The sequence below is a fragment of the Engystomops pustulosus genome, chromosome 6 (genome assembly GCF_040894005.1).
Source record: "Engystomops pustulosus chromosome 6, aEngPut4.maternal, whole genome shotgun sequence".
NCBI classification, from domain to species: domain Eukaryota; kingdom Metazoa; phylum Chordata; class Amphibia; order Anura; family Leptodactylidae; genus Engystomops; species Engystomops pustulosus.
This window is the reverse complement of record NC_092416.1, coordinates 78,537,451-78,824,804: the sequence shown is the minus strand read 5'-3', so window position 1 is coordinate 78,824,804 and position 287,354 is coordinate 78,537,451. Positions and strand designations below refer to the sequence as shown.

Sequence of the window (287,354 nt, the reverse complement as noted above, 5' to 3'; positions counted from 1 at the left end):
CGGTGGCCAGCGGTCATAAGGTCTAGCCGACCCACTCCTATATACTTTATGACAAAGGCTTATCGCCCATCATGTATTTGCTCATAGGAATAAATTGGTCATGATAATACAGAATCTGTCTTTGTAGGATAAAATACACAAGGAAGTGTACAATTCTGAATTTACTACCTCAGGTATAGCTTCATGTAGGGGCACATCTAAACACTGGGCAGAGGAGCAAAATTTCAGTATGCCTCTTCCTCCTTCAAGAATGCACATTGTTTTAATACTTTTTTCCTGCACTATTAAGTCCAGTAAAAAGCAAGGTTTAGTTTTCTGATGAATAGTAGAGACACCCAGCCAGTCATAACAGTTTCTTTACATAATTGATTTGTTGTTTCCATAAAAGTTTAGCAGAATTAAGAAACACCTGTCAATCAAATGTGCCTGAACACAATCAGTTAAGCTGCAGTGATCTTGTCTGGCGACAGCACTTTGAGTGGTCACCCATAAATGAGTATTTATTGCTGTATTTATTCAGTATTTATATTAAGGTATTTTTCTGGGGTCTTTATTAATGTAGCTACAGATGCTGATGATGGCTGCAGAGGCAAGTAGGCAAAAAGTCAGGAGAAGTGATAATCATGGTCTGGGTTAGATAGAGAAGAAAATAAAATAGAACACCTACAGTAAGAGAAGACATAACCTATGTTATATATATATATATATATATATATATATATATATATATATATTCACTGCTTCAGTCGTAATCAATGATATGACACGTGTCTTTAGTTTTTTCATGTTTTATGACTGGAAACAAAATGTATTGCTTTTGCCTATACAGGCAGTCCCCGGGTTACGTACAAGATAGGGTCTGGAGGTTTGTTCTTAAGTTGAATTTGTATGTAAGTGGAAACTGTATATTTTATAATTGTAGATCCAGACAAAAAAAAAATTTGGCCCCAGTGCCAATTGCAATTTAAACATTTTTTGCTGTAATGGGACCAAGGATTATCAATAAAGCTTCATTACAGACACCTTACAGCTGTTTATTGCAATTTGGGACTATAGTAAAGCATCCAGAAAGCTTCACCAGAGGTCAGAGGGGTCTGTCTGTAACTATGGGTTGTCTGTAAGTCGGGTGTCCTTAAGTAGGGGACCGCCTGTATTGTTTGTGCTGATCTCTCATTCCTGTCATGTGACTTATGGGGGTGGAGCTGACTGGTCTCTCAATGGTTCCCAACGTGTCCTATTTATTTCACTAGACGCATGTTCACACTTAGACTAGGACTTATGATCATTGAAACGCATGAGTTGTTTTTAATGGCACCAAAATTTTAATCATGAATGAATAAAGTGAATTTTTATATACATCAGATGCCAGATGCTGGATCTTTATTTTCGGTTTCTAAATGGATTATGCTGACCCCGATTATACTGATTTCAGTGAATTAAAACTAATACTATATCAAAGAAAGGTCAGCGGATTAACCACCTTTTTTTATTTTTTCATAACTTTTGAGACACTTGTGCGCATTTATCAAAGCGTTTGCGCTAGTTTCTGTCTGACTCTGCACTAAAGAATATGCAGAGTGTTGTCCCTAGCCTTGCTGCCTGTTATGACAGCATCGCTCCTTCTAAAGAGCTCACTGAATTCCAGGTTGTTACTTTAATTATGGTGGAAACATGTTCTGTGGAGTGCTAGATCACACTTCTGTATCTGACAGCCTGATGGATGTGTTTGAGTTTGGCAAATTTCAGGAGAATATTAGCTGTCTGACTGCATTATGCCATCTGTAAAATTTGGTAAAGAATGGATACTCTTTGGGGTTGTTTTCAGGGGCGATTATATGTTTTGAACTTTGTGACAACTGTTTTGAGAACATTAGGTCCATAAATACATGATTGTGTGAGTGCGGTGTTGAAGAACTTGACTGGCCTACATGAACCCCTAACCTCACCCCCAACAAACCTTTTGGATAAACTAAAATGAAGATTGTGACTCAGGCCGTCTTGTCCTACATGAATATATAATTTCACAATTGATGAATGGACAAAGTTCTCTCACACATACACATACACATACCAACATCTTGTAGAAGCCTTCCCTGTAGAATGACTCTTTTAGCTACAAGAGGGTTTTACACTTCATTTGTGCCTACACATTTAGAATAGGATATCATAACGTTCCTGTAGGTGTAGTGTGTAGATGTCATTGAGGAAATGTGTATGTGTGTATTTGTTTGGCTTCTTTGCCATGATAACTTACAAAGATGGTTTATTATAGATGGTTTATTTTCTTTTGACGAGTATAGGAGTTGTCTGGGACCAATAATTAATGGCTCATTCTAAGGGCTCTTACAGATTCAAGTGTGTATTACAAGCCATATGCTCATCCGTTGCCTTTTGTCTCCATGTTGCTTCCAGGTCACTGAAGGTTTAACATTGGTTAGAAAACATAACAAATCGGCATCATCAGTGAAAGAAAACTGACCTGTCATATTTTTTTTTTGTGGACCCATCTATTGATCCGTATAAGTGGAAAACATCGGACAGGTTTAAAAAATTTTTCCATCGACCACAGATCAGTGAAAAAGAATCCAATGTGAAAACACCCATTGAAATCAATGGCTCAGTAAGGCATCCATGAAAAACACAAAATTTGGGAAGTGAAAAACAATGGCAATGTGAAAGAGGCCTTAGGTAAAGTCATCAATTCAAGAGAGGTAGGGACCAGTCAACAATATATGACCTATGCTAAGGGTGCCCCAATAATTGTATAATTATATTTAGAAGTATATGGTGTAGGCATCATATAAAAGAAAACTATTTACCTGACCTGACCATCAGATCTCCTCCAGAGCATCTGTTTTGTATAGCTTCTACTTTGTTTTACATTGTATAACAAAACTTCATATAGTGCACATGACAATGTCATGCTTCACTTTGATTCTTGTGCTCTAGATTTGCACTGCTATCGGGAGTTGACATTCTGTATTTGTGACCTGAAGAGTTGCACGGGGGCTAAAAGGTAAGAGAGGGGCCTATACTACGGTCTATTACATTGCATATAAGGGACTTGGTTGTCAGCTGATAGAATGTTAGAGATGCCCAAAGAGGTGCTTTGGTGTGCAAGGGGCTGTGCATACTACTTTATACAATATGTTCTGACCTCTAAGCAGGGGTGTTGCTAGGGTGGTAAAAGATCCGGGGCACGGGCCCCAATGCACATATATAGAACTTTGAGTAATGCCTACTCCCTTCATGTGTGGTTGGACCTATAACTACTGTACATAACATATACAGCTACAGAAACCACAAGAGAAATCCCTATCTATTCCCTCCAGTGACTGCAGGTGACATGTCCTTCATATTCTCCATTAGGCCCCGACATCACCACGTCTCCTCTTTAGCCACGTGTCCTCCCTGTGGAGTTCACCACACAGGCATCTTATGTTCTTCATTGTCACTACATCTTTGCCCCCTAGCAGTGTTATTCTGCTGCTACCTCTAACACTCCCCCTCCTTTATTGTAAGGCCCCTTTCACATACATATATGCTATGGCCAGGCCAGGACTGCTTGGCTGGGAAGGTGGAGGAGTGACCGCTCCTCACATTCTTACAGAAGATCTGTTTTTTCTGGTGACACACGTGTGCTCACCGTACCGTGCACAATGCTCTGTGTGTTAGCTGCAGTTCAAATAGCTAGTATATGTAGCATATGGCCACCATATACGATCATAGGGGCCTATAGATACACAGGAAGTCCTCCTGAAAATACTGTTGTAATACAAAAATAATAAATGCTTCCTAATATAACATATTGTTAAAGCCATAAAACCTCTCTTTCTCTCTATATAAATAACTGTGCCCCCCCCCACTAATTTGCCCTCAATGTGACCCTAAACTAATTGATGCCCTACCTAATCATGCCCACATAAAGGAGCACCTCACCTAATAATACCTACACTAAGTAATGTCTGTACGCTCCCCACTAATAAGTCCCCCACAGTGCCCCAATGTCCTCACAGCCCTCAGTAATGTCCCCTCTAATGCCCCCCACAGCCCTCTCTAAAGTCCCTTACAGCCCCCCCCCTGCAGTGTCTAAAGAGCCCCCTGTTATGTCCTCCATAGCCCCCCTGTAATGTCCAAAGAGCCCCGTTATGTCCACAAATCCCACTCTAATGCCCCCCACAGGCCCCTGTAATGTCTAAAAATCCCCCTGTAATGTCTGAAGAGCCCCTGTAATTTCCCCCACAGAGCCCCTGTAAAGTTCACAGGACCCCCTCTAATGCCGACACAGCCCCCTATAGTGTCCCTGATGCCCCCCAGTAAGGTCCCCCGCAGGTCCCCTGTAATGTCTCTCACAGCCCCCCCTGAGAAAACCCACCACAGTGCCAAGTAATGTCCCTCACAGTCCCCCTGTAATGTCCACAGAGCCCCCTCAAATAGCCCACACAGCCCCCATAATGTCCCTAAGAAGACCCACCACATTTCCCAGTAATGTCCCCCTACAGCCCCCAGCAATGGCCCCAAGAGCCCCCTGTAATGTCCTATAGAGCCCCTACTTAATGTCCCCCACAGCCCTCTGTATTGTCCCCCAGAGCCCACTACAATGTCCCCACAGCCCCTTATTTCTTCACATGCCCCAGGGATGTCCCCAGAGCTCCCTGTAATGTCCCCCACAGCCCCCCAATGTCCCTACAGCCCCCTGTATTGTCCCCCAGAGCCCCCACTAAGAAGTCCCCCACAGTCCCCCTGTATTCTCCCAACAGCCCCCTGTATTGTTCCCAGAGCCTCCTGTTCTGTCCCCAGAGTTCCCTCTATTGTCCCCCAGTGCCATCAGCAATGTCCCCCACGGGACAAAGTCCCCTCATTGTGCCTTTCTCCCCTCACCCACCGCTTAATAAACAAAAAAAACACTTTTACTCACCTCAGTCTCCTCCAGCTTCTCGCTGTTCACTGCAGCACTGAGGTGACGTCATCACCCGGCGTCTCCTGCTCTCGGCAGCTGTACTGAGCTGCTAGAAGCAGGAGACGCTGGGTGACCGCGTCTCCTGCTCCCTGTAGTGGAGAACGGAGCCGACGGCTCTGTTCACCATTACAGGGTACAAAGTGGGGATATCTGCCCGGGCAGCTGGAGGAGTGTCCTGCTGACCAGGGACATTCGGGGCACAAGGCAAAAGATCCGGGGCACAGGCCCCGGATCTTTTGACCTAGCGACGCCCCTGCCTCTAAGTACATTGCTTAGATCTGTAGATATTACTAGCTAGCTTACATTTAATTTGAATGTATGTATTAAAGCTTGTGTTTCTCTTCTCCTATCTTTCATACTCGTATTGATGTAAATCTGGTTAGACAGTAGGGTGATACAAGATGGCAGGTGACTTCTTCTGCCGAGATGAATACACCAGAAATCATTTCCTTTAGGATACACTGGTGTCACTTGTTCACTGGTGTTCACTGGTATCTTGCAGATATTCCTGATTGACCTGCTGCCATGGGAGAAGGCATGTTAAGGATGTGAGAAGATATTCATACTGGGTAATGTTCTTAGAACAGACTATCTCCTACAGGTGCAAGTGTGCACTGACCTTAGGAGGATCTCATGCTGTAACTCTGCTCCCTGGGTAATGCACACTTGGCAGCGATTTTGTCAGTTGGGCAGAATCCTGATCCTTAGGGAGAATACAAAGTATCAGGTGGTACAAACAGTGTAAATCCACCAGATTGTGGCTCACATGTGATTCCAAGCTAAACACATAACAACAGCTCCAAATAGTGTTGTACCCAAATGCAAACCATGGTAGCAGTGTAAAGAGATTGTAATGAGGCAGGTGTCACTCACAACCATGACATACCAGAATATGATGGCATATATCAAGGTTAGAATTATTATCAAAGCCAAAACATCCCAAGGTTCCTACATTTCAAGCTTTCGTTAGTGGAAAACATCAATAGACCACAATATTGTTTGGACCCTATTGGATAAATATCGTACTAGTAAACCCTACATTGTGCAATTCTGTACACACTTCCCAGATCCCCCATTGCATTGTTATTGGGTACCCAACCTGCTCAGTGCTCCCACTCTTTCTGTCCAATAACCATGCCCTGACACAAAGGCTTGTCACTATTCCAGCCAATCACTGAATTTTTATCTTTTTGAACTTAAACTGGCTATGTATTCTGTGTAGCTTAAAAGTTTTGTTAAATCAGTGTCACATTATGGTGGGAACAATTACCCAGTGATGACTATAGAATTCAGACACGCAATAAAATTAGATGTAAGCCAATAACTGAATGTAAAGTCCTTTGTCAGGACAACATCACTGGGACAGTAAAGGTAGAGAGCAAGGACTAATTCAAATAGACTTTTATTTTACTTGTCAGATTGATTTTAGCACATTTAAAGGAAATCTACCACCAGGATGAGGTATTATAAACCAAGCACACTTACATGCTTGTGTGTGCCCCCTCTGTCAGGATCTGTTCTTCTTTTAGCTTGCTATGCCCTGTTTTTTTTAAAAATGGCTTTAAAAATTATATAAATTAACCTGAGGGACTCTGAGCTCCATATGTTTTAGTTGAGTACCCCTCAGGCTCATTTGCATAATTTTTTATGCCTTTTTTCCCTTAAAAACAAGGACATAAGAAGCTAAAAGAAAAGCAGATCCTGATAGAGGGGGCACACACCAGCATGTACGTGTTCTTGGTTTACAGTCCTTGATCCTGGTGGTAGATTTCCTTTGATCACCCAAGGAACGGTGGTTTTGTCTTCTAAATTGCCCACAACAGAAAACCAACCACTTATACTTACCTCAGTCCTGTACTCCCAGGCATCTGCACAGCCATACAGTGCAAACAGCATGACACAGTCCATGCGGAATCAGACTGGGATGTACTGCTCTGAATTCATTGAAGCAGCTCACAGGTGGCGGAAGCACCAGAGATGAGTCCAATGTGCCTTATAGGACTCGACTTTAGTTAAGTATAAATTTTGTCGGTTTTATAGCATCTATTTTAAGCTTTTTTAGGAACCTGTAACTATTTTAATGTTATACAATTTTTTAACTTAATTTTTTAACTAAGATTTTGTTATTTGGCAGATTTTTTTTTTAGAAGAGTGGATTATTTTTAAACCTTTTTCCGTTTGTTTATCTATTTTTAATAAAAAAGTACCATATCCTACAATTTTCAGATTTTTTTTACACTAAGCCAGATGGTAGGCTGACACTTGCAAAATTCCAAAGACCTCAATGAGTCGGCTCCAGATTATAGCTGCCTATAGCCATGAAGATGCTGTAAAGCAAAGCACTAAATGCTGTCATTAGAGTTAAGGCAAAATGGCAACCCGCATATTCAGGGCAAAAGAAAACAAGTAAAAAAGGTTTTAGGAGAGTTGTAACATTTATGGGAAATGATTGTAATGAACACTTATTTCTATTTTTTAACCACTTGCTAATTGCTTTCAACCTTTTGACCATCTAAACAGTAGCAGCACATGGGTATCCCTGCATCCAAAATTCTTTTAAATTTTCAACTAATTGTACTGTTGTTCAGCAAACCAGCAAATGTTGAACAGTTCCTCTACAATATCAGTCTCACATCCATAGTAGAAACTGATCTCACATCATCACTCTCATTCGAGGGTGATTAAAGGGAATCAAAAGGTATTAATGTTCCCAAAATGGTAACAATGAAAGCATCAGCTCATACCTCAAAAAATAACCCCTTACACAGCACTGTACACTGAAGTATCCCAGCATTGTTAAACAGTCAGAAGCAGGGTACTATAATTCTGTGGTATTGCAGTATTTTATATGAGCAATCTGACTCCATAGGATTCTAACTCCAGAGAAAACCTATAAAATAGTATATAGGCAGTAGAGATGAGCGAGCACTAAAATGCTCGGGTACTCGTTATTCGAGACGAACTTTTCCCGATGCTCGAGTGCTCGTTTCGAGTAACGAGCCCCATTGAAGTCAATGGGAGACTCGAGCATTTTTCAAGGGGACCAAGGCTCTGCACAGGGAAGCTTGGCCAAACACCTGGGAACCTCAGAAAAGGATGGAAACACCACGGAAATGGACAGGAAACAGCAGGGGCAGCATGCATGGATGCCTCTGAGGCTGCTTAAATGCACCATTATGCCAAAATTATGGGCAACAGCATGGCCATGACAGAGTGACAGAATGAAGCTAGATAGCATCTAAAACATCCAATAATTGACCCTGACACTATAGGGGACGGCATGCAGAGGCAGCGGCAGCAGCGGCTAGAGAGCAGCGGCAGCAGCAGGCTAGAGAGTGGCATGGCGACATACCCTAAATGGACTCAGGCTTCAAACCAATGGGTAGCAGAGAGGAACCAAAGGAGGTGAGCAAGAAGCGCTCAAATAATATCGGTACATGATAAAAGTTTGCCAGTATATTTTGTGGATTACACAGCAGGGTGGCGACAAAGTTAACATGGAAGCCATGAAAACAATCCAAAATTCTGCCTGACACAGCTCGTTTGATAAGGGGACGATGTATGGAGGCAGTGAACTAGTAGTAGATTAAAGGTGCTGCAGTTAAAACTATGTTAGTTGTTTCTTGGCATGGAGCTGGCGCTCCGCTGCCAGGCGAGCTTTCGCCAATCCAAGCCCCTGTCTCTAGGCTACTCCCCAAACAGCACTTCTAAGAACCTTTCGGATAAGATCAAGTGTAGTAGCGTTCTTATAAGTTTGGGATATGGCGGGTGAGGGGAATGTAAACATCTGCGCAAGAAGCGCTGAAATAATATCCGTAAATGAAAAATGTTTTCCAGTATATTTTGTGGCTTACACAGCAGGGTGGCGACAAAGTTAACAAGTTTGATGTGGAATGCCCTGCAATAGCTCTTGGGCGGTGTGCCTTTTATCACCTAGGCTCAGCAGTTTGAGCACCGCCTGCTGTCGCTTAGCGACGGCACTGCTGCTGTGCCTAGAGCTACCGACTGATGGCGCCATGCCCACGGATGGTAATTCGGAGGAGGAGGAGGAGGGGTGGGAGGATTTGGAGGTATAGTAGGCCTTTGAGACCTGGACCGAGGTAGGCCCCGCAATCCTCTGCGTCGGCAGTTTATGACCAGCCCCAGGGTCAGACTCGGTCCCAGCCTGCACCAAGTTAAGTGTAGTAGCGTTCTTATAAGTTTGGGATATGGCGGGTGAGGGGAATGTAAACAGATGCGCAAGAAGTGCTGAAATAATATCCGTAAATGGTAAAAGTTTGCCAGTGTATTTTGTGGATAACACAGCAGGGTGGCGACAAAGTTAACAACTTTGATGTGGAATCCATGAAAACAACCCAAATTTCGGCCTGACAAACCTCGTTTGATAAAAGGACGATGTATGGAGGCAGCTATATGGACGACTTTTGGAGGTAGCAATGGAGACAACGTGTGGAGGCTGCTATGGAGACAATTCAATTTGGATAGTGCCTGTATGTGGCAGTCCAAAAAATTATTCAAACCAGAGGAGCAGGTAGGTGGCCCTCCAGAAAAATGGAATAGATTGAGTGCCTGTATGTGGCAGTCCAAAAAAGTTTTTAAACCAGAGGAGCAGGTAGGTGGCCCTCCAGAAAAATGGAATAGATTGAGTGCCTGTATGTGGCAGTCCAAAAAAGTTTTTAAACCAGAGGAGCAGGTAGGTGGCCCTCCAGAAAAATGGAATAGATTGAGTGCCTGTATGTGTCAGTCCAAAAAAGTTTTTAAACCAGAGGAGCAGGTAGGTGGCCCTCCAGAAAAATTGAATAGATTGAGTGCCTGTATGTGGCAGTCCAAAAAATTTTTCAAACCAGAGGAGCAGGTAGGTGGCCCTCCAGAAAAATGGAATACATTGAGTGCCTGTATGTGTCAGTCCAAAAAAGTTTTTAAACCAGAGGAGCAGGTAGGTGGCCCTCCAGAAAAATTGAATAGATTGAGTGCCTGTATGTGGCAGTCCAAAAAAGTTTTCAAACCAGAGGAGCAGGTAGGTGGCCCTCCAGAAAAATGGAATAGATTGAGTGCCTGTATGTGGCAGTCCAAAAAAATTTTCAAACCAGAGGAGCAGGTAGGTGGAGCTCCAGAAAAATTGAATAGATTGAGTGCCTGTATGTGGCACTCCCAAAAATTGTTTAAAACAGAGGACCGGGTCGGTGGCCCTCCAGAAAAATTAAATGCATAAAGTACTATAGCTAGAGCCAGTGGGCCCTGTCAAAAAATAGCCAGTTTCCTCTGCTTTACTGTACAAAGAGCAGGAGAAGGAGGAAAATGAGGAGGAGGAGTGGATAAATTATTCAGGTTGAGCTTCCTTCACCTGCTGGAGATTGGAAATTAGGAGAAATCCATGCTTTATTCATCTTGATAAGCGTCAGCCTGTCAGCGCTGTCAGTCGACAGGCGTGTACGCTTATCGGTGATGATGCCACCAGCTGCACTGAAAACCCGCTCGGACAAGACGCTAGCGCCAGGGCAGGCAAGAACCTCCAAGGCGTACAGCGCCAGTTCGTGCCACATGTCCAGCTTTGAAACCCAGTAGTTGTAGGGAGCTGTGTGATCATTTAGGACGATGGTATGGTCAGCTACGTACTCCCTCACCATCTTTCTGTAAAGATCAGCCCTACTCTGCCGAGACTGGGGACAGGTGACAGTGTCTTGCTGGGGTGACATAAAGCTGGCAAAAGCCTTGTAAAGCGTACCCTTGCCAGTGCTGGACAAGCTGCCTGCTCGCCTACTCTCCCTCGCTACTTGTCCCGCAGAACTACGCACTCTGCCGCTAGCGCTGTCAGAAGGGAAATACTGTTTCAGCTTGTGCACCAGGGCCTGCTGGTACTCATGCATTCTCACACTCCTTTCCTCTCCAGGGATGAGAGTGGAAAGATTTTGCTTGTACCGTGGGTCCAGGAGAGTGAACACCCAGTAATCAGTGCTGGAATAAATTCTTTGAACGCGAGGGTCACGGGATAGGCAGCCTAGCATGAAATCTGCCATATGCGCCAGAGTACCAACGCGTAAGAATTCGCTCCCCTCACTGGCCTGACTGTCCATTTCCTCCTCCTCCAACTCCTCCAATTCCTCTTCTTCTGCCCATACACGCTCAACAGTGAAGGACTCAACAATGGTCCCCTCTTGTGTCTCGCCAACATTCTCCTCCTCTTCCTCCTCATCCTCCTCCACCTCCACCTCCTCCGATATGCGCTGAGAAACAGACCTAAGGGTGCTTTGGCTATCAACAGGGGAATCTTCTTCCCCCGTCTCTTGTGAGGAGCGCAAAGCTTCCGACTTTATGCTGACCAGAGAGTTTTTCAACAGGCCAAGCAGCGGGATGGTGAGGCTGATGATGGCGGCATCGCCACTGACCATCTGTGTTGACTCCTCAGCACCTGACAGATATCAGACATCCACGTCCACTCCTCATTGTAGACTTGAGGAAGCTGACTGACCTGACTACCAGTTCTGGTGGAAGTTGACATCTGGCAGTCTACAATCGCTCGGCGCTGCTGGTAAACTCTGGATAACATGGTCAGTGTTGAATTCCACCTCGTGGGCACGTCGCACAACAGTCGGTGAGCGGGCAGTTGGAGGCGGCGCTGCGCTGCCCTGAGAGTGGCAGCATCTGTGCTGGACTTCCTGAAATGCGCACAGATGCGGCGCACCTTGGTGAGCAAATCAGACAGATTGGGGTATGTCTTGAGGAAACGCTGAACTATCAGATTTAACACATGGGCCAGGCATGGCACATGTGTCAGTCTGCCGAGTTGCAGAGCCGCCACCAGGTTACGGCCGTTGTCACACACAACCATGCCTGGCTTCAGGTTCAGCGGTGCCAGCCACAGATCAGTCTGCGCCGTGATGCCCTGTAATAGTTCTTGGGCGGTGTGCCTTTTATCGCCTAGGCTCAGCAGTTTGAGCACCGCCTGCTGTCGCTTAGCGACGGCACTGCTGCTGTGCCTAGAGCTACCGACTGATGGCGCCATGCCCACGGATGGTCGTTCGGAGGAGGAGGTGGAGGAGAGGTGGGAGGAGGAGGAGGCATAGTAGGCCTGAAACACCTGGACCGAGGTAGGCCCCGCAATCCTCGGCGTCGGCAGTATATGACCAGCCGCAGGGTCACACTCGGTCCCAGCCTCCACCAAGTTAACCCAATGTGCCGTCAGCGATATATAGAGTGGCCCTGCCCGGCAGCACTCGTCCACGTGTCCGTGGTCAGGTGGACCTTGTCAGAAACGGCGTTGGTCAGGGCACGGATTATGTTGTCTGACACGTGCTGGTGCAGGGCTGGGACGGCACATCGGGAAAAGTAGTGGCGGCTGGGGACCGAATACCGAGGGGCGGCCGCCGCCATGAGGCTGCGAAAGGCCTTGGTCTCTACTAGCCTATAGGGCAGCATCTCCAGGCTTAGCAATCTGGAGATGTGCACATTAAGGGCTTGGGCGTGCGGGTGGGTTGCACTATATTTGCATTTCCGCTCCAGCGTCTGGGGTATGGAGAGCTGAACGCTGGTGGATGCTGTGGAGGATCGTGGAGGCGACGATGGGGTTTTTGTGGCAGGGTCCTGTTCTGGTCGAGGACTCTCCTCCGTCTCAGAAGCACTGTGTTCACCCGGCCTCTCAACCCAGCTTGGGTCTGTCACCTCATCATCCTCCGATCCCTCAGTCTGCTCCCCCCTCGGACTTCCTGCCCTGACAACAACTTCCCCACTGTCTGACAACCGTGTCTCCTCATCGTCGGACACCTCTTTACACACTTCTTCCAGTACGTCAACAAGGTCATCATCACCCACAGACTGCGACTGGTGGAAAACCTGGGCATCGGAAAATTGCTCATCAGCAACCGGACAAGTGGTTTGTGACTGTGGGAAGGGTCCAGAAAACAGTTCCTCAGAGTATGCCGGTTCAAATGGCAAATTTTGCTGGAAGGGGGCAGACTGGGGGGGAGGAGGCTGAGGTGCAGGAGCTGGAAGAGTGCCGATTTCGGTGACATGGGTGGACTGCGTGGAAGACTGACTGGTGGACAAATTGCTCGAAGCATTGTCGGCAATCCACGACATCACCTGTTCGCACTGTTCTGGCCTCAACAGTGCTCTACCACGAGTCCCAGTAACTTCAGACATGAACCTAGGGAGTGTAGCTCTGCGGCGTTCCCCTGCTCCCTCATAAGCAGGTGGTGTCTCACCCCGCCCAGGACCACGGCCTCTGACCCCTGCAGTAGTTGGACGCCCACGTCCCCGCCCTCGTCCTCTACCCCTAGTCCTCGGGTTAAACATTTTGAAAATGAGAGTTATAACTTTAATTTTTTTTTTACCTTTTTTTGTGGTTTTTTTTTTTTGTGTGTTTTTTAGTTTTTAAAACCAAACGATGCTATCCTATTGCTATGGCTATTTTCTAGCCAAGTATGAAAGCACACTGCTATGCCAGATGAGATGACGCTGAGTTATGAAAAAAATAAACGTAAAATAAAAAAGGAAATGGCAGACTGTGCCTATTTGAAATACAACCCCGGGCCCTAATAAATTTTCCCACTTCGGTCTTTGCGATGGATATGTGCGTCACTAAGCGCAAAACACAGTGGTCGCAAGTCTCACTACAAATTGCTCACAATTTCCTAGTAGATGCACTGCAGCAACTACAGCCACCAGCAGATCAACCAGAAATCAAATATATATAACGCTACTGTAGGCGTAAGTAAGACGTTTGTATTCTCCTATGGCTATTTTCTAGCCAAGTATGAAAGCACACTACTATGCAAGATGAGATGACGCTGAGTTATGAAAAAAATAAACGTAAAATAAAAAAGGAAATGGCAGACTGTGCCTAATTGAAATCAAACCCCTAATAAATTGTCCCACTTTGGTGTTTGAGGTGGATATGTGTCACTAAAAGCTAAACACAACGGTAGCAAGTCCCCCTGCTAATTCCTCACAATATGGTACTAGCTGCACTACTAGTGCCAGCAAGCCCAGCCACAAGCAAATAATAAAAAAAAGTATAACGTTATTGTAGCCCTAAGAAGGGCTGTTGGGTTGTTGTAGAATCACTCCTGCCTAACAGTAAGCTAATAGAACACCCTAACGCTTTCCCTGACCAGCAGCAGCTCTCACCCTAGCGGCATCCAGACAGAGAATGATCCGAGCAGCGCGGGCAGCGGCTAGTCTATCCCAGGGTCACCTGATCTGGCCAGCCAACCACTGCTATCTACGTGTAAGGGTACCACGTCATGCTGGGTGGAGTGCAGAGTCTCCTGGCTTGTGATTGGCTCTGTTTCTGGCTGCCAAAAAGCAAAACGGCGGGAGCTGCCATTTTCTCGAGCGGGCGAAATACTCGTCCGAGCAACGAGCAGTTACGAGTACGCTAATGCTCGATCGAGCATCAAGCTCGGACGAGTATGTTCGCTCATCTCTAATAGGCAGTCCTCGGGTTATGTACAGGGTAGGTTTTTAGGTTTGTTCTTAAAGGACGTCTACCACCAGGGCCTCTTCTAAGTATTCTGGTTGCTTGTAGGGAAGGACTGGAGATTCCAGGGTGCTCCTCGTGTCCCGGCCCCTCTAATCGGTCTGTAATAACCACACTTGAATGTATGGTCTAATTCTATTTTATTTGGTATATAATAAAATAGTGTATAAAACAGAGGTATAAAAATCTTATAAAAAAAAAAAAAAAGATTGTAAGCCAAGCATTCTTACATACTGGTGTATAGGATATAAGGATCTGTGTAGGATCTGTAGGATTCATAATTTATAAAGCCTTTTTCTCTTCAAAACAAGGGCATAAGAAGCTTAACCCCTTAAGGACGCAGCCATTTTAGGCTCAATCCCATTTTTTGAATTCTGACTTGCGTTGCTTTATATGGTTATAACTTTTGAACACTTATCTAAACGATACTGAGTTTGTTTTTTCCACACATTTTGTACTTCATTTTAGTGGTAAATGTTGGCTGATAAGTTTTGCGTTTATTTTCCAAAAAAAGAAAAAATGATGAATTTTTAGAAAAATTTAACTTTTTTGAAATTCGAAATCATTACATTTTCAGGTAGATAGATTTACCACCTAAATAAGTTGCTGAATAACATTTCCCATATGTCTACTTTACAGTTTCATAATTTTTAAAATGTCTGGATAATTTATTTTGATGTCGCGCGGTTTACAAATCGAATAGCGATTTTCCATATTTTCAGAATTTGCTCTTTTGCGGATAAATACTGTTTTGAATGAAATTTTACATATTTAGCATCAAAACCCCCTATATAACCAACCCATCAAATCTGCACCCCTCAAGCTATCAGAAACAGCTTTTAGGAAGATTGTTAACCCCTTGAGATCTTCATAGTAATTGAATAAAAATGGAGGTGAAATTTAGAATGGTCAAATTGTGCCGGTTATACGTTCATTTAGCCCTAAAATTTACACATTTCCAAAAGATAAAAAGAGAAAACCCACCATACAATTTATTCTGCAATTTCTCCCAGGTACAGAGACCCCCCACATGTGGACGTTACTTGTTTTATGGGTGCACAGCGGGGCATTCCAAGCTATTATCAGTGTCAGCCTATGCACTTGCATAGGCTGGCACTGTGCCAGTAAGATGACATCACAAATGCCATCTTACTGGCAATGCCTGCAGGCAGTGCTGGGGACCAGATGGGACCCCAGGACTTTCATAGCAGCGATCGGCACCCCCCGAAAACGGTTCGGGGGGGGGGGGGGCGATCGTGGGGTAAAGACCCCCCAGAGACATGTTAGATGCCGCGGTCGCGCTCAGCGCAGCATTTAACAAGTTACACACCCGCGATCGGAGTGGGCTATTAGTTACAGCTGGTTCGGCTCAGATCCAGAGCCGAGTTGACATCAGCTCCGTGGCGGATATATCCGCCACAGGGCGCTAAGTCACTGCGCTCCATGGCGGATATATCCGGCACAGAGCGCTAAGGGGTTAAAGAAGAGCAGATCCTGCCAGAGGGGTCACACGCTTGTACGTCAGTGTGCATGGTTTAAAATCCTTCATCTTCGTGGTAGATGTCCTTTAAGTTGAATTTGTATGTAAGTTGGAACTGTATATTTTATAATTGTAACTCCAGACAAAATGAATTTTGTGTCACAGTGACAATTGGATTTTCAACATTTTTTGCTGTCATGGGTGCAAGGATTAGCAATAAAACTTAATTACAAACACCTTACAGCTGATCATTGCAGCCTGGGACTAAAGTAAAGCATCCAGAGAGCTTCAACAGAGGTCACATTGGTCAGAGAGGTCCGTCTGTAACTAGTCATCTGTAAGTCGGGTATCCTTAAAGAGTAACTGTAAAGGTTTTTTTTATTCCACAAATCAATAGCTCTTAGGATGTAAAACAACTTGGCCTATTATCAGGGTCGCATCTGCCATGAGGCGAGGTGAAAATAAATAACTTGCACCTGTTGCTTGTGCGATTTACATGCGGAGTGGCACATCTCCTTTCCGGCTGCTTGCGTCACTTTGTCATCACTCGCCACTTGTGTCTCTGAACGGAGCGGCGGCTGACAGAAGAGTCGCTAGAAGACGTGAGCCACACGGCGTAGAAGCACCCTACCTGGAGGTGAGTAGCTTTTTTATTTTTTATGGACAATTATTAATAAATGTGGCTCTATATATATTTCTAAGGGGCCAAATACTAATATAACGGGATAATATTATGGGCTTCTATATATATCTATATGGTGCTGGATTCTTTTTATACTGGGAGGGCTGTATATATTTATATGAGACCAGATTCGTTTTATATTGGAGGGGCTGTGGATATTTATATGGTGTCAGATTCTTCTTATACTGAGGGGGCTGTATATATTTATATGGGGCCAAATTCTGTACTATACTGGGGGAGGTCTATATATATTTACATGGGGCCAGATACAGTTTATACTGGGGGAGGGGAGTCTGTATATATTTATATGGGGCCAGATTCTGTACTGTACTGGGGGGGGGGGGCTGTATATATTTTTATGGAGCTGGATACTGATATACTAGGGGTGTCTGTATATATTCATATTTGGCCGAATACTGTTTATACCGTGGGCGGACTTATCACTTGGCTTGAAAAAGGCTTGTCAGGCTTGCGGGTTGTGGATCCTCTGGACCGCTGCAGATGATGACTCAAGCCACTACCTGGGACCGGAGTCTAAGTGGTACCCGGTTTTCACCAGAGCCCGCCACAAAGCGGCTTAGACAAGATGCGGCGTGGTACCACCAGGTCGTTCCTCATGCGTGACTTGTCTGCAGTGGCGGCCGAGGTTGAGGTACAGGAACAGCAGTCAATCTCGAGGTCAAAGTCCAGGCAAAGGGTCAGGGCAGGTGGCAGAGATGCAACGTCAGAGTCCAATCAGGGGTCAGCAACAGGAGGTCCAAGCAGAGGGGTACGAAAATACAGCACACAGGACAGCAGCACGGAGGAACACTGGTACACAGGACGGCAGCACGGAGGAACACTATTACACGGGAACACGGAGGAACTCAGGTAACACAGGAACATGGAGGGACTTAGGAAAGCAGGAGACAATCGCAATAGAGCTTTCTCTCAGGCTGTGAGGCACAAAGATCTGACAGGGTGTGGGAGAGGCAGGTATAAATAGCCTAATGGGAAATGGCCAGTGCCAATTGATGGCGTGCTGGCGCTTTAAATTTTACTAAAGCTGCCGCGCGCCCTAAGACACGGGGACGCACGTGGTCGAGACTCGGGAGCGGGGACAGGTATGAGGCGCTGGCACTGCGCCTGCAGGGAGCGGGGGGCACGGGTGAGCCTGCGACCCACGATATGGGTCGGGGGACCACCCGTGACAAGGCTCATATCGAGCTAAAACGTCACTGTATTTTGCAAACATGGAACAAAGAAGACCATCCATTCAATGACACCTGGACTTTTTGGAGTGCTGCTTATTTTCAATTATTTTTGTACAAGGAGGACCTGGGGCATGGTCCTGGGTAGCTTGCACCCACCACTACTCCTAACAGTGTGTTGTTTGGACTTTGCTTGAGTATATATATTGTCAGGGCTCAGGGTCCACTGGTCCACAGACTCCTCCATCCGAACTTTTCCCATAGAGACTAGAGGTATTTTTCCAGTAATGGGAAGTAAGTAATGGGAAGCGTAAAAAAAATTCCAAATGCAGTGAAATTGGTGAAAAAAATTCATTAGTGCCATTTTCTTGGTTTTTACAGCTTTTACTGCACACCGCAATTGACATTTCTACTTTATTCTTTGGGTAGGTATGATCATGGGGGATACTAAACTTATATAGGTTTTATTGTGTTTTAATATAAATGTAAAAAAATTTCTCGCTTCTGGCGGTAATAACTTTTTCATACTTTGCTGTATGACGCATAATTTTTTGTGGTATGAACTGGCATTTTCTTTGCTACTATTTTAAGGACTGTATACAGTAATCACTTTTTATTCAATTTTGTATACTGTATATACTCTAGAATAAGCTTAGGTTTTCAGCACAATTTTTGTGCTGAAAATTCCCCACTCGACTCATACTCAGATACATATGAAAAATATTCCATTCTGAGGCCCCAGTCAGCTCCTTTTCTATCGTCGAGTCCGTGGCCGCAGGCTCCACGTACGCAACAGCTCCCTGGGCAGTGCCTCTTCTTTCTTCATGCCGGCTGCAGGTCCGCAACATCTCCGTGTACAGCCCGGCCCGTGCGCATGAAGAAAGAAGAGGCGCTGCCGATGGAGAGCAAACCTGGAGCTGGTGCCCGCACAGATGAAGATAGAAGAGGAGTTCCCCTGGGTGTCGGAATAGTGAGTACTCAGTATTTTTTTTTTTACAAGCTATAAGCTACAGGGGGCTGGCTATATACTTCACGGGGCTGCTAGGCTATATACATCAAGGGGCTGGCAGGCTATATACTAAAGGGGTCAGGCAGGCTATAAATACCACAGGGTAATGGCCGGATATATACTAAAGGAGGCTGGCAGGCTATAAACTAAAGGGGAAGCTGGCTATATACTAAAGGGGCTGTCTGGCTATATACTAAAGGGGGCTGGCAGGCTATACACTACAGGGGGCTGCAAGGCTTTATACTACAGGGGACTGACTGGCTATACACTACAGGGGGCTGCCAGGCTATATACTACAGGGGGCTGGCAAGCTATATACTGGGGATGTTGTGACCAATGCATTTCCCACCCTTGGCACTGATTATCAAGTCAATAGGATTTCCCAGTTTTTGGCAGTAAAATTAGGTACCTCGGTTTATAACCAGGTCGGCTTATATGGTATGTTGCAAAATGGCAAAAAAAGTGGTATTTCGGACAAATGGGCGCTATTTTCTGATAAGGGGGAATGTTTTTTGTAGATCGGAGATTTTAGGACGTGGCAATACCTAAGATGTTTATGAATTCTACTGTTAATTTATTTTTCTAGCACATCTAGGGAAAGGGGGTGATTTGAATTTTTATGGTTTATTTTAATATTTTTCAGACCCCTAGGGTACTTTAACTCTAGGTTGTCTGATTGACCCTACCATACAGGGTCGGACTGGGGTACCAGGGGCCCACCAGTGAAAGTGATTTTGGGTGCCTACCTATGGCTATATAGAAATATTTTGGGATCAGGAAATATGTAGGCACTAGGGTTGATGGGGGATAGAGAAATAAAGGATAAATTGACCCCTTACCGACATTTGACGTAATAGTACTGCATCGCGGGAGGTGCGTTCCCGCAATTTGCAGTACTATTACGTCAAACCTATTTCTATTTTTCAAAATGGCTAAAAAATGCAATTTGCGACTTCGGACGCTATTTTTCGCTAGGGGGTAAAACGCAGTGAAAAACGGTTATTATATTTTGATAGATCGGGCATTTTTGGACGCGGTGATGTCTAATGTGTTTAGAATTTTTACTGTTTATTTATATTTATATCAGTTCTAGGGAAAGGGGGGTGATTAGAATTTTTATGTTTTTTTAATATTATTTTTTTTTTTTACTTTTTTTAATTTTTTTTTTTTTACTATTTTTCAGACTCCCTAGGGTACTTTAACCCTAGGTTGTCTGATTGATCCTACCATACACTGCCATACTACAGTATGGCAGTATATGGGGATCTTTGTGTGATCCGAGGCTGTCATGAGAACGGATCGCTGCTCCCCGGTGACGTCACGGGGAGTGACGATCGGAGCCAAGAAGGCAGCGCCCACGCTCCGCCGGCTCTTTAATGCCACCGGCAACTTTGCCAGCGGTGATCAAAGGGTTAGCGACAGGCGTTTGCTTCATTATGAAGCAAATGCCCGGTGAGTATGAAGAGGGCTCAGCCCGTGAGCCCTCTTCATACTCCCTCATGCGCAGCAAGACGTAAGGGTACGTCTTATTGCGCTATGGGGTTAAACACAGACAGGGGCCTCAATGGGTATGGACGGAGGCCCCTGCCAAGGCACCAGGTATCGGGCCCCAACGGGGGAATCATCGCCCCCCGACGGGCCAATCCAACCCTGCTACCATATACTGCCATACTACAATGTATGTTGATTTTACTTATGATTTATTACAAGGTGCCACTGGAACATTGTAACAAATGCCCAGAAAACATACAGCCTCGGATTTTACAAAGACTCGTGGCTGTCATGGAGACAGATTGTCTCTCCCCGATGATGTCATGGGGAGTGATGATGTAAGCCAATATGGCTGAGCCCATGCGCCACTGACTTTTTATTGAAAAAAGCACCGCTCAGGGTGTTACCGGTGGTTGGTTGCTTCAATATGCACCAAACACCCACCTTGTGTATAGAGGGCTCAGCCAATGAGCCTTTTCCATACACCTGCGGCCAACGTGTGACATACAAATATGTCAGTAAAGGGGTTAACATTCAAATGGGTGATTTGCATGATTAGTTTTTTTTTTTAATATAATCAAATTGTGGTGCCAGAAGATGAAAAAATCCCCCCAAAAATGTTGTATAGGAGGTTTTAATTTTTTCAAATGTATGAAAACATTATAAAACCTATACAAATTTTGTCTCCCTGTAATCTTACCGAAGTAGACATGTCATGGCGCACAGTGAAAGCTGTAAAATCTAAGCCCACAAGAAAACGTTGCAAATGGGGTTTTTTACCATTTTCACTGCATTTGGAATTTTTTTCCCGTTTCCCAGTACATGGCATGGAATATTAAATACCGTCATTATGAAGTGCAATTTGTTACGCAGAAAATAAGCCATCATAGAGCTCTTGATGTGGAAAAATAAAAAAGTTGTAGATTTTTGAAGGTGGTGAGTGAAAAATGGAAGTGAAAAAAACTAAAAATGGCCAAGTCGTTAAGGGGTTAAAAAAACAATAAACATACGTAGGATAGGAACACTGTAAACAGATTTATTAAAGGGCCAAAGACACTTTATTACAACTGACGGGCTGCGGAGCTCCAGAGACTCACACACAGTAGAACTGTCCCAAGGAGCCTGTCTAATGATCACTTCCCCCATTTGGTATCCCATTCAGCATTGCAGAATCTGTTGGCGCTATATAAATAAAGGAATTAATTAAATTAAAAATCTACTGAAATAGATTCAACATCCATAAAAATTTATATAAAAATTTGTACACATATGTACCCAAATGGTAACATGAAAACACCATCTCATCCAGCAAAATAGTAATCCATACACTGAAGTTTTAAAAAGTTATGGGTGTAAGAATATTGCAATACATAGACAATTTTTTTATTTTTAAAGTTATGATTTTGTTGCGCACGTATTCCAAATTACTATACACTTTTTATATTTCTGTGATCTTACTGACCCAAAACGGTCATTTGGACCACACATTAAAAACCATTAAAAAACCTTTGTTAGGAAATGGTGCAACTGTGTTTTTGTCAATTCCAACACATTTAGAATTAGCTTCCACATAAATTGCATGGGATAATATATTATGCCAGCAAGAAGCTCTCATGTGTAAAGCTCTTTGTTAATGGAAAATAAAAAAGTAGAAAATCAATTACCAAATTAGATTGTCCAAAGCTGCAGAAATTGTTAGGTAAAGAGCTGGAGAGTTGTGTAACCATATCTTTGTGTATGTTATTAGTTACTATCAGGACTGGGAAAAATAACATTTTGATTCAGGTCAAGAGCTCCTGCAAAAGCTTGGAGAAGTTCCACAGCTCCTCCTTCTGCAATGAGTTAGAGCTGTAGCAAGATTCTGCTTGGTTACTACAGCAGTCACTAAGAGCAAAGGTTAGAGGTTGTCTTCAGTTCAATGCAGTGACCTTAAAGTTCCCCTGGCTATCAGAGATTCATAGAACACTTCCAGGAACTGTATAACAATTTATAAATTTCACTTTTAACAGTTATGTGGCTACTAGCAATACACACAAAGTTATGGTTAAACAGACCAGAGTAAAACAGAAGTCAGAGTAAAAAGAAATGGACACTGTACACAAGTGAGGAAAAGGCTTCTATTTCATGGGGAATTCAGTATGTTTTACATTGGCTCAATATTGTATGGTTATACTGGATGTTACAGTCACACGCACATATATATATATATATATATATATATATATATATATATATATATATATATATATATGTATATATATTGTACATATCATATTTTTATTTCAGTGATAACAATTTAGTATAAATATTCTTGAACATAAGCTGGTAATGGTGGAAGTGACAAAACCTAAAACAGTTTGACACAAGCTATAAAGCTATATTTGGCTACAGGATAAAACAGGATAAAAGCAGGCAAACTTTCTATGACTTCTATTTATGATACACTTATTAACATGATGGGTTTTTTACAGATTCCATAGAGTACACTAAGTCTCTATTATGTTGAAGAGGTAAAATGATAGGAAATACAATATATCATCATGTAACCTGTCCAGTTCTATTTTTACGATGCAGTTGATGGCAGAATTTATCTGAACAACTTCATAACAGAAGAAAATAATGAAAGAAAAATATATACATTCCAAAGTCAATAGACCGCAGGTTTGTGTATCAGTCACCACAGTGACGATTCCAAAACAAGGTTAGTTACACAGAACAAGTCTGTTCTTCAGCATCACTATTCTTCCCATGCCAGCTGCAGGTCACAGCGCGAGGAACACAACCTATGAAGCAGACAGGAAGATTCCAGAACCGGCCAAATGATGGAGAGGATGTGTTCTAGTAACCAGTCCATGAAATCAGAATTTCCATGCAGAATTTATGTACCAATGGCTACTGGAAGTAAACTAAATAATTAAATGACAAAAATAAGAGTAGAGGACGAAGTGCAATAAATCTCCTAGTCTAGAATATTAATAGAGATATGGCAAGTAAATATTAATGCAAATGTCTCACGGATAGATAAAAGATTATTATGTGATAATGAATTAATACATATGACCATTTCCAATAGGAAAAGGGACATGCTATGGAGGGACTTGCCTTCTCTTATGTCATGGCCATGGATGGGGTCACTAAATATTATCACAATAAATAAACAATATAATCTCTCTCTGGCTCCTGAAAAGCCTTTAAGATTTTTCTAGACAAATAACAAAAATGTGAAAAGCTGCATAGTAGAATTAGCGCATGAACAGGAAGCCACATTTGACAGAAGGAGACAATGAGGCAAGAGCGCTCAGTGCTTTACTAATAGTTTTAATACAAACAGGTTAGGCGGCATAGCTCAAGTAAACCTGAAGTGTAATGTTCTGCGGGGAGGGAGGTGTCATTGGGTGTTATGTAGCATTCAAGGTCATGAACTCTCAGCATGAAAGAGATTAAAGAGTCATTATTCACCCAGAGCTGCGCTAATCTTCACATCTTCTTCCAGCACCGCATAGAAAACACTGTCAAGTCAGCCTACGTGCGCCGAAGCATCAGTACATTCATTGGGGGTCATTTATAGCATCAGGGGTTTTACTTCTGATTAAGGTCATGGTGTAATCGCTGCGGTTTGGCCTCGGCAACTAATCTGCAGAAATTTCACAGCATAGTGATTAGGAATTTTACAAATATATTCGCATGTATATAAATTCCACAGTGTAAAATGATTTTATGCTGCAGATTTTAAATGAAAAGAAAGTCAATTTTTTGTTGTGCCAAAAGTGGAAATTCTGCAGTAATTCTTGCTTCAGTGAGAATCCACGTATATAATACCTTGTCTAGTGGGCATGAATATACTGTTCTCAATTACACCCCCTGGCACACATTGAAAAGAAGAGCAAAAACTTTGATTCACTTTCTTTGTATATCTATAACAGACTTACAGAAATATTCTCCAAAGGGTTTAAAAAAACTATATTTATTAACTTACCCCATATGAAAAAGTTCAAGGGGTCATACCAAGTTCACAAGTTCCTATCCACAAGTTGCAATACATGTCTACCTCTGACAGTCCTAATAAATATGAATGGAGTAGCAATGTGTCTGAGCAGGGGCCTTATTATAGCAGTCATAGGGGGTGCGGCCACGACCTGTCCCGTGGATGGAGGGGGCCCGCAGTCTGCCAGACTAGGAGAGGGGAAGATAATCAAATGTATGCATGAAAGCCACGTGAGATCAGTGCAGGCAAAGACAGATCTATGTGTGATAAGAGGAAGCCGTGGGATATGCAGGAGGTACTGAGTTCACTTTTTTATTAGTGAGTGGAGACTGCTGCTGAGCATTTTATTAGTGAGGGGAGGCTGCTGCAGGACATTTTATAAAAAACGAGGGGAGGAATCTGCTGGACATATTATTTTCACTTTCAAAAAGAGGCTGCTTTTTTATATTTTATTAACAAGAGGAGGCTACTGTGTGACATTTTATTTATGAGGGGAGGATTTGGGATATTTTACTAGTGACGGAAAGTTGCTGCTGGACATTTTATGAAGGAGGGGGGCTGCTGCTGGAAATTTTATTGAAAATGAGGGGCTGCTGCTGGACATTTTATTGAGGGGAGGCTACTTTCTACAATTTTGTTCATAAGGGGAGGCTTCTGCTGGACATTTTATTTATGAGAGACTGCTGGATACTTGAGAATGCTGTTTGGCATTTTACTAGTGAGAGAAAGTTGCTGCTTCACGTTTTATTAATAAAGGGAGGCTGCAGTGCATTTCATTAGTGGGGGGATGCTACTCCTGCACATTTTACTATTGAAAGAAGGTTGCTGCTGGACATTTCTTATTAGTGAGAGGATGTTGTTGGACATTTTATTAATGAAGGGAGGCTTCTAATGCACATGACATTTTTCTAGTATGGGGAAATAGTTGACTTTTATTATTGATGGGGGCTTCTGCTTTACAATTTATCAATAAGGGAGGTTGCTAATGCACATTGAGGGGAAGCTGCGGCTGGATATTTCACTAGTGAGGGGATGTTGCTGGACATTTTTCTAGTATGGGAAAATAGTTGGACATTTTATTATTGATGGAGGCTTCTGATTTTCATTTTATTAATGAGGGAGGCTGCTTCTGAACATCTTATCAGTGAGAGGTGACTGATGCTGGACATTTTATTAGTGATGGGAGGCTTCTGCTGGACAGACATTGCATCAGTAAGAGGAGGCTACCACTGAAAATTTCATTAGTGATACGAGGCTCCTAGACATTTTATTAGTGATGGGATGCTGATGCCGGACATTTTACTAGTGAGGGGAGACAGCTGAATATTTTTTCAGTTAGGGGATGCTACTGCTGGATATTTTATTAGTGAGAAGTGGATGCTGCTGGACATTTTATTGGTAACAGTAGAATGCTAGACATTTTATTAGTGATGGGAGACTGCTGTGGGACATTTTATTAATGAGGGGATGCTGATGTTGGACATTTTACTAGAGAGGGGAGACAGCTGGATATGTTTTAGTGAGGGGAGGGCTACTGCTGGATATTTTATAAGCGAGAGGAGGATGCTGCTGGACATTTTGTTAATGAGGAGAGGCTGCTGTACATTTTATTAGTGAAAGGAGACTGCTGCTGGGCACTTTATTGAGGGAAGGCTGCTTATGAACATTTTATCAGTAGGGGGGTTGGTAGACAGTATCTTAATAAGGATACATGTGTTATATATGTGTAGTGTAGGGTTTGCAGCAAGAGGTTAGGTATATGGGACCCTGGTCCAAAGTTTGCACTGGTGTCCACTGGTGTCCTGTTACACCACTGTTTCTCACCACCTTCAGCTCACTTTTGTGGATCAGTGGTGTTAATCAGGATTCAGACCCCTCTGTGAATGAATGATGACTAGATCCAGCCCCATGGATTCCATCTGGACTCCAGTATCTATTACCTTCATGTTATTTATATTCATGAATTATATTAAAGAAAAAGATGCATTTTGGCATGATCCATGCTATATTGCAGAAGCCTTATTATTAAGGCGTACAATGTTTGGTAGAACTGAAGTATGTTTCTAGCAGCTACACACTTCGCTCTTTTCGGTTGACCCATTATAAGCTTAGTTTACAGTTTTGACCATTATTTTAGAGCACAAAACTGTCATGTTCTAGTAAATGACAACCCCCTGCCTCCTTCCTTGTCTAGTTACATTTAAAATGCTGTTGCTATTACTGTGTTGCACATTAAAAATACTTCTCCTAAAAGAATATGCAGCTTGGACCTGTAACTTGACACATTGACCTTAATGAATTTGGCCCAATAGCTCCAACTAAATGTGGGATGTGAAGAGGTTATATGATGTAATGTTCCTAGTAAACAAAGACATCTTACATGGTGCAGTCCCACCTGCTACTTCTCACAATTTGGGACAATTAATGTTAACTATGGGAAGTGATACTCTTCCCTCTTGATCCCATAAGTGACTCTTTCCTATTGGGATGATTGCCTTTTATTTCATTGACTGACTGTGTAGAAGACCTCTTATTGTTTGGTTATCCCTCTTACCTGGATAACTGTTAATCTACATGATCTTTTTCAGTGATGAAGGATCAATACCAAAATACATCAAGCCATTGACTGATTCCATGAAATGGTTTTCTTCTTGTGACAATTCATCTAATTGTAGCAGCAGAACCTTCTCTACTGTGAGATGAATCACCTTTTGTTCTGATTTAAATAGACCTGATGTCATAAATACACAAATCGCTCACAAAGGAGCCTTTTGCCATACTACATTGTCACCAGAAGCAAGGATTTCCTAATAGGTGTCATGTCATTTATCTCAGGTGTACATCTTAAGTGAATGCAGCCCTTGTGCCCTGCACAGCAGCATAACTGAAGCTTAAGCCGCTCCTTCAACAAGTCTTACCATCAGTATCAGGAGCTTAGTGTGAAACAACCTAATAATGGTAAAGATTCCGGATGTTATGTGATAAGTAAACAGTGAGCTCAGGGTAGAGGTACTTACACACATAGTACACCATGCAGGAGAATAAAGCAGGCAGGGAATAAAATGCTGCTGTCAAATCACATGCCATCTTATATCTGTTTCTGGAAAATAACTAAACAGAACTTAACAGAAGAGAGCTGCTACCTTTTGGAGAAGCCCACTACTTACTAACTAGCATCAGGAAATAACTGCTCTTTTTGGAAGACTTTACAAATTAAGGCCACCTTGCAGGCGTGAGGATGGTTACAACCCCTAAAGCTCCCCTCGGGGACCCTGGGAAATAAGATAATACATATTCCAGGATGGGATAACATTACCTCCTTTGGCTACCTTGTAAGAATACCCCCTTAACATCAAGCATGACTTTCAAGAAGCCTAATGACAAGATGTGGGATTAAAGCCGAACCAGTTTATCTATTCTATTCTAGAAAACATATTTTCTCACTAACTAATGAGTTCATTGTATACTTGTAAATGTTTAGCTATTAGCTGCTACAGACAGCCAGAGTTTTAGCCAGAGACCCATACCTCCTAACTTTTGCCCCTTATCCCACTCGATAATATTCCCCTACAATATAATACCCATCTTAATTGCCCCCAGTTTATAAAGCCCCCTTTCTGTGACACCCCAACATGTATAATGCCTTCTTTCCCATAGCCCACCACCACTTTAAGATAGCCCTTCCTGCTTCTCCTATTGTGGCCCTCCCTTTCTGTTTTCCCTTATTTTGTAGCTCTTCCCCTCTGCAAATTCTCTCATTGTGGCCCCATCTCTGCTCCTATTGTTCTTGTGGCCCCCTTCTCTGCTCCCACTGCCCTCTCTACTTCCCCTTTCCTTGTTGTCTCACATGCTAAATAGGCATTTCTAGGCAATTGGTCCGCTCGTTGTGGTTAAAATGGCTTCAACTTTTCTGGAAATACTTTCTACAGTGTTGTAAAAAGTGTCTGTTGGTTTTGAGGTAAGTCATGTTGGATGGGAGGACCTGGTTCACAATATCTGTCCTAGTCTGTGACTTACGTGTTCTATGAGGTTGAGATCAAAGCTCTGTGCTGCCATTCAAGCTCTTTCTTTAAACTCACCCAGCCATGTGTTTATGGACATTGTTCTGTGAACAGGTCACATTCATACAGGAAAAGAAAAGGGTCTTCTCCAAACTGTTCCCAAAATTGGAACAATACAGTTATCTATTCACCAAATTTATGTTGACACAATTCATTCAGATAAGTAAAGTTCTCCTAACCACTAGCATACTGAACCATTGATTGTTATGATTTTTACATGTTGGGGTTTTGTTCCACTGATGTGCAGACTGTGAGAAAAAACAAAAATATTTGTTTCTCACATGGAGACCTTCATGGAAGTCAATGGATCCGTAAAAAAAATGGATCGCACACAGATGACATTCGTGTGCAGTCCATTTTTTTCAAACACTGCCAGGCAACCAGCTGGGCTGGGCAAAAATAAACATTAGAAAACAATTCATTTTTATAGATACTATACGGACTGAACACGACACAGACACACCCGTTTAAATAGACCCTAAGGGCTCATTCACGCAAGTACATCCATAGCATGCCAGCAAAAAAACACATGAGTTTTTCATATTTGTATGGCATTCATGTCTTAACAAAAACCTATTAGATGGTACAACACCTGGTTCCCCACCATCATCTGAGATAAAGAAAAACAGACTGCACACAAATGTCATAAGTTTTTGTCTACCTCTATTGAAGTCTCTGGTCCTCAATGGTAAAAAAAATAGGACATGCTCCAATTTTTTTTCAACAGACCAATGATCTGTTTAAAAAACAGTCATGAGAATAAATGAGGGTCAGTATGCTATCTTTGGAAATCATGGATAGCATATTGGGAAAGAAAAGCTGTTGTGTGAATAACCCTTTATCGATAGAAAGCATGATTTGTAACAGAACAGGGTCCAGTGACGGCATTGTATGTTACAACTCTCCATCCGACACTTGGTGTAGTGCTTGGTGATAGAAGGCTCCCAGCCATGGAAATAAATCATCCAGCTCCCAGCTGGGAATTATGCAGTTATCAATAATCTGCATTGGTGAATTTTCTGCATACTACTTTTTACTTTTAAAAATACCACTTATAGTTAATTGTGGAATAACTAGGGGAGATTCAATTCATTAAGAGATATATGCCTATATGCCCTAGCTGAAACTTAAGTAATAACTGATAGCAAGGCTACATTCACATGTCATTTTTGTGATACCTTCATACAGGGGCGTTGCTTGGGTCATAAAAGGACATGGCCCTTATGCATTTGTACCAAATTTTCAGTAGTGTCTACTATTGTCCACCCCCCCCCCCACACACACACACGTGCTTGTGCCTTTCTTCTCCATTGGCCCTCTATCATAATATCCCTAAATATTGGTCCCGTAATAATGTTGTCTTTCTGCTTCCTCTAACAAGTTGCCCCACAATGCTGTAATAGGAAATACTGTCACAAAAAATTAAAAAGTGCTCCCTATTGCAATACATTGCAAAATCTCCCCACTATGATTTGCCCTTCACTATACATTTATAGTCTACTCTACTGATTTTGGCCCAGAAACTTTATAATCTCCTTCTAAGTATAGCCCCTCCAACACTTAATAATAACCCCCACACACTTAGTAATAGCCCCCCACACTCAATAATGGCATACCCAAACACATTTAGTGATAGCCCCCACACATTTATGTAAAATAATTAATAAATACCTTCTTTAGTGTTTTCAGCATTTTTTGTGTTCATTGTAATATTTGTATGTCATATATATGTGTCACCAGCCTAAAAATTCAAATACCTATCGTAAGCAGGTTGTCAGAGCATAGTTCATCTGACCCACAGGTTGAAGACCAGTGCTCCAAGAAATACCCCTTTTGTGGCTCATAGAACACTCTCTGAGGGCTGAGGGTACTTGGAAACAGTCAGAACCTCTCTTTAATTAGATTACCTTGCATCTTTAACGATACTTGGAAGGTGATTATTACCCAGGGATCATGTCAGAGATAGGAGCACATTGACTCTTATCAAGGTTGTGTTTCAGGTTTTTTCTAAACATAGAACTTTAGAGAAGCCTCTCTGCTCCAAGTATGGAAGTGTTAAGAAGAGGTTAATAGTGGCAGCTTAAGGCAGGTGTTTGCTTCGCATCGCTCACAAGTGTAATTAGCCTCTTTGATGAACTATTCTTTTTGGTTCTCCTCCAAGATGTCCACATTGCCATAAATTGAGCTTGTAGTGTTCCTGTACTGTACATGAAGTGCTATACCAATTGCTTTTCTCAGAAAGAATTCTGCCTTTCTCCCTGATGTGGGTGTGGATGGTGTCAAAGTTTATGGGTTTATTAAAGGGATCATCCTTTATTATGTAAATCAAGCTCAATCACTGTGTAATAAAAGTCTCTGCGAGTTTCTAATAGATTTTCATTTAATTGACATTTTTTTCTGAGCAGGATATCTAAGGGTTTGTTGCAGTTGGTTTCATTACATTTACAGGACACTGGAGGAGCCCTTTGAATGACTAGTCATGTGTTATGATTATGATTTTTCATGCATTGTAAATAAACCTTTTGCTCCCTGCCTTTGAACAGAAATTTTGATCTGATAAGAGGTTTCCATAATATTTGTCCTTCTCATTACTGTATCTACGGAAACTCTAAGCCGATCTTCATTTGGATGATGGATTTAATTGTGAAGGTAATGAGAGGGCACACACTTCTGTCTGAATACTGTCCCAGATATAATAGGATTCAAACTTTGAAAGGTACATGGAAAGCATTAGTCAATGGTATTCTGTACACATAGCAAGCTGGTGATTTGCCCCCCAGAATGTGACAGGCCTGTGATGTACCAACCCGCCCTCCCAGGCTTGTAGGTTATGCACACTGCCCCTCAAACCTTCCCTTATATGTCCTTCAGGCTCACAGACACATTAACCCATTTAATCCTTGTACCGCAGCTCGTGAGACGCCATGTGGGATTAATTCATTACATTGTGCTAGGACGCTGCTCTCTCAATTAAGTATTTCCATGTTATGTGTGTCATTCAGATTTAGTCATTATGAGAAATTTCCATGGCTGCTTAATCTGCTTCCTCCCCATACCAGAGACCTTGACTGAGAAGGACAAGAGGTGGCAGGTGTCATTCACACATGACAATAGCCAAGGGTGGAGGACATAGAGAAAGAACATGTCAAGAATTAAAGCAATGCATAGAATAGTGGCGGACCACACAGCCGCTGCTAAGAGAGATCTGTCCCATCACATGTCACATCCTATGTATTAATGACCCCTTTCCATATGGATTATTCTTAGTTTTGTATCAGACACATATTTTGCACAATTACTGGATGCATTTTATTAATGCCTATTGCAAGAGGATAATCAGGATCAAAATGACAACCATGTGTTTTGAGGTGTACTGTCTATCAAAGTAGACACCCCTGGAAAATGATATATTCATGTGTCACTTTCCAGTCATCGTTTTATAACAGCATTCTTGACATTTTCAAAAAATGTGCTTTCTTAGTGCAGGTTTTGTGAAAAAAAACCCTGAAAAGCAATATGTTTATAACCTCTTTTTGTTTTATATAAAAACATTTTTACTATCCATTTAAAGGGGTATTCTCATCTGGGCATTGACCGATAGTTGAATTGCTTCAATTCAAATTGAATCTTCAATTTGATGTTATTAAAAATGAAGTTATATGGTAGTTATATGGTCGCTTAGAGATGGAGAACAGCTGTCCTTTGATACGACAACATCCGCTGTAGTGATTGCACAAATAGACAAATTGTGTTTGCATATAAAATTGGAATTTTTGCATGTCCCACAGCTGTTCTGGGATAATAAGCACTGAATCCAAGGCTCAATAACGCAGGGTGGTCGTATCCAACAAAGACTATCTTGTTTCTTACGGACAACATGATGACATGTATGGAAAATTAAGTTAACACAGGTACATTTTTTCAATAACATTAAAAGAAATGTATGTTCTGTGTATGGCAAATTGATTAAATTAAATGCGAATACTCAGATGGGAATATCCCTTTAAGACTCAGAGCTCTATTGGCATCTGAAGTGGTCTGAAATCCACAGCAGGAGGCTTAAATCCAATTTTGAGGCTTAAAACAAGTAGCAGAAATAAAAAAAATATGCACTGGCTAATTGTTAAACAATAAAAACATAATAAAGAGGTGAAACCTAAAAAAAAAAAGATGTAAAAATTTAATATAAAAGTAAGGAGACATAAGAAGTGACCCTGCTCTATACACTAGGAGATGCATGGTGAAACTGTTGTCTCCTACCAGTAGAAAATTCTGACAATAGGTGTGAGAGCCGAGAACAATGCACCTCTGTGCTGATGATAGATGACGCTGGCTGCAGGCAATGTCACTTACTCACTGACAGGACATCATATTTGGATGGCAGGAAAAAAATGAACACAGGTAATACGTAAAGCAATCATTTCCCTGATGTCCAACAGGGCTCTATTATCTACAGCAGAGAGACACCCAGAGAGCTGAGCTCCCATCAGTCACTACTAATCCCAAAGGCAACAACTTGAGCGGCTGTCAGTCAGTGACATGCAGGTTTACATAGGAATAGACCTGAGCACATTGAACTTATACAAACATTTTTATCTACAATTACTCATGAGTGTTCAGTCCTAAGACTACTGGATTGTATAGGTACCATCATTACAGCCCATGAGACCCATGTGTAGAACCAGAAATAACCTCCTAGATTTATGGCCATAATATGAGCGAGTTCAGTCAGAGGATCACACTTGTTCGTGGACAACCGACTTGTCTTATGAGACGATAGGTTGTAGTTTACACTAAAGTTATAAATATTATCCAAATGTCTTGTATGTTGACCATAATAGATGATGTAATAATGAATATATGGATTATTCATATATATTATTAGCAGGTATTTATCACATTCCTGAACATGCTACTGACCTACAGCTACACAGTGAAGTTCATGTGGGAAACGTGCTACATTTCCATACTGGTCAATCCAAGCAAACTGGAAAAACTTAAGGTACCTAAATAAAAAGCAGGTGTGGTGCCTTATAATTTGTAGTATAGGATTTGCTTAATTGCTGGAATGACCCATTTTTAGGATGGCAGACACTCACTACCTTTTTTTATTCACTAAATTCTTCAAGAAGAACATCTCACCATACATTAACAGCGTATAAACCGGTAAGTGTGTGAACTGTGAACTACGTCCAAGAATGGCTTTTCCTGGGTCCTCTTCAGGGACCTAGCTATTCTGAATCTTCAGTTTCAGCTTTTTCTGTCTTTCATCGCGTTTGAATCTGCTTAAAAATAACCACTTCCTATACAAACAACTTCATAGATGTGATCTCCTTAGATCTCATTACAAGAAGACAAGTGATCACAGGATCCCCCAACAACAGTGGAGATTGCACAGAAATCATGTCATGATGATATTATAGCTGCAGCTCCATCTAGTGGTCCAGAGAGGAAACATCAGCAAACCATAAAGTAAACCAAAGTCTTAATTAACTCTTTAAGGACGCAGTGTTTTTTCATTCATTTTGCGCTCTCCACCATTAAATATCCATAACTTTTACATTTTTCGTGTACAGAAATGTGTGACGACTAATTTTCTGCATAACAAATTTTACTTCTCAGTCACGTTATTTATTATTCTATACCGTGTACGGACCGACTGCTTTGGGACTGGTGTGGGGCCGGTCTAGGACTGATGGGGCTGGTCGAAAAATAATTAACCATGTACTCACCTTTCCAATGCTCCCCCTCAGCTCCACAACTTGATGCAGTCTGGCCAACATTGACTGGCATCGGCAAGTGGCTGTCCCTGCCGGCCGGACTGGATAAAGTAGCGGAGCTGCGGGGGAGCGTGGGAAAGGTGAGTACATGGTTTATTCTTTTTATGTGCTGGGTTGGGGGGCTGACTGTAAACTGGGGGGGGGGCTGGCTATATACTGGGGGGGAGAGCTGGCTGTATACTGGTGGGTGGCTATATACTGGGGGCTGTATACTGGGGAGGCTGGCTACATACAGCTTTTCTCCTACATTGGCATTTTCTTCTACCCTGTTTCCCCAAAAGTAAGACACCCCCTGAAAATAAGACCTAGCGATCGTCACTACTACAGCTCCATGCCATACATTAGTGTTAGGAGATGATTTAGATGGTTGTGACATGGAAGAAGAAATCATGGGATAAAATCACTGATTGCTGCATTATGCAAATTAGCTTTAAGCAGCTACCTGGACAAGAAGGGGAAAGTTCTAACGGAACGGAAAGTTCTAAACATGAGAGATTGGGGCCAATGATTCCAATAGAAATGAATTCACAAGAGTTTGGAGAGTTATAAAGATGTTAGAGAAGTTGTTGATTTTTTGTTCAACAATATATGTAAAAATAAGACAGTTCCTGAAAATAACACCTAGTCCTTAATTAGGAGCAAAAAATTTATATTAGACACTGGCGCATATTTATTAAAATGTTTACACTAGTTTTATGTCTGACTTTCCACTAGAGAGAATGTGCAATATGCTTGCACATGTATTTATAAAGTGTCTGCGCGTTAGTTTTGTGTTGCATCTGCACTTTCCGACAAAACTGAAAAAAATGTGCATCAAAAGGGGCTTAGTTGGACCATGCACCACTATCCTCTACTGTACCTCCCTCTATCACAAAAATGTACAACACGGTATTGAAGAAGTAGAAGAGATAAAGGGACTAGAGGTACTACACATAACTAAATATTTTTTGGGGTGTGGAATGAGTTGTATGAGTTTGGGGTGTGGAATGAGTTGTATGAGTTTGGGGTGTGGAATGAGTTGTATGAGTTTGGGGTGTGGAATGAGTTGATATACAAGGTAGTTGGATTACAAGTACAAATTATGTTTGTAATCCAAGGTATCTGTTTATTGTGGAGCCAATCCTCTGGTCTTCACTGATTTCCTATGGGAAAACATGCTTTATGTAATGTGTCATGTGTCGGGATGAGATGTCATTGTTACAATTCTGGAAAGCGCTGGCGGGAATAATAATTTTTATGTTTTGATAGGTCAGGTATTTTGGGATGCAGAAATACATTTCTGAGCTTGGGAAAACTTGTATGTCTTTTTAAGTATATTTTATTTAACTATATATTTAGGCCCCCTAGGGTATTGAAACCCTAGGGAGATTATTCATACTATATTCTGCAAGGCAGACTGTAAAAGATAATGCAGATTGGCAAGCCTGGTAGTCTCTGAGAGACTGCCCGCTGTTATGACAATGCGCTGATGCCACATGAGGCATCCATTCAAAGCTTTGCCCACAGAATTTAAATGACTAACACCCGTGTTCAGGGTGGATGTTAATAATGGGTATTTGCTGCATTAGCCTACAAGGGAAGCTGCCATTCAAATTAACCCACTCAAAATAAATATTATGATTAAAATGTATTGCCTAAAACGGGATCCTGCATATGCAGTGGTGGTGTAGAAGTGTGAGACATGGTGTGATTTCATGTGATTGGATACATACATGGGGTAGAATTTGCAAATATTAGGGATAAAGGACCTTAGATGACATCACCCTAGCCACATGACATGAAGTGCTGAATGGTGAAAAGAGGCATGGGATATGGAGAGCAGCCTGTCAGGATCAGAGGTAGTGTATCCTCTGCACCATCGCGGACGATGACACAAGCCAACACCTGGGACTGGAATCCCAGTGTTGTGGTGTGGTACCACCAGGTCGTACCACAGGCGTCACAGGCCTGGCAGCCAAGTTCGAGGTACAGAAACTGCAGCCAATCTCGCAGTCAGGCAGGAGATCAGGACGGGCAGCATGGTATCAGAGTCTGGGGCGTAGCAATAGGTCAAGGCAGGCAGTGGAGGAGCATAGTCAGGAACAGAACCGGGGTCACAACGGGAAATCACAATAATAACTCAGGGCATCAGACAAAGCTTTCTCTAGGGCACAAGGCACGAAGATCCAGCAGGGTGTGCAGGAAGAGGCAGACTTATATGTGTTTTCTGAAAATGGGCAGCGCCAATTAACGGCGTGATGGCCCTTTAAATCTAGAGAAGCCTGCTTGCGTCGGAAACGCGCATGGCGGAGGTAGATGAGATAGGAGCCGGGACGGGCAAGTCGCGCGGGCAACTCGCTAGCGGGAGCAGAGGGGCACAGGTGTGCCATGTCCCCAAGTCAGAATTTTCCTCCGGAGAGCAGGTCGAACGTAGGTCTTGCCAGGAGGTAGTTGTTGAAGATCCACAGGCGCGGCCAGTACAAGTGGCTCTGGAGGGATGACATGCCATGGAACTGGTTCTTCCCCAATGACATCCAAGGCACAAGAGAGGGCGCCAGCCTTAATGTTCTTCTCAGCCGATGGAAATGGATAAGGAAATTAAAACGGGAAAAAAAAAGTGACCAACGGGTTGACGTTTATTGAGTCACTGTGCAGTCTGGAGATAGAGGAGATTCTTATGATCCGTGTAGATTAGAGATGAGCGAACACTAAAATGCTCGGGTACTCGTTATTCGAGACGAACTTTTCCCGATGCTCGAGTGCTCGTCTCGAATAACGAACCCCATTGAAGTCAATGGGAGACTCGAGCTTTTTTCAAGGGGACCAAGGCTCTGCACAGGGAAGCTTGGCCAAACACCTGGGAACCTCAGAAAAGGATGGAAACACCACGGAAATGGACAGGAAACAGCAGGGGCAGCATGCATGGATGCCTCTGAGGCTGCTTAATCGCACCATTATGCCGAAATTATGGGCAACAGCATGGCCATGACAGAGTGACAGAATGAAGCTAGATAGCATGTAAAACATCCAATAATTGACCCTGACACTATAGGGGACGGCATGCAGAGGCAGAGGCAGCGGCAGCAGGCTAGAGAGTGGCATGGCGACATACCCTAATTGGACTCAGGCTTCAAACCAATGGGTGTCAGAGAGGAACCAAAGGAGGTGAGCAAGAAGCGCTCAAATAATATCGGTACATGATAAAAGTTTGCCAGTATATTTTGTGGATTACACAGCAGGGTGGCGACAAAGTTAACATGGAAGCCATGAAAACAACCCAAAATTCTGCCTGACACAGCTCGTTTGATAAGGGGACCATGTATGCTTACAGTTCATGCCAGTCGCTGCACTGGCTGCCAGTCTCCTTTCGAATACAGTTTAAAATAATAATAACCCTCATCCATAAAGCTCTGTATAATGCTGCACCCCCCTACCTCTCCTCTCTTATCTCAGTCTATCGCCCAACCCGTGCTCTTAGATCCGCCAGTGATCTTAGATTAACCTCTACCCTAGTGCGGACCTCCCACTCGCGTCTCCAAGACTTCTCTAGAGCTGCACCAATTCTATGGAATGCTCTGCCCTGGACTATCAGACTAATACCTAACCTCCAAAGTTTCAAACGTGCTCTTAAAACCCATTTCTTTAGGCAAGCCTATAACACTCATTAACTGCATGAAGTTTTAACTCTTCTACTAACCCGTCCTGTGTCGTCCTCCCATCTGTTATCCAGCAACCAACAGGCACCAGACTTCTCTGCAGTCCCATTCACCCTGGACCTGGTATATAAGATGACGGCTGAGTGGTTCAAGCGACAGCAATTCCATTTATTATATTTTGTTCTATTCCCTAAGAAGAATGGCTTGACCGTTAAATATTCTTTTACCTCGTGTTACCCCATCATCTTCATAAACCGTAAGCTCTGGCGAGCAGGGACCTCACTCCTGTTGTTCCATACAAATGTTGTGCTCTGTTACAATACATTTGTATTTGTTTCCTATGATTTGTAAAGCGCTACGGAATATGATGGCGCTATATAAATAAAGATTATTATTATTATTATTATGGAGGCAGTGAACTAGTAGTAGATTAAAGGTGCTGCAACTATGTTAGTTGGATCTTGGGATGGAGCTGGCGCTCTGCAGCCAGGCGAGCTTTTGCCAATCCAAGCCCCTGTCTCTAGGCTACTCCCCAAACAGCACTTCTAAGAACCTTTTGTATAAGATCAAGTGTAGTAGCGTTCTTATAAGTTTAGGATATGGCGGGTGAGGGGAATGTAAACAGATGCGCAAGAAGCGCTGAAATAATATCCCTAAATGGTAAAAGTTTGCAAGTATATTTTGTGGATTACACAGCAGGGTGGCGACAAAGTTAACAAGTTTGATGTGGAATGCCCTGTAATAGCTCTTGGGCGGTGTGCCTTTTATCGCCTAGGCTCAGCAGTTTCAGCACCGCCTGCTGTCGCTTAGCGACGGCACTGCTGCTGTGCCTAGAGCTACCGACTGATGGCGCCATGCCCACGGATGGTAATTCGGAGGAGGAGGAGGTGGAGGAGGGGTGGGAGGAGGTATAGTAGGCCTTTGAGACCTGGACCGAGGTAGGCCCCGCAATTCTCTGCGTCGGCAGTATATGACCAGCCCCAGGGTCAGACTCGGTCCCAGCCTGCACCAAGTTAAGTGTAGTAGCGTTCTTATAAGTTTGGGATATGGCGGGTGAGGGGAATGTAAACAGATGCGCAAGAAGCGCATGATGCGCATGGAGCTGGCGCTCCGCTGCCAGGCGAGCTTTCGCCAATTCAAGCCCCTGTCTCTAGGCTACTCCCCAAACAGCACTTCTAAGAACCTTTTGTATAAGATCAAGTGTAGTAGCGTTCTTATAAGTTTAGGATATGGCGGGTGAGGGGAATGTAAACAGATGCGCAAGAAGCGCATGATGCGCATGGAGCTGGCGCTCCGCTGCCAGGCGAGCTTTCGCCAATTCAAGCCCCTGTCTCTAGGCTACTCCCCAAACAGCACTTCTAAGAACCTTTTGTATAAGATCAAGTGTAGTAGCGTTCTTATAAGTTTAGGATATGCCGGGTGAGGGGAATGTAAACAGATGCGCAAGAAGCGCATGATGCGCATGGAGCTGGCGCTCCGCTGCCAGGCGAGCTTTCGCCAATTCAAGCCCCTGTCTCTAGGCTACTCCCCAAACAGCACTTCTAAGAACCTTTTGTATAAGATCAAGTGTAGTAGCGTTCTTATAAGTTTAGGATATGCCGGGTGAGGGGAATGTAAACAGATGCGCAAGAAGCGCATGATGCGCATGGAGCTGGCGCTCCGCTGCCAGGCGAGCTTTCGCCAATTCAAGCCCCTGTCTCTAGGCTACTCCCCAAACAGCACTTCTAAGAACCTTTTGTATAAGATCAAGTGTAGTAGCGTTCTTATAAGTTTAGGATATGCCGGGTGAGGGGAATGTAAACAGATGCGCAAGAAGCGCTGAAATAATATCCCTAAATGGTAAAAGTTTGCCAGTATATTTTGTGGATAACACAGCAGGGTGGCGACAAAGTTAACAACTTTGATGTGGAATCCATGAAAACAACCCAAATTTCTGCCTGACACACCTCGTTTGATAAAGGGACGATGTATGGAGGCAGCTATATGGACGACTTTTGGAGGTAGCAATGGAGACAACGTGTGGAGGCTGCTATGGAGACAATTTAATTTGGATAGTGCCTGTATGTGGCAGTCCCAAACATTTTTCAAACCAGAGGAGCAGGTAGGTGGCCCTCCAGTAAAATGGAATAGATTGAGTGCCTGTATGTGGCAGTCCCAAAAATGTTTCAAACCAGAGGAGCAGGTAGGTGGCCCTGCAGTAAAATGGAATAGATTGAGTGCCTGTATGTGGCAGTCCCAAAAATTTTTCAAACCAGAGGAGCAGGTAGGTGGCCCTCCAGTAAAATGGAATAGATTGAGTGCCTGTATGTGGCAGTCCCAAAAATGTTTCAAACCAGAGGAGCAGGTAGGTGGCCCTGCAGTAAAATGGAATAGATTGAGTGCCTGTATGTGGCACTCACAAAAATTGTTTCAAACAGAGGACCGGGTAGGTGGCCCTCCAGAAAAATTAAATGCATAAAGTACTATAGCAAGAGCCAGTGGGCCCTGTCAAAAAATAGCCATTTTCCTCTGCTTTACTGTACAAAGAGGAGGAGAAGGAGGAAAATGAGGAGGAGGAGGAGTGGATCAATTATTCAGGTTGAGCTTCCTTCACCTGGTGGAGATTGGAAATTCTGAGAAATCCAGCCTTTATTCATTTTAATAAGCGTCAGCCTGTCAGCGCTGTCAGTCGACAGGCGTGTACGCTTATCGGTGATGATGCCACCAGCTGCACTGAAAACCCGCTCGGACAAGACGCTAGCGGCAGGGCAGGCAAGAACCTCCAAGGCGTACAGCGCCAGTTCGTGCCACATGTCCAGCTTTGAAACCCAGTAGTTGTAGGGAGCTGTGTGATCATTTAGGACGATGGTATGGTCAGCTACGTACTCCCTCACCATCTTTCTGTAAAGATCAGCCCTACTCTGCCGAGACTGGGGACAGGTGACAGTGTCTTGCTGGGGTGACATAAAGCTGGCAAAAGCCTTGTAAAGCGTACCCTTGCCAGTGCTGGACAAGCTGCCTGCTCGCCTACTCTCCCTCGCTACTTGTCCCGCAGAACTACGCACTCTGCCGCTAGCGCTGTCAGAAGGGAAATACTGTTTCAGCTTGTGCACCAGGGCCTGCTGGTATTCATGCATTCTCACACTCCTTTCCTCTGCAGGGATGAGAGTGGAAAGATTTTGCTTGTACCGTGGGTCCAGGAGAGTGAACACCCAGTAATCGGTGCTGGAATAAATTCTTTGAACGCGAGGGTCACGGGATAGGCAGCCTAGCATGAAATCTGCCATATGCGCCAGAGTACCAACGCGTAAGAATTCACTCCCCTCACTGGCCTGACTGTCCATTTCCTCCTCCTCCAACTCCTCCAACTCCTCTTCTTCTGCCCATACACGCTGAACAGTAAAGGACTCAACAATGGTCCCCTCTTGTGTCTCACCAACATTCTCCTCCTCTTCCTCCTCATCCTCCTCCACCTCCACCTCCTCCGATATGCGCTGAGAAACAGACCTGAGGGTGCTTTGGCTATCAACAAGGGAATATTCTTCCCCTGTCTCTTGTGACGAGCGCAAAGCTTCCGACTTCATGCTGACCAGAGAGTTTTTCAACAGGCCAAGCAGCGGGATGGTGAGGCTGATGATGGCGGCATCGCCACTGACCATCTGTGTTGACTCCTCAAAGTTACTCAGCACCTGACAGATATCAGACATCCACGTCCACTCCTCATTGTAGACTTGAGGAAGCTGACTGACCTGACTACCAGTTCTGGTGGAAGTTGACATCTGGCAGTCTACAATCGCTCTGCGCTGCTGGTAAACTCTGGATAACATGGTCAGTGTTGAATTCCACCTCGTGGGCACGTCGCACAACAGTCGGTGAGCGGGCAGTTGGAGGCGGCGCTGCGCTGCCCTGAGAGTGGCAGCATCTGGGCTGGACTTCCTGAAATGCGCACAGATGCGGCGCACCTTCGTGAGCAAATCAGACAGATTGGGGTATGTCTTGAGGAAACGCTGAACTATCAGATTTAACACATGGGCCAGGCATGGCACATGTGTCAGTCTGCCGAGTTGCAGAGCCGCCACCAGGTTACGGCCGTTGTCACACACAACCATTCCCGGCTTGAGGTTCAGCGGTGCCAGCCACAGATCAGTCTGCGCCGTGATGCCCTGTAATAGCTCTTGGGCGGTGTGCCTTTTGTCGCCTAGGCTCAGCAGTTTGAGCACCGCCTGCTGTCGCTTAGCGACGGCACTGCTGCTGTGCCTAGAGCTACCGACTGATGGCGCCGTGCCCACGGATGGTAGTTCGGAGGAGGAGGTGGAGGAGGGGTGGGAGGAGGAGGAGGCATAGTAGGCCTGAAACACCTGGACCGAGGTAGGCCCCGCAATCCTCGGCGTCGGCAGTATATGAGCAGCCCCAGTGTCAGACTCGGTCCCAGCCTCCACCAAGTTAACCCAATGTGCCGTCAGCGATATATAGTGGCCCTGCCCGGCAGCACTCGTCCACGTGTCCGTGGTCAGGTGGACCTTGTCAGAAACGGCGTTGGTCAGGGCACGGATGATGTTGTCTGACACGTGCTGGTGCAGGGCTGGGACGGCACATCGGGAAAAGTAGTGGCGGCTGGGGACCGAATACCGAGGGGCGGCCGCCGCCATGAGGTTGCGAAAGGCCTCGGTCTCTACTAGCCTATAGGGCAGCATCTCCAGGCTAAGCAATCTGGAGATGTGCACATTAAGGGCTTGGGCGTGCGGGTGGGTTGCACTATATTTGCGTTTCCGCTCCAGCGTCTGGGGTATGGAGAGCTGAACGCTGGTGGATGCTGTGGAGGATCGTGGAGGCGACGATGGGGTTTTTGTGGCAGGGTCCTGGGCAGGGGGCTGACTAGCAGCTGACACAGGGGAAGGAGCAGTGGTGTGCACGGCCGGAGGTGAACGGGCTTGTTGCCACTGAGTGGGGTGTTTAGCATTCATATGCCTGCGCATACTGGTGGTAGTTAAGCTAGTAGTGGTGGAACCCCTGCTGAGCCTGGTTTGGCAAATGTTGCACACCACAGTCCGTCGGTCATCCGGTGTTTCCTTAAAGAACCTCCAGACTTCTGAAGATCTAGCCCTCGCCGCAGGAGCCCTCGCCACGGGAGCTTCACTAGTTGACACATTTGGCGCTGATGCACCAGCTCTGGCCCTGCCTCTCCGTCTGGCCCCACCACTGCCTCTTCCAACCTGTTCTGGTCGAGGACTCTCCTCCGTCTCAGAAGCACTGTGTTCACCCGGCCTCTCAACCCAGCTTGGGTCTGTCACCTCATCATCCTCCGATCCCTCAGTCTGCTCCCCCCTCGGACTTCCTGCCCTGACAACAACTTCCCCACTGTCTGACAACCGTGTCTCCTCATCGTCGGACACCTCTTTATACACTTCCACTACGTCAAGAAGGTCATCATCACCCACAGACTGTGACTGTTGGAAAACCTGGGCATCGGAAAATTGCTCAGCAGCAACCGGACAAGTGGTTTGTGACTGTGGGAAGGGTCCAGAAAACAGTTCCTCAGAGTATGCCGGTTCAAATGCCAAATTTTCCTGGGAGGGGGCAGACTGGGGGGGAGGAGGCTGAGGTGCAGGAGCTGGAGGAGTGGCGATTTCGGTGACATGGGTGGACTGCGTGGAAGACTGACTGGTGGTGGACAAATTGCTCGAAGCATTGTCAGCAATCCACGACATCACCTGTTCGCACTGTTCTGGCCTCAACAGTGCTCTACCACGAGTCCCAGTAACTTCAGACATGAACCTAGGGAGTGTAGCTCTGCGGCGTTCCCCTGCTCCCTCATCAGCAGGTGGTGTCTCACCCCGCCCAGGACCACGGCCTCTGACCCCTGCAGTAGTTGGACGCCCACGTCCCCGCCCTCGTCCTCTACCCCTAGCCCTCGGGTTAAACATTTTTAAAATGAGAGTTATAACTTTATTTTTTTTTTTACTTTTTTTTGTTTTTTTTTGTGTTTTTTTTTTGTGTTTTTTGTTTTTTTTTGAGTTTTTAAAACCAAACAATGCTATCCTATTGCTATGGCTATTTTCTAGCCAAGTATCAAAGCACACTACTATGCCAGATGAGATGACACTGAGTTAGTGCCTAATTGAAATCCAACCCCTACTAAATTTTCCCACTTCGGTCTTTGCTATGGATATGTGCGTCACTAAGCGCAGAACACAGCGGTCGCAAGTCTCACTACAAATTGCTCAGAATTGGCTAGTACATGCACTGCAGAAAGTACAGCCACCAGCAGATCAACCAGAAATCAAATATATAGAACGCTACTGTATGCGTAAGTAAGCTCTTTGTATTCTCCTATGGCTATTTTCTAGCCAAGTATCAAAGCACACTACTATGCCAGATGAGATGACACTGAGTTAGTGCCTAATTGAAATCCAACCCCTACTAAATTTTCCCACTTTGGTCTTTGCTATGGATATGTGCGTCACTAAGCGCAGAACACAGCGGTCGCAAGTCTCACTACAAATTGCTCAGAATTGGCTAGTACATGCACTGCAGAAAGTACAGCCACCAGCAGATCAACCAGAAATCAAATATATAGAACGCTACTGTATGCGTAAGTAAGCTCTTTGTATTCTCCTATGGCTATTTTCTAGCCAAGTATCAAAGCACACTACTATGCCAGATGAGATGACACTGAGTTAGTGCCTAATTGAAATCCAACCCCTACTAAATTTTCCCACTTCGGTCTTTGCTATGGATATGTGCGTCACTAAGCGCAGAACACAGCGGTCGCAAGTCTCACTACAAATTGCTCAGAATTGGCTAGTACATGCACTGCAGAAAGTACAGCCACCAGCAGATCAACCAGAAATCAAATATATAGAACGCTACTGTATGCGTAAGTAAGCTCTTTGTATTCTCCTATGGCTATTTTCTAGCCAAGTATCAAAGCACACTACTATGCCAGATGAGATGACACTGAGTTAGTGCCTAATTGAAATCCAACCCCTACTAAATTTTCCCACTTCGGTCTTTGCTATGGATATGTGCGTCACTAAGCGCAGAACACAGCGGTCGCAAGTCTCACTACAAATTGCTCAGAATTGGCTAGTACATGCACTGCAGAAAGTACAGCCACCAGCAGATCAACCAGAAATCAAATATATAGAACGCTACTGTATGCGTAAGTAAGCTCTTTGTATTCTCCTATGGCTATTTTCTAGCCAAGTATCAAAGCACACTACTATGCCAGATGAGATGACACTGAGTTAGTGCCTAATTGAAATCCAACCCCTACTAAATTTTCCCACTTTGGTCTTTGCTATGGATATGTGCGTCACTAAGCGCAGAACACAGCGGTCGCAAGTCTCACTACAAATTGCTCAGAATTGGCTAGTACATGCACTGCAGAAAGTACAGCCACCAGCAGATCAACCAGAAATCAAATATATAGAACGCTACTGTATGCGTAAGTAAGCTCTTTGTATTCTCCTATGGCTATTTTCTAGCCAAGTATCAAAGCACACTACTATGCCAGATGAGATGACACTGAGTTAGTGCCTAATTGAAATCCAACCCCTACTAAATTTTCCCACTTCGGTCTTTGCTATGGATATGTGTGCCACTAAGAGCTAAACACAACGGTAGCAAGTCCCCCTGCTAATTCCTCACAAAATGGTACTAGATGCAAATTAAAATAAAAAAAGTAGAACGTTATTGTAGCCCTAAGAAGGGCTGTTGGGTTCTTTGAGAATCACTCCTGCCTAACAGTAAGCTAATAGAACACCCTAACGCTTTCCCTGACCAGCAGCAGCTCTCTCCCTAGCGGCATCCAGACACAGAATGATCCGAGCAGCGCGGGCAGCGGCTAGTCTATCCCAGGGTCACCTGATCTGGCCAGCCAACCACTGCTATCGACGTGTAAGGGTACCACGTCATGCTGGGTGGAGTGCAGAGTCTCCTGGCTTGTGATTGGCTCTGTTTCTGGCCGCCAAAAAGCAAAACGGCGGGAGCTGCCATTTTCTCGAGCGGGCGAAGTATTCGTCCGAGCAACGAGCAGTTTCGAGTACCCTAATGCTCGACCGAGCATCAAGCTCGGACGAGCATGTTCGCTCATCTCTAGTGTAGATGCAGATTGGAAAATGAGCTCCCTCCAGAAGGTAACGCCACTCTTCTAAGGCAAGTTTTATCACCAAAAGTTCCCGATCTCCTATGGAGTAATGCCTTTCTGAAGAGGAGAAGGTCTTAGAAAAGAAAGAGTGCAACCTTTAGGACCTTTCTGGTTAAGCACCACTCCTGCTCCTACAGAGGAGGCATCAACCTCTAGATGAAAGGGCTTCCCTGTATCTGGTCGAGTGAGTAATTGCGCCGAGCCAAAGGCAGTCATTAATTTAGAGAAGGCCTATTCAGCAGCCTGTGGCCAGAGTTGGGGGTTGGCGCCCTTCTTGGTGAGTGCCACAATGTGAGATACCAGGGAGGAGAAATGCAGAATAACTGGCGGTAGCAGTTTGCAAAGCCCAGAAACCTAAGAGTAGGTACAATCAGCCCTGAGGAGGGGGCGTACCCAGCAGCAGATCCACAGGACAGTCGTAGGGGTGGTGAGGCGGCAAAGTCTTGGCCTGCTTCTTCGAGAAGACGTCAAAAAACTCCTGATAGCAAGCTAGAAGACCCTCCAGGGGCTTGGGAGCCACAGAAGAAACCAAGACACTGGATGAGGAATCTCCCCACAGAAAGATGGGGAATCAGGACCCCACCGAAGGATCTCCACCGTCTTCCAGTTAAGAACGGGTGCATGGAGCTGCAACCATGGTGGACCCAACAGGATGGAGGGTGTAGACCGTGGTAGCACATAACAAGACAGTCTCTCTTTGTGCAGCACACTGACTTGTAAGGACAGAGGCTTGGTGCGGTACTGGACCGGGTCAGAGAGGATTTGGCCACTGACAGAGGAGACGACCAAAGGTTTCTGGAAGTGAACCACAGGTTTGTGATGCCGGTATCCAAGAAGTTCCCTGCAGAATCGGAGTCCAAGAAAGCAGAGACCTGGATCTGGGTGCAGGTGCCAATGCTGAGAAGCACAGGAATAGTCAGGCAAGGAGAAGATTTGCTTACACCTAGGAACGCTTCTCCCAAGAACCCTAGGTGCTGGCGTTTCCCAGACGTTGGGGATGGACAGGACAAAACCTAATGAAGTGCTCAGGACTGGCACAATAAAGACAGAGATTTCCCTGACGTCTTCTGAAATGCTCCAGGGAGGAGAGTCTGGCCCTGTCCACCTGCATAGGCTCCTCTGAAGATAGTATGGACGGAGGCTGGAGCCCAGTGAGGTAGAAGGTTATGGACAGACTTGAGGTTGCTTGTGGCGTACCTCTTCGGCATGCTCCATATACCGCACGTCAATCTGTGTGGCTAGGGTGATGAGACCACTCAGGGTAGACAGCAGGTCACGAGCGGCCAAAGCATCGTTAACGTGAGAGGAGAGTCAGTCTTTGAAGGTTGCCGATAGGGCTGCATAATTCCAGGAGAGTTCCGAGGCCAGGGTATGGAACTGGACAGCATATTCTCCCACAGAAGAATTTCCCAGGCGCAGATTCAGCAGCGCAGTCTCAGCAAAGGAAGCCAGTGCAGGTTCTTCGAACACGGACTGGAATTCCGCCAGAAATGCCGAGTAAGTAGCCGTGACCGGGTTCTCTCTGTCTCAAAGAGGGGTAGCCCAGGCCAGGACCTTCCCGGAGAGGAGACTGATGATGAAAGCCACTTTGGATCACTCCAAATTGAGAGGGCAAGAGTTCAATGTGCAGGGAGCATTGGGTAATAAAGCCCCTGCACAGCTTGGGGTCCCCATCATACTTATTGGGCATAGATAAGCGTAGTCTAGGTTCAGAAGCAGGCAGGCTAGCCGTAACAGCAGGATAAATCGCAGGAGGAGCCGCAGGAGCTTGCCGCTGTGGCTGAGTTGCCATCAATTGCTGCAACATGGCAGTGACTTGTCCTAACTATTCATCTTGTGTGGTAATCTGCCGGGACTGCTGAGCCACGATGGTGGCAAGATCGTACCGAATAGGTAGCGGAACCTCGGCAGGATCCATAGTCGGGGAGCATAGTCAGAAACGGAACCGGGGTCACAGTGGGGAATCACAATAATAGCGCAGGGCATCAGACAAAGCTTTCTCTTTGTCGGGCAGGGTGTGCAGGAAGAGGCAGGCTTATATGTGTCTTCTGAAAATGGCCAGCGCGGCAGTCAGGAACGCTTGCGTGCGGCGGAGGAAGACGAGACAGGAGCCGGGATGGTTAAGGTGCACTGGCCACACGCTAATGGGGGCATAGGGGCACGGGTGAGCCCGCGACCCACAATATGGGTCGCGGGACCACCCATGACAGAGCCGCTGGACTTGACCCATTTGGTAAAATATGACAGGTTCCTTTTAACAGCACCAGGACTTACAGTTACATCATTTGTCATTAAGGTGACAATACAATATGTAACTCAAGATCAATTTGTGATATGTAATATATGTATACAGTTGCTCCACCAGCAGAATAGTAAGTGTAGGAAATCTATAATCTGGACTCCTGCAAATCACTGACTAATCGGGCAACAGGTTCATATGAGCTGTTCTTATGACAAATCCTCTGATTATGATTTATGTTTATCAGTAATCATTAATTCCAAAGCTATGTCCTGGTGTGTTCTTTGTAGGAGGCCGCACCCCACTCTGATAGAAGCCTATTGTTACAGATACATAGGTATCACATAGGTGTAGCAGGCAGTATGCAAAATCTTCCCCTGGGGAAATCTGCCAGTACAAAGCTATTTTAAGCCAAATGTTTATTTAAGCATAAAGCCTGTAGTGTGAGATTCCTCGGAGATAAGCAACTTCATACATTGGTTATATGGGTACCACTATTCAGGCACCTCACAGAAAATCATTTAGTCTCCAGCAGTCTAAGGGAATGTATGAGCTTTTCACATACTAGGGTCGTAGAAGTCGTATGTATAGTGGTTGGTGGTTATAGTGGTTGGTTGGCAGGTGGTATAGCAACATAATTTGTGGCTGCATCATGCCCCCACAGAGTTAAATGGCACCTGGTCAGTGCGGTGAGTATATGGTGTCTCACAGCATCGTGACCAAGCCAGCTGGCTGCACTGCAAAATATAAAGCCAAGGGGGAGGGGCTTTCAATGGAGACGGGAGAGGTGAGGAGCACTCACCCCTCCTTCCTCCTGCAAATGGCTACAGCATGGGGGAGCTTGAGTTTGTGTGCATGAGGCGACCCATGTATAAAAGCAAGAAAACATTGTGCAAATAATGGATCAGCTGATGAAACTAAAGTAATAGTTAGAAGAATTCTAGGAGATGGGTCATTCCTTTAACTGGTTCACGACCGCCCGCCGTGTATTCAGGGCGGCGGTCGGGTCCCGATGCATGGCTGAGCCCTCTCCATAGCCGGTAAGTCTTTGCTGCAATATGCAATATGGGCGCCGCCATCTTGCCTAGGATCGCCGCTCCCCGTGACATCATCGCACATAGCACATTGTAATGAATGAGGAGGAAAATTCCCATATACTGCCATTCTGTAGTATGGCAGTATATGATAGGATCGATCAGACAACCTAGGGTAAAGTACCCTAGGGAGTCCGAAAAATAGTAAAAATAAAAAAAAAAAAATTAAAAAGAGAATTATAATAAAAAAGCCTAAAAATTCAAATCACCCCCCTTTCCCTAGAACTGATATAAATATAAATAAACAGTAAAAATCATAAACTCATTAGGTATTGAGGCGTCTGAAAATGCCTGATCTATCAAAATATACTAACAGTTTTTCTCTGTACACCAAAGTATAAAAAAGTTATTAGGTTATTAGCGCCTGAAGATGGCAAAATAAAAAAAAAATGTTGTGCAGGAGGTTTTAATTTTTGTAAATGTATGAAAAGATTATAAAACCTATACAAATTTGGTATCCCCGTGACCGTACCAACCTAAAGAATAAAGTAGACATGTCATTTAGGGCGCACAATGAATGCCGTAATATCCAAGCCCACAAGAAAACTGCGCAAATGCGTTTTTTCACCATTTTCACTGCATTTGGAATTTGTTTCCCGCTTCCCAGTACATGGTATGGAATATTCAATACCATCACTATGAAGTGCAATTTGTTACGCAGAAAACAAGCCATCACACAGCTCTTTACGTGTAAAAATAAAAAAAGTTATACATTTTTGAAGGTGGAGAGTGAAAAATGGACATGAAAAAACAGGAAAGGGCCGTGAATTAGTAAATATATATCACAAAATTCTAAAAGCATTTACTACTACTACTTTACTATCTTAATTAATGCGATATAGGATATGGGACAGTTTGCAGACAGTGGGGAATAAAGATTGATCAGAACTTTAATTTGGCAGGTTGAATAACATCTTCTTCAGTATGCTTGCTTTCAAGAAATGATGACCCTTTTTAAGTTGTCCAGCGTCTCAACCATCATAACAACCTGTGGCAGAAAGTTCCGTATTCTCAGTGTAAATGACAACATTGAGGATTACTGGTGTCCATGTAGAATGTTGATCTCTCCAACTGACAACGGGAGTTAGGGCTCATTCACACAAACGTATTGGGGGACTGATATGCGGTTGGCCGTATATCGGTCCACATTAACATCTATGTCGGCCGGTCCCTCTCCAGTTAGCACACATTGTCTCATCACAATGTGACTGTGCATGGCAAAATATAGAACATGTCCTATATTTCATGGTGCTGTTCTATGGAGAGGGGAGGGGTGAGAAGCACCTATGGACGGGTGGGAACACGTGTTTGTGTGAATGTACCCTTAGGAAGGAATTTCTTTTCACTCTGTGGCCAATTTGCTATCTACCATTAGTATAGTTGATCTTGCCTACCAATAGACCAACTTAGGTTTACAAGGCATAGAATGGGGGGGGGGGGATTTATCCGGAATTGTACTTCAGGTTTAGAATTCCTGAAATAATTGCAATTACTAGCAAACCACCCGTAATTGCAATTTTTTTCCCACCTTTACGCTCTCTACACGCATGGCTTTTGGCAGAGAGGGCAAACATGGGGTGTATGATAAATGTCCAACATTGAAATTTGAATGTGAGGCTACCATAATTTTGTAGACAATCATCTTGGCTATCTCATAAATAAATTTAACTTGCAACTATTTGGCTTATGCTTAGTTACGGAGATTCTACTTCAATGTTACTGTTTTGCTCCTAAAAACATTTTTATTATTTTGTTAGTATTTTGTAAATCCACCTGTGGCTTTCAACACTGCCTGATTCCTTCTGGGCATGCTTTTGATCAGATACTAGCATGTCTCAATCAAAATCTGATCTGAATCTTTTCTTTATTTTTCAAAAGTTGTATAGTATACTCTCTTGGGTTTGAATACAGTTTTTTTCTTAAAGGAAACCTACCACTGCCCGCATGATGAAATCATGCGAGCAGACCACCCAGTAGGCTACTTAATGCTGATGCCGGCACATAGTTTTGTTAGGCTCGGCGAACTTTAGTTTAGCTAAAAAAAACTATTTTCTTACATATTTAAATGAGCCCTCCGGTGCTACCCTGCACCATCTTCGGGCTGGCGGTAGCTCCCGATGTTTAATTATTCCTCCTTCAGGTGCCGAGAGCCGTGACGTCACCAAGCTCTCGGCACAGTAACAATGCAGTTATATGAAAAAATCTGGTCAAAGGTCAAAAGTTTTAATCAGTTGTAATGTTCATGACTACCCTTACGTCACGATCCCATCTTGGTGAGAGGAGAGAATACATACTGTAGATGCTATTCTCTGGCTGTACAAGGTTGTTGCTCCAGACTCCTTCACATGAGCAAAGATCACCACATCACCCTCTGCGAGTAACAAAATTGTGTGCTTGAGGAAAGAGTATGAGCGCCATCTGCTGTTTATAGATATTACAGCCCCCTACATATTAACAGCTGTAAATCATTATGAAATCACATCTTAACATGCAAATAATTCCTTTCTTCATTAATACTATTTCTAATCAGCATGGTTGTATTTTGCTGCGCCCTGGGAGAGTAGGTAGAGTTTCAGGCCCTGTGGATGGCAGCAGTAAAATAAAATTTGGAATTAATGTAATTACAGTATTGATTCTGAGTGTGGTTATCGTTATGCTTTCAGCTCAATTCAATTACTTCGAACCATTCAACGGTATCATTTCAATCCTTTTTATTTGCTGAAGGGCCACACTTTACCAGATGCCTGCTAGGGAACAACAATTACAGCAAAGCCATTCGCGTAATTCTAGCTAAGCATCCACGCGTGTGCAGTCATTGACATATATGCCTCCCTTTTTATTGACCACCAGGGAATTTAGAATTAATATATATATAGAATTATATATATGTTTTCCTATTTTTCTTATCTAAATGTAGGGTGGACCTTTTAGTCATATGTATCTTATAGTTCAAAAACATTCTGTATCTCGTTGTAAATTGATGACAGAAGAATTTCCTAAAATAGCACGTAAATGTCTGCCATGTACCGTATATTCCGGCGTATAAGACGACCTGGTGTATAAGACGACCCCCCTACTTTTCTGTTTAAAATATAGAGTTTAAGATATATTCGCCGTATAAGACTACCCCTTTTCCAACGCATACAAAACACCGGTAAAATTTAAAAAAAAAACAGATTTGAATTTAACATGGTCCTTTTTTAATTTAAATTCTTATGACATGCAGGTATATAGCAGGAAAACTGTCGCTCATAAACATAAGGCATACAACAACATTACCATCGTCCATTTTACTGTAAATGTTACCATACTGTACCTTAAATTTTTATTTTATTAAATATTCCATGCCATGTACTCAGAAGCGGGAAAAAAATTCCAAATGCAATGAAAATGGTGAAAAAACGCATTTGCGCCATTTTCTTGTGGGCTTGGATATTACGTCTTTCACTGAGCGCCCCAAATGACATGTCTACTTTATTCTTTGGGTCGATACGATTAAGGGGATACCAAATTTGTATAGGTTTTATAATGTTTTCATACATTTACAAAAATGAAAACCTCCTGTACAAAAATTATTTTTATGATTTTGCCAACTTCTGGCGCTAATAACTTTTTTATACTTTGGTGTACGGAGCTGTGGGTGGTGTCATTTTTTCCAAAATTTGATAATATTTTCAATGATATCATTTTTAGGACTGTACGACCTTTCGATCACTTTTTATAGATTTTTTTATATTTTTCAAAATGGCAAAAAAGGGCCATTTTCGACTTTGGGAGCTATTTTCCATTAAACGTATTGAAAAACCGTTATCATATTTTGTTAGATCGGGCATTTTCGGACGCGTCTATACCTAATGTGTTTATGATTTTTACTGTTTATTTATATTTATGTCAGTTCTAGGGAAAGGGGTGATTTGAAATTTTAGGTTTTTTTATTATAATTTTTTTTTTTTAACTTTTTCTTATTTTTATTTATACTATTTTTCAGACTCCCTAGGGTACTTTAACCCTAGGTTGTCTGATCGATCCTACCATATACTGTCATACTACAGTATTGGTATATTGGTATATGTAATGAAGGGGTTAAAACGAAATAGCCTCGAGTCTTCGGAAGACCCGAGGCTACCATGGAGACGGATCGCCGCCCCCGATGAAGTCACGGGGAGCGGCGAACCCAGGTAAGATGGCGGCGCCCATGCGCCGCTATCTTTTTGAGGCTTCCGGCAGCCCACGCTGCGAAAACACCCGCAATCGGTGCTAGCACCGATCGCGGGTGTTACCGGTAAGCCTTTGCTGCAATATGCAGCAAAGACTTACCGGCAATGGAGAGGGCTCAGCCCGTGAGCCCTCTCCATGCAGCACGACCCGACCGCCGTCGTGAATACACAGCAGGCGGTCGGGATTACCGGCGTATAAGACGACCCCAGAGAAGACAAAAGTCGTCTTATACGCCGGAATATACGGTAGTTTAAAGTGTTGAGAATCAGATTGTTTATGGCAGTCATGAATTGACACATGTTGGCTGATTGGGTTATTCCCTTTAAAAATTGTCTTTTTGTAGAGGTAAGGCTACACGGATAGCAGAAAGCAGGCAGCACTCCAATATATTTGGCGAAAAAAAGTGGCTTTATTCATGACCAATACAGCCTTTATCAAGCAATATTCAAGTGTTACATAGAAGTTTATATAGGAAGTGGGAGGTGACAATTCATTAGCTTATTATCATACAATATACATGCATAGAAAACATTAAACAGATGCATATTATAATATCATATACATGGTCAATGTAATTTACAAGGGGTACATGATTACATGTGGAAAATCTATTTATATCAGTCTATCTACCAGGCATGCTAGGATATATGTACAAGTGTATATGTACACACTTGTATGCATGCCCTAGCATGCCTGGTATACAGCCTGATTTCAGGTCTTTCTCTTCCATCCTAATGATAGGCATATTTAGTGTTTATACGCGGATATCTGCACGGTTATATAGTCTGGACCCCTCCTGGTAGCATATATAGAACTTCAAGGGTTAATTCACTGTTTAGCTGAAAGTTCAGCCCACGATTATGTATGCACCTGCTATAATGTATTTTAAATGATTTAAATGGATTTTGTTTCATATGTTATCATCGACCCCTTGTAAATTACAATGACCATGTATTTGATATTATGATATGTATGTGTTTTATGTTTTCTATGCTTTTGCATTTATCTTGTATGATAAGAAGCTATACTTCCTATATAAACTTCCACGTAACACTTGAATATTGCTTGATAAAGGCTGTATGCATCAACCAAAATGTAGCTGCATGGGTGAATAAAGCCACTTTGTTTCACTATATCTATTGGAGTGTTGCCTGCTTTCTGCTATATTACAGAGGTTTTCTGTATTACTCCTTGGATAGCATCCAGACCATCACCTGCTGTGCTGCTGTTTTTTTTTTCTATTTTCTTAGGTTACACCAAGACACAAACGTATTTTTTGGCTACCAGCAGGTTGAATCACCCATGAGGTTACTTCCGAAAGTCACCTCAAGCGGCGCCACCTGCTGGTCCCACTGCCCCCTTATTATATGCAAAACATTGCTGGGCGCAGCCCAAGACTGGGTCGGGGCCAAAGAAGTTAAATGTAAAGAAAAGAACTGTATGCATACTCACAACCGGCTTCTTCTCCCCGCGGCTCTGTCTTTTCCCCTGCCTGCGTCACACAGTGTTACGGCCGCTTGACATCATAGTGTGTGCGCCGGCAGGGAAGAAGAAGGAGCCGCAGGGAGAAGAAGCCAGGGGTGAGTATAGAGTTGTTTAAAGGGGCACTGCTCTGTTCTGCAGTGGTCACTTCTTTAAAGGGGGGCTCTGAAGTGGCCATTTTATTACAGGGGGAGTCTGCTCTGACCATTTTATTAAATGTGATCTCTATCTGTCCATGAGCAATCTCCCTGCCAGGATCTTATGATAGTATTCATTAATCAAGGTCTGAGGTTTAAAGCTTAATTGTAAAGTTATAATGATTTTACCAAATTATTATAAGTGATTCCCCCTTTAAAAACATACAGAACGATGTTTACTTTGTGCTGCTCGTCCTTTTCTTTCCAATGTTCTAGAATTTTTTGTTCTGAACATGTTTGACATTTCTATGCTGTCAAGCTGAGGCCAGTTATCATGCCCACAGATCCCATGATGCCTTGGGGAACGTAAACAGATACGCAAGTAGTGCTGAAATAATATTGGTCGAAGATAAAAGTTTGGCGGTATATTTTGTGGATAACACAGCAGGGTGGTGACAAAGTTAACAAGTTTCATGTGGAAGCCGTTAAAACAACCCAAAATTCTGCCTGACACAGCTCATTTGGTAAGGGGATGATGTATGGAGGCAGTAAGGTTATAGTAGTAGATTAAAGTTGCTGCAGTTAAAACGATGTCAGTTGGATCTTGGGATGGAGCTGGCGCTCCGCTGCCAGGCGAGCTTTCGCCTGTCCAAGCCCCTGCCTCTCGGCTCTTTCCTACCAAAAATGGACCTGGGGGGCCCCAAGCGTTTACTTTGAAAAAATTATCATTTTCAAAGAAGGCGGGGGCTACAAACAGCATTTCTAAAAACCTTTTGTGTAAGATCAAGTGTAATACTGTTCTTATGAGTAATTGGCCTGGTTATGGCAGGGGAGGGGAACGTAAACAGATGCGCAAGTAGCGCTGAAATAATATCGGTCAATGATAAAAGTTTGGCGGTATATTTTGTGGATAACACAACAGGGTGGCGACAAAGTTAACAAGTTTCATGTGGAAGCCGTTAAAACAACCCAAAATTTTGCCGGACACAGCTCGTTTGCTAAGGGGACGATGTATGGAGGCAGCTATGTGGACGACTTTTGGAGGCAGCTATGGAGATGATGTGTGAAGGTAGCAATGGAGACAACGTGTGGAGGCAGCAATGGAGACAACATGTGGAGGCAGCTATAAAGACGACGTGTGGAGGCTGCTATGGAGACAATTAAATTTGGATAGTGCCTGTATGTGGCAGTCCAAAAAGTTTTCAAAACAGAGGAGCGGGTAGGTGGTCCTCCAGAAAAATTAAATAGATAGAGTGCCTGTATGTGGCACTCCCAAAAATTGTTTAAAACAGAGGAGCAGGTAGGTGGCCCTCCAGAAAAATTAAATAGATAGAGTGCCTGTATGTGGCAGTCCCAAAAAGTTTTCAAAACAGAGGAGCGGGTAGGTGGCCCTCCATAAAAATTAAATACATAGAGTACCTGTATGTGGCGCTCCCAAAAATTGTTTAAAACAGAGGACCGGGTAGGTGGCCATCCAGAAAAATTAAATAGATATAGTACTATAGCTAGAGCCAGTTGGCCCTGGCAAAAATAGCCAGTTGCCTCTGCTTTAGTGTACAAAGTGGAGGAGAAGGAGGAAAATGAGAAGGAGGAGTGCATACATGAGAATTATTCAGGTTGAGCTTCTTTCACCTGGTGGAGAATGGAAATCATGAGAAATCCATGCTTAATTCATCTTGATAAGCGTCAGCCTGTCAACGCTGTCAGTCGACAGGCGTGTACACTTATCGGTGATGATGCCACCAGCTGCACTGAAAACCCCCTCTGACAACACGCTAGCGGCAGGGTAGGCAAGAACCTCCAAGGCGTACAGCGGCAATTCAGGCCAGATGTCCAGCTTTGAAACCTAGTAGTTGTAGGGAGCTGTGTGATCATTTAGGACAATGGTATGGTCAGCTACGTACTCCCTCACCATCTTTCTGTAAAGATCAGCCCTACTCTGCCGAGACTGGGGACAGGTGACAGTGTCTTGCTGGGGAGACATAAAACTGGCAAAGACCTTGTAAAGTGTACCCCTGCCAGTGCTGGACAAGCTGCCTGCTTGCCTACTCTCCATCCCTACTAGTCCAGCAGAAGTACGCTCTCTGCTGATAGCGGTGTCAGATGGTAAAGACTGTTTCAGCTTGTGCACCAGGGCCTGCTGGTATTCATGCTCTCACACTCCTTTCCTCTACAGGGATGAGAGTGGAAAGATTTTGCTTGCACCGTGGGTCCAGGAGAGTGAATACCCAGTAACCGGTGCTGGAAAAAATTCTTTGAACGCGAGGGTCATGGGATAGGCAGCTAAGTATGAAATGTGCCATATGCTCCAGAGTCCCAACGCGCAAGAATTCACTCCCCTCACTGGCCTGACTCTCCATTTCCTCCTCTTCTTCTGCCCATACACGCTGAACAGTTAAGGACTGAGCAATGGTCCCCTCTTCTGTCTCACCAACATTCTCTTCCTCCTCATCCTCTTCCACCTCCTCCGATACGCGCTGAGAAACAGACCGGAGAGTGCTCTGGCTATCAACAAGAGAATCTTCTTCCCCCGTCTCTTGTGACGAGCGCAAAGCTTCCGACTTCATGCTGACCAGAGAGTTTTTCAACAGGCCAAGCAGCGGGATGGTGAGGCTAATGATGGCGGCATTGCCACTGACCATCTGTGTTGACTCCTCAAAGTTACTCAGCACCTGACAGATATCAGACATTCACGTCCACTCCTCATTGCAGACTTGAGGAAGCTGACTGACCTGACTACCAGTTCTGGTGGAAGTTGACATCTGGCATTCTACAATCGCTCTGCGCTGCTGGTAAACTCTGGATAACATGGTTAATGTTGAATTCCACCTCGTGGGCACGTCGCACATCGGTGAGCGGGCAGTTGGAGGCGGCGCTGCACTGCCCTGAGAGTGGCAGCATCTGTGGTCGACTTTCTGAAATGCGCACAGATGCGGCTCACCTTCGTGAGCAAATCAGATAGATTGGGGTATGTCTTCAGGAACCGCTGAACTATGAGATTTAACACATGGGCCAGGCATGGCACGTGTCAGTCTGCCGTGTTGCAGAGTTGCCACCAGCTTATGGCCATTGTCACACACAACCATGCCTGGCTTCAGGTTCAGCAGTGCCAGCCGCTGAACATTGTAATGAATGAGGAAAATCCCCATACAATGCCATACTGTATGATGGCAGTATATGATAGCAACAATCAGACAGCCCTAGGGGTCTGAAAAATTGTAAAAATAAAAAAATTATATTAAAAAAAAAATAATACATTTTGAATCGCCCCCCCTTTCCCTAGTAGTAACATAAATATAAATAAACAGTAAAAATCATAAACATGTTAGGTATTGCCGCGTCCCAAAATGTCTGATCTATCAAAATATAATAACAGTTTTTCACAATGTTTAACCTCGTAAAGTCGAAAATACCACTTTTTTGCCATTTTGAAAAATATAAAAATTCAACAAAAGGTGATCAATAGGCTGTACCATCCTAAAAATGGTAGCATTGAAACAACATCAAAAGTCACAAAAAATGACACCACCCACAACTCCGTATGCCAAAGTAATGCCAATGAAAATGTTATTAGCGCCAGAAGATGGCAAAATGAAGATTTTTTTTTTATACATGAGGTTTTAATTTTTGTAAATGTTTAAAAACATAATCAAACCTATACAAATTTGGTGTTGCCATGATTGCACCAATCCAAAGAATGAAGTAGACATGACATTTGTCATTTGGGTGAAACCGATAAAATCCAAGTCCACAGGAATACTGTACAAATGCGTTTTTTCATCATTTTCACTGCAGTTGGAATTTTTTCCCCGCATCCCAGTACACAGAATGGAATATGAAATATCATCACTATTTAGTGCAATTTGTTACACAGACACAATGGGACACATTTACTAAAGGTCTGCGGAGTGTATTTTCGTTGGATTTCCCTACGTTTTTAGTTTTGTGCCGAAATTGCCCACACGATCAGATTTTGGCGCATCAGCGCCAGCTTGCACGCAACAGAAATCGGGGGGTGGGCCATCGGACGACCTGGCGGATTTGGACAACGTGCAGGATTTAACATATAGAATTGTGTCGCAAGACACGCACTTACAACCACCGGGAAGAAGAAGGTGAACTCCGGCGGACCTCGGCACGGAAGCGACGGATGCAGGAAATTTGACGCAACAGACCCGAATCCACGTCGGACAACGTACCGCGGGATCACGACAGGACCGGGTAAGTAAATCTGCCCCAATTTGTTACAACAAGCCCTCATATAGCTCTTTACATAGAAAGGAGTAAAATATGGAAACACAAAAAAGGGCCTCAACTTTAAGGTGTTAAGTTACATGCATATGAAATAAATTTCACTATCAGTATGATGACCTGAGAGAACAAAAGTGTAACTAAACAATCTAACAAATAGTGTTATACAAGGCTTATGTTGTAATTCGTTCTTATCAAAGATCCAGCGAATGTGTCGCTGGGTTAGCAGAATATAACATAGATGAAGGCGAAAACGACAACCACCCGAAAACGGGTCACCTGGAGAAAGTTTGCCTAAGATCATGAGCAACCTCTGTTTTTCTTCGCTTCCTTCCTTCCAGGGTGGATCTGCTACTCTCGGCTTATGAGAGTTGGGCCTTTGTGGACTGATGGGTCCAGTTTTTTCGAGATTTGGAGACCTAGGGAAAGAAGAAATGGAGCTCCATCTTCCGGACGTTGGAACATCAGTGTCAGGATTCAGCGGTAGTGTACCCGTCACAAAGTGGGTTAGACTTGCTGCAGCATGGTACCACCAGGTCGCTTCACAGGCACGACTCTGGTGGGGGAAAGGCAGGAGGTCGAGACAGGCAGCACAGGATCAATGTCAGAGGCAGAGCAGAAGGTCAGGGCAGGCAGCAAAGGAACCTAGTCAAGGACGGAATCGGGATCACAACAGGAATTCTCAACACAAGCACAAGGCATACGGAACACAGTTTTCTCTGAGGCACGAGGCACAAAGATCCAGTGAGGCATGAGTGAAGAGGCTATTTATCTGTGAAGAGCTATTTATTTGATTAGCTGAGTGAGAGCCGGCCCGGTGGTGCTGGGGAACGGAGAGGGGGGCGGTTGTGCTTGCAACCTGAGACATGGGAGACATCAGCTGCTCGCCCTTCTGCTGAACCAGGAGTTTCGCTGTATATCCGTATCTGTATGGTACTCCGGCTTCCCTCAGTAAATATGTAAGTGGATGGAATTGTTTCCTAGCTCACAGTGTAGCTTGAAATAGGTCCGCATTGAGATAAATGTCCTTACATGGGGAGGGAAGAACTTTTTGTTTACAAGCTGCTTTCATTACATTTTTTTTCAATAAATCTCTTCCATTAGACATGTCACTGCATCTATATGTACCTGTTTTTATGCACATATACACAACTTCCTGTTTCCACCTCTTTCAGTCTGTCTCTTATGGCAGACTTCAGTGTGTTTTTTTTTCTCTCAGTCCGTCTCACTGACAGAAACAGGGAGGTGGGAGGGACGGCAGCAGGATAACTTAGAATATTCAGCTACATGTCCCTTCTATTTATCAGTGTAGGATTTGTTTACATGTTTATGCAGAGTGCACACAGAGTCTGCACACAGCCCTAAAGAAAGCATCAGGGATTAAGGATCAGTTAGTGAACACTCAGAGAATATTATTAAGGCAGTAAGGGCACATGGGCAATGTTAAATAGTGGCCACCAAGACTTCTTTCATGTGAAATTAATTAACTAAAATCTCTTGGTACTGCCTCAAAAAGGTGTCCTCGGTTTTGGTAACCGGTGGGCCCTGTCAATTATCATTTCTTGTTCTGGAATCTCAGGCAGCAGTCTTTCATTATGTTGGTGATATACTTCTTCAGCCCCATTTCCGGGATGCAAACAATGGGGCACATTTTATTACCTCATCCCCAAAGTTCACAGAAAGTGCATTGTCCGACTCCAATGCACTGTGCTGCGATTACCTAATTGGGCAATCATCCGCCCCCAATATCTTGAATGTGTCACTTCCCAGCTCAGGTCCCACAGAGTTCACCATCTTTTTAGTTTTGTGGCTAATTTGAAAGTTGAATCCCGCGTTCAGTCCGAATCAGTCAGATCGTCCGACGGCACGACCCCTAAATTGTGTATGATGGAAGCCAATGCAGCTGCGCCAAAAAAGGATTGTGTGCACCAAAATACCGGCGCAGACACTTCTTAAATACCTGTGCAAACCGTGTAATCCCTGATAAAGGTGAACAGTCCGACGGAAGTGAGCAGCGCGACCTGTAGTAAATGAGCCCCAATGTTTCATTGGTTGATGTCCTTGAGGTCAGAAAGTTTATTTTTGATCTCCTGAAGTTCATTCTCTAGGTGGTTATGGTCAGTGGCGTACCAACCGCGGTCGCCATTGAGACCGGGCCCGTCGGACAGGGGGGCCCGGGTGACCGTATCAATGGCGTCAGCGGTCGGTACGCCACTGGCAGTCGGGCAGGGGCCTCCGTCCATCCGGACAGGAAGCTCCTGCCCGTCACTGTTTAGCGCTCGATGTGGCAGTTTCCGGCCGGTCGAGCACTATTACTGGAGTGATATGGCCGGAAAACCACCCCGGCGCACAACGCTCCATGAACTAGGATGCGCGGCCGCGTGATGACATCATCACGCTGCTGCGCACCCCTACCTGTCTGGCCGCGGGCGGAAGAACGAAGACGCGGGACCTGCTGCCAGAGGTGAGTGTACAGGGTTTATTTTTAATCAATCAGTTGTAAAAGGGGCTTATTGTATATAATAATTAATTTGATGTAAAAATTAATTGTGCGGGGGGGGGGGGGTATGTAAAAATTCATTGTGGGGGGGAGTAGAATATGTAATAATTCATTGTGGGGGTACAATATGTAATAATTCATTGTGGGGGGCGGAATATTTAATAATTCATTGTGGGGGAGAGAATATTAAATAATTAATTGTGGGGGGAGAGAATATTAAATAATTCATTGTGGGGGGGGGCAGAATAGGAAATAATTCATTGTGGGGGGGATATTAAATAATTCATTGTGGGGGGAGAGAATATTAAATAATTCATTGTGGGGGGAGAGAATATTAAATAATTCATTGTGGGGGGGGAGCAGTATATGTAATTATTCATTGTGGGGGGGGGGGGAAAGAATAGGAAATAATTCATTGTGGGGGGGAATATTAAATAATTCATTGTGAGGGGGGGGGGAGAGAATATTAAATAATTAATTGTGGGGGGCAGAATATGTAATCACTGAAATGTCGGTTAGCAGAAAGGGTTTTGAGGGTTTTTTTTAGGTATAATTGGGGGGGGGGCCCCATTAGGAATTTTGTCCCGGGGCCCAGTGGACTCTAGTTATGCCACTGGTTATGGTTATCAATAAGCTTGTTATAGGATCCTATGAGCCCTCCCATCTTGTGCTCTACATGATCATCCCTGCCTCCTAGGTCTTCCATGGATCCATCTAATTTGTGTGCTAGCATACTCATGTCAGCTTGCAAGCAGCCCCATAGCTTGACCAACATTTCTTTAATGAATGTCTCGGATAAATAAATGTCACTTAGGTTTTATCGGAGGGTCAGGATGATCCAGAGTGGTGGGAGGAAGCGCTTTGTCGTCTGATCTTTAGTGGTCTGAGACTGAGCTCACAGAAGCTCCTGGAAATCCTGGACAACCCCTTTAAAGAAAACAGCGGTACAATTAGTTGCCTTTTTGTGACCCGCTAATTTAAAACAAAAAAATATACATTTTTTATGTACCCAAAACAATGATATTGAAAAACAATTGTCCAACAAACCCTTTTTCAGCTAAATTGCTAAAAAAAAAAATAATTAAAAACTCCATACTGTAGCTCCTGGAATATACCTATAAAAAGGAAAATAAATAGTTTGATACTAACTGCACGCAATGCGTATTAATCAAGGATTCACTATAATACATTAGGATTCAAACAAATGTGATTTTGCCAAAGTAATGTAAACATTGGGGCACATATACTTACCCATCCCGTTGCGTCTGCCGATCTGTAATGTCTGACGAGGACTCGGAGCTGCCGCAATTCACTTACAGCGTGCGCCCAATTTATTGAATGTGCCGCTTACCCGCTCAGGTCCGCTGGAGTTCACCATCTTCTTCCCGGTGTATGTGAGTGCTGATCTTGCAACACAATTTGAATGTTAAATTCCGCTGTTTGTCCGAATCAGTCAGGTTGCCCGACGGCCACGCCCCCTGATTTGTGTCGCATGAAAGCCGGCAGCGATACGCCACAATCCTATTGCGTGCGACACAATCCCCTGTGCGAATCAGCACAGAACAGAAATAGTCGGGAAACCCGACAGAATCGCGGTTTGCGGACTCTTAGTAAATGTGTCAAAAATAAAATAAGCATGTCAGTTTTCTGCAGTGGATAAGCAGATATTTGTGTAGGTTTTTTTTTAAATATAAATCTATGCGCAAGTAAAAATCTGCATAAAATCCATAACAATTAGAAAAAAATGTTATAAATCCACACATGGAAAATCTGGATGAAATAAATATGATTTTGTGCAGATTCTCGGTATGACATTTCAGACCATGTTCAGTAATGACAAGTTATCTCTTCCCCAAAGTCCCCATCTGCTGACACCCACAGTGATTACAAGAATGGGGGTGCCATGTGGTTATTTCATGTCCATTCTATGGGCCTGCTAGAGAATGCCCTGCAACCGCGACTAGGTCCACAAGAAAAATAAAGGAGCCTGCGGCTGTCACTATTAAATATCTGCTCCGGGCTTCCTGCTGACAAGATGCATATGCCAGATGCAGAAGCAATGTGCTACTGGCTTGTGTGCTGCAAACCTCTTTTCCTCTTTTGTCCTGCTGGGAGCAGAATCCATACCTCCAAACTGTCCCGGTTTTAGTGTGACAGTGCCATTTTTTGGGCTAAGTCATGATGCCATGGACGGCTGGGAAAATGTCCCGGGTTCCACCCACTTTTCCCGATTTGTCCCGCCTCCTCCAGACCCCGTACTTTAGAGCTGCAGAGCAGCGATGCATGGGGGCCAGAAAGAGGCCCAGCCCCTGCTACCTCCTCAAATGTAGTCTGTCCGAGTCATGTGAGGAGGTAGCTCCGCCTCTGGCTGGCCACGCCTCCCTCCGCGAGTCATTCGGACTCCAGCCGGGAGAAGCTGAATGACTGTGGGGGAAGAGGAGAGATAAGAACCTGAGGTTTTTTATTTACTACCAGGGGACATGGGGCCACAGGAAGAGGAGCCAAGAGGAGGATAGAGGACAGGGGGGGCTGGAGGACAGGAGGAGTATAGAGGACAGGGGGGCTGGAGGCTACAGGAGGAGTCTGCAGGAGGGCTGGAGGAGGAGGCTTGAGAAGGAGGCTGCAGGGGGACAGGAGGCTGCAGGAGGAGGCTGCTGGAGGGAAGGGGGAGGCTGCTGGAGGACAGGAGGAGGATGCTGGAGGGGGAGGTCGGAAGACAGGAGGAGAAGGCAGGAGGACAGGAGGATGCTTGAGGAGGTTGGAGGACAGGAGGAGGATGCTGGAGGGGGAGGTCGGAGGATAGGAGGATTCTTGAGGGGACTGTGGGACTGGAGGACAGGAGGAGGCTGGGGACAGGAGGTGGATGGAGGACAGGAGGCCACATTATGAGGAGGATAGAGAACAGGGACCACACCATGTGAGGAGGGGAGTAGATAAGAGTACAGATAGTAATATGTGTAAGTTTGGGGAGATAAATAAAAGTGGAAAACCAAATGTAAAGGGAGGATAAAATTAAAGAGTAAGAGGCATTGTACTATGTGGGGACCGTCAAGGTCGATATTATACAATGCTTGTGGGTGGGACAAACAGCGTGGTTTAGAAAAAGGGGAAGGGGCTTTTGTCCCTCTTTCTCTCATCCAAAAGTTGGGAGGTATGCAGAATCTGCAGCTAGTGCTTTCTCCCAACTCCTGCCCCTTCCCACCCAGACTTTTCGATTACAGGAAATGTTGGGGACTGAGAGGGAAGGAGGGGTTCAGGGACACTATGCTTCCCTGGGCTATACAGCGGCTTTGATCCTGTAGTCCTGACTGACATGTAAGTATGTGGCACATTAATGTAAGGATATTGTATATGCTGTGTATGTTTATGTGTACTGTACATATACATATTGCCAATCGCCTAAAGGCAACTTTTAAATTGTTACCCCAAATCTCCCGTCTCTTTACGATTTGGGGCCAAAGATTTCAGCAGGACACATGGACACAAGGAATCTTCTAATTGAATCTTCTAATTCAAAATACCTCTTTAGCTTTTAAAATACTTGTGGTATTTAACCAGAAGATATCACTGTTAAAGTATTCATAACAGAGTAATAAAACAGAAAGTAAAGACTGTGCTTCAGCGAGTGTTTCCACTGAAGGGTTAATATTCTGAGTGTTCTGGGTGAGCTCCATGCTTAGTCAGCAGCTGTATTTCTTGTGTATTAACTGTATTTTTTGTGGCTTGGAAGAAGTTTGCAGATTTTGGAACACTCATAAGACCACAACTAGGACACCCTTGTGTAGCTTCCATCAATCTATACACATTGGACAATTGTTTTTTTTCTGAAATCGTGTCTTGTAGCCAATGGTCTAAAGCTAGACAGTTTCCAGGCCTTGTGTTGGAAAATATAAATTATTTAGATATATGCAGGTTTTCATGTTTCAGGCATGTGTCTGTCCTGAATCACATGATGCTTTTGCATTGCGTTTTGATATGCACTGCACATACATTGGGGAAAATGTATAGTGATTGGTGAGGGTCCAACTGCTGAGATTCACATTGATCATAATAAAGGGACCTCCAGCTATCTAGAGAACAGGTTCTGTACTCACTAATGAGTGGATCATGGCCCTGGGCAAGTGTACAAGCCACCTATATTATAATCCACTACTGAAAGTCATATGTGGAGGATCTCACTTCATTCTAGATGAAGTTGTGGAGGGCATTCCTTGATTTTAGCTGTAGTTGCATATGCAGGACATGATTTTAGATCATCCTAGCAGGTATCTGTATATATAGGGCATCTCTTGACTTTAAAAATAGATGTGTGTTTAGCCCATATGTACAGGGTTTCCATGTTTTTCATTCTACGTAGTATTTTTGTTCTTTTCTTTATTGGAGATATTTCTTTTGGTGTACTAATAATAGCCTTAAAGGAAACCTACCACTGGTAATGGTAGGTATTAGCTGTAAACACCGGGCACCAGCTCAGGGTGAGCTGGTGCCGGAGCTTACCTTTGCTAGTGTTTTAAACCGCTATATCGCGGTTTAAACACATTTCGATGAACAGACCCGAGGTAGCCGCGCGCAGCGCCGAAGCTGTTTCAGGTCTGTTCATCAAAATGTGTTTAAACCGCAATATAGCGGTTTAAAACACTAGCAAAGGTGAGCTGGTGCCCGGTGTTTACAGCTAATACCTACCATTACCAGTGGTAGGTTTCCTTTAAATAAAACAATTTTCATCTATTTGTTACCCAAGGTAAAGCAAAATGTGACAATTACAGTCAATGAGCACTTATGTCACGTGGGTGCCCTACTCTTCGGTAGGACAATTATGAGAGCCCGGGGCAAGTTGTGCAGATGGATGAGGGACTCTTCTAACAGATGGAAATGACATTACCTCCACTTCATTCATGCGTTGCCACTTGAGACATCAGCTTTTCACATTTTAGTTTCTGCTCATTTTGCATGTCAAGAAACCAAGCATTAACAATTAGACTGAAATATAAAAGTCATCAGTGATGAGGGATCATGATGATGCAACACCAAATAATTCATGGGTAAGAGTGTGATCTGTAGTTTGTTCTCCATAACCTATCGTTCCCAAAGGAATCCCTCTCAGGGACTGCTATAACATACTGGTAGTGGAACATAATTTTCTTCAGTAGGAATCTACTGTGTCTACATGGAGGTGGTTCTGTATTTTTAAGTGAAAAACATGAGCAGCTGATTCAGTCAATTTCTGTAAAGTCTGTGAACATGTAAATATATGGAACATGTGACAATCCCTCATGATAACCCAGGTGATGTTTTATCTTTGTCATACATTCCATCCTACAATTCTATAGCTTGGCTACACAATTTTATATACAATTTTTATAGCTTTGCTTGTGAGGTGATTAATTCTTTTTTTAATATTACACAGCAACAAGGTAAGGGGGAGCAGAGGTGGGCAAGGTGAGGTGGATGTGGTGTACACAGTACAAGGGTGAGGTGGGAGGACACGCAAAATGAATGGGAGGTGAGAGTTCCACAGTGAGAAGGGGAATTGGGGGCCCAGAATTTGAGTGAGCAGAAATTGTATTATTGAGTCTGGAGGTCTACAAAAAAAGGTGGAATTGGTGGGTGGACTATAGTAAGTGGGGTATTAAGAGTCACAAGCCAAGTAATGTCAGAGTAAAGGAATGTTTATACTGTAATATTTGTGGTCAGTGATGTGTGATGAATATGAATATATATTGTGGGATGGGCTGATTTGGAGTCTATTCGTGAGCAGCGCTCTGCAGGATGCTGTTAATTTTCTGTCCTCAGAGTCCCTTGTGTGAAATCATATCTGCTGCGGCTGGGAAGCCTTATCCCGTGGGCAGAGATCCTGTGTGCCGTATGTGACTCATTATAATGTGATTCCTCTGCCAAACAGCAGCCACTGCTCCATTGCTCAGATTCCTATCGATGTAATGTGGTGACAAGGGGGTTGGGACAATGAGTGACATATTTTTACAGGCATCATTCTCCAACAAACAGCCCTTACTGCACAGATGATCTTGATTCCATATTCCATAACTACACTTGTGCAGGGCAAAAAGACATTGTAGATAGGGAGCTGGGAAGAGTCATAGTCCATGGGTGAGGGAGGGGGGCTGGAATAAGATTGAGGAATAAGAACAAAAGGAATAGGGATAGGGAAAACAATATAAAGTTCCTGTACACAAATGCTAGAAGCCTCACAAACAAAATAACAAAATAGAGGAGCTGGAACTCTAAAATAATAGGACCTGTCACCCATAATTTCGGTACTAGGAGCTGCTTACTAAAGTCCAAAGATCTTTTTATACCTAGGCATGTGACCAGGATAAGGGGCATCCTCTACACCTAGAGGAGAGGCGGCTTAGACATAGACAAAGGTTCTTTACTGACTATGGAACTCTCTGCCGCAGGAGGTTGTTATGGCGGACTCTATGTACATGTTCAAGAGAGGCCTGGATGCCTTTCTGGAGAGCAAAAATATCACGGGTTATGCGGATAAAAGAATTATTTAATTCTTAAAGGTTGGACTTGATGGACTTGTGTCTTTTTCCGGCCCGGTAAGGCAAGAGTTAACAATGCAAATGTTCTTTGCATCCAGTCAGTAGATAGAGAAGCAGGTCCAGTGTGCAGCTCCCTGCAGAGCTGCCCTCCAGACCCACTACCAGGAAGAAGAGGTATCTCAAGCCGCTGCCTGATACCTTAGGGCAAGCCAGGAGACTTAATCCTCAGAACAGAGGTCTCCCATCTACTGCTGTTACCGTTTGGCCGTTGCCTGCTGTTGAATAAAGAACGGTAAGTTGATATGCACACCGTTGCCTCCATCTGATCCCTGGATACTTCTGCTTACCACCATGGGCTTCCCCATCCATTACCCAGGGACTCATCCTACAGACACTCAGGGGTTGCCCCAGGGAGAAACCGCTGCATCAGCCTCTCCCTCCATATTTTTTGCACACACCACCTGCTGGAGACCTGCCAGGCTTGATAGCCCCTAGGCGCATAGCCGTTGGGCTAATGACTGCTCAAAGGTGGCTAGCAGTCCGAATACAATAAAAAGTGTGTGGCCCCTTTAATTGGAGGTTGCTCTACCCTCTCTCATCTTTATTCATCAGAGGGATGTGCTGGGGGCGTGGCTAGTAATGTGGGCGGTACAGGAGGTGAGCACATGCTCAAATACTCTGAGTAGCAGAGACTCAGCCTCTTTTTCATCGGTTTTCCCGTGTGTTCTGTGCTGTCTGAGGATGCGCCGTCGTCTGCAGGCCGAGGGTTCAGCATGGCTGCGTCACTTCTGATGGAAACCACCATTGCTGCTTCCCCCTGCTGTACTGGCTCCTACAACCCTGCTCCAGGCTCTGGTAGGAAGTCACCGCCGAGTCCTCTCTCCTGGTAGAGCACACGAGCTCTGCACCCCCAGTCCTGCTCCTGCCTGGCCCCTGGCACCTCTGCCTGCTGTAGTTGTGGTGCAGGGACCAGGCAGGACATTGTCCCACCACCTCCCCTGCAGAGACAAGCCATGGCCTGCTCAGTCACTCCAGGTATGGCTGTCTCCTGCCACCTCTCCCCTATCATCAGGGCCATCTGGCAGTAGCTGTAATGAGCCTGTCCCTTGCCCCAGGAGCTGCTTGTACTACTGTACACATGGTCCCTATAGTGCTGCCAGGCAGGGAGTAGCTCTAGTGCATCCCCAGCAGCTGCTTGTACTCCTGTACATGCACCCACCACATGGTCCCCATATCTATAGTGCTTGCACTCACCCCATGGCCCCTATAGTGCTGCCATACAGGGAATAGCTCTAGTGCAGTGGTAGGGAACCTATGGCTCGGGAGCCAGATGTGGCTCTTTTGATGGCTGCATCTGGCTCTCAGACAGATCATTGATTAATAGTGATCGCCAGTGTGTACATCTAAGACACACACAGTGATGATCATTGGATGCATGCAGGGATTTTACCACTGCCTGCGTCCTTTGTGTGACCAGGGTGCCATCACCGCACTGTTGCTTAGGTGTCATAGAGTAGAGCAGCATCCACTCTTCTCTATTACCCAGACACCATTGCCTAAGCAATGATGGCAGTGGCACCTGGGTCATAAAGAGCGCAGGAGTGATGAGAAGCCTCTGAAGGGAGAGCAGATAGGTGAGTATTCCCTTTTTTCTTCTGTGACTACCTATCTACTGGGGGCATGTGCTGGAGCTACCTATCTACTGGGGGCAAGTATGTGCTGGCACTACCCATCTACTGGGAGGCATGTGCTGTGACTACCTATCTACTGGGGCCTGGGGGCATGTGCTATGACTATCTATCTACCTTGGGCATGTGCTGTGGCTACCTATCTACTGGGGAGCATATGCTGTGGCTACCTATCTACTTGGGAGCATGTGCTGTGGCTACCTATCTACTGGGGGGCATGCACTGTGGCTACCTATCTACTGGGGGGCATGCACTGTGGCTACCCATCTACTGGGGGACATGTGCTGTGGCTACCTATCTACTGGGATGCATGTGCTGTGATTACCAATATACTGGGGGGAATGTTCCGTGGCTACCTATCTACTTGGGGGCATGTGCTGGGGCTAGCTGTCTATTTGGGTGCATGTGCTGTGGCTACATATGTACTGGGGGGCATGTGCGGGGCTACCTATCTACCTGGGGCGTGTACTGGGGCTACCTATCTACTGAGGGGTATGTGCAGTGGCTACCTAGTTACTGGGGGCCATGTGATGTGGCTACCTATCTACTGGGAGTACCTACTGGGCCTACCTATCTATTGGCGGCATTTTCTGTGGCTACCTATCTACTGGGGACATGTACTGGGGCTACCTGTCTAATGGGGGGCATGTGCTGTGGCTACCTATTTACTGTGGGCCATGTGCCGTGGCTACTTATCTACTTGAAGGAATGTGCATATTGTATGGCTCTCACAGAATTACATTTTAAAATATGTGGTGTTCATGGCTCTCTCAGCCAAAAAGGTTCCTGACCCCTGCTCTAGTGCATCCCCATCCCCAGCAGCTGCTTGTACTACTGTACATGCACACACCACATCACCACCATAGTGCTGCCAGACAGGGAATAGCTCTAGTGCATCCCCAGCAGCTGCTTGTACTACTGTACATGCACACACCACATGGTCCCCATAGTCCTGCCAGGGCTTATCTATAGTAAATCTCCTGCCCTGGCACCTTCACTTACAGTGCCCTGAGCAGCACACTGCCCCTCCCCCACCCTCACTGCCCTCTGCTTCTAGCAGCATATTTAACCCTTGCAGTGCTGCAGGGTAGAGGCTTAGCTGCAGTTGTGAATCCCCAGCTCCCTACTCTGGCTGCTGGATCCTTCCCTCACATGTGGTGCCCCAGGGCAGGGGCTTCTGCTGCTGTTAGGAGTCTCTAGCCCCCTGCCACAGCTATGAGTAACACCCCACCCCCCATCATACCCTATAGAATTTGAGGTCCCTGATAAAGACCTGCTCCCCCCCCTTTCTATGGGCAGCTTATGCTCCCCAACTTCCTCCATCCCAGGGTGCACCATGCTAACTGGTGATGTGGGGCTCTGTTATATACTATTTTAGGATGTGTACTGCAACCCACTCCTACTGGCTATGCCAGTCTGGGGATTGGCGCAGCTCTTCCACATCCAGGTCGCCAGGTCTTTACAATCCCATGACCTGGGACTCGGTTATATCCTCCCGCGTTTTCCTGGAAGTGCACTGCAACCCACTCCTACTGGCGATGCCAGTCTGGGGATTGGCGCAGCTCTTCCATATCTAGGTCTTTAAAATCCGATGGCAGCGCTCCGTCCCGCTGTCATTCCCTCAGCCTCCATAGCCGCCGATCTCGCAGCAGCTCCTCTAGGTCATCATGCGGCGTTCCGATACCTCCAGCGCCTCTCGTAGTCCACACGGCTGTGATCAGAGCACTAGTAGCTCCTGCACCTGTGGGTGAGTTCCTCTGCTGCAGGATTGGGGGTCTTTGTCTTAAGCGCTCACCTGACTGATGACACCAGGTCTAGATCCTACAGCACCAGCACTTGGACATTTGGTCCTTGTTGTCTGTGGATTTGGTGATTGCTTACAAGCGGCGCCATTCTGAGTGCAGTGTCATTAATTAAATCAAAACACTCAAAATTATGGCCATAATTATATTCAAGTTTTACCAGATTTTGGTTGCGATATTACACGGAAAATGTCCTGATCAGTTTCTCCCCTTCCCACGGGGATTTGATAGGCTGAGATGTGATTTAGGAGGAGGTACAAGTCCTGGTGTTGGTTGGGACAATAGTACTACTAATAAATCTGTAGTTATATATTCCGTCATATTCCATAGCGCTGTACAACTCATGGCGCCTATATACAAGTTCTCAATAATACGTATTTATAGAGCGCATTGTCATATTCCACAGCGTCTTACAGATCGTTACCTACCTATGTGGACAAAATAAGACGTTGCAGGGTCAGAAGGACCAATAGGAATAAGGACCCTGCGCACAAGAGCTTACAGTCTTTCTAATACACTTCATAGATTGTATTTTCTACCCTTCATTTAGTAGCCTTACAAATAAAATAAGACATAACAGTGACATATCGTAGCTACGTAATACAATGAGTGAGGGCTTGCCCCCCCAAGAACTTAGTCTATGAGGAGAAGGGGTGATGCAGTTCATGATGGGGCTGGTACAATAATCACAAGAGCTTACAATCTATGAGGAGTAGGACACAGGAGGTGGCAGCACTGGTACAATGGACCAGCCATTCATTAATGAGATCACATAATTGAAGTAAATTATTCTGTATTATGAGGTGACTGATGTGTGGCTTTGTGCCACGATTACCACTATGCCCTTGGTTGGGCATCTTCCTTTTGCTTTTCCACCTTGGGGTTTCTTAGGTGGCAGTGCGGAGGTCTGCTCCATGGTGTACAGCGGCCACTGTCTAATTTATGGTGCCTGTAAGTCTGGCGTGTATAGTCCAACTGTTGGGGCAATAATTGCACCATCCTGTGTCCTTGTCCTGTGGCTGCCCCTTCCTGCCTTCAGAGTGGGTTACCCAAAAAAGCTGAGTAATTCATACATAGGGCAGGTTTCTCTTAGACTCATTTGTTCCTTGTGTATTTCTCAGTTTTTTTTTGTAATTATTGAAGTTTGCTCTCAGGATTTGTAGAGCAGTTCAGGTTGAGCCACAAACCCTCACCGGTGCGGGTCCTAAAAGCATTATGAAGGATCTGGTATTGGTATCTTATGTCTCCCTTGTTAGAGTGTTGAGGGGGTTTACAAGGCGAGTGCTGGGCCCTTATGGCAAATCGGACGCTGAATCTGTCTTATACTTATTATCTGTTCCTGAAGTGTCCAATAATTGGGTTGCCAGCTGGATGATGTCTTATTAGCTCGCGTTTATCGGTGGGCGGCTTCATTTCATTGTTAAGTGGTTTTAGTATATTTTTGGTGTGGATCTGGTGGGATAGGGGTCCTCTTCTCTGGTTACTGGTTACTCTCATAATTTTCTGTTGGTCCTTGTGACTCTCCTCATTGAAGTTACCTGCTTATTTTCTTTCCTTTCCTTCTCTGTCTTTAGGTTGTCCCCTCTTCAGCTGAATCCTATTTTAGTCGTATTGAAAGAGAGGGGGAAGCAGTTACAATGCCTTGCGCTGTCTTGTTGTCCTGGTTGTGCGAGTCGCTTTAGCGGCGTGGTCCTGGGCCTTCTGGTTTCTGTATGTCAGGTTATGATGATGGGTGGGTTTTTTGCTAGTAGGGGCTCCATGTCCGCAATGGGTATAATCTCCCTGCATCGAAGGGTTTGGATCATTAGCGCCATTGAGGTTTTTAGAGCTGTTTTTGTTGATCATAGCGGACAGATGTGTTGTAGGGGCTGAAGCCTGTTTCTGGCCCTGGCTTTATGTAGATGACATTGTGTCAAGTAACTTGATAAGGGTATTGGGCTGGCCTCATGGCATTTTTTGGGGTGAGACTTGTCATGTAATTGAGGTTTCCTTGTATTTCAAAGTTTGTGTGCGTGGGTTTTGCTCCTGCAAATCAGTTTCCTGTGAGTTGTTTTGCTGCTGTTTTATGAAGGGTTTTAGTGAATTTGGACTCCTTCTAAGGAATATAGTTCACTCTCTTAAAATTGACGCTGCACTTACAGCTAGTGTGTAAGGTCTTTTTAGTTTCAGAGGTGGGATGGATAAGGTGCTGGCATTCTAATTGTTTTGCAGGTTATATCACTTTAATTTTGCTTCTTTGCTAATGCATTCTCTTTTTCAGGTTTTCACTCCAGCATGTGAATGCTAGGACACTTGTGTGACTATTGGGCAGATCAGCGCGTGAATATCCGTCTGGGTGGTGGAACTTTGGGCTTCTATGGTACCAACATCTGTGGGTGAGGTCTCCGGGTCCTGCACTGCTTGCAAAAAACAGCTTGAGCTTACGATAATCGGCCATTATTCAGTAGTCGTCATTTAAGGGGCGTCGTCATCTGCTACATTCACCTTAGGTGACAGATTACACTAATCCAGTCCGACCTGGAGCGATTCCCGTCTTTCTTCTGCTACCCGGAGTTGGCGTGGTAGGACATAATCATAAGGGCAGTATGGTACGAGGATAGCGATGCAGCAATAGTGGATGTGACAATACCTCGGTGTCGCAATTTGTTTGCGCCAGAGGAAAAGTGGTGTATCACATCAGCTGGTGGGCACCAGTGATGGTTTGCTGTTACCTGTTGGCGTCCATCTTTGGACGGATATGGATATGGTGTGGTTTTTGGTTGGCTGGGGGTCGGAGGGTCATGTAGTTGTGGATACATGACCTCCTCCATGGCGTTTTTTTAGGGGTAACACTGCCCTACATGCCCTTACATATGGCAGGCATACAGGGTGTTATCTGGTGTTATGTAAAGTGGAATGGTTAAAAGTGTCTATATATTCAAACAAAGAAATGGTTAAATTATCAATGGTTTCAATAAAGCTGTGGCCGACCCCGAGTCAACCCACTATTGAGAATGGTTAAGCAATGGTTTCTGTGTGGTTATTTATATTTGGGGTATGCGGTATTAAAGGGGCCAGTCCGGCTCCGGGTTAGTACGTGTTTATTATTTGAGCAGTCTTGATAGCCCCTAGGCGCATAGCCGTTGGGCTAATGACTGCTCAAAGGTGGCTAGCAGTCCGAATACAATAAAAAGTGTGTGGCCCCTTTAATTGGAGGTTGCTCTACCCTCTCTCATCTTTATTCATCAGAGGGATGTGCTGGGGGCGTGGCTAGTAATGTAGGCGGTACAGGAGGTGAGCACATGCTCAAATACTCTGAGTAGCAGAGACTCAGCCTCTTTTTCATCGGTTTTCCCTCCCACCCTCCCTTTTTATATCGTTTTTGTGTATTTTTTGTCACAGCGGGCGGTTTTTTAGGGGTAACACTGCCCTACATGCCCTTACATATGGCAGGCATACAGGGTGTTATCTGGTGTTATGTAAAGTGGAATGGTTAAAAGTGTCTATATATTCAAACAAAGAAATGGTTAAATTATCAATGGTTTCAATAAAGCTGTGGCCGACCCCGAGTCAACCCACTATTGAGAATGGTTAAGCAATGGTTTCTGTGTGGTTATTTATATTTGGGGTATGCGGTATTAAAGGGGCCAGTCCGGCTCCGGGTTAGTACGTGTTTATTATTTGAGCAGTCTGTAGGTCAGCCCTCCGGTCACCATACCAAGCTCCGTGAACGCAGCATGCCCAAGGCCACACTAGCCAGCAACTCCGGTATTCTGGGCCCTGGCTGCCTCCAAATCCCAAGAAAAGGTTAGGCCTCGGTGGGGGATGTTGCATGAGGGTTTGCTAAAGTCGTATTTAGCATTGACAGTGAGCAAGACAGTAAAATAAAATGATGCTTCATACCACCAGCTATTTTAAATTAATACTTTTCCGGGCCATTCTCTTTAGATAGTTATCTTGGCTGAAACAGTGTACGTGTAATAAATGGAAGAGGGTGGAAAATAGACAGTGACAGATTCCTGTGGCAGCAGTTTATCTCCCAGAAAACAAAAGGATCAGGTAGTTAAAATCCAACAACCCTCTGCTCCCTGCCACCAGGAGAGAGTAAGCCAAAATTGTTGAAACTATCAAAATCAGTGAGTTTGGCTAAAGCACATTCATATTGTATGGCAAGTTTTGCTTTATGCCCGCATCAGAGCTGATTATTGCATATTTGCTCAGGCAAATATTAAAATGCTGCCCTCTTGTTCAGCAGCCTACCTCTGTTCCATTGCTACATTTGGCTCACTGACAAATAATTTGAAAGTGCCCAAACCCTGTTCAGAAAATGCTGAAAACTCTACTAACCATTAATTTCCCCACAGGCAGACTCACTGTACAGATTCTGCATCGAGTACCTCATAAATGACAATCTTTTGTAAGAGGACTTTATTACAATCTCTGCCATCCATGATGCTTCACTGCTGAATTCATGGCCAGATGTCTTCAGCTCTGTGCAGCACCACCCGGCGTCCCTAAAAATACCACAGTCACTTACAGTATAAAGTCACCCAGATAACAACACTGTTCTCCTAAGCGAAATATACCCCGCACAACACAGCTGACCTTACTTTCCCCTATGTATATATCATCCCTTGATTATTATATATAGTCTACTGAAATTATAGTATGTACAGCACCACAATCTATTATATATACTGCACCAGCTAATTAATTAATATAGACCCATCTTAACATTTGGTTCACATGATGCAACTGCATTGAAAATCAGTGTTAGCCTGCATGCACACGAACAAAATCCCGCCGGGCATACGTTAAGCGCCATGGAGAGTAGGAGGAATGACCCCTCACCTCTCCATAGCAATGCAGTGCGTTCGGAATGTAACATGGGGAAAGATAGAACATGTCTTATCTTTTCCCTGTGTACAGAGCAGTACGGTACAGCCATTGCTGTCTATGGAGGACATATGTACGACCACAAGCTAGCGGCCGTACATACGTGCCCCATACGCTTGTGTGCATGCAGCCTTAGTGTATCAGGCGAAATTCATCACCAAACGCATATGTGTATGTTATTTATATATATAACTACATGTGTTTTGCCTTGAACCCCTTACCGACATGTGACGTAATACTACGTCACATGCCGGATGCAATATGCAGTAAGTCTTTGCTGCATATTGCTAATACAGATTGCGGGTGTTCTCTTGCTGATCGCCGCTGGCGCAGCCCCCGGCGGCTTCAAAAAGATGGCCGCCATCTTGCTGAGGTCTTCCGAAGACCCGAGACTGCTTCGTGTTAAACCATTCATTACAATATGCTATCAGCACATTGTAATGAATGAGGAGAAAAATCCCCATATACTGCCATACTGCCGTACAGACAACCTAGGGTTAAAATACCCTAGAGAGTCTGAAAAATAGTAAAAATGAAAACTAAAAAAAAGTTTAAAAAAAATTATAACAATAAAAAAACACACCAATTCTCTCCCCCCCTTTTCCCTAGAACTGATATAAATAAACAGTAAAAATCATAAACACATTAGGTATCGCCGCGTCCAAAAAAATCAAAATATAATTGTATAAAAAGTGATCAAAATCGTACAGTCCTTGTTAAAAATGATAACATTGTAAACGTCATTAAATATAGTTAAACAAAGAAAAGACAGATGCTATAGGCTAAATATATAAACTTTATTAATAATGAATCAAACAAAGACATTAAAAACAATTAAAATTCCCATGCTAAGGGAAAACAAATCTAAGATCCCCCAGACTCCAGCCCCGATATAGAATACATATATCAAATACAAGAAAGGATAATAAGAGAATAATAAAGCATAAATGACATATTAGATACAAGTGAAATCCATATTACCAGAAAAAATGCAGGGCTGGGAGAGCCGGGAGATCATGTGTGCCCCACGCGTATCGCCCGTCACGCAAGCTTCCTCAGGGGATAATAGGTGAGAACAACTCACCTCCTTAAATATTGGTCTGCCCTGTCAGAGCACGGACGCCGAATGGTGAAAAAGCACCCACTTCCGGTAAAGAAGCCGGAAGTAAGGTAAGTGAACCGCATCAGGCGCTATGTGGAAGGCACCATGCGTTCCAAGGTGAACGTATGCGTTCCAAGGTGGTCACGTGAGAGCATGGACACGGTAAGACTGCCGATAGTCATATCAAAAATCCAGAATAGTAAGTAAAGTGGCGGTAATTCTATACAAACAGAATCTGTAAATTATAGTATAAAATGTGCAAGATGATCAGAAAAGATGAATAAACATGTGTCTTATGGCAAGTACAAACAGAGTGGATCGTGGGTGTTTCATTGTAATAGCTGTGAGTACTAAATTTGTTGGAATTAGTAAATAATTCACCAATTCTAAAGTGTATAGATTTCAAAAGATCTATAAATCTATACACTTTAGGCTCTTCCCGCATGCTATAAGGACTTTTGTGACGTCTTCTCGAAGAAGCAAGTCGAGACGTTGCCACCTCACCGTTCCTACGACTGTCTGACCTGTGGATCTGGTGCTGGGTACGTCCCCTCTGAAACCGCAGCCATGTCTGAGTATATCCAAGAAAAGTCCTCTTCTCCGGCTGGTGCAGGTTTTTTCTTTGTGACCAAGAAGGACGTGTCACTCCGTCCATGCATAGACTACCGCGTTCTTAACAAGGTCACAGTTAAGAACCATTATCCGTTACCATTGATCACCGAGCTGTTTGACCGCCTACGTGGGGCCAAGATCTTCTCCAAATTGGACCTTTGAGGGGCTTACAACCTCATTCGTATCCGCCAGGGAGATGAATGGAAGACCGCTTTTAATACCCGTGATGGACACTTTGAGTACCTGGTGATGCCTTTTGGACTCTGTAATGCACCAGCCGTCTTCCAGGAATTTGTTAACGACATCTTTAGAGACCTGCTTTACGTCTGTGTTGTGGTCTGTTTGGACGATATGCTGTTATTTTCTCCGGACCTTGAGACCCACCAAGTCCAAGTATGGCAAGTGCTTAGTCGATTAAGGTTGTGTCTGTGTCTGTCTGTGGTTCGTCAGTGGCCTAGCCCAGTAGGACTACGTGCCATACAGCGATTTCTGGGCTTTGCGAATTACTACCGGTAATTCATCCCACACTTCTCCTCTCTGGTGTCTCCTATTGTGGCGCTTACCAAGAAGGGTGCCAACCCTCGACTTTGGCCTTCGGCAGCTGAGGAGGCCTTTACGAACTTAAAGTCTATGTTTGCCTCAGCTCCAGTTCTGGTGTGTCCCGACCCCGAGAAGCCTGTGCAAAGCTCACACAGAAGGGTCCCAAAGGCCGAAACGTCACTTGTGGATTTTTCTCCAAGTCTTCTCCTCCGCAGAGAGGAATTATTCTATAGGAGATCGTAAACTGTTGTCGATTAAGCTTGCCTTAGAAGAGTGGCGGTATCTCCTGGAGGGTGCTCGGTTTCCGGTCAGCATCTATACGGACCACAAGAATCTTCTCTATCTCCACACTGCTCAGCGACTCAATCCACGTCAAGCTTGCTGGTCACTCTTATTCACCAGGTTCGATTTCCTCATTCATTTCCGTCCGGCCAAGAAGAACATCAAGGCTGATGCCCGTTCTCGTGCCTCGGATGTCATTGGGGAAGAACCGGCTCCTCAGCATGTCATCCCTCCTGACCGACTGGTAATGGCCGCGACTGTGGATCTTCGTCAAATACCTCCTGGCAAGACATACATATGACCTGCGCTACAAAGGAGAATTCTGTCATGTGGACATTGCTCTCATGTGGCTGGGCATCCCGGGGTGCAGTGTTCTCTCGCCCTCATTACCCGATTCTGCTGGTACTGCTGGTTCGGGACTTTGTGGGTGCCTGTGCCTCTTGTGCCCGGAATAAGCCATCACGTCTCAAGCCTGCTGGTCTTCTTCTGCTGTTGCCGATACCCAGCTGCCCGTGGACTCATGTGGCCATGGACTTCATCACGGATCTACCGCCTTCATCAGGCAAAACCGTCATCTGGGTGGTGAATGACCGTCTCTCAAAAATGTCCCATTTTGTTCCTCTGCCAGGTTTGCCATCTGCTCCATGTCTTGCCAACCAGTTCATCCGTCACATCTTCCAACTCTATGGACTTCCCCAGTACATCGTCTCTGACCGTGGGGTACAGTTTGTCTCTAAATTCTGGCGTTCTCTCTGCAACCAACTACAAGTGAAATTGGACTTCTCTTCCGCCTACCATCCCCAGTCTAATGGGGCAGGTGGAAAGAGTTAATCAGATCTTGGGCTGCTATCTACACCACTTTGTTTCTGCCCGTCAAGACGATTGGTCCACTCTGTTGCCATGGGCGGAGTTCTCTTACAACTCCTTGGACTCTGCATCCACAGGCTCCGCCCCATTTTTTGTTAATTATGGACTGCATCCTAGCCAGTGTCATCGGATGTTCCTGCTCTTGAGGAGTTGGTACAGGACCTGAAGACCATCTGGGAGCAGACTCGCCTTTCTTTATTACAGGCTTCGGCTCAAACCAAGTTCCAGGCCGATAAAAGACGCAGGCCTCCTACTGTCTTCTCTCCTGGTGACAAAGTCTGGCTGTTCTCCAAGTATGTCCCGCTTAAGATTCCTGGCTACAAGCTTGGCCCTCGTTTCCTGGGTCCCTTCAAGGTGATGAATTGCATCAATCCGGTCTCCTACAAGCTGCACCTTCCTCCCACCATGCGCATCCCGAACTCCTTCCATGTCTCCCTGCTCAAGCCTGTCATCTTGAACCGCTTCTCCCAACAACTGTCTCCTCCTGCTCCTGTGGCCGACTCCTCTGACATCTATGAGGTAAAGGAGATCCTTGATATGAAAATGGTGAGGGGAAAGCGGTTCTTCTTGGTGGACTGGAAGGGGTTTGGGCCGGAGGAGAGATCTTGGGAGCCTGAGGACAATATCCTGGACCAGGACCTCCTGCAGAGATTCCTCCAGCCCAGGAAAAGGGGGAGGCCGAAGGGGGGGTAATGTCACAGGTGGTCCCGCGACCCACATTGCGGGTTGCGGACTCACCCGTGCCTCTCATCCCCCGCCAGCTCCTCGCAAGCGCAACTCCCGGGTCCCGGCTCCTGATCGGTCCCGTCCGGCCCCGGCTGCTGCTGCCCCACGGCACGTTGCTAATGTTCCTGTCGGTTCCAATAAAGAACTGTAAGTTATTTTTGTTCAACGTCTGCCTCCGTCTGGTCCCTGCTACTACGGCTGCCATCATCACGGGCACCCTGTCCACCACACAGAGACTCATACTCTAGACACCAAAGGGTCGCCCCAGGGAGAACCGCTATAGCAGCCTCTCACTCATCATTTCTTGCCAACACCACCCTGCTGGAGACCTGCCAGGCTGTAGGACAGCCCTCCGGTTCCCCATACCAAGCACCGTGACACTAGCGTGCTTAGGCCGCAACCGCCAGCCACTCAGGTACTGCGGGCCCCGGCTGACTCCAGGCCCCAAGAAAAGGCTAGGCCCCGGTGGGGGATGTTGCAAGTGGCGTCACGAACAGGATATATACTTCTGTGCCTTATTCTGGCACTATAGACTGTACTTTATTACAAAGACTGTGCTGCCTAACCTTGCTGCCATCCGGGTTTAGGCCCAAGTGATTGTGTGCATTACTACTTTGAACTGTGTTATACTGCTGCCACGTGCTGTCAAACACGGCTCCAGCACTAATGAAGTTAAACCCTGCAAAGAACTTTGTCAGCTCTGCTACATCCGGCGCTACTGCGCCTGAAGCAATTTACCTCAGAGTATTTCCAGCCCGCCAAATCCTCACTGGCGGGAACTCCAGAGTCGTCACTAGGCTCCGCCCCCTGCGCGAGTGGCGGAGGTGGAGTACTGTGGAGGAGAAGCTGGAGCATGTGTGGCCGGCAACGAAGAGGGTTAATCGGCCAACTTGGATTTCGCGCAGGCCACGCCTGAAGCCTGCCAGCAGCGTGCGCCTCATCGGGAGTTCCTGCGTGCGTGTCCTGCGAGTGGAGGAGAACACCGCTGAGCATCGCCGAGCCCCTGCTGCCTGCCGGACATCGGGAACGGAGACTTTCATGCACCAGAGCTGTCCTGTTACCGCGGCTGATCCTGAGTGAGTAAAAAGGGGGGTAGAGATTGTTTCCGACGCTAGGTTATTTGCTCACCTCCCAGGGAATAGTGACTGTGTCTTAAAGTGCCCACGTCCCATTCTAGCCATCGCCCATAGCAACCAGACAGGGCGTAGTGATGACACGAGTGCCCGAAAAACGGTAACTTCTTTCTGGTACTGGATACCAATGTCCTCTGCAACTGCTACCCTGAAGTGCTGAAGGCTCTCCACGACTCCCTGCCAACAGTGCCCAACGGTTCCCGGAAGGTAATTCAGGAGACTATGCAGGTTCTAGCGGCACAACAGAAGTTTGCTGGCTCTAATGGAGAAATCTGCAGAGCCCGGATCAAGGATCCCCAACCTGTCTGCCTTCAACCTGGGACTGAGACGTTAGTATGGTGTCGAGCCTGCATGGGCGTCCAAGGTCAAGATTACCAGGCGATAGTAGAACCTCTACCAGCTGATGAAGACCTGCCCATTCTAGCCGCAAGGAGCCTAGTCACTGTATCCCGAGGACAAGTACCCATTCGACTACTAAATGTGGGAGACTCCCCAGTGGATCTGAGAAAGTACCAAGCCATAGCCACTCTCTTCAGCGTCCATCCTGAAGACTTGGTGGAAACCTCTCTGTCTGCCTCCCAACAGTTGGAACTGAAGCAAAGTGCTGAAGGTGAGCCTGCCGAGCCATCCTGATGGCTTGAGCTCAATATTGGAGACTACGATTTTACTCCTGCAGACCAAGTACAAGGTGTCCTGGATGTCGTTATGAAGCACCACCAGGCCTTCAGCAAACACCCACTGGATTTTGGGCAGACTACCCTGATCCAACATACCATCCCTACTGGCTCTCATCCTCCTATCAAGGAACGATACCGGCCAATACCTCCAGCCCGCTACCAAGAGGTGAAAAAGCTGGTACAAGAGATGAAGATAGCCAACGTTATCTGGGAGAGTCACAGCCCATGGGCTGCCCCGCTGGTCCTTGTGAAAAAGAAGAATGGAACCCTTCGATTCTGTGTTGACTATAGGAAGATCAACAATATCACCCACAAGGATGCCTATCCTCTGCCTCAAATCGAGGAATCCCTCGCAGCCCTAGGGTCAGCTGCCTACTTCTCTACCCTGGATCTGACCAGTGGCTACTGGCAAGTGGCCATGGTGCCAGAAGACAGAGAGAAGACGGCTTTCACCACCCCAATGGGCCTGTTCGAGTTCAACAACATGCCATTCGGGCTATGCAACGCCCCGGGCACATTTCAACGGCTGATGGAGAGATGTTTGGGTCATCGCAACTTCGAGAACGTCCTGTTATATTTGGATGACATCATCATCTACTCCAAGACTTATGAAGACCACCTCCACCATCTGGCTGAAGTCTTCCAAATCCTGACCCAACATGGGTTGAAGGTCAAGCCATCCAAGTGCCACCTGCTACAACCTAGCATCAAGTACCTGGGGCATGTGGTGAGCGCTCATGGAATTGAGCCAGATCCGGAGAAGATTGCAGCTGTCCCCGACTAGCCTACCCCATCAACCATACGGGACATCAAAAGCTTCCTGGGATATGCCAGTTATTACAGGCATTTCATCCCGAAGTTTGCCCAGCTGTCGGCTCCCCTGCAAGAACTTCTAAGGGGCCTGCCAAAAGAGAGCCAACGTTCCCGAGTATCCATTGAATGGACAGCCGAACGAGAAGCTGCCTTCCAGATGCTCAAGCAACGGTTGACTGAGCCTCCGGTGTTGGGATATCTAGACTACAGTCTGCCGTTCACCCTCTACACCGATGCCAGTGTTCTATGCCCGGTTTGTGCGTCAAGATGCCCAGAGAGTTTACTCCTTACCGTCAGAGGCAGCACCAGCTACTCCTCAAGAAGAGTCAGAGCCCCCTCCGGAAAAGGACCTCTGGATAAGTCTTCAGGCTGATAGCCGCGCCATAGGAGAAGTAATGGACTATCTCTCTAGTGGGCGAGTGCCTGGAAGAATCCGCCGCAGAAGAGGTGATGGAGAACTGTCTCAATTGTGGCGCCAGAGAAAGAATCTGAACATGCATCAGGGTCTGCTAAAGAGAACAACTCTGGACCCTATCACTTATGACCGGCTGTATCAAATTGTGATTCCCAGGAGGGATGCCAAGATAGTACTGGATATGTACCATGACCAGTCTGGACACTTTGGCGCTCAGAAGACTGAAGCCACCCTCCGGAGGCACTTCTACTGGGTCAACATGAAGCCCGACATCGAAGCCTGGTGTCGGGAATGCCCAGCCTGCGCCATCGCTCGAGGAGAGCGACACAATCAAACGGCCCCTCTACATCCCATTGTGAGCCAACGGCCCTTAGAGATCCTGGCATTAGATCATGTGAAGTTGGAGCCCAGCAGATCCGGTCACATTTATGCTCTCACGATCATCGACCACTATACCAAATTTGTGGTTGCAGTACCTGTCAGAGACCTATCTGCAAGGACCACCGCAGCGGCCCTGTGGAAGAGCTTCCTCCCCTATGGCTGTCCGGACCAGATCCTTACGGACCAAGGAACAGCGTTTGAGTCCCAAGTCTTCCAAGAGCTGTGCACTCTATATGGCTGTAAAAAGCTGAGGACCACAGCCTATCATCCCCAAGGCAACGGGCTTTGTGAGAAGATGAATCTGACTCTAATCAACATGCTGAGGACTCTGACCCCTGCAAAAAGGGCTGACTGGCCAAAACTGTTGCCCGAATTAGTGTACCTGTACAACAATACCACTCATTGCTCCACAGGATACACCCCGTATTATCTGATGTTCGGGAGACACGGCCATCTCCCTGCTGATATGACCTGGGACATGGAGTCCCCTGATTCCCAGTCTTTACTCCCCCAGACTGACTGGGTTCACCAGAGGCGCTTGGCGGATGCCAGAGAAGTTGTGGATCTGCGGTTGGAAGAGGCCCGAGAGAAACAAAAAAGGGACTTCGATCGTAATGCCTGTGCTGAGCCTCTTGCCCCAGGAGATCGAGTGTGGCTGCGCAACAACCATCCCACCAGTAAGTTATATGGGCGTTGGGAGCGTGAGCCATACCTAGTTAGGGATAGTCTCTCCCCTGAAGTCTACGAGATTTCAAGAGGAGACCGTCCACTACTCCGGGTACATAGGAACCGGCTGAAGAGATGTCTTCGTCCTTTTGCCCCTATGTCCACACCTCTCACCTCGACCCCCAACTTACAGACCTCCTTGTGTTCACCTACCCCCAGTTTCTTAGAACTTGTGACTGTGCCTCAACTCTGTTTTGTTGTTTCCACTCCAGTAAGAGGTACCCCGGAGAGACCATCATCCCCACCGCAGTCTCCAATACTTCTACCTGTGGAGGATGATCCGGCTCCAGAGTCTGCAGCCCCTGAGGCATCAGAGGCAGCTGAGACTCCGACTCCAGCGCCTGACTCAGAGGAGGATGATGAGGAGGTTGTTATCTTCTCCCAGCCGGAACTTCGGAGGTCTCAAAGGGAGACAAAAGGTAAAGCTCCTGTGTACCTGCAGGAGTATCAACTGGTGTCACACAGAAGGAGGAGGCAGGTACGCTTTTCTGACACCGAAGTACTTACCACCGAAGAAGATACTGAGTAACCCCTGATGGGCTGAAAGCCTTACCAGGTACTGTGCTTATTGTACATATTGTAAATATTATTACTGCTATCCCATTCGGGCTGAGCGCCCGCTATTCCACAAGAGCCAGAGACTTTCCTGGGATTCTCACACTTACTTATCTCAGTCAAGAGACTCTCCTTGAACTGCCCACTGTCATGTGCTATGATAGCACCCCTTCCTCTGCCACAACAGAGATTCCTACAAAGGACTCTGTCCCTCTACACATAGAGGAGACCCTTTGCTTCTTTTATTGCACTTTTCCCGACCTCAAGGGCTGTACCCAGAAGATGGACTTTGCTATTAAAGACCTTCTGTGAGACTTTTGCCAACTCCAAGGAAAAGTTGCTACTTCATTGACTTATTATATTGCACTTTATGCCTTCCTTTTAGGTATGGACATTCTGCTTGCACTCTTTATGCCTTTTCCTTTTCAGGTAAAGAGACATTTACGTATCCTGCTACCCTGAGTAGCCTACCTCTGTACCGTTTGTAACATTTAAGATGTGTACCCATTGGGCTCCTAAATGTTTGCACACTGTCAATTTATGTCAGTAGTTTGCATTAACCTTTTATAGGCTTTTCAGATTGTAGTGTGGCTGTGTCGGACCGTTCAATATGTAAACCCTGACCGCTATCTTATGCCTCAAACCGAAGTTTGTAAGTGGGGGTAGTCCGTAAACTGCGGGTCCTTAGGGGACCGGGGTGTTACAGAGTTAGCACCTGGATGCCACTCATACAAGGGTAAGAATGTCAGTCGGCAGGTACTTATACATTTGTATAATGTCTCATTGTGTCACATGCTAATGTAATGCATATACACACTATATATTTGTCGCTAGGGAAGAAGTGTTTATATAACAAATATACAGGCCCTGGTGCAAGGAGTGGATTACAGTACATGACACCACACCTTTCCTACTGTACAGTTTGGTTTAATGGCGTTAGCGACCAACTGTCATACTTCTCATTTACATGTCCTTGTCTTGTTAAGCAGAAGAAGACTGGAATGGATCCAGTGAGTTCAGTTAGCTGAGCAGCAGCTCAGAAGCAGACTGGAGTTAATCCAGTACAGACTCTGAGGAGTCTGTGCAGCTAGCAGACCAGACCAAGAGCAGGTGAGCCAGCTCCCTGCCTGAAGAGTGGAGATAATAGCTAGTTAGTGAGGAAAGGGGTATCATCCTACCTTTAAGGGTGATACCTGAAGCAATCCAGGATAAAGCTGAAGCATCCTTCCAGGACACAGCTACCTCCCAGCCTGCCATTGCATCCAGACTAATTATCTACATCCTTTGGCTCCCTCCAACTATATCTCCAGCATTCCACCATCCTGTTAAGGCACGTTGCTAATGTTCCTGTCGGTTCCAATAAAGAACTGTAAGTTATTTTTGTTCAACGTCTGCCTCCGTCTGGTCCCTGCTACTACGGCTGCCATCATCACAGGCACCCTGTCCACCACACAGAGACTCATACTCTAGACACCAAAGGGTTGCCCCAGGGAGAACCGCTATAGCAGCCTCTCACTCATCATTTCTTGCCAACAACACCCTGCTGGAGACCTGCCAGGCTGTAGGACAGCCCTCCGGTTCCCCATACCAAGCACCGTGACACTAGCGTGCTTAGGCCGCAACCGCCAGCCACTCAGGTACTGCGGGCCCCGGCTGACTCCAGGCCCCAAGAAAAGGCTAGGCCCCGGTGGGGGATGTTGCATATAGAATAACAGTGGACTCAAGAACTGCAAATCCCAGCAGTTGAATGAGATGCTGAAAGTTGTAGTACTTTGATTGATTACCACCATTCCACGTTACGTGTGACCGCAGCCTCGGTATTACCACCATTCCCCGTGTTACGTGTGACTGCAGCCTCAGTATTTTCAGCTTACCCCGCGTTACGTGTGACCGCAGCCTCAGTATTACCACCATTCCCCATGTTACGTGTTACTGCAGCCTCGGTATTATCAGCATACCCTGCATTACGTGTGACCGCAGCCTCGGTTTTTTCAGCATACTCCACGTTACTTGTGACCGCAGCCTCAGTATTACCAGCATACCCCGCGTTACGTATGACTGCAGCCTCAGTATTACCAGTATACTCAGTGTTACGTGTGACCACAGCCTCAGTATTACCAGCATACCCCGCGTTACATGTGACCACAGCCTCAGTATTACCAGTATACTCTGTGTTACGTGTGACTGCAGCCTCAGTATTACCAGTATACTCCGTGTTATATGTGACCACAGCCTCAGTATTACCAGCATACCCCGCATTACGTGTGACCGCAGCCTCAGTATTACCAGTATACTCCGCGTAACATGTGACCGCAGCCTCAGTATTACCAGTATACTCCGTGTTATGTGTGACCACAGCCTCAGTATTACCAGCATACCCCGCGTTACGTGTGACTCCAGCCTCAGTATTACCAGCATACCCCGCGTCACGTGTGACCGCAGCCTCAGTATTACCTGTATACTCCATGTTACGTGTGATCACAGCCTCAGTATTACCAGCATACCCCGTGTTACGTGTGACCGCAGCCTCAGTATTACCAGTATACTCCGTGTTATGTGTGACCACAGCCTCAGTATTACCAGCATACCCCGTGTTACGTGTGACAAAAAGAAAAATGTCTTAAAGAGGTTTTCCCACAAAGACAATTTAGGCCCTACCCACAGGCAAATAACAAGCCTCAGGCCGGCGCCACGCGTTAAATTAACGCAAAACACCGGCGGCTCGTTCCCGATCGCAGGCGTTTCTAAAGCAAGCAAGCGCAGACAAAAGCGCCACGTGTGGCGCCGGCCTCAGGCCCCATTCACACATTGCAGTTCTTGATCTGTTTTAATTAAAAACGCACCAGGAAGGGGCTCATTCCAGAACAAAAGTGTTTCAGTAGAAAGACATATGTGTTCTGACAAAGCCCTTCCCTTTTGCGGTTTCCCATGCAGTTAAAACCCATCAAAAAACAAAAAGTGTGCATGGGGCCTGAGGCCAGGGTCACACGTACCGCTAGGCGTCCGTTCATAACACCCGCTAGCGCACAGGGGGAGGACCTCGGCCCGAACGCACATGCGTTTCCAGGGAAACGCATGCAATTGATAAGCCGATCACATGTCGCATGCGTTTCTCTGGAAACGCATGTGCGTTCGAGCCGAGGACCGCCCCCTGTGCGCTAGTGTCACATTATGAAAGGACGCCTAGCGGTACGTTTGACCGCGGCCTTAGGCCTGTTTTCTGCAGAATTGTTGTACACGTCCTCATTCACTTCTATGGGCTCATGCACATGGCTGTGAATTTCACAGCCCTGTTTATGAGCCGACTGCCTGAGCTGCAAATGACAGAGCAGGTCCTAACCAAGTTTGCGGTTCAGGCTATTATTATGTACTTGCATCCCGATGATTGGACCATTGTTTGCATACCAAGAACTGCACAAGTGAAGTGTGCAGGAAGCCTGGGGCTGCGTTCACACATTACATTTTTTTTTGTTGCAGAAACTTAAAGTTTATGTGCTGAATGGCAAAAAGACCTGCATTCAAATGGAAGAGGAACAGATAGGGGGTCATTTATTAAGGGCCCGATTCGCGTTTTCCCGACGTGTTACCCGAATATTTCCGTTTTGCGCCGCTTGTACTTAAATTGCCCCGGGATTTTGGCGCACGCGATCGGATTGTGGCGCATCGGCGCTGGCATGCGCGCGACGGAAATCGGGGGGCGTGGCCGAACGAAAACCCGACGTATTCGGAAAAACCGCCGCATTTAAAAACCGAAAATGTGTCGCATAAGGACCGCTTACCTTCACCTGGTCCGAGGTGGTGAATTCCGGCGCGATGAGTTTACTTTCAGCGCAGCAGCGCCACCTGGTGGACGGCGGAAGAACTACCTTATTAAATCCCGGCCGGACCCGAATCCAGAGCGGAGAAGCCGCCGCTGGAACGCGAATGGACCGGGTAAGTAAATTTGCCCCATAGTCTTTCCAAAGCGTTGAAAACGCAACAAAAAACGCAATGTTTGAACATGGCCACAGGCTGCATTCACACCTTGCATTTGCAGAACGTTCAGAAACGCAATGAAAATATACATGGGGGTGGCTCGCATGTATCAATGTAGCAGCTGGTGGGCCCCCAGAATTAATTTCACTGGTGGGCCCTTGACACCCCAGTCCGACCCTGAATTACTATGAGGATCTCAAGGGGTTAACAATCTTCCTAAAAGTTGTTTCTGATAGTTTGAGGGGTGCAGATTTGAAAATGGGTGGATTATATACTGGGGGTTTGATGTTAAATATGTAAAATTTAATTCAAAACAGTATTTATCGCTTAAACAGTCAATTCTGAAAATAAGGAAAAGCAATATTCAATTTGTAAGCCACGGGACATCAAAATAAATTATCTAGACATTTTGAAAATTTAAGTAGACATATAGGAAATGTTATTCAGCAACTTATTTAGGTGGTAAATCTATCTGCCTGAAAACACAATAATTTTGAATTTCGAAAATGGCTAATTTTTCAAAACATTTATCATTTTTTCTTATTTTTTCAAACAGAATTTACCACTAAAATGAAGTACAACATGTGAGAAAAAAACAGTCTCAGAATTGCTTTGATAAGTAACAGTGTTCAAAAGTTATAACTAGAGATGAGCGAACATACTCGTCCGAGCTTGATGCTCGTTCGAGCATTAGCGTACTCGAAACTGCTCGTTGCTCGGACGAATACTTCGCCCGCTCGAGAAAATGGCAGCTCCCGCCGTTTTGCTTTTTGGGGGCCAGAAACAGAGCCAATCACAAGCCAGGAGACTCTGCACTCCACCCAGCATGACGTGGTGGTACCCTTACACGTCGATAGCAGTGGTTGGCTGGCCAGATCAGGTGACCCTGGAATAGACTAGCCCCTGCCTGCGCTGCTCGGATCATTCTGTGTCTGGATGCCGCTAGGGAGAGAGCTGCTGCTGGTCAGGGAAAGTGTTAGGCTGTTCAATTAGAATAGTGTTAGGCAGGAGTGATTCTACAAGAACCCAACAGCCCTTCTTAGGGCTACAATAACGTTATACTTTTTTTTTTTTTTTATTTGCAGCTAGTACCATATTGTGAGGAATTTGCAGGGGGACTTGCTACCGTTGTGTTTAGCTCTTAGTGACACACATATCCACCTCAAACACCAAAGTGGGAAAATTTATTAGGGGTTTGATTTCAATTAGGCACAGTCTGCCATTTACTTTTTATTTTATGTTTATTTTTTCATGACTCAGCGTCATCTCATCTGGCATAGCAGTGTGCTTTCATACTTGGCTAGAAAATAGCCATAGGAGAATCCAAACGGCTTACTTACGCCTACAGTAGCGTTATATATATTTTATTTCTGGTTGATCTGCTGGTGGCTGTCCTTGCTGCAGTGCATCTACTACCAAATTGTGAGGAATTTGTAGTGAGACTTGCGACCTTTGTGTTTAGCGCTTAGTGACGCACATATCCATTGCAAAGACCGAAGTGGGAAAATTTATTAGGGGTTTGATTTCAATTAGGCACAGTCTGCCAGTTTCTTTTTATTTTACGTTTATTTTTTAATAACTCAGCGTCATCTCATTTGGCATAGCAGTGTGCTTTCATACTTGGCTAGAAAATAGCCATAGGAGAATCCAAACGGCTTACTTACGCCTACAATAGCGTTTTATTTATTTTATTTCTGGTTGATCTGCTGGTGGCTGTCCTTGCTGCAGTGCATCTACTACCAAATTGTGAGGAATTTGTAGTGAGACTTGCGACCTTTGTGTTTAGCGCTTAGTGATGCACATATCCATCGCAAAGACCGAAGTGGGAAAATTTATTAGGGGTTGTATTTCAATTAGGCACAGTCTGCCAGTTTCTTTTTATTTTACGTTTATTTTTTTAATAACTCAGCGTCATCTCATCTGGCATAGCAGTGTGCTTTCATACTTGGCTAGAAAATAGCCATAGGAGAATCCAAACGGCTTACTTACACCTACAATAGCATTATATATATTTTATTTCTGGTTGATCTGCTGGTGGCTGTCCTTGCTGCAGTGCATCTACTACCAAATTGTGAGGAATTTGTAGTGAGACTTGCGACCTTTGTGTTTAGCGCTTAGTGACGCACATATCCATCGCAAAGACCGAAGTGGGAAAATTTATTAGGGGTTGGATTTCAATTAGGCACAGTCTGCCATTTCCTTTTTATTTTACGATTATTTTTTCATAACTCAGCGTCATCTCATCTGGCATAGCAGTGTGCTTTCATACTTGGCTAGAAAATAGCCATAGGAGAATCCAAACGGCTTACTTACGCCTACAATAGCGTTATATATATTTTATTTCTTGGCGATCTGCTGGTGGCTGTCCTTGCTGCAGTGCATCTACTACCAAATTGTGAGGAATTTGTAGTGAGACTTGCGACCTTTGTGTTTAGCGCTTAGTGACGCACATATCCATCGCAAAGACCGAAGTGGGAAAATTTATTAGGGGTTTGATTTCAATTAGGCACAGTCTGCCATTTCCTTTTTATTTTAAGTTTATTTTTTCATAACTCAGCGTCATCTCATCTGGCATAGCAGTGTGTTTTCATACTTGGCTAGAAAATAGCCAAAGGAGAATCCAAACGGCTTACTTACGCCTACAATAGCGTTATATATATTTTATTTCTGGTTGATCTGCTGGTGGCTATCCTTGCTGCAGTGCATCTACTACCAAATTGTGAGGAATTTGTAGTGAGACTTGCGACCGTTGTGTTTAGCGCTTAGTGACGCACATATCCATCGCAAAGACCGAAGTGGGAAAATTTATTAGGGGTTGGATTTCAATTAGGCACAGTCTGCCATTTCCTTTTTATTTTACGTTTATTTTTTCATAACTCAGCGTCATCTCATCTGGCATAGCAGTGTGCTTTCATACTTGGCTAGAAAATAGCCAAAGGAGAATCCAAACGGCTTACTTACGCCTACAATAGCATTATATATATATTTTATTTCTGGTTGATCTGCTGGTGGCTGTCCTTGCTGCAGTGCATCTACTACCAAATTGTGAGGAATTTGTAGTGAGACTTGCGACCTTTGTGTTTAGCGCTTAGTGACGCACATATCCATCGCAAAGACCGAAGTGGGAAAATTTATTAGGGGTTGGATTTCAATTAGGCACAGTCTGCCATTTCCTTTTTATTTTACGATTATTTTTTCATAACTCAGCGTCATCTCATCTGGCATAGCAGTGTGCTTTCATACTTTGCTAGAAAATAGCCATAGGAGAATCCAAACGGCTTACTTACGCCTACAATAGCGTTATATATATTTTATTTCTGGTTGATCTGCTGGTGGCTGTCCTTGCTGCAGTGCATCTACTACCAAATTGTGAGGAATTTGTAGTGAGACTTGCGACCTTTGTGTTTAGCGCTTAGTGACGCACATATCCATCGCAAAGACCGAAGTGGGAAAATTTATTAGGGGTTGGATTTCAATTAGGCACAGTCTGCCATTTACTTTTTATTTTACGATTATTTTTTCATAACTCAGCGTCATCTCATCTGGCATAGCAGTGTGCTTTCATACTTTGCAAGAAAATAGCCATAGGAGAATCCAAACGGCTTACTTACGCCTACAATAGCGTTATATATATTTTATTTCTTGGCGATCTGCTGGTGGCTGTCCTTGCTGCAGTGCATCTACTACCAAATTGTGAGGAATTTGTAGTGAGACTTGCGACCTTTGTGTTTAGCGCTTAGTGACGCACATATCCATCGCAAAGACCGAAGTGGGAAAATTTATTAGGGGTTTGATTTCAATTAGGCACAGTCTGCCATTTCCTTTTTATTTTACGTTTATTTTTTCATAACTCAGCGTCATCTCATCTGGCATAGCAGTGTGCTTTCATACTTGGCTAGAAAATAGCCAAAGGAGAATCCAAACGGCTTACTTACGCCTACAATAGCGTTATATATATTTTATTTCTGGTTGATCTGCTGGTGGCTGTCCTTGCTGCAGTGCATCTACTACCAAATTGTGAGGAATTTGTAGTGAGACTTGCGACCTTTGTGTTTAGCGCTTAGTGACGCACATATCCATCGCAAAGACCGAAGTGGGAAAATTTGTTAGGGGTTGGATTTCAATTAGGCACAGTCTGCCATTTCCTTTTTATTTTACGTTTATTTTTTCATAACTCAGCGTCATCTCATCTGGCATAGCAGTGTGCTTTTAATACTTGGCTAGAAAATAGCCATAGCAATAGGATAGCATCGTTTGGTTTTAAAAACTAAAAAACACAAAAAAAAAACACAAAAAAACACAAAAAAAGTTAAAAAAAATTAAAGTTATAACTTTCATTTTCAAAATGTTTAACCCGAGGGCTAGGGGTAGAGGACGAGGGCGGGGACGTGGGGGTCCAACTACTGCAGGGGTCAGAGGCCGTGGTCCTGGGCGGGGTGAGACACCACCTGCTGATGAGGGAGCAGGGGAACGCCGCAGAGCTACACTCCCTAGGTTCATGTCTGAAGTTACTGGGACTCGTGGTAGAGCACTGTTGAGGCCAGAACAGTGCGAACAGGTGATGTCGTGGATTGCCGACAATGCTTCGAGCAATTTGTCCACCAGTCAGTCTTCCACGCAGTCCACCCATGTCACCGAAATCGGCACTCCTCCAGCTCCTGCACCTCAGCCTCCTCCCCCCCAGTCTGCCCCCTCCCAGGAAAATTTGGCATTTGAACCGGCATACTCTGAGGAACTGTTTTCTGGACCCTTCCCAAGTTAAAAAAACCACTTGTCCGGTTGCTGCTGAGCAATTTTCCGATGCCCAGGTTTTCCACCAGTCGCAGTCTGTGGGTGATGATGACCTTCTTGACGTAGTGGAAGAAGTGTGTAAAGAGGTGTCCGACGATGAGGAGACATGGTTGTCAGACAGTGGTGAAGTTGTTGTCAGGGCAGGAAGTCCGAGGGGGGAGCAGACTGAGGGATCGGAGGATGATGAGGTGACAGACCCAAGCTGAGTTGAGAGGCCGGGTGAACACAGTGCTTCTGAGACGGAGGAGAGTCCTCGACCAGAACAGGTTGGAAGAGGCAGTGGTGGGGCCAGACGGAGAGGCAGGGCCAGAGCAGGTGCATCAGCGCCAAATGTTGCCCGTAGTCAAGCTCCCGTGGTGAGGGCTAGATTTTCAGAAGTCTGGAGGTTCTTTAAGGAAACACCGGATGACCGACGGACTGTGGTGTGCAACCTTTGCCAAACCAGGATCAGCAGGGGTTCCACCACTACTAGCTTAACTACCACCAGTATGCGCAGGCATATGAATGCTAAACACCCCACTCAGTGGCACCAAGCCCGTTCACCTCCGGCCGTGCACACCACTGCTCCTTCCCCTGTGTCAGCTGATAGTCAGCCCCCTGCCCAGGACCCTGGCACAAAAACCCCATCGTCGCCTCCACGATCCTCCACAGCATCCACCAGCGTTCAGCTCTCCATACCCCAGACGCTGGAGCGGAAACGTAAATATAGTGCAACCCACCAGCCCAAGCCCTTAATGTCCACATCTCCAGATTGCTTAGCCTGGAGATGCTGCCCTATAGGCTAGTAGAGACCGAGGCCTTTCACAACCTCATGGCGGCCGCCGCCCCTCGGTATTCGGTCCCCAGCCGCCACTACTTTTCCCGATGTGCCGTCCCAGCCCTACACCAGCACGTGTCAGACAACATCATCCGTGCCCTGACCAACGCCGTTTCTGACAAGGTCCACCTGACCACGGACACGTGGACGAGTGCTGCCGGGCAGGGCCACTATATATCGCTGACGGCACATTGGGTTAACTTGGTGGAGGCTGGGACCGAGTCTGACCCTGTGGCTGGTCATATACTGCCGACGCCGAGGATTGTGGGGCCTACCTCGGTCCAGGTCTTTCAGGCCTACTATGCCTCCTCCTCCTCCCACCCCTCCTCCACCTCCTCCTCCGAACTACCATCCGTGGGCATGGCGCCATCAGTCGCTAGCTCTAGGCACAGCAGCAGTGCCGTCGCTAAGCGACAGCAGGCGGTGCTCAAACTGCTGAGCCTAGGCGATAAAAGGCACACCGGCCAAGAACTATTACAGGGCATCACGGCGCAGACTGATCTGTGGCTGGCACCGCTGAACCTGAAGCCAGGCATGGTTGTGTGTGACAACGGCCGTAACCTGGTGGCGGCTCTGCAACTCGGCAGACTGACACATGTGCCATGCCTGGCCCATGTGTTAAATCTGATAGTTCAGCGTTTCCTCAAGACATACCCCAATCTGTCTGATTTGCTCACGAAGGTGCGCCGCATCTGTGCGCATTTCAGGAAGTCCAGCACAGATGCTGCCACTCTCAGGGCAGCGCAGTGCCGCCTCCAACTGCCCGCTCACCGACTGTTGTGCGACGTGCCCACGAGGTGGAATTCAACATTAAACATGTTATCCAGAGTTTACCAGCAGCGCAGAGCGATTGTAGACTGCCAGATGTCAACTTCCACCAGAACTGGTAGTCAGGTCAGTCAGCTTCCTCAAGTCTACAATGAGGAGTGGACGTGGATGTCTGATATCTGTCAGGTGCTGAGTAACTTTGAGGAGTCAACACAGATGGTCAGTGGCGATGCCGCCATCATCAGCCTCACCATCCCGCTGCTTGGCCTGTTGAAAAACTCTCTGATCAGCATGAAGTCGGAAGCTTTGCGCTCGTCACAAGAGACGGGGGAAGAAGATTCCCTTGTTGATAGCCAAAGCACCCTTAGGTCTGTTTCTCAGCGCATATCGGAGGAGGTGGAAGTGGAGGAGGATGAGGAGGAAGAGGAGGAGAATGTTGGCGAGACACGAGGGGACCATTGTTCAGTCCTTCACTGTTCAGCGTGTATGGGCAGAAGAAGAGGAGTTGGAGGAGTTGGAGGAGGAGGAAATGGACAGTCAGGCCAGTGAGGGGAGTGAATTCTTACGCGTTGGTACTCTGGCGCATATGGCAGATTTCATGCTAGGCTGCCTATCCCGTGACCCTCGCGTTCAAAGAATTTATTCCAGCACCGATTACTGGGTATTCACTCTCCTGGACCCACGGTACAAGCAAAATCTTTCCACTCTCATCCCTGGAGAGGAAAGGAGTGTGAGAATGCATGAATACCAGCAGGCCCTGGTGCACAAGCTGAAACACTATTTCCCTTCTGACAGCGCTAGCGGCAGAGTGCGTAGTTCTGCGGGACAAGTAGCGAGGGAGAGTAGGCGAGCAGGCAGCTTGTCCAGCACTGGCAAGGGTACGCTTTACAAGGCTTTTGCCAGCTTTATGTCACCCCAGCAAGACACTGTCACCTGTCCCCAGTCTCGGCAGAGTAGGGCTGATCTTTACAGAAAGATGGTGAGGGAGTACGTAGCTGACCATACCATCGTCCTAAATGATCACACAGCTCCCTACAACTACTGGGTTTCAAAGCTGGACATGTGGCACGAACTGGCGCTGTACGCCTTGGAGGTTCTTGCCTGCCCTGCCGCTAGCGTGTTGTCCGAGCGGGTTTTCAGTGCAGCTGGTGGCATCATCACCGATAAGCGTACACGCCTGACGACTGACAGCGCTGACAGGCTGACGCTTATTAAGATGAATAAAGCCTGGATTTTTCATAATTTCCAATCTCCACCAGATGAAGGAAGCTCAACCTGAATAATTTATTCACTCCTCCTCCTCCTCATTTTCCTCCTTCTCCTCCTCTTTGTACACTAAAGCAGAGGAAACTGGCTATTTTTTGACAGGGCCCACTGGCTCTAGCTATAGTACTTTATGCATTTAATTTTTCTGGAGGGCCACCTACCCGGTCCTCTGTTTTAAACAATTTTTGGGAGTGCCACATACAGGCACTCAATCTATTCAATTTTTCTGGAGGGCCACCTACCTGCTCCTCTGGTTTGAAAACTTTTTTGGACTGCCACATACAGGCACTCAATCTATTTCATTTTTCTGGAGGGCCACCTACCTGCTCCTCTGGTTTGAAAACTTTTTTGGACTGCCACATACAGGCACTCAATCTATTCCATTTTTCTGGAGGGCCACCTACCTGCTCCTCTGGTTTGAAAACTTTTTTGGACTGCCACATACAGGCACTCAATCTATTTCATTTTTCTGGAGGGCCACCTACCTGCTCCTCTGGTTTGAAAACTTTTTTGGACTGCCACATACAGGCACTATCCAAATTAAATTGTCTCCATAGCAGCCTCTACACGTTGTCTCCATTGCTACCTCCAAAAGTCGTCCATATAGCTGCCTCCATACATCGTCCCCTTATCAAACGAGGTGTGTCAGGCAGAAATTTGGGTTGTTTTCATGGATTCCACATCAAAGTTGTTAACTTTGTCGCCACCCTGCTGTGTTATCCACAAAATATACTGGCAAACTTTAATGATTAACCGATATTATTTCAGCGCTTCTTGCGCATCTGTTTACATTCCCCTCACCCGCCATATCCCAAACTTATAAGAACGCTACTACACTTAACTTGGTGCAGGCTGGGACCGAGTCTGACCCTGGGACTGGTCATATACTGTCGACGCAGCAGAGGATTGCGGGGCCTACCTCGGTCCAGGTCTCAAAGGCCTACTATACCTCCTCCTCCTCCCACCCCTCCTCCGAATTACCATCCGTGGGCATGGCGCCATCAGTCGGTAGCTCTAGGCACAGCAGCAGTGCCGTCGCTAAGCGACAGCAGGCGGTGCTTAAACTGCTTAGCCTAGGCGATAAAAGGCACACCGCCCAAGAGCTATTACAGGGCATTCCACATCAAACTTGTTAACTTTGTCGCCACCCTGCTGTGTAATCCACAAAATATACTGGCAAACTTTTATCATTTACCAATATTATTTCAGCGCTTCTTGCGCATCTGTTTACATTCCCCTCACCCGCCATATCCTAAACTTATAAGAACGCTACTACACTTGATCTTATACAAAAGGTTCTTAGAAGTGCTGTTTGGGGAGTAGCCTAGAGACAGGGGCTTGGATTGGCGAAAGCTCGCCTGGCAGCGGAGCGCCAGCTCCATGCCAAGATCCAACTAACATAGTTTTAACTGCAGCACCTTTAATCTACTACTAGTTCACTGCCTCCATACATGGTCCCCTTATCAAACGAGCTGTGTCAGGCAGAATTTTGGGTTGTTTTCATGGCTTCCACATCAAACTTGTTAACTTTGTCGCCACCCTGCTGTGTAATCCACAAAATATACTGGCAAACTTTTATCATTTACCAATATTATTTCAGCACTTCTTGCGCATCTGTTTACATTCCCCTCACCCGCCATATCCTAAACTTATAAGAACGCTACTACACTTGATCTTATACAAAAGGTTCTTAGAAGTGCTGTTTGGGGAGTAGCCTAGAGACAGGGGCTTGGATTGGCGAAAGCTCGCCTGGCAGCGGAGCGCCAGCTCCATGCCAAGATCCAACTAACATAGTTTTAACTGCAGCACCTTTAATCTACTACTAGTTCACTGCCTCCATACATGGTCCCCTTATCAAACGAGCTGTGTCAGGCAGAATTTTGGGTTGTTTTCATGGCTTCCATGTTAACTTTGTCGCCACCCTGCTGTGTAATCCACAAAATATACTGGCAAACTTTTATCATGTACCGATATTATTTGAGCGCTTCTTGCTCACCTCCTTTGGTTCCTCTCTGCCACCCATTGGTTTGAAGCCTGAGTCCATTTAGGGTATGTCGCCATGCCACTCTCTAGCCTGCCGCTGCTGCCGCTGCCTCTGCATGCCGTCCCCTATAGTGTCAGGGTCAATTATTGGATGTTTTAGATGCTATCTAGCTTCATTCTGTCACTCTGTCATGGCCATGCTGTTGCCCATAATTTTGGCATAATGGTGCATTTAAGCAGCCTCAGAGGCATCCATGCATGCTGCCCCTGCTGTTTCCTGTACATTTCCGTGGTGTTTCCATCCTTTTCTGAGGTTCCCAGGTGTTTGGCCAAGCTTCCCTGTGCAGAGCCTTGGTCCCCTTGAAAAATGCTCGAGTCTCCCATTGACTTCAATGGGGCTCGTTATTCGAGACGAGCACTCGAGCATCGGGAAAAGTTTGTCTCGAATAACGAGTACCCGAGCATTTTAGTGCTCGCTCATCTCTAGTTATAACCATATAAAGCAACGCAAGTCAGAATACAAAAAATGGGGCTGAGCCTTAAGAGCTAAAATGGCTGCGTCCTTAAGGGGTTAATACGAAATAATTTGTGATTGCAATCATTTTCTTGAAGAAAACGAGTATTATCTGACTTGCAGGGGTGCCAATACTTTTGGCCACCACTGTAAACGAAAATCATGGGACCCGTTCCACTCAACAAAGATATATGCAGCACTCCCCTTATGATTGTAAATACAGAAATTAATACAGCTGGGCATCTCAGCCCCCTCAACTGGGCTCCTCAGCCCCCACTTCTGTGAAAGGGTATAGGCGGCATATGCCAACTGTGTAATGAAGAGAATGCATGCAGAGGCTTCTTTGCTGCAACTTTCTCCCAATTAAAGCATATACAGTACTTCTTTTTTTCCTATCTGTCAATAGCTTTCCTATCCATACTTTTGGTAGGAAATATCTATGGGGCTTGCAGGTCCCATAGCAGTCATGTAGAGGTAAGCCAAAGTAAACTGTGTATTTAAAATGGTAGAATTTATAGATAAAAGAGGAGAATTTTTTAACATAAAACCCGATATCGATTTATAAATGCCATTGCGTCTTTGACATTATTATAGGTGTTTGCACAATTAACTGTAGGGCTCTGCTTTATATATAAAGCCCCTGTACTACAATCAAAATAGATATTCTATATGGTATGCGATGTCACATTCTATAAAGAACCGTTTGAATACTGAAGCATTTAGAGTAAGGCTCAATAAATTTCCATGCTTAAAGGGGATATCTGCTTTTAAATTCATCGGTCACCTATACTTAGGATAGTTGATTATTTTGAGATTTGTGGCACTCAAACACCTGGCACCCAATTGGATGTCTCATACAATTGCTCAATGATACCACTAAACTGCCATATGATACATGTTAGATTTAATGTATCTGAAATAAATCTTACAAAACATAAAGCAAAATTAATGCCACTCCGAATTTCCTTCAGAAAATCATCCAGCAGGGTTTAATTGGGATCATAACAGGAAACAACTGCAAAGCTTACTGATACAAAATTAGCTGGAAAGAGGATTTAATCTTGGGACCCACTGTCTCTGATTGTATTACCTGTCCGTTTCCAGAGACTACATTACAGGTGAACCTATATTTCTAAACTTTAGAACTCGGCCTGTAGAAAGTTCTAAGGGAGCAACCAATAGGGCAGCCTGCATTGCACCAGGTGATTACATTATATGAATATCATTAAAATATTTACATTGCACATAGTACTTATGGACTTTAGCCACTAGGTGGTGATGTTGTTGCATATACATGCAGCCAAAAGAGGAGGAAAGCTAGAGATTGTTTGGGAAAGCTGGGTATTAATCTCTAGAATGCTGAGTCTCCAAGTTACAGATCACAGCAAATTGATGAGGCCAAATCCAGTGAGATTACAAGACAAAAATTTAGTAATGACCCCCAACTCCATGACATTACACTGCCAAAGAAAATGCCCCTAAACAATGCGGTGTTGGTATATTTAAAATCCCCCCCCCCCCTCTGCAAACGATATGGTCCCAGGAAGTTGACATGCATAATGGTTAATGCTAGCCAAGCGGCCAGAACCTTTTATATTCATATAGTAACTGCCCAGAGAGAAAATAAAGGAGCTATGTGTTAATTCACATATAAACTTCCACGTATCAAGTCTTCTGAGCAAGTAGGACGATTTTAAAAAGGTTACCAGGAGCACAGTGGCAAAGGGACAAGGTATTTCAATGAGTATTTCATATTTGGTGACAAATGCTCTTTAACCCCTTAAAGTGTAACCGTCATTCTGAGCAACAAAAAAAAAGCTAAAATGCAGAATTCTGCTCCAGGTGTCCCTGGGAATCATTCCTCAAAGTATTTTCCCTCTCGGTCCTCATTTAGTCCCTTTTTTGGCCTGTAGCAACCATGGTTTCCTGCTCTCAAAAAACTACAATCAGCAAGATGGAGGAGCGGAGCCTGCCTCCTGTCACCTCATCACAAGTGCCTGCTGCTGACCAATGAGACCAGAGCTATCTATCTATCTATCTATCTATCTATCTCATATCTATCTATCTCATATCCATTTATCTATCTATCTCTCATATTTATCTATCTCATATCTATCTATCTAGTATCCATTTATCTATCATATTTTTCTATCTATCTCATATCTTTCTATCTCCTATCTATCTCCTATGTATCTCATATCTATCTCCTATGTATCTCATATCTATCTATTTATGTATATCTTATCTATATCATATCTATCTATCTATCTATCTATCTATCTATCTATCTATCTATCTATCTATCTATCTATCTATCTATCTATCTATCTATCTATCCATCCATGTCTATCTGTCTACCTACCTAAGTAACACTCCAGCACAGCACATGAGGGCAGAGCTTGGAGACTTGGAGAGTCTCCTGCCATTTCCTGTGTGTGTGAGGTGATGGGGGGAGAGGGGGGGGGCTGCAATTTCTGTCATTGTGGATTATTTGTTATACAGTATACAGGTGTAGGGGAAGCTGAGGAGAGATATGTGTTTCGGTGTTTTGTCACTACATTAGTGAGGTCTTCTCCCTGCACATGGCTGAGTGCTGGGGCAGTGACACATAAGGTGAGGGGAGGGGGCGTGTCTCCTGCCCGTAGTCCTCTTTATGAAGACGGAATGTCCATAGTAACAGCTATCTGAGCAGTCACTGCCATCTAGGGGAAGTCTGCAGAATACAAAAGGAAGGAGCAAAATGCGAGTAACTAATCCAATTGCAAAAGGGCTTAAAATTACCTGCCCTACAACATATCAAAAGTTTTTTGAAATGACGGTTACATTTAAGGGAGCAGGGTTTTTTCGCTCATTTCTCGCTCTCCACCTTCAAAAATCCATAACTTTTTCATTTTTCCGTGCACAGAGCTGTGTGAGGGCTTTTTTTTGTGCGTAACAAATTTTACTTTCCCGTAATGTTATTTATTTTAACATGCCGTGTACTGGGAAGCTGGAAAAAAATTCCAAATGTGGAAAAATTGAAAAAAGAGCGCATGTGCGTCACGTTCTTGTGGGCTCAGATTTTACGACTTTCAGTCTGCGCTCCAAATAATACGTCTACTTTATTCTTTGGTTCAGTACGATTGCAGTATTACCAAATTTATATAGGTTTTATTGCATTTTAATACATTTTCAAAAATTAAACGAATGTGGACAAAAAGAGAAAAACATTTTTTTGCCATCTTCTGACGCTAACTTTTTCATACTTTGGGGTACGGAGCTGGGGGAGGTGTCATTTTTTGCGAAATGCACCGACGTTTTCATTGCTACCTTTTTAAAGACTGTGCAACATTTTTAACACTTTTTATTCCATTTTTTATGTGATCTAAAATGGTGTAAAAGTCGCATTTCGGACATTTGGGCGCCATTTCCCGTCTCGGAGGTCACCGCCGGTTATAACCGTTTTTATATTTTGATAGATTGGGAATTTTGGGAAGTGTTGATACCTAATATGTTTGTGATTTTTACTGTTTATTATGTTTTATATCAGTTCTGGGGAATTTTTAATATTATTTTGTCAAATCTCGAATATCCACAGTGTTAGTCCACAATTCCTATGCGTTTCAAGCGAGCTGGTCGCTCTTAGTCATGGTCGCTCTTTCCATGACTAAGAGCGACCAGCTCGCTTGAAACGCGTAGGAATTGTGGACTAACACTGTGGATATTCGAGATTTGACGAAATAAAAGTCTAAAAGATCACCGTTGTTGGCTGGACCATCAAATTTGTTTTCTCTCAGTACGTTGCCTGTGCAAGCAAGGCGGGTTCCGTGCCGACTCCAACGTGACCGGAGAGGTGAGCTGGAAAACTTCTTTTTCTTCCTGATGCTTCAATTTTATACTGCCTGATTGTAATGGCCCACTGGGTAGGTCCTTTACGAACCTTTTACAATTCAAATATCCCTCAAATGTAGGTGAAGTATGGCCAAGTGGATCCTACACTCTAAGTGGTTCCTAAATGAAGTTAGCTTTAGTAATGTATGAATTGTTACGGGTGTCCCTGTGATCCATGTCTCGGATAGCAGGCACACCCGTGCCCCTCTTCACGGCACCCTGTTCCCGATCTGCTCTCTATGCTCCCATCATGGTTAGACTCGAAGATTTAAAGGGTCAGCGTACCTCTGATTGGCGCTGGCACTTGCAGGTTTTCCTATTTAAGATGGCTGCTCCCAACATTTCCCGCTGATCTTTGAGCTCATTGCCTTAGTGAAAGTCTCCCACCGTTGTTTCTTCCTCATTCCTTGTTGCCGTTCCTATTCTTCGTTGATTTCCTGTTGGGACCGGGGACCGGACCTTAGACTTGCATCCCTGCTGCCGGCCCTGATTGCCTTCCTGTCGCTGACCTTGAGCCTGGATTGTGATTCTGTACTTCAACCTTGGCTGCCACCGTGGGATAGTCGCACCTGTGGAACGATCTGGTGGTACCACGCCCCAACAAGACCATCCTGCTTTGCGGCGGGCTCTGGTGAAGACTGGGTGCCACTTAGATTCTGGTCCCAGGTGTCGACTAGTGTCATCTCCGGATGTGGTCCAGGGGGTTCACTGACCTCGAGTCCTGCCAGTAAGATCAAGCCAAGAACCAAGCCAAGGTGCCACTTCTGAAACTGTCTGATCTTACCAGCGATGTCGTCCAGCAGTCCCTGCAGATTGTCTCACAAGGAGAACTGCTTGGCCAAGTCACCGCCAAGCTGCAACAGCTGCTTGACACTCAGCACCAGCATCAGGCTCCAACGACTACTCCTGTGGCAGCTCCTGCGACTTCTCCAGTCACTCCAGCTTGTCTTCCAGCAGCTGAACCAAGGCTCAGACTTTGCCCGACAAGTATGATGGGGACCCCAAGTTGTGCAGGGGCGTTATTACACAGTGCTCATTGCACATAGAACTGATGCCTTCCCATTTTGTCACCGAACGCTCCAAGGTGGCATTTATTGTCAGTCTCCTCTCCGGGAAAGCCCTCGCCTGGGCTACTCCTCTATGGGACAGAGGCGATCCAGTCACGGCCACCCATACTGCATTCCTGGCTGAATTCCGCTCTGTGTTTGACAAACGTGCTCGAGCCTCCTCAGCTGAAAAGATGCTGCTGAACCTGCGCCAAGGGAACTCATCCGTGGGCGAGTATGCTGTCAAATTCCGTACGCTGGCTTCCGAGCGCTCCTGGAATAATGAGGCCCTGTCAGCAACATTTAAAAAAGGACTGTCATCTCATGTCAAAGACGCATTGGGCACCCATGACCTGCCGGCTACTCTGAGTGGTCTCATCACCATAGAGCATGCTGAGGAGTTGTGTCACGAGCAAACACAAGCCCAGGTTCGGCGTCTACTTTTTGGGAGAAGCGTCCCTAGGTGTGAATACAGCTTCTCCATGCCAGACTGTTCCTGTACTCATCAGTGTCGGTACACGCACTCCTGTGCAAGTCTCAGCTTTCTTGGACTCTGGTTCTGCTGCACTGGTCTCCCGCCATCACATTCTGTTGGTTCCTCTAGAGAAGCCTCTTGTCATATCCTCAGTCAGTGGACAAATCCTGTCCGATCCGGTACCGCACTGAGAAAGACAGTCTTCAAATAGGAGCTCTTCATAAGGCTCTTCTATGTGCTGCCACGCTCCACCCCATCTCTCCTTCTGCGTTTCCCAAGGCTGCAACTCCACACACCAGTCTTAAACTGGAGAACGGGGGAGGTCCTTCGTTGGGGACCAGAATGTCTGCCCAGCTTCATGGTGGCTCCTCTTCCTGTCTTGACTTCCTCTGTGACTACCAAGTCCCTGGAGGGTCTAGCAATGTGTTACCAGGACTATGCTGATGCAAAGCAGAGACTTTGCCACCACATCTCCTTTGGATCTCCTTCCTGGTGCCTCTCCTCCCAGAGGTTGTGTCTATTCTCTTTCATTTCCAGAGGTGGCTGCCATGTCCAAATATATTAAAGAGAACCTGCAGAGAGGCTTCATATGCAAATCCTCCTCTACGGCTGGCGCAGGTTTCTTTATCGTGACCAAGAAGGATGGCTCCCTCCACCTTGTATTGATTATCACGGGCTGAACAAGGTCACGGTTAAAACCCGCTACCACCTGCCGCTGATTACATAGCTCTTTGTGCGGTTCCAAGGTGTTTTCCAAGCTGGATCTTCGTGGGGCCTACAACCTTTTCCGGATCCGCAAGGGAAACTAATGGAAGACAGCATTTAACACCCGAGACGGACATTTTACCTAATGATCCCATTTGGACTTTACGCCAAGTTTGAGAAATGTTAGTTTCACCAACGGAGCCTTCTGTTTCTTTGACTACATTATCTCCGACAAAGGTCTCCAGATGGTTCCAGCCGTGGCACTCGCCAAGAACAGCGCCACTCCCTGCGGTGGTCCAGGGGTTTCACTGACCCCGAGTCCTGATATGAATTCCTTAGTATAAACGCCAATACTGACCATAACTGGTGTTACAGATGCACAATATCTGAGAAGGGAAAGTTTACACTGACCAATGTTATGTGATCTATGTCAATCCAAATCTGTCAAAAGGTCCCTGGTTAGATCCTGGACTCTCCAACCCCCAGGTGAAGTTTATAAAAAAAAACTCCCTGTTCTGAAAAAGCAATGTAAGGTACATTAAGACCTTTGTTTATGTAAATTAAGAAGAAATGCTTCTGGATAATGCTCTTACTTTCTGCCCAATAAACATAAGATCTGGGGATGTTCACCACCTGTAACGAGAAATAAGAACAGGGAAATGTTTGTACTGCTGATAAACAGTTTTAAAAATTATGCTAATCTGTCTAAAATGCTTTGGAGTGTATAAACAACGCTCCAGGGCCCCATCAAGGCCAAATTTACCCACCTCCCCTTCCGGACTGGATGCTGATTCTAATGTCTTTCCTCAGCTCGCCTGCAATCAACCCATTTGTCGCTGCAGCTACTTCCAGGAGTACATTTGATTAATGAAGCCGGGGGTTTGAACTGTGTAGCTAGAAGCTGAATAGACTGACATCAGCATGTAGTCTGGATGGAGAGGTGGGGAAATTTGAAGTGCATCTGGGGGCATTGACTGTGCAATAATACACATGCCTCAAAGCACTTCAGATTGATTAGCATAATTTTAAAAATGGCTTTCTGGACCAAACATCAGAGACATGGATTATAAGGCCTACAGAGGAGAAGCTGTAAAATCCTTTTAGTTTGGAGGAATGTAGGCTTTAACATAAAGGCTAAATCCCTTAAGTGGGACAGATATCCCAACGTGATGAGCATCATTGTTTCCTGGGAAAACGAGAACTATATAAACCTAAGGGTACGGTCACACATTGTGTTTGCTATGCGTTTTGAAATACAAGTAAGATTTCTTGCGGAGAACGACCTTTTGCTGCGATTACAGCTGTAAGTTGCTTGGAGTATGTAGCTCTAACGGGTGCTCCCGCGATCCCTGTTTCGGATCGCGGGCGCACCCGCGCCCCTCAGCGTCTCTCCGGAGATCCGCTTATCTTACCTCCCCTGGCTCCAGCGATGTCCTCTCCTAAGGCGTGTGCGCCAGCTCACTCAGATTTAAAGGGCCAGCGCGCCGGTAATTGGCGCTGGCCTGTTATAAGTTTCTGCCTCTTCCTGTGACCCTTGCCGGATCTTCAAGCCTTCCCCATGAAGAAAGCTCTCCTGTGTTTCCTGTGATTCCTGCGTTCCTGTGATTCCTGTGTTCCTGCGTTCATGTGATTCCTGCATTGGTGTGTGCCAATCCGTTCATGTGTGCCAGTCCGTTCCTGTGTGTCAGTCCATTCCTGTGATCCTGCGTTCCTGTGTTCCAGTCCGTTCCTGTGTGCCAGCTCCTGCGATTCCTGACGTGAGTCCTACTGTGCTATTCTCCTGCCAATACTCTGGGTACAGACTGTCTCCTGTGTTACTGCCTTGGCAGTCACCGCGGGCTAGTGGAACGACCTGGTGGTATCCCGCCGCAGCAAGTCCATCCCGCTTTGCGGCGGGCTCCGGTGAAAACCGGTTGCCACTTAGACTCCAGTCCGAGGTCGGCTAGTACAATCTCCCGCGGTGGGAGTTTTGCACATCGGGATACTGAAATCATTGCCCATTTTTCCTTGGAAAACAGCTTGAGCTCAGTGAGGGTGAATAGAGAGCATTTGTGAACAGCAGTTTTCAGACTCTTTCCACTGATTCTCGATTTGATTCACTTCTGGACTTTGACATGGCCATTCTAACACCTGGATATGTTTATTTGTGAACCTTTCCATTGTAGATTTTGCTTTATGTTTGGGATCATTATCTTGTTGGAAGATAAATCTCTGTATCAGTCTCCAACAGGTTTTCTTCCAGAATGGTCCTGTATTTGTCTCCATCCATCTTCCTATGAATTTTAACCATCTTCCCTGTCCCTGCTGAAGAAAAGCAGGTCCAATCCATGATGCTGCCACCACCATGTTTGACAGTGGCGATGGTTCAGGGTGTTGCTTTCATGCCAAACACATCGGCGGTCATTTACTAAGGGCCCGATTCGCGTTTTCCCGACTTGTTATTCGAATATTTCCAATTTGCCCCAATTTTTCCTGAATTGCCCCAGGATTTTGGCGCACGCGATCGGATTGTGGCACCTCGGCGCCGGCATACACGCAACAGAAATCAGGGGCGTGGCCGTACGGAAACCCTACGGATTTGTAAAAACCGCCGCATTTAAAAGAAAAAGTGTCGCTCGACACTGCACTTTTTTAAAAGAAAAAGTGTCGTTGGACCTGCACTGAGCGGAGGACGGTGAAGTTCAGTGCATTCCGATGAACTTCAGCGCAGAAGCGACACCTGGTGGAGGTCGGAGGAACTGCCTTAGTGAATCCCGGCCGGATCCAAATCCTCCGCAGAGAACACGCCGCTGGATCACGAATGGACCGGGTAAGTAAATCTGCCCCATTTTGTCATTGTGGCTAAAAAATGGTTTCATCTGACTAAAGCACCTTCTTCCACATGATTGGTGTGCCCCCGGTGGCTTGTGGCAAACTATAACTATAGACTTTTTATGGATATCATTGAGAAATGGCTTTCTTCTTACCCCTCTTCCATAAAGGCCAGATTTGTGCAGTGTATGACTGATTGTTGTCCTATGGACAGACTCTCCCACATCATCTGTAGATCTCTGCTGTTCATCCACAGTGATCATGGGCCTCTGGACTGCATCTCTGATCAGTCTTCTTCCTATTTGAAATGAAAATTTAGAGGCACTGCCGGGTCTTGGTAAATTTTTATTGGTCTGATACTCCTTCCATTTCAATATGATCACTTGCACAGGGCTCCTTGGGATGCTTAAAGATTATATTATATAGACTTATAGTAGATTATAGTTATCATCATCACTCATTTAGGACAACATTGGATCATTCAGAGATCCTCAGGGCTTTTTCATACAATGGGGCACATTTACTAAGGGTCCGCAGGCGCGAATCCGCCGGGTTTTTCCCGAATATTTCCGCTTTGTGCTGTATTTCACGGGATTGTGGCGCACGCAATCGATTTTTGGCGCAATCGCGCCGACTTTCGCACGACAGAAATCGGGGGTGTGGCCACCGGACAACCCGAAGGATTCGGAAAAAACGCAGAATTTAAAAAGCCATTTGTGTCGCAAGATCAAGCACTCACATACACCAGAAAAAAGCAGGTGAACTTCGGCGGACCTCGGCGCAGCAGCGACACCTGGTGAATATCGGCGCACGGACCTTAGTGAATCCCGGCAGAACCCGAATCAGCATCGGAGAACGCACTGCTGGATCGCGACTGGACCGGGTAAGTAAATGTGCCCCAATGTGTTGTATCATGTTTTTTTGCTGCATTTTTACGTATCTTAAATTGTGATCACATGCTGAGGTTACATTGTGTTTTAGCAAATGCAGTGAAAATGCACTGTAACCATAGTATGTGATCAAGGCTGAAGCCTTTGGAATGCATCAAAAACACATAAAAAAACGCGATGCAACGGATGCTCACTGAATTTCTGGAGTGAGTTTGCTGCACTAAAACTCAAAGTTCAAGGGAGCCAAATAGTTTCACAAGGTACAATATATATATATATATGTGTGTGTGGTAGTAATGATGAGACTTCCTATACATCAGATAGTGATGATGATGAGGGATGCTATATAGCAAGTAATGATGAGACTTGCTATACATTACATAGGGGTAGTGGTGATGGTTGCAATAGCTATATACATGTAAGCGGTAGTAATGATGAGACTTGCTGTACATTGTATAGGGGTAGTGATGATGATGGTTGCTATAGCTAAATATGTGGTAGTAATGATGACACTTGCTATACATTACACAGGGGTAGTGGTGATGGTTGCTATAGCTATATACATATAAGTGACAGTAATGATGAGAAGTGCTGTACATTGTATAGGGGTAGTGATGATGATGGTTGCTATAGCTAAATAGGTGGTAGTAATAAAGAGACACTTGCTATACATTACACAGGGGTAGTCGTGACGGTCGCTATAGCTATATACATATAGGTCGGAGTGATGATGAGACTTGCTGTACATTGTATAGGGGTAGTGATGATGATGAAGGTTGCTGTACGCTGCCATAGCTTTATATACTGTATATATGTGGTAGTAATGATGAGACTTGCTATACATTACATAGGGGTAGTGATGATGATGGTTGCTATAGCTATATAGGTGGTACTAATGATGAGACTTGTACATTGTATAGGGGTAGTAATGATAATGGTTGCTATAGCTATATAGGTGGTAGTAATGATAAGACTTGTACATTATATAGGGGTAGTGATGATGATGGTTGCTATAGCTATATAGGTGGTAGTAATGATGAGACTTGCTGTATATTATATAGGGGTAGTGATGATGATGATAAGGGTTGCTATATATATATATATATATATATATATATGTGTGTGGTAGTAATGATGAGACTTGCTGTATGTTATAAAGGGGTAGTGATGAAGATGAGCGTTGCTATAGCTATTGATAGTGTATATAGGTGGTAGTAATGATGAGACTTGCTATACATTATTTAAAGAAATCTGCAGTCGCATTTACAATCACCAAATTTTTCACAGTTGGTGCCTGTGACTCAGGGAATGTCCTAGACCACGTTTCGAGCCAAAATTTTCAACCCGCGGTTTCCAAAATCCACTTATTACCCACCATATACAGGAGTCATTGGGGCATATTTACTTACCCGGTGCTGTCGCGTTCCCGCGGTGCGGTGTACGAAGAGGAAAAATCTGCCGCGATACACTAAAATCGCGCGCCCGAGTTCCTGCATCCGTCGCTTGTGCACTGAGGTCCGCTGGAGTTCACCTTCTTTTTCCCGGTGCTTGTAAGTGCGTGTCTTGTGACACAATTCTAAATGTTAAATCCCACCCATTGTCCAAATCCGTCGGTTTGTCCAACTGCCCGCCCCACGATTTCTGTCGCGCGCAAGCCGTCGCCGATGCGGCAAAATCTGATCGGTTGCGCCAAAATCCAGGGGCAATTTGGCACAAAACGGAAATCGCCAGGAAACCCGACGAAAATGCGTCCGACAGAACCTTATTAAATTAGCCCCATTGGTTGCTATTCTGCCACAGGTCATATGAGCTCTGATTGGTTACTATAGGCAATGAGTATAAGAGGCTTATGTGTGAGGTAAGATGGATAGGGATAGAGAGATGAGGCAGATTGAACAGAAATGTCTGAGGTAAAAGTGTTCCAGTTGCCTATGGAAACCAATCAGAGATCAGATGTAATTTTATAAACAGCTGTGCAAAATTGAAACTTGAGCTCTGATTGTTTTCCATGGGTAACTAGAGCAGTTCTGCTCTCAGGCACTTCTGATAAATCTCTCCATAGACAAAGTAACAGTCAGAGACACAGACAGTCACTGGATTGAGAGTCCCTGAGATGGACAGTCGCTGAAATGAGAGTGCCCGAGACGGACAGTCACTGAAATGAGAGTGCCCAAGAAGGACAGTCGCTGGAATAAGAGTGCCTGAGATGGACAGTCGCTGGAATGAGAGTGGCCGAGATGGACAGTCGCTGGAATGAGAGTGCCCGAGACGGACAGTCGCTGGAATGAGAGTGCCCGAGACGGACAGTCGCTGGAATGAGAGTCCCCGAGACGGACAGTCGCTGTAAGGAAAGTGCCCGAGACGGACAGTCGCTGGAATGAGAGTGCCCGAGACGGACAGACGCTGGAATGAGAGTGCCCGAGACAGACAAACGCTGGAATGAGAGTTCCCGAGAAGGACAGAAGCTGGAATGAGAGTGCCCGAGAAGGACAGAAGCTGGAATGAGAGTGCCCGACACAGACAGTCGCTGGAATGAGAGTGCCCGACACAGACAGTTGCTGGAATGAGAGTGCCCGAGACAGTCACTGGAATGAAAGTGGTAGTAATGATCAGACTTACTGTACATTATTTAGGGGTAGTGATGATGATGAGGGTTGCTATAGCTATATATATATATTTTTATTTTATTTATATATATATATATATATATATATATATATATATATATGAGGTAGTTATAAGGGTTGCTGTACATTAATTAGGGGTAGTGATTAGAGATGGGCGAATTTGTTAAATTTCGGTTTGTTTCGATTCGCCAAATTTTTTGACCCGAATCGCATCATGACAAATTATGTTAAAAAACAGATATTTCCTGACTACAGAGAGCCTGTAGGGTATGGTGTTGTAGAACGTTGTGCCATGCTTAAATATGCATATGGAGCGTGGTTTGGTCTTCAAACAATGCTGTGTTTTAGTATGAAACGCACATGATAGTCGCCCCTCTTAGAATCGCTTTACTCTTCAACTCCATGTGCACTTACAGAGGCCAACTTCACCAAATAAGCGAAGTGGGAACGCAGCCTTACAAGGTAACGTCTGTGCCAGCTCAAAAGGACTGAGCCGATGGCACTCTTTTTACACTGACAACAGATGATTCCATAGATCACGACAGAACCTGTTCTGTTAAACGTGGATACATGTAGAAACCCACCAAAAGAGTGCAGAGGGTGTCGGCAGTAATTCTGCATTGACATCACTGATCATTTTGCCCTTCATTTCATCCGTCAGTGTCCGCTTTCAATCGGTAAATAATCTATCAGTATTGCTAAAGCCAAAAACAAACATAAGTGGATCCAAAACGGAGATGACCAGTAAATGGGATATTTGCATGTCCTCTGTGTTCTGTATCCATTCTGCTTTTGGCTATTAATCCTGAGGCTTTTCATTCCTTCTGACAGATGAAAGGAAGGGGGAAACTAAACATAGTGGAAACATTATAGAGGGATGGAGGGTGAAAACAGCATTATGAAAATCACAGGGTTTTCCAGGGAGACAGCGGTCAGTTGGCAGCAGCATGAGTAGGCCGTAGAGTGGCACAATGACAAATTATGGAGGTGGTGGAGACATGGTAGGCCACAAAGTGGCACAATGATTGTGGGGAGGTGGCGTCAGCAGAAGCAGCAGCAGGAGCCCAAAGGTGGCAGCAACATGGTGGCGGCAACATGGAAAGCCCCAGAGTGGCACAATGATAGAGTATGGAGGTGGCGGCAGCAGCAGGAACCCACAAGTGGCAGCAACATGGTGGCAGCAACAGGGAAAGGCACAGAGTGGCTCAATGAAGAGTATGGAGGTGGCGGCAGTAGCAGCAGCAGCAGGAGCCCACAGACCCCACAGCAGAGGAGGCCACATTGTGGCACAATGATGAAGTTTGAAATGAATTTGAAGTTGAAATTTTCCATTTAAATTTTAATTTAAAGATTATAGACGCCACATGCATCATACATTACAGTTTTCGTGAAAATATAAGGTCTTTGCCAAAAAAAGAACTGCAAAGGTGGCACCAGCAGCAGCAGCATGAGGTCAGAGGTGTGGAAGTGGCGGCAACATGGTAGGCCACGGAGTGGCACAATGATAGAGTGTGGAGGTGGCAGCAGTAGCATCAGCAGGAGCCCACAGAGCCCACAGCAGAGGAGGCCACATTGTGGCTCAATGACGAAGTTTGGAATGAATTTGAAGTTGAAATTTTCCATTTAAATTTGAAGATTAGAGACGCCACATACATCATACATTAAATTTTTTCTGAAAATATCAGGTCTTTGCCTAAAAAGAACTGCAAAGGTGGCAGCAGCAGCATGAGGTCAGAGGTGTGGAGGTGGCGGCAACATGGTAGGCCACAGAGTGGCACAATGATAGAGTGCGGAGGTGGCGGCAGCAGAAGCAACAGCAGGAGCCCACAGAGTGGCACAATGATATAGTGTGGAGGTGGCGTCAGCAGCAGCAGGAGCCCACAGAGTGGCAACCTTTGGGTTGTTGATCAACACACTGACGCTGGATGACAACGGCAGTTCTGGCTTCACAGAGTCACCCCTGCTGCGACGTCCCGTTACTGTGCTGCGACCACTGCCTGCTCCACCTGCCACCTTTCTGTCTGACAAAGTGGTTTATAAACTACGTGGATTTGACACTTATTTGTTGTTCTCAACTTTAGCAACAAAAAAAGTATTGGAATTTGCTTTATACAGATACCCCACAACCGACAACCTGTAATTGGAGCGAAAATCACTCAATAAACTATGTGGATTTGACACGTAAATCTCGCTCTGAACTTTAGCAACAAAAAGTATTGGAATTTGCGTTATACAGATACCCCACAATGGACACCCTGTAATTGGAGCAAAAATCACGTAAATCTTGCTCTGAACTTAAGCAACAAAAAGTATTGGAATTTGCGTTACACAGATACCCCACAATGGACACCCTGTAATTGGAGCGAAAATCACTCTATAAAGTACGTGGATTTGACACGTAAATCTTGCTCTGAACTTTAGCAACAAAAAGTATTGGAATTTGTGTTATACAGATACCCCACAGCGGACAACCTGTAATTGGAGCGAAAATCACTCTATAAACTACATGGAATTGACACATAAATCTTGCTCTGAACTTTAGCAACAAAAAGTATTGGAATTTGCGTTATACAGATACCCCACAATGGACACCCTGTAATTGGAATGAAAATCACTCTATAAAGTATGTGAATACGACACTTAATTGTTGCCCTGAACTTTAGCAACAAAAACTATTGGAATTTGCGTTATACAGATACCCCACAATGGACACCCTGTAATTGGAGGGAAAATCACTCTATAAAGTACGTGAATTTGACACGTAAATCTTGCTCTGAACTTTAGCAACAAAAAGTATTGGAATTTGCGTTATACAGATACCCCACAACGGACACCCTGTAATTTGAATGAAAATCACTCTATAAAGTATGTGAATGCAACACTTAATTGTTGCCCTGAACTTTAGCAACAAAAGTATTGGAATTTGCGTTATACAGATACCCCACAATGGACACCCTGTAATTGGAATGAAAATCACTCTATAAAGTATGTGAATACGACACTTAATTGTTGTCCTGAACTTTAGCAACAAAAACTATTGGAATTTGCGTTATACAGATACCCCACAATGGACACCCTGTAATTGGAGGGAAAATCACTCTTTAAAGTACGTGAATTTGACACGTAAATCTTGCTCTGAACTTTAGCAACAAAAAGTATTGAAATTTGCGTTATACAGATACCCCACAACGGACACCCTGTAATTGGAGAGAATATCACTCTATAAAATATGTGTATTTGACACTCATTTGTTTCTTTGAACTTTAGCTACTAAAAGTATTGGAATTTGCGTCAAACAGATACCCCACAACGGACACCCTGGGAGAGGAACAGAAATCCCTCTATAAACTAGGTAGATGTGACACGTATTTCTTGCTCTCAACTTTAGCAACAAAAAAATATTGTAGTTTGCATTATACAGATGCCTCAAAACGCACACCCTGAGAGTGTTCCACAAATCAAAACAGCGGCTGTGTGGTGCTAAGGGTGCCAATAGTAGATTCAGGGCCACTCCAAAATTCGTGGAAAAGCGTGAATCTTTATTCCATCAGTGCAACGTTTCGGTGTGGTAACACACCTTTTTCAAGCCCCTTTTTCGGTTACCACACCGAAACATTGCATATAGAAGGTAGTAATGATGAGGGTTACATAGGGCTACTGATGATAATGAGGGTTGCTATAGCTATAGAGGGTTGCTGTATATAGAAGGTTGCTAGTTACTATAGAGGGTTGCTGTATATAGAAGGTTGCTAGTTACTATAGAGGGTTGCTGTATATAGAGGGTTGCTAGTTACAAACGGACCGCTGGATATTGGTAATTTATTGTACTTTAGTCCTAGTCTACAATCATCATCAATCAAAGGTGTCTGTAATGAAGCTTTATTGTTAATCCTGATGACAGAATCTTATGACAACCCAACATTTTTAAAATCCATATGTATGTATATATATATATATATATATATATATATATATATATATATATATATGTATATGCTGTATATATATATATAGGATTTAGTCATGATAAGGGTTACTGTATTTTATATATGGGTAGTGATGATGATGATGATGATGATGAGGGTGCTATAGCTATAGAGGGTTGCTTTACATTATATAGGGGTAGTGATGATGATGAGGGTTGCTGTACATTATATAGGGGTAGTGATGATGATGATGAGGGTTTCTATAGCTATATATATAGGGGTAGTGATGAAGAGGGTTGCTGTACATTATATAGGGGTAGTGATGATGATGAGAGTTGCTATACCTATATATAGAGGGGTAGAGATGATGAGGGTTGCTGTACATTATATAGGGGGAATGATTATGATGAGGGTTGCTGTACATTATATAGGGGTAGTGATGATGATGAGGGTTGCTGTACATGTTATAGGGGTAGTGATGATGATGATGAAGGTTGCTGTAAATTATATAGGGGTAGTGATGATGATGAGGATTGCTGTATATTATATAGGGGTAGTGATGATGATGAAGGTTGCTATAGCTATATATATATATAGGGGTAGTGATGATGATGAGGGTTGCTATAGCTATATATAGGGGTAGTGATGATGAGGGTTGCTATAGCTATATATATAGGGGTAGTGATGATGATGAGGGTTGCTGTACATGTTATAGGGGTAGTGATGATGATGAGGGTTACCCGGCAACCCTCCAAACTTTTGGGCAAGGGAAAGAGGGACACAAAGCCCCTCCTCTTTTTTCTAAACCACACCAATTGTCCCACCCACAGGCATAATATAATATTGAACTTGATGGTCCCCACATGGTACAACGCCCCTTAATTCGCCCCCCCCCCCTTCCCGTGGACCACCAATATAATATCCCCTAATGCAACTCTGCACCATGTAAAACATATAAGACCCCTTTAATTTTATCCTACCTTTACATTTGCTTTTCAGCTTTTATTTTTCACCCCAAACTTAAACATAATCCTATCTGTACTCAAACCCCCACCCCTCCTCATATGGTGTGGTCCCTGTCCTCCATCCTCCTCCTGTCCTCCAGCCTCCTCCTGTCCTCCAGCCTCCTCCTGTAGCCTCCTGTCCTCTAGCCTCCTCCTCTAGCCTTCTGTCCTCCAGCCTCCTTCTGTAGCCTCCTGTCCTCCAGCCTCCTCCTGTCCCCCAGCCTCCCTCCTGTAGCCTCCTGTCCTCCAGCCTCCTCCTGTAGCTTCCAGCCTCCTCCTGCAGCCTCCTGTCCTCAAGCCTCCTCCTGTAGCCTCCTGTCCTCCAGCCTCCTCCTGTAACCTCCTGTGCTCCAGCCTCCTCCAGTAACCTCCTGTCCTTCAACCTCCTCCTGTCCTCCAGCCTCCTCCTCCAGCCTCCTGTCCTCCAGCCTCCTCATGTAGCCTCCTGTCCTCCAGCCTCCTCTTGTGCTCCAGCCTCCTCCTGTCCTGCAGCCTCCTCCTGCAGCCTCCTGTCCTCCAGCCTCCTCTTGTGCTCCAGCCTCCTCCTGTAGCCTCCTGTCCTGCAGCCTCCTGTCCTCCAGCCTCCTCCTGTAGCCCCCTGTCCTCCAGCCTCCACCTGTAGCCCCCTGTCCTCTAGCCTCCTCCTGTAGCCTCCTGTCCTCTAACCTCCTCCTGTAGCCCCCTGTCCTCCAGCCTCTTCCTGCCCTCCAGCCTTCTCCTCTAGACCACTGTCCTCCAGCCTCCTCTGTAGCCTCCTGTTCTCCAGCCTCCTCCTGTATTCCCCTGTCCTCCAGCCTCCTCCTGCAGCCTCCTGTCTTCCATCCTCCCCCTGTAGCCTACTGTCCTCAATCCTCCTCCTGTAGCCTCCTGTCCTCCATACTCCTCCTGTGGCCTCCTGTCCTCCAACCTCCTCCTGTATCCCTTTTCTCCAACCTCCTCCTGTAGCCTCCTGTCCTCCATCCTCCTCCTGTAGCCTCCTGTCCTCCATCCTCCTCCTGTGATCTCCTGTCCTCCATCCTCCTCCTGTCCACCAGCCTCATTCTGGGTCCTCCTGTTCCCCAGGCTCTTGTGGTCTCCTGTCTTCCAGCCTCATTCTGTGACCTCCTGTCCTCTATCCTCCTTCTGTGGCCTCCTGTCCTCCAGCCTCCTCATGTGGCCTCCTGTCCCCCAACCTCCTCCAGCATCCTCCTCCTCCTTGTTCCCCTGCCTCCTTCTGTCCCCGAGCCTCCTCCAGTCTCCTCCTCCTGTCCTCCAGCATCCTCCAGTCTCCTCCTCCTGTCCACAAGGATAAAAAAATTATAGGTTTTATAATGTTTTTATACTTTTACAAAAATTAAAACCTCCTCTTCATTTTGCCATCTTCTGATGCTAATAACTTTTTCATACTTCAGTGTACGCAGCTGTGTTTGGTGTAATTTTTGCGATATCAGATGACATTTTCAGGACAGTACAGCCTTTTAAACAATTTTTTTTACATGTTTTATATTTTGCAAAATGGCAAAAAAGTGTCATTTTTCACTTTGGGGCTATTTTCCGCTATTTTTGGGTTTAAACTCTGGGAATAACCGTTATTATATTTTGATATATTTCAGACACAGTGATACCTAACATGTTTGTGATTTTTACTTTTTATTTCGTTTTATATCAGTTCTAAGGAAAAGGGGTGATTTTCAATTTTTAATATTTTACAGGCAGTCCCCTACTTAAGAACATTCGACTTACATACGACCCCTAGTTAAATACGGACCACTGGATATTGGTAATTTATTGTACTTTAGTCCTAGGCTACAATGATCAGCTGTAACAGTTATCAAAGGTGTCTGTAATGAAGCTTTATTGTTAATCCTGATTCTTATGACAACCCAACATTTTTAAAATCCAATTGTCACAGAGACCAAAAAAGTTCTGGCTGGGATTACAGTGATAAAATATACAGTTCTGACTTACATACAAACTCAACATAAGAACAAACTTACAGACCCCATCTTGTATGTAACCCGGGGACTGCCTGTATAATTTTTTTTTAACTACAGGCACCAATCAAGGGGTTAACTTCTGTGATTGGTGCAAGCAACAATCACAGCTGTTAGTGATGGGTGATTGCTGCAATATGCAACACACCCCATGTGTGTATGAAGAGGGCTCATCCTGTGAGCCCCATTCATACACCCTCGGCCACAGAAGCCACTTTTCACCTTCCTCACCCGGTGGTTTGTGTATTTTATTAAATTTTACTGAATAAAAACTATTTTTTAAAGGTATTAATTAAAAATGATCTTTTTTGAAAATTTTTTGCGTTTTTTACCCCTGGCGCTTACCGTGCAGGTCCAGTAACGATTCTGTGGTATTATACAGATTGTTACGGACACGGCAATACCAAATATGTGGCGTTTTTTTGTGTGTTTTATACTTCAAGTGTTTTTATAGGAAAGTGACATTTTAGGGGCTTATATTTTTATGTATTTATTTTTTATTTATTCTAATGTGTAGTGTTTAGTGTTTTTACATGTTTTTACTTATACTTACTTGAACTTGAACCAGCAATGCTCTGATAAACTGCTCTACAATACTATTTCATTGTAGAGCAGTTTACGGTCAGACCCGGAAGGGGTCTGACTGCTGAGGACATCGGGCAGCCCCGGAGCACATGGCAGACTTCGGGGCTGCCCAGAAGTGGATCGGATCCCCCGGTAAGCGCACGGGGGATCCGATCCATAGGGGGAACACCCTTACACGCGCGGTCATGCTTGACTGTGACATGTAAGGGGTTAACACCCGCGATCGGAGTCGGCTGAGCGCGGTGACATTGCGATTATTTCAGGGCTTGTACGTCACAAAGCTGCCATACAAGTCCTGATAGATGTCTCCTGTCACACACTGACCTGTACCTGTGTATGATGTGAGGCTGTAGAGATGCTCCCAATGCACGTCTGCAGCACATCACACAAGGTGCTATCTCTCCTCTGTGCTGCCCCCTGCACCTCCACAGCTTCAGGAGAAGGAGCAGAGGGTCTCCAGGTCTATGGCCGGGTCACACAGCAGCCGATCTCCTGGTGCCCCCCTGATGATTCCTCCTCACACAAGGCACAGCTCACACAGGAGGAGAGGCGGCCCGGGGGAGGAGAAGGAGGGGCCGTGCTGTCATTGTCTCCTCTGTCTCTGTAGCCAGTGTGTCCCGGGACCAGGAGACGGGACTCAGTCTCTTGGACCGGGACAATGCAGAGCAGAGCGTGACATTCTCTTAACCTCCCGGGGAGGCGGGACACGGTTGGGAGGTATGGGGTTGCTGTACATGTTATAGGGGTAGTGATGATGATGAGGGTTGCTGTACGTTATATAGGGGTAGTGATGATGATTAGGGTTGCTGTACATTATATAGGGGTAGTGATGATGATGAGGTTTGCTGTACATGTTATAGGGGTAGTGATGATGATGAGGGTTGCTGTACATTATATAGGGGTAGTGATGATGATTAGGGTTGCTGTACATTATATAGGAGTATGATGATGATGAGGGTTGCTGTACATTATATAGGGATATGATGATGATGAGGGTTGCTGTACATTATATAGGGGTAGTGATGATGAGGGTTGCTGTACATGTTATAGGATTTGGTGATGCTGACAGACGCTTTATTCCAAGTGCAGGAAGGAGGCCGTTGCTAGGTAACCACCTCCCGCCCCCGCAGGTGACGCTATTAGGGGCGGGGATTGGTCGGCTGCAGTGAGAGCTCCCGGTGCCCGGTAATAACCTCCTCCCAGCTCCGGTCCCCGCTGGACAGCAGTGTGGGAGTGTCCCGTAGCTGTAGCCGCACCCTGGGGAAGGGTTTGAGCTGTGGACAGTGCTGCCTCTCAGAGCCGGGCTCCTGTCCTCCTGTTACCGGGAGGAGAGCGGAGATGAGGCAGTGACGACGCTGCAGCATCCCGCACCTCAGCTCTGTGTCCTCGGAGGAGAAGCTGCTGCTCGACTCAGGTGAGGGCCAATACACCTGTACAGGGCATGCGCAGATAGTGGCACATAGCTACAGCCCGGGCTGTGTATGGGGGCTGGAGGGCAGAAGATGGCATGAAGCAGATGGCGGTAACCTACAGTGTGAGGGGAGTGCAACGCAGCTTCTGGCACAGAGTGCCCTCTCCTAGCTGCTCCTCAGCCTCGGGCTCCCACCTCAAGTACAGGCTCCTCAGTCCTAGGGTCACATCTCCAGTAGGGGCCCCTCAGCCCTGGGCTGACACCTCCAGTAGGGGCTCCTCAGGACTGGGCTCACTCCTCCAGTAGTGGCTCCTCAGCACTGGGCTGACACCTCCAGTAGGCTCCTCAGCACTGGGCTGACACCTCCAATAGTGGCTCCTCAGCACTGGGCTGACACCTCAAGGAGTGGCCCCTCATCCCTGGGCTGACACCTCCAATAGGGGCACCTCAGCCCTGGGCTTACACCTCCAATAGGGGCCCCTCAGTGCTGGGCTGACACCTCCAGTAGGGGCCCCTCAGCCCTGGGCTGACACCTCCAGTAGTGGCCCCTCAGCCCTGGGCTGACACCTCCAGTAGTGGCCCCTCAGCCCTGGGCTGACACCTCCAGTAGTGGCTCCTCAGCCCTGGGCTGACACCTCCAGTAGTGGCTCCTCAGCCCTGGGCTGACACCTCCAGTAGTGGCTCCTCAGCCCTGGGCTGACACCTCCAGTAGTGGCTCCTCAGCCCTGGGCTGACACCTCCAGTAGTGGATCCTCAGCCCTGGGCTGACACCTCCAGTAGTGGCTCCTCAGCCCTGGGCTGACACCTTCAGTAGTGGCTCCTCAGCCCTGGGCTGACACCTTCAGTAGTGGCTCCTCAGCCCTGGGCTGACACCTCCAGTAGTGGCTCCTCAGCCCTGGGCTGACACCTCCAGTAGTGGCTCCTCAGCCCTGGGCTGACACCTCCAGTAGTGGCTCCTCAGCCCTGGGCTGACACCTCCAGTAGTGGCTCCTCAGCCCTGGGCTGACACCTCCAGTAGTGGCTCCTCAGCCCTGGGCTGACACCTCCAGTAGTGGCTCCTCAGCCCTGGGTTGACACCTCCAGTAGTGGCTCCTCAGCCCTGGGCTGACACCTCCAGTAGTGGCTCCTCAGCCCTGGGCTGACACCTTCAGTAGTGGCTCCTCAGCCCTGGGCTGACACCTCCAGTAGTGGCTCCTCAGCCCTGGGCTGACACCTCCAGTAGTGGCTCCTCAGCGCTGGGCTGACACGTCCAATAGGAGCCCCTCAGCGCTGGGCTGACACCTCCAGTAGTGGCTCCTCAGCCCTGGTCTGACACCTCCAGTAGTGGCTCCTCAGCCCTGGGCTGACACCTCCAGTAGTGGCTCCTCAGTGCTGGGCGGACACCTCCAGTAGTGGCTCCTCAGTGCTGGGCTGACACCTCCAGTAGGGGCTCCTCAGCCCTGGGCTGACACCTCCAGTAGTGGCTCCTCAGCGCTGGGCTGACACGTCCAATAGGAGCCCCTCAGCGCTGGGCTGACACGTCCAATAGGAGCCCCTCAGCCCTGGGCTGACACCTCCAGTAGTGGCTCCTCAGCCCTGGGCTGACACCTCCAGTAGTGGTTCCTCAGCGCTGGGCTGACACCGCATATGTTGTGTTACATAGAACTGCAGGAACTTTATCTGTACTTGGGGAGTTATTATCTGTAGGACTGCACGTAAATTCTATTACATTATTACTGTATTATATGTGATATTACATAGGACTTGTGGTAGTGCGTCGTACATTATCCTTACTCAGAGAGTTACTGTGTGTTAACTACTGTGGTATAAAATGGGCCTCCATATAACTCTCTGGGTTATAACTTAGGAAACCTCTAAACTATCTGTACTCTGAGTTACGACTGCATGTAATATCTACTACATTTTCTGTGTACAGAATGATTATTACTTGTTATCTATTGTATAACATTTTCTATATTATCTGTACTCAAGAGACTTATGTCATTTTGTTTTGTGTGGTGTTTTGTAGAAATACATGTAACCTACTATATTATCTGCAGTCAGAGTCTTCATTGTTGTCTTTAGTGTTACATAGGACTGAAGGTAACATGTACTACTTTATCTATACTCACAAAGGGATTACTGTTTGCTACCAGTAGTTTTCCATAGGACTCCAGATAATTCCTGCTACATTATCTGTACTGGAAAAAAGCGCTAATATATTTATTAAAGAGTAAAACAACAAATACAGCACTGCTACATCCGTGTAGTTGGAGTCTTTTTATCTTTCTTGGTAATGATGGTTTTAAATACTGTGGTTGATAGAAGGATCAGAATGGTTCATTTCCTATAGAGCAGAGGTGAAGCAGTCTAGATAAACAGAGGTGCGGAGCATTTGCTGTAGCTGTTACCTGAGCCTCCTTCCCTTAGGAATCTGCTGCAGAGCTGCCACTCGTCCATTGTTTCCTTGTTCTCCACAGCAGCCCAGCAGAGGGGATGGGGGGGGGGGGGGGGTAGCGGCTGGGGAGGACAACAGATTATAGGTTTGTTTGTTGGTAATGCAGTAGTGTGAGGATGATGATGAGTGCAGTGCCAGGGACCCCGCTGCTCATCATGTATGACGTGTGCCCACAGCTGCTCTCCTGCCATCGCTGTGCTGCGCTTGCTGCCTCCAGGGAGGATCTGCTGCCAACATCCCTAGAACTGCTTCCATAGTAGCTTTACAATGTTTGAGACCTTTAGTGTAAACCACAGAGGTAGGTGTCAGGTGTAGTGTAACTGCTGGGTTTGTGTAACAGTGTTGAAGGTGTTCCCTAAATTTGTTACCTCTCAAAATCCTGTATTACTGAAAAAAAGTCAAGTCTAAAAAGTGTGTACTATAATGTGTACAAGAAGGACAGACTTGAACTGGAACGGTTGCAGTAATTGCAAGGTAATTTGGGAACAGGCAGACTAGATTACAATGACAGATTACAAAATTTGGCGTTTAGAAAAAAAAAGCCATGAAGTGACCTCATTACAATGTACAAATGTCTGAATGGGAAATACAATGAATTTTTTTATACCTAGGCTTGTGGCCACGGCAAGGGGGTATCCTCTACCATCAAGGGGGAAGTTCTACCATCGCCATAAACAAGGATCCTTTAGGCTTCATTAAAGGGAACCCGTCATGCAAAATAACCCCCCTAAACTAAATATATTTTCATAAACTGCCATTAGAGAGCATTGCCTCTATCCCTTTATTGTCCCTCTACATGCCTGTAAACCTAAGCAATGAGGTCCTAAAGCTGTATGCAAATGACCTGTGAAATGTCCAATGAAGCATTAGCATATTCAAGCTGTCCACTCTATTCATGAGTGGGAGGCACAGCCACACCCCCAGTGCATGACTGACAGCCTGTATAATGATGTGAGCCTGTATAATGATGTGCTTCCTGGTGCTGGTGGCCACGCCCCCTGCAGCCTGGTGTGTGTATAGGAGAGATACAGCAGCTCCAGGCAGCCATGTTACAGCAGAACATGTCAGATTCATGTGTAGCTGATGTCTGTGTCTCTCACCTGTATATTAGGAGGATGCAGCATGTCAGCAGATGCAGCACACACACTAGCCATGCTTTACTATACATTACACACAGACATGAGCAGGGAGAGGGGAGGGGTAACAGGGGTGACATCACTGCCTCTGACCATGTGACCAGCCTCATTTACATAATAAAGAAAAGATGATTTTACAATGATTAATGTATGAAATAACTAGATAAAGGCTGGGATGGGATCCTTGTGAGCTGTTCCAACAGGTAGTAGTGACCGGACAAGTGACACAGACCTGATGACAGGTGTCCTTTAACACTTCCGTATCGGGGACATATGTACGGCCGCAAGCTTGTAGTTGTACATACTTCTCCCATAGATGGCAATAGCTGCACCATACTGCTCCATACACGGGGAAACGTTGGGACATGTCCTATCTTTCCCCATAGTACTACCCGTATGCAATGCATTTGAATGGAGAGGGGGAAACAGGCATACGTTTGTCTGAATGAAACCTTACTGTAAGAGCAGTTGAGACTATGGCATACCTCCCAACATTTGTGAAAAGGAAAGAGGGACAAAATGGCGGCACGCGTAGCGTGGTGATCCCCCTAAGCCACACCCCCAATCACTCCCTGGCCACGCCCCAAATTTTAGCCATATTAAAATAATAAAAATCATCTCAATTAAAAAAAAAAAAAATTATCCTCTTTGGGATTTGAATCCAGAACCTGCAGTGTCCATGTACAATATTAACAAAGCGCCTCAACCAACTGAGCTATAACCTCTGTGATTAACAAGGTGGAGAATTTTGGTAACTAAGAACTATGACTATATACTGCCTTGGTATATAGGGAGGGATCTTCTCCGATTATTGTAATTATTGAGACTATTATTATTATTATGGAGATTATTATTATTATTATTATTATTGAGATGATTATTATTATTTTTACCATTATTAATAATCATCTCCATAATAATAAAATTAATAAAAATTTATAATAATAATAATAATAGTCTCAATAATTACAATAATAATCTCTGAGAAGATCCCTCTCTATATATCAGTGCATTAGTCTGTATCACAATGTAACACTGGCTGATAACATGTCTTAGTTACCAGAAATCCTCAGCTCTGTATCACTGGGCTTATAGCTCAGTTAGTTAAGCTCCTGTCTGCAGTGCACAGGGTCCCAGGTTCGAATCTCAGCCTGGGCAAAACTTTATGTAATTTAATTAACTAAAGAGCTTGTGTCTGGGGAAGCCCTGGAGACCATATATGGAGAGATGCTGATCTGACGTGGTCCCTGCTCTCTCTGCTAAGCCGACACATCTCTGAAAAGGATTCCCTCCCGATGTCTGCTCTGGGGAACCCTAGGAGATCCAGTGACCATATATGGAGAGATGCTGATCTGAAGCTGATGACGTGCTCCCTGCTACTCCACGCCCCGGTATCCTCTTTTCTCCTCCTACTCACCATCTTCCGCAGAACAGCAGGCCCGCGGGGGAAAAGAGGCTACCGGGCCATGGAGTAGCCGCGCCATGTAACCTCAGATGCGGCTACTCCACGCCCCAGTAGCCGCATAACAAAATTTGCATAAAAGTCTAATAAAAGTTACTAAAAAAGTGCGTGGACATGAGGATTAGTCCTTAAAAAGGGCTATCCTCACGTCCCATTGATCCACCTACCACCCGATCTACCTTTATAGGTAGATTTGTGGTGGTAGGTTCCCTATAAACAGGGTCAGTTATTTAAAAAGGGTCCGCTCCATATTTGTGTTGCACGTGACCCTTTTGTGGTGCAGCTGCACAATTCCAACACAAATTTATGCACTGAAGGAGCAGCGTTCCGGTGCTCAGTCGGGCCATGCGCCACATTTAACATGCAAAGTATGACAGAATTGTGTTGCACACACCATGTTAAAGGTGCACCAAAAAAAGTGGAGAACTCTGTCAGAGCTGTGCACAGGGTGCGCCAGATTCACAAAGAATGTGAGCTACAATCCTTTATTGTGTGCCTGTAGCCTTAGGGTGTATTTCATTGTACCACAGCCCACTCCCATTTATATGCTATATCTTCTGTGCTAAAAATATAGAGCATGTGAGTCAACATTTGCATTGGAACAGCCCAGCAGAGAATCTTGATGCAATAGCTGCTCTTCTTATGACAGTATCATAGTTTATACGATTGAAAAAAGGAAACATGTCCATCAAGTTCAACTAAGGAAGGAAAGGGATTAGATGAGGAAGGGATTTAGGGGAAATAATTCTATATAACATATAGAATACTTGATATCAGTTATAGATAATACGTGAGGGATGAAAGCGGCACTCACCAAGATGACATTAGTAATAGTATAGAATCTATGTATGGCTGGTTCTTTATATCTCTATTTAGATGTAGACCTTATATGACTCGTGATTGTGATAAATGAGTGCACGTTCCCCTTTCAGACAATGCCATTCACTGTCTACTTTTTAAGGAACTTTCTTCTAGTTTGTTATATTACATTTAATAATCTAGTCACATCCAGTGCTAAGCAGCATATTCAGTGGCAGCAACTTTGTACTACTTCTTTTCATTTTGGATAGGGCACCCAGAACTCTTTTAGTGAGTATTCTTTAAAGACAGGGCTTAGAAACTGATTTGATTGGCTATATTAAAGCTCCCCCTCCTCTTTTAGCCACTATTTTGTGAATACTCATTGCTACAAAATCACAATGATGGGAACCTGCGTCTTTCATAGCTGCCTGTTCCCATCTCTTGCCTGGAGTGCATACAATTCCTGGCTGACCTGCGCTCGCTCTTCTTCAGACTCCATTGTAGAGTACTCCCCCTCCATCATATCTGCTTTTTCTTCTAAAGCTTCTTCCAGGCTCTTTTCACTCTTTTCTCAATGAGATGCATTCAGAAATCCAATAACAAAGTAGCAGCGGCATGCAGCACTCTGGATAGGGGTAGGGCATGCAGAAGTGACCATGTAGCTCTGCCAAATGGTCCAACACTTTTACTTAGTACACATATAAATACCATGTGTCTTTTTCCGAATATCTGAAAGAATGAGGCTGTAGATTAGGGTCGCCCCTGCTCGTGATTCTGCTATGAGGGAGTTTTCCTCCCTGTGTCTGTGCCTTCCAGGCTGGTTGTACTGGGCTTTTCTTAACTTTCAACAGTGGATCTTGTGATTGTCTAAATTAACTCTAGTGCAATAACCTGCAGCACGCTGTGCAAAAACTGCAGAGAGCTGCACAACCAGAGAATAAAGATCTCAGCAGGAGACGCAATGTTTAGGAATTTAATTAAAACAAACATATATTAGAGAAAAGCTTATTCATGGTTTTCTGAGAGTTTTTCAGAAACATAAGTGTGGAATAAGGAGATTGTGGAGCAGCAGTGTAGGCATCCTATGCTAAGTAATCCTATGGGATATAAATGGATCTCAGTAGTTTCATGCAGTGCATCTAGTATGGCTAGAATTGTGGTGAGATGTCATCTCCGTGAGGTTGTGTAATTGCATGCAGTGATGGCAGTTTTACACATCATTACTATGGTAACAGAGCACGATAGTACGTTAGATCATCACTGGGAGCAGAGCATAAAGGGTAGCTGTTAATGTGAACTGTGAGATCATGGGAGTTGTAGTGTCCTGTGGCAGTCAAATTGGAGATCACTCCCCCTTCTTTAGAAAGCCCATAAAATTTTGTGAATCATAAAAGCAAACTATTTAAGCTTCATTTTGTGGTTAATGACATTGCATTTTGTTGTATCCATTTATTTATAGCATTTTTGTAGCAGATGTTCAGATTCCCTAAATACCCTTTTAAGTTTGAATTTATATTTTCAAATCTTAAAGGAGTTTTTAGGGCTTAAAATATTGATCCATAACCCAGTACACCCACGTATCAGCTTTTCTCAGAAAAAGACTCCATTATCGGTATAGTGAACAGACAATGCAATTAGAGTTTATCTACAGTAACCTGGTCTAACCACTACTCAGAGAACGGAGATATAACTGCAGATCTATTTGCACTCCCACTAATTTGATATTAAAACCCTTAAATATTCTGAATTGTCAGAGTTTTCTATAGTAGAATGTAAAGAATGAAGTTTTAATTGTTTTGTTCTTCACAAATATAACAGTAAACCTTTTTGTCTGGAATGAGGAAATAAGAGAGAACAATCAAGGTGACCAAGATAATTATACAGTTTTCTGTATAGCACAAACTGAAGGTTCACTTAGGAAGCTGTGTTCATAAGTTGCTGCCTCAAGGGGAGGATCATATGATTTATGTTACTTCATGTGAATTCATGTCCTTAACCTCAACATCAGCCTAATACTTTCTCACCTTCTCTTGGCATTTTTGGGATCCATCTTGAAGCGCTCTTTTTTTGGTTTCCTGTTGCTAGTAATGTTAATTATTTGCTTCTGCTCTGAGCTGTACTGCTCTATATTAACCACTCCAGAAGCCTGAGGATCAGAGCAGTAATGGTATGGTTACAGCAGGATCCAGATAGCTAATATAATGTTATGGCTGAAAACCCAGCAGCAAGCAGGCGAGGTGTTACTGGTAGTGCTGGTGTACAATGCTCCCGCTCAACTTAACATCTCCTGAGGATGGAGATAGGAAAAAGATTTTATTACTTTGTGAAAACCCTCTTCAGAGATGTGAAACAATACAATAAAAGCCTTTTCTTGGCAGGGGCCTAGCTTCTTCCTTTGCTCATGTCCTATTTTTTGTTTGCAGAGCATCATTTAGTGAGTGTGTAATTGTTGCAGAGCGGACTCGCTTCACTGACCTCAGGTCTGCATTTTGTTGACTGCTGATTTACGTGCCTTGACCTTTAAAAGTCTTCATCTTCATCCTCAGTCCTAAATGGATATCGATCTTCTTAAGTGGCCCCTCCCATATACTTTGCAACCTCCCAGCACTGGATCATCAGTGAGTTCAGTGCACCCCACTTAGGTTATAAAAAATATTGTCTTGCTGTTTATAATTAAAGGACATCTACCATGAGGATCAAGAATTGTAAACCAAACACACTGACATACTGCTGTGGGTCCCCTCTAGCTGTATCTGCTCATCTTTTATCTTCCTATGCCTTGGTTTTTACAAAAAAAAGCTTTTTTCAATTATGCAAACGAGCCCAAGGGGCTCCTGGCTCCTTAGGGGCACCTGGAGCCTCTCGGGTCCATTTGCATAATTTTAAAAGCCTTTTTTTCTTAAAAACAAGGCAATTAGAAGCCTAAAAAAGAACAGTTCCTGCTAGAGGGGGCAGACACACCAGTATGTGAGTGTGCTTGGTTTACAGTCTTTGATCCTGGTGTTCGATGTCCTTGAAAGGACATCTACCATCAGAGTCCCTGACGGTAGGTGACTAGCACTTTCCTCACCGTCCCATCCCCCTGTGCAGTTTTTTTTTATTATTTGCCGAAACAGATGCACTATTCACAAAATCACTTTTGTATAATATGGAAATTAGGCTGAGGTGCTCTGCAAAGCAGTGGCGTAACTTGAAGCTGATGGGCCCCGGTCCAAAATCTGTGCCAGGCCTCTGACTATAATGTAATGTTTATAGTACTAGCCTTCTCGTATGGGAAAGTGACACCTTATGGACCCCCTAACCCTCTTTGTCCCAGTTCAGACCGCACCCTCTGCACCCCTGCTGCAGAGCACCTCTGGGCGTCACAGGAATTTATTCTTCCCCATGGCCATTTGTTGTCCCACCTACAGAGGTTGCTAAGCTGGCTGAGTATCAGTGCGTGCAAAATTTGCAAAGCGCTGATGACTACATCACTGGATCTCTGCAACCTCTGTAGGCGGAACAAGAAATGACCAGAGCACCTTAGCCTAATTTCCATATTATAAAAAAGTGATTTTCTTAATAAAGCATTCTAGCTAATAAGAAAAGAAGATCACTGCACATGGGGGTGGGGAGATAGGTACTAATCATCTATTATCAGTGATGCTGATGGTAGATCTCCTTTAAAGGACATCTACCATCAGGTATAGTGATGGTAGACACCTATAACTCACCAGTAGCTGCCTCCTGCACTTTCTAAAACATATTTTATTACTTGATAGAGTATTGTTTATGTTGAAATATAAACTTATGTTCTATATGTTAATGAGACGGAAGTGCTCAGGCTTACGTCACGTGAGCGCCTCCTAGCTCCGATGGCCGATAATTTTTCACGCCCTGTATATTTTAATTGTAGACAGATCCACCCCGATATCACGGTGACGTCACCCGGCAGTCTGTAAGTCTCGCACACACACGCAGAGACTTTCCACAAGAGACGGAGTTTGGGTGCGAGTTTACAGACTGCAGGATGATGTCACCGGCAGGCTGAATGATATTGGGGAGCACCCGGGTACAATTAATTTATTCACACAGCCGCACTCTGTCTCTCATGGAAAGTCTCTGCGTGTGTGTGTGAGACTTACAGACTGCCGGGTGACGTCAACAGCAGTCTGAATGATATCGGTGTGGACCCAGCTACAATTAAAATATACAAGTCGTGAATAAATTATCGGAGCTAGGAGGTGCTCAGGTGACGAAAGCCCTGGCTCATTAGCATATTGAATATAAGTTTATATTTCAACATAGACAATATTCTAGCAAGTGAGTTATAGGCGTCTACCTGATGGTAGATATCCTTTAAGGACTTGAAGGTGAGGCCAGATTTATTAAAGCCCCTGCACCCGTTTTCTGTCTGACTTTGCACATTCTTTTCAGTGCAAGCTGCTTTCACATGTATTTAAGAAGTGTCCGTGACACATTTGTGTCACAGCTGCACTATTCTGCACTGAAAGGGGCGTTCAGACTGTGCAACACATTTATTATGCAGTGTTCGACAGAATTGTGTCGCAAGCCCTGTGTTAAAGGTGCAACAAAAAAAAGTTGGGGCAGTGCAGGGAGTGCCAGATTCATGAAGAACGTACAAAACCTTTCATGAATGCTGCAGAGTGAGATGTACAATGCGTTGGGGTAAAACCAAAGTGGTTGTAAGGCACAGATTGAGATCTCTACTGCTAGAGAATCCGATCTTTTAGGTTGCACAGCGCAATCTGTAATATAAGAGGGCATATTCTTTAATGCTGTGGGGTTAGTAAACCTCCAGACAAATTGAAGCATATTTTCCAAAGCTATTAACTCCTAATAACTATTGGTGTTTAGTTGGAAAGTGCTGACAGGACCTCTGTGCATTAATTGCTTGTTTGTATGTAAGGTATGTGAAAATTATTGAGGCTCATGATAATGATCTGTGTCATTCTGTATGTATTCTGCTTCCTCATTATTGATAAAGGGAAAGCCCCTTCCTACAGAGACCCCCTGATGATGTGTGACAGCGAGAGATTCACACCTCTAATAGTGCTAATTGCCTGTAATTGCAGTCCCTGTCAGCCTCATGTAGACGTCAGGTGGAAATCTTCAATGTTTTATGAATGAAAGGAAGTTTTAGAGAAACTGTGGCTGCTATTGATTCCTGTGGAAGATCACTTTGCACATTGGATCCATTTGTTCATTGATTTGGGTAAAGGTCCCCCAAGGGAGGAGGTCCAATGTCCCTAGCAGCTGGTAAAAGGTTTATGTGTCATAGGGGAACATAAGATACTGCAGTCTGTATGCTATCCTGACCTTCAGGGACTAATAACCTGGCTTAGTTTATCACAGCTACTATGTATCAATATGTATCAATATAAGCAAACTGCTCTGGAGACACAGAAAGCAGCACAAATCTGCATCCACTTACAGCAAGGAAAGATCTTTACAATAGCTAGAAATTGAAACTGTAAGTGTAATAGAAAGTTTTAAAACTGTGTTATAGATATTTTTTTTTGTCTCTGAAGGGAATGATGGGATTTGATAAAGGTGAATCTACTGTGCACATTAGTGTTCCCAAAGCCTAAGAATCTGTGATCCAGTTTTTCCCAGTGGAGGGTTTGGAAGTGCACTGCTGACCCTTGGGCTGATAGTGGATAATGGCTATAAATTATTGATGAGCATCTTGTATTACAGGAAGCTGGCAGCAGTCATTAGTATATTATATGAAAGGCACTCTCCATAGCTGGATACACAGGTGGCTCATGAGCCACATTATTAAATGGTTTACTTTACGGTGCATGTCTGAGGAAGGAGGGATTCCCCTCCGAAACGTCACTTGGCGTTCAGCGTCTCAGTGGAAGCCATGAAAATTAAGTGTGGACTTTCTAATAGGACTAAGGCATGCTATAACCGAAGAGGGGTGAAGTACTCATGCCAAATGTACCATTGTTGATGTTATTAAATTATCAAGTATTTTTGAAAGTTTTATGGTGGTCTTAAGTTTAACTACTAAATGTGATTACTAGGAGTGTGTGATACTCCGAAATCTAGACCAGTCAGAGATAACTAAAGAAAGGCTTCACACACTGGATTTTGAAATTGGAGGGGGGGGAGGGGAGGGTAAGGGGGAAAGCATGCCTAAAAGGGGTTGTCCGGAATGAGAAGAACATGGACGCTTTTTTCCATAAACATCATCACACCTTGGTTTTACAGCGCTTAGCCCTATAGAAATTAATGAAGCTTATATACAATGTCACAAACTACCCATGGTTAGGGGTGGCTTTATATTCTGAACTTAATCTGCTTGGATTCCATTCTAGATTTAGGATATGTCACAATCTGCATTTCAAAGTCTTAATGTACAATTTGTGTTAAAATATCTGCATCTGAATCCGCCATGTGCTCAGAACAATTTTCATTTTTCTGTTGCATTATAGGATGTGCAACACCTCTACCACCTCTGTTAGGGAGACTGATTACCTCTCGAGGAGGTCTCTAAATACTGGACAACTTTATAATTAAAGCAGTAGCCGCAGCCTGCTAAGGCAAGAGTTAACCATGTGAAGTGTTGTTGTCCAAGAAGAATCTCTATACTATTGTAAAGCAAGCTGGAAGCTGGTTGGAGGGTTGTACCACCTAACCAAGGGAGTATAAAAACTCATGGTGGGCAGGAGCACAGAGTCAGTTCCTACAGAGCTGTCATCCAGACACAAGACAAGGAAGCAGAGGTGCCTCAGGCCAATTCCTGGCATCCTTAGGGTAAGTCCGGAGACTAAGCATCAGAGGTCCACCATCTGGACTCGGCTCCATCTTCACCAGCCCACCCTGAAGTTGCTACCAGGCTGCATGCAATTCTTCCTGTGGACCATCTCCTACCAGCTTCCCAGCCTTTTGAATCTGCTGCTAATGTTTGGCCTTTGCCTGCTGTTTAAAGTTGAATAAAGAACTGTTAGTTGATTTGCACAAAGTTCCTCCGTGTAATCCCTGGATCAGGCTGCATCACCATCACGGGCTTTCCATCTTCCATAATCCAGGGACTTCTACATACACCCCAGGGGTTTCCCCAAGGAGAAACTTCTTTCATGAGCCTCTCCCTCCATATTTCCTGCACACATCCCACTCCGGGGCGTAGCCTTTCTTTGGTGGTTGTAGACAGCCGGGGCCCAGAATCCTGGAGTGGCTGGCTTATGCGGCCTTGGGCCTTTAAAGGAAGTGTTTACGCCAGTTTTGTATTGCAGCTGCACTGTGTCTGACAAGACAGAAAATATGTGCACTTAAATTGCTGTGTTAGTGCTTAGTCCTAGTTTGTGACACGTTTAATTCAGTGGCTCGACAAAATTGTGTATTAACCCCTTAGCGCTCTGCGCCGTAGCTGTACTGCGCTGAGTCCCGCAAGTACAGCTATTGCGCAGAGACGATGCCAGTTCAGCTCTGCACAGGAGCTGAACCGGCATCGGGGGTCGCGGGATGTCAGTGGTAATCTACCGCTGACATCCCCGGCTAACACCTGTGGTCGGAGTGGGCTCCGATCGCGGGTGTTTAACCCGTTAAATGCCGCAGTCAACACGGCCGCGGCATTTAACATGCCTTCCGGGGGTCTTTACCCCACGATGCCCCCCCTCGTGCGCCGTTTTTGGGGGCGCCGATCGCTGCTATGGCACCTCTGGGGTCCGATCGGGACCCCAGAGAAGCCTGAAGGCAGTGCCTTTAAGATGGCGTCTGTGACGTTATCTTAAAGGCAAAGTGTCAGCCTATGCATCTGCATAGACTGACACTGCTTATACCCTGCAATAAATCAGTATTGCAGAGTATTATCATGAACAAGCAATCAGATGATTGCTTGTTCATGTCCCATGGTGGATCAAGTAAAAAATGTAAAAAAAAAAATGTTTTTCAATAAAAAATAACTTTATAAATCACTAAAAATGCCCAAAAGCCCCAAAACATATAAAGAGACATATAACGCTCAAAAAAGTGTAAATCATAACACAAACCCCACATATATAGTATCACCGCGTCTGTAACAATCCATAGAATAAAACTAAATAACTATTGAACCCATGTGATGAACGCCGTAAAAAAAAAATTATATCCCACTAAAAATGCAATAAAAAGTGATCAACAAAACATATGTACTCCAGAATTATACTGATGCAAAGAACAACATGTCCCACAAAAAACAAGCCATCAACCAGCTCTGTAGCCAAAAACGTAACAATGTTGTGCCACGGCAATGCAAAAATGATAGATTTTTCCGCACATTAGGGTTTTATTTGGCAAATTTAGTAAAACATAAGAAAAAATATTCAAGTCTGATATCCCCGTAATCGGATCGACCCATAGAATAAAGATAACATTATTATTAGGCTATACGGTGAACACGAAAAAAAAAAGTTCAAAATCCAGTACAGAATTGATGCTTTTCTACTCATGACCTCAAAAAAAGTTCCTAAATTTTCAACTATAGGTGATACCAACCCCAAAATGGTAACACTGGAAAAGGCATTTTTTTTCCGGGATGAGATGCCATCACATGGCCCCAATAACGAAAAAGCGAAAATTTAATAACCTTCAAAAGGGGGCAACGAGAAAACTAAAATCCTGGCAGCTGCAGGATTTTCCCTTCTGCGCCTCGCTGTGCCCCCATAACACAAGTCACGGTCACATGTGGGTGGTCGCTGCACTCAGGAGAAATTGTAGAACAAATTTTATGGTGGGTTTTCTCTTTTTATCTTTTGGAAATGTGTCAATTTTAGGGCTAAATGAACATATGACCGACAAAATTTGACCATTCTAAATTTCACCGCCATTTTGATTCAATCACTATGAAGATCTCAAGGAGTTAACAATCTTCGTAAATGCCGTTTCTTATAGCTTGAGGGGTGCAGATTTTTCTAAAAATTCATCAATTTTTTCTTTTTTTTGTAAATAAACACAAAACTTAACACAAAATTTACCACTAAAATGAAGTACAACATGTGGGGAAAAAACTATCTCAGAATCGCTTTGATAAGTAAGTGTTCAAAAGTTATAACCATATAAAGAGACGCAGGTCAGAAATGGGACTGAGCCTTAAGCTACAAAATGGCTGCGTCCTTAAGGGGTTAAAGGTGCACCAAAAAACACTTCCTAAGAAGTGCAGGGTAAACCTCATTATTGATAAATCTGGGCCAATGTCTCCAAGACTGGAATTATTCAGTGAGTTCAGCAACGAAAGAGGATAAAGCACCTCCATACCCAAATGTTCTATTAGACTTATTATAAACTCTGGTAACCTTTCTGTGCAAATCTAATACTGACTTTGAACTGAAACAAATATTATTTTTAGCTGTAATGTACAATCGTCCACTGTGTGGAGTGCTGGTCCTTGGAGTCTATTCACTGTGGGACCCCCTAACCTTGAAGACTGGACAAGGAGTTGGCGCAGGCCCACAATGATAGTATTGCTAATGAATGATTCTGCACAGTCAGGCTCTGTGGATGGGCTCCGGGAAGGATAATGGGCTATTGACAGCCCTGTACGCGCTCCTACCAGCCTCAGACTTCATTTGCATGTTTGCTATTCAGCAGAGCAGAAGCCTCACATCTTAGACAATACAAGGTGACCTAATTGGGGAGCAGCAACTTCATCCGTGCAAGAAAGCAAGATGTAAATTTATATTGTGGAGCTTCTTTTAAACATGTAAGAGATTCAATAGTTCATCCACTCCTATGTGAAGACAGCTTCAAAAATGTACATGAAAAAGCTCTGTAACTTTATTTTACTTTATGATTTCCTCATTATTTTCTACATTTTTGCTAGATGTCGGTCTATGGACACATTTGTGTTTTTATGCTGGGGCTTAAATCCATAGATACCTTGTTACTAGACCGGAGAGGATTCGGTAGATTTTAAGGCTCAGGTTAGAAACCATAATCGGTTCAATCAGACATCTTGGAAGTGATGGTAAAACTAAACAGACATTGGGGCTTATTTACTAAGGGTCCGTGCCGGCACTTTAGTAGTTTTTTCCAACGTTTTCGGGATTTGCACCACTGTGAATGGTATTTAACTGGGGATTGTGTCGCACGCGATCGCTGCTGCCCTGGCTTTCATGCGACAGAAATCGGGGGGTGTGCTGTCACAAGATCAAGCACTTACATACACCAAGAAGAAGAAGGTGAACTCCGGCGGACCTGAGCGGGGAAGCGACACATACAGGATATCGGGCGCACAATGTTAATGAATCGCTGCATAGTTCATTATCGTCGGACAATGCACTTTTGTGAACTCTGCGGGACCAGTTAAGTGCCCCATTGTATTAGAAAGCAATTAAATCCCTGTACATGGATTATTTCTCATATATATCATTGACTTTTAGCATTACGTGGATTAGTTATGTTGGAACCTCTTCAGGAAATGTCCCTTCCAGTCATGTGATTGTGTTACTGAATGTAGTCATTTCTTCAGATGCCTTCCCTATGATTTGTATCAGCATATGACACAATGACCTACGATCACCACCAAGAGATGTCTGATTTCCCAGCATAGAGAATGCACAAAAGTTTATCTAACAGTATTGGAAATTCTATCAGGAGCATAATCACACTCAGAACTCAAGGGGGCATCATTGATAATCTATAGAACACACCTCACTGTAGTAATGTATGGAGATCAGTAATGATCATTTGCTCTCAAATACTGTACATAAACATATAATTTGCCTCCTTATATCTGTAATAACATATGCGGATCCCTTCTGATGCTCTTTGGTCAGACATTTAATATAAAGAGAACCTGCCATTCAAATTACCCCTCCAATATAAATACTTCATTAAAAACTGTAAAAACTATGATCAATAATCATTTCCCTTATCCTTAAATGGTTCCTTTCCATTGCTGCAATGTTAAAAAAAAATGTTTGCAAACTTAAATGCAAATCCAATCAAACACTAAATGAGTCCTGTATATTAAATTTTACTTGCATTGCCATGCCTCTTTGTTCATGATTGAAAGGTCTCACTGCTAGAATACGCTGTGGTATGGAACATTGAGAGAGAGCTCTGTTAAATCAGTGACCAGTTCTTGCCATGTGACCATGGGGATGTCAGATAAGGTCCTTTACCCAGTAAGATTTGAAATGTCAACCCCGTCAATGTGTGTATCTGATCACATGAAATTAAAGCATGCCTCCATGGAGGATGGGGAGGAATAGAAGTCCATAGATGCATGATGTGACTTCATGTGATCATGTGGTAGACATTGCAAATCTTACTGGGTAAAGGACCTTAGGTGACATCACTCTGGTCACATGACATACTGAGAAGAGGCATGGGATATCTGGTGGCGTAGATGGGTGGGGCTGGCTGAGCAGGATAACATCAAGTTAATTTATGAGGATGTAAGGGAAACGCTTTTTAGCTGAAAGAAGGGTGTCCATTAATTTCGCTGTATTGGAACCTGTCACAAGTCGTACTTGTGAAAATGTGGTGACGGGTTACTTTTACTGAGAATTGGAGATTCATTTGGAATTGGCTGTACCATGTATGGGACTGGGTCTGCGCTCTGGGTCTTTGTCATGTCCAGTTGTCCTCAAATGGCTGTATCTTACTTAAAAGGCCAAGATCAATATATAATAATGTATCAATATATAAGAATGTACAGGAACCCATCTCCCCTCTCTGTGCTCTCATTCAGTGTCTCCCACAGGAAGCATCTTAATTAATTGGATATTTTTACCCGTCAGTCTCAGAATCCAGCATCCATATGGCTGGGTTATATAGAGTTTCTAGGACAGAGCTCCCGGGAAGCTTTTGTTTCTTTCAAATAAAAGGTACAGACAGTTTTGACCTTTTATAAGACCCATTTTTCTGTGTTAGAAGCTGGAGATCTGGGAGCTTCTGATGTATCTCATACAGCTTTTTAAAACACATAATTCAAGTTTTCATCCTCACTAACAGGCATATTGCAGGCTTGTAAAGGGTTAAGGAACCCTTTACTTCTCGACAGATAAGCATACTAGGTTGGAATGGTTTACTACTTAGTATTCTATTCTAAGTAATCAGCAGTAGGACAGTATATATATATATATACACTGAAGTCCCAGGATTTGGAGAATGGGGTGACTTTTCAACCCCATTCAGGCTTTTCAGGGAGAGGGGAGGGGTGAAGAGTGCTTCTTCCCTTTCTCTTCTCCACCCGTCTATGTGTTACACCTAGGATCCGTTCCATTTGAGCATGGCCACGTGAATGAGGCCTTGCATACGGCCCCGTGAATGAGGCCTTGCATACGGCCACGTGAATGAGGCCTTGCATACGGCCACGTGAATGAGGCCTTGCATACGGCCACGTGCATGAGGCCTTGCATACGGCCACGTGCATGAGGCCTTGCATACGGCCACGTGAATGAGGCCTTGGAATGGATTTCAGCATCTAGATAAAGAGGACCTGTCACCGCGGAAAACCCACAGACTAAATGTGCCCCCCATAATCCTCCCCCCAGCACCTTTCTCCCTAGCCGTTTTTTTTTTTTTTAATTTATGTGCAGTAAATTGATTTAAAACGATCCGACCTCTTACCAAATAAGAGGTCGGATTGAGTATCTGGCGTGCTGGCAGTCGGCGTTATTCATTAGGGGGCGTACCGAAACACCCCCATTTACTGCACATAAATTAAAAAAAAAAAAAACGGCTAGGGAGAAAGGGGCTGGGGGGAGGATTCTGGGGGGCACATTTGGTCTGTGGGTTTTCCGCGGTGACAGGTCCTCTTTAATGAGATGGTAGAGAAGCCAGACCTTAAAGAAGGGGGAATGCTAATTTTTTAGTTTTTTTGCAGCCCATGCATCAGATGACTGCCTGAACTGCAAAAGTTAGAGCAGGTCCTATTCTTGCCCTATTTTGCTTCCCGGGCAGTCTTTTTCATTTGTCATCAGTGCAAGAATGACGGTGAATGTACAAGGACCCACGTAGGCCTTGGCAAGGTAGTCCTCAGTTGTGCCAGATATAACTTTAGCTTGGTAAATCTTCGATCTATCATTGACGGCATGTTGTCATGACCCACATTGAGGTTCTGACACCAATCATTGGCTTTAGATATTTTGGCTGTTGATTGACACCACTTATGTGATATGGTTCCTTTTATTTTTTTTTGTGGAAATGCACTGAAGTGGAGAATAGGGAATGTAACCTTCAAGGGGTCAGGGAAAGCACACAAGATAAAGATACTTTGTAACAGGGACATTGCAGATTTCATCCGATATCCTCCCACTCGCAATCTTATCCAGGCAGCACGTATCAGGTGCATCAGCCCTTAGAGTCTGTGGTTGGATATTGAGTCATGTTATTTTTGATCTGGTTAATCTTCCCCCTTATAATGAAGCTTGAATATTAAGATATATAGATATGATAGGGCCTAGATAGATACAAGATGGATGGATACATACATAGAACGATACATAAATAGATTGAGAGATATGAGTTAGATGATAGATAAATAAATATGAGATGGATAGAAATAGATACCTAAATGATTGCAGTAGAAGGCACTTATGTTTGGGAGTCAGGAGACTTACTGTGTTTGTGTTCAAGTTCAAGCAGACCCACAGGGGTGTAACCACACGGATAGCAGCTGCTATGGGGACCGCAGTGTCTGGGGGCCCCACACCTGACCTGCCACACTAAAGAATGCATATTATGCTGCAAACTATACAGTAGACAGCTGAGTAGGAAGTCCAGGATAAGAAATGTTGCAGGAGGGGGAAGCAGAATGTCAGGACTGTATGTATGTATAGGGTGTGTTTATACTTTATATATACATTTATAAATGTATATATTAGTGCATAAATGTGTGTATGCAAGGCTACATTCACAGGATCGTACACGGTGGGCATACATTCGCTGGGATAGAGAGGAGGAGGGGTGACCCCCCCCCATCTCCATAGCGATACATGGTGCACCACATTGTAATGCAGGGAAAGATAGGAAATGTCCTATCTTTTCCCGTTTTCGGAGTGGTACGTATCGCTCTGTGTGCCCATTGCCGGCTGTATTTATGCCTCCCAACAGTCGTGTATGTAGCCTAAGAGTGTTCTAAAATAAACTTTTACGCCTATGCTAATGAGCCATTACCCATTTCTTTTGCTGAAATTGGCCAGTCATGGCCCCAAAATTCCTAGAGCCTGATGTATTTTCACTGCAGCACAGGAAGTTTCAGAACACAGTAGGAGGGGGAAGTGCTCATTGTCACACATCTGAATCTACAGCGTGGAGGGCTCTGGGAACCGCCCCAGTAGCCTTTAAGGCTCATTGGCATGATGCTCCTTGCATCATATATTGCTATGCATGGATTCCCATCCTATGCATTGTGAAATCCAACCAGCATGCGGTGCATTATTCACAGACCTTACTTTGTTATAGAGTATTGTGATGCCTGCAGCTCTTAGATTTGGGATATTAGCTGCTTCCCTGAGAGATTCCTAAACTCACTGTCTTAATACACCTCTCAGCTCTCAATCTGTTCCAGACTCTTATTTTTTTCTGCCTCATTTGTCTCTTCTCCCACAGCTGAAAACTTCCACATTCTTCCACTCCTGCCTTCACAGATTCTGCTTCAAGCCATTAATTCATTAGCGTTCCACATTCTGACTTCACATTACATTATCCCTGCATACTATGTAACGCTGCAGTCTACATGCATGACCAGAGTGTGGCGTGTTACTCTGCACATTTCATTGCAGTAGATTCAGAATATTTCTAATTTCCGCTGCTTCTCAGATATGACCCCGAAGTTTAAAGGAAACCTACCACTTAGTATGGCAGGGGTAAGCTGTAAGTACCGAGCACCAGCTCAGGGTGAGCTGGTGCCGGTACTTACTTTCGTTAGTGTTAAAACTGCGGTATCGCGGTTTTAACACTTTTTAAACTTTAGGGCAGAAGGGGCTTCGGCGCTGCGCGCGACCGTGCGCGCGCAACATCTCCGCTATTTCCTATGGAGGCGCGCGCACGATCGTGCGCACGCAGCGCCGAAGTGTCTTCTGCCCTAAAGTTTAAAAAGTGTTAAAACCGCGATACCGCGGTTTTAACACTAACGAAAGTAAGTACCGGCACCAGCTCACCCTGAGCTGGTGCTCGGTACTTACAGCTTACCCCTGCCATACTAAGTGGTAGGTTTCCTTTAAGGCCTGAAGGTGTCTTCTGCTGAGTTCTTCATAACTGGTGAAAGATGCATATTCTATGCATTTTATGTAATCCATGGATGCTTAACAATATACTTTTAAACAAGAATTGTGCCCTCCGCATGGATATTTTTGTTTTGCAGAAAATTCTTCATAAAGCTTTTCATGTGTTTCTTCGTCACATGTATTTGTGACAAACAGCAGATGAATTACATTCTGGCTGCCATTATAGCTCATGGAAGGATTTTCCGTTTGGAGATTTCAAAATGGGAAGCTTCCTTATTTATACAAAAGTTGCGCGCAATTGGATTGTGTCGCAGCTGCAACAGCTCTCATGCAACAGAAATCAGGGGGCGTGCCGTCGGACGATCTGACGATTTCGGACTGCGCAGGGATTTAACTTTCAAGTTGTGTCGCAAGGTCAAGCACTTACATGCACCAGGAAAAAGATGGTGAACTCTGTCAGACCTGAGAGGGGAAGCGACACATGCAAGATATCGGGCGCACAATCTTAGTGAATAGCGGCAGAGTGCATTATCGGCGGACTCCTCCAGACAGGTAAGTAAATGTGCCCCATTTGACTTGATTATGTAACAACTTGACAGAAGAGGAGTCCTCTGGGACTCGCCTTTACTGACGTGATGAGTTTATAAAATAGCTCCTGTTCACATATGAGCTGGGAATTTCCTAATAAAACAGAAGAAATAGCTTGTGCTGCGCTATTTTTCCTTTTGAAGTGATGGAAATCAGGACAGAAATCGGATGGACCCATGAAAGGTTAGTGGAGTCCATCTGGTATAACATAGGATAAGTTACAGAGAAAATTTTGTCAATGTGAAATGAACTTAAACAATTCCTAATCACTTATTTCATGCAATGTTTGAGGAAAGGCTCAATCTTTTACTTTAAAAAAATCTCTACATTTTGCTGCACCCAGAAAAAATAAAAACAAAAGAAAGCTGAGTAGCTGGCATCGCACGCGAGACGTCCTGAATCCAGGAAGCAACCATTCAAGGATCTTAACTTGATGAGAATATTTGCATAGACTGACAATCAGACTAATTGGACAGCTGCTGGAAATAAGCTACAATTCATGGTATTCTTTAGAAAGTTTCATTTCAGGCGCGGTAAACAACTTTCTGCTTGCTCATTTCTGCTTCTATAGGCTCTTTATAGTGTATGTCAGACATTAGGTGAAATTAACATATGCTTTTAATTCTTGATTTATTCATTTTGCAGTCCCTGGAGGGCAGATATCAAGACCAACGTTTTGCCGGTATCAACTACTACAGTGTTTGTTCCTGCTGTACGACTTGCAGACAGGGAATCCTTGCTTGTACAGGTGGCACAATACTGTCTAGATTTTAGAAAATCGTTCCCATTTCTCTACTATGAGCCCATAGACACAGCAAGTGCGATGCTACTTAATTAAAAACTAAAGATCGTATTTGCGGAAATCCCTTGATAAATACAAAGAGGACAGAACACCCCCAGTCTGGTTCCATGTTCCAATTCATAATGCAATTAATGCAGTTTGGCGGCAACAACTCCAGATGAATGTGCTGGTATGTTATCGTGTTGAAACAGCGCCTTCTTTTTCGCCAAATGCAGCCATGTCTCCTTCCCAATTTTTTGTCAAAGCGGTCCAATAACTCACTGTAGTATTGTCCAATGATCGTTTTTCCTTTTTCTAAAAAAAATCCATCCAAAAAGTCATCGCCATGACCTTTTCCGGACGATGGGAACGTCTTTGCCTTCTTCGGAGCAGATTCACTGGGAGAAATCCATTGCTTTGACTTTTTGAATGATTTCCTTGGTAACCATGTCTGCCCGAGCGCCCTGGTCGCTCCTCATCAAAAACGGATGTTCGCCCACGTTTAAATTCGTTGAACCAATATCTAACTGTAAATGGCAAAGTGTCCCCATAAACAGCATCCAACTTTGCTTTTATCTCCTCGCATTTTTCCCATCCAAAAACAAAATGCGAATTACTGAACGATACGACTCTTCTCCATCCTAGCGGAAATCACGAAACACGTCTTACTCAAATGGCTGCCAAATCCAAACTAAGCTATCAATCAGTCTGCAATTTGTTTTGCCGTCGTTTGATATATGGCAGCACATGATGGTAACACCAACTCATATTTATACACTTTTGCACACATACATAAATGTATGCAATTATAGGCACTCATATATACATTTATACACTTATACAGTATATACACAAACAGTATGTGAACATCTATACAGTTTTATGCATACACATAGTATATATACCTAATATTCTTAGACATACAGTATATTCACTTTATACATAAATAAACACACACATGTATACAGTATATTCACACCATACACACACAGTTTATACAGCATATACACACATACATACAGTATATACAGCAGATACATACACACATGCATTTAATCCCTCAGCCAGTGTTCTTATCCTAGGGGGGTGTCGGAGGTCTCAGATATGATTTAATGCAACCCAATAGCTGCAGACCACAGGGGGAAGTCCATGGCAGTAAGTGTAGATGAGAGATCCCAAGTTGTGCCATTCTGCTGTGCCCTTCCCCCAATATTTCTCAGCTGAGCTGCAAGCTCAGCTGTTCATTCAGGATGTGCAGTATTACATACACTTTTATGCTGAACAATGTTCGCCATAATATTCTTATAACAGGCCATTGCCTCCATTCTTTAGTGTAGCAGGTCGGATGGCCGGACCCACTGACGCCATGGACCTTGTAGCAGCTGCTATGGCTTCTACCCGTGGTTACACCCCTGCTGGAATACCTACTCGGGAATACCCTACCCCTAACCCATATATTTGTCTATATATTACCACATGATTTGTAAAGCACTGTGAAATGTGATGGCACTATTTAAATAAAGATTTATTATTATTAAGGGTGCATACATCATACCTCTTCTCTGTCCTTTGTGGGTAAATCCTTTTTAGATTTTTCTTTCTAATATACCCAGGGTTATATATGACACATAAAGAAGCTGTGAGTGTTCTTTTGCTTCTTGCTCATATGATGTAATAATGATATGTGGTTAATGTGGGGAAAGAGAATTGCCAATGGTGCTGCTACCCAACGTGGACATAACAATTAGTGTCTTTGCCAAGAAGCCGCTCTTGCGGGCTCTTTGCTGTGGTGGATGAAGTTTCATACATCTCCATGCCTTCTTACTGCTGTAGTATCAGTAATATTATGTTCGCTCTTGTATTATGGTTGCTTCAACTGTCTGCAGAAACAAGGAGATTAGAAGAAAGACATGGTATCAAGATGTCAAGGTATCATATTCTGAATTGTTTTAGCGATTGTACTGGGTGCCCACCGGTTCTTCATAGAGCAGATTACTGGCCCTCTGTGTCAGGGAATCCCTGTTGTCTGTAGATTTGTTCTTCCTGGCCGATTCTCCATGATGATAACACCCATCAGACACTTCTGCTGTTCATTCCTGGTGAATCTGCTTGTCTATCCTCATTCAAAGCTATTATTATCTTGCCTGAAACAAAAATCTTGCTTTACCGCTGTGTATTTTCTCGCCATGTCCTTTTTTATTCATCACTTTAACATCTCCTCGTTTTCCTGCCAACAAATATTAGAACTTGTCTTGATCCTGTGCGTATTCTCTTCTGTTTCTTCCAATTGTAACAGAGGAACAGATCAGGATGCATTAATTCATGGAACTTTATCCCAGATCTTGGCGATAAGAAGTGTTCAGAATCCTTGAGCAGATGAATTATGTGTGATGATCTGATAAATCATACTACGTGTTCACTGACAGTAATGTGTATATATATATATACTGTGTATATACACTCACCGGCCACTTTATTAGGTACACCTGTCCAACTGCTTGTTAACACTTAATTTCTAATCAGCCAATCACATGGCGGCAACTCAGTGCATTTAGGCATCTAGACATGGTCAAGACAATCTCCTGCAGTTCAAACCGAGCATCAGTATGGGGAAGAAAGGTGATTTGAGTGCCTTTGAACGTGGCATGGTTGTTGGTGCCAGAAGGGCTGGTCTGAGTATTTCAGAAACTGCTGATCTACTGGGATTTTCACGCACAACCATCTCTAGGGTTTACAGAGAATGGTACGAAAAAGAAAAAACATCCAGTGAGCGGCAGTTCTGTGGGCGGAAATGCCTTGTTGATGCCAGAGGTCAGAGGAGAATGGGCAGACTGGTTCGAGCTGATAGAAAGGCAACAGTGACTCAAATCGCCACCCGTTACAACCAAGATAGGCAGAAGAGCATCTCTGAACGCACAGTACGTCAAACTTTGAGGCAGATGGGCTACAGCAGCCGAAGACCACACCGGATGCCACTCCTTTCAGCTAAGAATAGGAAACTGAGGCTACAATTTGCACAAGCTCATCGAAATTGGACAGCAGAAGATTGGAAAAACATTGCCTGGTCTGATGAGTCTCGATTTCTGCTGCGACATTCGGATGGTAGGGTCAGAATATAGCGTCAACAACATGAAAGCAAGGATCCATCCTGCCTTGTATCAGGCTGGTGGTGGTGGTGTCATGGTGTGGGGAATATTTTCTTGGCACTCTTTGGGCCCCTTGGTACCAATTGAGCATCGTTGCAACGCCACAGCCTACCTGAGTATTGTTGCTGACCATGTCCATCCCTTTATGACCACAATGTACCCAACATCTGATGGCTACTTTCAGCAGGATAATGCGCCATGTTATAAAGCTGGAATCATCTCAGACTGGTTTCTTGAACATGACAATTAGTTCACTGTACTCAAATGGTCTCCACAGTCACTAGATCTCAATCCAATAGAGCATCTTTGGGATGTGGTGGAACGGGAGATTCGCATCATGGATGTGCAGCCGACAAATCTGCAGCAACTGTGTGATGCCATCATGTCAATATGGACCAAAATCTCTGAGGAATGCTTCCAGCACCTTGTTGAATCTATGCCACGAAGAATTAAGGCAGTTCTGAAGGCAAAAGGGGGTCCAACCCGTTACTAGCATGGTGTACCTAATAAAGTGGCCGGTGAGTATATATATATATATATATATTTTTTTCTCAAGTATAAGCCAAGTTTTTCAGTGCAGAAAATGTGCTGAAAAAAACCATTTCGGCTTATACCCAAGTGTATAAAATACATAAACTTCAATATATTTACCCTGTGGTGCTCACCTCCAGCGTCCTTTTTCCACTCGGGTAGTCTTCTCCCTTCATCTTTGGGTTACCGGTAGTGCGGGCATAGGCACGTCTATGCCTGATTACATCATAATGTGTGCATTGCGGGTATAGAGCATAGACCTACCAAGAAGCCAGAGATGCAAGGAGAAGACAAGCCGCGAGGAGAAAAGGATGTCGGGGTTGAGGTAATTACAACGTTTATTATAAGGGGTTGCTCTGCTACAGGACATTAAGGGGGTTCTAAGGCTAAGCTAGACCCTGCCTGCAGGTGATGGTCAGCTTACTCGGGCTAGCCCGGACCCGACAACTTCTCTTTTCCTGAATACGAAGACCTTTCCAGATGGTTGGGAAAAGGACTAAAGGAAACTGGGGTCAGGTGTACTTAATTTGGGCCCCCCTAACAAAATGATCGCTGTAAACTAGCAGTCCCAGCATGCACACAAACACACAACCGAGATAGAATGCAGGAAGGAGGGCAATAGGAAGGACAGGAATAAAAGGTAACAACCAGAGAAGGTACACAAAACACTCACTATTAGATAAGCACAAACAAAGGGGAACAGACAGGAAAGTGGTACGTGAATACAAGACAACAGACAAACTTCACAGAATCTCTTACCACAGTCAAAGAAACAAGCTACTTAGCGAGTATAGATGTTCCTACAGGACAGAGCCAGGGATAAGCTGCAGATACAACAATACCTAGCAAATACTGAATAACAAAACCAGCATTAAATGGAGCTCGGCCACTCCTGATAGGATAATACAAATTAACCCCTTAGCGCTCCGTGCTGTAGCTATTTGGTCCTGCAGTAGAGCTACGGCGTGAAGACGGTGCCACAGCTAAGCGGCACCGGAGCTAAGCCGACATCGGGGGTTGCGGGATGTCAGTGTAATCTACCGCTGACATCCCCAGGTAACACCCGCGGTTGTAGTGGGTTCCGATCGCGGGTGTTTAACATGCCTTTGCGGGGTCTTTCCTCCATGATTGGCCCCATTTTCGGGGGGGGGGCGCCTTTCGTTACAGTGCCTTTATGATGGCGTCAGTGATGTCATCTTAAAGGCACAGTGTCAGCCTATGCATAACATAACACAAACCCCACATATATAGTATCACAGCGTCCATAACAATCCGTAGAATAAAATTAAATTGTTATTGAACCCGTACAAAGAACGCCGTAAAAAAAAACTTTAAAAACCCGCAAAAATTATGATTTTTAGCTATTGAATCCCATAAAAATGAAATAAAATGTGATGAACAAAACATATGTACTCCAGAATGATACTGTTGCAAAGTACAACATGTCCCGCAAAAAACAAGCCATCAACCAGCTCTGTAGCCAAAAAAGTAAAAATTTTATGCCACTTGGAAGACGGCGATGCAAAATTGATAGATTTTTTTCCCCCACATTAGGGTTTTATTTGGCAAATTTAGTAAAAGATAAGAAAAAATATTCAAGTCTGATATCCCTGTAATTGTATGGACCCATAAAATATAGATAACATGATTATTAGGCGATGCGGTGAACACGAAAAAAGAAAGTACAGAATTGATGCTTTTCTACTCAAAAACAGTTCCTAAATTTTCAACAATAGGGGGATACCAACCCCAAATTGGGAACATCTCATCCCGCAAAAAAAAATGCAGTCACATGGCCCCAATAACGAAATAGCGAAAATTTTATAGCCTGCAAAATTGGCCAATGAGGAAACTAAAATCCTGGAAGCTGGAGGGCGCTCCTTCCCTTCTGCACCTCTTTGTGCACCCATAAAACAAGTAATGTCCACATGTGGGGGGTCTCTGTACTCGGGAGAAATTGTAGAACAAATTGTATGGTGGGTTTTCTCTTTTTATCTTTTGGAAATGTGTAAATTTTAGGGCTAAATGAACGTATAACCGACAAAATTTGACCATTCTAAATTTCACCTCCATTTTGATTCAATTACTATGAAGATCTCAAGGGGTTAACGATCTTCCTAAAAGCTGTATCTGATAGTTTAAGGGGTGCACATTTGAAAATGGGTTGGTTATATAGGGGGTTTTAATGCTAAATATGTAAAATTTCAATCAATAATCTATTTGTAAGCCGCGTGACGTCAAAATAAATTATCCAGACATTTAAAAAATGATGAAAATGTAAAGTAGACATATGGGAAATGTTATTCAGCAACTTATTTAGGTGGTAAATCTATCTGCCTGAAAATGTAATGATTTTAAATTACGAAAGTGGCAAATTTTTCCAAAAATTCATAATTTTTTAATTGTTTGTAAATAAACGCAAAACTTAACAGCCAAAATTTACCACTAAAATGAAGTACAACATGTGGGGAAAAAATAATCTAAGGCTGGATTCACACGACCGGTGCCCGCCGTACCGTCGCACGGCGGGCACACAGCAGCGTGCGGGGAGAGGAAGAGGAGGAGAGCGCTCCCTCTCCACAGGGATATATGGCGCACGGCGCCGTATGCCCTGAAAAAATAGGACATGTCCTATTTTTTCACGGGGCACGGAGCAGTACGTGCGGCACCGTACCGCTCCCGTAGGGCGCCGCGCGCCCATTGCCGTCTATGGGGGACGTATATCGGCCGTATATATATGTCGGCCGTATATACGCCCCCCTTGCGGTAGTGTGAATGCAGCCTAAGAATAGTTTTGATAAGTAACAGAGTTCAAAAGTAACCCAGATTAAGCAGCGCTGCACAGAGCTTGCCCAATCAGTCCCTGTGCCCAATGGGACTCACAAACTAATCAACCTACCAGTATGTTTTGGAGTATGGGAGGAAACTGGAGGACCTGGAGGAAACCCACTATATGTATCATTATGTCTGGACACTATGGGCAAAAGAATTACCCAGCAAGTCTCAATATAGTGTATTGTATCGTGTATGTATGTGTGTTTTTTTTATTTAAATACATTTATTTCTTTATTTATATACTTTAACTTACTTACTTAACTTACTTTTTTTACTGTTTACATCAGACACTCTGTAGCAGATTTATCAAGCTGTCTGAAAGTCAGAATATTTCTAGTTGCTTATGGCAACCAATCACAGCTCCCCTTTAAAATATTCATGAGCACTGGTAAAATGAAAGCTGAGCTGTGATTGGTTGCCATGGGCAACTAGAAATATTCTGACTTTCAGACAGCTTGATAAATCTGCCCCTCTATGTTGTTTAACCCCTGAAGGATACAGCCTTTTTTGGTTTTGCATTTCCATTTTTCTCTTCCTACCTGCAAAAACCCATAATTTTTTTTAGTTGGACGAGATCACATTTTCATTGCTATGATTTTGGAGACGGTACAACCTTTTGATCACTTTAAATTCCATATATATTGAGTGCTGAGTCCCACCAAGGTGGTGGGATCCACACTTTTCTGGGATTTAAAAGCCTTCAGTGGTTGCTGGTGGCATTTAAATGCTTAACAACCACAGTTGACCTGAAACTGTTACTAAATAATAATTTTGGAAAAGAAGAGGAAGAGTAGCACCTGTCAGGCTGCGGGCTCACAGTTCGCTTCCATTGCATTGTGAAAGAGTATTATGGGACTGCAGCCTCAGTGTTTCATACTGCAATACTGTGGTGAGAATGTTACATCAGTGTATGTAATCCAAAACCAGAAATTGATGCTACACAGAGCACAGTCTCCTGCACCTTCCAGTGGATCCCTCCACTAGCTTTTGCCAGTGGAAAAATTAGCAGAATATACATCGAAAAAGCTATAAAAACTTTGTACACCTCTGGTGTGAAAAGATTGAACTCATGTAAAGTATCTGTAATGCTGCTGGTAGTGAGTAGGTGGAGGTGAATCTCATGATCTCACCACAGGGTCACAAGGTGTGTGATATATTCAATCTTTGTGTGATCGCCTGGGGCGTGAATACTGATCACATGAACCACATGAAATGGATGGATTCATAATCTAAGGCACCCATCTCCATTCTATGGAGGCTGGAATGTAGGAGGGGGCGTGGAAGCCGGCACACATTGTTTATGTCAGGATCCCAGATTTGATGCACACAACACTCTCATTTCATGATCAGCTTGTCGTGCATAGGGCTGGCAGCTCGGGCTAGGAAATCTAATGGCTCCATACTGTGATTCTATGTTCAATGATACTGACATATATGTTCCATATATCATAAAGGGCTACATATGGAATTATCATATAAACTAATGGGTTGCCTTCTTATTATATATGTTCTATTTAAAGGATATTAATTTCTAACTATTTTCAAGTTCTCTGCTGTGGTGAACTCAGGCTTTGCTACAATCTAGTGTAAGTGATCACTGATTGACTAAACTCATCACCTCTTGTCCTGGAATCTAAGGTCACACTCACACGTGTGTTTGAAATTCATTTCAAATGCATCAGAAGGGGGCATAGCCCAATCTCATAGGATTTTCCATATGCCTCAGGCTTCAGTGAAAAACTCTAAAAATATGCCAGAGGCAGCAGTAGCCAGATATTTCCCCAAATAAAGTCAAAATGGCACGATGAGGACCTGGTCTATAAGGATGTGTGGGCAGCTTAAAGGGGTATTCTCGTCTGGGCATTCACATTCAGTTTGATAAATCTGCCATATATAAATATTTCTTCTATTAGATGTCATTAAAAAAAATGTTCCTGTGTGAAGATAATGGGGCAGATTTAGTTACCCGGTCCGGTCGCGATCCAGCGGCGCATTCTCTGCGGTGGATTCGGGTCCGGCTGGGATTCATCAAGGCAGTTCCTCCGACATCCGCCAGGTGGTTGTTGCTGCACTGAAGTTCCCTGAAATGCACTGAAGTTCACGATCCTATGCTGGATGAAGGTGAGTGCAAGCTCCGCGACACAATTTCCTTTTTTAAACGCGGCGGGTTTTTCCGAATCTGTCGGGTTTTCGTTCAGCCACGCCCCCTGATTTCCGTCGCGTGCATGCTGGTGCCGATGCGCCACAATCCATCGCGTGCGCCAAAATCCCGGGGCAATTCAGATACAAGCGGCGCAAATCGGAAATATTCGGGTAACACGTCGGGAAACCGTGAATCGGGCCCTTAGTAAATGACCCCCAATTTCTCATAAATGTAGTCATTTTGTCCCTTAGAAACGAGATGGCTTCCTCAGATACGGCCACCTCTGCCTGAGAGATTGCACAAATAAACAAAAAGGTTTTGTATATGAAATGTCCGGGAGTAACTGCATGTCCAACAGCCGTCCTGTGGTAATGATTGCTGAATCCTGGTGGTCCGGCAGGACTCTATAGCACATGTCTGGCCAGAGTGTGACGTGGTCGTAACCGAGGAAGCCATCTCATTTCTAAGGGACAACATGTCTACATTTATGAGAAATTATCTTCACACAGGAACATTTTTTTTAATAACATCCAATTGAAGAAATGTTTATGTATGGAAGATTAGTGAAACTGAATGTGAGTGCCCAGACGAGAATACCCCTTTAAAGGACATCTTCCACCAGATACTGGTATATGCCCCCTCTGACAGGATCTGCTGTGCTTTTAGCTTCTTATGCCAATGTTTTTAAGAAAAGGGGGCTTTAAAAATGATGCAAATGAGCCTGAGGTGCTCCAGGCTCCATTAACTCCTATGGGGACTGGAGTCCCTCGGGCTCATTTGCATAATTTTAAAAGCCTTTTTTTCTTAATAACCAGAGCATAAGAAGCTCAAAGAAAAGCGGATCCACACCAGTATGTCTGTATGTTTGGTTTACAATCCTTGATCTGGTGATAGATGTCATAGAATAGCCTATAAATAGCTTTTTATTTTTGGATCTTACAGTATGTACAGTCTTCCTGTACCTTCCTGTACCATATTATATGCCCTGTTGCTATAGAGACAACTTTACTTTCAGAATGCTGTACATGGCTGGGTCAGCTGCAGGCTATCCCACACTGTCACTTACTGTATATAGAAGACAACACACCTGCAAAGGTAGGACTATACTTTTCCAGGGTTTGTGTAAGATACATTAACTAGGGGAATATGACCAGATACGTTTATACATAGCAGCGGAGATGCAGCTAAATAACACGGTAAAAAATGCATTTGGTTTTGTACTACTTATACATTAGAAGTCACCAGAAAATTTTCAATTTTTTGAGGCAAACTTTATGTTTAGCATATTTATTTATTTATAATTTTTCATTAAATGTTTATTTGCAAGAACTATTATATCCTGCAAATTTCATTCTGCCCACTGGGCTTAAAGGGAAACTGTACTAACTAAATATATATTTAAAAAGTGCTATTATACATCAGTACAACTAGCCCTATATTGTTGTTCCCCATGCCTGAAAAATTCCACATTCTCACTATCTATGCAAATGACTTCATGTGAGTTTAGTCATCATTTTTCTCTGAGCTGTGTATTTATGTCCTTCCAGGTCAGCCTCGCCTCCAGTTCCCTGTGAGGAAGGGATGAGGGGATTTCTGAGCCAATCACATACAGCTTATTTATCTCTTAACCTCCTCATTTACACCTCACTCAGGTATTCTCTTTAGGGTGCGGTCACACATTGTGTTATGTTTGCGTTTAACGCAAGTGTTTTTAAACAGCTGAAGAGGAGATTTGCCTAATAACATTGTTGTCAACAATGCATTTACAAAATGCATAGGTTAACGCACATGTTAACACTTTGATAACATATTAATTAACATTGTGTTATCACATGCGTTTTGTAAATGTAATGTTGACAGCAATGTAATTAGGCAAATCTCCTAGATTAGGCAAATAAAACGCAAGTCACAAAGCCACTGTGTTAATGATGTAGCAGAGACAAGTTGACTCAGCTGAAGAGACAGCAGACCCTTTGTCAATCAGGAAGCTGGAGGGTGTGTTCACACGTTCAGTTTTTCAGATGCAGTTTTCGATGTGCAAACCAGGAGTGGATTAAAAAAAGAGGAGGCGTAACACCACTTGATGATATCTATTCACCCATTATGATCCACACCTGCTTTTGGCTTTGAAAACTGAACTCTAAAAAACTGAACGTGTGAACGCATCTGGAGGCATGGTTTAGCTAGAATAACATGAATATGCAGTTTAAGAAATAGGGCAGTTTATGAATTAGTGGAGTACTGTATCTTTATCTGCAGCTCACATTTCTAACTACGTCTTAACTTTGGTTCTGTATCTCACAAAACCACAAGCCTAATGGGGCTCATTTACTTACCCGTCCGGAGGAGTTCACAGAAAGTGCATTGTCTATGTATAATACACTGTGCCATGTTTTGCTACTCCACTCAGGTCCGACAAAGTTCACCATCTTTTTCCTGGTGCATGTAAGTGCTTGGGCTTGCGATTTGAAAGTTAAATCCTGATTTCTGTGGCATGAAAGCCGGCTCAGCTGCGCCAAAATCTGATGATGTGCGGCACAATCTGCTGCTAAATACCTGTCACAACCGCGCAAAACCTGAAAACGTCGGAAAATTCAGCGAAAGTGCAATCCGCGGACCCTAAAGTAAATAAGCCCCAATGTGTTTTGAAAGTTGAGGTTCTAATATGACCCCCGTTCAGCCTCTTAAAGTGTCTTATCCCAAGATCTCTTCAGCTCTTTTTAGCTCAGTTTCATGTGATTTTGGAAGTGATTTTAGAGGAAAACGGGCGAGATTTCACATAAAATAGGGAATGCAGGAAAGGATATTTCATGCCGTGCATGAAGGGGCTAGCAAATTAGTGTGGTAAAAAATGTTGACAGTGTCCCTTTTTAAGTAGCGATATTTGGTTTACCGTATATACTCGTGTATAAGCCAAGTCCCCTCGGCTTTTATACGAGTCAATACGAGTATAAAAAATACTTTAAAAATAATAAACTTACATACTCACCCTCCGGTGGCCCCGATGTGCAGAGCTGCTCCCCCGATGTCCACGCGGCTCATCTTCTGGCTTCCGCGCCCGTCTTCTTTCTTCTCTAACATAGTGCTGAGCGCCGCCATGTTTTTCTCCTGGCTGGCGCCTAGCAGCAGCGCGTCATACTAGGCGCCTGCCGGCCGGGAGAGGGCGATTGCGGTGCCCAGTACGATGTTACAGAAGACAGAAGATGGGCGCGGAAGCCAGAAGACGAGCCGCGCGGACATCGGGGGAGCAGCACTGCACATCGGGGCCACCGGAGGGTGAGTATATAAGTTTTTTTTTTTTTTTTTTAATGCTGGGCAGGCTGTATACTACTGAGGGCAGGCTGTATACTACTGGGGGCAGGCTGTATACTACTGGGAGCAGGCTGTATACTACTGGGGGCAAGCTGTATACTACTGGGGGCAGGCTGTATACTACTGGGGACAGGCTCGGGTGGCTCTATACTATTGTGGGCAGGCTGTATACTACTGGGGGCAGGCTGTATACTACTGGGGGCAGGCTGTATACTACTGGGGGCAGGCTGTATACTACTGGGGGCAAGCTGTATACTACTGGGGGCAGGCTGTATACTACTGGGGGCAGGCTGTATACTACTGGGGGCAGGCTGTATACTACTGGGGGCAGGCTGTATACTACTGGGGGCAAGCTGTATACTACTGGGGGCAAGCTGTATACTACTGGGGGCAGGCTGTATACTACTGGGGGAAGGCTGTATACTACTGGGGGAAGGCTGTATACTACTGGGGGCAGGCTGGGCTGGCTGTATACTACTGGGGGCAGGCTGTATACTATAGGGGGCTGGCTATATACTGGGGGGATCTGTGACCAATGCATTTCCCACCCTCGGCATATACTTGAGTCAATAGGTTTTCCCAGTTTTTGGTGGTAAAATTAGGGGCCTCGGCTTAGACTCGGATCGGCTTATACTCGAGTATATACGGTAATAAAGATGCAGTAAGGATTTCTAAGGTCCTGTAGGACTAGATGTTGGCACAGTACTTGCTGTAACTGAGTGTGACTGGTCTTTGTCGTTGGCCTCCTTTCAGCCAATGCTCCCAGCTGTTCATTGCTCATTACCTGTTCAGCTTTTTTCATCCACTTACAGCAACGTGCAATCATATAAAAAGCCGCTGCACCATAATCAGATGTTGTATAAGCGGCAACATTAAAGTGCTTTTTCTGTTGTGAAGTGGATTAAATAAACTTGCAATTACAATCACTGCCATATCAACATTGCAACTCGCACGGAAATAGTTGGCCCTACGTGAAGGAAAATGCACCATTATAACATGTTCTGTTATCTATGTGGTCTGAAATAAAGGACTTGTGATGTGTAGAAAACCATATATTCCATGCTGGAATAGTGCATGAGTGTGTCTGACTTTTCTGTCCTGTCCTGTCACAACTAATGTTTAACATTTGGTGTTGTAGAGTAAAAATAGGATGCAACTTGGGACTGGTACAGGAATTTGTAATGTAATGTTCTTTTATATAGTGACTACAAGAGCCGAATAGTGATTGCAACTGTATAAACAGGTCGTAACTCGGGATGCCGGATAAATAATGTAATGTCTGTACTCCAGAGTAGCACTCACTATTCTGCTCTTGTTGTTACTATATACAGACATTACATTACTTATCCTGAGTTCCATGCTGTTTATACTCCAGAGCTGCACTCACTATTCTGCTTTTGTAGTCACTATTTAAAAACATTACATTACTTATCCCTTATTGATCCTGAGTTACATCCTGTTTATCTTCCAGAGCTGCACTCATATTCTGCCATTGTAGCCTCTATGTACAAACAGGTTGTAACTCAGGATAAGTAATATAATATCTGTACATAGTTTCCATAAGAACAAAATCATGAGCATGGCTCTGTAGTATATACAGGATATAACTCTAGATCAATAAGGAATACGTAATGTATTGTCTCCAAACAGTGACTGCAAGAGCAGAATAGTGACTGCAGCCCTGGTAATCAAATATGATACATGACAGAATTGGTACAGGGAATGTGGGAATGTGATATATAATTTATATATTATATAATATTTGTACATCGTGACTGCAAAAGCAGAATAGTGAGCCCAGCTCTGGAGTATAAACAGGATTTAACTTGGGATCAGTACAGAATAAGTAATGTAATGTCTGTATATTGAAACTACTAGAGCAGAATAGTGAGTACAGCTCTGGAGTATAAACAGGATGGAACTCTGGATAAGTAATGTAATGCCTGTACATTGTAGCTAAAAAGAGCAGCATAGTGAGTGCAGCTCTGGAGAATAATTAGAATGTAACTTGAGTTCAATAGAGGATATATACTGTATAATGTAATGTTTGCAGATATTGACTACAAGAGTGGAATAGTGAGTACTGCTCTGTAGTATAAACAGGATGTAACTCTGGATCAGTACAGGATATGTAAAGTAACGTATTTACATAGTGATTACATTAGCAGAATAGCGAATAAAGCTCTGGAATACAACATGATGCAACTCAGGATCAGTAGGAATATATAATGTAATATACACAGTGACTATACAATACTATAAAATATATACTATCATGTATATACAAAGAGCTTCTGTTTATGAACATTGTATGTAACCTGTTGAACGGGATCTGGTGTCATTTAAATGCTAAGATAGATTTTTAAAATGATGTGATTTCTGGCAGATCTTAGTCTAGTTCTCAAGTCCTTTGGCTCCAGATGTCCGCCACTGGGGTGCCTTGATGTACTGAGCATTTATCAGGGATCAGCCTCAATGATGCCACTATTGTTAATATAGTGATGGATATAGCCGTTATTTGTAGAATAAATATCTAGGATCATTTTCTGGACTGTATGAAGATCTTCTTTATGATGCGGCTCATCATCAGAGCCCCACACAGATAATCTGCAAGAAATGTACAACCCAATGCTAATTCTGAAATCCTCTTAATTGTGACTTCAGAATTGTATGGTTTGTAGCTTTTTATAGTCCTTCCCCCGGGCTTGTTTTCCAGCAACCATCAGCTTATCAGAAGCTTAGAAAATTGCAGTCACAAACCTGGAGGGTTTGCAGGACATGGAAGAGAGCATAAGGTGATTTGCTATGGACCTTTGCAGACACAGTTTCAAGGGAATTGTATTGCGGTAGTGTGCAGACATCATGGCATCATTTACCTGCACGTTGTAACATAGGGATCCATAGAAATCCTGAAAGACCATGTGATTCTATGGTGTACCATGTGTCTCATGTTACACTCGGCTTAGTTCCCAAGTGGGTATGGTACGTTCTGTCATGCTTTTCCAGCAATAAAAAATGGACGGTACCAGCTGTAAGTGAAACCAGCTATAAGGAAACTAATGTTGAAGGGAAGACCATCTACCTTAGTATGCAGTTTTTGCTACGGATAGCCAAGATGTAATCTTGCATTAACCTACTATTTCTGTGCACTCAAAAGCAATCTATAACTTAGGGAGAGGGAACTTCTAATACTCCTGGAGCTAAATTTATGAAGATAGCTACAATCCTGTTGATAATCTGCAGGGACCTATATAACTTATAGCTGCACGGAGCTATATAACCTGTATAACGGAATAACTTTTATCGCTCCCTCCTATTGGCTATATGAGGCTGGAAAGCTTGCCATATTTACAATGCTTCGGAAGTTCGGTCCAACAATTCAACTTGCATACATGCTCAGCTCAGCCAAGTGCAGAACATGTGATGAAGTACGGGGGAGGAGGTAGTTTCTGACATAGGTGTTTCTCAAAACAGCAGGATTGGGTAGGTAAAATCTAGCAACCCCAGTGCTTCTTTCTACGAGATCTGTTGTCAGGATCATGCATACACATTAGGTGGTTGTTGCCGATGAATTTAGCGGGTTAAGCCAATACACATCTAATCTGAAAGACCATCTTACAATATAAGAGTACCGTCTATTGCTTTCTGTTATCAGTCATTCCATAGTGAGGAAATAGAAAATTCTATCTCTTTTTACTGTTCCTTTAAAATTGCTTGTTTGTGAGATGTAACATTTAACCTTGTCCAGGATGCCTCCATCAGTCATTCTCTGTGTGTCATCCTGCGGCTGGGACAGGAAGGATACAGTAGCCTCTGAGCCTTCTGACCTTTCACGTACACTGCAGTGGATGTAGTCCTTGTCAAGATCCCGATTATTAAAATAATATTCATTGCCTCAAACAGTTCTCTGGGATCTTGGGTTCAGGTATCTTCCTGGCCCTGAATTTGGGAGGATCATCTCCCTGGAGAATGGTTCGTGACTGTTCTCACTACACCACATGTCATTCTTTACTGCACTCTCATCATTCATTTTTATCTATTTGTAGAGCAGATGGGAAGATGCATCCTACTAAACCAGTGTCCTGAGGTTTCCTAGAGGCTGTGTAGCTGCAGAGCTCTTCACCTGTGGCTTGGTGTAAATGCTGAGTCCTTGGATCAGTTCATATGTTAGCATATGGAAAATTATCCTGCTGCTGTCAAAAGTAAAAAAAAAAAATCTATTTTTTAATTGTAACATTCAACAATTATCTCTGAGGCGAACCACCAACTGTACAAATCTCTGTTAGGCCTCATGCACATGACTGTCTGCACAAGCTTCCATTGTTTAGGAGTGGGGCTTGAGGGGTAGAAATGAGAAGAATAGGACCTGCTCTATAATTTGCGGTGCAGCCTTCTGGCTTGGTTACTGTGCAGTGAGAAATGGTGTGGTCAATGCTCCTTGACTGTGTACAATATACCTCAGGCTACATTCACACGGCCATATCGGAGATGTATATACAGCCGACGTATATACGCCTTATATACGTCCCCCATAGACGGCATACAACAACCCGTGCTACAGTACGGCGGGCACACATCGTGTGAATGTAGCCGTAATGAGACATTTTTGCGGCTAGCTCACTGCCCATATTTACAGTCACATTCATGAGGCCTTACCCTGTGCAGACCATGCAAACGGGTCCATATCTCAGCACGATCCCACGGATCACACACACTACACAGAACCGGAGTTCTTGCATTATCCTAAAATATGATGCAAGCACTAAAGTATTAACTGTTATTTGTAGGGGCTCTTAGAAACGATGCACTGTCAGGATGGTGCTGCTGTAGGAGGCTGCCTGTGCATTGGCTCCGGCTTTTGTCCCCCATGACCTTGGCACACTTGCCCTATCGCCCCCAACTAAGCGGATCATTGACAGCAGCACCATGTCACACAACTGGTGCAGCTGAGTGCCGGAATCAGATCCAGGCAGCCAAAAGCACCAGTAACACCAGAAGTGCAAGTTATCACAACCAGAACCTTACAGCAAGTCAGGTGGAACACTGTACCACGTCTCCAGTGGCAGCCAGAACCAGGCAGCCTAAGCGCGGGCATTTGTCGAATGTGGAGCTACGGGCATTGCCTTTTCTACTTTACCAACAGCAGCAGGAGCATCAGCACACTGCTGTATGACCACAACACTGTTAGTGCCGCAGCGGCACCCCTTGTATAGGATCCCTTATGCATGTCTGTCTAGTCTGTGTCAATTTGTTATTGTGACTGGTATATTTTCGGACTGTAATTGCTTCCCCATACGTGATGTAATGGGGGACATTTACTTAGCCAACCGCTGGAGATCCCTGAAAGTGCATTGTCCGACTCCAATGCACTTTGCCGCGATTTGCAAAGATTGTGCGCCTGATATCCTGCATGTGTCGCTTTCCCGCTCAGGTCCGCCTGAGTTCAACTTCTTTTTCCTGGTGTATTTAAGTGCACTGGATGCAACACAATTTGAATATTAAATCCCGTGCTCAGTCTGAATCAGTTGGATCGTCCAACAGCCCGCCCCCTGTTTTCTGTTGCATGAAAGCCGGCGCCGCTGTGGCAAAATCCGATCACGTGCGACACAATCCCCTTCTAAATGACTGTCACAGTGGCGCAAATCCCGGATACCATGAATAGGCCTACAGAAATGCGATCCACGGACCCTTAGTAAATAAGCCCCAATGTGTTTATGTAACCTGTATTACAATGTTCTGTAACTGTTTGTATGCAACCAAGGAACTAGCAACATGTAAGAATGTGCCTCTCGAAGTATTTATGTATTTGTATTGTTAAACCTGTAACTGTGTAACAATCACTGGAACACTATGTACTAAATAATTTTCCCCCAAGGGATCAATGAAGTTGTACCGTATCGTATCAATACAGTACTGGTGCTGCAGTTCTGCTGACAGACACAAAAGGTCTTGCATCATGTTTTCGGTATTGTGACGAATGCACCCGCGATCCTTGTTGCAGATCGCAGGCACACCCGTGCCCCTCTTTGTGTTTCGGCCCCCGCTGCCCCCGATCCGGACTTCTCTCCATGAGCCTGCTTCCCGTCCAACTGGGCTGTGTGCCGGCTCTTCAAGACTTAAAGGGCCAGCGTCGTCCTGTGTTCCTGCCATGAGTTCCAGAATTTCCTCCCAAGCTGTTCTCCTGCTGTCACCCCAGGCTCAGACTGTGTCCTGCATCTCTGTACTACCTTGACTGCCACCGCGGGACTAGTCGCACCCGTGGAACGACCCGGTGCCACTTAGACTCCGGTCCCGGGTGTCGGCTAGTACAATCTTCTCCCGTGGTGGTCCAGAGGGTCCTCTGACTCTACCAAATAGACTGTGGCAGTTCGTCCCTATGAACTGTGACAGGTATAGTACAAGGATTCCCATCCTGTGCCTAGTATGGAGTACATGGGATTGGGCAGATATACCCATTTCCATGGGCTGCACACATTTGTATGAAGGCAGCCTATGAGTGCTGTTAATTTATTAGCCTGCCATCCAGGCTGTGCATGGGGACTGTCGTACATCTCAAAATGCTTCCGATTCTTTCCTTATGTGAATCATGACATGTTCTATAAGATTCTGTATGAACACAGGTATAAGGAAGCACTGCTTCTAAGGAAGAACATACGGCAACCGTTGGAGCATCATATGGGGCTATGTTGATGCATATGAGGAAACCATATACAGTACATAGTAATTACAGCATTACTGCTATGTGGTTATCCCCTTGAAGAAGACTTCTAACACATGATCGGGGAGATGCCTGGTTCTCTTTTTTTCTACAGTGCATCTCCATGACTGCATGTTTCATGTTTCAGGAATAGACTATGAACAGAGCTTCTCCGCACCTTGTTCTGCTTCCTGGATGTAATCTTTGTGCAGAATGTTAAGCTTTACAAAAAAAAGAAAAGAAAATAAGATAAAGAAATGCATTCAGCGAGCAATGAAAGCCCTGCACCTTGTAAGCCGCTCCCTAGTAATAGAGCTGCAGGGCTGACCCGTCACATGTGTACAATGTCTCTGCATCTGTTTAACTATTTAACAAGCACTTAGGCTTTATTTTTAGCTGTATTGCAGAAAGGAGATTTCTAAATGTCAAATATAAAAGCAGAACTCGTCATTGGTGCAGCCAGGGGTTAGAAGGTCTCAGCCGCTAACCAAAGAAAGACATTCAGCATTGCTAGAAATATATGTCTTCTCTAGATTTTCATAAATCCTCTTTCATGGATACTGTTTAGTGATTGATATGTAATTGAAGGGGGTCAAAATAGAATTTGGCAATAGGACAGGTTGTATTAATTGGAGACATACTTCCCTGTCAAGTATATGTATCTATACAGCCACATGACAAAAGAAGAAAGAGGAAAAAACACCATAATGGGTTTAAATGTAATTTCTGTAACTATTAATAATAGAAAATATTTGCTGCTGATCAGTTCTAACATGGATTCAGTATTTGCATATTTGCATATACTGATGGCTTCCTGCTTGTAGAAAATGCAATCCTATGACTTTGATAATGTAATTTTCAGCAACATTGCAACAACACTGAAAGAATCTCTGCTCATCTGTGACCCCCATGGTGCAGCCATCTGCAAACACTGTGTCATCTGTGTGGAAATATCAGCTTTGTGTATTCTCTTCATGTAATCTTTACAATATGTGGGACCAGGATTATTCAGCGCGCTCTGCCTTGTGTGTAGACATTGGGTACAAGAGGGCACAGCTCTGGTTCTCTATGGAACTCCTTCATTTTAGTAAGTTGTTTCAGATTAAATCAAATCAAAAGACGAGGGGGCACTGTCTTCGTCTGGAGAAATCAAAGTTTAATCACCGGAGGCGACAGGGCTTTTTTACTATGAGAACTCTCAATCTGTGGTATAGCCTGCCTCAGGTGCTGGTCACAGCAGGGGCAACAGAGAGCTTCAAGAAGGGTCTAGATGCCTTTTTACACCTAAATAACATTGATGGTTATGTTATATAGAATTGTTTCCCCTAAATCCCTTCCTCATCCAATCCCTTCCCTTCCTTGGTTGAACTTGATGGACAAGTGTCTTTTTTTCAACTATGTAAACTATGATACTATGAACTATATTACTGTTCCAGTATAAAGTTTAAATATGCTGTGTCCTAGAAAAGAGTACCATTGATCCATTTACCCCTTAACGCTCAATGTCCGATATATCGGACAATGAGCCGATGCCGGTTCAGCTCAAGATCTGAGCCGAACTGGCATCGGGAAACACGGGGTGCCGGCTGTAACATATAGCCGGCACCCGGGTGTAACACCTACGGTCGGAGTGAGCTCCAATCGTGGGTGCTTAACCCGTTAAATGCTGTTAAACATCTAACATGCTTCTGGGGGATCTTTCCCCCATGATCGGCCCCCCAAACCGTTTTCGGGGGGCGCCGTTCGTTGCTGTGGCATCACTGGGGTCCGATCTGGACCCCAGTGTTGCCTGCAAGAACTGCCGGTAAGATGGCGTCTATATTCATATATTCATGTTTGGTATCCCCGTAACCTTATTGACCCGTAAAATAAAGATAACATGATTATCGGGCTAAATGGTGAACACCAAAAAAAAAAGGAAAAAATCCAGTACAAAATTGATGCTTTTCTACTCCTTCCCTCAAAAAAAAAGTTCCTAAATTTTCAACAATAGGGGATACCAACCCCAAAATGGTAACGCTGGAAAAAGCATCTCATCCTGCAAAAAGAATGCCATCACGTGGCCCCAATAACGAAAAAGCGAAAATTTTATAGCCCTCAAAAAGGGCCAATGAGGAAACTAAAATCCTGGCAGTTGCAGGACTCTCCTTCCCTTCTGCGCCTTGCTATGCTCCCATAAAACAAGTCACGGCCACATGTGGGGGTTCTCTGTACTCAGGAGAAATCATAGAACAAATTGTATGGTAGGTTTTCTCTTTTTATCTTTTGGAAATGTGTCAATTTTAGGGCAAAATGAACGTATAACCGGCACAATTTGACCATTCTAAATTTCACTTCCATTTTTATTCAATTACTATGAAGATCTCAAGGGGTTAACGATCTTCTTAAAAGCTGTTTCTTATAGCTCGAGGGGTGCAGATTTGAAAATGGATCATTTATATAGGGGGTTTTGATACTAAATATGTAAAATTTCATTCAAAACAGTATTTATCCCCAAAATAGCCAATTCTAAAAATCCGGAAAAGCGATATTCAATTTGTAAGCCGCGTTACATCAAAATAAATTATCCAGACATTTCTAAAATTATGAAAATGTAAAGTAAACACATTGGAAATATTTTTCAGCAACTTATTTAGGTGGTAAATCTATCTGCCTGAAAACGCAATGATTTAGAATTTCGAAAATGGCACATTTTTCAAAAAAATTCATAATTTTTTCTTTTTTTTTGTAAATAAACGCAAAACTTATCAGCCAAAATTTACCACTAAAATGAAGTACAACATGTGAGGAAAAACAATCTCAGAATCGTTTAGATAAGTAACAGTGTTCAAAAGTTATAACCATATAAAGCGACACATGTCAGAATCCAAAAAAATCGGGCTGAGCCTTAAGCTGTAAAATGGCTGCGTCCTTAAGCGTTATTGGTAGTAAAGCTTTTACTAACCCTGTATTCCCCCTACTTCAGTTGTAGAATGGGAAAGAATTTGGCAAAACCTGGCTCAATATGTGTACAAATATTTGGATTTTGAATTTTAATGTTCATTCTAACGTTAGCATCCGGGAATAATGTTGACTTTCCATAAGGTCTGCTCCCGCCTGGAACAATCCCACAATCACACACGTGGGTCAGGATGTGGGTAACCACTTTTCATTTTCTCACGCGAAAATTACAGAGCATCAGTATGATAAATTTCTCCCTATAATTTTATTAATGGGCATCTACCACTAGGAAGAAGTATTGTAAACCAAGCTTCTTTTGCCCTGGTTTACACAAAAAAAGTGTTTTTAAATTATGCAAATGAGCCCAAGAGGCTCTTTGAACACCTTTGGAGCCTCTTGGGCTCAGTTGCATAATTTAAAGCCCCTTTTTTATCTTTAAAGCAAGGGCAAGAGTGGATCCAGCCAGAAGGGGCACACACCAGTATTTCAGTGGTTTTGGTTAACAATCCTTGATTCTGGTGGCAGATGTCCCTTAAAAGGGGATGGGAGTTTTCTTCTAAAATTATTATATTACAAAGTTTTTTATATTTACCTGAACTATCCATTTAATAAATGTTAAATTATTTTTAGTTCATTCTTTAATTTTTTCCTTCCTGCTATATTCAAATTACTGTAATTGAGAAATGTCACATGATGCCAGTTATCTAAGGAGATAATTCATGCTGAGGGGCTACAGGTGAAGCGCCACTTCATAGACCCCCATCTTGAGCTCTACAGTGCCTGACACCATACTTCTGGTATCAGTTTAGAGATAAGAATCTCTGCTGTTGGAATGGAGCTATAGGGAGTTATTGGGAAGCTGACAGCAGAAATTAACCCTATAAATCACTACTAGCACCTTATGTAGCAGATTAGGAAAAGAGATGCTGCCAGTTGAAAACTGTTGTGAATTGAACCTGTGTTTGCAGCTTGAATCCCCGACTGTGTCCTGTCAGCTGAAACTAATGTAATAAACCACTGCCAGTTCCTTATCAAGCAGGAGTATACCTTCCAGGTTATGGTTCAGCAACATCCAAAACTAAAAAATCAACTTAGAGGTCATATGCAAATTAGTTTTATAAAAAGGATTCACTGCTTGGCTTGTACTAAGCCTAATAAAGCATGGTTTTATGGACTGCTATGGATCAAACAAGAACCCATTACACAATGAATATTTACCAGCACCCTGTACACAGAGGAAGTAGGCTTTATAGTGAAGCTAAATATTGCCAGCATTTCCTTCTTTATTTTTTTTATTAGGATACAAATCAGTTCCAGATTTTTATTTTTTGTTTTAATCTATCAACCAACAGATGTGGTTATAGGACAAATGACCCCCAATGATTTGGCAAGACTGTCTTCCTGGACTGTGGATATGACCTTATGAGCGTGAGAAAAGATGGTTGAGAGAATAAGAGAATAATCCCCATATGTATTCAGGATGCTCAGTACTGCCAGAATCTGGCCTTGTATTAGTCCACCGCATTACATCACAGTCAAGCCTTTGGCAGTCATCGAATGAGAAGACAGAGTCTGCTGAAGTGGACACAAGCCAAGAGGATTTGAAGTGCTGCCATGAAAAAGCATCCATTTAACCTCTCTGCCTCTGTGCAGATGGATCGCTGGCAGATAAATCTGCTGTCTGAAGAACAAGGTTATTGTTAAACACAAGCAGAGGAGGAGCTCCCACTAAAACCACATACAGTCCGTCATCTCATCACTGGATTCATCCATGTCCTCCACAGATTCACAATGTACCTGAGCCAACTGTGGGCAAAGAGGAAACAACTGGTGTAGAAAACTCTGCGTAAACATAACAGCGTGAGTGTAAAGAGTTAAGGGCATTGTGTGGAGTTACAGTAAATATTTTATGCTTTTTTTTTACACATCCATGAAGATATCAAGAAAGAGCAGCAATAGAATTGGCTTAATAAAGATGTGTTCCATTCATGTCTAAAGTGCAAAAATGAATGTAAATATATAACTAAATATATAAATATATATTGAATTTATTTATCCCAAATTAAAATTTGTCACATCAGCACATAATAAACATAAAACACTCAAAATATAAATTAAACAGAGAAATAAAAAAACATAAAAACTTTTTGCATAAGAAGTCATGCAAGTCCCCCTGCCTGTAGAGATTACCGTACTATTCCAGCATCCATAACCGCTTAGTCATCCTTGTTCACCTGAAAGTGAACCGCACAAAAGATCTTCTGTATCTCTGGGTGACTCTTTATATTAGTGGGCACCAACCTTTTTTTGCCCCAGAGTCTGACTACATGATAAATTCCCCAGGAATGGGGATGAGGGGCATTGAGTTGGGTTACCTTTGGTGCCACATATAGAAGAGACAGGAGAAGCTACTGGCTGAAGGACTGCTGGAAGGGCATGGCTTTTGTTTCTACCAATCCTACATCCCCACTACAGCAGTACAGTGGGTGGGAAATATATAATATATAAATATAATATGTAATCATATTGACCTAATAGATGCAAAGAACTGATCAAGTCTGCATAGCATTAACGTGTTCAAAATGGCTAATTGTTTACCATGGACTTGTGTGTCTTTGGCAGCTCATGTTCATGTGGGCAGTATGAAAAATAGGCAGGTGGCTTCTGTGATACAACGTGTCAACCAAGTAGTTCATGGCAATGTTTCCTTTGAATAAATGTGCAATTTGACATTTTGGGTTTTGGCCCATAGCTAGCCACATCACACATTAATGTTTTTGACATTAAAGAGAATTATTAGTATTTGTTTCAGTAAATGATCGTCTAGCTCTGTATTTTGCTAGCCTTCCATTTAAGATTATCAGATGTTCGCAAAAATAGGACTGGTAGGCGCCAAACCAAAAGAAGGAGCACCAAGGGAGGCTTTTATAAAACTTTTATTTTTCTAGACCAAGATAGAGGGGCAGTACTGGGATGGAAAACGTAAAGTGTGGGTGCCCTGGTCCGGAAGAGGTCCCAACACCCAGCGCCCCAGGATTAACAATGCCTTAAACTACACAGAGACCCCATGTGCGGATATAATGCCTGAGCTGGACAAAAGCAAAACCCTCTCTTTTGTGGCAAAGAAGCCCCTTGTCGACAGCTTGCTTCTCTTCAACCATCTGGCTGTCTTTAGTGTGAGCAGCAACATTGCCAGGACCCTGCCTGAAATCGGATAAACCAACAAGGCGGTGGAGAACCTGGACGGCAATGAACTGTTGCCCAGCTCTGCCCTCCGCACCTCCACCACCCTTTCCCACTGCTTGCTGGATGCTGCACCCCAGGGTGACGGCACCCCTGCTCCACACCCAGGCTTCCTGCCCTCCTCTTCCTGCTCCTCCCTCTATCCCTGTTTAAAAAAATAAACCTTCAATTTACCCCTCCTAAGTTTGAACTCCTTCTTCTTGTTTGGCACCTAACTGTCTCCTGGGGCGGTGAGACACCGTGTGCTAACTGGGCACCATCGATCTCTATGTGGCTGTGATATGGCAGCAAATTGTGCAACTACCGTATATACTCGTGTATAATCCAAGTTTTTCAGCACAAAAAATGTGCTGAAAAACGTCCCCTAGGCACGTAAAAAATACTTAAAAAATAATAAACTTGTATACTCACCCTCCGGTGGCCCCGATGTGCAGCGCTGCTCCCCCGAAGTTCGCGTGGCTCGTCTTATGGCTTCCGCGCCCCTCTTCTTTCTTCTGCTGGGCACCGCCATGTTCTTCCCCCGGGCGGCGCCTAGTATGACTTCAGCAGCGGCGCGTCATACTATGCGCCTGCCGGCTGGGGGAGAGCAATGGCGGCGCCCAGCAGAAGAAAGAAGACGAGCGTGGAAGCCAGAAGATGAGCCGCGCGGACATCGAGGGAGCAGCGCTGCACCTCGGGGCCACTGGATGTATATAAGTTTATTTATTTTTTTTAATGCTGGGTAGGCTGTATACTTCTGGGGGCAAGCTGTATACTACTGGGGGCAGTCTGTATACTACTGGGGGCAGGCTGGGCTGGCTGTATACTACTGGGGGCAAGCTGGGCTGGCTGTATACTACAGGAGGCAGGCTGTATACTACAGGGGGCTGGCCGGGGGGGTCTGTGACCAATGCATTTCCCACCCTCAGCTTATACTTGAGTCAATAGGTTTTCCCAATTTTGGTGGTAAAGTTAGGATTCTTGGCTTATACTCGGGTCGGCTTATACTCAGTACCCAGTATATATATCTGGGCTCCCATACAGTCATGTACATGAGGCCCTAGGGGAAACGGGCTACTTGCGGACTAGTTATTTGTTTGACCAAAACTTACTACTCTGTTTTTATTATCCACATACCCCATTTGCAACATATATAAGCGGACACAACTTGCACAACACTTCCATACACACAAGAAGGTTTGTGAGTCTACTGACATTGATCTCATATGTATAGGCCACTTTTAAGTTTTCATTCTTATATGGAATGAAGTCTCATGTGCTGATGTCCTTGGAATGTTCTATGTCTGATACATAATTCTTTTCTTATTTCACAGCTGTGTGAGAGATTTTTTGCAGTTATGAAGGAATAACACATACCAGTGAGGACAGACCCTTCAGCTGTGGTAAGTTGTTGGTTCTTGTTCTGCAATTGTGTTCTCACTGGAGTAAGGTTCTCTCTCATCTTGTTTCTTGACTGCATGTCATCCATGCTTTAAATTGGATGTATACTATTATAACTAGTCTAAAGAGACTTACCCCAGTCACAGCTACAGCTTTTGTAATCACCTGATTGGTTGTTTGTGTAATGCTTTGTGGGTGTCATGGTGGTTTGCCAATCTGTAAAAATACACTTTTTTTCCCCAATAAATGTGTCACATTGTTTGTTCCTGTTGTCTTCTCCACTGTTGCTAAAAGTAGGCAGATTTACTTTGCCAAAGCGCTTCAGCCTAATTTGCATATTTCTAAAGTTAAGTTTTGGCACAGAAGGAGGAACTGTAGAAAAAAAAAAGGTAGGGGTGACATGGGTGGGCATTGTCTTATGTAACACAACAGTTAGTTTGGGCAAGTAAACTGTGATAATAGATTCCCTTCAAATCTGCCCCCACATGGAGCAAGCTAGTCAGAACAAACTCGCTCATGGGCATAGGGGCTAATTTTGTGACACTTTGAAAAGTGGCACTTGATCTATCACATCTATATTCACATGATAAATCTGAAATGAGAAGGAGTGCAGCTTAAAACAGGTAAAACTTGTTGCAGATTAGCAGATGCGACAAGTTCCCCTCATGATATAATTGTAGAATGGTTGATCCAGCTGTGATTATGGCTGGTGTACGGTACATGATGTAACCAAGGACCAGCACAGCATACAGTGATTTCATAACTTCCTCAGTAATTTTGTGAAAAATTGACAAATGCAGATTCCTTTTGAAAGGTTTCGGCTGCAATTTAGTTACTTGTTGATCAGGAAGTTGCTGGCTCTTTTCATCACAAGTGTTTCAGAAAGACGCCATGAAGTAGAGACAATTCACACGGAATTATTCCACTAATTGCTGCTGGAAATGTGCCCTCCAACCGAGCCTTTATGTGGAGAACACTAGATGCATCTCAGGATAGGATGGGAATCTCAGTCCTCTGCAGAACACTGGTAACATGTAGCATATGCCACACCTGCTCCATGGACTGTACCTTTAAAGTCAAGGCTATTCTTTGTCCCCAAGATTGTTGTCATGTGTATGAGGTCACATTTTGATGTTAGTTTATCTATTACGTGCTTGATACCATTTTGTGTAATGTCACTATATGACTCATGGCATTTAGTTATATTTATATATAAATATATGTGTGTTTCATGTCACTGTGCAGCATATATGATGTCTCTATAATGTAACTGTGAAACGTTACTCTAGTCATGATGCCTCTGTACAGTATATATTTTCTCACAGTGGGGAAGATTTATCAAAAGTATCAGGGTCTAAAATAAGCACAAAGTTGGACTAGATAGTCTTATACTGTGCCAGATTTATCACTGATGCTGAGCCTGATGCTGGATAATAAATCTGTTGTAGTGCACTTTATATGCATTGGCTTGGTTTATACCTAAAATGCCAAAATGCTGCAGTGCCAAACCAATGCCAAAATGCTGCAGTGTGTACATAATATTTGGTGTACACCCTTTTCCTGCAAAGCCGTGCCCCTTTCTGAGGCCACACACCTTTTATGTAGTATTTGTTAAAAAACAAAAAACTTTTAAATTACATTTAGTTCAAATTAGTGTTTTTGGTGCAAATTATTATGATAAATGAGACACCATAGCATATGACAGTGGGTATACACTCACCGGCCACTTTATTAGGTACACCATGCTAGTAACGGGTTGGACCCCCTTTTGCCTTCAGAACTGCCTCAATTCTTCGTGGCATAGATTCAACAAGGTGCTGGAAGAATTCCTCAGAGATTTTGGTCCATATTGACATGATGGCATCACACAGTTGCCGCAGATTTGTCGGCTGCACATCCATGATGCGAATCTCCCATTCCACCACATCCCAAAGATGCTCTATTGGATTGAGATCTGGTGACTGTGGAGGCCATTTGAGTACAGTGAACTCATTGTCATGTTCAAGAAACCAGTCTGAGATGATTCCAGCTTTATGACATGGCGCATTATCCTGCTGAAAGTAGCCATCAGATGTTGGGTACATTGTGGTCATAAAGGGATGGACATGGTCAGCAACAATACTCAGGTAGGCTGTGGCGTTGCAACGATGCTCAATTGGTACCAAGGGGCACAAAGAGTGCCAAGAAAATATTCCCCACACCATGACACCACCACCACCAGCCTGAACCGTTGTTACAAGGCAGGATGGATCCATGATTTCATGTTGTTGACGCCAAATTCTGACCCTACCATCCGAATGTCGCAGCAGAAATCGAGACTCATCAGGCCAGGCAACGTTTTTCCAATCTTCTACTGTCCAATTTCGATGAGCTTGTGCAAATTGTAGCCTCAGTTTCCTGATCTTAGCTGAAAGGAGTGGCACCCGGTGTGTTCTTCTGCTGCTGTAGCCCATCTGCCTCAAATTTCGACGTACTGTGCTTTCAGAGATGCTCTTCTGCCTACCTTGGTTGTAACGGGTGGCGATTTGAGTCACTGTTGCCTTTCTATCAGCTCGAACCAGTATGCCCATTCTCCTCTGACCTCTGGCATCAACAAGGCATTTCCGCCCACAGAACTGCCGCTCACTGGATGTTTTTTCTTTTTCGTACCATTCTCTGTAAACCCTAGAGATGGTTGTGCGTGAAAATCCCAGTAGATCAGCAGTTTCTGAAATACTCAGACCAGCCCTTCTGGCACCAACAACCATGCCACGTTCAAAGGCACTTAAATCGCCTTTCTTCCCCATACTGATGCTCGGTTTGAACTGCAGGAGATTGTCTTGACCATGTATGCCTAAATGCACTGAGTTGCCGCCATGTGATTGGCTGATTAGAAATTAAGTGTTAACGAGCAGTTGGACAGGTGTACCTAATAAAGTGGCTGGTGAGTGTATATGTGCATCACAATATTATATTTAAGATGTGTGATTAAGATTCACTGTAAACTGATGTCACACTACAGTTGTCAACATGTGAATGATATCACTGTACAGTATGTTTGATATGACAATGGCATGACTAAGAAATTATGCTTTAAAGGGAAGTGAAAGTGGGCATGGTCAGTGGTGGAGTGGGCTGGGGTGTTCCTTCCCACGTGTACGCACTCACTGCAGCCGGGAAATGTTAATGGCTGAATGGTCGCTGGCAATACGGCAATTCTGCGCCAGGCAGGGCCTCCTGATATCTCAAGTGGCACCAGGGGGAGGGTTGATGTTTTATGATGCACCCACATATGATAAATCTCCCCCTTTGTTTCTATATACATCATCATCGATGCACTATTTTTGGTTACTGCTAGGCTTCATGACACCTTCTGTTCTGGGTCACAAGCACATTTATTGCTGCTAGAGACTCCCAAAATAAATTGAAAAGTTGAGGAAGATTGAGTGATACAACAATGAGGTTTTGGGTTCCCATACACTGCTATGGTGGGTATCATGAACCATGTGGTGTCCTGGACCAAGCACACTGCTGGGGCAGGAATTTGTGCATCATAGTGATGCAGAATGCAAGGAGTCCCTGCTTCCCTGTGAAACAGAAGCGTCAAAACTGTAATAATGTAACTGTAATTATGATTACATAGGAAGCATGGAGGCTGGTCCATGGCTGTGTGGTCAGTCCTTGAAACAGGACGCTATTCTGCCCATGATTCACAGACCAAACACAGCAGTATGAAACTAACCTTTCTCTTTATTAGCCTGGAAGTGAAATACTATTAGTAACAGTAATATCATGTATCATAAGCATCAAAAATAAGTGATGGTCTTTATAAAACAGAACAGATCCTAAGCACATCCAGGCGTGACAGAGATGGTGCGAAACTTCTCAACAACAAGGGTTGATGTTGAGAAAAGACTGGGGTCATCTTCCTCTGTGAATATGAATGTTATGTTCTCTTTCTGCTATAATCCATCATGGAATCCACTGCTGTGTGAGAAGCCCCTGGGCTCAGTTGGATCCTGGGATTCACAGAGGGAGAAATTTCCCACCACAAGGATGGATACATCCCATTCTCACACAGTGTCTTGTTCTGTCATTTACAAGTCCGAGCTCTGAGATCAGGAAAGTCAAAGGACAACCCCAGACAAAAGACGTAGATCTGTACACTGTGCAGTATATACAGCTGTGCTTATTTAAAGGGCTAGCTCCCTGTCTGATCAAGTGTTGTTTGGCTCATGCCGGTCTCATTTCCTTACTATAGAAGAAATGTGTAGGACTAAACATGGCATCAGTCATTTGATCCTTGACATTTGGCAGACTGTCCGGGTATCTAACCGATAAAAAGCATTTTATTGTAGAGGAGAACTTGTACATTACTTACCTATGGAATTGCCTGCCAATGTCTGTGTACAAGCAAATAGTACATTCTTCTTCCTTTTTTACATGTGTGTCTTTGGTTGAAAGAGTATCCCCCTAGGACATTGATGGCATATCCACAGGACAAGTGGCTAAGCACATGTAGCTTTCTTTGTATTTGAATAAACTTTTGAGAATTCTTTTCAAAGTCAGAGAATGGTGTAAACTATAAATTCACTCATATTCCCCTGAAGTTTATGGGGGTCGTTTATCTTATTTCCCCCTTCCTTGAGCTCACTTTGCACTTTTAGTTAGTCAATTTTTTGTGCCTCATTTGTCTTTCTAGTGTTGGCTTTTCGTCAAATGCTGATTTTATTTTTGGACATATTGGGGCAGATTTATCAAGCAGTCTGAAAGTCAGAATATTTCCAGTTGCCCATGGCAACCAATCACAGCTCAGCTTTCATTTTACCAGTGCTCATGAATATTTTAAAGGGGAGCTGTGATTGGTGGCCATGGGCAATTGGAAATATTCTGACTTTCAGACACTTGATAAATCTGCCCCATTAGGCGCAAATTTTAAAAAAAGGCAAAATTTTTTACAAAACTCAGACCATAGCTTTTCCTATGCATGGTCGGGACTGACATGTTTATGCACATTTATTTGCGCCCTTTTAGGTGCAAATCAATATTAAATAAGGTGCAAACATCTGAAAGGAGAAGAAATACAAAGACAAATTAGGCGCAAACCAGGATTACTACTACATGGCGAACTCCGGTGTGGAAAAAGGCACAAAAAATTACACAAATACCTAAAGGACACCTGTCATCAGGTCTGTGTCACTAGTCTTGTCACTACTACCTGTTGGAGCAGCTCACAAGGATCCCATCCCAGCCTTGTTATTGTTATTTCATACATTATTCATTGTAAAACCATGTATTTTTTATCATGTAAATGAGGCTGGTCACATGGTCAGAGGCAGTGATGTCACCCCTGTTCCCCCTCCCCTCTCCTCCCCCTGCTCATGTCTGTGTGTAATGAATAGTAAAGCATTGCTAGTGTGTGTGCTGCATCTGCTGACATGCTGCATCCTCATAATATACAGGTGAGAGACACAGACATCAGCTACACATGAATCTGACATGTTCTGCTGTAACATGGCTGCCTGGAGCTGTTGTATCTCTCCTAAACACACACATGCACACACAGGCTGCAGGGGGCGTGGCCACCAGCACCAGGAAGCACATCATTATACAGCCTCACATCATTATACAGGCTGTCAGTCATGCACTGGGGGTGTGGCTGTGCCTCCCACTCATGAATAAGGTGGACAGCTTGAATATGCTAATGCTTCATTGGACATTTCACAGGTCATTTGCATACAGCTTTAGGACCTCATTGCTTAGATTAATAACATTAATTCAATAAATTTGCCCTTTCAGGAAAACAAAATTTTGATTTTTCTCAGAAATCTGAAATATTTGCTAATAGTTGCTAATTCCAACTTTTTTTTTTTGCTAAAGATACTTTTGGGTATTTTTTTTTAATGTTTGCCATTTTGTCACTATCTATATTTAATTAAAAGCACTATATCCTACAATTCTATCTCTGAACACTAGTAATAATAGACTGACACTTGCTAATTCTGTGTAGCATCTAATTTACATATGACTGATAGCATTACAATAGAAGATAATACCATCAGTACATCCATCACTGAAAAGATGGAGTCAGTGCTTATTTACACCTCCGATTGGCACAGAGCATGTCTAGAAAACTTTCCATACACCTCAGACCACTGCTTCTTACCGTCATGAGGTTGCAGCTAAATGCTGTTCCTAGAACTCAGGTACGATGGTAGCTCCCTGAAGTATAGACAGTAACTGGAAGAAAAAAGCAGGCCTTGAGGACAGGCCTCCCAGCATCATAGTGATCTGTGATCCAAGCAGTCCTTTATTCTGCACGGAACAGTAGCGCTGCTGTGAAGTCCGAAAAGTGCATGGCCATCGTGTCTCTGGTCTTTTTTTTTCTTTGTTTCTATGAAAGCCATAAAATTACAGAGCTTCAAGTTTATGCAGCTTGGCTGGTCTCAGTAGGCATTAGTACTTCTCATCAGGTCGGTAAGGCTGTTACGTAGCATCAAACTAACGCTTCACTTTATTTTAATAATAATAATTCCTTTATTTATATAGCGCACACAAATTATGCAGCGCTGCACAGAGTTTGCCAAATCCGTCCCTGTCCCCATGGGGCTCAACCTACCAGTATGTTTTGGAGTATGGGAGGAAACCGGAGGACCTGGAGGAAACCCACACAAACACGGAGAGAACAAACTGTTTGCAGATGTTGACCTGGATGGGAGACATTCTGGTTTTATATTATTCTGTCACTGTCTTATCCTTCCTTATCCCTTGTATATTATGTTAACTATTTTCTGATTTTTGTCACAAAATTGTGACAATTTTTTTTTATCTAGCCCTGCTCACATCAGGACAGGAGAGACATGCTAATGTGTTTAGCTCAGAGAGGATTGTCCAGTATTGATATAACCATAACTAATCTTACCTGTGAAAATCAATAGGTCAAGAAGGGTTATCAGTCGCTGTATCCACGTGTTCCCATTTACTAATAGCAAGCAGAAATTTTATACGCCTGCATCCAATGATTCAGGATTGCTTCCTACTGGTCTCATTGCCTGGCCTGATGCAACAAATGTAATGCACGTGAACCCCAATTAAAAAACACCAAGTTGGAATGAGAGGAAACCACAACAATATTGGCAATTGGATACAATTGGATATCGTTACAATGTTTGTCACTGAACAGAAGGCTTCTTTACATTCATATAGTGAAGATCAGCTTGACAGTTTAACCATGACTTGTGGCGGTACTGGGTTGATTAGTCCCCCTCCTCCGAGTCTCCATATGCACTGCATTGCAGTCAACTACATACCCAGTCCTGGGTTCTGTGTTTGCCAAGTTCATGCAGTTACTCATATTCCTAGAAGTGGGTATGACAAATACACAGAGGGGCGATGCTGAAGCCACTGCTGCGCCATCAGATGATTATTTCAAGCCTGCTGCAATGCAGTCCCTGTCCAGATCTCCTTGGATCTGTCACTGTGGGCATGAGACAGTCAGACTGCAGCTCTAGGACCACAGTCTACAATAAGGTTGTATGGATTTCAGGGGAGATGAATAGTAATTCTGAATCTGTTGTCTATCCCACCCCTCCCTCCATCATGGCTGACAGATGTTTCTTACAGAACTCTTCACAAGGCTTGTACATTGCTGGGCGACTGCTATAGCAACACATAAGATGGAGCTGGACTCTTGCATGCTGAAGCATCTCTCCTTCCTTACATCTCGGCTCATAAACCAGCTCACTGTGGGAGGGAGTGGAGACGCAGGCAAATGGATTGGTGTTCATGTATCTAGGTCCAATGTTGCTACTTGGATAACTTCTTCATGGAGTAAAGCTCTGTGTTTTTACCGCTAACCAGACAGAAAGACAAGGACCACTTTACCAAGGATCTAACACACTGGTAGATCATGTGCATGTTCCAGTGATGCCTGACTGCTGGGACCTCCTCCCCCTGAAGTGTAACCTAAGTCAACTCTACCCCTAATAAAATATGTCTGTTGTCCTTTTCACCTCCTTACAGCTCAGCTTTCATACTCTATCCTGCTCTTGTTTCTGATATTGGTGACATATTAAACTACACATCTGTGTTGGTTGTCACCTTGGCTTTACAGAAGCAGGAAAGTTTTGTGGCCCATTGTTCACTTTTATGCTCCATGTATGCACCAGTGGGATGAGAATTCCCTGACTCTGTGGTGCATGGGAACGCAGGGCTATCTGCGGGATTCTCCCTTTCTTCTTGAGAGTCATGTGACCCTGACACTTTAAGGAAACAGTTTGCTCTCAGTGAATGGCAGTCATTGTGCAATGTAATGCTCTTGTCTGCAACACGTGACCCAGAAAATCTGCTATTACATGTTATTAATGGAGGTGAAATGAGGGCAGAGGCTTTTCTGGTAACATGGCCGTAGAAAAGATCCTTATGATGAAGAAGAGTCCAGCAACATACAGTGAAATGTCACTTCCCATATTATTGGAGTTTACGTGCTAAGATAAGGAATTAAAGGCTCTCTAAGGGGCTACTAGTCACCGCTCCCTACTGCCCCTGTAATGCCACTACCTTAATCACTTCCAGTGTGACAGTTAATGCCCAGGAAATGAATTGCAGCAGGGACCGAGAGCTGTGGTAACAGAGCAGTGGGAGGAGGGAGTGCTATGTGTTATTATGTTAATTTTCTTCATTTTTATTCATTTGAAAAACCCTTTAAATGGTCACTAACTTTTCAACAGACTGTGCATAATCCTTGTAACATGTCTTATAAGAACAAAGTGCTCCCTTGTCCACTTATTTCAGATTCTAACATGTTCTATCCTCCCCATCTAATCTGTTTGTCACTTTGTTGGTCTCACCGCTGTGGTCTCAGAGGTCCCAGGAAATTGATTGGATGCATTATTGGTAACTTCACTACTTCAGCAAAATTTCTTGAACGGTAATATAAAACTATCTAGACCTAGTCCTGAACAAACAGCTGATAATCTTTATGAAGATTAGCTTCACGAAGTATAGGGAGGAGGAAAAATAAGTTTAGGTATAAAGTATTGGGCATCAATAAATAATTGAGGATAAATAATGCCGTCAACGTAAATATTTTCAGCCTCTACATGAATATTATCCCTAACGACACCTCATAGATCTTGAAGACTTCATCAAACATTGCCATTTTTGGAGCTCAGGAACACGATTATATTTGCTATTGTGATTAACTGTAGGTATCACTTATTTGTCAAGTGCATTTTCTATTCAGAGTGTACAGCATCATGTATATGGTCAAACCTATTTCCTTGTGTAAGTGAATTGCGGTTTGGAAACAGATTGTGTTACTCGTAAGAGCTTATTGTTATTAAAATTACTTTCTAGCATTAGACAAAAACACTTTACAAGACATGAGGGTGCGGCCCTTGCCCTTCGGGCCTTACATTCCTCAAGATACTTTGTTTACCTGCTGACAAAATACATTTCATGTCTTCTCACCGGAGTACGGGAATAAACATACAAGAAACAGCAAAGAGCAGCTCAGGACTTATCATTATCAATAGGGCTGAAATCCAAAGACCTATCTCTGTGTTTGTTTCACCTTGATTACTTGTTATCCCTAAATATATTTAGATCCCTCAGAGGGATCTACATGGTTGTCTTATTATGCATGGAAGATTTTGAAATCTCCTTGTAGAAGAAATCAGCCGTAGGTAAGAGAGATGATATCAAATGAATGACTATTAATATAAAAATGACACTACCAGTAGCAGCTATACTCTGCAGATTGTAATAGCAGGCCATAGTACAAAGCATCTGTGCTGTTATCCTGAAATAGGAGTTGAGTGACAGAAATTGCAGTCCCAGTCGTAGTTCTAAGCATCTGTTCTATAATTCTACAAGTGCCATATGTCAGTAATACTCTGGAGATTTCCAGCAATGTCATAGTACCAGGACACTGTTCTATAATTCTCACATAGGAGCCATGTGGCAGCAATACTCTGCAGATCTCCAGTACTGGCCATAGTACAAAGCTTTTCTTGTAAGATCCTGGTAAAAGGGATTGATGGCGTATTGCTGTCATGGGGTCACTAGTGCAGAACAGTTTTTGCAGCTGCCAATAGTCGGGGTGCCACAGACAGTGGACCTAAATAAAAGTATGACTGCAGTCACTGCCACTATGTCTAAGAAGAGAATAATTAATAATAAGCATCACAATGTTTCTGATAAAACCATTGAGGTTCATCAGTCATTTATCTAATCCAAGGGAACTGCGCTATCCAATCTATTGGCGATTTATAGTTATGTGGAAAAAGATTTGGTGTAACATCCAGAATTGTATTAACCCGGAAAATATTATCATTGTTTTCATACTGCACCTTCAATAGTATAAATTTAAAGGGAACCTGTCACCATGGACCTTATTTTCACTAAAGACAGGTTACATAAGCCCAATACAGCTGGGATTGCAAACAGGGGTGTACCAAGCCTGTCTGCTGCCTGAGGCGAGCCATAGAGAGACGCCCCCCCCCGCCCATATATGTAATATTTCAGGGAGTGTCAGGACCAGATCCATCATATTGGTTTGGTGTGAAAATAAAGCAATGCAAAAATGCATACAGAGTACCGCCCTGTAGTATTTAATGCATACAGCATGCCGCCATGTAGTATAAAATGCATACAGCATACCACCATGTAGTATAAAATGCATACAGCATACCGCCATGTAGTATTAAATGCATAGAGCGTACCACCATGTAGTATAAAATGCATACAAAATATTGCCATGTGGTATAAAATACATACAGCGTCCCCCCATGTAGTATAAAATGCATACAGCATCCCCCCCCCATGTAGTATAAAATACATACATCATATTGCTATGTAGTGTAAAATGCATACAGCGTATACGGCATGTAGTAAAAAATACATACAGAATATTGCCATGTAGTGTAAAATACATACAGCATACCACCATGTAGTATAAAATGTATACAGCATATCGCCATGTAGTATAACATGCATACAGAATATCGCCATGTACTATATAATGCATACAGCATATCGCCATGTAGTATAAAATGAATACAGAATATCGCCATGTGGTATATAATGCATACAGAATATTGCCATATGGTATAAAATGCATACAGCATATTGCCATGTAGTATAACATGCATACAGAATATCGCCATGTACTATATAATGCATACAGCATATCGCCATGTAGTATAACATGCATACAGAATATCGCCATGTACTATATAATGCATACAGCATATCGCCATGTAGTATATAATGCATACAGCATATCGCCATGTAGTATAAAATACATACAGCATATCGCCACATAGTATAAAATGCATGTAGCGTATCGCCATGTAGAATAAACCGCATACAACGTGCCACCATGTAGTATAAAATGCATACGGAATACATATATACACATATAAACACGTACATATACACATACACATCACATACATATACACATACAAATCACATACATATACACATTACATACACAAATCACATACATGTACACAAACATATACACATACATATATACATTACATACACAAATCACATACATGTACACAAACATATACACATACATATATACATTACATACACACATGACATACATATACACATACATATACACATACATATATACATTACATACACACATGACATACATATACACATACATATACACATACATATACACATATACACACATCACATACATATACACATACATATACACATATACACACATACATAGACACATCACATACATATACATATATATATATATATATATATATATATATATACATTACATACACACATCACATACATATAAACATACATATACACATATACACACATACATAGACACATCACATACATTTACACACATATATATATACATTACATACATACATCACATACATATAAACAGATAAACTTACTTTATTTTCTTTTATTTTCCAGGAAGGTTCTCCAGGAGCGGGGGAGGGGGGGCTTGGTTGTACAAGGGGGGGGGGGATCCGAGCGGAGGAGGGGGGGAGCGGAGCGGAGGAGGCCGGGAGCGGAGCAGAGTGGAGGAGAGGGGGAGGACTGAGCGGAGGAGGGGGGAGGACGGAGCGGAGCATAGCGGAGGAAGCGGAGATGAAAGGGACAGAAGGAGCGGAGCAGAGTGGAGGAGAAGGGGGAGCCGAGCGGAGGAGCAGAGCGGAGGAGGCCGGGAGCGGAGCAGAGTGGAGGAGAGGGGGAGGACGGAGCGGAGGAGGTGGGGAGGACGGAGCGGAGCATAGCGGAGGAAGCGGAGATGAAAGGGACAGAAGGAGCGGAGCAGAGTGGAGGAGAAGGGGGAGCGGAGTGGAGGAGAAGGGGGAGCGGAGCGGAGGAGGGGGGGAGCGGAGCAGAGTGGAGGAGAGGGGGAGGACGGAGCGGAGGAGGTGGGGAGGACGGAGCGGAGCATAGCGGAGGAAGCGGAGATGAAAGGGACAGAAGGAGCGGAGCAGAGTGGAGGAGAAGGGGGAGCCGAGCGGAGGAGGGGGAGAGCGGATATGAACGGGACAGAGGGAGCGGAACGCAGCAGAGTGGAGGAAGCGGAGATGAAAGGGGCAGAAGGAGCGGAGCAGAGTGGAGGAGAGGGGGGCGGAGCAGAGGAGGGGGAGAGCGGATATGAACGGGACAGAGGGAGCGGAACGGAGCAGAGTGGAGGAGAGGGGGGAGCGGAGCGAAACAGAGCAGAGGGGGTGTCAGCCTGGAATGGTGGTCAGGTGGACGGCAGGACAGGCCGGCGGGCGGCAGCAAGGTCCAGTTGGCGGCAGCACGGGGGGTTCCAGCGGCAGCATAGGCAGACTGGCGGGTGGTAGCATGGACGGCCGGGCGCACAATGCCGCCCCTCGTCCAGCAGGTGGCGCGCCGCCTGAGGCGAGATTCTCAACTCGCCTCATGGCAGGTGCGCCCCTGATTGCAAATATGGCTTTCTGCTTTCTCTAAGCATTTGCATTACAATAAAATTGTGTGTTATAACTTGCCTTGCAGCCTGGCTGAATTCTCTGTGTAGTCCCAGGGGTTGGGCTTTTGTTTGGATGCATTTCAAAAAACAACATGTGACTTGTCTGTGCTGCAGACTGCACAGCTCTTGGCCCCAACATTTCTGTACAGCTCCTCCTTCCTGCTTCCTTACAGAGGTCACAGCCTGCTGAGCATACATCAGTGGGGGAGGAAGAAACTTACAGGAGCACAAAGGTGGGGGCCAAGAGCTGAGCAGTCTGCAACACAGACAAGTCACATGCCGTGTGCTGTGCAGCGGAAGAAAAATTCCAAATGGTGAAAAAACGCATTTGCAACGTTTTGGATTTAAGACTTTCACTGTGCGTCCCAAATGACACGTCTTCTTTATTCTTTGGGTCAGCGCGATCGCGGGGATAACAAATTTGTTTAGGTTTTAGAATGTTTTCATACATTTACAAAAATGAAAACCACCTGTACAAAAAATTTATTTTGGATTTTGCCTTCTGGCGCTAATAACTTTTTCATACTTCAGTGTACGGAGCTGATGTTTTCAATACTACAATTTTTAGGACTGTACAAGCTTTCAAACACTTTTTATAGAATTTTTTATATTTTTCAAAATGGCAAAAAAGCGCCATTTTCGACTTTAGGTTTCCATTTTCCGTTACAGGGTTAAATGTAGTGAAAAAACATTATTATATTGTGATTGGGCATTTTCGGATGTGGCGATACCTAATGGGGCAGATTTATCAAGTGTCTGGAAGTCAGAATATTTCCAGTTGCCCATGGCAACCAATCACAGCTCAGCTTTCATTTAACCAGAGCTCATGAATATTTTAAAGCTGAGCTGTGATTGGTTGTCATGGGCAACTGGAAATATTCTGACTTTCAGACACTTGACAAATCTGCCCCAATGTGTTTATGGTTTTTACTGTTTATTTATATGAATTCTAGGGAAAGGGGGTGATTAGAATTTTTATTTATTTTTTTAAATATAATATTTTTTTACTTTTTTTATTTTTACTATTTTTCAGACACCCTGGGGTATTTTAACCCTAGGTTGTCTGATCGATCCTAACATATACTGGCATGCTAAAGTATGGCAGTATATGGGGATTTTTTTTAAATTTTCAATCTTATTCATTACAATGTGCAAATCGACCAAAGGCCCGAGGCTGTCATGGCAACTGATCGCCGCACCCTGATGACGTCAGGGGTAGCGACTATCTTCACCAAAATGGCAGAGCCCCTGGCGGCCATAGACGGGATAACACCCCTACGATCGGTGTTAGCGGTGTTTGCTGCAATATGCAGCAAAGACTTACCAGCTATGGAGAGGGCTTAGCCCGTGAGCCCTCTCTATGCACCCACACCCGACGAGAAGCTAAAGGAAATAAACCCTTAGAAAAAACCTAGAAATACTCACCTGCGCTCCTCTTGATGTTGATTCCTGCGCTGTCCTCCCCTAGTTTTGACACGCCAGGATCACATAGAGAAGAAAATAATTAGCCGCCTGGAGAGCAGGGAAAAGATGTCTGACACTTTGGGCTGTGTTAAACCGCTGACTAGGATCGTCGTTCCCTGTGACATCATTGGGGAGCGGCATTTGGTTGACATGACAGTCTCGGTTCGAGGCGGTGTCGCTTTTCATTACAATGTGCGATCATACTGTAGTATGGCAGCATATAATAGGATCGATCAGGTTTAAAGTATCCTGGGGAGTCTGAAAAAATAAAAAAAAAATTAATAAAAAAACACTAAAAATTCAAATCACCCCCCTTTCCCTAGAACTGATATAAATAAACAGTAAAAATGTCATATGGGGCGTACAGTGAAATACGTAAAATCCAAGCCCACAAGAGAACAAGGCAAATGGGTTTTTTCACCAATTTCACTGCATTTGGATTTTTTTCCTGCTTCCCAGTACATGGCATGGAATATTAAATACCATCACTATGAAGTGCATTTTGTTTTGCAGAAAACAAGCTCACACACAGCTCTATACATGGGAAAATAAAAAAAAGTTTTTAAAGTGGGGAGTAAAAAATAAATGCAAAAACGAAAAAGGGCTGCGGTGGGAAGGGCTTAAAGGGCCCGAAATATCACAGTGGTATTGAGGGGAAGGGAGGACGTGATGCTTGTAGACCAGGTTACCTGCAATCCGTCATCCACTGTATTCAGGTTAAACAATCCAATGTGCATGAAGTCATCACATTGAAGCTTGCATTTTCATCACATGGTACATTTTCCAGACTGAATACAGCATCTACAAATCTTTAGGCTGTAACAATAACCTTTTTGTTCACTGATGGGGAAACATAGGACTTGAAATTGGTATTTCAAAAGAAACATATTTATCAGGTTAAGCCCTTCAAATCTTGGATGACCAGGGTTCAAGGGAGAGTCTGGGTCAAATGATGAGCCAGGCTGCCCACACACATTGGTATTTCCTCTGATCTTCACTGCATGGAGGAAGAGGAAAAGCAGATTGTGGATAAATATAGAATTTTCTCTGGTGTGACGTGCGCCTGTTGTGCGAGCAGCTCCTGACTGGCAGGCTGTCCTGCTGAGATCTGTCAAAATACGGAGCATGCATTATGCTATTATTTCTTCATTATAATGAACTCTGTATTCTTAAAGGTAGTATGTCTGTGTGCAGAACTAAAGTCTTCTCCTTGTCATACCCTGCTGGACAGAGAAGGAAAGCTCCTGATCTAATGGGCACATGACGATGTGCTTGCCCGGGCCTGACCCTGGATGAGCACATGGCCTGGTGCAGAGGTCTCGACCCCTCCCCTCTTCATATAAACTCAAGTGGCCGCAAGCCTGAAAAAGATGCAGCACGTTGTTTCAACATCCTTTTGCAACGCTGCCGTCTGGCCAGGTCACGGTGCTGTGAGACAAAGTGTACTGACCCAGTGCCATTGGGAAGTGCAGATCATGGCCTCAATAACAGTTGTGTGAATCTAGCCTTATTTTTACTTTTGTCAAGTAGCTTTAGGAGGAGTTACTGTATTTGGTAATGGTAGCATTTAATGTAACATGTAATGAAAAAATTATCAGTGGGTGGAACTAGGGCCAATTCTAGCTTTTTTGCTACCTGAATGGAGAGTTGAAAATGCCCCGCCCCCTCCTTGGCGCACCTGATGATGCTACCTCACACAATAGTAGTCAAATGCACAGACATTAATGACATCTAGTACTTTAAAGGTGTTGATTTGCTCTATTAGGAAGAGGACTTTTTTACGATTTCTCTCGGCCATTTTTTTTATCTCTGCTGAATTTACTGTCAAATTGTCCCTGCAGCACAACTCACAGCGCCCCTAAAAAAACCCAGTCACTTACAGAATAATGGAGCATGTTCCTAAATATATATTATACTCACAACACGACTGAACACACTATTCCCCACATCCTTTATATAGTCCCCTGAATAAATAGTATATACAGCACGCACAATTTATTATATACTCTAGACGCCCAGCTAATTTATATACATACCAGATTTATTTACATACAGTTCCCCTAATTTATTTGTAACAGCCCCCATATACATACTCCCAAATGGCATGACGTGACAAGCAGATCGGTGAACACGGGCGCGCTGTGCTGCGCCACTCTGCCTTTCAATTACATTAGCACCTTAAAGGTGCCGTATAATTGATTTTTCAAATAATGGGGAGTTGCCAGCATTGCCTTGCCTACAAGGTTCCGCAATCTGCTCCCTTAGGTGGGTACTTCATACCACCTCATGGCAGATGTGGCCTTGTGTGGAACAAGAGACAAAGTGTAATTCTGTCATTGATCTTTTGCAATTCTTCTGCATTACATTACATTGTAATTTTACCACTCTTGTGATGGAATACTGCATTGGGTTGAGAGCTTTCAATAGGCTCTCTGCTTCTTTGACATTGAATGGAGCTTCCTTGTGCCAATGTGGGGGCTCTTATCAACAAAGGATCGTTCAGATACAGAAGTTACTATTGATTGTGGCATCTTAAGGGTTAAATGGCTGTGATACATGGTAAGCTAATGAATTTATGAAAATAATGAACCCAATGTTAGAGTAGGAATCCAAAAATAGCGATGTTATACAGAAACCCCATACATCGCAGGACAATCAGTTGCCGGATTATAAATTTGGTGCATCAAATTTGCACCAAAATTTTCACGTTGTTACAACTGAAAAGGGTTTTCCAAACGATAACTAATCACAACCTATTCATAGGAACTTACATTTGCTACATCTTCAGACTTCTGGGTCTAATTTTATTATATTGTGAGTCAGATATGGAGAGGTTACATTTTACACTGATGGGTAGATATACAGACGACGTCACTGGGGCAGCGTAAATGTTATATAAAAAGACTTGAATCAATGAAATCCATCTGTTCAGGAGCCCCTCCCCCAGTGTACAGTTATGATTAAAGAATTCATGACTTTGTATGACAATTTTCTTATATTTTAGCTGTGCCTCGTCACCTATGATTCGGTTTTCGTTGTGTTGCCAGCCCGTTGGGGTTAACAGGAGCCCACACAAATATTGACATTGTCATAGTAACCGGCTCTATGGTGCTGGATTCTTGCCAGGGCTGACGGTTAATAAGACCCTGAATGTGGGTGTCTTGTGCATCAGGATACGATGGATTCACGGATGAATCAGCAGCATCGTATTTCCTGGATAATTTGTGCAGCTGCTTTCACTCGTTCTTCATCTTTTTCGTTTTTTTCTCGCTCATTAAATCAGTTCCAGGTTGCTATGAAAGGCAGAGATATTTTACCCTTCGTGTTACTATAGTGTGTACTGCGTTGGCAGCGGCTGTGACGTGGGCTGGTGCGATGTCACTGTGCACTTGTGTGCCTTCATTAAGGCGCCATTATGTTTCCATGCTGTTATATCTGTACTCGATCAGCGGTGCAAGATTATTATTTTTGCATAGGTTTGGGTATGTGGTGATGCTAGGCAGCTGTACAGTAATTCTATCAGGTGGTTCCCATTATATACATGTGTCTAGACATACACACCAGTCAAATATGAAGAAAATCCCTGATAAAAAAAAGAATCCTCAAGACACCTCTCTTTTGTTATGTTGTGTAGCCCTCATTTTTCAGATATCTCTATCTAGTCAAAGACGGCTCTGGAGTAGGAGGACCTCAACAAACTCTTTATTTTTTAGCTTCTTTGCAGATCGGATTTCTGGAACTATTTTAACAGATTACTTCACATTGTAGTGAAAACATCTCCCAGGTGTCACAGAAGTCTGGGTCCTAGAATAGGCCTCCTCCACACGTGTCTTGACCGGCAAGGGAAGCCAGATGACACATTTTTCCTTTTAAGGAAAATAGATTGGGGGGGGGGGTCTACCAGTACCCATAAGCCAAATTAAAATACACAACTCGCCTAACATCCTTTTTCATCTTTATGCCAGGATCTCCTAAAAAAAAAGACTAATAGAAAGCAACCCAGAGCACAGGGACACGATGTCCCGTGCTCTGGGCTGCTAATTATTCATATGCATAAAGCTCCTGCTGGAAATAGGTTACCAAAAACCCTCTGTCTTTTTCTGAAATATGGAGGGAATAGAGTGTAATGATGGTATCATTACTAGTTGCTTGGTGTCCTATAACACAAATAGTGACACACCTTGTCTTGGAGTTCCACATGTCTTAGGCTGCCTACTGCACCTTGCCGTTCATATAACAATTGGCAGTTACTACAGTTAATTGAGGTAAATTGGCCTGAAAATTAGTCTGTGAAAAATGAAATTTGTACAAAGGAAAACGATGCAGCCTCACCCTACCCTTCTGAGTGCTGGAGCAGAGTAGTGCCCTGTCAGCAATATTAAAGGACATCTGTCACCAGAATGGAAGATTATAAACCAAGCACACATACATGCTGGTGTGTGCCCCCTATGACAGGATATACTCTCCTTTTAATCTTCCTATGCTTTTTTTTAATAAAAAGAAGATAATTTTAAAAACATATTCTTGTAAAATCCAGGACACAAAGAAGATAAAAGAAGAGCAGAGGGAGCACATGCCAGTATGTCAGTGTGCTTGGTTTGCAATTCTTTATCCCCCTTTCCCTTGAGCACATCTAATATATAAAGCTGGATGTATGTGTGTGTATGTATGTCCGCTAAAGGAATCTGTACCGTCCCATTTACAGCGACCCTGCGCTTTACCATATACAGGAGCCATTGTCTGCTGCTGCTGCAGCAGTTGGAAGCTGAGCCGTGATTGGTTGCTTTTCTTCCACAGGTCATTAATAGGAGCTGTAAGCTTTGATTGGTTACTGTAGGCAACGAGTAGAAGACGCATATGTGTGAGGTAAGATGGAGAAAGACAGGGAGAGACAGATAAAATATTTTTATTTCTATTTTATTTTGTTATAGCTAAGAGCAGTTATTTACTATCCCGGGCAATGCCGGGAGCTACAGCTAGTATAAAAATAACAAGTAAATTTAGAATCAGCATCAGCGCATCCCAAAGTGTCCAATCTAAGAAAAAAAAACAATTATTCCCAGCATAAACCCCATAATAAATCCCCCTGAATCAACACTTTTTCACCATTTTGCAACACAAAAATTTTAATGAAAAGTGACCAATAGGTTGTAAATGTCCCAAAAAGAATAAAAAGCCCCCCTATGTCTCTTTAAACTGAAAGATAATATAGCTTGTGGAAAAAGGGAATGAGAAAGAGAAATGCAAAAATGGAAAATTTCCTTATTAGGAAAGGGTTAAAATGAAGATTTCTCTTCATTAAGGTTAAAGGTTTTCTCAAGAAAGGCAGACATTATGATGCAGGGCACTTCACCTGTTATCTTTGTGATGGGCCCTCCATTGTCGTATCAGTTATGTCTTCAGCACTGTATTCTGAAGCTGCCCCCTTTGGCCAATAGAAGGAGCAGTATTCTGGAGCTGCTACAGTCCTGTCACTGAGCCAATGTCCCCAGGAGATGTCATGAGGGGATTGGGATAATCACATAGCAAGGTGACTCTGAGCCGATAATCCAGGGAACTTCACCTTAAAGGGAGGTAGCATTCTGAAAAGTTGACTGCATTGCGAGACATTTAAATCCAGTGGTTGTGCCAAAATCAGTAGTTGCACACTACATGACCTGGCCAAAAGTAGTTGCACCATTTCTATAGTGGGTTTCCCATTGGTAAAAGAGGTCCTGCATTTTCAATACTATAAGGTCTGCTCATGTAGGTTCATTATTCACACATGAGATACCATGCACTGATCGCACATCACTATCAGTAGGAAGCCCTGAAATACCTCGCTAAGGCTGGGTTCTCACATTGCGACAAGTGGCGCGTTGCCAAACACTGCAAGGTACGTTCACACAAGGTTTACTGCAGTTCAGCACTGCTGTTATTTGGGAAGTAGTTATTACAGGTAATGTGCGATGCAAGAACATTTTATTGGTGCAAAGTAGCCAGCAAGTAACTGCAGCACAGCTCCATGCATAACCTACTACTGGGCACCCTGAACCCTGCTGTAGGCTCCTCTTTGCTTCGGCAGATGGGCCATAAAAACCACATTGGAAAGGTACATAATGCAGGCAGTGCAGGATAAGTAGTGCCTGCATATATAAGCATGCATCAAGTGATTTGTGCATTGTGTCAGCTATTTCCTATGGCATGCACCGAATTTAACATTAACTCACCTAATTTTGGGCAGCAGTGTCACTGGCTTCATCCTCTATTTCCTCTCTAGAAGAAAGTGTGCATAGCCTTTAACACTGCACTGATAGATTTGTTTCTTACACTTTAAATTGCGCTAAATTTTTGCTTAATAACTCTCCACTTTTAGGGTCAAGTCAAAAGAAGGCAACAAACGTGCATTGTTTGATTGCGCCTTTTCTTTGAATGGCATTAAAATTTTGTGGCAAAATTATCAATACCCATGGGCCTAGTTTAGTAATATTGGGTACAGAATTTTTTGTTTGCAATAACATAGAACGAACTATGGGAAACGTCTGCCCTAAGTTTGCCCACACTGCAGCAGGGATTTCGGTCCACTCTTCCATACAGATCTGCAGATCTTTCAGGTTTCCAGGTGACACTGAGAAAAAGTGAGTTTAGGTCTAGAGACTACCTAGGTCACTCCTGGACCTCGAAATGCTTCTTACAAAGTTGTTGAGGCGGTGTGTTTCAGGTCATTGTCATGCTGGAAGACCCAGCCACGACCCTTTTACAATGCTCTTTAGGGAAGAAGGCGCAATACACAGCCTCATCCATCTTCCATTCATTATGGTGCAGTTGTACTGTCACCTTTGTATAAAACACCGTCAAGCTATGACGGTTCTATTTTGTTTTCCTCTGACCACATGATCTTCTCCCATGCCTTCTCTGAATCATCCAAAAGGACATTGGTGAACTTAAAATGGGCCTGTAGATGTGCTGGCATGAGTAGGGTAACCTTGTGTGTCCTCCAAGATTTTAATCTATGATGGCATAGTGTGGTACTGTAATCTTTGAAAATGTTGTACCAGTTTGCTTCAGGTCATTGAATTGGTCATCCTTACCCCCACAAGATCTTCCAGGGAGCCCAAGACCAAGGAAGATTGACAGTCAACATGTTTCATTCTTTCTGCCATTTCTGCCAATTGTGCCAACAGTTGTTGGGTCCTCGCCAAGTTGCTTGCCCGTTGTCATGTAACACATCCAAGTCTTGTGCAAGTCTACAGTTTTGTACTTACACAGCTCCATGGTGGAGAGGTTGGAGTGTGATTGAGTGTGACAGAAGTCTTTTATACAGGAAACAAGTTCAAACAGGTGCAATTACTACAGATATTGAGTGCAGAATAGGAGGAGCTTCTTATACAAAAAACTAACAGGTTTGAAAGAGCCAGGATTTTTACTAATTGGTAGGTGATCAAATACTTATTTATTGCAATAAAATGTATCTTCCGTAGCGCCCCGTGTAGAGAGCACTGTGTATGTGCCCCCCTCTGAGTGGTGTGCATCTCCTAACAGCCCCCCATGTGCCAAGCGCAGTGTATACCCCACCTGAGCGCCGGGTGTCCCCCGGAGCCCCCGTGTACCCAGCGCCGGGTGTCCCCCGGAGCCCCCCGTGTACCCAGCGCCGGGTGTCCCCCGGAGCCCCCCGTGTACCCAGCGCCGGGTGTCCCCCGGAGCCCCCCGTGTACCCAGCGCCGGGTGTCCCCCGGAGCCCCCCGTGTACCCAGCGCTGTATCTACCGGCGGGAGGGGCAGTGAAGGAGCAGTCTCTGCCTGCCTGGGCTTGCAGTGTTGTGGGCAGGTATGTGACGAAGGGGCAGAGCCAGGAGAGCGCAGGATCCCCTCTCCGCTGTAGCCGGACGCATGGTGTGCAGCGTGTAATAGGAGAACAATGTGCCCGGCCGTCCTCCCCCCCGCCCTCTGACTCTGCCCTTCCCCGCGCCTCCTCAGCTGAAGCCCAGCGGCGTACACTTACCGAGCGGAGCGGGAGACTACACCTGGATGGTGCATGCAGCATGAGCGGCCTCTGGGGATAGTGGCCGGCAGCATGGAGGGAGGGGCCGGAGCCTTCCTAGCGCTCCCCACAGCCAGCAGGATGGCATCAGGCGGCGGCCAGGATGTGCCGGAGCTGGGGAGGTGAGCACTGGCCGCAGCGGCCCGGGCATTGTGTGCCTGCAGCGCCTGGCACAGGGGATGCCCACCGCGGCTCTGGGGCACGGATATCTCAGGGCCCAGGTGTGGGCATTATTAGGAAGCTGTTCTGTGGTGATCTGTTCATTGGGGTTTCATCCTGTTGTGATGAGGATTATGGTGTCAGACGTGGCTCTAATGACTGTACGTGGTTGTATTGTGCCTCTTACACCATGGTGGCAGTAATGGGGGATGGGATATAACTGTAGGTGAAGTATTGGGGTGCCACCAATGATCAGTTCTGGGTCTTCTACCTGTAAATCTAGGGGTGCCCAGTTGTAGTCTGTTGAGGGCAAGCTAAACTCTGCCTGGAGTGTACAATGCTATGCCCTCTCTGTGTATGGTATGCGGGGAAGACAGCAGGTGCCCTGAGCAGATGATCCCCCATTCCCAGTGTGTGGAGGGGGTAGCTGTTGTAGGGTAGTGACTGTAGCCTCCCTTCTCTTTTGGTCACCCCTGTCTCCTCAGCTAACACTTGTCTGCTATGGGCCTGTGGCATGTAGAATTTCCCTTGTGGCCACAGCCTGATTCCTGCAGGATGTAGTCATTTATTGTGACTAATAGCAGATGAGCCAAGTCTTTAATTAGTGAATCCTAGTAACAATGGTGGCTGCATGTCTGCACATGAGGGAGAAGTGCTGATCATATTCAGTCATGAAACTTATTATATGTTGCATATTGTAGATCACCATTCATCTATGCAAAATGTCTGCCATATCTAGGTCATAATTATACTCTGGTCTGGGAATGACCCGCAGCGCTGCACCATCTAATGTGCGCGGAAAGTTTCCTAATTGAATTAACACCTCTGTGGTATAACATGTCCTCGCTCATAGCACATTATGTCAATTAAACTCATTAATTAGCGGTGAACCACAAATCTCCCACGCCTGTGTTTTCTGTGGTTACCAGGAGATGCCGCCTGTAACCTTCACAGGTTATGGGGTGCTAGAAGACTTAACTATTTTGTAGCTGTTTCTCATTATAAGCATTTAGAATTTGTGACATGAAGAAGCCTAGAAAGCTTGGTGTGCCCAGCCACGTGTTCAGGGACCGTGAAGATGCGATCACTACTAAGAAAGCGTCTGTGGTTCCCAATGTCCTATGGGATGAGCGTTTGTACTTACCTAAAGCAATACCTGAACTAGAGCAGTGGATATCAGGCAGCACGTCCTTAGCAACGCTCCACATTCAAGATTATAGGAGGATTACATTTATGGAAGAATTTGCTTTAAATTACCTAGGGTTGGGGTGAAGCAATGAACCCTTCCTTGCTCCTTTACTTGATGATTATATAGTCATTTCCCTATAGGGGAAAAGAAGTGTTGATGCGAAAAATGACTGGTGCCATTTAGTACCTGCTGTAAAGGCTTGGTATAGCGGTAGAGCCGCAATGTATGTAATAAACCCCAACCTCAGAAGCTGATTTATACAGCTGGATCGTCAGATCCACTAGACGACACATCTATTAACATGCATCATTCATGTACGTAGGCCAAAGTACAAGACCTGCTACTACAGTGGTCCACCAATCAGCGGCAATGATTATCGCCAGTACATTTCCATTTGCATCGAGCAATGTCCGTTTTATAATCTGCTATTTTGTATAAAATTCATTGAGCTGAGAAACTTGGCTGATAAGCAAGACATTGAAGCCATGATGTTTGAATTGCAATGGAGAGGGGCCTGGCCCAATCACATATTCATTTCCACTGAAACACAAGCTATCTGGATCCACTTGCTGCTTGTTAACAATCGCACACGTTTTAGTGGAAATGGGTGTATGATCAGGCCAAGCCTCACTCCCCCAATGCGTTTGAATTGTGGTTCAAAATATAATTCGACTGGCACGAGTGAACGTTGCATGAAATGAGTAGGTCAAGGTTATGAACACATTAAGTAAGACTGAAGGATTTATTGCACAGTTGATTTTTGCAAAAAGCAACTTGTTGTGTTTATGTGGAAACACAAAAGTTCCCCTCTACGTTTACATCCTAAGGAGGCATGGATACTGACCTTAATTGGCTTAAATTATTGCTAACCTATTCATAGATTTGTCCTCGATATCAGTGTGGGAACAACCCCTGACACCTCAATTGATTAGCTGTTCTTAGTGTAGTAGAACTGAGTCACTGTAAACTTGGCTGACGTGCAGTAACCTGGTCTGACCACTACACAGAGGATGGCGTTGTCTGCTTCCTGTTCCATTCTCTGAAAACAGCTCATCTAAAGGGGTGCTATATGTAACCCCACCAATCTGATATTCACGATCTATTAGTTATGAATATTTTAGCCTGAAATAGCTTAATTCAGCACATAATTTCCTTTGGATGCAATATTTTTATGAATTCCTCACATATATCCATATAACCATCCGCATAACAAATATGTTGCTGTAATTGTCATTTTGCCCGCTGTCTCTGATGCCACTTGATATCAGAGAGGGCTTTTTTTTTTTTTTGCACGTAACACTGGGCTCCCTCCTCCCATTGGTAGTGGTGTGTGATGATTGCAGTGATACTAGGAACACAGAGATGCAGCACATTCCCTCCTAAGTGATGTCCTGGGTATCCGTCATGTTCCAAGATAGTGATATTTCAAGTTTGGATGCTGACAGTCTACTACAACATAATGGGTTTCATTGATTGTATACAGATACTGTAGATAAGGTACGTCTGCTATGTTACTTGGGATTGGCACTCCCATGGGCATCCTATTATTTTCCTGAGATGGATACAAGATAACATGTATGAGTCTAATACGTTTGAGATGCCAGCATTTATACCCAGTGGTACGTGCCTAGAACTGGTGCATTGCAGAATGTCATCTGGATCCTGAGTCGCTGAGGTGTAGAGGCCCTTGGTGCAGCTGTGACGTACCACATATAACAGGCTGACTCCAATACGAAATCCCCTGTATCCCAGCTCAGCTACTGCAGCCTGCCCTACCACTGTCACTCAGAATTCAGCATCCAACAATGAGGCCTTATTCACACACAATGCAGGAGGAATGTGAGGAGGAGACGCTGGAATCCGTGTCCATCGAATACAAAAGTAATTCAGGAAGGAGAACAAAGGAGCTTGATGCTCCCTGCTGGCTGCTGTGCACCGTCCTCATGAATGAAAACCATTTCACGTCATTATTTGTGTGTGTTGTTAGGGGATGCATCGGCCTGTACATGGGAGGTGCACCATGAGCAGCTACGAAGCACCTGCAGACAACGGTAACCCATATAGGTGATCCCTAGGTTCATGCATCAAAACTAGCACAGAAACATCCAATCAGATTTAACGTTTTAAAGGCCCATTGAAAATCTAAAAAAATAAGTTGATTGGCTGCCAGGGACAGTGACTGTGACTTCATTTGTCAGTGCATTTAGTTATGGGGTATGCTATTTTTTTTACTTATTTGGCAATTTATTGGGATATAGTCACATGTTTCAATGGAATAACTGTAAAATTACAGTAAAAACATAGCACTTATAATTTAGAGCTGCAGTAACAATGATTCAGAGCTGCAATTTGTCTGCATTACTTATTTTTCAGTATCTAAACTGAAGCTCCACCGGAAATGAAATATAGGCCTGATAAATACCCCAGGGACACATATCAGACCCCATTGCATGAAACTGTTCACAGTGTTTACAGCTTGTATACAATGCTAATATATATCTCATTCACTTCTATAGGAGTTATGGAAATGGTGTAGTTCAGGGAACTCTGCTGTTTCCATAAAACTCAACTTCTGTAGGCAGTGTGGATTTGGCCCTCAGTGAACCAATGAATAGAGTTTTAGTGGTTAATTTTAGAGATGTTGGAGCCACATCTATGAGATGGTTGCTACGCATCCTGTGAATATGCCCTAAATTAATTTTGTATGTAAAGTGATGGATGTTCACAGTGATTTCAGAATTCGTACATAATACGTTGAAATGAAAATGCACAATTGGACCAATAGCTAAATAGTGAGTGCAGCTCTGGAGAATAATATAGAATGTAACTCAAAATGAGTACATAATACGTAGTAATGTAAGGGCACAATTAGTCCAAAATAGTGAGTGCTTCCCTGAAGTATGAGAGAGCCTGTAAGTCACGTGCATGGTAGGAGACTTGTGGGCTTTTTCATTGGCCGGTCAGTAAGAACTATCATGGTGCTCTGTAGAAAATAACCATAACACTTTCTCAGCAGTAAGATATTTCTAGAGGGGTTGTCTCCTAGGATTTGGGACAGTAGTGTTTACTTCTAGTTGACCACTAATGATCCGCATTGGGATTATCACATGGGGTATAAATTGGTTCTGTGGAATCAATAATCTCATCCTCTCACCGATGAGATATTAACTATAGTGTATTGGATCCATTGTTGTTAAATACAGGATAATGAGCCTCATAGCTGGCTCACACCCCACACTGATTATTTACAATGGCAACTCTAGGACTCTTTATTATGTCCCAAAGTTGATCTTTCACACTGTACAGGAAATGGGTCACTTTACTCTTTATTGTTCATTATTGTTTATTTTCATCTTGTTAAAGGAACTGTAACACATTTTGTAGACCCAGAATCTCCATTCTACATATCTGTCGCCTCCAGTATATAATGATCTATATCAGAAGTGCACTGTAGGCCAGCAGGTGTGACAGTCTTAATTTGTATAACCTAATGATAGGACCCATGATAATATATACCACAGTATCTGTACTTGGAGGAGGGCATTTATCAAGGTATGCACAATATTCACAGTATTTGAACAATATTGAAAGAAAAAAACATATAAATATGTAAAACATATATATATATATATAAAATATATAAATTCCTGTAGAGTGTTACCACTTTTTGTGACCTGTTGTATGCTGTATGACTGTGGCTTAAAGGAAACCTACCACCAAAATCCGTCACGATAAACAAGGGCCACTTACTCATAGATCCTGGCACTGTGACTGTGGTAATCTTCTTATATTTGTTATCTATGACCCCCCTTTCTTCTAAAATAAACTTCAACAATTATGCTAATGAGTCGGAAGGGCTCTGGGAGGCATTGCCAGAAGCCACCTTCTTATACTCTCCTCCTTTTGGTATTCCTGTTCTCCCATGGTATGGTACAGCTAACCACTGGTGTGTGCCTGCTACAATGGATTCAGGTAGTAACAGAGCTGCAGAGGATCTGAGTACAAGTAGTTTATTGTTTTTTAAGCTCCAATCCCCTGGCATATATAATTTTTTTTATCCCAGACAACCCCTTTTGAGGCCAACTAATGACAAAAAAAAAAAAAAAAAAAAAATCAGCAGAACATACCACATTGTTTAGAAGGCGGTCGGCATCCAAATTGGGCTAAAATTGACTTAGTGAAGGGATTTCCCTGACTGAACCTCGTATCAAGGGACTGAGCTCAGCATTTCAGCTCGGTCCAGTGATAGGAGGTTCAGGCCAGGAAATCCCTCCGTGGGCAAGCAGCCTTATTCTTCTTGTATGGTCAAATTTACATCTACTGCACAATTTGGACTCTGCAAGTTATGACTGTTTTCCAAAATTTTTCATAGGGCTTCAGGTAACTCATGCAGGCATCTTATAAGCTTTACCACATCAGGACCTGTGATTTTCTGGCTGTGACGATTTGTGCTTGTAGTGGTTTTGTGCCTGAGAATTGTTCTTTTTGCTGGACTCGCCATTTCTAGCTTTTGGAGGCAGCATGCAGGGCCTTCAAGTCTTCACCTGTCTGAAGTAAGGGATGTTGTCACATTATACATTCTGATGAGCAATAAACATCCCTGACCTTGAGATAATGAACCAATGGAGCGCAGCATCCTAGATCCATTGCAGGCTGGATCCTTTTAGCATGCAGTGTATCTGAAAGCCTTTTAAAGGGAACCTGTCACTAGTAACCTCATTTTCACTAAAGACTGATATTGCCTATGAGAATTTAACATACCAAAATCGCATGATGAGTCCTGGAGATTTGGTTTGGATGTGCTGCTCAATTACTCCTCAGCTCTCAGCCCCCACCTTCCTGCTCATGTACATCTCCGCCCTCCTGCCCCTTCACTCGCACAGGTATAGAGCTTTACAGTTAGAATGGTACATGAACAGAAAGGTAGGGGCTGAGAGCTAAGTGATTGAGCAGCATTTAAGTTACATTTAATGCAAATTAAATTTATATAAACTACTGAAATGATTCAGAATGCAGACAAGGAAATCAGTACAGCACAGGCTATAGGAACCTGTCCCCAGCTAAAATGACATTCTCAGTGACCGGGTCGCTTTACTATGCCTTTTTGACATGTGACTCAATATGAAAAAGACAATTTTAACGGAGTTTATAATGTATTTTGAGCAGCATTTTATAAATAGTAATGCGAAAAGAAGAATTCATGTATCAAATTTGTTCCCCTGTAATGTGACTTCTTGTGGCTTTTCTCTTTTCTGTTACAGAATAATGAAGTCGTCCCTACATTTAGAAGAAGATGACTTTGTACCAGAGCTTCCCCGCAGTATTCACCCCAGGGAGAGGCCTGACTGGGAGGAGACCATCAGCGCTATGGTGAGTCCAGATCTATCTCTTGTATGGTTCCGGCTACATACCAAACATGGATCTTATTCCAGAGCTTGCCATCTGCTTTCCGGAATTAAATCCGAGCACAACAGTAGAGAGAAGGGGCGACACTGATCGCTCTTGGGAAATTGTTGAGATGTCTTCTGTGCTGCGAGGAAATGAAATATTTTTCAGATCAAAAGCAACTGTATAGAGAGGGAGTCATTGAATCATTTACTTCTGTCATGTAGCAGGGCTGGACGTGTTACATGACTGCTCCACTCTTCATGTGGTATTGTTATCCCTCTATGTAGCAGAGCTGGATGTGTTACATGGCTGCTCCACTCTTCATGTGGTATTGTTATCCCTCTATGTAGCAGTGCTGGATGTGTTACATTACTGCTGCACTCTTCATGTGGTATTGTTATCCCTCTATGTAGCAGAGCTGGATGTGTTACATGGCTGCTCCACTCTTGGTATTGTTATCCCTCTATGTAGCAGAGCTGGATGTGTTACATGGCTGCTGCGCTCTTCATGTGGTATTGTTATCCCTCTATGTAGCAGAGCTGGATGTGTTACATGGCTGCTGCGCTCTTCATGTGGTATTGTTATCCCTCTATGTAGCAGAGCTGGATGTGTTACATGGCTGCTGCACTCTTCATGTGGTATTGTTATCCCTCTATGTAGCAGAGCTGGATGTGTTACATTACTACTGCACTCTTCATGTGGTATTGTTATCCCTCTATGTAGCAGAGCTGGATGTGTTACATGGCTGCTCCACTCTTCATGTGGTATTGTTATCCCTCTATGTAGCAGTGCTGGATGTGTTACATTACTGCTCCACTCTTCCTGTGGTATTGTTATCCCTCTATGTAGCAGAGCTGGATGTGTTACATGGCTGCTCCACTCTTCATGTGGTATTGTTATCCCTCTATGTAGCAGAGCTGGATGTGTTACATGGCTGCTCCACTCTTCATGTGGTATTGTTATCCCTCTATGTAGCAGAGCTGGATGTGTTACATTACTGCTGCACTCTTCATGTGGTATTGTTATCCCTCTATGTAGCAGAGCTTGATGTGTTACATTACTGCTCCACTCTTCATGTGGTATTGTTATCCCTCTATGTAGCAGAGCTGGATGTGTTACATTACTGCTGCACTCTTCATGTGGTATTGTTATCCCTCTATGTAGCAGAGCTGGATGTGTTACATTACTGCTGCACTCTTCATGTGGTATTGTTATCCCTCTATGTAGCAGGGCTGGATGTGTTACATTACTGCTGCACTCTTCATGTGGTATTGTTATCCCTCTATGTAGCAGAGCTTGATGTGTTACATGGCTGCTGCGCTCTTCATGTGGTATTGTTATCCCTCTTTGTAGCAGAGCTGGATGTGTTACATGGCTGCTCCACTCTTCATGTGGTATTGTTATCCCTCTATGTAGCAGAGCTGGATGTGTTACATTACTGCTACACTCTTCATGTGGTATTGTTATCCCTCTTTGTAGCAGAGCTGGATGTGTTACATGGCTGCTACACTCTTCATGTGGTATTGTTATCCCTCTATGTAGCAGAGCTGGATGTGTTACATTACTGCTGCACTCTTCATGTGGTATTGTTATCCCTCTATGTAGCAGAGCTGGATGTGTTACATTACTGCTGCACTCTTCATGTGGTATTGTTATCCCTCTATGTAGCAGAGCTGGATGTGTTACATTACTGCTGCACTCTTCATGTGGTATTGTTATCCCTCTATGTAGCAGAGCTGGATGTGTTACATGGCTGCTCCACTCTTCATGTGGTATTGTTATCCCTCTATGTAGCAGAGCTTGATGTGTTACATGGCTGCTCCACTCTTCATGTGGTATTGTTATCCCTCTATGTAGCAGAGCTTGATGTGTTACATGGCTGCTCCACTCTTCATGTGGTATTGTTATCCCTCTATGTAGCAGAGCTGGATGTGTTACATTACTGCTGCACTCTTCATGTGGTATTGTTATCCCTCTATGTAGCAGAGCTGGATGTGTTACATTACTGCTGCACTCTTCATGTGGTATTGTTATCCCTCTATGTAGCAGAGCTGGATGTGTTACATTACTGCTGCACTCTTCATGTGGTATTGTTATCCCTCTATGTAGCAGAGCTGGATGTGTTACATGGCTGCTCCACTCTTCATGTGGTATTGTTATCCCTCTATGTAGCAGAGCTTGATGTGTTACATTACTGCTGCACTCTGCATGTGGTATTGTTATCCCTCTATGTAGCAGAGCTTGATGTGTTACATTACTGCTGCACTCTTCATGTGGTATTGTTATCCCTCTATGTAGCAGAGCTGGATGTGTTACATTACTGCTGCACTCTTCATGTGGTATTGTTATCCCTCTATGTAGCAGAGCTGGATGTGTTACATGGCTGCTCCACTCTTCCTGTGGTATTGTTATCCCTCTATGTAGCAGAGCTGGATGTGTTACATTACTGCTCCACTCTTCATGTGGTATTGTTATCCCTCTATGTAGCAGTGCTGGATGTGTTACATTACTGCTCTGCTCCTCGTGTGGTATTGTTATCCCTCTATGTAGCAGTGCTGGATGTGTTACATTACTGCTACACTCTTCATGTGGTATTGTTATCCCTCTGTGTAGCAGAGCTGGATGTGTTACATGGCTGCTGCGCTCTTAATGTGGTAATGTAATCCCTTTATCTATGTAATAGATGGTGATTTCCGTTCTCTGTGTCTTGGTGCAGTACGCTGCTTGCAGTAGCTGTGCTGTCCATGTAGCAGAGCAGTAATATTTTGGAGCATCTTCCAATATGCATCAGAGCTGGTTGTGATACATTTATAGCATTTCTGTGAAAAGGAGCTGGCAGTGATTCTAAACATTAATTTATAGTTGTTTCCTCTATGAGAATCTCTGTTTATGTGGCACCTAGAAACACAAAACCAAAGGTGATGTTCTACTCTTTAAAATAACACAGTACTATGTAACTAGGTGCCACGTTTCAGAAGATATCTGAAGTGTCTGCCCCCCTCCAACCTGTCAGCCATGGGTAGCATGTAGGAGGAGGAGGCGGGAGCTGCAGGGAATTAGGGGCTGACAGAGACAATGTGCTACAAGCAACTACATGGACAAGAGGAGCCCATGTAAGAAAAGTGCTATTTCTAGACATGAGAAATTGGGTCCAATTCTTAAGGCAACAAAATGAACTCCGGTTTGGAGTGTTATGACGACATGCCAAAAGATGTAAATTTGATTAAATGCTGATATTTTGGAGCAAACAAAAAAGAACACATCAAGTTTTCTTTTCCTGAAAACTTTCCAGATCTTGTGTAACTTTCTCCAGACTGTCATCTCCCTTTGTCTTTCTAGAGAGTGGCTGTACACATTGCTTGTCTATGTGGATTTTTCCACATACGTGGGGTGTTGAGTTATTTCTTTCTGGCACTTGTGATCCTGGTCTGATGGCTGTGGTGATGTCGCACTCCTCTGTGAACTTTTTCTCCTTTATGTGTCCTCTTACTTTAAACCAACTCCTGAAATACACTGTTTAACCATTTCTTTCTGTAATTGACATACACTGCAGTCTCTGTCCTTGCATGGTAAAGCTGAGCTGTAGGATCACATTTGTGACTGCATACAAGGTGCTGCTGTGGTCATCTTTATATTTACATGTTATTAGCCCCCTTATTGTCTTAAGATCCTGCTGTTCCTATGCTTAGAGCGTTTTACGATTTATAGTGAACCATTTTGTGTAGTTGAGCATCACAATGTGAGGCCATGAGCTGGTGGAGTGTCTTCTGCATTCCCAGAGTGAGGGTCACCAACCTGAAGGGTTCTCCAAAACTCCAATACAAGTGGTGTAATCATATGGCGATTTGTGGCTCTTTCTTCCTTTTTACTTGGTTCAGACCTAAGTTACTGGACCACTGATCTGATCTGATCTGAAGGGGTACACTGCTGGATGGTAATTCATATGATGTCTTCTGACTCCTCTGTCGTCTCATTAGATGTCACAAGTACAAGCACAGAATCTGGGACAAGCGTCTTCTGCTTTGCTTCTGTCTGACTGCAGTAAAAATCCTGAGCGCTCATGTATGAAACTCAGGTTTACTTTACCTCCCCATTCCTTACTATTAGTCTGCTCCTGTGTAATCACTGTATTACGGCTCTTCACTGAGGACACTCTAGTCTTTGAAATATTTGTCTTGGTCTATTTGTAAAATATTTGTTTATAATGTTCAGTCATATTATGGACAGGAAAGTGAACAGATAGAGCCTGACTGATGGTCTCCTGCACCCCAGACATTGTGTAATGTCTACATGGGAAGACAAAGAATCCTGGTGCCACTTCTTACTTTCAGAATACAGCATCAGTTTGGTGAAACTCCCTCAATTCTCATCCCCCCCCCATCTCTTCAGTCTCCTAATCCTCAGAGACACTGTGAGAGCACAGCATTTCCCAGCAATAGTTCTTGTTTTATCAGGTTTTTTAACAAGTATTTTTGCTTATAACTTGTGATGATTTTTTTTACTTTATTTTTACTGCCAATTTATGAAAGTGGATAAAACACAGCTAAACAGCTTTTATTTCTACATAACAATCCTCATCAGCACATTAGGCAATGAGGTTGCTGGGAAATGTGGTGCTATGTAGGAAGATCCCTGGTTATGAGGATAGATGTCCCCCTCCCCAGTGTGTGGCCATGTTCTGTGTACACTACCATCAGCTGTTACTCTGTCACACTTTGCTCTCATTCTCCTGTCATTTGCATGTGTGTGACATCCTGACCAGAGCTATCCTACATGCATCATATGTGCTGGTGGTTGACTATTCTGGTCATTTCTCGTGGCTGGGTTATGTTCTGGTATAGTATACATACAGTAATGGAACAGTAATGTAGTATTATATGTATGTATGATAGAATTGTAACGTGACATGTCCGGTGACAGTGGTGTGTAACACACAGTATATGGTAGATGTTTGGATGATGGTAGGTCTGGTTGTGTCACTAAAGGGAGGTCCTGATAATGATGTGTGTCTGGAGAGCGGGTCCAGGCTTTATATGTTTGGATGCTGTAGTTAACACTTCCTCACCCTGTGTGGTTTATTGGTAGGTGGGACAGGGGATGCTTGTATTGGAGGATGATAAAGCCGCACTTTACACACACATACTGTTTTATTGGCTTCAGAAACTCTTTATGGTGATGCTGGTAAGGTTAGAAGCTAACACAGCCACTGTTTTTAGAGGAGGGTCTCTATACGGTGAAGTGGCAATTTTAAAGGACATCTACCATCAAAATCAAGCCTGATAAACCAGAGACACGTAATCATAGATCCCTGCACTGTGACTGTGGTAATCTTCTTATATTTTTATATTTTTTTTATCCATGGCCTCCTTCCTTCTAAAGTCAACTTTTAAATTTATGGTAATTAGCTGGGAGGGCTCTTGGGGACGGGTGTTACCAGAGACTGCCGCCCCCACTGCAGGTTTACAGGCTGTTACACTTTGCATGAGCCAGAGCACATAGGGGCTCTAGGAACCACCCCAGTAGCCTTTTAGGTTTAGTAGAATAATTATAAAAGTTTATTTTGTTGAACGAAGAAGACATGGATAACAAATATTTGTAGATTACCCCAGTCCCTGAGCACGGATCTATCAGTAAGTGTTTATCATGCTTGATTTGGATGGTAGATTTCCTTTTCCACCATTTGCAAGCAAACTCTCCTATATATCTCTTTGTACATGCATTTTCTGTATTCATTAAAGAAGCAAATTCCCAGAGACTAATTTACATTCTGGCCAAAATTTCTCTTAGGTCAACCCCAAGTGTCAGTGTGATGTGACAAGCATGGAAAAAGTTAGGGTCCTAGGCTAGGTACAGAGGCCAGTACCTGTTATCATTCTGAACTGTCTACAGATAGAGAAAAGATGGGCTCTCTGAGGGCACATTGGGGTGCTGGGGCATGACTGAGCTGGATGTCAAATACACTGCTCAAAAAATTAAAGGGAACACTAAAGTACCACATCGTGGATCTCAATGAATTAAATATTCCAGTTGCATTTCTTTATTCATTACATAGTGCAATGTGTTAAGAACAATAGAACATATAAATAATCAATGCAAAATCTAAATTAATGGGGTTTTCCCACGAACTATGGAGCTGACAGAGATCGGTGAGTGCGGCACTCGGCAATTTCAGTCAGCTCCATAGAGAGTAATGGAGCACAGCGGTCATGCGCAGCCGTCTGCACCATTAGTTTGACGGAGCTACAAGGATCATAGTATCATAGTATATAAGGCTGGAAAAAGACGTAAGTCCATCACGTCCAACCTTTAAGAATTAAATAAATGTTTTATCCCCATAACCCGTGATATTTTTGCTCTCCAGAAAGGCATCCAGGTCTCTCTTGAACATGTACATAGAGTCCGCCATAACAACCTCCTGCGGCAGAGAGTTCCATAGTCTCACTGCTCTTACAGTAAAGAACCTTTGTCTATGTTGATGGTAAAATCGCTGATGGTAAAAACAGGATGGACCCCTTGTTTTCACGATTTGTGGGGGTCTTGGTACTGCAAGCTTGCGGTCGTACATATGTCCCCCATATGGTAGTGTGAATGTAGCCTAAGGGTGAGGTTATTACACGCGTTTTCAAACGCATCACAACAGCTAAGAAGAGATTTGCCAAATTACATCGCTGTCAACATTTCGTTTACAAAACACGTGATAAAATTGCCTTGATGCATGTGTTTTGTTAACACAATGTTAACAGCAATGTAATTGGGCAAATCTCTTCTCAGCTGTTCTGATGTGTTTGCAAACGCATTGTGTGAACACACCCAAAAATGTTGTGCACCACTTGTTTAATACATACTTAAGGGCTATTTGAGGGCACATTCACATGATGCGTTGCGTTTGTGACGCATTTCAAAGGATTCAACATGTGAAGCCTTTGGAATGCGTCAAAAACGCATAAAAAACATGTGAATGCGCCCTTATAGGGTTTTTCAGAGAATTCAAATTAGACCCTATCCTGTGGATAGGGCCTAACTTGTATTTGTGGGAAAACCCTTTTAAGCACAGAAAACAGGAGCTGTAACGTTTTCCTTGTCTTAATAGACGTCTCTTAACATGATATATATGCCTGAAAATTTTGTACTCCTCCTGGATTAAAAATACTCCTTAAAAATTGTGAGAGGAGTATTATTACCCTTCTGGAAAAATGTTGCGACCTCTGCATGGAACTGCATGTTAGCAGACTGGGGTGTGGGGCAGGAGGGATGCATTTACATGGGACTTTTTTAGAAGGTTTCAGGGAGTGCCTTATATGATACATTGTACGTTGGGCGGGTGAATTTATTTTTTTTACTTGGCTTGTCGTTGGATTTAGAGGGTTTTTTTTTTTTTTTTTTTTACATGGGACTGTATTTTGGAGGGGAGAGATGGATTTGACATGGAGGGGACTGGATGATGATGATGATGTTGTACATGGAGACACAGGGTGGGTCATACTGATATAGAGGGGAATTCATCACAAGCTGGCACATGGTAGACCAGTAAAGTATTTGATGTTATCTCAGTGAGGTAATGCACAGTGATGGTAGTTACACACTTCATTACTATGGTAGATGGGAGGAGTTGTTACTGAACTTAGGGCTCATGGGAGATGTAACCTGCGGCGGCCATCTTGGAGATAACTCCATCTTCTTTAGAAAGCCCATAAGATTTTGTAAATCATAAAAGCAAACTATTTAAGCTCCATTTTCTGATTAAATAAATGAATACAACAAAGCTCAACATCATTATAGCATTATGGGTTTTTGTATCAGAAGTTCATATTCCTGGAATACCCCTTTAATATCACCATGGAGGTCTGGTTTTGTGTAGCCTCCACTTGCCTGCATGAACTAAATACAAGGACTGGGCATGCTCCGGATGAGGTGCTGGATGTTTTGTTGAGGGATCTCCACCCAGACCTGGATTAAAGTATCAGAAAACCCCTGGACTTTCTGTGGTATTGATAGAAAGAACAAGACATTATCAAGCCTCAAGCTGCCACCCAAAACACGTAGTGGAAAACCTACCTGTGGGTGAATTTGTATGCGCCCGCAGGAGCTGTAGTGACCCGCACTCGTTTATTGAAGAATGTTGTGTTATCTCAAAACGGCTAAATAGGCGGGGGTACACTATGCCCATCATCCAGAGAGCAAAAAACTGCTTTAAGGAAAACAAGAGAACAGCTATTGTTTGGCCCTAAAAAGAATAATACTTCCAATAAAATAATCTTTTTCCACCTCGTATAGCAGTGACTACCATCTGATCACTAACATACGGTAATTAAAAAATATCTGCCAGTATTAACAGCGGATTATAAAATAAGAAAGTTACTACAGCCAGGGTGTCAATTTGTATCAAGACGTGCATGCACAATTGTAAATATTGTATCCCCCTCATTATATCTAGCATCAGATAATAATGAAAAGGACTCTTGGTTGAGCGTTAAGGGCTTATTTAAATGCAGGGGCAATAGGTACAATAATTGTAAAGTTATGAAAAATACTAAAGTTTTTTTTTTATCAGCACATGATAACAGAGTAAATAACATCCATTCTTTCATTAACTGTAATACACGATATGTTGTATATCTTGTCTCATGCACATCTTGTAATATACAATATGTCGGAAGTACTATTCACCCTCTAAAAAAACACATGATTGAGCATGAATCTGATAGCACAAGTTTTAGCGATAAAAATATGTCTAGTTTACCTAAGCACTTTTTACAAGTACATGGGGGCGATATGTCTTGCTTTTTCGGTGACAGACATAGAAAAAATTTCACCATCAACGAAGAGGAGAAAAAGAGAGAGTTAGGCAAGATGAAGCGCTAGTAGCGCAAAACGATTCGTCCCTGCAAACGCTCCTGCGTAATTGTGTTCCTCTCCCTGTGATGCATGCTGTTTTCTATGGAGTAAAGAAATAAAGAAGATAACATTTTAATATGTGGTGAGTGCCAACTCTCTCTTTTTCTCCTCTTCGTTGACGGTGTATAAGTACTCTGTTCTGTGTCTTATTTAAGTTTGAGCACCACCACCTACATATGCATATATGTCACACACCTCCAGCAGGAAGAATTGGCTAGAAGAGACCTGGATATATTCGACTCCCTATGAGAAGGTCTAAAAAGCAGTGCCCCTTACATTTTTTCAATGAAAGAAATGTGTAAGTTTCAGCTAGGGGTGGGGAGGAACAAGGAACCAAATCGCTACGGAATCGCGAAGCCTTTTGCATCCTGAATCTTCAGACGAGGAATCCAAGGGGTTTGAATAATAGAACAGATCTCATGTACCTGTATTGATGAAACATTATACTAATAACTATGATTATACTTTTACTAACCTGTTTTTTCAAATAGTTGTATTCAAAAAGTTGTGTCATTCTAAGTATACGCATGCGCACTGGGATACTCTCCCTGTGTGCGCGAGGTGTAATAAGTGGGAATCTCCATCAGCTGGCACGTGTCTTTCCTTGCTTTTGTGTTTGTTTTACATGTATTGTTCAGACCAAGAACGATATACAATAGCCCGAAACGGATAGGTCTTTATGGGTTATTGGACCGCATTGTCTGTATTTTTAATATGGAATGAAATAAATGTTATGAATTTTTAAGAAAAACTTAAGAAGATTGGAGTGCTGGATTTTGTACCGTTTTTGAATTTTTAACAAGACATTATGCCCTAGATAGGCTTTGAATTGGCAGGTCATTCCATGTTAACACTACAGTCACATGAAGCCTAGCATTGTCATTCATCTCCTGCATCGGAAGGAACCTCGGGCCCTCTGCACCTGCATATGGTCTCATAGTGGGTCAGAGGATCTCCTCTCTTTCCACAACATTACTGACCCACTGCGAAACTGGTCATTTTAGAGGATAATTTTCACCACTGTGTCTCTAGACATCTGTTATATGTGCTCAGTGTGAACCTGCTCTCATCAATGTAGAATACAGGGCGCCAGTGTCAAATCCGCCAATTCTGATGTTCTCAGGCAAATGCAAATTGCTGTGCACGGTGTTGGGCTGGACATCGGGCCACATACGCTCATATTTCTGACACTTGGAGCAGGAGCATATTATTGGCTGCTGGAGGTAATTTTGCATCTAAGTTGTTGTACTCCTATGACTTTTGTGTATATCGTGTACTTGCATATCCATAGCTCCATGCTGTGCTCTCCTGGTAAGAAGGGCCCTCTCACCAACAATTAAGAAGGGCACTTTTTCCTGCAACAACAAAAGTTGCAAGACTTGTGCCCGTGTTCTGTCATCAAGCACAGTCCAAATCCCCAACACACAACAGGATATTAATGATAATGTGCATGAGGTGTCGCAAAAATAATATATACATTGGGGAGACTCAACAAAAACTACAGAGCAGGATGAATTCTCAGACACGCCATAAGCGAGGGGATGGATACACCTGTGGGAAAACACTTCTCTGGGTCGGGCCACAGCGAGAAGGATTTAAATGTCCTAATAGTGAAAGATGACTTTAACTCCTTAAAGGACACCTGTCATCAGGTCTCTGCCACTAGTCCTGTCACCTCTACCTGTTAGAGCAGCTCACAAGGATCCCATCCCAGCCTTTATCTAGTTATTTCATACATTAATCATTGTAAAATCATCTATTCTTTATCATGTAAATGAGGCTGGTCACATGGTCAGAGGCAGTGATGTCACACCTGTTCCCCCTCCCCTCTCCTCCCCCTGCTCATGTCTGTGTGTAATGTATAGTAAAGCATGGCTAGTGTGTGTTCTGCATCTGCTGACATGCTGCATCCTCCTAATATACAGGTGAGAGACACAGACATCAGCTACACATGAATCTGACATGTTCTGCTATAACATGGCTGCATGGAGCTGCTGTATCTCTCCTATACACACACACATGCACACAGGCTGCAGGGGGCGTGGCCACCAGCACCAGGAAGCACATCACTATACAGCCTCACTCCATTATACAGGCTGTCAGTCAAGCACTGGGGGCGGGCTGTGCCTCCCACTCATGAATAGAGTGGACAGCTTGAATATGCTAATGCTTCATTGGGCATTTCACAGGTCATTTGCATACAGCTTTAGGACCTCATTGCTTAGGTTTACAGGCATGTAGAGGGATAATGAAGGGATAGAGGCAATGCTCTCTAGTTGCAGTTTATGAAAATATATTTAGTCTAGGGGGGTTATTTTGCATGACGGGTTCTCTTTAACGTAGAGCTATGGCACAGAGGTGCACAGGGGGTGTATGAAGAGGGCTCACGGGCTGAGCCCGGTTCATACACAGGTGGTGTTTGTTGCATATTGCAGCAAACCCCCACCGCTAATAACCGTGGTCGGTGCTTGCACAGATAGCGGATTGTAGGGCGGGGATTGTGTGCCATGACCGCCTCAGGTCTTTGTCAGACCCGAGGCTGCATGGTTTCTGAAGAATTGTTACAATGAGCCTGTGGCTCATTGTAATGAATCCTATGCAAAAAAAAGCCAATATACTACTGTATTGCAGTATATGGTAGGAACGATCAGACCATCTAGGGTTAAAGTACCCTAAACGGTCTAAGAAATAGTGGAAAAAAATGTAAAAAAAAGTTTAAGAACATGAATAAAATATTAAAAATTCAAATCCCCTCCTTTCCCTAGAACTAATATAAAACATAATAAACAGTAAAAATCACAAACACATTAGGTATGGCTGCAGATCTATCAAAATATAAAAACGGTTACTGCTGGTGGTGGCCTCCACAACAGGAAATGGTGCCCAAATGTCCAAAACGCGACTTTTACACCATTTTATATCCCATAAAAATGGAATAAAAAGTGATCAAAATGTCGCACAGACCTCAGTATGATAGCAATGAAAACTTTGGCTCATTTCGCAAAAAAATTACACCTCACACAGCTCCGTGCACCGAAGTATGAAAAAGTTATTAGCGTCAGAAGATGGCAAAATAGTTTTTTTTTTCTTTTCTGTACACATTCGTTTAATTTTTTTAAATGTGTTAAACTGCAATAAAACCTGTATAAATTTGATATCATCGTGATCGTACCGAAACAAAGAATAAAGTAGACGTGTTATTTGGAGCGCAGAGTGAAAGTTGTAAAAACTGAGCCCACAAGAATGTGACGTTTCAATTTTTACCACATTTTGGAATTTTTTTTCCAGCTTCCCAGTACACGACATGGAATAATAAATAACATCACGGAAAAGTATAATTTGTTACGCACAAAATAAGCCCTCAAACAGCTCTGTACATGGAAAAATGAAAACGTTATGGATTTTTGAAGGTGAAGGGCGAGAAATGAGCGGAAAAAACCCTGCGTCCTTAAGGGGTTAGAGATAACAGAGAAAGGAAAACCTGGGGTTCATGCTGATGATGACCTTCCAGTCACTGACGCAAGGCCTCAATATTGCACCTGGGTTTATGGCTCATTACATGGACTCACTTCAGACCCCACAAGAGACTGACTCCAGACCCCTGCCATCCTAGGCCACACCCCATCCCCCTCCATGGCCCTTTTCAGTGTAACACAAACCCTGCCTTATCTTAATTGTGTCTCACCATATGTACTAATTATCTTGGTGTAACTTCTCTCAAATGTTGTGTTTTTCTCTCAGTGCTTCATTTGTATCCATGCCTGAAGAAGGGGCCTGTGTGCCTTGAAAGCTTGCAGCAAATATAATTTTTCTGGTTTCGCCAATAAAGATATCATTCCTTAAATACTTTTGTAGTTTTTACAGAAGCATTTACATCAGATTTTCAAAAAGGTTGAGAACAGAGAAATGGTCTGTTGTGGTTGCACAGCTGCTGGGTCACTATTGCCATCTATCGGGACCTAAATGCGGCCGCATATACATCCCAATGGCGGCTGTCTATATGTATCCTTAGATTATCTGTACAGTCAGTATTTCATCCAGATTCTGCTTTAGTAAGTTTAAGCCAAAACCAGAAATGATCCAAAACATATATCACAAAGTAGACCATTCCATTATACCTTTTTTCTGTGCAGGTTCCACTTAAGATTTTGGCTTTCAAAGACTGATACAAAACCATACATATCACCAGAGGTCACGCTAACATTTTTCCTGAAGCTGAGGAGGAGTATGACATTTTCAGTAATACCTATAAGTAACTACTAGGCCTAAATAGCGTTAAGACAAATATTTTTGCAAGAAAATCATCACGGCCAGTTTGTTAGAAAATCATCACAGTCAGTTTGTACTCCACCCGTCCTTACTATGGCTGTCGCCCGCAACCCCCCCCCTGTACCTCAGCCCAGGAGAGGGTGACTGAGTTGTTAGTTCAGACTCCTCTGCTTTTCTAGTCTTGTGTCCTATATCTCTATCTACACTCACCGGCCACTTTATTAGGTACACCATGCTAGTAACGTGTTGGACCCCCTTTTGCCTTCAGAACTGCCTCAATTCTTCGTGGCATAGATTCAACAAGGTGCTGGAAGCATTCCTCAGAGATTTTGGTCCATATTGACATGATGGCATCACACAGTTGCCGCAGATTTGTCGGCTGCACATCCATGATGCGAATCTCCCATTCCATCACATCCCAAAGATGCTCTATTGGATTGAGATCTGGTGACTGTGGAGGCCATTTGAGTACAGTGAACTCATTGTCATGTTCAACAAACCAGTCTGAGATGATTCCAGCTTTATGACATGGCGCATTATCCTGCTGAAAGTAGCCATCAGATGTTGGGTACATTGTGGTCATAAAGGGATGGCCATGGTCAGCAACAATACTCAGGTAGGCTGTGGCGTTGCAACGATGCTCAATTGGTACCAAGGGGCCCAAAGAGTGCCAAGAAAATATTCCCCACACCATGACACCACCACCACCAGCCTGAACCATTGATACAAGGCAGGATGGATCCATGCTTTCATGTTGTTGACGCCAAATTCTGACCCTACCATCCGAATGTCGCATCAGAAATCGAGACTCATCAGACCAGGCAACGTTTTTCCAATCTTCTACTGTCCAATTTCGCTGAGCTTGTGCAAATTGTAGCCTCAGTTTCCTGTTCTTAGCTGAAAGGAGTGGCACCCGGTGTGGTCTTCTGCTGCTGTAGCCCATCTGCCTCAAAGTTCGACGTACTGTGCGTTCAGAGATACTCTTCTGCCTACCTTGGTTGTAACGGGTGGCGATTTGAGTCACTGTTGCCTTTCTATCAGCTCGAACCAGTCTGCCCATTCTCCTCTGGCATCAACAAGGCATTTCCGCCCACAGAACTGCCACTCACTGGATGTTTTTTCTTTTTTGGACCATTCTCAGTAAACCCTAGAGATGGTTGTGCATGAAAATCCCAGTAGATCAGCAGTTTCTGAAATACTCAGACCAGCCCTTCTGGCACCAACAACCATGCCACGTTCAAAGGCACTCAAATCACCTTTCTTCCCCATACTGATGCTCGGTTTGAACTGCAGGAGATTGTCTTGACCATGTCTACATGCCTAAATGCACTGCTATGCTGCCATGTGATTGGCTGATTAGAAATTAAGTGTTAATGAGCAGTTGGACAGGTGTACCTAATAAAGTGGCCGGTGAGTGTATATGTGTCAGTAGCTCTGATATATGGGGCCAGTGGATCCTTTGATCACATTTGGACATACTCCATCTTTGGGCTGCCCCAAAGTCCTCTGTTCCCTGTATTTTCCTCCTTGTTTGGTTTGATGTGGTTTTTGCATATTTGCTTTGTGTATGAGTCTTCAGATACTACAGTGTTACATCAAAGCATCTGGAATAATGTGTTTCCGCAGGGCTGTACCATCAATTACTCCATACAGAATACAGAGGCACATCCACCACTGTTGTCACCGTAATAATGATCGCAGTGCGGGTCCAGTCATAACTAATGGGCAGGACTTTTTACTGTGTTTGGACTGTTCAGCCTGAGATTTGGTACCTGTCACTTTACCATGAACCCAGACCCTCATTGCAAAAAAGGGAATGGTTGAGTAAGACCTTTGATGGCTTCAGCTCTTATTCCACAGCCATTCTGCAAGACAAAGACGCCGTATGAAACTGGCTGCTTAAATTTCTAGTTTTATGCCTCACTGTGGCGCTTTTGTGCTTCGTAGCCTAAGGCTACATTCCACACCAGAATCTGCAACAAAAGTCACATTTCAAATTTGCAGTGGAAATCCACAGCTGCTGCAGATTGTTTTTATCAGTATGTGTATTGGGTTTGGCAGATCACATTCACTAAGCTGCTACCGTATTACGATGCATGAAAAATAAATCTTGGCTGGAATGTGCTCTTAATTTGATTATTCCTCTGCCATTCGGGTATTTGACACATCCGTTTTTGACATATTGCTTGAGCAGGTTGTGATACTCATAACAGAAAATATGTGGCAATTTTCTCTTCGTGAACTAGCCCTGCCGCATAAAATTGGCACTCAAAAATCTAAAAATTTACCAAACATTTCAATTCAATGTTGAATCGGTTGAAACGCAGTTAGACCTCACAGACTAGACCGTGTGCTGAAAAAGGGCGGCAGACAGGGAGATGCGTATTATTATATTATTCTGCTGTGCACTTTCCATTTTTGGGTACTACAGTAGCGAAAATGAAAAAGTATTGTGAGTTTTTTTTTTTTTCTTTTTCAGCTTGGGAATCGTCATGCACAAATACACGGGAAATATGAATATTGCCATATTGTTTGCAGATTTGTATGCCTTTTTATCCACATGACCATACAGAACGTATTGGAATAAATGGCAGCTTGCTAGTACCGAATCATTGATTCTCTGCTGCCTCCTGCTGGTGGTTATTAGCAGTAACTTGATCACTGGGTCAGTTTTAATTGCCTGAGCTGTAAACTAAATCTATTAATCTTTTTGGCTGCTTTGGAACTGTTTACACTAAGGAGCCCAACAAACCCTTGATATTTCAGGATCACGGGACTTAAGTTATCTGACGGTTTGTCAAACGTGCACACACATGCTTTTCTGTTCTTTAGGCTCCATTACACTTCATGTTGCCAACTTCTATTATTCTATTACTGCAAATCTGAATAACCCCCTTTGCGACCAAATAACATTTTTTGTTTTAAAACAATTTGTTTGTTTTATGACCTGTTAGACTTTCTAACTACCGTATATACTCAAGTATAAGCCGGCCCAGGTATAAGCCTAGGCCCCTAATTTTACCACAAAAACCTGGTAAAACCTATATTCTTTGTACTCGAGGATAAGCCGAGTTTGGGTTTTTCAGCACATTTTTTTGTGCTGAAAAACTAGGCTTATACTCGAGTATATATGGTAGATTAATTTTATTAATAACATTTTTGATAGAAATGGCAAATATGTAAAAATGTGAAAAAAAAATATTCTTTTTGTCATTTTCCACTAAATTTTTTTCTGCAGCTCCTTGTGCATTATGCCTTCAACTGAGAGGCTGGAGGTAGTTTACTTCTAATGGTCATATCTCCTGAGACCTGGTGCAAGTTATCGGAATTGAGATCTGGATTTGAAAATCTGATTTTTTACTGGAACTGTATCACATATAATGTGTATCCAGGTCCCACGGTTCAGAAGTTATAACTGTTTTTGATGTGTGTTATATGTGTTTTCTGGTCAGGGCATGTGCAAGGATGTATATAGCTATATGGCATTCTCAAAGGAGTTTAAAAAAAACAAAACCCTAACACTGTATTTTAAGCAATCCTCTAATTTACAATAAAAACTTTTAATAAATTTAAATAATCTTTAATCTTTATGACTTACAATCTAACCCCTTTGCTCCTGGATTAAGCAGTTGAGAGGTGCCAGGGCACAGTATGTATTTAGTAGTCTGGTGGGAGATTTATCAGAAGTCTCAGAAGAACAGACCTGTTCTAGTTGTCCAAGGCAACAACCAGAGCTTAGCTTTCATTTTATAAACTGCTGTTAGAAAATGAAAGTTGAGCTCTGATTGGTTGCCATGAGCCACTTGAACAGTTCTGCTCTGTCACTTCTGATAAATATTTGCTTTGATTACTGCTTTGCACACACTTGGCATTCTCTTGATGAGCTTCAAGAGGTAGTCACCTGAAATGGTCATCCAACAGTCTTGAAGGAGTTCCCAGCGATGCTTAGCACTTGTTGGCCCTTTTGCCTTCACTCTCCAGTCCAGCTCACCCTAAACCATCTTGATTGGGTTCAGGTCAGGTGACTGTGGAGGTCAGGTCATCTCAGGTCATCTGGCGTAGCACCACATCACTCTCCTTCTTGGTCAAATAGTCCTTACACAGCCTGGAGGTTTGGGGTCATTGTCCTGTTAAAAAATAAATGATGGTCCAACTAAATGCAAACCGGATGGAATAGCATGCCGCTGCTAAATGCTCTGGTAACCATGCTGGTTCAGTATAGCTTCAATTTTAAATCCTTTAGGTGACTCGTTTCACCTAAAGGATAGCAAATGCAAAATGCTGTGTAATCGTAAAAGTGATGCAAAGTCAAATACCACATAAGCTTAAACACACCGCAAATGCGGCATAAACGGAAAATCTGCATATGCATAAACGCACCTCAAACTCTGCATACTCTGAAATGGTCTTCCAACGCAAACGCGCTGAAAATGGCACGTATGCATAAACACAATGCCACGTAAGCGGAAAAGCATTGCAAAAGACATGTAAGCAAAAATACAACACAAATGACCCGAAAGCATAAACACAATGCGGACGGCCCATAAGCACAATGTGTTGCAGATTTGACGTAAACGTAACACAAATAGCGTGTAAGCAAAAACGTGATGCAAAAGCCATGTAAGCATAAACGTGCCGCAAATCCGTGTAAGCTTAACGCAAATGCCATGTAAGCGTAAACGTGACGCAAACACAGCATAAGCGTAAATGCACTGCAAATGCCGCATAAACGTTAACGCAGCCCAAATGCCATGTTAGCATAAAAGTGACGCGACAAAAGCAAACACCAAATAAGAGTAAATTACACTCTGTGCAAATATCATGTAAACGCAAATGTGACAAATGATGTTATCGCAAACACCATGCACCATGTCATGTTTGCAATGTAATGTAGATACTTTTACATTATGCTTCATGATTGCATTTACATTGCATTTGTGGTAACATCGCATGGTAACATGTCCATGCAATGTGAAGGCAACTTCGAAACATTGTGATTATGTAAACTCAATGTCAACAGAATATTAGCGGAATGTGTGTGAACACAGCCTTTAGTTGAACATAATCACAGCTCAATATTCATAGTAGCTTCTCTGACATTGTCTGCCACTGATTGGACAGTATAAGAGAAGATTAGCATAACACACGCCCCCAGCTCCAGCACCTACTCTCTGACCAAACACAGGTTACAATGGTCAGAAACTGGGAATGATATCTCCACTACCGCAGGGGGTTGAAGGAAAATTCTAAGTTCCCCTGAATCTGTGTAACGGTGCCTACAGGATGGTATGACAATCTGTACATGTGTGAGGTGGTGAAAGGTCCTCTTTTAGCAAAGAACATTGCAGTACCTGCTCTCAGACCGTGATTGAACTTGCATGCCCTATACCTGGTTCCAGGTGGGGTATTGTAGATTGGGTTTTTGTTCTGACCACACACTTCACTGATGCTTATTTAGCTTTGGGTCATATGGTAGGAGCTTCTGTGTTTGTACATAAGATAAGTGACAAACAATGGCTCATCCTGTCCTGGTGCAGGCACTTCTCCAGATTCACAAGTACTTGTCTGTGAATTTATGTTATATTAAGTAGTTTGCGGCACAGTTGTTTCTAATCAAGTGGTTTCTTCTTCCTGGCAGGCACGAGGAGCAGATATTCCAGTTCCTGGAGAGATTCCCACTGCCGCAGACCTCCCAATGAGATCCTGCAGTCACACTGCTAGCATGAAAGTCAAGAACGTCAAAAAGTGAGTTACGTATCACCTCCTCAGGGATGGGACACATCTAGAATTTCAATAATAATTAAAGCTTCCTGAAACACTATATAAATTTATACTTGCCCCATTCCCACTAATAGGTTCCTTCTCCGGTCTCCTGATGCTTGCTTACTTGTGGCCTGGATGTGTCCACTATTGGTGGCAGTCGTGTGCCAGCAGCAGGTAGACAAGGACCAGGGCCAATGGGGATTCTCTGCTTAATTACTAGGGTAGTGTTTTTTTTTTCATGTTTTAAAGGTATTTAAGCTACACACAACTTGTGTGAACAAAGGTCAGTTCTGTTATGCACAGTATAACAATATTGACTTTTTTCATGTGAGAATTTATGATAAAGTTTTTTTATTTTAAAAAATATAATTTATTTTTTAATTTTTCCTATTAGTTTTTTAAATAAGCAGCTTAATTAAAAAAAAAAACATTTCCAAAATAGGTATGGTGTCACTCCATCACTATTCCCCAAGGTTATCTACAGATGCAGAGTGTGCATGTCCTTCTGCAAACTGGAAGCTCTGCCTCCCATTCTGCCACTTCAAGAGGCTTTATTTTTTGACACCTAGTTCTGGTCTGCATTTTAAGAGGATTAATATTGCATCAGGTTTGTGCATCTAGGTGCCACAGAAGCAGAGAGATCAACTGTTAAATTTACAGTCGTGAGTGTGAGCTGTATATGAAAAAATGTTTCAGACTATCTCCACAGTTTAGAAGATATATTTGTTTGACTTGGGCCACTGTCTATCTGTGCACGTGGTATGTCCATTTAGGACCATTCGTATAGCTGGATGGCAGTCATGATAGTGTTAAATAACCAAGATCATAATTACTTCTGATCTGATGGACTTTCCCCACACCATCCCTAGGACATAAAAGCATGGTGCTTTGCTGTAAGAGAAGCTAGAGTTCCTAGTAGGTCCTGGGACATGTTGGGAGGTTGTTTTAGAGGTTGTAACTGTGTGGGGGTAGGATGTATCACGAACTCTCATTTCTTCTCCATGTAGAATATCTTTCACTAAAGGGCACTTTCCAAAACTGGCTGAATGCGCTCATTTCCACTATGAGAACGTAGACTTTGGCAGTATTCAGGTAAGGACACTCTGCATGCATTTTGACATGTTGTGTTAGATTGTGAGCTCCTGAGCTAACAGACAACAGGAGTGATTACTATTTGTTTGCAGCGCTGCATAATTGATACCTAAGAGAGGGACAAAGCTGAGCCTAGTACCACAGGTGAGACCAAGAATGCTCTCTCTTGGCCACGTGTGTGTATTATATGGCATGCAGTTTGTTCCTCCTCCTGGGTCATGCAGTAGCATCCTCTCTTCCATATCTGGTGAATACCATAAGGTCATCACAAAGTGTGAATTATAGCAAATTCCTTTGCCTCAGGCAGTCGTTGGTGGCGCAAGAGATTTTAGCTTTTGCTAAAGCTTCTCACTCTCTATAAGGAGCAGAAGTTATAAAGGAAAAATGATTATCATCTCTCTCAAACTTTCTTGGGGTTGAAGAACAAATCTGCAGTTACAGAAGGGGATTAATAGAATCGATTTATAGAAATCGCACATAGCCGTCCTCAGACCGTAGGGAACTTCTTTATATGACGTTATCTTTAGAAAAGCTGTGCATCTCATGACTACCTTATACTCGAGTATAAGCCTAGTTTTTCAGCACAAAATTTGTGCTCAAAAACCCTAACTCGGCTTATACTCGAGTCAACTAAAAACGTAAAGACAAAACTCACCTTTCTGATGTCACCCGTAGGTCCTCTTTTGTCTGAGACAGTCTGAGACAGAAGAGGACCTATGGGGGATGTCGGAAAGACTACTACAGGGGTTGGGCAGGCTGTATGCTACAGGGGCTGGCAGACTATATACTGGGAGGCTGTAAGCAATGCATTTCCCACCCTCGGCTTATACTCGAGTCAATAGGTTTTCCCAGTTTTTTTGTGTTGAAATTAGGGGTCTCGGCTTATACTTGGGTCGGCTTATACTCGAGTATATACAGTATTTTTACTTAGTTTTTTCCATGACATGTGAGACTTTAACTTGATGGGATTGGTTTATTAAATACATATTTTCAACTTTAAATACAACTTTATAAAATCTGCCAATATTTGATTACAAATGTGAGAAAATAAGCTTTTTTTGCATTCATCTAATTTTTTTAATAAGTAATAAAATTTTACCAAATTATGTTGTTCTACATTTTGCCTTCAGCTGAAAGGCTGGAGGGGGGCACACTTCAAACACCTTTATCTCCTAAACCAGTGATGGCTAACCTATGGCACGGGTGCCAGAGGTGGCACTCAGAGCCCTTTCAGTGGGCACCCAGGCCATCACCAGAGAGGACTCCAGGTATCTTCCTGCAGTCCCAGACAGCCCAGGACTTGCTGTGCACAGAGCTATTTTAAAGTGACAGCGCTACCTGGGACTATTTTCTGCTTTATTGGTGCCTCAGGTGCTGGTATCAATGAAAACTGTGACAGAGAAGGGAGTATAAATCACAAATTAAATTTCTGTGTTGGCACTTTGCGATAAATAAGCAGGTCTTTGTTGTAGTTTGGGCACTCGGTCTCTAAAAGGTTTGCCATCACTGTCCTAAACCTTTGCACAAAATTCTGGTGTCAAATTAAACACGAGAGTTCCTTATATCTTAATATCATATAAGGATTGGGAATGGATGCTTCATAGACCCAGAGAGATGGCTCTTAAAGTTACAATTAGAAATAGAAAGCTGTAAATAAAAATAAAAATTTTTTTAGTGCAAATTTAAAGGGAACCTACCACCCCGATTCTACCTATAAAGGTAGAAGGGGTGGTAGGTGGATGGATGGGACGTGAGGATTAGCCCTTTTTTGGGCTAATCCTCACGTCCCGGGTGTCTTTTACAAAACTTTATTACATATATGCAAATTTTTTTATGCGGCTACTGGGGCGTGGAGTAGCCAGACATTAGGCTACTAGTCGCGGCTACTCCACGCCCCAGTAGCCGCGTTACTCCACGCCCCAGTAGCCGCGTTACTCCGCCTACCAGGAAATCTTCGGCGCGCAGCTCCTGGTAGCTGCGTGCCCTCGTCCGAGTCCCCCAGGTACTGCGCATGCGCAGTAGTTCCGGCCGCGGCCGCGCAGCCGAAGGCCTGCGTTCTGCGCATGCGCAGAACGCAGGGGACCCGGACGAGGGCGCGCAGCTACCAGGAGCTGCGCGCCGAAGATTATCTGGTAGGTGGAGTAACGCGACTACTGGGGTGTGGAGTAGCCGCGACTAGTAGCCTAATGTCTGGCTACTCCACGCCCCAGTAGCCGCATAAAAAAATTTGCATATATGTAATAAAGTTTTGTAAAAGACACCCGGGGCGTGAGGATTAGCCCAAAAAAGGGCTATCCTCACGTCCCATCCATCCACCTACCACCCCTTCTACCTTTTATAGGTAGAATCGGGGTGGTAGGTGCCCTTTAAGGTTGGATATATCTTGTTCTGTGAAGCATCTGCATAGGCTAGGTAGTTGTTGCGAATAGCACCCTCTCCATGTTAGGTGCTGCCTCGGGAGACTGATCACCTCGCTCCTGTCTAATATGATGCATAGATATATACAATCTACTGTGCTCCTTTTATGGAAAGCTGAAAGCCTTAAAGGGGTATTCTCGTCTAGGCATTCACATTCAGTTTCACTAATCTTCCATATATAAACATTTCTTCAATTGGATGTTATTAAGAAAAAATGTTACTGTGTGAAGATAATTTCCCATAAACATAGTCATGTTGTCCCTTAGAAACGAGATGGCTTCCTTGGTTACGACCACCTCACACTCTGGCAGCAGTGGCCAGACATGTGCTATTCAGTACTGCCGGACCACCTGGATTCAGCAATCATTACCACAGGATGGTTGTGGGAGCTGCAGTAACTCCAGGACATTTCATATACAAAAACGTTTTGTTTCTTTGTGCAATTCCTCCAGCAGAGGTGGTCGTATCCGAGGAAGCCATCTCGTTTCTAAGGGACCATATGATTACATTTATAAGAAATTATCTTCACACAGGAACATTTTTTTTTAATAACATCTAATTGAAGAAATGTTTACATATGGCAGATTACTCAAACTGAATGTGAATGCCCAGACGAGAATACCCCTTTAAGCTGGGCGGGCATAAGTCCGTTGCGATAGAGAGGAGGAGGGGTGACCCCTCTTCTCTCTATAGAAATGCATGGTGTAAGATAGGGCATGTCCTATCTTTTTCCCATGTATGGAGAAGGTACGGTGCATCACTGCATGCAGCCATTGACATCTATGGGGAACTTATGTACGCCCGCAGATATGTCCCCCATATGGTCGTATGAATGCGGCCTTAGGCTGCATACAGAGGTGGGGTTTGCTGCATATTGCAGCAAACACCCACCGCTAATACCCTAGCCGATACTAGGTATTAATCCTTCACATGCCGCCGGTGGCATTTCTGCTGTCTTTGTACCGATTGTCGCTACCAGAAAGTCATCGGGGATCGGTTACTGTGACAGTCTCTGGTCTTCGTCAGACCCGAGGCTGCGTGGTATCTGCAGTTTCCTTACAAGGATCCAGTGGCTCATTGTAATGCATACTGTGTAAAAATGTCAAACAGTAGTATTGCAGTATATGGTAGGAACGATCAGGGTTTAAAAAAAAAAAAAAGTAAATAAAAAATAAAGCTAAAAATTTAAATCGCCCCCTTTCTAGAACTGATATAAAACGTAATAAACAATAAAAATCACAAACATAGTAGGTATCTAAATGCCTGATCTATCAAAATATAAATACGGTTATTCCAGGCGGGGAACCCCATAACGGAAAACAGCGCCCAAATGTCTGAAACACTCCTTTTACACCATTTTACATCACATACAAAAATTAATAAAAAGTGATCAAAAGGTGGTACATTCCTCAATATAGTAGCAATGAAAACGTTAGCTCATTTACAAAAAACAATGATACCTACGCAGCTCTGTACACCGAAGTAAGAAAAAGGTATTGGCGTCTTGTTTAATTTTTTAAAATGCATTGAAACACAATAAGACCTACATAAATTTGGCATCATCGTGATTGTCCTGAAATAAAGAATAAAGTAGATGTATCATTTGGAGCGCACAATGATAGTTATTTCACCAATTTCACCACATTTGGAATTTTTTCCAGCTTCCCAGTACATGGTATAGAGTCATAAATAAATGTGAAGTCTAATTTGTTACGCAGAAAATAAGCCCTCACACAGCTCTGTAAACGGAAAAATGTAAAAGTTATGGAATTTTGAAGATGGAGAGTGAATGCTGCTTCCTTAAGGGGTTTAAAGGAAACCTACCATTTAGAATGGTAGGGGTAAGCTGTAAGTACCGAGCACCAGCTCAGGGTGAGCTGGTGCCGGTACTTACTTTCGTCAGTGTTATAAACCGTGGTATCGCGGTTTTAACACTTTTTAAACTTTAGATCAGAGGAGGCACGCCGAAGCCCCTTCTGCTCTAAAGTTTAAAAAGTGTTAAAACCGCGATACCGCGGTTTATAACACTAACGAAAGTAAGTACCGGCACCAGCTCACCCTGAGCTGGTGCTCGGTACTTACAGCTTACCCCTACCATTCTAAATGGTAGGTTTCCTTTAAAGAGCAAAATAACCCCCCTAAACTAAATATATTTTCATAAACTGCCATTAGAGAGCATTGCCTCTATCCCTTCATTGTCCCTCTACATGCCTGTAAACCTAAGCAATGAGGTCCTAAAGCTGTATGCAAATGACCTGTGAAATGTCCAATTAAGCATTAGCATATTCAAGCTGTCCACCTTATTCATGAGTGGGAGGCACAGCCACACCCCCAGTGCTTGACTGACAGCCTGTATAATGATGTGAGGCTGTATAATGATGTGCTTCCTGGTGCTGGTGGCCACGCCCCCTGCAGCATGTGTGTGTGTTTAGGAGAGATACAGCAGCTCCAGGCAGCCATGTTACAGCAGAACATGTCAGATTCATGTGTAGCTGATGTCTGTGTCTCTCACCTGTATATTAGGAGGATGCACCATGTCAGCAGATGCAGCACACACACCAGCAATGCTTTACTATACATTACACACAGACATGAGCAGGGGGAAGAGAGGGGAGGGGGAACAGGTGTGACATCACTGCCTCTGACCATGTGACCAGCCTCATTTACATGATAAAAAATAGATGATTTTACAATGAATAATGTATGAAATAACTAGATAAAGGCTGGGATGGGATCCTTGTGAGCTGCTCCAACAGGTAGTAGTGACAGGACAAGTGACACAGACCTGATGACAGGTGTCCTTTAAATAATATAGACTTTGAACATTACATATACGAATGTCATGTTGGCAGCAATTTCACTAATGGCCATTAGGGTGCAGTATGAGCACACTGCTGAAAAAGGCAATACGTGACACACAGGAAGATAATTGGGCAGATTCACTTACCCGGTCCTTTCTCAGTGCGTTCTCTGTGGAGGATTCGGGTCTTCCGGCAATTTACTAAGGTAGTGCGTCTGATGTCCACCAGGTGTCGCTGCTGCGCTGAAGTCCGTCGGAGTTCACTGGAGTTCATGATCCGTTGCTGCACCACAATCCGATCGCGTGCACCAAAAACCAGAGGCAATTCAAAAACCCGCGGCGCAAATCATTAATATTCGGTTAACCCGACGGAAAACCGCGATTCGGGCGTTAATAAATGACCCCCAATATCTCCATGTTATGCTAGGTTTTTAAAGTTAGTCGAAGCAAGAAAAACTAAGGCTGCCATAATAGCATTTCCATTTAACATTATAGGGGACAATAACATTTGTTTTCGACATATTATATTGGTGCACATTGTTACTTCCCTGAGATAAAATTGCCATTTTCCCCAAACAATGCAGAGACTGTACGAGTAGTCCCAGAGGGATCTGGTTATTGATTAGTCTCCAGCATCACTAATAGATTTGCATTGCATTAACATCATGTTACCATTGTGTTTTGTCAGCCCAAAGTTAACTCAATGCAATTATGCAAATCTCCTCTCCATAGCTGTTGAATTGTTTTTCTAAATGCAGCATAAAACCACACCCTCATCCTGAGGATGCGTTAACCTGTGGTGTTAGAATTGCGTTTACAAAATAGTCATGGTACACAAAATGTAATAACGGGGCTGTGTCATATTAGTGTATACAGCGCCTCCTAGTGTTATACTGTATATAGAATGTAATAAGTAGGGGCAGTGATGGCCAACCTATGGCACGGGTGCCAGAGGTGGCACTCGGAGCCATTTCTGTGGGCACTCAGATCATCGCCCCAGCACAGAGTTCAACAAATTGGACCACATCTTCCTGCAGTCCCAGGCAACTTAAGCGACCCTTCTTTGGAACTGCTGAAAAAAAGAGAAGGAGTTGTCAGAAGTGCATTATCTTTGGAGGTCATCCTGCTGAACCCACCATTCTTTCTCTACAGAGAGACCCTGGAGAGGAGCTACAACGAGAGTCTGATTTGCCCTCCTTCTTTCAACTGTATTGGTGGCCTCGGGCTGCCTATATAATTGGAAGATACAAGTGGAAGAACAGGTAGCAATAAGTTAATGCTTAAAATAACAAGTTGGCACTTCACTGTAAATAACTCAATTGTGGATGTAGTTTGGGCACTCTTTCTGCAAAAGGTTTACCATCACTGCAGTAGTGTATACAGCGCCTCCTAGTCTTATACTGTATACAGCATGTAATATCAAGGGGCAGTGTGTCAGATTAGTGTATACAGCGCCTCCTAGTGTTAGACTGTATATGGCATGTAACAGGGTGCAGTGTGTTACTCTAGTGCAGTGATGGCGAACCTTTTGGAGATAGAGTGCCTACGCCACAACCAAAACCCACTAGTATGTCGCAAAGTGCCAACATGACAATTTAAGCAGTAACTTATTGATCCCTGCTGTATCACAGGTTTTAATCGTATTGGTGTCCCGAGTTCACCAATACAATAGAAAGATGGAGAAATTCCAGGGTCCCCTGAAGAGGAAGAATCAAGGGATCCAGAACAGGAGCTCAAATGATAATCCATCTCTGTCCACACCATCCTGCTCCTCCTGTAGTCCTGGCAGCCAAGGATGTCACTTTAAAATAGCGCTGAGCATGGCACGTCCTGGGCTTTACTGGACCACAGGAGAAAGCCTTGAGTCGTATCTGGGAAACTGTGTTGGGGTGAAGGCCTGGGTGCCCACAGAAAGGGCTCTGAGTGCCAACTGCTCTAGTGTATACAGCGCCTCCTAGTGTTATGCTGTATACAGCATGTAGTAAGTGGGGGCAGTGTGTTACTCTAGTGCAGTGATGGCGAACCTTTTAGAGACCGGGTGCCCAAACCCACTTATTTGTCACAAAGTGCCAACATGGAAATTTATTCAACTTATTGTTCCCTGCTCTGTTGTAGCTTTCCATTGTATCAGCATCCAATATGCAATACAGTTGATAGAACGTCAAATTCAAGATGAACAGGAAGAATTTTTGTGCCTGGAGCAGGAGCTACTATGATAATTCAGATCTGTTCACACTTTCCCACACCTACTGTAGTTCCAGGCAGCGCTGTTGCTTTAAAATAGCATTGAGCATGACAAGCCGTGGGCTGCCTGGGAGTGCATGTAGATACCTTGAGTCCTCTCTGGCGATGGCTTGTGTGCCCACAGAGAGGGCTCTGAGTGCCACCCACGCGCACCGGCACTCGCAGATTTAAAGGGCCAGCGCGCTACCCACTTTCTGGGTTCCTATAAAGACTGGTGGCTCCCAGCATTCCCCGACGAATCTTAGTGCTTCATGCCTATGAGGAAGCTTTCCACAGTGTTTCCTTTCCAAGTGTTGACCTCCCATTGTGACCACGGAACTGTTCCTGATTCTGCTCCTTCGCTGCCAGCCCTGACTTCTTGCTCCTCCCCCAACCTCGCATCATTGCCACCTGCCTTGACCGCCTTCCTGTTCCTGACCACGAGATTGCCTAGTGATCCTGTACCTTTACCCTGGCTGCCACCATGGACAAGTCTCGCCTGTGGAAAGACCTGGTGGTACCACGCTGTAGCAAGACCATCCTGCTTTACGGCGGAGCTCTGGTGAAGACCAGGTGCCGCTTAGATTCAGATCCCAGGTGTTAACTAACATAATTTTCTGCGGTTGTCCAGGGGTTTCACTACACCAAATCCTGACACCCACCACATGTCAGTAGATAGGTAGCACATACTCCCCAGTAAATAGGTTGCCATAGCACATGCCCTCAAGTAAATAGCTAGCCACAGCACATGCTTCCCAGAAGATAGATAGCCACAGCACATGCTTCCCAGCAGATAGCTAGCCACAGCACATGCTTTCCAGAAGATAGCTAGCCACAGCACATGCTTCCCAGAAGATAGCTAGCCACAGCACATGCTTCCCAGAAGATAGCTAGCCACAGCACATGCTTCCCAGAAGATAGAAGATGCGGCCAACAAAAGATCTGGCTCCCGAGCCATACGTTCCCTACCCCTGCTCTAGTGTATACAGCGCCTCCTAGTGTTATACTGTATATGGCATGTAATAAGAGGGGACAGTGTATTACACTAGTGTATACAGCGCCTCCTAGTCTTATACTGTATATAGCATGTAATAAGAGGGGACAGTGTATTACACTAGTGCAGTGATGGCGAACCTTTTAGAGACCGGGTGCCCAAACTACAAACAACACCCATTTATTTACCATCAAGTGCCAACATGACAATTTGAACAGTAACTTTTTGCTCCCTGTTTTTCCACAACTTTAAATTGTTTGGCCCCCTCGGGACACTAATACAGATGAAAGCAGGAGGGTAAATTCAGACTATCATTGTAGCTTCTCTACAGGATCTCTCTATACAGGAAGAATCATGGGGCCAGTAACCGCACCACCAAAGATAATCTGACCCTGTTCACACCTTCTCACTCTTTCTGCAGTTCCAATCAGTCAAGGATGTGTCACCTTAAAAGAGCATTGGGAGGAGCATCTCAAGTTGTCTGGGACTGCAGGAAGATTCAAGTCCTTTCTGGTGAACTACCTACCCTGGGGAGACAGCCTGGGTGCCCACAGAAAGGACTCAGAGTGCCACCTCTGGCACCCGTGCCATAGGATCGCCATCACTGCACTAGTGTATACAGCACCTTCTGGTGTTATACTGTATATAGCATGTAATAACATGGTGCAGTGTGTTACACTAGTGCAGTGGTGGCTAACCTATGGCACTGGTGCCAGATGTGGCACTCAGAGCCCTTTCTGTGGGCACTCAGGCTATCACCAGAGATGACTCCATGTATCTTCCTGCAGTCCCAGACAGCCCAGGACTTGCTGTGCACAGAGCTATTTTAAAGTGTCAGTGCTACTTGGGACTACTGGAGGAATGGGAAGGTGTGGACAGATCTGGATTATCATTGTAGCTCCTGCTCCAGTTCTGACAATTCTTCCTGTGAATATAAATCACAAATTAAATTTCTGCGTTGGAACTTTGTGATAAATAAGTGGGTCTTGGTTGAAGTTTGGGCACTCGGTCTCTAAAAGGTTAGCCATCACTGCACTAGTGTATACAGTTCCTTCTAGTGTTATGCTGTATACAGCATGTAATAACAGGGGACAGTGTGTCAGATTAGTGTATACAGCACCTCCTAGTGTTATACTGTATATGGCATGTAATAACAGGGGGCAGTGTATTAAACTAGTGTATACAGCGCCTCCTAGTGTTATACTGTATATGGCATGTAATAACAGGGGGCAGTGTATTAAACTAGTGTTATACTGTATATGGCATGTAATAATAGGGGGCAGTGTATTACACTAGTGTAATCAGCGCCTCCTAGTGTTATACTGTATATGGCATGTAATAACAGGGGGCAGTGTATTACTCTAGTGTATACAGCGCCTCCTAGTGTTATACTATATATGATATGTAATAATAGGGGGAAGTGTATTACCCTAGTGTATACAGCGCCTCCTATTGTTATACTGTATACAGCATGTAATAAGAGGGGACAGTGTATTAGACTAGTGCAGTGATGGCGAACCTTTTAGAGCCCGAGTGCCCAAACTTCAACCAAAAACCATTTGTTTATTGCAAAGTACCAGCGCAGCAATTTAAGCAGTAATTTATTTCTCCTTGTTCTTTGACAACTTTCAATCGCTCAGCCTCCTAAAGACACCAACGCAGTTGAAAGGAGGAGGGCAAATTCGCCTATTGTTGTAGAAAGATTCTGTAGGAAGATTCTTTGAGTGCTGTCTGGTGAACTTCATGCTGGGGTGATGGCCTGGGTGCCCACAGAGAGGGCTCCGAGTGCCACCTCTGGCACCAGTGCCATAGGTTCCCCACCACTGGACTAGTGTATACAGCGCCTCGTAGTTTTACACTGCCCCGTGTTATTACATGCCATATACAGTATGTTACACTAGTGTATACAGTGCCTTCTGGTGTTATACTGTATATAGCATGTAATAACAGGGGCAGTGTGTCAGATTAGTGTATACAGCGCCGCCTAGTGTTATACTGTATACAGCATGTAATAACAGGGGACAGTGTGTTAGACTAGTGCAGTGATGGCAAACCTTTTAGAGAGAGAGTGCCCAAACTACAACCCAAACCCACTTATTGATCACAAAGTGCCAACATGGAAATTTAATCAACTTATTGTTCCCTGCTCTGTTGTAGCTTTCCATTGTATCAGCATCCTGAGGACACCAATATACAATAAAGTTGAAAGGGGACCTTGAATTTGTCCTCCTAAACAGGAAGAATTTTTGTGCCTGGAGCAGGAGCTACAATGATAATTCAGATCTGTTTACACTTTCCCACTCCTACTGTAGTCCCAGGCAGCGCTGTTGCTTTAAGATTGAGCGTGACAAGCCCTGGGCTGCTTGGGAGTGCATGTAGATACCTTGAGTCCTCTCTGGCGATGGCCTATGTGCCCACAGAGAGGGCTCTGAGTGCCACCTCTGGCACCAGTGCCATAGGTTCACCACCACTGCTCTAGTGTATACAGTGTATATACCTCCTAGTGTTATACTGTATACAGCATGAAATAACAAGGGACCGAGTGTCAGATTGGTGTATACATCGCCTCCTAGTGTTCTCTTCTATGTAAAAGATCCAGTGTCTTTTTATACATCTTATCCTGCACTGCACTTTTTTTCTTAAATTTCACTGCAGTCTGTTTTGTATCCTGAGGTGTGGATTTGTATTTCCAATTTGCACAGCTATTGATCTGATCGCAGATTGATGTTTGCAGCTTTCCTTTGGTCTGCCGTCCACTGGCAGATGACTTGATTAGCTCTTGGCTCCATGTTAAAGTTTTAAGGAGATATAATGAAAGACCAGCAATGTACTACATAAAAATTAGTCCTGTGGCCTTGATCAGATTGATCAGTGCTGCCATCTGCTGTCCACTTGACTTGTTTTGTTTTAGTCTGAGTTCACATGTTGCAGTTCAACTGTGTTTTGAAAATCAATTCTAACACAATGGAGAAGGGTTTGGGCCAATCACTCATGTGTTTCTACTGAAGTGCATGTGATCGGTAAGAAACAAAGTCAAGCTGTTGTCTATGAGATTTGGAATTGATTATCTTGGGCAACAAGAGGGTTAGAGGTCATTCAGCTGCTCTTCCATGCCCCCTCTTCCACAGAGAAGGAGCTTGAATAATTTTTCTGCAAAATAATACTGCAGCTCAAAAGATATAATTAGATGAGAAATCCCAGGTAAATCGTTCAGTCCTTGTGATTTGGGAACTTGCGTAGCATTTATTATAATTACTTTCACCTCTGCTGGGAGCTGGGGCCGTCTTATGTCACAGGAAGAAACATGGAGCTCCATGCTTCTTCCTCTAAGGACCGTATTGATTATTCCAGGGAAATTGGACAAAATTTGAACTTTACACATTTTCCTCTATTTACCATTGTTGTCGACTCGCTTATTTTCCAAAATATTCAAAATGGTTGACTTAAAGGGGTTCTCCTGGCGCTAACCAGCTGCTCAGTGAGGGTCTTGGTGATGGGACCCCCACGTATCACGTACGCCAACTGCTCCAATAAAGGGTTTTACCCACAAAGACAAGTTATCCCATGGATAGGGCCTAACTTGCTGATGAATGGGTGTCTCAGTGCTGTGCTCCCCACAGATTGTGAAAACGAAGGGTCAGACCGAGACGGCCACGCATGACCGTTCTGCTCCATTAATCTCTATGGAGCTGACGGAAGTCAGTGAGCGTGGCGCTTGGCAATTTCCGTCAGCTCCATAGAGAACAATGAAGCAGAACGGTCATGTGTAGTCTGAAGGGTGGCAAGGGTCCGTCGGACCCTTCATTTTTGCGATCTGCGGGTGTCTCAGGACTGAGAGGGGAGAGGGCCTAACTTGTCTTAGAGGGAAAACCTCTTCCCAACATTTGACGTAATAATACTGAGTTCCCGCATTTTGCAGTATTATTACGTCATGTTACATTATTACGTTATGTTACAGCTACCACCCATCTCTAGTACGCGGGCATTAACCCCTTACGCGCGCTTCCCGGGTAAGGGGGGGGGGGTTGGGTCGAGACCCGGCTGTGACACACCGTGTGTCACATAATACAGTGTAATACATTTGTATTACACTGTATTAGGCGAAGAAGAGCTCGAACAAGCGATCGCTTGTTCAAGCCAACCTGTAAAAGTAAAAAAAAATGTTAAAAAACACTGAATATAAACATTTATTAATAAAAAGAATTAACTAAAGTTAAAGTCCCCCTAAACACAGACATTCCCTATACCAGTGGTGGCGAACCTATGGCACGGGTGCCAGAGGTGGCACTCAGAGCCCTCTCTATGGGCACCCATGCCATCACCCCACCGCAGACTCTGCCAGACATGACTCAAGGCATCTTGCAGTCCCAGGCAGTCCATTACCCTAGAAGGAGGCTACAATGATAACCAAAGCTTTTTCTCCTTCTTTCTACTGTATTGGTGTCGTCAGGTGCCTATATAATTTAAACATGTGACAGAGCAGGGAGCAATAAGTTACTGTTTAAATTGTTGCATCGGCACTTTGCGCAAAATATGTGGGTTTTGGATGTAGTTTGGGCACTCGGCATCTAAAAGGTTTGCCATCACTGCCCTATACATATTTAACAAAGTAAAAAAAAAAAAAAAAAAAAACACAAAATCACCAGAAAAAAAACACATATTTGGTATCGTCGCGTCCGTAACAATCTGTACAATAGCTCAGTAACATTATTGGACCCGCATAAAAACAAAACCCGAAAAACTCGCCAAAAATGTACATTGTTCATTAAATCCCTTCACAAAAATGTTCTAAAAAGTGATCAAAAAAAGTTATGTATGCCAAAATGGTATCACTGAAAAGGACTACTCAACACAAAAAATAAGCCCTAAACCAGCACTGTCAACCAAAAAATATTAGCGTTATATCTCCGTAAAGATGGCGATACGAAAATAAATGAGATTTTCTCTGTATTAGTTTTTCTTCAGTAAAATTGTAAAAATATAGAAAAAAAACCATATAAATAAGGTATCACCATAACCGTATTGATCCATAGAATAAAGATAATATGTTATTTTTATGGTGCGGTGAATGGCCCCAAAAAAATACAAGAAGAAAGGAAACCAAAATTTACGATTTTTTTTCCTGCATACATTTAAGAGTTACTGTATATACTCGAGTATAAGCCGAGACCCCTAATTTTACCACCAAAAACTGGGAAAACCTATTGACTCGAGTATAAGCCGAGGGTGTAGTATACAGCCAGCTCCAAGTGGTAGACAGCCAGCCTGCCCCCCTAATGTATACAGCCAGCCTGCCCCCCTAATGTATACAGCCAGCCTGCCCCCCTAATGTATACAGCCAGCCTGCCCCCCTCATGTATACAGCCAGCCTGCCCCCCTCATGTATACAGCCAGCCTGCCCCCCTCATGTATACAGCCAGCCTGCCCCCCTCATGTATACAGCCAGCCTGCCCCCCTCATGTATACAGCCAGCCTGCCCCCCTCATGTATACAGCCAGCCTGCCCCCCTCATGTATACAGCCAGCCTGCCCCCCTCATGTATACAGCCAGCCTGCCCCCCTCATGTATACAGCCAGCCTGCCCCCCTCATGTATACAGCCAGCCTGCCCCCCTCATGTATACAGCCAGCCTGCCCCCCTCATGTATACAGCCAGCCTGCCCCCCTCATGTATACAGCCAGCCTGCCCCCCTCATGTATACAGCCAGCCTGCCCCCCTCATGTATACAGGAAGCCTGCCCCCCTGTATGTTGAGCACATTAAAAAAAATAAACTTAATTCTCACCTTCCGGTGATACTCACCCCCGATCCTTGGCGCTGGCTTCCAATCCTCGGCGGTGGCTCTCGATCCCTGGCAGCGGCTTCTTTATTCTTTTGCCGGGGGAGTCGCGTACATGCGATTTCCGCCAGCGCTCACTATGATGTGGCGGTGTCGCCGCTGATGATGTCACGCTGCCGCATCATAGCAAATAGCATCATAGCAAAAGAAGAAAGAAGACAGCCGCCGCCGAGGATCGGAAGCCGGCGCCGAGTATCGCCGTAAGGTGAGAACTAAGTTTATTTATTTAATGTCCTGAACTTTGGAGGGTGAGTATTAAAATTTTTTTTTTTTAATTGACTCGTGTATAAGCCGAGTATATACGGTAATAAAATCTCATTAATAAGCTAATGACCCACTTAAATGAAGTATATTTAAAGTGTATCTAATGTCGCAAAAAATAAGCCCTTATTTGTCCAAATTTCCCAAAAAAATAGATTATATAGACCAGAGGTCCCCAAGCTGGCTCCGCGGCCCTGCGCCTGGTCAGAGCTCGCTCTGTGTGTATTTATAATGTTTTCTGCCATAGCCGTGACAGCTCGCAGCTCCCGGCAGAGAACGTTATGCAGGACGGGGTGGGGCGTCGGCGGGTCTTAGTGACGCAGCCCTCCACAGCACAGCATGATACCTGTTGTATGTCATGGGGCGGGTCTTAGTGACGCGGTCCTCCTGCACAGCATGGTGTGTTCCTGACGGGGTGGGGCAGCAGGCTCTCCTTACTGACACGCCCCGGCAGAACATGTTATGTGGGGCGTGCTGGGGCAGCAGACTGGCTTCAGTGACCCGGCTGCCGGTACAGGTGTTCAGTGTGTAGCCCTGCTAAGCAGCAGCGCTGTATACACTGACGCTCAATGTACAATGCTGCTCCCACTTATTCAGGGAAACAAGCCTGGTGCTCCCACTCATTCTGAACCTATGGTAAGTTGAATCACATTCTCATTATAAATGTCATAATTATATGATAAGTATGCACTAAGCTCCACCCCTCCATAACCCCACCCCATATGACCAAAGCCCCGCCCCCACGGGCCATGGAAAACTGGTCTAGCTTAAAGCCGGTCCCTGGTGCAAAAAAGTTTGGAGACCTCTGATATAGACAATAAAAAGGGACAATGCATAATCTGCTCTGAATGGCGCAGCTTCCATTCAATGCCATGGCGTGTGCCTATACAGTAGGTTACCACCACATATGGGGTATTGTTACACTCCGGAGAAATTGGGCATCAAACTTTGTGGAGCGTTTTGGTATTTTATCCACTGAGAATTTGTACATTTTTTGAAAAACATTAAAAAAAAATGTAAATTTCAAAATTGCACCCGATTTTGTTTTATCCCCTGTAAAATAAAGGGTTAACAATTTTCATGAAATTTTTTTACATACATTAAGGGGTGTAGTTTTTATAATGGGGTTATTTACTTTTATTTAGGCTTCTTAAAGTGGTTTGAAATCTAAGCAGGTCCTGCAAAAGCGTGATTTTGTGTTTTTTATGAAAATGTGAGTACCTAAAGTTCAAAGCCCCATAACCCCAAAAATAAGAGTATGCATAAAAAACCATGGAGACATAAAGCAGACATTCAGTGAATGTTAGTTATCAAGTTTTTTTGCTGTTATATCAACGTATGGAAAAAGTAGAACATTTTTCAATTTCAAAAATCGAGACTGGAGAATTGAGACGCATACCACCAAAATGTTTCAACTAACAAGAAGTACAAAGTGTTACGAGAAAACAATTTCAGAATCACTTGGATATGTTAAGGCGTTACAAAGTTATAACCACTTATAGTGACACAGGGCAGATTTGAAAAAAAATGGGCCGTGTCAGAAAGGTGAAAAGTGGCTTCGGCGTTAAGGGGTTAATCTAATTGGCCCTGAGCGCCATACTAACTTGAATGTCACTGGAGAACCCCTTTAAATCCAGTGTCCAAAGCTATAATGCCTCTTCTAGCTTTAAAGTCACCTCCTCACAAGGATGCTAGACATCTGCTTGTTTTTCATTGATTCTGAAATATTATCTCCATCTTGTATAAAACTGGTGATCCAAAACTTCTGACCACCTTTATTTCAATTAAGTGATGCAATCTCCAAAATATGGTGTAGATGAGCCTTCATTCATTATTACTTTCTGAATCACAATATGTCCTAAATTCATATCCTCAATCGTCAATCCAGCCTTTAATTTGCTTTTACTATATATATATATATATATATATATATATATATATATATAATATAATCTTAGACCTCATACACATGAACGTATGTGTTTTTCTGTTGTACATATGTTGTATTTTGGTTGTAAATACAGCATGTTTTTCATCTTCTAGGGACATTTCTCTTCAACTTACCCAGATAAAGTTTGGCCTTCTTTCACGAGAGCAGCCAGTGACATCCTGTATCCTGCAGCACTTAAAGGGGTTTCCCCACAAAACAAGTTGGGCCATATCCATAAGCCTAACTCGCTGATTGGTGGGGGTCTCAGTGATGCGACCCCCACAGATCACAAGAATGAGGGGTCCCAGTACCTCAGTTGGACCCCTTGTCGCTTCCCGGGATTAATGGAGCAGACGGCCACGCATGACCATTCTGCTTCTTACATCTCTACGAAGCTGACAGAGATTGCCAAACTCCCGCCTTTAGTCCCAAAACGGGGGTCATGTGACTCGCAGGTCATTCTCACAGAAGGCCGAGGGTTGTTAGGATACGTACAATATGGGTGACACTATTAAGGGATTGTACTTAAGCCTAAAGAGGTTGGCCACAATTGCCAAAGTTGCCAGATGTAAACTACTAACCCTCTTAGGGCATGAAATATCCTTTCTAGAATTCCTTTTTTTTTTCTATAAAAAATTTCCTCCAAAGGTATGTGAAAATGAGCAGAATAAAGTAATATTTTTTAATATATCTTCAAGTAGTTCTATAGTACCTAGAAACATGCTTACAGCCGGCTAAGGATATAGGAGAGAGCTATCCCTATCTGCAGCTTACATTTATACCCATGTCTTATCTGCCTGTATCTCTACTTCTGTAGCTCACAGAACCACACATGAACCAAAGCTGTCCACTTTGGGAACCCCCACCTCCCACAGTCAGGCAACCCCTGATTTGTAAGAAGGTACAGTTTCTGGGCTTGGTGGTTGGTGTGGTGACCTGTTCCTTTTAACATAAAAGGAGGAACGCATAAAAGGAAACTTCAGCCAACAGTCCAAGAAAATAAGTCCAGGTGCTCTCATATTTCAGGTGACTGCACGGAGGACATCATGTGAGGACGACACTTATTGGATCGGAGGTTGCAGCTGTGATGAGGAATGTAGATGCTGCTAAAAACTAAAATAATTCCATTCTTGATAATGGGAAAGGCCTCATGCACACAAACCTATATTTCCCGCCATGTGCTATACATAGCACAGTGTTTTTATATGGGTAGCACAAGTCCACATTCACTACAATGGGCAATACGATCATCAATATGAATACCCCCTTACTGTGAGAGACATAAAATATATAAAAGATGTCCCAATTTCTCCTGCATTTCTGTTCTGTAAACCACCTACAAGTCAATCGGAAAGGGAAAAAAAACTTGCAGCATATGTTTGTTTAGCACACGCGCCCTGTATATACAGTGTGTAGCCAAGGAGACTGAGAGGCTACGGATCGATGTGGTACCACAAACGCTCATAGCTATCCACTTACTCTGTCAAACTTTGGTGACTGTGGCCACAACTTTAAAGTGGACCTTTCAGCACCTCACACACATGAAGATAAACATAAATTGTAGGGGCTGATTCACAGATTCCAGGGCACTTTCTTTGTAGCCCCTAAGGATGAAAAGATATAAATCCCACTATCTGACCATTCTACGAGAGGAGGTGCCGGGAGGGGGCCTGAGTTTTATAAATCTTTTTTGACATAACGCACCCCTCTACATCTTCCTCAGCTCCTTCTCTCTGGGGGTATGGGGGATTATAATGGTTATATATCTTTACTGATATCTCAGCAACCGCTGGGGCTAGAAAGAAAATTCAAAGTACCCATGAATCGGTGTACCAGCTACTGCACTATGGTATGCTCATCTCCATATGTGTCCAGTGGTGAAAGGTTCTCTTTAAGGACATTGTTGTCCACTTTCTCCTGCATATCACTCGTGGCATTCCATTTACACATATTGCAATGCTGCCTCAATTTATGCATTATGCTCTCGTTTGGAATTGATCCCATGATGCCGCGGCACAGCATCATATGACCAAACAGAATGAACCATTTTTACAAGCTAAGCGTGCAGTATAATTCTTTCCATACTGTAAGTGTTTTGCAGACAGGCCGAGTGTGAACTTTTTTCATTTATAACTGTAGGATTTTTTCTCTTTCTATAGAGCCTGTATCGCTTTTGCAGTGCCTGCTTTGGATTATTTCTTTCAGACTTTTATAATGCTGTTGAGGGATTTTGTGCTGGTGTTACTTACACGTTGGAAGGGATTGTGCACAAATTGCAGATTTATCACACAATTGTTGTCATCTGATCAACATCCTTTTTCAAAAGAGTAAAAGAGACTTGTGAGATAAGTGAGTTATTAATGTGCTTTAATAATGGCCACATGGAAGTCCTGTCTGTTCCATTGGATGCAGGTCTGATCACTCCTCTGCAGCCAGGAAGGGGAAGTATTTCAGTGAAAAGGTTTCCGTTCTCTATGCCAGGGAATTCCTGCTCCCTACCCCAACATCGGCACTGTGTCAAACCCTGCTGACTAACTCTGCAGCTGGATCCATTAACTCCTGAAGAGAACCACAGCTCCGCTTCTTCCTCTTCTGCTGATTATAGAAAAAAAATATGCTGAAAAATCCTTAAACAATTACTTTTGCCAGCTTAACCCGCGTTACACAATCAAATAATCTCCAGCCCGACTTTAAGCAAAAGTAATGGCTCGGAGGTGTTGTAATAGAACGCTCTATACCAGTGATGGACCTTTTAGAGACCGAGTTCCCAAACTGCAAACTAAAACCCACTTACGGTATTTATTGTCTACTCTTCCACAGGTTTCCTTGATGCCTTGAGTCCGTTCTGGTGAACATTGTGCTAAGGCGATTGTTCACATGGCCTCAGAGAGGGCTGCAAGTGCCACCATATTGCCCCGTTATCTGTGCTGCCTCTAGAAATGAGGTTATCGTTACACTTCAAAACTTGCATATAACTAAATACCTAAATTATCTTTTTAGCCTTATGTCTGGAAGTCACTATGTGCACAGCAAGGGTCAGCTTTCCTCTTCTCACCTCTATCCCATCTCTATGTAAAAATTAACAGGCAACGTCAATGGGGGCAATATTTAATCTGGGAGCCTAATGGAGAAGAAAACTGAGGACTGGTCAGCTGCAGTCAATGGATGGAATAGACAGCTACAGAAAACACGGGAGAGATCCCTGACTATGATAATTACTGTTGCTATTAGCGTCAACACATGTTTATCAAATAAATGCTCCAAAAGCGTGGCTTATTGTGTGTAAAAAAGTTTACGCCATTGTTAACGTTGTTCTGTAATGTACAGGTCCAATGGCCACAAAGGGTTGTAGAAAGGCTGGCCCTCAGTTGTGGTACATGTACCCCACTATAAGAGATCTGCCACTTTTAGTGATGTATGTACCCCACTATGTAACATATGCCTCATGTAGTGGTGAATGCATCCCCAATACATGAGATCTGCCTTATGCACTGATGAATGTACTCCACCATGTAAGATCTTCTTCATGTACTTATCTATGCATCCAGTTTTCTGACGCCCTGTGTACTGATGTACGTACCCCGCTATGTACTGTCCGCCTCATGTACTGATGAACGTAACCCGCTGTGTACCTTCTGCCTCGTGTACTGATGTCTGTACCCGCTATGTACCATCTGCTTCATGTACTGATGAACGTACCCACAATGTACAGTCTGCTTCGTGTTATGATGAATATACCCCTCTATGTAACATCTACCCTGTGTACTGATAAATTTACCCGTCTGCCTCATGTACCGATGTACTTATCCTGCTATGTAACCTTTGACCTATATACTGATGAATGTACCCCCCTATGTAACATCTACCTTGAGTAACTGATGAATGTAGCTCGCTATGTGCCGTTTGCCTCATGTACTGAAGAATGTACCCCTCTGTGTAACGACTGCCTTGTGTACCAATGAATGTACCTGCTATATAATGTCTGCCACTTGTACTGATGAATGTACCCGCTATGTAACGTCTGCCTCGTGTACCAATGAATTTACCCCGCTAAGTAACCTGTGCTTTGTGTACCGATGAATGTACCCCGCTAAGTAACCTGTGCTTTGTGTACCGATGAATGTACCCTGCTATGTAACCTGTGCTTTGTGTACCGATGAATGTACCCACCCTGCTATGTAACCCGTGCTTTGTGTACCAATGAATGTACCCTGCTATGTAACGTGTGCTTTGTGTACCGATGAATGTACCCTGCTATGTAACCCGTGCTTTGTGTACCAATGAATGTACCCCGCTATGTAACGTGTGCTTTGTATACCGATGAATGTACCCTGCTATGTAACGTGTGCTTTGTGTACCGATGAATGTACCCTGCTATGTAACCCGTGCTTTGTGTACCAATGAATGTACCCCGCTATGTAACGTGTGCTTTGTGTACCGATGAATGTACCCTGCTATGTAACGTGTGCTTTGTGTACCGATGAATGTGCCCCGCTAAGTAACCTGTGCTTTGTGTACCGATGAATGTACCCCGCTATGTAACCTGTGCTTTGTATACCGATGAATGTACCCCGCTATGTAACGTGTGCTTTGTGTACCGATGAATGTACCCTGCTATGTAACGTGTGCTTTGTGTACCGATGAATGTGCCCCGCTAAGTAACCTGTGCTTTGTATACCGATGAATGTACCCCGCTATGTAACGTGTGCTTTGTGTACCGATGAATGTACCCTGCTATGTAACCCGTGCTTTGTGTACCAATGAATGTACCCCGCTATGTAACGTGTGCTTTGTGTACCGATGAATGTACCCTGCTATGTAACGTGTGCTTTGTGTACCGATGAATGTGCCCCGCTAAGTAACCTGTGCTTTGTGTACCGATGAATGTACCCCGCTATGTAACCTGTGCTTTGTATACCGATGAATGTACCCTGCTATGTAACGTGTGCTTTGTGTACCGATGAATGTACCCTGCTATGTAACGTGTGCTTTGTGTACCGATGAATGTGCCCCGCTAAGTAACCTGTGCTTTGTGTACCGATGAATGTACCCCGCTATGTAACCTGTGCTTTATGTACCCCACTCTGCAGGAGTAACATGGTGACAGTAATACATAACAGAGGAGGTGTCAGTCATTCACACAAACCTCTTTACCTACATAGTGTTTTCTAGTATTCATTTGGATTCCCTCCATGCCCATATACGCTATATGTGGTTTATTAATCATGAGCATTCCCTATCTCTGTAGACACTGCTCTTGGGTTTATTAATCCAAACCATTCCCACAATACGTGAGATTATTAATGCAGCACCGTCCCCTGGTACAGTCTGCTTATGTTTATTAATACAGTATATTCCCCATCCCCCATGCACACTGTATGCTGGTTGTAGAGCAGCCGACCTGGTTGTGCTCCATCATATTCATCTCAGCTGCTCAGTCCCCCTCCCAGCCCCTGTGTGTGCTCGGGGTAATATGAGCTGCTCTGTGGATGCGCTTGAAATACTTTTGCATCACCGCTTTTACAATCTCTGTGCCATGTGGAATTTTGAGGACTGTATAACAATTGGTATAAGCCGATGGGATAGGAGTGCAGGCATAGACTGCCTGTAGTACAGTCACGTTATGTTTTATATTCTCAATGTCTCCTTGGACAGTAGGAGCTATATCATAAAGGACAGGACACTGTGTTTATGATGGTCCTGTGTGTTTATAAGGCAATGGAGTCATTCTCTTTATGACCAGCATCTTGAACATATTACAAGTAATGGAGTCCCCCTGTTCTGGAGCCAGCTGTGTGCACTATGGGTTTACCATGGTCCTGTGGTTACTGCACACTCTGTGGAGATCAGCCTCGTTCTCTTGCTGGCAGCAGTTTTATGTCTTTGGAGGGTAAATTTGTGATTTTAGGGTCATGTTGCATCTAGCAGTAAAACAGAGAAGGGGTTACAATCGAGTCATTTGTCTTCTCTCTGCATCTTTACGAAAGTCTCTTTCAGAAGTTTCCCTGACAGGAGGCAGAAAGAAAAACTTCAATCCACAAATGTACAGTTATTATTCCGTTTTCCGGAGGGCCATTTTTAGGGGGGGGGGGCGTTACACTGCCAGCGCCTCCCTGCCTAGCAGGGAGTTATGAACAACGCTGATGGATAGAAGCATCCAGGAGCAGAGGATTTGAAATGTCCCCCCCCCCTCCCAACATAGTTTTTATTTCACTAACCATATAATGCTAAGATTTTACATGTTAAAAAAATGTATGCAATATACTGTACTGGCCCTCTGGTGACAGGTTCCCTTTAAATTACATTTACCACCAGGATCAAGGATTGGAATCAAACGCACTTACATGCTGGTGTGTGTCCCCTCTGTCCGGATGTGCTCTTCTTTTAGCTTTCCTACACCCTTGTTTTTAAGAATTTTTTTTAAATTAATTCCCCCGAAACGTTACATCACGTGGCTCATACTTCTTTCCATAGCGGTCGTGTGAGTATGTGTCTCTGCCCAAGGTCTGAAGTTCTAGTGAGTGTCTATACTAGATTTATCTATGCTGAATATGCGAGTAACAAACATGTTTTGTAGTGACACTTTTTGATATAACATCACACAAACCATTATTACTTTTTTGCACAAAACTATGAAGATGATTGCAACTGAATTGTAAATATTGTATATCTAATAATATCGAAGTAAACAAAACATTTGTTTAAAAATCTATGGTCTAAATTGTTGGACACTACTCACTGATGCGTTTACATGAGGCAATGGAGATCCTCCAATCTTAGACCAACTACCAACTTGTTTCCCTCTACATACCTTTGTCTATTTTTACATTTAAGGATTGCATCCTTTACACTGGAAACATAGATGTGATTGGGCTGAGCCCTACCCCGGGCATTTGCATTTCCTTTGTAAACACAATGCAAACAACACATGTGAACACACCCTCATAGGACAAGGTACTACTATTTTAGGGTACATGGAACTAAGGTTATATTCACACAACCGTAGGGGGCAAGCTTGCGCCGTATAGTAAGCAGATCCTAGTACCCTTTTTGAGGGTGACAGGTTCTCTTTAAGCCCTTTATACCCAGAGAGTGTTTTATAAATAATTGTACAAATGTCTTATCCTGGCCTTATATGCTAGGATCATAGATTGTACCACTATATCATTAGATTTTTAGGAAGATTCTCTCTATTGTCCTATTTTATCGTCGCTTTAAATTCATGACATATTTTCTTGTCTGGGCCTGGCTACCATTGTTAGATCCACTGCAATGTTTAGCATGTATGATGTATGATTGTCCTCAGAACACAACACATTATTTAGAGTAACCTTGGTCTGAATGTGATATTCCTATGTTGTAAGTGAACTTACAATCAGCTCCTCGGTACTGGAGGTAGAGTAATGTCATTCTACTCCAGGGAACAAAACCACTAAAGCTAACATGGCACGAAGAGTGGAAAATAAGCTTCTAGGAGCTGTTATGGGGCTGACTCACTGACTGGACTCCCAGCAGTTGTCCTGTGCCAGACCATACACATAATGTATACCCTCCCTTCTAGTGTGATATGGATTCAATTGGCTGGTGATTATTCAGTTGTTAAAAACAAAAAATTCACATTTATTACAGGAGCAGTTGTATTATTTTTGATTATTAATTCTCTAAAATCACAGATACAGGCGGACTTAAGGACACTCGACTTATAGTAGACCTATCTTGTACTTAACCTGGGGAATGCCTGTACTCTATTAGGGTGCTGTCATATGGTGCATTCTTGGTACATTTTTAACGATTGAAAACGCATGCGTTTTTGCATGTTTACAATGTGTTTGGCTGGTTTGAATCTGTTTATTTACAGTTGTGTAAGTGTAAGTGGCTGTGAAAAATGTTAATACAGGATTCAAACCAGTCAAATGCATGGTTAACCTGCAAAAATGCTTGCCTGAATAGAGTCCAAGGCTACATTCACCCTGCCATTGCCCGCCGTACCGTAGCTCGCCCCCGCCACTCTCCATAGAGATGTATGGCGCTCGGCGCTGTAATACGGAAAAAGATAGGACATGTTCTATCTTTTTCCCGGGTACGGTGCCGTACGTGTGCTGCACCATACCGCTCCCATAGGGCGCCATGCGCCCATTGCCGTCTATGGGGGAAGTATCTCGGCCATATATACGTTGGCCGTATATACGCCCCCCTTGCAGCAGTGTGAATGCAACCCCCATAGACAGCAATGAGCGCACGGCGGCCAACGGTAGCGGTATGGTGCAATACACGTGCGGCACCAGACTGCTCCGTACCCCTTAGGACATGTCCTATCTTTTTCCGGAATACGGTGCCGTGAGCCATATATTCCTATGGAGAGGGGCGGGGGTGAGTGGTGCTCTCCTCGGCATTGCCGCGTGCCAGCCGTGCTACAGTACAGCGGGTAATGGCAGTGTGAATGTAGCCTAGGGCCCTATGCATTCCATCCATGTACATGGCTGTATTGTCCCCCGTATAAAAATATAGAACATAGCCTATTTTCTGACATATTTCCAAACCCTATGTCCCATAGAAGTCAATGGGAACGTATAAATACGGGCTAAATACATGCTGCATACGGCTGTGCACCATATGGCCTTATATACGTGCATTATCCAGGATCAGTGGGACGTGCATTCTGTCAACCAGCCAATAGTAAGCCATCCATCATTTGCCAGCCCACTTTATTTTATACGGTACGATATGATTCAATATGTTGCCATACTGTCCCATATTTACGGCCAGAATACAGTTGTATATACAGAACAGACCATATATGTGAGGCCTAATGAAGAATTAAAACACTACTGGCCCTTTAATCAGTCCATTGATTTCCTCCACGCAAAGCAAACACAGGACAGAAGACCTGGTCACATGTCCACATCACATGTCCTGCACCTGCCTGGACAGGTCATGTGATCACCACTGTGATTAGTTGTAGTTGGTTGGTTGCAGTGCATCCAGTATGGCCAGTGATGTGGTGAGACGTCATCTCAGTGAGGTGATGTGCAGGGATGGCAGTTTCACTGTCATCAGGACAGTCTGTTACATACACTAGGAGCAGAGCATAAGAGGGAGGACTTGTGTTTCCAGTGGTGGCCATCTTGGTGATAACTCTGCATACTTTAGATAGCCCATGACATTTTGTGAATCATAAAATCAAACTATTTAATGACATTGAGTTTTGTTATATTCATTTATTTATAGCTTTATGGGATTTTGTATCAGACGTTCATATTCCCGGGAAACCCCCTTTAAGAACAAGGACATTGAAAGTTGAGGGATAGGTTGTATGTGTAATTTCTGTGACATAAATGAGACAAACAATTACAGGAAAATTGTGCAAATTGTGCATTGTTCAAGACATTAATGTTTTTTTTCTTTAATTACCTTTATTTATAAAAACAAAAACACAAATACGTTTAAAAATACTTTAAAAATTGATGTTGAGTTTATCCATTTGTTAGAAAGCCTGCAGCTCGGTGTAAATGGATCTCTGGTCTTCAGTCATTTTGCACAGCCTGTCTACAGCGAGCATGAGCTCATGTCCAAAGACTTTCCCTGCAATGAAAATGTAATCTGCTTTTGGGAAATGCTCACAAGCTGCACTGGGATAATGGCATGTAGATGGTCAGCGGATTGTGTATGTGCCGTGCATTCTGCATCCTAACATGATGGTGTGGAGAAGCATCCTCACTATCGCCTCCCATCCTTCTTCCCTCCCCTCCCTGCATCTCCGCTTCTGAGAGTGTCCTCTGGGACCCCTGCAGCCAGCTAGAGAGTGAGCGAGGAGAAGAGAAAAGGGATCACTGCTGATTTTCTGTAGTACAAATTGAGCATGAAATTGCCAGTGTACGAGCATCAGACAGAACACAGGAGGGACGGAGCCAGAAGCTGCCGTCCATTTGTATGGAAGGGCTAACGTAACGGAAGATCCTATTACGCGACTTTCAATGGGTTTCTGCTTCATACATTGTCGTCTGGAGACAACGGAGTGTAGACCTGGGGCCTGCACAAGGTACCCCCCATCTTCATACAGGGAGTAGCGTTCTATGTCACAGGTAAGTTACATCCCTCTTGGCTATTGTTTTCCTCTGCAAATAATTAGGAGTAAAACACCCCCTTAAAGAGAGGATTCAGATCCTGTGAAACAAAGGATTCATCTCCAGGGCTACAGCAGCAGCTCTACCCTGGAAAGATGCATCCTTGGAACACGTCACATTCTGTGCCCCCGATCATCTGAAGATTGTAGGACCCCACATCTATGAGTGGATGTGAATGCAGATGTGTTTGATTATTTGTCGCCCCAGAGAATTGTGTGGAATGTGAGAGAATGTGCTCATTGCTCTGCAGACTGACGAGGGTTAAAACGATTTAGTCATCATTTCCTGTACTTCAGACTAGAAGTTTAAACCAAGTGCTGCCATATGGATCCTAGGATCCCGTGCCACCTTAATGATATTAACCTTTCCCAGCTTGCATCAGCTTGGATAAGGTGCTGGAATTTGTCTCATGATATTAGACTTTATGAACTTTTATTTGTGGATAGATGTAAGTCTTGTTATAAAATGATGGCAGAATATATCTGCAGAATTTTGCCCTGGACATAATTTTGTGATGGGTATTGGGGGCCTGTGGGGAACGTTTAGTGTTGGTGGTTCACTGGCAGTGAATGTGGCTGTGCACATCCTTACAGGACTAATGCAGGGGAGCTTTTATTGGTTTAAGGCTCTGACCTAATCAGCTTTGCCCCTGCTAATGCCCGGGCACCGAAACAAATCAATAGAAGGAGCAGCGAGCGTGGTTAAAGGAAAAGCTGTTAACTTCCCAGGTTTTGTCTTCTATATCTAGAGCTGGATGGACTATCTGCTTTAAGTGCTGGTTCACACATCTGATGCTTTGCATGTGGATCTCTGATATCAAGGCTCCTCCTTTTGAGGCTCAACCCGCTTAGGACTGGTGGTTCAGGTAAAGATGTAGCTGAACCTCACAATGTGCACACATCTATTTGCTTCTGCAACATCAGATAGTTCAGGACATCACAGGTTAATTCTGTATCTCTAGGATTTCTTGAGGCATCCCTGTACTTCTGAGGACAAACCTGATCTGCTTAGTCGACTTACCCACCTGTCTTGTCACAAAGCGCGTTCCTTCTCTGAGGAGCAAAACTCTATTCTCAGAATCACATTACACAATGGTTTCGTCATTTGACTTGGGTTTTTCATGGAAATAAGGGTTTTCTTGGTCAATGTCCTGGAAAGTAAAATAGAATAAAGGATGTTGTCTGGTGGAGGTTTGGGGTCTTCTTATAAACTGTGGACACTTTTAATGCCTTATCTTGAACCTTTGCTTGTTGATGAAGCTTTCTAGAAGACAACTTTGTGAGAGGATGATGTCAGCGACATGAGATTTCCTGAGATGGAGATTACTCATCAAAGGTGTAAAGACGGTGCTGAGCGGGGGCGACAAGAACGTCTGATCTGTAAAGTGTGTGTATTAATTTATCAGTCTGCCCCCTACAAGAGCCTAAAATGACGGATCTTTAAGGTCCACCATGTTGTGTGGCCTGCCCTGTTCTGCTCACCGTTGAGGTTGTGATAATAGAGCTTGTTTGGAGTTTGCAGCATAGAAATGAATAGAAAATGTAGTTTCCAAACCACGGCCAGGGTGGAGCTATTTTGGGAAGAAAGCAGCCATGTTTCTTGCACCTGACAACATCCAGGCTAGTTGTTCCCTACTCCCCAGTGCATCTAAAGTGGAAGTTTGTCTTGGACTCGTAGCTCAGTGTTGACTTTTTGCTTGTTCTTCCGGTTACAGAATCCTTGTTGGCGGCTTGCATTTGTGTTCTCAGCAACTATGTGAATACATTTGTAGTGGGGGTTTGATTAGATAATATGAACCATTCATTGGCTGTTCCCCGTGTGAGGTCTCGAGTAAGAATCGGAGAAACGTCATAAGCAACATCTGTCACGTTCCCTGCAGACGTCACCTTATTAGGGGACTGTGTACCTCAATATGTGGTGAGGTGTGGTGCTTGTCCCTGCCACATTCTTTATTAGTAATATAAGTAAAGTAGATACATTGCACTCCATAGATAAAGAATCCTGTTGGGATGTATCACCATCTGGTCAGCAGCTGCATCTGTAACAATTGTTACAGGCAAATATTATTTGCATCCTCAAAAACAGAGCCAGTGTCCTGGCTCTAATGATAGACAACGTTCTTACTTTTTTTATTGCGCTCCCATTATTATCCCTGAGAAATTGGGGAAGAGGCTGTCTTGGGGTTTGTAGTTGTATTCATGTTGGGATGCATGCAGTGACTCAGAATCTCCTCTTATGTATTTATTATTCAGACATGTTCTCCTCTCCTTTACATATTGTGTGTCTGCGATGGGTTTAATCTTCATGGCCAGGTTTTTGGAATATCTCTCTTATCTGAGCTCAGTCAGAGATGTTATATAAGATGTTGCTTCTTCATTGAAGATGAAGGCCGACCTTCAGGACTCCTTGCCCCTCTGGTAATTAATGGCTGGAGGCACGTCCTTGCTCCTTCGCTGCACAGGATTAATGTCCCTGTGACTGAGCAGCTGCATGTGATCCTAGAATGACCTCCCATATAATTAGACTCTATAATATGAGAATAGAGAAATGTATAGTTATAGTGAAATAATGATATCCTATGACGAGAGGAAGTGAAGGGTGGAAGTTCACAGGGAAATATTGGGAATTAACAGAATGTAATTAACATGCAAATGTGCAAGTATTGGGCTATTAAGAGTTCTTACATCATTTAATGAACTGCAGGTAGGGTATGATGTATTCTTTTTACCATCGCTGTTTAAGATAAAACTCGCCTATTTATTCAAACTAAAAACATCGATATGCATACAAGCTGAGAAGACTCCGTTTATGGCTGAGATGAGTCACTCTGAGAGATTTAAAGGGGAGTATCACTTCATACACCCCTAACTTGCCTTCTATAAAGCTTGCTTTCATCATTACTGTAAGGTAAGGGGTGGGACGTCTAAGACTTATTCTATGGCTTCAACATTGGTCCATAGTGTTCTACACAGCAAGGACTACACCCCTGTTACCCTGTCACAGACTACATGTAATTTGTAAAGACCTCCACTTCATCTTATCCCGTCTTACTACTCCTGTATTGGTCTGTTCACTGTTGGTGACCAATACAAACTGCTTCTGGACCTACTGAGTCTTCTGTATTCTGAATCTGGGCTGTTCAAGTTCTCTTTGTGTCATGTTGTTTGACCTACTTGATGTGTAGAAGGCAGTACGGGTTAGGGTTTAATGGAGCGCACAAGATGTGATGAGCCCATTGCTGCATGGCAGGGATGTCAAGTCTTCTTCACTGTGATGTTCTTACCGAGAGAGAAAATGAGAATTAAGCGTTTTATAGCAATTTAGAAGAGACGTGTTCTCCTTGACCATGGTAAACTCCATAATACAGTGATTGTTTAATGACTTTATACAGTGCTGTACTTATACAGGGTCCCCTACGTATCCTGTCAGTAGAGGCCAGTGATGCACCTTAACCAAAGTTATAAGAGATTGTTGTATATTCAAGCCCATAGTCTTATTACACCAGTCTACATTTGACATGCCATGCAGAAATAGATGGCTTTATCTTTTTGGATGTTGCAAGAAAATTTTCTTAAAACGTAACTAAACTCTTCACCAAATTGCATAAATCAATAGTGCAGATGATGATAATGGTTCTTTATAAAAGAAAAATGTTCCTGTTTCCTCCTCCCACGTTCCTGCATTTTGCAATTTGTTTCTTGTTGAACACTGACAGCTGATAGATAAGAAGCAGCTTCTAAAGTTTATAATGACTTAACTCTTTACAGACAGTCACTAGATAGTTCTCTGCTGCTGCATATGGTCTGCTCACTGCAGGAGAAGAAAGGAGAGAATCTAAAGAAAAGTAATAACTGGAATGAAGTATATTACAAACTTTACTATTATCATGTGCTTTATTCATTCCCTGAATAAAAAAATACTTCAAAGGTTGTTACACTATAAGAGATCATTTACCTTTGACCTCCAGCCCTGATGCCAGACCAAGCTGGCATGTTAGTATAAATAAATAATAATAAATTGCCTCTTCTTTTTTAGTCCTGTTATGCACCTGTGTATTTCGGTTGTCCTTAACTTTTTGCCATATTTTCTCTGATCTTTACAGCTGACGCTGACTGAGGAGCCAAGTGAACAAAGCAGAAACGGCTGTGAATCTAAGGAACTCGTCTTCCTGGTACAAGTTGCCTGTCAGGTAATGGTGAATGATTATATATAAACAGCTAACATTATGTCTAGTTCACTGGTTGCTACCTTTATTTATAGTTCGTTATGTTTTGGTGACTCCCAACATCATAACTGTTTTACTTTTGCTCTTATTCTGAATCATCTTAGTCACATGGACGGCCCACAGAGTAGCGTGTGGTCACAATTAATGACCTGCCCCTCCAGTTTTCAGCGGCACTCTGTCCCTCCTTTTTTAGGCGCCTGGGCAATGGCATGCATAGGTGTAACTGTGCAGCGCCGCTTTCCCAATCAACTGTATGTGCGTCTTAAAGACCTATTTACAACCCCTGTGATACAGTCTGACGGTTTGACCTCCAGGTTGAGAACTGGTGGTCTAGTTTCTGCTGAAAATGACCTCTACATTCATTAAAAACAGAAGGGAGCACTATTGGGGGGGGGGGCATTTTTACATCACCCTACCTCATAAAAAAAGGTCACCTTGTAAGTTAGTAGACTGCAACTTATGGCTCTCAATCTGTAATGCAGCTATGAGCTGACCTAGACAGGCACTGGATGCAGAGCAGTAGGTTCAGTTTGTTTTAGGCTTTTATTTATATGATTGTATTGTCTGGCACAATGAAACCAGGGATCAGTAACTCTCCGTGACTTTTCCAATCTCCTAATGTCTTATTTGGCTTCCAATCAAAGCCCGGCTGTCTGGCAAACAACAGCGCCCCTCGCTTCACATGTTTTCACCCTTCAACCTCCTTTTCTCTGCAACCACTTACTCCTAAAGGAAGGAAATGAGTGAGTTACAGTCATGCTAACTTACAGGAGAAGGTAATTCTGCATTGGCAATTGCAATGGAACCTAGGGCAGCCACAGCCTATGTACTGTGTATATATCCCAAGAGCTGTATGTAGATATATAAGTACAGGCAGTCCCCGGGTTACGTACAAGATAGGGTCCGGAGGTTTGTTCTTAAGTCGAAACTGTATATTTTATAATTGTAGATCCAGACAAAAAAAATTTTGGCCCCAGTGACAATTGGAGTTTCAACATTTTTTGCTGTAATGGAACCAAGGATTATCAATAAAGCTTAATTAAAGACATCTTACAGCTGATCATTGCAATCTGGGACTATAGTAAAGCATTCAGAAAGCTTCACCAGCGGTCAGAGGGGTCTGTCTGTAACTATGGGTTGTCTGTAAGTCGGGTGTCCTTAAGTAGGGGACCGCCTGTACTGGTACATTTCTTGTGCAGGGATGTAATAAAAATATTCAAACTGGTCCAAACTTATGGGAACATTGCAAACCCCCAAATAATGATCACATTTTGGAAACTATACATTTGGGAGCATTTTTCTGTTAGAGATACTTCATATGATTAACTCTTTCTTGCCTAAGGGTCATTGGTGCCTGAATGTCCAGGTCAATTTTTCAGATTTTTTTTTTTGCTCCTTTTTTAAAGGTAATCTATCATAAAAATACATCATGTTTAACCAGGTCCACTAACTCATTGACTAGGCATTGTGGTATTCTTCTCATATTTGTTATCTATGGCCTGCTTCCTTCTAAAATTAACTTGTAAAATTGTGCTAGGGTGTCTGAGGGCTATTCTAATCCTTCCGTGTCGTATCTATACAGGCTGTTAGCCTACTGTGTGGCCACTGCTGCTGAGCTTACAGGATGTACAGAGGGGAGAGGGAGACTGAATTGTGCCACAGTCTATACATGTGATATCTGAATGGGGCATATGCAGTTAGGACATATACTGGATATCAAAATTAGAGCACAACACGGGATTTCCTTAATGTCTAAGCATATGCATTACAATATAATTGTGTGTTCTAACTTACCTGGCATCCTAACAAAATCCTCTGTTTAGTCCTAGGGGTTGGCTTTTTGTTTGCATGCATTTCAAAAAACAACACGTTACTTGTCTGTGCTGGTCACTTCTCAGCTCTCAGCCCCCACCTTTGTGCTCCCGTGCAGCTACACCCTCCCCCACTGATGTATGATCACCATGCTATACGTTCTGTAAAGGAGCACAAAGGTGGGGGCTGAGAGCTGAGGAGTGAGCAGCACAGACAAGTTACTTGTTTTTTGAAATGCAGGATTTTGTCAGGGTCCAAGGTAAGTTATAACACACAATTATATTGTACTGCAGTTGCTTAGAGAAAACAGGCATATTTGCAATGCAGGTGTGTAATAGGCTTCTGCAACCTGTCTTAGGTGTATTTAGTGAAAATAAACCATAAACTATTCTTGCCTACCCCTATAACAATGTCTCACCTAATCTAGAGTTTATCTAATACACACATTTTTCAAAAGGCTACTGTAGGGTTGCACAATGCATTGTAACCACGGTACTTATACAATACTTTCAAAGCCGGAATGGTTCAATACCGGGTTTCTGTTATGTGTGGTACTGAATGACTCACACAGACTCACACAGACATTGACCAGGGCAGCTTTTGAGAGATATGTTGGGTTAGCGGCAGAGCAGGGACCACGTCATCAGGGAGATCTCACCATCTGTCCATATATGTTCTCTACATCCCCCAGGGCTTCCCCAGAGCAGACATCGTGTAGGGAATCCTTTTGCATAGAAGTTTCGGGTTAGCGTCAGAGCAGGGAGAACGTCATCAGGGAGAGATCACCATCGTTCCCTATATGGTCTCCACATCTCCCAGGGCTTCCTCAGACACAAGGTCTCTATTTAATTCAATTAAATAAAAAAAAAAAATTTAAGATTTTGCCTAGTCTGGATTTCAACCCACAACCTACAGACTCCACCTGCCATAGAGATACAGGACAGAGCCTCTATCCACGTGGCTATCAATTTGAGGATTTTATGTAACTAAGAGCTTCACTGTTACACTGTGACACAGGCTCCATGCATTGCTATATACAGAGGGATCTTCTCAGAGATTATTATTGAGATTATTATTATTAAGATTATTTATTATTATGGGGATTATAATATTTTAAGCATATAATGCAGTTAAATGACAAAAAATAAGGGCTCATTCAGACGGGGGCTTGTCCACTGCTCATCTGCAAAAAAAGTGGACTGTCTGTGTTCAGACCATATTGTATCCGTTTTTTCACATCTGTACGCCATCCGTTTTTTCACATACGCACAAAAAAGCTGATGTGTTTCTAGTATACCCCTTGCCCTGCCCAGTTGGTTGCAACATTTGAAGAAATGACAGTCTGTATACGGATGTTATGCATGTGCCGTCCATTTCTTTGCGGATCCATTGACTTCTACAGATGTACGTGGTCTGCATACGAGACAAAACAATCGATGCTGCAATTTTTTCTCACTGCACATCCGTGAAAAAAATGCAAACTCATAGGAAACGGTGGGCCGGAGCTCTGCATATGTGCAGTAGCTTCAATGTCGGGCATGAGCGACGATGCATGCGTCTGGCACTGAAGCCGGAGCTACTGCAAATGCGCAGAGCTCCAGCGGTGCGCATGTAGGCAGGGACAGCAGATGCTACAGGGTTGTGGAGTAGCTTTTGCTCCAGCTCCCAGGAAAGGCTACTCCATGCCCCAGTACCCTAGGGTTGCACAGATACCAGAATTTTGAGTGTGATTAGATACCCGGAAAAGTATTTCAATACTCTATAACTTTATCTCTACCAGCATGGCAGTGAACATATAAAACTCTCATAAACTTTAATTCATTTGGTTAAAAACAACCTGGAAAAAATACATATTCAGACACCTATGTATAATGGTGTCATGTATCCGTGATAAATGCACAGAGGAAAAGCAAAAACACATAAAACAGGTAGACTAAGATCCACCAGCAGGAAAGGTCATGTGGTCTATACACTGGCAATATGAAACGTGCTATGGTCTTACCCACTCAGCCGCTTTGTACCAGTTGATGGAAATGTTTGCCGCTGGTCCGACAGTTATGCTGTGTGATCACCTGTACGTAGAAGGCCGGGAGCCCCAGGATAGGTCCAAGCACATACCCGAGTGTAGCAGGAGGAACAGTTGGATGATGAACAACACCTACCACTGTCTCTCTGTTACTGGGATGTGGAAAAGGCGGAAAGGCTACTCCATGCCCCAGTAGGGTTTTGAAAAAAATATGCATATTAGATAAACTCTAGATTAGTTTATACAACAAAAAAACTTTATAGGGTTAGGCAAGCATAGTTCAGGGTTCACTGCCAGCCTGAGAGAGACATGAGTCAGTAAAGCTAATGTGCATATCAGAAAAACAGCTGTAATTAAGGTACAGAGCCCCACTGGCAGCAAATTTTGAGGTAATATGGGAAAAGACTTGTAACCCTTTATCAGCAGACATTGTTAGTCAGGGGGGGGGGGGGGGGGGGCAAAATCTGTTGTTTTGATTAGCCACACAATGCACATTGTACTTTTAACATGAAGAAATGAAACAAAAGAAATGTTCATAAGTGCTGGAATCTTTTTAAATTTTTAAAAAAAATTTTTTTTCATGAAAGCAATGGGCAAATTAAACTTTGCAAGAAATACGCGAACTAAATTTACATTGATGCAGATGTTATCCAAATTTTTCTTAGGAAGTGATGAAAGGTGTACAGGTGTACACATGACATCATTTACCAGAGGCAAATGAAATGATGATAAATAATTTAATAATAGATCTTGTGATAGATGGACCTCCCTTACACAAGATGCAGATTCACCATGTGTGGTCAGGGGATGGGGTCCTCCCCAAGGCTTTCCCTGCTGCGTGCACGGTTTACATTTAGCAGCGGAGTTCTATGAAAATGGTGTGTTTTGTCATCCCTTTGGCTCAAATGACCTCCTGCGCAGGTCATGAGCAGAGGTGAGAATATTGGACATCTTCCCTGCTGTCTCCACATGTGACGTGTTCAGCCGATGATTATGCAGACGGTGTAAGTTTGCTGATTCTTGCATTCAATGCCTTTCGGTAGTGCTGAGCTTTGCAGAAATTTCTGACTTTGTTTCGGCTTCAAGATCCTATTAATTTGGTTACAGACAAAGCTATTCACTTCCTTGCACCTGCTGAGAACTGCAAACTTGACTACGCTCTGAAAATAAGAATTTGTGTCTGAAGGGAAAGATGACATCATCTTAGCCCTACAAAAAGGATGATGTACTCACCAGATTCCACAGGTCATGTGGGCCTGTTATATTGGCAATTTGGAGGGGTAATTGGCTAACTAAGGAACTAAGGCTTTGTTTAACCCTTAAAGTGTTACCTTATACATTATTTAATAATGACAACTTATTCAACAAGTTTTCTTATTGGGCTGCTCACCTTTCTCTTTGTGAGTAATAAAGATTAACACAGCTTCCCTGCTGTGAAGATCACTTTGGTGGAGCAGGGGCTGGAAACGGAATTACAAGGCTGTGATAAAGCAGAGAAACGGACAATGTCATGCAGAATCACAGACTGGGATAGAGAGACTGATAAAGAACAAGTGAGCTGTTTTTACCTCACTATTTATTTTCACGTGACTTCTGCATTTTGCACAGACACGAGTTTCTTGTCATATGACCTCCCACTTTAGCAGTTAGTCTGTTGTATTTCTTTTGTAAACAAACAGAGAGTGACACTTTAATTCCTCCCGTCATGTCAACCATTGTCTCCGAGCATATATATACCCATACACACACACTGGTTGCCCAGGATAGTAAATAACTGCTCTTAGCTTACGTGTGAGGCAACCGGTTGTTAATACATGGTCTGTGATACTCTGCCTTATCCCAAGAATGATAATGGCATATTCATAACCCAGTCACCGCCCGAGCTGCAGTCATCTGAGATGATCTAACGGTAGATAGATGATTGCAGCTCTGGATGGACTGGAGTATATGATGACTAGGATAAGACCTCTGTAGCTCTGGGTGTGAATGGAGTACCACAGATGAAATAAGCACAGGAATTGAGAATATACTACCACTTATTACCTTACATATTACCTCAATCAGATTGATACTATAGTCACAGCCAAAGGTGCAGTCATCTGAGATAATATAATGGTAGATAGATGCTAGCAGCTCTGGATGTGACTGGAGTATATAATAGCAGGGATAGGTCTGTACCTCTGGGTGTGACTGGAGTATCACATATGACGTAAACGGCGCAATTGAAAACATATTGTCTAACACATAAGCTGCCTTATACTAAGCATTATAATGCCAAATTAATACTCCAGTCACAGCCAGAGCTGTGGCCTCTGAGATGACCTGATGGCACACAGTGTATTTTGGAAAGGGTAGGGTTTAAATTTTGATTCAAAACCGAGTCTGACGTTCCTTCAGTCACAGTGAGCGGCTGTGCAAAATATACTGATTATAAATGCAACAGTGCAGATTCCTTCAGGGGATATACACACACTGGGGGAGATTTATCATAAGTCTTTTGGTAGCCCATGGCAACCAATCAGAGCTTAAATTTAATTTTCCCACAGCTGTTTATAAAATGAAAGCTGAGCTCTGATTGGTTTCCATGCGCAACTAGAACATTTTTACCTCAGAAACTTAATGATAAATCTCCCCCACTCAGCTTATGTATAAAATATATATATTTATATAATGTACAATTGTTGCCACCCAGGGTCGCAGCTGGATAGTAAAAAGAAGTTATGAAGATTTTCGGGTGCTGGACAAACACCTTCATCTATGTATATATGACCGCCGCTTCTCTCAGCTCTCAGAGCTGCCCAGGTCCGACTCCGTGAAGGATAGCCCAGAGGTAAGGGGGCATCGAAAGCTTGGGCCTTCATCTTAGCAGTCTGTACTTTACAGCTAGGATTACATTTAGTATGGGTTTGCAGGTTTGGATATCTGTCCCTTTTTTTTTTCTTTGACTTTATCTTGAAAAAAAGAATTGTAGTAACTATCGTTTATACTTTTTCCCCCTCTACGATCCACACTTTTGCATGCAAAAATCTGATTCTGGCAAAGACTGTGCAAAGTTAGGCTACATTCATATACTGTATTGTTCTTTGGATATGTTCAGCATATACACCAGGAAAGCTCCTGTGTATACATAAACTGTACTGGCAGACTGAGGCATCCTTTTTGCCTCCGCCTGCCCAGTATAGTTGCCTCCAGCAGGAAACACTGGATGGAATAATGAAGCAGGCATACCTCCTGCTTTCTGCTAGGCTCCACAGTATCCATCCCCGGCCTCCACTGAGCGTATGCTTTGGGAGGTCCCCAGTGATGTAACTGTCCATATACAGTCACAACACTTTGGAGACGCCATAAACATCGGCAGCACCCAGTCACTTACTATTGTCAATGTTCGCTCCTCTTCCTGTGTTCAGGGACTTATCCCATGTATGTATGCACTTAGGTCATGTGCAGAACCTGTTGATATACCACATCCTGTTTTTATATTTAGATCTTTTCATAGGACAATTACTTTTGTAGTTAAATGTCACTGGGTGCCGCTGTTTTGTTGTCACATGCTTGGTGCAGGTAGTAAACACAACCTGGATGATTTAGATGAAGTAGCCGTGACCTTGCTATTCATTTTACATTTATGTACAGGAGGAGTGGACAGGACGATGACAGACGTGTATAATAGGGATAATGGCGAATGATGAGTCTATTTGTACCTCGATTCATTGCTGTATCTAATGGTATCATCTTATGTCTTCTTGAAGCTGGTCACACAGATGCTGATGGCTTACCTATCACGCCTGTCAGCCATCGCAGGGAATAAGATCAACTGTGGACCAGCCCTGACGTGGATGGAGGTAACAAATTGACACTTAAGAAATGATGTTGTTTTTAAAGCTTCTGAATACACAGGTCTCCATTTTTTCTCCACGCATCAGATCGATAATAAAGGGAACCACTTGCTTGTGCATGAAGAATCGTCCATCAATGTTCCTGCCATCGCTGCTGCTCATGTCATCAAACGCTACAACGCCCAAGCTGCCGATGAACTGTCCTTTGAGGTAATTCTATAAGTTGAGGGTTGAGTAGTGTTTATCACAGTCTACACTGTGCCCTAAACTCCCCTCATAGACCCAATTTAGTTTTTTTAGCTAATATTTTTCACTTTTCTTTAGGTTGGTGACATTGTTTCTGTTATTGATATGCCACCAAAAGAACTGACAACATGGTGGAGGGGAAAGCATGGATTCCAGGTAATGAAACCTCTACATCTACATGTTCAATTTCCAGTCATCATCATTTCATAATTTGTTTCCAAAGTTATTTCTAGAATTTTACATAATTGACAAAATACTTGAGACATTACTTATCCTGGAGTGATTCAAGTTATATAATATATACACTCACCGGCCACTTTATTAGGTACACCACTCTAGTAACGGGTTGGACCCCCTTTTGCCTTCAGAACTGCCTCAATTCTTCGTGGCATAGATTCAACAAGGTGCTGGAAGCATTCCTCAGAGATTTTGGTCCATATTGACATGATGGCATCACACAGTTGCCGCAGATTTGTCGGCTGCACATCCATGATGCGAATCTCCCATTCCACCACATCCCAAAGATGCTCTATTGGATTGAGATCTGGTGACTGTGGAGGCCATTTGAGTACAGTGAACTCATTGTCATGTTCAAGAAACCAGTCTGAGATGATTCCAGCTTTATGACATGGCGCATTATCCTGCTGAAAGTAGCCATCAGATGTTGGGTACATTGTGGTCATAAAGGGATGGACATGGTCAGCAACAATACTCAGGTAGGCTGTGGCGTTGCAACGAAGCTCAATTGGTACCAAGGGGCCCAAAGAGTGCCAAGAAAATATTCCCCACACCATGACACCCCCACCACCAGCCTGAACCGTTGATACAAGGCAGGATGGATCCATGCTTTCATGTTGTTGACGCCAAATTCTGACCCTACCATCCGAATGTCGCATCAGAAATCGAGACTCATCAGACCAGGCAACGTTTTTCCAATCTTCTACTGTCCAATTTCGATGAGCTTGTGCAAATTGTAGCCTCAGTTTCCTGTTCTTAGCTGAAAGGAGTGGCACCCAGTGTGGTCTTCTGCTGCTGTAGCCCATCTGCCTCAAAGTTCGACGTACTGTGCGTTCAGAGATGCTCTTCTGCCTATCTTGGTTGTAACGGGTGGCGATTTGAGTCACTGTTGCCTTTCTATCAGCTCGAAGCAGTCTGCCCATTCTCCTCTGACCTCTGGCATCAACAAGGCATTTCAGCCCACAGAACTGCCGCTCACTGGATGTTTTTTCTTTTTTGGACCATTCTCTGTAAACCCTAGAGATGGTTGTGCGTGAAAATCCCAGTAGATCAGCAGTTTCTGAAATACTCAGACCAGCCCTTCTGGCACCAACAACCATGCCACGTTCAAAGGCACTCAAATCACCTTTCTTCCCCATACTGATGCTCGGTTTGAACTGCAGGAGATTGTCTTGACCATGTCTACATGCCTAAATGCACCGAGTTGCCGCCATGTGATTGGCTGATTAGAAATTAAGTGTTAACGAGCAGTTGGACAGGTGTACCTAATAAAGTGGCGCGTGAGTGTATACTAAGTATTATACTTCATTGCTGAATTCCCTATTCTGCTAGAGAAGTGTACATACATTACACTACTTATCCTGTAATGATCCTGAATTATATTATCTGTATTATACTTTAAAGTTGCACTCACTATTCTTACGGGCCGCAAATAGGTGCATACATTGTGCCTCGCCTTATCGTGATTGTGCATAGTGAAGTCTATTTTTGGGCTCATGGCCCAAAAATATGGTCATGTACATGAGCCCTTATCCTGTAATAATAATATAGCACCAATCTATTCCGCAGTGCTTTACAGATCATGGGGTACATATACGAACAAGACATTACAGAGCAATTACATTGTTAGCTGAAACGATAGGAAATAGGGCCCTGCTCGAAACAGCTTACAGTCTGAGTACTAACCTGAGTAATATTCCTGCATCATTGTGTATATATCTTACATATCTTATCTGCTAGTGATCCAGAGATGCATTCTGTATTCTACTTCACAGCTGCACTCACTATTCTTATGATGAAATGTCTGCATACGTTATATATGTACTGTACAGATCTTGTATGTTGTAGTATAGGGTACTGCTGAACTGGCTATTTTTCTGGTTGTTACTATTAGAAGTTAATAGTTCAGATGTACCTCAACCATTTAGTGGAGCAGCTGCAACTTGGAGGTGGGGTTTAGATTACTTAACCAGGCCTGTTTTATTCATATATATATGTGTGTGTGTATACGTATAACCTTACATGAGTTTTTTCTTTATGCACAGGTTGGTTTTTTCCCCAGTGAATGTGTGGAATTAATAAATGACAAAGTACCCCAGTCCATGACCAACTCTGTCCCAAAACCAGGTGAGAAATGGATGTATTATAAACATGTGGTCTGAATTAACACATGTATGTACCTCCTCTATAACATGTCCATCACTGTCCTGTCTTCGGCCGGTTGGTGCCCTATACTCCTAAGTTTCAGGATGTAGCAGATCTGTCACCGCAAGTCATGTATGTTTGTGGTGTTGTGTGATGTTGTGTGTTGTTACTACAGTTATTACAGTCCTAACAATTTACAAACATCATCTTGCGGTGTGTCCTACATTCAGCCCATGTGACATGTGTAATATAGCAGATATTGATCCACATTACACTAGATGGGTATTAGATTTAGGCAAATATAGGGAATAACATACTGTTCCTACTTATTCAGTTACAAAGAAGTGATTGTATTTGACAGAGGGAGAAGAAAGGGAGCTCAAACCCTGTGACGTTTAGTCCACATCTGGATTGGAGTCTCCATTCATCTCTGCAATGAACTATGGAAGAAAGCCCATAACTAAAGTCCAATGGATCCCCAGTGGGGTATTTTGAGCTCTGTTGATGGCATTACAGAGAATGGGGCTTTTTCTAAAGCAACAGAGAAATGCAAGTCCCAACATTGCTGTGAACTTTATAGATATAATAGTAGCCTTGAAAAAATGGCAAATACCCTCCAAACCACCCCCTCTAAAAATGGGACCAAATGCCTTCTGCTCCTTGTTGGAATGTGTAAAGCTTGGGAGAAAGAGTGTGGCTTATTGGTGGGGGCTTGTTGTAAGATGCAGCAGAAATGCCATTTATTTGTTTTTTTGTCAGATGAAGACTGACACAGAAAACTGTACAACAGTATTATGATGTCAGAGAAACATTTCTGGTTAGGCTGTGTTCCCACATTGTTGGTGGGTAGCAGCCTCACATTTATCTGCTGAGATTTTCCATTAGATTGCAGTGTTGCAGGATGTGAACCCATTTATAATATAGTGACCAAAAACATATGTGCAATCCCACATATGTGCAATACGTACATGGGCAGATCAGCCTTGCTTCTTAAAAGGCTGTATACATTATGCCACAGATGTGACAATAATTGGATTAATGGTTCATGCACAGAATTTTGGATAAGGAGTAAGGGAGAAGGCGGCACTGGGAGACAATGAGCTGTGACAGCTAATCCACGGGCAAGTGAATCCCTACCTACAGTGCAAAAGAAATTTGCATAGTAGTTAAAATGTGAATTTCAGGTTGAAGAGCGTATTTGCAATGTGCTAACTAGTCCATATTCTTAATTTAATAGGGTTTAAGGGGGGTAAAAAATAGTGTTCTATCCTTTACTGTCATGGCTGCCATCTGTTTCCCTGGGCCACTTTAACTTCTGACACTTGGCCCATTTGGGAGCCCTCGTGAACAGTTGGTGGCCAGGAAGCTGAAACCAGGCACCAGTGCAAGTTAAATACACTGTATACCCTTCTTTTGCTTGCCCTCGCCTCTCATGGAATTTTCCAGAATTTCCCTAGCACAAGATTGAATGGCTGGGAATGACCCAATCAAGTAGCCAATCAATACCTGCAACAATGACCTGCCTCAGCCTGCGATTGGCTCGTTGGTCATTCCCAGCTATTTTCTGCTATTAGCTGAGGACTGCACAATAATGGAGGGCCAGCTGCAGGGGATTAATGAAGCCAAATGGTGTAATTTCCCATATATAAAAATTGTCAGAAACTAAAGAGCAGTAAATACAACCTTCCCCTTTATAGTAGATGAAAGATTTGCAGTGATCAAGGGTAACAGTAGGGGTGGGGTTGATGGGGTAGCTTTATATAGCAAGTGGCAGCCGAGGAGGACACTGCTAAATGTAGGGAAATGTGCAATGGAAGCCCCAAAGGCAGATGACGGAAGAGAAAATGGCAGACACCGGACTGTGTGACTACTAGTAAAATACAAATCCTGGCCACATGTTGTGCAATCTCTTCTACTAAGATGTATTGACATCAGCAGTGTCCTTTGTGCTTCCCTTGGACACTTGTACGTTCACATTGCAGCTATACATCTGGGTGACATATAAGGGGGCAGCACAGGTATCCATGTGATTATAGGACGCAGAGGCTGCCGGCTACCTTTTGCTTGTTTATGCTGATGCCGACCTCAGCAGTAGTTTGTTCATAGCCCTGGCATGTGTCGTGTTCTCATCCAGTCTTGTTCCATCTCATTGTACTAACATAGGAGCAATGGAGCAGGTTGTGTTCTGCTCCAGCCCTTGCTCGAAGGACATATTTGTGGTGTCTTTGTTTTGTAGATTTGCGTCTGACCAGTGTCGTCCACGTCCATCTGTGTTGTCTGTAGAGCAATGTTTCTCTTGGGGCTTGTTTCATGTCTTTATATTAACCTTGGTAAATGAACTGGTTCTAAGGGTAAACTACAATAGGAAAGAGTAAAGTTCTGCTTTGCTTGTTTGCTTTTTAATCCTTTGTTGTGATCTGTTCCCTCCAGTCTCCCCTGCACACGGAATGAGGCCGGCGTCCTGGAGCTACTTCCCCCCCTGTACGGTTCCATGTCTTCTCTCTCTCCCCTTCCCTTTATTTCTATAATGCATGTGCTACAGAATACAGGGTAAGGTCTGCTGCAGGCTACTACACATAGAGGGGGCATTAAGAGGTAGGATTGAGAACTGGGATTTATTTTGTGTAATTTCCCATTACATCCAGAATCCAGAACTGTTGCAGTTTCTGTTAGTGCTGTGTAGATTGTTCCTCATAGCTTTATAGACGCTGCCAGGCATTGATGCAGCAGTACCATTACCCAGCAGCATTGTACATCAGGTTAAGGCTCATATCTGACATTCTGCAGAGGTGAATACACCATCACTCACATATATGTAAGGATTATCATCCAGACATCACTAGTCAGATCATCTGATAAAGTTCCCACGTTGATGATAACTATTATTCGGGGTCACGCATGACCAGGTTGTCCCAAACACATCATTTTGATGTTCTCAGTCTGTTTCTCTGCTATTATCCATTTTCATTGTCCTTCATAATTTTGTGTTACTTCTCGCTTCCCCAAACAATTGCAGATTTGGAAATGGATAGTGTAAGGCCAGGGCCAGCATGCGTTTCTGAGGTACCCAGCCCCTACAAGCTCAGCTCAGGTATAACTTTCATGTATTTTCATGTATTTCTACAACCAGCTCCTGTGTCAGAGAGTCCTGAGGGGTTCCTCTAGCGCTAGAAATATCATTTATGCCTCTCGCTAAATCGGGTGTAATAGTAAAAAACCATTGCACCCAGCTGTCTTCTCCCATCTTTAGAAGTCCTAAAGTGTAACTAATGATATTAACCTTCCCAATGTGGCCTGGTGGGTAGGAGTCAGGGGATCCCGTCAAGGCTGCCCACTTCCTATGGACAACACATGGCCAAGCATGCAAGTGTATTAGCGAGTTGACAGGATTTCTGTCAGCTGGGGATGCATTCATCAGATTTGATGGTACATCACACTGGATTTGATGGATTGTACATTTGGAGAACTAGAGTGACCTATACCCTACAGGACTCTGGGCAGGGACTGAATTTCTAACACAGGTATAGTCTAGATCTAGAACTTTCTACTAACAAGTAGCCAAGGACAGCAGGTCCCTGGCCAGCTGCTACATGTATGTGGGCTTTGCGCTGTCCTTTCTTGTGGTTGGTATAATAAAGATGTCTGTCTATTCCCTATTTGTGTTCTGCTCTGGAATTGTCTCATACATGTAATGTAGAGTATAGAGCCATGAGCCGAGCTGGTGTCTGAATTATTCATAAAATTAGGTCACACGATTCATTCCTGTCGTCAGTAGTTCTAGTAATTAATGGGTTGTGTTCCTTCTAATGATTATCGGTTTAGTGATCACTATATCTGTTATACTGGTTCAGAAGTGGAATTTGTATCTTAACTCTTCTGGATACTCTGAATAAACTTGAGATCTTTGTCTACAGCACCAAAGCTGTACTATCCAGGGATAGAGAGAGGATAGACAGGAGAGACAAGACGACCCTGTTAGAAGAACAGAGAGCGTAATGGGAACCTTGTCCTTTGACCTTGTAGGTTTAATTCAGGATGTATTTGGGTAATTTAAGGGATACATTGATTGGCTTAAAAGCTACAAGTACTATACATTAGTACTAGGAAAGTCTGGTATCTTGTGCCAGAACAATACACAGGAGGCACTGACTCATTTGAGCCCCTGTCTTCACTCCATAAAACATTGATGATACAGTGGTCCTCTGTGTTATTTCCATGCTAGAAGAGTGGGTGGGGTGTGCAGGGAGAACAGTGCCAGACAAGACTAGGGTGGGGGTGGTTCCAGACATTGCACCTGGTGAAAAAAGACTAAAGAAAGGCAGGAGCCTGAGACAGAGGTGTGCCTGGAGGAGAGCTGAGGAGGAGCATTTACCTGAGTGGAGAAACAGGAAAATGCTGTGCAAGTGATCGCAGCCGCTGTGCAGGGATACGGGGACAGGGTCCAGGAGCTCTTATGAGTAGTAGAGTTTAGTGTAAGTTCCTCGGTTATTGACGGGTCTGCGAAGAGTGGTCCTGTAAGTGAATGACTGGACAAAGCCAATGGTGAATGTCTGCTGTACACCTGTGAGAATCGGCTCACAAAGAACCAGGTAAGAACGCAATCCCATATGTATGATGATGATCTCCAGGAACTTTTCCCTTTCTTCTTGTCTTTGTTGAAAATAAATAGAACTCGCTAAGCGGCTGGGGATGTGAGCAGACAAGGGGGATTTGTTTTTTTAATGATCTGGATCTTGTGTACTTGCCAAAAGCTGGTTCTGCTTCACGCTCCAGCATATGTATATGTGCTATACATAGATTAGGGCCATAATATCTGGTGCAAGCTTATACCTAGGAGGGAGGAGCCATCATGACTCCTTTAAGACAATGTTTGTGTCCAGTGTCCATCTAAATTTTTCCTTTAATCCATTGCATTTGAAAGCTGTTGAGTTTGGTGGATAGAAGTGTCACTTTTAGAGTCCAGGTGGTGTATACAGTGACTGGACTTGGAGAGATGTGGGCAATGCCATCCTAGGGAGACCTAGGTTCATGACCTTGGTTCTTCCAGGTATAAATCTATTCCTGTATCTCACTTTCAGTGAAGCCACTGTGTGTAATTGTGGCTGTGGAAAGTGCCCTCAATACTACACCATACTATTGCTCTGTGACACCTGAATCTAAATGAGATTATTGTACAGAGGGAGTTTCTGTGTTTCCAGACACTGGGCAAGATTCCAGAAGTATAGTGGAAGGAGACCGTGCCAGCTCCTGCCAAGCTTCTATCATGGCAGCTGTTGGCAAAGATATTGGAGGGACATCAACACAATCCCAGAACATGTTCTGTCATAATGTTGTGTATGAATGTTTCCTGTGTGCAGCAGATTTATTTTTTTTAAGGGTTAAATAAAGAGATTTTGTTTGGATCCAAACCAATAATTATTTCTACATTCACATTGCATTAGCAGAATGTCTCAGGCAGAATGTCTATGGGATAGAGAAGTGAGCTTCAGCCACTGTGTTTTGTAAGCGGCTACCTAATCTTTATGGTCAGGTGACGGGCAGGAGTATATACATAAGCACCAAGGACGAGAGCATTAAGCCTAATTACACATTCTGCAGAAAACAACCCACAGAGATTAACAAGGAGATAACGTCATAGGCCCAGGAGGAGGATGCAGATGTCATGCGGAGTACTGAGGGCACTTACCTGATCATGTTAAAAAAGAACTATCTAAACGCCCAAATCTGCAGCTTTAGATAACTAAATAGATCTGCACTACACATAGGAATAGGGCTGTGACCTTCAATTGGAAGCTTCAGGCGACTGGCTCATTAATCCGGGTATATTATATACGTTGTTTACAGTTTTTTTTTTTTTTTTGTAGTATAGGTAGTAACATATTTTAACATATTCAAATCCCATATATGCTGTGAAGAATCTGGCTATTAATTATTGAGAGATGAGAGATCTGTTCCTCCCTGAGCGCCTGTCTATGTCATGGCACTACAATAAGTGTTAATGACTTGGTTGTGTTGGTCTCTTCATTATAGTAATTGGTAGTGACATGCTCTGGTTGCCTCCTCTTCTCTGTGAATTGTACACTAGTTGAGATTTGGGTCATGAATGTAAAGCTCTGAATGGCGGGTTGTCCTCCTCCATGTGTGGCTCCTCCTGTGTGTGCCCATCAGAGATGTCCCTGATTGAGAAGCACGGGAGACTCTGCTCTGGAATCATTGACTCATTATGAAGTGTTCCATAATGGGGGTTGTTGTCCATTCATCTGCACAATGTCTGTCTATGTCTGTAGCAGTTGAGGACAATTGTGTGTATTTTTTTTTTAAACTAAAGTGGATTTCATACTTTGTGTGCAGTGTCCCGGAAACACGGCAAGCTCATCACATTCCTCAGGACCTTCATGAAGTCCAGACCCAGCAAACAGAAGCTGAAGCAGCGAGGGATCCTAAGGGAACGTGTGTTCGGCTGCGACCTTGGAGAGCATCTGCTGAACTCTGGCCAGGATGGTAAGGGCTTCAGTCCCATGTTTAGGGCATTATGGAAATCTGTGAAGGAGGGGGTATACACATTCAGGCCCCCTCCACTCTACTGTACAAGATACACGATGAACAGGTTGGGTTGGAATGTTGTGAGTTTAGGCATCAGGACAGCACTCGTTTTACCAGCTCATACCTACAAAACCTATACATTCAGTCACAGTTCAGTAGAATCTACAAGAAAAGAATAGATCTGGTACAGTATGTATAGTGCTGCCGTTTTCTTAATATGTGACTGGACTGGAATTATATTCCTACATTATATGGCCATGTACATACATGGTGTATGGATCAGAGATCTCTTGGTGATGGTTCCTCAAGCTTTGTGAGCAGGAGTTTGAAAGCATTTGGTTGTCTTTGTAGCAGAATCTTGAAAACGAAGGACTGTGTCTATTTCATTGTATACGATTCCACAATACATGTTAAGCTTTTTACATGGCTTTTGTTGGTTTTATTGCTGCAGCCATCTGGATGTATTTCTTTATTACTGTATATCTTATGGACTATAAAAAAGATCCACTTGGTAAACTTTGAGGAAATAGTTCAGCGGTTGCAGAGGTGATGTAAAGAGGTTAAGTCTTTAGATACAGTGCAAAAAATGTATGTAAGATGAGCTAGAAGCCTAGTATCAGACAAGAGGAGGGGGAGGGGCAGCATTCTCCATGCAAGGGACAGTGGAGTAAGGATAATCAGGTAATGGAATTCCGCACACCCCGAGGTGTTGGCAGCTGATTCACTAAGTGGATTCAGAATAAGTCACACAATAAATAGTCACTTTAATTACAAATAATAAAGACTGGTTAGATTTAATGAACTTCTCTGTCTGAGAGACCTTTGTATATGATTTAGTATTATTCACCCCTCATAGATGGATAGGACATGGTGATAGTGGTAGCTGTCAGGTTTTCTGAGATTTTTTATTACTAGAACTATGAAAGAAGAGTGATAAGCCGTGAACACATAGAGCTGCACATGTATGGTGTAATTATAGGGCAGAGCACCCTGGGACAGGGTGTGACCCCTGGGAAGAATCGCTGGATGCTTTCAGTAGGAACATGCAGTAAACCTGAAACCAGGTGTGGGAGTTACACCTGGAAGAAGAGAGTCTCCTCCTGTCACCAGCATTGTCAGGCTAGAGATGGATTCTCTCCCGTACTACAGCATTCCTAGGGTAATAGCAATGAGGGTTTGTTTACCACGCTGGAGCCCAGCTGCTGACACTAGGAGGGGGCAGGTCTATCCTTAGGGGGGTTATAGGAAAGGTTCAGGCATGTTATGTGCACTGTCACCTGTGGATGGCAGCCATAAAAGTTCATAAAGTCACAGCTGGGGCTGGAATATACAGATAGAGAATGTTCTCAGAATGTCTTATGTAGTCAAGAAATGTAGGCATCTGTAGATGAGGTGGTTATTCATATTTGAAAATGCGAATGTCAGGAAAGCTTATACAGTACTTGTATTTAGTGTATATTATTATATACATATATAAGTGTACAGGCGGTCCCCTACTTAAGAACACTCGACTTACATACGACCCCTAGTTACAAACGGACCTCTGGATATTGGTAATTTATTGTACTTTATTCCTAGGCTACAATGATCAGCTGTAACAGTTATCAAATGTGTCTGTAATGAAGCTTTAGTGTTAATCCTGGTTCTTATGACAATCCAACATTTTTAAAATCCATTTGTCACAGAGACCAAAAAAGTTCTGGCTGGGATTACAGTGATAATATATACAGTTCCGACTTACATACAAATTCTACTTAAGAACAAACCTACAGACCCTAACTTGTATGTAACCTGGGGACTGCCTGTATATATTAAGTGTATATAATTACAAAATTTGCATCCAGACTCCATACTACCTAAATTACTACATTTTAGCAGCTTGTATACAGACAGAAGACATTTTCTTTAAAGAATTGAGATAGCAGTGACACTTGCTTTGCCTCCATTGCAGACAGGGCAGTAATATCCTTTTATTTTTTGTTTGAGAAGCCCCCAAGCCATAGCCACTGTAAAGAAACACGTGCTTACAATATCTAAGGGTCACCTGCTGTTAATGTGTCTGAAAAATGACTGCCTCCAGGGATATATGTGTAGGACATAGAATAAGTGTTCCTTCAAGACCTACAGAGATGAAGGAAGAGTGAATAAGACGATTATCCTCTTAATGATTTCATTGAGTGCTCACTTTTATGAAGATCATGTCTGCCTTTTAATGTCCTCCTCCTACTCTTCCCTGTTAAGTCCCCCAGGTCCTCCGGAGTTGCACAGAATTTATAGAGAAGCATGGAATTGTGGATGGAATCTATCGTCTTTCTGGGATTGCCTCTAATATTCAGAAATTACGGTCAGTTCTTCTAACTCTAGAATGTGGGGAAAATGGTGGAATATACAGGTGATACATTTTCGACTGTGCTTCTCCTTGCTAGACATGAGTTTGATTCAGAGCAGATCCCAGACCTGACTAAAGACGTCTACATCCAGGATATTCACTGTGTGGGCTCCCTCTGTAAGCTCTACTTCCGCGAGCTGCCCAATCCTCTCCTCACCTACCAGCTGTATGAGAAGTTCTCTGTAAGTATTCAGCAAATTCTGGTGCTTCTACTTGTTACAGAAATGGTAAAACATCAATAAGAGAGACCTAATGAAACAAGTACAACCTCATGTTATTTATGCTGTGTGGGCATCCTTCAGGTTCAGCCTGCAATGGGAAAAGTTGCAGTTGCTGGAGACACTTTTCATATATGTATAAAGCCACATGCACACAACTGTATATGGCAGCTGTGAGCTAGCCACAAAAACATCTATCTAGCTATAGAGGTGCATAGTGCGGTGCGCATACCAAGTCGCACTAAGACACACTACCACTATAGCTATGGCAGGTCCTATTCCTGCCTGGTCAGCTCCCTATGGAGAGCTGAGCAGCCCTCGCTGCCCCCCTTCCTTTCTCCTCCCTGCCATAAACATGTGCAAAAATGTGCCACAAACCGGGCTGGCTTTGGTGTAAGGATAATACATTAAACCTTAGAGAAGCACATCCATTGCATTATCTGCAAAAGGTTGAATTCTGTAGCCTGAAACTGCAGCAGTACTTTGGATCGTAAACTAAGTTCCTTGATTTGTTACTATCCTTGCCACAAAAGGTTCCACTGTGGCTAGCCCGCAGCAATTTCAGCCTATGTCAGTCCTGTTGCATTTGTGCTAATCTGCATAACGGTGCAATTGTGCTGCAAAGTGTCTACAGCAACTAAAGGGCTTGTCTAGTTTACTGTTTTGTTAGTAAGTTAGTTAAGTGTTACTTTAAAGTTAACATTTTTTTTCCTTTTCCTTTTTTCGTATGTCATGCATTACAGGATGCTGTCTCTGCTGCAACAGACGAAGAGAGACTAGTGAAAATCCACGATGTCATCCAGCAGCTTCCTCCTCCGCATTATCGGTCAGTTTTTTTTCTTATACCCCATATGTTGGCGGGATTCAAATTGTCCTGATGCCATCCTTTAGCATACTGGACAGTTTACCATAAGTTACTAACATATACAGTTTCTAGAATAAAGTAATTGATAATGGCAGAGATTCTGCTAACAACCTGAGCCCCTTCCCGTGTGTTGGCCGGCCCCTCAGCGTGAAGGAATGTGGGGTAGGGGAGCGTCAGGAAAGGACATGTCTCCATACAGTGTCTGTCAGGAGATGTTGTGACTACATTGTTCTCTAGAAATACAGCTATAATTCCTTTGACTGGTTAGATGAATTCACCTCATTATTGACATACCCTACATGTAGACTGTCTGACCTCTTAAACTGTTTTTTGTAATGTGTGTGTGTGTGGGGGGGGGTACCAACAATACACATTTTATTAAATATTTTGAAATATAAATATACTTTCTTGAAATATAAAGTAGAGTCCCTGTTACAGAAATGCCTTTTACCTCATTGGCCAGACATTCTTGTCCATAAAATGGAGGAGAGATGGAGGACCTCTAACTGTCCATAACCAATCTACTTCCTGGACCTTATGACTTTATTCATGAATACAAGCTTAAGGTCCTGAAAGGTAGATTTGTCATGTAACGTTAGAGATCGCACGACCTTCCGTCTCCGTCTCTTTCCAGTTTTGGACATTTGTGGACCAGGGAGGTTTTCTTTACATATAAAGGAAGTGATTTAATAGATGTATATTGGAAATGAGGTAATACCCCATCCCACACACTTACACACACATTACTAAAGACACAAGGTCAACCCCTTCAGCATGTGCCGGTTTATTGAGTTTAGGAGAGGCGTAATAAGCATCTCTGACTTTGGCTAACCACAAAAAAAGATCTTTCTTCAAGTGTCTACCAATGAGACCACATACACCTTATATCATCAGATGGGGTGGGGTATATGATGGTCTGTTTGTTACCTCAATAATGTGGGTGTTAAAGGGAATGTATTGTCAATCTTCTTTTTAAAGTATTAAAACTAGCTAATGAAATATCACTTTTTTTCAAGTGAGTTTGTTATTTTCTTACTGCAGATTTATTTTTATTGTAGATTTATTTTATTTGTCTGAGCTCTAGTAACAGTATTACTTTACAGCATCTTCATGCGAATGTACTGGAGCTGACCTGTTTAGGTCTATGGCAAGTTTCCTAGGTGTGCATTGTGCAGGGAGGGGAGTAGATAAGCTGTGACAGGAGACAGTTTTACTTTTTGTTCTTTAAAAGTGTTATCCTCTAATGTGATCCTGTGGAATGCTGCATAAAAAAACCTTAAGAGTCATCAAGGATAATGTTATTCTTAACTATTGATAGACATATAAACAGCCTATGTCTCTGGGATAATGTATTTGAGGCTCACATGTTGGTCACTTGTATTACTTGCAGGACCCTTGAGTTTCTCATGCGTCACCTTTCCCGACTGGCAACCTACTGCTCCATCACCAATATGCACACCAAGAACTTGGCCATCGTGTGGGCACCAAACCTCCTCCGGTATGGGACCATTCCTTTCGGGTATGGTACATGACAGGATTTAAATGGATCCTTCCTCGTCTCAGAACCTTTTTCTTTCACTCTCTTCTTTGTTTCTCTATTTAAAACGATTATCTTAAACAGGCCCTGTCTCCTGGTAAAGTTTCTCCATTTCTGGTGACAGTTCAGGCCGGGTTTTCAGTAGCAACACCTCCTCCACTATTGCTGATGATCCATTACAAGTAGCATCTTGTGTCAGTCTGCCAAATAATGGGGAGATGTGGTTATGAGCAGGGATGAAAGTCATTACTGTTTAGAACCCACCACACAGCGGATCCATGCCCTGCCAAGAAATAAATGGCTGATAATTAGATCTGTGCTGGGGTGGTTTTCTTCACATTCTGGAAAACTTAGATGTAGTTTTTTATCCAAAGATTGATGCAGATTATGAGGTTATATACTAGGGAATAGATAGTACAGGCGGTCGCCTACTTAAGGACACCCGACTTACAGACAACCCATAGTTACAGACGGACCCCTCTGCCCACTGTGACCTCTGGTGAAGCTCTCTGGATGCTTTACTATAGTCCCAGACTGCAATGATCAGCTGTAAGATGTCTGTAATGAAGCTTTATTGATAATTCTTGGTCCAATTACACCAAAAATTTTGAAACTCCAATTGTCACTGGGGCAAAATAAAAAAAATTGTCTAGAACTTCCATTATAAAATATACAGTTTCGACTTACATACAAATTCAACTTAAGAACAAACCTCCAGACCCTATCTTGTATGTAACCCGGGGACTGCCTGTACATGAAATATATTCTTTTCTCCAAAAATAAATAAATATGATCCCCTATATGTCATGTTCTGTGAAGACTGCTTTCTTTTTGTATTTATGATTGTTCTTTTTCTTTCTTTCTTTTTTTGATTTTATTCATTATTTTTTTTTTTTTTTTTAGATCAAAACAGATTGAATCAGCATGTTTCAGTGGAACAGCAGCCTTCATGGAAGTACGCATCCAGTCTGTGGTGGTAGAGTTTATCCTGAACCATGTAGAGGTCCTCTTCAGCCCCAAACTGAGCTCCGTAATCCGCGAAGGAGCAGGTGATGAATATAGGATAATTATTCTAGTTTCATACGGTTTTGTAAATGGAGGGAAGAGGAAACTAACTTTTAACCCTGCCCTTAAATCCATGTTAAGAGAAATGTATCACATTGTGATCATACATGTAGTATGTTATATCAGGCGTTTTTCAGATGTACCACATGTACAGAAACGTTTAGAAAACAAACAGGATATGGCAGCTAACTCAGTTATAAATACTGCTCCTCCACTTCTAGCAGTGCACGGGGCAACCTGAGACGTGGCACATGTGATCCAAACGAAAGATGTCTCCAGCACTCATGGGTGGTATGTGGTAAAATTAAGTAACTTTATTTGTGTCCATATAAAATGGAAAATGGAGTCCGCACTGAAACCACAGGCAAGTCTGAATAATGCATTTTATACTGACATAAATAAAGTTATTTGCTTTTACCAAATGCATACTACAAGTTCTGGAGACTTATTTCTTAATGGTATTGGCAATGAAAATAAATCTAAGGCTATAGCTATGCCCTAAAGCAGCCAAAGTATAGGATTTCAATGGCCTCAGATATCTGAATCTAACCTCATCTTTCCTCATTAGGCCATACTTCTCTGTCCCGACCAAAGTCTCTCCTTGTGTCATCACCTTCCACAAAGCTGCTTAGCCTTGAAGAGGCACAAGCACGGACACAGGCTCAAATCAACTCCCCCGTTGTGGCCGATAGTAAATACATAGAAGTGGGAGAAGGACCAGCTGCTTTGCAGGGCAAGTTTCACACAGTCATTGATTTTCCATCGGAGAGGTGAGAACACAGAGGATGAGCACCAACCCAAATGAGACTGTAACCTGGTCATAGTTTCAGTCATTTAGTTACCTTGGCTTTATTTGTTCTGTAAGGAAAAGGCCACCTCCCAAGATGAAGAAGTCTCCAGTGGGCAGCTGGCGATCTTTCTTCAACCTGGGAAAGTCATCGTCTTCATCATCATCATCATCGTCTGCGATGTCTAAGAGGAAGCTAACCCGAAACCCAAGTGAACCATCTGAGATGAAAGCCATGGCGTTAGCAGGTGAGGAACAGTTATATAGATCTAAAATCTTGGATATACGAGGGAAGACTTCTATTGATTGTGAATTTTCATCTCTTAAGGTGGGAGAGGAGACACAGGGACCATGCGCTCTGCTAAAAGTGAAGAGTCACTGAGTTCTCTGCACGCTGCTGATGGTATGTTAATCTCACTTTGCTTGAAATGTACTTGTACTGGAATGAGTTTGGTTAATGTGCAGTTACATCATAGATACGGAAAGTTTTTAGGTCCACTGTATTTTGGATAAAATAAAACCCACATTACCCTTTATATACTTTACAGATGTTGAATATTGCTGGCTGTATGTTTGTTGTATAGGTGGTCACCTGCAACTAGACCTCATAGTCATTCAGTCTATAAGTTTGTGTTGGTTTCTCTTGATGGTGCTCACCCTACGATTGTATATTCCTTTGACTGTTCTAAATGTACACATATACAGAGTAAATCTAGGATAAAACTTAATGACAAGATATATTATTACTTGTATTGTTCTGAAATTTTCAATGCCCCAATAATGGTCCCAGCTGCAACAATCCTGTGGCCTGATAACGTTGATAACGACCAGTTTTACTGTGATTGTGTCCTCTTTTTGCAGTGGAGTCCAAGCTTTTTCGTCCTCGGCGGCCACGCTCTAGTAGTGATGCTCTTTCTGCTTCATATAACGGGGATTTACTGGACAGCTGCAATCGTTGCAACTCCTACGATAATCTGCCTCATGATCAAGACAGTGATGTGGATGAGGGATTGATTCACGTACCCGCCATGTTATCTATACGGTCTCAAGAAGACGAGGATCTAAGTCCCCCAGATATTGGAGTAGCTAGTTTAGATTTTGACCCAATGTCTTTTCAGTGCAGCCCACCCAAACAAGACATTGAAGGTCAGGATAGTCACAATCCTTTCCTCTTATGCTCCTCACTGAGCAACAGCAAAGAAAGGGTTCTAGGTGGAACGCAACCCACAGCAAGTGGCTACAGTTCTGAACCCATGTCCCCCTACCAGGAGCGCATTACTAGCCCCTTCTTGACACCTGACCGTAGTCCTAGTGCTGAGAAGATTCCAAAAGCCCCATCCTTTGCAGAAAAGGTTGTGCAAGCCTTCTCGCCAAAAGTGGGCCGCAAAGCCATCAAGTCTCCACCATTGACTATTTCAGAACCAGTCACTGTCTCACTGCCAAGCCGGGTTTCAGATATGATGGGAAGCATGCCAGGAAATGGTGGTGGTGTCCCCACTTTTGCTTGGTGCAAGGATAGTGATTCAGGTGGTGGAATGGGCCAGACTGTTACATGGTCAAAGGATAGTGTTTCAAGTAATGGGATGGCCCAGACTCATGCATGGTTAAAGGATAGTAGCTCAGGAGGTGGACTGGCCCATACTCGTGCATGGTCAAAGGATAATGATTCAGATAATGGAATGGCCCAGACTCAAGCATGGTCAACAGACAGTATCTCAGGTGGTGGAGCTGTCCAGACGCATGCGTGGCTAAAGGAGAGTGATTCAGGTACTGGAGCTGCTCAGACTCGTACATGGTTAAAGGAGAGTGATTCAGGTACTGGAGCTGCTCAGACATGGTTAAAGGAGAGTGATTCAGGTACTGGAGCTGCTCAGACTCGTACATGGTTAAAGGAGAGTGATTCAGGTACTGGAGCTGCTCAGACTCATACATGGTTAAAGGAGAGTGATTCAGGTGGTGGAGCTACCCAGACTCATGCATGGTTAAAGGAAAGTGATTCGGGTATTGGAGCTGCTCAGACTCCTACATGGTTAAAGGAGAGTGATTCAGGTGGTGGAGCTACCCAGACTCATGCATGGTTAAATGAAAGTGATTCGGGTAGTGGAGCTGCTCAGGCTCATACATGGTTAAAGGAGAGTGATTCAGGTGCTGGAGCTACCCAGACTCATGCATGGTTAAAGGAAAGTGATTTGGGTAGTGGAGCTGCTCAGACTCATGCATGGTTAAAGGAGAGTAATTCAGGTGGTGGAGCTACCCAGACTCATACATGGTCAAAGGATAATGATTCAGGTAGTGGAATGGGCCTGACTAAAGGATGGTCAGTAGACATTAGCTCAGGTACCGGAGCTGCCCAGTCTCATGCATGGTGCAAGGATAGTGATTTGGGTAGTGGAATGGCCCAGACACATGTATGGTCAAAGGACAGTAGCTCAGGTGGTGGGGCTCCCCAGACTCTTGTATGGTGCAGAGATATTGGCTCTACAGAACTGGTGACAATTCCAGCTGTCACCTGCAGATCTGTTGACATTTGCCCTGGACATTTTTCGTCATCAACATCCACAGAATCACCCAGGACTGTGGACTCTGCTATAACCTCTCAGTGGACCAGCCCTGTATACGAGAAAGACAACAGTGCAGAAAATATTTCTCCAGGAATCCCCCATACTGTAAGCAACACTGAGCTCCAGTTCACCGACGGCTGCACCCAGGAGTTCTGCACCAGTCACGTAGCTGGATCATCCCAGCAGGAGAAGACAGAATTGTCAGGAATAGAGAACTTGTCTGTCCACTGTATGTCTACACCCTCAGGTATGTAGTCATCTGCACAACAAACCTGCCAGGTTACTTTGTGTATAGTTATTAAGTTGTTATGTATCTGTATTATTAGAACACTGCAGGAGGAGAGAGACAAAACCTCCTGTACCTTGAGTCGCATTAGTGGATACACAGACAAATTACAAGCATTCACTTATGTAAACTATTATGACGAATCAAAGGGCTTCATCCTGAAATGAAAGACAAACCTCATAGTCTTGCGTATAGTAATTTAGGGTCACTTGTTCTGGGATGTTAAACCCCCTTGGCTTGAGGTCTATTACAGTAGCAGATAAGAAAATAATCCTGCAGGGGCTCTTACACACATCTTTGTGACCTTGAATTGAACACTGACCCATTAAAATCAATGGTCTTTTTTAGGCATGCCCAGAAATGTTTCATTAGGTTAAAATGTTAATGTGTTCCATTTTAACATAGTGGTAACAACCCCATCCAGTTCTGTTACGAATAATAAACATTTAGTAGTAGTATTTAAGAATGCTATGTGTGCCAGTCTGGCATTTGCTGCCCATCTCCCTGGACAGTGGGGCATGTAGGCCTGAGCCCCACAGCTGCAGACATTGAGGTTATAGTCACAGCCACTGAACAGACTGGAGACTTGGATCATATTGAACATATGGTAGAAGATTGAAGTTGTTGGCACATTTTCTATTTGCTTTAAAAAAAATTATCTTTTATCTACATTCAACAGGATTATCTGTTGTGGAGTCTCCAATGGATCCTGTCCCTGTTACCAGCGTGTCCTTCATTCCCCCTCCTCCTCCTCCCAAAAATGCTGCTCGTATATTGGCTTTGGCATTGGCGGAATCTGCACAACAAGCCTCGAGTCAAAAGAGACCCCCCTACCTACAGTTCATGGAGTTACCATTGCCTCCCCCACCAGAAGAGGAGCCTCCCCCAGACCTGCCACCACATACAGCATCTCCGCCACTGATGTCTGCAGAGAACAGTCCCATCCTCACTACAGCGGCCATCCCCAGCACATCCTCCTTCTCCATCACTACTATCCAGTACAGTCCTGTAAGAAGTCACACTGCTCTACCAGGAGATAGCCCATCTGCTGTCACCCCAGGACTCAGTCCATCATCCCAGGTACAAGATCTTTTCTCGTATCGGTTGATTTGCGAATGCACAACACTGGGTGGTTAGTTCTATTTAGTCACAGCCCCCTACAAACATCATTTCTAATATGTACCATGTATACGAGGTCTGCAATCCTACCTAACACCAGCGATGAACGTAGGAGTTTTTTTTTTTTAATATATATTTTTTTAATATAAATTTATCAGGTATACTCATTATTAGTTACTTCATAGCTGCAGTCACTACATTTCTACGTCACTGTTAACTGTGGACGAAAAACGCATTAAGTGAACTCACTTTCTCACGGTTAATATTTGTAAGCCAAAACACAGAAGATGAAGAAAGTTTAGCAGATATTTTCCATGTGCATCGCAGATATTAAGCTACGAATAACCGGGGGGGGGGGGGATCCTGCATTATGTTAATTATATACCACAGATTTTCACCAGAGACTTTACCCTTTGTGGATTTTTTTTCTGCATAATCACTGCAAATGTGTTTGTTTTCAAGGTCCCAGGATCCATTCCTCCAGAAGAGCCAATCCTTCCTGGGCCATGTGAAGCCAGCTCCAATTACGGTGCAGAAGTGTCTACTACACCCTCTCCCTCTGACAGACCCAATCCAAGGCCTCATTTTCACCAGCGCTCTGAGTCTTTTCCTTCCCATCCAACACATACAACTGGACCACCAGCCCCACCCGTCAGAACCATGGAGAGCCGACTGGCCACTGCCCTACACTCCAACTATAATGATGCCATCACAGCCAGCAATTACCACACATTCCTTAGTACAATCACCCTGCCATCATCTCTGGAGGATGCCCTGCCAAGGCACAATTATTCAGCCCATGTAAAACCTGACAACTTGATGGAACAAAGTGGCAGCTACAGACATCCTTATCCTTCCCAACCCAAAACTGAAGAGAAGCTTGAAATTGGAGATGGTTACAGACACCCATATCAACCCTCAACGAAGTCTGAGAACACAGAGCTTGCCTTCAGAAACACATATCCTTCACAGGGAGAACCTGAGAATCTGAATGAGGCATATGAGACGTATGTACATCCTAAACCATCTGTAGTCCCCAAGTCTTACAAGGCAGACAGTGCTCCACTGCACATGCCAACACAACCATATGTGTCTCGCTGTGAAACTCCTTCCTCAAATGCTACACTTTATGGCACCTATATCAACCAGGCCAAGCATCCAGGACTTCAACATTCTCGTGCAAGGAGTCGAACAGATTATATGTCTTCTTTGAGTCCAAATATGCGCACCTATTCAGAGGAGGCCCCACCATATCCAACCATACGACGGGTCCAATCCTTGCATATGCCTATGCAACCTCCACCACCCCCAATGCGTACAGTTCCTATTTCAAGGACAGAGGTCCCTCCAGATGACGAGCCTGCATACTGCCCACGCCCAGTCTACCAGTACAAATCATGCCAACCCTTTACTTCTTCATCAGAATATCATGTCACTCAGCTACAGCCTTATTTTGAAAATGGAAGGGTACATTATCGATACAGTCCCTTCTCTGGAAGCACCACATATTACTCTTCAGATGGCACCTTCTACGATATGGACCCTTACAGCACATTGCGTTTACGTCAGTATCATGTCTATCCTAGTCGTGACTTTGCATCTTATACTACAAGACTGCAGCCCAAGTCCACATATCGATCACAAGCATTGGCCCCATATCCTAGAGGTAGTCTGCGCGAGCACAACTTTATTAGCAGAGATGTCCCCCCTGCTTTACCCTCTGAACATCCTAGACCCCTTCACATTTCTTGGGATATGGAGGACATGGATAGATATAGATTACAGTCTTTACGCCGTGAAAACAGATCACGACAAAGATCCAAGGGACCAGTGATGTCTCAGTATGATAATGTCACCCCATCCTTGGTGGAGGACATGGCAGGTCTGGATGTCATACATCTGAGAAGTAGGTCTGACCCAGGGAAAACTCCAGGGCTGCTTAGTGTTGCGGAATCTAAAGATGTCCGCTACTCTGGAAGAACAGAGGCTGATGAACGACTGCCGCATCCTCCCCCATCTTATGGAAATGGACCACAGGAAAGACCATCCCTACCCCAGAAGCAGAGTGGAGGGACAAGGAATCGCATACTGCATGACTTTAACTCTGAGCATCGGACGCTATCACAGCAGGATACTGGACATAGGCAGTCGTCGGATGGGCGCAATGGTCCCACATTTACTCCTGGAGAATACAGCTCCAAAACATTGCCACTGCCTTCTGAAGCCACATATCAGTCCTCAAACAGTAAATACAATGTGAATCCCCAGGAACCAATAAGACTTAATCACAAGGAAATGAGAGTGTCTGAGGACAAAGAGCGGTCACTTGCAAGACCATCTGACAGCTCAAGCAGAGACTGTTACAGGGAGGATCTGGGTCAGTTTGCTACTGCTCCACCCAAACCGGAGAGGAGCCACAGCTTACGAGGTCACAACGCAGAGACTGTGGAGAGAGATGCTGCAATCTTCTATCCCTACCAAACACTCCATGGAAAGCTACACAGCTCCATAAGCGCTTTGTCCCAATATGATAATGTGTCAGATTACCATTCCATTCCCCATCATCGATCAACAAGCCAATCTAACCCAAATGCCTTCCCCCTTCCACATGGCCGGGCCTATGCCACTGCGCTGGGGCAGGGAGCTTTCCTTGCTGCAGAGCTGGCACTCCAAAGGCCTGAGGCAAAAGTCCATGCGGAGTAAGGTGCTGCCAGGGGATAATGGGAGGACCCCAAGGTGGAAAGAGAACTTCATTCTTATTAGGCAGACCCCTGCTGGACAGTGGACTGTTTTATTTTTTCAAAAGACAAAAAAAAAAATGTAAAAAAAAAAAAAAAAATGAAAGAAAGCAACCAAATCCTAGTGACGACACTATAACTTCATACACACACAACTAGCAATACACATGGACATGATACTTCTGCACTTCGTCGAATGACTGTTTTTATGTTGTAAACAGTGATGTCATAATCCTGTACCCGTTCGTCCCCATTGGTGTCCTTCCTAAATGTAAGGAGGAACGCAGAGGAATAAAGAACCGCTATTTAATCCATATTGGGTTTGTTTGTGTATATGAAACATGGCATTTATAATGATGATCCTTAATGCTGTGTACGTCCCATTATATTGCCTCTAAGACGTGGCTTCTCTTATTACATTTTATTTTTAAGGGTTCGTTTTGATTGATGGAGTCTCTGAAACATTATGGTTTGTCCCTAAAGCCCCGTGCATGTGTCTCCACATTACAACCCTAGCTGTGACCATATATGTGTACGCTCCAGCCCCAAAAAGCTACCGAGACAAACCTGTGACCATTAATAATGGCTCCATAACATAAATGTCACTGAGCCCCTCCCATTTTTATCCTCATATAAAGGTAACATAGCCATAACTAACAAGTCTTATCAATGTTCTGTACATTATTATTTACTGTGTCTAAACAACACTTAATCCGTACATGTCTCTTAGGCACCAGGTTTGCAGAAAGTCTATATTTTTGTTGTATTCTTGGAATAAAGTTCTCCCCATTGCAGAGTTTTGCTGTTATTACATCCACAATAAATGTGTTGTTGTCTTTGGAAAAATCCTGCAGCTGTGTTCCTCATAATGTGCAAAGTGACTAATGCAATCTCTACATTAAGACTGATTTTTCCATACAAGAAGGATTCATAGAAATATATACACAAGACAATACTAAGTGTAGCTCTCCAGTTACCTGGATGAAAAATTTTTCAATCTCCTTTACAGCTTCTTGTGAAGTAGGCTTGTACCTCTTGGCTGTGACATCAGCTAAGTGCACCTAGGCCAGAGCAGCTCTCGTCACACACACAAGCACCACCCAATCAGTTTTAATTACATACATACCATTCAGTTACCTATAATCTAATGCACCGTTATTGCTATACACACTACTTACTATGACATGTCAGCCAGGCAGATTCCATCACTCTGCTCTCTTCCCAGGACAGTGGGCGATGGGGAGTACAGAGAACGATGAGAAAGCAGCTCTGCTCTTGCTTGTTGAGGAAGCTGCTTCCTGTAATTGCTGAGAAGATACTGGAGCAAGCACAGTGCATAGCCCCACTGCTCACCACCTGCTTATCTTCCTGTTTTACTCTACTGATTCATCTCAGCAACCAGAATGCAGGACTGAAGGAGGCAGGCAAAAAGGAAAGCATTAGAAGGCAAACGGCTACTAGAAGGTAGGGCAGTTTCTAGGCAGTTTCTCTAAAGGGTGAATATATATTAAAAAAAAAAAAAACCACCCCTCCTTTAGCGTGTGTAAAATATATAAAATGACACACACACACACACATTACGGTACAATATTGTAGGGGTGTTCAGGTCACTAGTCAGAGCAAAGGAAGTTCTCATAAGCACAGAGACAGATTTGTAGTTCCAAAACTAGTTAGTCTTTTATAGAAGTTGTGGTCACAAGCCCAATATATGCAGGCTCATAACTAGAAACAAACAAATACAAACCAAAGTCCCATCCGTCTGGGGGGTAGCTAACACAGTAGCTTTCCATCCCCCATGCTTCCACTCAGCAGAACCTCCAGCTCTCCTTAGAAATAGGCCCTCCAATGGTGCAGACAGGTTATAAAGCCCCGGTCCAGGTGCAGGCTAACAAACTGCATTAAGGCTGCCCCAGAACCTGGATTAAAGGAAACCTACTAGATCTGATGATGGATTCCTCCTGCCTTCCTCTTCATTTTAATAAATCTATAATGTAATAATCCTGGAACCTAACTTGTTAAAAAAAACAATTTTTTTCCCTAGCACTAGAGGAGAAAACAGAATGTTTGTCACACCTTATCCAAGCTTTCTTGAGCCAGTATAGCTGTTCCCCCTCCAGGTGCGTCTCCTGTAGGCACTATCAAAATTATGTTTTCTATGGCTCCAAAGGACCAGGAGGGAGCATTTCACTCTTATCATTTATCCCTCTGACATTCCAAGAGGTCCCTATTCGCCATATCATATTAATACAAAATGGTGCCGGCGTAAATCCCAAACTGATGTAGAACGGAGGAAGGTTCAGAAGTCAGCATATCCAAGGCTAACCGATTCTGTACCTAGAAATGGGAAAAAAGGGAAAGGACGTATAACCAATACTGAACAAGCACTTATGTTGTGTTAGACAAGGTCCAGAGGGGTAGGGGATTTGATGGGCTTCCACACAACGTTCAACATCAGCAATTCGCTCCCTGGTATGTTGTGCATCTTTCCTAATAAGATCAATGTCCACTTTAACCTGATCAATGCTTGCAGTAAGGGCCATTGGGCACTGCTCAATTGCCAGAAGGACTTTCTGTGTTTCTAGATTAGGAGCCGAAGGTTGTGTAGACGACCCAGCCCCTGCTCACATGAGGAGGAAGCAGATGATTCCGGCCTCTTGAAGCAGTCCAGCTGCTCCACAGCTTCGGACGTTTTGCCGCCGGACACCACGATTAACAGTTAAGAATCACGGAGTGGAATGGCAGTCCAATAAGGTATCAACACATATGGGGGTCCCTTCTGGGGCAGTCTGCAACCAAAAACAAATAATGCAGGGAGGGCAGCAGGGGCAGGCCCAGGTTACCTGGGGCTACCCAAAGCTTCAGGTCTAGCAGCAGTTGCACAACGGGTATTTGTGTTTTTAATTTTTTTTTTGGGGGGGGGGGCTTAGCAACGGTTGCGTAATGTAGTATAGATCTCAGAAAGAGTGCAGCAGAGAGGGGTAATGCCGGCGGATTAGCAATCACCGGAGCCACTTGGTGATGGAAAGCGTCTGATGGTCGGACGTAAGCAGCAGAGGTGACGGGAGCAGATGAGGGGATTTCCTCAGTGAGGGCTAAGTCTCAGAGTCCAGTGTCAGCCCCAGGTCTCAGATGGCCAGCCTCTTAAAATGCAGACCAGAGCACCACTGTAGCAGCACTTAGTGCTTAGGGCTAATGGGACCCAGATGTTAAGCCCCCTTAGGATGAAGCAGGGCCCTATATTCCAGGACAAATCTGTAAGTAGGCCACAGCAGCAAAAGTGTCCTAAAAGGCCTCAAATTCACTGGGACCATACTGCAGGGATCCTCCATGGGGGTCTACAGGTTACTGATGGAACCGGGAGCGGCAAGGCTGGTACCGGCCTGAAGCTGGGGGTCTCCATAGGCCGATGCTGAGGGCACTGTGTAGGGATGAGAAAGGACTGAATGGAAGTGGATAGAGAGTCGCCCCAGTGGAGCTGCCTCAGATGCGCATGGTCATGTTCGCTGCTAGCCACGACCCGCTACAGTTATACTTTAACATTTATTAATACAGATACATTTCAATTTTAAGGAAAGCCCCACAAACCGATGAGATGAGAATAGTAGTCACAAGAGAGTTATGTTTCTAACAATGTAAAGTGTCCCAATATCCAGCAAACCTGGCTGTAATATATGTGAAGCTATTCCCCTGGTGATAATTATTAATATTGTGTGTATTGAGGACAATGGAGGCCATACTAGGATTATAAAACAAGCTCTAGATCGTGCTGCCGTGTGGAATCTGCTATCCATATGTTAGATTTCCTTCAAGGCTTCATGGACACAAACGTATGCCATTTGCAGGCTGCAAACAATAGGTGATCCATTTGAGGCCTGTGTGTCAGCATAACGCTCATACACCAATGACAATAGAATGAATGGACCTGCTCTAGAATTTTAAGGTGAAAGCAGTCAGTGCCAGCTAGGACCGTAGAATCCACGGCCGTGGGCAATGAGCACACAGACGTAAATGGGGACACACCAGCTGCAGAAACTAAACCACGTTCATGGGCATGAGACCTAGACAGGGTATGATTCCAGCCATATCATTGGGTCTAGTGCAGTGGGGCGTGTACTGTATCAACAGGGACTTTCATAAACTTTATATTTCCATTTCAAGATCTCATCCATTTGTGAATGGAAATGGGAAACAATCTCACCTGATAACTATTATGTACAATTACATATTACATGATTCTCTCCTCTGACATAAACCCCTACAGTTAGGAGATGCATATAGAGCAATTTATATCCTACATTCTATAGGGATGTCCATGGCATATATAATATCCCACGGTGTGAGCTTTTGTTCTTTATGCAGATACCGGTAAGTACATTTGGCCTGTGTTTAACAGTCTGTGGTCTGAATCTAATACCTGGACCTGTGCTTTGGACTGCAGCATTACCTACTGTCATTGTGACAGTAGCATCTGTGTATCACATACAGGCAGTCCCCGGGTTACATACAAGATAGGGTCTGGAGGTTTGTTCTTAAGTTGAATTTGTATGTAAGTCGAAACTGTATATTTTATAATGGAAGTTTTAGACAATTTTTTTTCTTTTGCCCCAGTGACAATTGGAGTTTCAAAATTTTTGGTGTAATTGGACCAAGAATTATCAATAAAGCTTCATTACAGACATCTTACAGCTGATCATTGTAGTCTGAGACTGTACTAAAGCATCCAGAGAGCTTCACCAGAGGTCACATGGGGCAGAGGGGTCCGTCTGTAACTATGGGTTGTCTGTAAGTCGGGTGTCCTTAAGTAGGGGACCGCCTGTATATATGATTATCGGGAACATGCCTTCCAATCAATTGCATAATATAGAGCAGGAAGGGAAACATTGACATGTATTATCATGGCTCGTCTTTCTACAGAGAGAACCATTCATCTAGTCACTGGGGTGGTCCAATCAGTGATTGACCACCATATCTGTATACAATGGCATAGAGGCGGAGCCTGTCAAACACTCATATGACAACATCAATACCTAGAGGACTGCTTCTAAACATGAAAAGAGCAGAGATATGAATGGCCAGGCACATCAGAGTCAGTGTCGAAAGGTCGAAAAATACCAAGTACCAAATTTTCACTATCCATAGGATAAGGGATAACCCAATACAATACTTTATTGATAACCGGGGAGAAATTCTTTTGTCCATAGTGTCCCAGCAATAGTTATATACGGGCTTATCCCATAAGGACGCAGGGTTTTTTCACTCATTTCTTGCTCTCCACCTTTTTTGTTTTCATTTTTCTGTGTACAGAGCAGTGTGAGGGCTTATTTTGTGCGTAACAAATTTTACTTCTCTGTCACATTATTTATTATTCCATGCCGTGTACTGGGAAGCTTCCAAATGTGGTAAAATTGGAAGAAAAAAAAAAAATCACGTTCGTGCCACGTTTTTGTGGGCTCAGTTTTCACCGTGCGCTCCAAATAACACCTCTACTTTATTCTTTGGTTTGGTACAATAAGGGTGATACCAAATTTATACAGGTTGTATCGTGTTTTTACACACTTTCAAAAGTTAACGATTGTGTACGGGAAACAAAAAATAATTTTCGCCATCTTCTGACGCTAATAACTTTTTCATACTTCGCTGTACGGAGCTGTGTCATCTTTTACAAAATGAGCCGACATTTTCATTGCTACCAATTTGAGGTCTGACCGACATTTTGGTCACCTTTTATTCCATTTTTTATGTAATGTAAAATGGTGTAAAAGTCGCATTTTGGATATTTGAGTGCTATTTTCTGTTATGTGGTTCACCGCCAGCAATAACCGTTTTTAGATTTTAATAGATTGGGCATTTTGTGACACGGCGATACCTATTGTGTCTGTAACTTTTACTGTTTATTATGTTTTATATCAGTTCTAGGGAAAGGTTTGTGATCTGAACTTTTGGGTTTTTAACTCTTTTTTTTTTTTTTCTTTCTATTTTTTAGACCCTCTAGGGTACATAAACCGGTTACGGGCCCTTTCCTGTTTTTTCATTTCCATTTTTCACTCTCCACCTTCAAAAATCTATAACTTTTTTATTTTTACATGTAAAGAGCTGTGTGATGGCTTGTTTTCTGCGTAACAAATTGCACTTCATAGTGCTGGTATTGAATATTCCATGCCATGTACTGGGAAGCGGGAAAAAAATTCCAAATGCAGTGAAAATGGTGAAAAAACGCATTTGCAGCATTTTCTTGTGGGCTTGGATATTACGGCTTTCACTGAGTGCCCCAAATGACATGTCTACTTTATTCTTTGGGTTGGTACGATTAAGGGGATACCAAATTTATATAGGTTTTATAATGTTTTCATACATTTACAAAAATTAAAACCTGTACAAAAATCTTTTTGGGGATTTTGCCATCTTCTGGTTCTAATAACTTTTTTATACTTTGGTGTACGGAGCTGTGGGTGGTGTCATTTTTTGCGACATTTGATAATATTTTCAATGATATCATTTTTAGTACTGTACGACCTTTTGATCACTTTTTATAGATTTTTAAAATATTTTTCAAAATGGCAAAAAAGTGCCATTTTCGAATATAGGCGCTATTTTCCATTACGGGGGTTAAACACATTGATAAATTGTTAATATATTTTGATAAATCGGGCATTTTCGGATGCGTCGATACCCAATGTGTTCATGATTTTCACAGTTTATTTATATTTATGTCAGTTCTAGGGAAAGGGGGGTGATTTTAATTTTTAGGTTTTTTTATTATAATTTTTTTTTTAAACTTTTTATTTTTCTTTTTACTATTTTTTAGACTCCCTAGGGTACTTTAACCCTAGGTTGTCTGATCGATCCTATCATATACTGGCATACTACAGTATGGCGGTATATGGGGAGTTTCCTCCTCTTTTATTACAATGTGCTATGAGCACATTGTAATGAAGGGGTTAAAACTAAATAGCCCTGTAATAACACCCGCGACCGGTGCCAGTGCAATATGCAGCAAAGACTTACTGGCTATGGAGAGGGCTCAGCCTGTGAGCCCTCTCCATGCAGCGGGACCCGACCACCGCCGTGAATACACGGAGGGCGGTTGTGAACCAGTTAACCTTAGATAGATTGATCGTTCCTACCATATACTGCATTACTACTGTATTGCAATATATGGCATTTCTGCACAGTATACATTACAATGAGCCACTGGCTCATTGTAACAAAACTGCAGAAACCAGACAGCCTCAGATCTAATGAAGACCTGAGGATGTCATGGCAGCCGATCGCTGCCCCCCAATGACGTTCTGAGGAGGGACAACCGGATCCAAGATGGTGACACCCACGCACCGCCGTCTTTTAAAAGTTGCTGGCGGCAACGGAGGGGT

At 43.8% G+C, this 287,354-nt stretch overlaps 1 protein-coding gene across 9 annotated transcripts; it reads left to right on the top strand.

Moving 5' to 3' along the window:
• The first annotated feature begins 120,658 nt into the window (after window positions 1-120,658).
• ARHGAP32 (Rho GTPase activating protein 32) lies at window positions 120,659-280,831 on the top strand. Of its 9 annotated transcripts, none has more exons than XM_072156700.1 (25): window positions 120,659-120,943; window positions 169,470-169,538; window positions 198,617-198,725; window positions 217,546-217,652; window positions 218,678-218,762; window positions 249,452-249,538; window positions 256,105-256,242; window positions 257,162-257,254; window positions 257,336-257,458; window positions 257,573-257,650; window positions 259,777-259,858; window positions 262,307-262,357; window positions 262,893-262,967; window positions 266,228-266,377; window positions 268,661-268,763; window positions 268,846-268,990; window positions 269,770-269,852; window positions 271,282-271,410; window positions 272,332-272,477; window positions 273,062-273,263; window positions 273,359-273,528; window positions 273,609-273,683; window positions 274,142-276,088; window positions 276,807-277,207; window positions 277,709-280,831. In XM_072156700.1, the coding sequence occupies exons 3-25, from the start codon at window positions 198,621-198,623 to the stop codon at window positions 279,947-279,949; spliced, it is 6,816 nt and encodes a 2,271-aa protein (XP_072012801.1). In that variant the 5' UTR covers window positions 120,659-120,943; window positions 169,470-169,538; window positions 198,617-198,620; the 3' UTR covers window positions 279,950-280,831. The 9 variants fall into 9 exon arrangements, with proteins under 9 accessions (XP_072012801.1, XP_072012802.1, XP_072012797.1 ...); XM_072156701.1 differs by lacking the exon at window positions 120,659-120,943 and adding an exon at window positions 153,541-153,616; XM_072156696.1 differs by lacking the exons at window positions 120,659-120,943; window positions 169,470-169,538 and adding an exon at window positions 191,798-192,129 and having other exon boundaries at window positions 271,282-271,389.
• The last annotated feature ends 6,523 nt before the right edge of the window (window positions 280,832-287,354 follow it).

Bases quoted from the DNA above. Each gene is read 5' to 3' on its own strand.
- ARHGAP32 (XM_072156695.1), top strand. From the start codon at position 192,002: ATGCAGCATGAGCGGCCTCTGGGGATAGTGGCCGGCAGCATGGAGGGA. The intron at 262,968-266,227 runs GTATAACTTTCA...CTTTGTGTGCAG, and splicing joins CCCCTACAAGCTCAGCTCAG to TGTCCCGGAAACACGGCAAG. The intron at 276,089-276,806 runs GTATGTAGTCAT...TACATTCAACAG, and splicing joins CTGTATGTCTACACCCTCAG to GATTATCTGTTGTGGAGTCT.